This window comes from Lissotriton vulgaris, chromosome 4_1 (genome assembly GCF_964263255.1).
Source record: "Lissotriton vulgaris chromosome 4_1, aLisVul1.2, whole genome shotgun sequence".
Lineage (NCBI taxonomy): Eukaryota > Metazoa > Chordata > Amphibia > Caudata > Salamandridae > Lissotriton > Lissotriton vulgaris.
The window spans coordinates 101,500,348-101,788,705 of record NC_141691.1 but is presented as its reverse complement, the minus strand read 5'-3'; positions in this window follow the sequence as shown (position 1 = coordinate 101,788,705).

Here is a 288,358-nt window from a genome sequence, read left to right as displayed (position 1 = left end):
CTCGAGCCCAAAACTAAGAGAACATTTAAAGTGCCATCATCCCTCCTTCTGTTCCGAGTATAATTTCAGCTGTATAAGTACGCATGAGTATTTATAGGAATGACAAAATAAATAGCAATTCCTAACTTTTTTAATGTAATACTTTCATAGCACTACTTATCCCACTGTAAGGTGCCAGAGCGCTTTACATCTCACACACATTATACACTGACTATTAATCATACAAGTGTGTAGTGTCATAAACAGTCTTTACTGGTAGGGATTATATGCCAGGATTGTTTGGCTGGTAGAAATTGAAAGTTGGAGTTTAAAATATGACACTGCCTGGATGGTCTATTAATAATGCTCCCAAAAACTTTTTAGCAGCCTTATAATAACAGATTGAGAACAAACAAGGTTCTAAACCATGGCTTGCAGTTTACATGCAGGTGATTGATGCCAGTTTATATCTCACTGAATATTGCCTGTTGATTTCTTCAATAATTCACAGCTTGGATGTTTGTTCTCTCCACCTCAATCAAGCCTGGTCCCCTTGAGGTCTACCTCCGTGCCATCTGTGAGTCTCATAAGACCACAAGAAAAGTACCAACCACAATTTTTTTAAATCCTTCTAATGAAGGAAGAAAAAATAAAAATGCGACATCAATTCAATTTATAGACCAAGGAATTGAGATATGGTTTATATATATATTTTTTTTAATAAATTGTGATTGTCTGCACTAATATGCTTTGAAGTAAGACCGATATTGAGCGTCACTTTGTCAAATTTAGACAAGGATCTGTGTACATTAATCAGAATAAGAAAATATTGTACAGTGTGTATATATATGTGAATAATGTTTTGTATTTATGTATTAATGTCGTAAATGTTTTGTGTTCCTTTTTACACATAAAATTTCTTCTTGAAAATTTAAAAAATAAATTCAAAAGGGTAAGAAATACCCAACAAACCTATGAGCAATACTGGTTTGTTTTTTCTTCCTTCATTAGAAGGATTTAAAAAAATTGTGGTTGGTACTTTTCTTGTGGTCTTCTGATATATATGGTCCAACCAATCACATGTCCCAGGGCCTAACTCCATTTTTTCATAAATCTGTGAGTCTCATAACATTCCCTTCATTGATTCGGGTATGATGCTATTGAAATAACCACTCTCAGAGCTGTATTGTGCAAGCTTCTCAATTTTGACTCTTTCTCTGTTTCTGTGGAGGCAGTTGGCAGGGCTGATGGAAGGCAGGAAGCAAAGTGAGCTGGTTAAGGTAAAAGGGTTTCTCAGAGCGCTTAGATGAGATTGCAGAGGGGGTAAAGAAGGCAGAGCAGCCTGTGATAAGTGGAGGCAAGGTAGCAACAGTAGACAAGAGAGGGTTTTGGAAGGGATGAAGCCTATGGTAAAACTGGAGATGGAATAAAACCTCTTATGAGAGGGGAGGAGAACTTGTAGTGAAATATGCAAGGAGTACAGAGCCTGTGATGAGGGAGTGAGAGGGACATCCATTCCAATATATATAGTGTGAAGGTATATTTGTAGTAAGGGAGTGGTGTAATTTAACAGTAAGTGTGTGAAACCCTTGTTGTGAGAAAAGAGAACAGGCGGGTTATGAACCCTATGATGAAGATGTGGAGTTGGTATGGGCCGTATGGCAAGTTAGTGGAAGGACAAATGATTACTGCTCATAGCAAGAAAACAGTGTGGAAGGTAATACTTTAAGCAGAGATGGTCATGTATACTTTGGGTTTTATAGTTGACTAGTAATAAGTCCTTGCTTGTCTGTATAGCTTTTGGTTTTATAGAGTGCGTGGGACTAGTGGATTTCTTTACAGGGCTAGAAGATTATTGTATCCCTTTGTCCCTTGGACAAGTACAGTTTTAAAAAAATTCCACACCCTTGTATTAAGTTGTTGCCAAACTTTAGACCAAAAAACATGAACCAGTGGGCATAAAAAGAGCATTTGTTTCAGATCTGCCCGTAGTTCCGAGCAGGACCAACATTTGGGGGAAAGAGAAGAATTTATTGTGCTCAATCTGGCAGGAGTGAGCATAAGGCGATTATAAATAAAAAATAACGTTTGGATAGTATTAGCTGCTCTAGAAGACTTCCGTATCTTATTCCATTTATCTTGCCACAAAGAGACAGGGAAAACTTCTCCCAAATGCAATTCCCACGCCAATTCCACTGCCAACTTATCTCTGTCATCAGAAGATTCATGCAATTTTTTATATATAGTAGGTGTTTAGAGGAGTCTGGACAACTTTTGGGCTTGGTGCTACTGAGGTGACAGTGTATTTAGCAATAATCTGGGTTTAGTGGGATCCTTTGAGATTTTGACCATGGCTCCACTGCACCTGCTACACTATTCAAATCATCCCCCTTTCAAATGCAAGGTAACTGCAATTGTGTCTGCCTGTTTAGTAGTAAAATATACCAATATTAGGAGTTTAGATGAGTTTGGACAACGTTTGGGCTTGGTGCCACTGCACACGCTGCACCATTAAAATCATGGCCCTAATGTCTGTGTTTGAGACTGCCTATTTAGCGGTGAAATATAGAAATCTGTGGTATTTAGATGAGTAATAAAAACATTTGGCCCTTGTGGCACTGCACCTGCTTCACCATTTCAATCATGATCCTATTGCCTACAAGGTAACTGCACTTGTGACTGCTTTTTTCGTAGCAAAGTATGTCAATACTAGTTGTTTAGTGGTGGGACTAGAGCTTTTGGTCTTGGTGTCACTGCACCTGCTGCACCATTGAAATCATGATCCTGGTGCCTGCTAGATAAAAGCACTTGTGACTGTCTATTCAGTAGTATCCTTTTTACAATACTCTGTGTTAAGTGGGGTACCTAGATCTTTTAGCCCAGGTGCCACGGCACCTGCTGCTTCATTTAAATCAGGTTACTGCAATAGTGACTGCTTGTTTAGTAGTAAAATATGTTTTACTACTAAACAAGCAGTCACAATTCAATTCAATTCAAAAGATTTATATAGCGCGCTACATACCCAGAGGGTCTCAAGGCGCTTGGAGAAGGGTGGGGAATTACTTGTCGAATATCCAGGTTTTAAGTTGCTTTCTGAATGCTAGGTGGTTCTGAGTGAGGCGAAGGTGAGTGGGAAGTGAGTTCCAGGTTTTGGCTGCCAGGTCGGAGAAGGATCTTCCTCCCATGGTGGTTTTGTTGATGCGAGGTACAGCTGCAAGGACTTAGTGGGAGGAGCGCAGTTGGCGGGAGGGGGTGTAGAAGGAAAGTTGTGTGTTGAGGCATTCGGGTACAAGTTCGTAAAGTGCTTTGTGTGCGTGGGTTAGGAGGCGGAATGTTATCCTCTTATTGACGGGGAGCCAGTGGAGGTTTTTCAGGTGACCAGAAATGTGATCTTTACGCGGAATGTCTAGTATGAGTCTGGCTGATGCGTTCTGGATGCGTTGGAGTTTTTTCTGAAGTTTTGCGGTGGTACCGGCGTATAGGGTGTTTCCGTAGTCCAAGCGGCTTGTAACCAGTGCGTGGGTGACCGTTTTTCTAGTTTCGGTGGGGATCCAGCGAAATGTTTTTTTGAGCATGCGAAGGATGTTGAAGCAAGATGAAGATACGGCGTTGACCTGTCTGGTCATCGAGAGTGAGGAGTCCAGAATGACGCCCAGGTTCCGTGCATGGTCTGTCGGGATGGGTGCTTTTCCAAGGGACTCTGGCCACCACGAGTCGTCCTAGGCGGAGGGGGAGGTACCTAGGATAAGGACTTCTGTTTTGTCGGAATTCAGTTTCAGACGGCTGAACTTCATCCACTCGGCTACTTCTCTCATTCCTTTATGTAAGTTTGTTTTGGCGGTGTTAGGGTCTTTGGTGAGTGAGAGGATCAGTTGAGTGTCATCAGCGTAGGAGATGATGTTGAGGTTGTGTTGGCGTGTGATGGCCGCGAGGGGGCTCATGTATACGTTGAAGAGGGTGGGGCTGAGTGAAGATCCTTGTGGCACGCCGCAGATGACTTCAGTGGCCTCTGACTTGAATGGTGGGAGGCGGACTCTCTGGGTTCTTCAGGCAAGGAACGAGGTGATCCATTCCAGTGCTTTTCCTTGGATTCCTATGTTTCTGAGGCGTTGTAGCAGGGTGCTATGACAGACTGTGTCGAAGGCTGCGGAGAGGTCGAGGAGGATGAGGGCGACTGTGTCTCCATTGTCTAGTAGAGTTCGAATGTCGTCTGTTGCTGCGATGAGTGCGGTCTCAGTGCTGTGTTTGGCTCGGAAGCCAGACTGTGAGGAGTCTAGGGATTTGTTGGTTTCGAGGAAGGCGGCGAGCTGGTTGTTGACAGCTTTCTCGATGACTTTGGCCGGGAATGGAAGGAGCGAGATGGGGAGGTAGTTTTTGAGTTTGGTGGGGTCAGCTGTGGGTTTTTTCAGGAGGGCGCTGAGTTCGGCGTGTTTCCAGTTATCCGGGAAGGTGGCGGAGTTAAGGGAGCAGTTGATGACATCTCGGAGGTGGGGTGCGATGACGGAGTCAGCTTTGTTGAAGATGTGGTGAGGGCATGGGTCTGTGGGGGATCCTGAGTGGATGGAGTTCATCAGGCGGATGGTGTCCTCAGTGGAGATTGGGTTCCAGTCATTAAGGATGTTCAAGGGGTGTGGGGGTACGGCAGAAGGTAGGGTGGGTTGGTCTCCAGGATGGTTGTCAAAGTTGTTGTGGATGTCTGCTATGTTGTCGTGGAAGAACGAAGCTAGGGAGTCGCAAAGGGCTTGAGAGGGAGTGATGTTGTTGGAGTTGGCAGTGGGGTTGGTAAACTCTTTGACGATGTTGAATAATTCCTTGTTGTTGTGGGCGTTGTTATCAAGTCGGTCTTTGAAAGCGGCTTTCTTGGCGGTTCGGATCAGTTGGTGGTGTATGCGGATGGCGTTTTTGAACGCGTCCCTGGTGCTGGTGTTTGGGTCTTTTTTCCATGTCTTCTCAAGGGAGCGACAGAGTTTCTTGGATTTCTTAAGATCATCGTTGAACCAGGGGGCGTTTTGCTGCCTAGTTTGATTTGACGTTTTTTCAGGGGTGCTAGGCTGTCGGCGCTGTTGGTTAGCCATTGAGTGAAGTTAATGGCTGCTTGGTTGGGGTTCGAAGAGTGGGCAGGGGGGTTTTGAAGAAGCGATGAGGAGATCTGGTCGATGGTGATTTTGTTCCAGTTTCTTCGCAGTGTAGGTTGAGGATGGTTGTGGGTTGTGGTCTTTTTGTATATAAAGTGAACGCAGCTGTGGTCCGTCCAATGGAGAGCTGTGGTGTGACTGAAGGAGATATGTTTGCTGGAGGTGAAGATAGGGTCGAGAGTGTGACCTGCGTGGTGAGTGGGGGTATTAACAAGTTGTTTGAGTCCGAGGTTGGCGAGATTGTCCAGCAGGGTAGTGGTGTTGCTGTCGTTGCTTTTTTCCAGGTGAAAATTGAGGTCTCCCAATAGAATGTAATCCTCGGAGGGGAGGGCATGTGGGGTGATAAAGTCAGTGATGTCTTCACTGAATTGTGCACGGGGTCCTGGTGGCCTGTAGAGGAGGGTGCCTCTGAGTGTGGTCTTGGGGTCGGTGTGGATCTGGAAGTGAAGGTGCTCGGCGCTAGCGAGGTTGACGTCTGAGATGGTTGAGATGCGGATGGAGTTCTTATGGACGATAGCGATGCCTCCTCCTGTTTGCTTGGTGCGGTCTTTTCGGATGATCTTGTAACCTTCCGGGATGGCAATGGTGATGTCTGGAGCTGAGGAGGCGTTCATCCATGTTTCTGTTAGGAAGGCGACGTCCGGAGAGATGGTGTCTAGTAGATTCCAGAGGTCGATGGCGTGTCTGTGGACCGAGCGGGTGTTGCGCAGGATGCATTTAAGGTGGTTGGTGTCAGGTCTCTGTTTGGTGTTAGTGGATGAGGAGTTGGTCTTGGTGCCGTCAAACTTGCAGGAGTTGCATGAGAAGGGTCCATGGGTGTGTCCGGGGGCGGCTTGGGCGCAGTTGGGGAGTCGGCCGGGGTTTAGGGCTAAGAGGGTGGAGGCAGTAGGTGTTTAGAGGGAACGATATAATGTAAGCAGTAAAATGTGTGCAGCATTAGCCAAAAGAAAAAAGTTCAAACCTCCAGTGTGGATGGGAATGAGTATTTAAGTCACAAGGAAACTGATAAGAGAGACACAGAAGGGAAACACGCTACGACCAATAGAAAAGGAGGAAAGTAAACTGACAAGCATACGGACTCATAAAAAGTGAAGGCTGGATGTAAGCCTCTTTTAAGATATGTAAAAGCAATAGATTTCACAAGCACAGCGAAGTCGCTTTGCAGGCCAAACCTAAAGACGCACCCCTTCAGTAGTTAGTAACATACAGCTATAATTGGGATGCAGTGGGCTCTTAAAAAAATAGGCGTCAGTGCCACTGCACCTGCTGCACCATGATAGCCATGTCCCTGGTTGTAAAAGCTGTTTGATATGTCAGAGCAATCAGTGTATAAAACTTTGTGGCGGATTTTATTTTTAAACACTGTGCTCGCAACTTTTGTGTGAGATGAGCTATGTTGGCACCCTGCGAACAACACGTTAAAGTCAGCCCCCCTGTGAGTTAGGGTACATCAGAGCAGTCATACAAAAGTCGAGAGAAGAAACAAACTCCATTCACTCAGAACAATAGCGTAAGAGGATGGCACCCAGGAGACGGAATGCAAGCTTGCTGTCGTCTGCACAGCAATTGACACAGCAGGGATCAGCAGAGGAACGCAACCATCTCTGCTGCTGATTTGAGACCGTCCTCGCGCGCCTCCATCACTGGGCGGCTCAAATGATGGCGCACAGCAGGGATAGCATTGAGACTACGCTCAGCAGAAGAAAAACACATAAACAGTTTCTCTGTTGACAAAGAAAGAACAGACGCATCACGGGGATAGAGTGTTTGTGTTTTTTCGCAGCTGGTTAAGTGGAAATTGTGGGCATCACAGGACTCCTGTTGTTCACACCTTGATATCAATTGGGAAGACCTATCAAGCTGGAGAGTCTGATTGCATCGACACACAGAGGAGTTTTCTCTTCATCATGATGCTGGAGCAGCATTGGCTCCTAGGTAGATCAGTGTGACTAGAACAGGGGTCTCGAGCCTTTTCTATAACAAGAGCTACTTCAAGTCAATAAAGATAGTCCCAAGATGCTAAAGCTCTGACCACTATTGCAGTAGTAACCACATCAAATGCAATCTACAATCACAATAGTGACCATCCAACTGCATTTCACAATATCAAGAGACAAAATATTGGCATGCAAAAATATATCCAAAATATTGACTAATACAATATCATGAAAAAATGTCTATGTAGAAGCTGCTGTTCGGGTTTGCGTGTGCTGTGAGGAGGTCGCTGTCAGAGTGTGAAGCAAGTTGGGTGTCGAAGGCAGTTGCTGTTTCAGGGCTTGCAGCTGGTCATTGCTGGAGCTTCACATTGGCGGTCAAGTAAGGCTGTCACTGTTGGCATAAAGTGCAGGTCTTCCTGAAGACTAGCGCCCATCGTGGATGGAGGCTGTTGACACCAAGAGCAGGTCCTGCTGGAATTTCACATTGGCGGTCATCATGGGTGGTCTATTGTTGATTCAAAGAGGTTACTTCACGATCACGAGGAGTCTAAAACATCTATGCCCCTTTTCTTCAGGAGGAATACACATTGATGCCACCCCAGGGACAAGGATGTTGTGGCACCTCTTGGGGATGAGGGCTCACTCCAGCAGAGATGGCAGCAGGGCTCCGACAAGGTATAAGCAGGTCCAGTAGGCACTGGTTAGATAGGCTGTTGCAGGCGAGGCCTCTGGAAGCTTGTTGTGCCCCTGTAGCTCAAACAGGTCAGACAACTGACCTTTAGAATCACTTCTGGGGAGCCTGGGTTCAAGGCAAGCTTGTCAATCTTCCTTCTTCATACAGCAGGGCAACCCTCCTTCTCAATCTTCCACAGGTCCAGGAGTGTTATGATGAGAGGTTCAGAATTTGCCACTTTCATGTTTGGTGCCAGCCTTTGCATGAGGAAACTTCCTGACCAACACCCAAAACTAGTTCTGGTCAGTTTTTCTTCTTCCTCTGGCCCTGTTTCTGAACTGTCTAGGGTGACAAAGGCATGGGGTGGCCTGGAATCAGGTTCCTTTGTGTGTGCTGCAGACAGGCCACTTTGAAGTGCAATCAGGGCAGGGTGCAGGCATTCTCTCAGGGTGACACATTCCCCTCACATGAAGTTATCATTTAATATTTGTAATAAGGTAACCGAGAGTTAGTCCAAAGGAGAGAGAACTTTAGAACAGTGAAAAACGACTTTAGGAGTTTTGTCACTGCCAGAACATGTATATATGTCCAGCTTTTTGAAATGCCATGCATCCTGCCTTAAGAACCTGTAGAGCTTACCTTAGAGTTGACTTATAAGTATTTAAAAAAAGTTTTTGGCCTGACAAAGGGTAATCTTGCAAAGTTGACATGGCAGTTTAAAACTGTACTACAAGCGGCAGTGGCAGGCCTGAGACATGTTTTACAATGCGACGTTAGTGGGTGGAACAAAGGATGCTTCTGCCCACTAATAGCATTTAGATACAGGCCCTTTTAGGTATAAGCCAATTTTACTATGTTTAAAAGAGAGACCACAAGCACTTAGCTACTGGTTAGCAGGAGGAAGTCCCAATGCCAACAAAAATGAGTTCAGCAAAAAATCGGGAAGTGAAGGCAAAACGGCTTGGGGTGTAACACACCAAGGATGTCAGGTGTAGCACATAAAAACTAGCACACCGCACTCCCATGGTCTGTGACAAACATGCACATCACCTATCTACTCTCTTGATCGATCCTCTGCTCTCCTTGGCTACAGTTTGCAGATTACTTTGCTGAATCAAGAATATAGGCAGATGTTCATGTTGCAGATACCACAAGCTATCAGAGGAAGTGTATGTGTGTAAGCCTGTGGCCATGCAATTGGATTAACTGTATTCCTCCTTTAGTTTGCTAGGATATGTGAAGCCATTTTTATAATATGAAAATTAGAGGCAGACTTACGTTGGTACCAGCCGCCTCCAGGAGCGGCTTTAACCCCTAGTGCGCTCCTGTGCCTCATGACGAGCTGAGCCCATCATACCCGCCGTGGAACGCCCACACGGGAATAATTCCCCTGCTGTGCTGGGCGTTCCATTAAACGGGCGTGGTCATGATGAGCTCAGCTCGTCATGAGCACAGCGCCACCGTGCTGCGTGACGAGCCGAGCTCGTCACGAGCACCGAGGCGCCGCGCGCGCCCCCTCCCCCCGCTCTGCGGGGGAATTAGCCCCGCGGGGAAGGGGTTAAGACAGTTAATCAGGCCACTCGCCAGTTGCAGATTAGAGTTCTGGGAATAACTAACAATCCCAAAATCCAGCTTTATGCTGGCTGCTTGCCAGGAGACCGCAACAGGTTCTGTCTACTCCAGAGTAATCCTGTGATGCAACAGGTTGGGATGCTGGCAAAACACCCCCTGACACTTTTGGGCCTTGCCTGCGAGCTGGAATTACAGGCATCTATTTTTTACTAGAGCCTGTTGATGGTGAAGGGTGCTTTTCTTGTTGCTAGACATGTAAGAGGATTCAGCCCCTGGGGTAAAGCAAACAAAGCTGAGATTAGAGGTGGGTGAGCTAACAAATTAACATGGGGATCTGATCCAGGGATCTAGCCTGGCTCTATAAGCCAGGGCATGAGCAGATAGGCAGCATGCATTTCACGTGGAGAAGTGTGGCTCAATGATTAGAGCTGCAGACTCTGATGCAGAGGTCTAGCCCGGGACCAGGGTTCAATTCCCTGCCTCGGAGGGTCTTGGGCTCAAAAAAATTCCATGGACCTGATAATTCTCGCCTTAGTGCCTATTCCAATCATGGAGTCCCACTCTGCAACTATGGGCAATAGCTTGCTTAATCTCCACAACAGCCCCCACAATGCTAAGGATGCCTGGCCTCCACCTTGGGGGTGCCCAGGAGTGGACGACTAACAGGGAAAGCCAGGATGGGTTCCACAGTGGTATTCGTACAAGTGCCTTGAGACCCTTGCGGGTGAGTAGTGCGCTATACAAGTATCAATTTACATTTTATGTAACAAACATTTTGAGATACAATAAAGACTTTAAAATTCAAAACATGTAAGGATATACGTCTGCCCCAGGTAGAAGCACTTCACCTTTGAAGATAAGATTATATCAGTGCATTAGGCGGTGGTTCTTAGACATGCATCCAAAAGGTAGAGTCTTGGTATATCCTCAGATAGAAAGCGCAATGGTTTTATCCGATGCCTTTACCCCTGTGGCAAAGCCTTATGGTCTCATGGTTTCGGCGAGGCCTTGCTTTGCATCCTAGTTGGTGAGTAGTGCAGTTCATCTCCAGTTCTGATCAAACCAGTGCAAATCCTTGTAATATTATTTGTCAATAAAGGGTGGAAGTTAGCCACAGGCTTCATTGTGAGTTGTGTCCAGAAGCGGCCTTTGCAGGTAAGGGCGATGCAACGGGCTGTGGGCAGGAGGGACTCAACAAACAACGATGAGAAAAAATTAAATACAATATTTGTCTGTCGAGTCCCCCGACCCTGGCCCACCACTCTTACCTGCACGGGTCGCTCCTGGTTGTGTCTGTGACACATATACGAAAGCCATCACCAAGGTGAGATTAGTGGTCTCCAAAAACAGTTCCTCCCCCTCCCTCCAAAGGGAACCAGTAGAGGACAGTAAGCTGAAGTGGTGCAGAGGAACAAACATAACTCAGGGCAATGAAAGTTGACCAACATAAGTAAGTGCACCCAGGAACTTGTACTTTGAGGAGAAAGAAAAAAGAAGAGTGGGATGGAGGTAGGAATAATAACCAAAACTAGAAAGTACTCTCAGCATCATGCCACCTGTGCTGCATGTATGCAAATGGCAAGGTATAGGTTAGAACTTTTCCCCCAGTCTCTAATTTGCATAATGTTGCTTGAAAAGTGTTGTGGTATAAATACATTCCTATGGGTAAAAGCCAACTCCAACCAGTGTGTCACCTTTGAATCCTGTGCCCTTGCGCCCCTAGGCCAAGCCCCCTGCCGACTCCAACCAGGGTGTTACTTTTCAATTCTGAACTTGGGCTCTGCTGGGCCAAGCACCTCCCCTCCTAAAATATAGTGGTGGGTAGACGAGGGGCGATGGACGACGGATGACTACCATGCATTGGAGTCCTCTTTATCTCATGGAAACCTGCCTATACCCTGATTTATAGATAGATGATTCATTGTCGCTAAAGCTCTCTGACGCCCTACAGGGGAGAATTAGTGCTATAACACAGATGGAATACATGGAGAGAGGTGCATGGAGAGATGAGGGCAGCGTTGGATGGTGGTAGTGGGGGAACCGGTGAAGGAGCAGGTCTTTGCGGGTGGGAGGCACCAGGCTGGAGACTACGGCTAGCATCCAAAATCCAATGGAAGGCGAAATCCCTAATTCGGCATTGAAGTCCTTTACGAGGTACAACAGTGCTTGATTTAAGGGACCCCTTTGCGCGATAGCTAACGCTTTATATACAATAGCAAGCAGACTTTTAAAAGAATAAAATTTGGACAAGAGGAGCGGCGTCATAGAATTGAATACGCAGATGTTCAATTGGTGCCTACACTCACATAATAGGCAGGAAGAGACCGGACCCGCGAACGAAAGTAGGAATGTGCTGGAACAAGAAAGTAGGCAGGTAGGGGCGTAGCTCACAGTTGTACATCCGGTGCAAAGGCCATGGGTCCAAGAAACAGAGGAGACCCAGTTGCCAAAAGGCTTCACTTAAGAGACTGTTGACTGTTGAGAACTTTGGGCTGGGGAGGGATGCCCATGGCTTGATTCCCTTCCTGTGTGGGTGGGTGTGAGGACAGAGAGTGACACAGGCCCCTGAAAGGCAGGAGTAGTGGTGAATAGTATCCTGCACAAGTTCTGTATGCAGGCTCGGTTCTTCAGTCATGAGCTGCTGCTGCATGGGAATGATGGAGGTGGAGCTACGACAAGAGCTGCCGAGGTTCAAGTCTCGGCGTCGGGTCAGCAGCCGGTGATTCTGGGCGGAAGACCACCTATCAGTGCCTACAAGACATACGCTTTTGCAATGCAATAGGTCTCGCATTTGCGAGAGTTTAAGCTTTTGGCATTGTAAATGAAAAAGCCTTTTATTTATGTTTTAAAAATCAACACAATGCCAATATCTCAAACTCTTGTAAATGCGAGAACTATTGCATTACAAATGCTTGTTAAACTTGGTAACATTGCATTGATTGCTTTACAAGTCCGGCTTTGTAAAGGTCCTTCCACTGCACAGCAACAAATATCTCTGCCATTCTAGGAACCTTTGAACCGTTTCAGCTAGAAACACATTTTTTGGGTCAAAATCTGCAGATTATGCGACAGATGATGGATTAAGTGGCAAGAAGGCAGATCTTTAATGATGCGAAATTTGCTGCGGTCACTCAATCACTGGGCCCTGGATACGACATAGTGATGTAGTGTGATAAGACGTAGTGAAGGAGTGTGAAAACACACAGTGATCGATTGTGAAAAGAAATAGTGATGTTGTGTGATAGACATGCCCAGAGACATTCTTATTTATCACAGTTACAATATGCACGTTTTAGGGGATGGTGCAGTGAGGGTGCAGTCTCTTTATATTTTAGACATATCTGGATGTGCTCTATTTATATTGCAGTGCTGCAGTGTGATAGACATGCCTGGGGATGCTCTTTATTCCTTGGAGTACTGCAGAGTGAAAATACATATTAAGGGATACTCTATATAATTATTGCAGTGATGCAGTGTGATAGACTTATCTGCAGATGCTGTATTTCGCTTTCAGTGATGCAGTGTGATAGACTTATCTGCAGATGCTGTATGTTCATTGCAATGATGCTGTTATGGGATCACATGCTGCTTTATAACTGGCTAGGTGTGCACTGAGTTCTTGTTAATATGGTACTGTTAATGTAACTGCACTTGTCAACTTTTGTAGCTAGCAATGCTTGTTGTTGTTAGCAATGCTTGTTTCTGACTTTCCAGTTGTGCTTTGCATTGCCCTTATCGCACGTGTTCAAACAGTCTTGTACCGCACGTGAAGAAGGAGCCTATGCCCAGTTCCAAACTATAAAAGCCCCGCTCTCGCTCGCAGTGATGCTTCGCTTCTCGACCCAGCTTCTGCGCAAGCGTTCCTGTTCTTCAGCTCCAGCTACCCGTGCTGCCGCCCAGAAGCCTCTCGCCTCCTTTCTGACTTCAACACCCGTTCCCAGCCTGCCTGTTCGGATTCCTGTATCCCGCGCCTTCTTCAAAGCTTCTTCTTACCTGCATTTCGTCTCCTTGAAGCTCCGACGGCAGCAACTCTGCAAATCCCGATTCCGGTGCAAGTTTCCTTTACGGTCCGGTTTCTTCTTGACGACTTTACGGTTCCTGTACAAAGAAGTATTAGTTACTGAGCAACAACGAGGAAAAGCAATAAACATTGGTCGCAGCAAGAGATATACAAACAAACATTGGTAAAGACAATCGTGACTCTTACCTTGCAAATACAGAGTGAAAAGCGGACTTGGCTTACACAAACTGAGTGATTAGTTTGTTGCGAATATTGCTGATTATGCCTTGTGAATTTGCTGTTCTTATCTTGTAAAGCCATTGATAATACTTAGAGTTTGTTTCGCTTTAGAACCAAGTAGTCTAGCATTCTAAACAAACAAAAACCGTAAAGGATAAAGAAATACATGAGCCTATGTTTAGAATCCAGAAGAAGGCTTGGTTGTTGTTTCTGCTTCTCTCTTTCAGAATCCAATTAAAGAGTATCATACGCAATTGAAAGGTAGGACAAGTTAAGTTATGTCAAGTTTAAACTTACAATTAACCACTAACCAGTTCTTTTGTGTAATCGCTTCTTGGTGAATATACCTTAACTTGCACCTTTTGTCATTTAAGGCAGTAGGTTGAATCAAAGTCGCTTAACAATTGCAGAGGTGTTAGAATGGGCTTACAAGAATGTGGTATGTACTGTTGAAAACTTAAACATACGTATATAAGAAGATCTATTTAGGCTCATGTGATTTATGTAAATGTATTGCTTATTTATACGCAGTGTTTGATATTTCCTGAGTCATCACAAGAAGCCCAGATCACTTCAAACAGAGAAACTGCATCCGATATCTCAGAAAGAAGAGATCCAGTGTGGTTTTTGTTTCTCGCACTCCAATTCCCCTTTCCCTTGTGGATACATCAGTTGTATCAAGTGTTATATCCTTGGTCAACTGGTTGATTCACAAAGGAGTTGGGAGCTTGCATCATCAAGAAGGAAACAACAGGAATCTCGTGAGCCGACGCTTGACAAAAAGCGAAGCCCCACACACACTCTCTTGTTTCCTCTTGATGGTGTTAAGACCATGGATCTTTCTGATATGGATGTTGCTCAGTTGGCACAAAGTGTACACAAATTGAATAATGAAATGCAGGATTTACGTCTCGAAAACCAGTCCCTTAGACAGGAGTTAGATAGAACTAGAACAGGTTAAGATAGGTGTCCAATTTTACAACCTCCAAAATTTGGAGCCTCTGCCTTTCCATCTCAGACCTCCTCAAGACAAATGCCTGACCAACCAGTTCAAGTTACAGTTGTAACACCTAGTCCTGTTCCCTTAGCAAATCCTGAAAGATGCACTGGAGGCAGTAGTCGCTACACCACATTTATGAGTCAATACCAGTTACACTTTATGTGTAAACCACAGATTTTTACCACAGATACGTCAAAAGTGGCTTTTATTATTTCTTACTTAGGAGGGGTGGCAGCAAATTGGGCTATGCCTTTGGTAGATAAAGATGACCCAGTGTTACATAACCTAGATGATTTTAAAGCAACTATGTCTAGTCTTTTTGCCAAACATGTTTTTCTACAGGCATCTGATAATGAGCTTTTGAATCTGCGTCAAGGCTCTAAGGATTTGCTCACATAAGTCACTACCTTCAATAGATTACTCGCTGAAACTTGGTGGCCAGAGGAAAAAAGGGTATCATTGTTTTTTTGAGGCCTCAAAGATGACTTCGCGGGTGCCGCAGCGCTTGAGGTTTCTTGTGAAACAAACTCCTGAGAGGTGTCTGGGAGGCTACAAGGGCAAATCCTTCCTTTCTGACAGCAGCTGGCTGAGCGAGTGAGAGAGGCGAGGCACTTAACTGTTTCCCTGGAACTGGGGGCTTGGTGAGTGACGCCCGAACATCCTTGGCGGACTCCAAGTCCCTGGAATCCTTGCCCAACCACACCTGGACCTGGTTTCAGCAACGCCCATAGCCTCAGGCGCTATTTAAAACCTTGCCGCACCCGCTTCACAGGTGCCGCAGCGCTTGAGGTTTCTTGTGAAACAAACTCCTGAGAGGTGTCTGGGAGGCTACAAGGGCAAATCCTTCCTTTCTGACAGCAGCGGGCTGAGCTAGTGAGAGAGGCGAGGCGCTTAACTGTTTCCTTGGAACTGTGGGCTTGGTGAGTGACGCCCGAACATCCTTGGCGGACTCCAAGTCCCAGGAATCCTTGCCCGACCATACCTGGACCTGGTTTCAGCAACGCCCATAGCCCCAGGCGCTATTTAAAATCTCGCCGCACCCGCTTCACGGGTGCCGCAGCGCTTGAGGTTTCTTGTGAAACAAACTCCTGGGAGGTGTCTGGGAGGCTAAAAGGGCAAATCCTTCCTTTCTGACAGCAGCAGGCTGAGCGAGTGAGAGAGGCAAGGCGCTTAACTGTTTCCCTGGAACTGCGGGCTTGGTGAGTGACTCCCGAACATCCTTGGCGGACTCCAAGTCCCAGGAATCCTTGCCCGACCACACCTGGACCTGGTTTCAGCAACGTCCATAACGGTTGTTACTACTTAAACCAGCCATTATCCCCGCGGCCGCGGGACCAGGACAAGGGCGGGACCGTCTATGACCGTCCGGGGCCGGAGGAGGCCGGGCTGGCCCACCCTACTGTAATCTAGAATATTTTGAATACATAAGACCTTGGTTAGTGACTTTAATTCCTTTTACATTTTGTGTGTGGTTCTCATAGCAACCAAACGGAAAACTGTACAGAGAGTGGGGGGGGGAGTGGTTGGAACTCTGGATGCTTTCCTGAATAGAGCTGAAGTGGTCTTACAGCATGAGATAATTCTGACGGAGAAAAGATTATCGTTAGGCTTATCTGAGGAGTATGAGAGGTCTTCGTTGGGAGCAATTAGCAAAGCCAAATCCCCAGCAGTAAATTTATACCCCCTAGTTTACACTACCACAGAGGGACAGGAACGAGGGGTAGGTAGTGTAGATGAAATAATTAATATTGTGGATGACACAAACTTAGATGCTCGTATTGTCCCAAACCTTAACCTGATAGCACCTCCCTTAGATATGGCCCAAATAGCCCCTCTAAGCCCAATAGCAACCACACCGAATGCCTCACGTTTATCTAAAACTCCAAGTACCCCCCTGGCTTCTACCCTTGAGGAGGATAACTCTAAAACTTGCCCAGCCTTGTCTTCAAGGCTCCGCAACTATAGAACAGCGGCAGGGCCTAAGGCCCAAGGTCATTTCCCTAAGAAAAAAACAGTAAATCACCCAGTGAGAAACAACAACACCAAGAAAACAGGGGGGACACGACAGAAGAATACATCTAATTATGAAACGGGGGTAATATGGTGTTAACTAAAACCATAGGCACTCAAACAGAGAGCGAGAATTTATTTCACACTCCATGGCTCGAGGAAACTATTGGGAAGCTCGAAACAAAACTAAAACACTCTCTAGAAACTAAGTTAAATGAAAAAGTGGACAAATTAGAAAATTGCCTGTCTGTAAGCTTATCCCAGCTTGCTTCAAGGATAGAGCATCTATGCAAAGAGCTGGGAAAAGCTGAAAGGAACAGCACTCTAACCTTAATCCCAGCCACTGTCTCCACGTGCAAGGGTAATGATCCACTACAAATTATGCCAAAAGGACAGAGAGTAGAAAGACCGGTGAAACCTAGGAACCCCGCACAGAAGAATGACAGATCTAGAGAAGGAAATAAACAGGACAAGCACAATATTGAGGGGGATAGTAGTGGGAGCACACCCATACAATCAGTGCAGGGAAGTTCAAACATAAATTCAGACAGGACAACAGTGTGCAGCCCAAAAGGAACTGACCTAACCCCAAACACTGATGTCCTGCAGTTACCTCCTGCATCCTCACCATATGTGATAGTACTAACTGGAGTTCCAGCCCTAAAAAGGGAACAAAAAGAATCCTGGCAAAATCTACGCAATAAAGCAGTGGATTGGCTGGTAAAATTTTAAAGGTTTCATCCAGCAAACACTGGAGACATATTGATGGTTGGAAGAGTTGGGTGGGTGGGTGAATCACCCAAGAACATCAGAGGAGACTGTGCAGTGATTAACTTTAGGCAACCACAACAAGCCAAGAGGATATTGGAACTCAGGATAGAACCCCGCGATCAAAGAACATGCATCCGTGCCCTTCCGCTGGGCTATTTTTACAGGCCAGAGTATGGTGGAAATCCCAGGCAGCAGACCACTCACGCCCCTCTGACAAATAGATTTGAAGGTCTATCGATATTGGACGAGTTAGACTGACTAAATAGTTCAAGTACGTCCATAAATCCCACTGGTAAATATTGTATTGATATCCATCTTAGCGAAATAGCACATATCCTTCCTACTAATCAAGCATTAAAAGAATTCTACAGAGGGGGGAGTAGGGGCTGTAGCGCCAACACAAATATACAGTTGAGATCCGTAAGTGGGACCCAGGGACGTAATTAACAACACAGTGAGCCCACCCCTGCCCATTAATCATCAACCACTTCAAATAAGCGCAACTCTAGAAGTAAAACTCATGTCTTGGAACATAGCAGGGCTTAATAAGAATCTTCAAGATACGATTTGGTGTAATTACATAGACCAATTTGATATTATACTCTTAAAAGAGACTTGGTCACCGGAAATTCCCCATAGACTTGGCTATAAAACATTTTGTAAGAATGCTACTCCCTCTGTAAGAGGGAGACCATCTGGAGGCTTGGTGATGTGGATAAGAATCACCCTGGAAATCGAAACTACTTCTCTCCCTATCCAGTCCCAGAACCTGCTGGGCGTAAAAATAGCCACAAGAGATAAAAAAAACTCTTTACCTAATCAATGTATGTAATAGGCCAAATCCACTTTACAAGGAATCCCAGATTATAGAACAACTCGATTCTTATCTTGACACAATAGGTCCCAGCTCACAAGTAATTGTTGGTGGTAACTTTAATTGTAAGTACGAACCAATATCGGGCTTTGATAACATATTTATGGAGCAAGACATGGCGAATAATATTCTGGCCTTGGACAGCAATGGGGAGGTAAAATGTACGGCTGCATCAGCACAAATTTTACAATTAACTGCAGGACATGATTTAGGGGCATGCAATGGCCGGTTACAGTCAGACCGACCAACTGCACCCACATTCAGCAGAGGGACCTCTAAGAGCCACATAGACTTTATACTAGTTTCAATAAGTTTGTGGCATCTAATTGTAGATTTTAAAATTGACACCAGGACAGAGAGCGACCATTTGCCGCTACACCTAATTTTAGAACCCCAGTCTTTCAGAACTAGTTCATCTGGTGATGAAGGGAATAATCTGAGTACTGGAGAACTCCAAACAAATAACAATAGGCAAGCTTTAAAATGGCCATATATTCTAGCTAAAGATACGACAATGACAAGCATTTATAACACCTTTGCTGACATTGTGGCATCTAAGCATGGGCGAATTTTGCGAATTCGCAATCCGCGAATTTGCTGATTTGCGAATTCGCGATCCGCAAAATTCGCGAATTTGTGCGAATTAGCGGATTTTTTTTTGCGTGTTCACGGGGCACTTTGCTTGTTCGTGGGGCGCTGTGCGTGTTCGCGGGGCGCTGTGCGTGTTCGCGGGTTTTTTTTTTTCGTTTTTACTTTTTGTTCCCTTCTGCCCTCTGCCCTTCTGCCCTCTGCCCCACTCCTGTTTTATTTTAGGATGGAGCCGGCAAGCTGCCAGCGCCATCCTAAAACAGTTACTTATCAGGAAGCCCATACAACAAATGACCCTGGAAGTAACGCTCACGAGATAGGCTTTTCCTGGCATCATGCCACAACAGCTGTGGTCACTTAATATAACGTAGCTACCGCTGGAAAGTTGTCTGAAAAAGGACTCTATCTGTGTAGCAGGGGTGCCGTGCAGATGACATGAAAGGTTCCTGGTCAGAATGTAGCATGCCAATTGCGTATGTATGGACTTAATGTATTAACTGAATGTGCCTTATGTGCAATTTCATAAAGCACCTATGCTCACTTTAGAATTAATAGCTGAATTTCATGTGTGCTGTGGGATGTGTTCTTTCTCACATTTTGTGTTGCAGGTGGAAGAAGTGCCCTTGCTGGCCAGAATAATATCTTTGTTTTACTAAGTCAGGCCAGGAGAGAAGGAGTTACATCCTAAACTTGAGCAGATAAAGGAAAGCTGTTGTGCTTCACACAGGATAAGGCCTGGGAATCAAGGTCAACTACCATTTGAGATCCTACTCAGAGCAGAAGTGGTGACCTGCAAGAACTCTTGGGAAAGATATCTATAATACTGCGATGTTGGGAGTAGGGAAAGTGCCCACTTCTTCTCTGCCTTTGGAGAGAGAGCATCTTAGAGCCAGCTCTTTCTTGGTAGCTTTATGCTACATGACCCATTAACCCCTTCCCTGCGGAGCTAATTCCCCCACTGTGCTGGACAGAGCCCCAGTGCTCGTGACGAGCTCAGCACAGTGGCGATGTGCTCATGACGAGCTGAGCTCGTCACGGCCACACCCATTTCTTTAGAACGCTCAGCACAGCGGGGGAATTAGCCCCACATGTGAGCATTGCGGCCGTTATGACGAGCTCAGCTCGTCATGAGCACACGGCCACCGTGGTTCATGACGAGCTGAGCTCGTCATGAGCATGGGAGGGGTTAATGTGGAGAGACTTCTTAGGGAGACTCCACAGACTGACACCTTTTATTTTCCCTTTCTGTGGATGCTTAAGTAGGAATGTCACAGCGTTAAAGTAGATAAAGAATAATGCTTTTTACTCACCAACCCTCGATGCAGGCAAATTTGGACTCATGTTTTCTGATCCTCTGCATCCTGTTTCTTGAGCTAATTTTCTTGTTCATGTTGCACCGCCTCAACTGGAAACACAGATTTGGCTTCATGCTTATTCTGATGTATTTCTATACGTTCATCTTGAGGTGTCTTTATATTCAGTTGTTTTTGGCATTGTAATAAATAAAGTAACTTGACGAAGTTGCTTGTGGTTATCAGGTGTCCAGAAGATTTCTGGATGATTTACTTAACAATATTAACAAGTTTTATCGCCTCCATACTTTCATGCTGACAAAAAGAACCATCAATTTGTGACTCTAGAATAGTTCTGGAACATTATGGCCAGGCCCTTTCAACGCAGACATGCTCAACTTGCAATTATGTTGCCTGGTCACCACTCCTGTGTGCTGCGCGGCTTTCCAATCTTGTGTCTTGACTGTCCAGTTTCACACCAGAGCTGTGACTGGCCTAACGTCTCTTGCCTGCCGTCACACTGGCAACTCTTCTTTATGTGTGGAGGGCAGCAGCCCGGTGTTTTTCTACCTCAGAGTTTTCATTACCTACTACATGCTAACGTATGCTCACGTTGCCTTCTCTGCGCCTTCCTTTCTACTTCTTTATTACCGCCTGTTCACTCTTTGGCACGTTTGCCCCAATAGCACATCCTCTTCCACTCTCTGCCACCCATTGCGCTTACTGACGCATTGCACATCTCCTGTGTCACACTCTCCTCTAGTTTCTTGTGTGCTCTTGTTTTCCAGGTGTCTTCTTGCTTTGCCTGTGCCATTTCCTGTCTTTTATGTGCCCCATTCTTGTCATGTGTTAACCGTGCCTTCTATTTAAGACTTGTTCCTCCTGAATTTCCTTTGCCCTGATGCCCTACTCTAGAAGGCATCAGGCATCTCACATGGCTCTGAATCAAAAGCCCTTACACTGCCTTCCCACTTCACCCTCTCTCAACACCTCTAGGAGCTTCATTGGAACTAGACCTTAAGATGTCTGCCAGTGAGGCCAATTTTTTGAGGAGGCGGGGTTGGTCAACGAGTGACTCTGAAGCAGCAGGGACACTCAGTGTGTGGAATAAGTTGCCACTGAGTGTTGTCATGTTAGGTGCATGTCAAGTGGGGATACACTTGGATACCATCCCAAGCTGGTGCTAGAGACACTGACATTGTCATTTGTCACTGCAGTGCTCCTTCAGTTCCACTTGTTCATTTAAACTGCAAGCTTTCCTGACTCCTCCTAGTTTTTCACAAATTACCCGAAGTAACTAGTGAAGGGGGCTGTAACTTCATAGTCACCTTCCAATTTATCCCCTATTATTGCCATTGTACAGTGCCTTTGTGAGCAAGCAGGCCCAATGGTGCATGAGACCCAGTTGCACTGCTCCTTGCGCAGGACTTCTTAACCCTGAAGGTTACGACTGAGGAATGACCCCAGACTCGGCTCCCAGAAACCAGCTGGACTGATTGAATGTATGACATTACAACACATACATTTACAATGCATGCCTTTACAACACAGTTATTACATAGCAACATCCTTTACAATGCATTATTTTACATAGCATGCCATTAAATTGCATTTTCAGAAACTACCTTTACATCGCATTCCATTACATCGCATTATACCTTTACAACGCATACCATTACATTGCATTTAAGGTAAGTGTTGGATAGTATAGGTGTAATAATTTCTATTCGAACTCCAGTGAGTGCATAGTAGGGTAAGTGTTGGATAGTGTAGGGGTAAAAATGACTATTCGAACTCCAGTGAGTGCAACAGTAGGATAAGTGTTGGATAGTGTAGGGGTAAAAATTACTATTCTAACTCCAGTGAGTGCAACAGTAGGGTAAGTATTGGATATTGTAAGGGAACTATGCTTTGTAATGGTATGCGTTGTAATGACTTGCGATGTAATGCCTGTGTTGTAGTGACATGCATTGTAATGACATGCGTTGTGGTGACACGCATTGTAATGGCTGTTTTGTAATGACATGCGATGTAAAGGATGATGCGATGTAATGACTGAGTTGTAAAGATTGTTTCCCAGACTGACTAGCTACAGCAGCCACGGCTAGCCCCAGGAGTTGGTTTACCCATCATTATGCCCTCTTGTTTGCACCTGCTTGCCAGACTTACATGCAAGAGAGGGACATCAGTGCGAGGTCAGATCACACCACACTTCATGTACAAGCGGGCCCGGCCCAGTCTTGGCAGACAATGACTGTGTCATTGCTCATTAGCACTAAATTCATCATTCATTTAGGTATGGACTGTTTGGAGAGGGGAGGGTTGGTGCTACAATTGTGCAGTACACAGCTTGTCATCAGTATGTGTTTGGCTGCTGAGCACTCTTTTATTCATAACAAAATGTTGTTTTCAAACATTTGAGGTGTCAATAATGTATTCAATTGTGCATAGAGCTAACCCTTTCCCTTGATATAGTGATGCACATCCCTGGTAGAACACTTTTATCCCTATTCTACAATGTGAGCATTTTGGATTGTCGTGTATGTGGTGATCTCATGTTCTGAAATAGTCTAATGTCATTTTTCATTGTCCCTTTTCATGGAATGGTTTCAGGTTCTTTCCATTTTTGTATTTTTTTTGCTACATGAGGCAATGCAGAAATGAGATAGTGATAGCTGCTGTAGGCTCTCTCCGTGAATGATTCTAGGTCCATCAATCAATCAATCAATCAGGTTTCTTGTACAGCGCAACTCCTCACCTGTGAGGGTCTGAAGTCGCTGGAGGGGGAGAGATCTGTGGTTCAGTGGAAGAGCCAGGTCTTGAAGTCCCTTTTGAATTGCGGCAGCAATGGCGATTGCCTGAGGTGCAAAGGAATGGAGTTCTAAGTCTTCACAGCGAGGTAGGAGAAGGATCTTCCTTGTGGGTCCGTGGTATAGTGGCTAGGGCCAGTTAGGCAGAGCAGAGAAGTCTGGTGGGAGTGTAGAAGGAGGGAACAAAAGCATTCCTCTTTCAGGTCAGGCTCCATCTCAGGGCTCGCCGCACATCATACTTGAGTCTATAATTTTCTCTTCCTCACCACTTTTAAAATACACCGGCCACCACTGATGCAAAAAACTAGTGCCCTAAAATAAGTGTTGGTGTCCTAAAATAAGTGTTGGTGTCCTAAAATAAGTGCTGGTGCCCTAAAATAAGTGCTGGTGCCCTAAAATGTGTGTGCGTGCCCTAAAATAATTGCTGGTGCCCTAAAATGCATGCTCGTGCCCTAAAATGAGTGCCTGTGGACCCCTCTTTGTAGATAGTTTGTATTATAATATTGTTTGCTCACGGTCCTGAAGAATCGCCACTGATCATTATATGACAAGTCTAGGGCGAGAAACATGTCGACCATCTGGGGGTATAGTAGGTAATTTGTTAAATAGAAAACAAAATACGTTACCCCTCCCGCATTATTTTATTCAGGTAAGGTACCTAATAGAATAAAGTCTTCAAGAGGATTCCCTGACCTGTTTTAAACCACACAACACACATCTACACCAGACTAGGCCCCTCACATCCACTGCACCCTTACGGCAAGGAACAAAAGATCTCCAGCAAAGAGCCCCTTCAAGGGTGCCCGTTGGGAATTTCAGCGCTGGCCCAACGAGGAGCGGGTTTATATGATGAAGCATGACACCTAGCTTGCTGGGTGTGTGAGAGCCCTAGTTCCGAAAGGAGGGATTCCCCCTCCTTGGCTGACCCCCTGTAACACGTTGCCAGACATCACCAGTCATGGCTTTCTAATGATGACCAATATTTCACCTAGGAACTGCGTACTCTTCTTTGTTTGAATGCCTGTGGACCCCACCGGGGACCAATCATTCAAATTATGCACTGGACCATTTTACAAAAGCGCCCTGGACCGTTTTACAAAAGCGCTCTACAATCACTGCACTTTCCTCCAATACTGAATGGGCTTGCCTGTCCTCTGAGCTCTGAGGGCACCCGGGGTCGATTTGAGTACGTTTACTCTGCTGGACCAAACACAGGAATAACATTTATCACTATAAGCACGGAGAGAACTTGGGGGCATATCATCAAGGCGGCATAAAACACTTATCGTCGCTTTTGCGTCCGTTTTCGGGCGAAAAGTGGTGATAATTATATCGCCTTATCAGCAAGGTCACGCTATTGTGTGAATCCTTGCCTTAGCGCCCTTTCCACCAAACGCCCAGCTTTGCATCTCTGATGAGATGCAAAGTGGGCATACCTTGCCAAACTTCCATGGAGAATGTCGCTAACCGACATTACTCCAATCAACAAGGATATCGATAACCTGCTTAGCGATGTTAAAAGTAGCGCTAACCGCGCTTAATGCAGGTTTCATTACGCCTGCTTCAAAGCTGACTTAGCCATAATATCCAATGAGAGGTGGATATTATGGCTAAGTCCACCCTGCCCTATCAGCAAGGTATCGCCTGTCGCAGTGCGATTATCAATGGATTTCCAGCGATAATCGCACAGTTTTGTAGCTAAAGCTTGGATTTCTACTGCTTTGGAGATAAGCGTTGCTGATAGCACGCTATCTCCATGATAGAATCCAGCGATAACCGGCGATAATTATCCCAGCGCTAAGTGTGCTTAGCGATAATAATCGCCGGTTGTTGCTGATACGCCCCTTGCTTTTGTGACACAGACTCTTAAAGAGTCAACAGTATTGTTTCTAGTGGGTATTTTTTTATTTATTCAACGTGTGTCCTCAGTTTACCTGAATGATGCAAACTATTACACGTGTAAAAACACGAGAAACATGTCAGCGTTCTGCTCCGTGTTCTGGTATCGATTGTTGGCACTCTGTCTCCCCAAGAATGTGAATTTTCCTTGACGTTTTCAAATAAAATCTCTGAATCACCACGGGGCATATAATCAAGGGCTGACGATATAATTATCGACGCTTTAGCGTCCATTTTTGGGTAAAAAGCTGCGATAATTATATTGCATTATTTGCAAGGACACGCTAGCGGGTGTTTCCTTGCTTCAGCTCCTGTTTTGTTCACGCCTTGCTTTGCGTCTCTAATGAGATGCAAAGAAGGCGTGCCTTACAAAACACCATGGGAAAATATCGCTACCCCAGCTTTGTGATATCATCAACGAGGGGTAGTGATACTTTAAATCCCGTTAACTATGCCTTAATGCAGGAATTTAACGCCTGTTAAATTCCTGACTAAGGCAGAGCTAACATGGGAGGTGGATTATGGTGATACGACTACAGGGTCATATCACCAAGGCTATCTCCGTTTTGGGTGTAACATCGCCCATTTCTCTGGAATATTATCTCCCTGAAGTAACGCGTTGTTAATAACGCGTTACCAGGGCTACAAATTCCTGCGATAAATAAACAAGCACTAAGCACGCTTTGCGTTTATTTATCGCCGACCTAGTAAATATGCCCCTAAATTCGTGCATTCATTCCTTCTTTGGCTCCCCACTCTTCGCTTTCACTGCGTAATAAACGTGTAACAGGTGGTATAACTTAGAGGGCTAATGCGCCTGCTACAGAAATCCATTTACACCTTGCAGGCAGCAGGTTTCATTTTCCATAAATTGATGTGCGGGCTTTACCTTTTATCCTTCCGAAACTGATTAAATGACGTGGCAGATAGAAATAACCTGAGAGCGCCTGTCCAGCGCCACTTAAAATCAGGTTTGTATATTTTTTGCAACAAGCACAGACACTGCAGTGTGAGCTGTGCGATGGAGGGACAGCTCTGTTGTCTAGTGCAGTGAATGAAAATTATCCTTGACTTTACTGGTGTTACTCGGGAAGGGATTTGCTGGATCCTTGATCTTTGCTATAGTGATGTGAACTTGTAACATTAACCACTATCAAAGGTGGAGATGGCGGAGAGAAAGACTCCTCTCTCCTGTGGATGTCCTTGGTGTGGCTTAGTGGTTAATATCATTAAACGGTGTGATTCTGGACAACACTGTTATCCCAGTGCCTCCATTACTTTAACCTCTAACATTTGGAATGCTTGGAAGGTATCTGAACAGCCATATAAAGTGCTACATTAAGCAAGCACAAGCAAAGCCAATAGGTCTGGTTATCAAGTGAAAGTGCCTTTTTATAGATTGGTGATTCGTGTGTATGTTATCGTGGATTGATGACTGGTAAATGTGAGAATGAGTCTGTGGGTGGGACAATGGATGCATGAGTGCATGGATGAATGACCAAAAGCGTGGATGAAAAGTGAGTAGATGGATGGGCAGGAGTGGCCCGTTCAGGTGAGAGCGTTGGAGCGAGGAGCGACAGACGACAAGGGAAAATGTAGTTTATTTAATTTTACCTCTGTCGAGTCCCACACCACCCCACCGCCCGACAGCTCTTCCCTGCACGGGCCGCTCCTGTTGATGGGTGAGTCAGTGCATGAATGGAAACATCACTTTATTCACCTTATTTTATGCAGACTAGAGTTGCACCACAAACACCATGTTAATAAAGAATCCTCATTCAAATTCCACAATGTGTCCAGGTCTTCACCTTATTTTCAAGCCTTTAAAAACATCATATGTTTGGAGCAAAGACAGCCGCTGCAGTCCGTCCCAGAAATTGAACTACTTCTGGGCACACATATATACAGGTAACTTTTCAAGGTGTGCAAATAGAAGGGACTAGTCTCTCATGTCCTGGCACTCCAATTGGCGCTGTCGTCCGTGTAGGAATACCCCCACACAACCCATGCAGTATGGACAGGGGGGTGTTGCTATGCGGCTGACGGGACAGGCTCGTCCCTTTTATTTGTGCAACTTGAAAAGTTACTGGTATTATTTACTTGAGGTATAGTTTAAAGGATTGTATCATTGGATGCTACAAGAATATTGGACGTCCCTATTGGTTTGGACAACTGATCGGTTTGAAGTTATGTACCCATGCAATGAAACAGGTGGGTTTAGAAGTGGCAATCTCTCTTTCTTTCTTAAAGTCTTTATTTCGACGTATATATCATAAAAGACAAACATATTAAAAAGGCGTGAACATTTCATAATTTCATATCAGAACAATGTAGACAGTGGAGATTTGATTGCCAAGTCAGTCCATCCATTACAAAATATTTTAGCTTAAAAACATCCATAATAACATTGCTATTAAAAACGTTAAAAGAGAATCCATGATCAAAATACATTTAGCATCACAGAATTGTTTATAACTATAACAAATATTGATGTTTTGTTAAAACTCCAGATATTAATGTAGGCTTAAATTGCGCGCACGAATAACCCACATCCAGTGTAAAAATTTGGCGACAGCAATAGCCACATGTTCAGAACAATCGGTTTTTAGTATCTTAAGGGTCTCGGAACCAGTGGTGATGCCCATCTGCAGACAAATAGGCTTCAACCACATGTGCCTGGGAAACTTATACTCTGGGCAAATAAACAAAATATGTGCTATACTTTCCCGCTGTGTTGGATAAAACGGACAGTTTGGGTTATTATTAGCATGCCATTTAGCGATAAAGGAATTTACAGGAAGCGTTCCCACCCTGAATTGGTGGTACCGTTTCCTGTCTCCCGGAAGCATAATAAAATCCCAGTATCCTCCGTAGGCAGCTTCATGTTTGAGCTCCATAAAGTCTCTTGAAAGTGAAGGGCCTACACAGTTCCTAAACCTTCGCGTAGAGACCATTGTCCAATACAACTCTCTAAAAACCTTTCTAGGCGGGAAAGAATTAGCAGTAGGGTTCTCCCACAGGAAACTGAAGCCCATGGCAGTATAGACTGCCCAGCCTCCCTCATCCAGGGGATTTTGCAGGCACTATCAGCATCTCTAACTTCGAGGAATGCCCGGGCATACTGGGAGAGCTCTGGGGTTACCGGCAGTCTCCTCCGGTATGGAACTGGTATATAGCGAGCTATATCCTCAAGACGTTGGCATCCCAAATCATAAAAGAGGGGCAATAATGGGGTCGAGGATGGAAGACCTGTAATACCCCTCAAGAACTTGTTTTGGACACTCGTTAGTAATGCTAGATTACTAAACCCCCACAACTATGCCCCATAAAGAACTGACGCGCTGATCTTGGTACCATAAATTTTCAGCGCTGGGGCAATAGGTTGAGATGATGAGGAGTGAAGCTCCTTTATTAGGGCTCCTGCGAGTTGTGTATGTTTGGTAACCAGCTGGTTAGTGTGGGGTTTCCAATCCAATTTTGAACCCAGAGTAATACCAAGGTATGAGAAGACTTGAGTCTGTTCTAGCAAAGCACCATTCATTACCACCCTCCCTCCAACAAGCTTGTGCTTAAGAAGCACCATAAACTTAGTCTTACTCACATTAGCGGAAAGACCATAATCCTTGCAGAATACCTCAAAACGCTCTATAGCCGTCTGAAGGCCTTGCTGAGTTTGGGAGATTAACAAGGTATCATCTGCAAACATTAGCAGAGGGATCAGTTTACCATCCAACTTAGGGGCATCAGTGGGATGGTACTCAAAGTACTGGATCACCCGGTTAATGTACAGCGAAAAGAGTGCTGGTGCTAATACACATCCTTTGCGTACGTCCGTAGAGATAGGAAACCTGTCGGTTACATTCCTTTGCTTTCCCCAAGAAACGTGGGCGAAGTTGGCTTCATGGAGTTTGATTAAAAAGGCCAGTGCATCCAATGGCATACCCTGACCTGCAAACACACTCCACATTTTAGCGCGTGGCACTAAATCGAAAGCCGACTTAAGGTCGACAAATGCCGCAAAGAGCGTGCCTCCACTTAATATTAACACCCGCCAATAAATTAAAACAAATCTAAAAATTTGATCTATAGTACTCGTATGAGTGCGGAACCCTGCCTGGAGAGGTGACAAAATACCTTCCTCCTCAATCCATGCTTGGATTCTAATCAAAACGAGTCTAGCTATTACCTTCTGGATGCAATCTATTAAACTTATCGGCCTATAATTTCCTGGATCAGAGCGATCCCCCTTCTTAAATATCGGAATTATCTCCGCGCCCTTCCAGGTATCGGGTACGGGTGAGCCATTGGCAATGGCATTGCCAAGGAACTGTATGTATGGCACTCACACTCCCTTCTCATGTAAAAACAAATCGGCTGGTACCTGGTCCATTCCGGGCGCTCTACCCTTAGAGATGGTGTTCAGTATTCTTTCGACCTCTTCTTTACTGAAGTGTAGCGGTGTAATATCTTTGGGGATGATCAGAGGGTCCTGGTCTGACTCAATATCAGGAACCGGTAGGACAAACTGGGTCTTAAAATGCGCCACCCCGAGATCAGGGGGAACATAATTGATGGGTTGTCCCCTAGGGAGCCCCTTACCCCATTTGACCAGATCCGAAAATGTTCTCATATTCTTTTCTCTACTAGCATAATACAGCTCCCTCCAGGGCTCTTTATCCCAAGACCGTTTAGCATCCTCTTGCGCTTTCTTATACACCGTCCGTGCATTTTTAATACTGTCCCTATTTTTAGATCTTATAGCCTTTGCCAAAGCTTTGTACGCATCCCTGCACGATCTACCATACCAGGTTTCCACCCTAGTTATAGGCCGCTTTTGCCGATTTGATAGCTTTGTAATAGAAAAAGCCCTAAGTTGATTAAAAAGATTTGTATGGATAGGAATAACTTTAGCAACCATATCCTCCTGTGTGATACATTTCTGGAGATCCATTGTCGCCTCTACTGCCAGCTCCCTCATTGCTACTAGGTGATCCTCTTTCAAGAGACATCTTGCCCATTTTACTCTTCTGGTGTCGTTGGAGAGAAGAGTTTAAGTCCAATCTAAACAAACTTCAGGGGGATCACATGCAGTCAGCTGGAAGGATAGTACTAGCAGATCATGGTCGCTTTCCACTCTTTCTACTACGGACATGTCCCTAACAGAAGACCAGTTATCTTTGTTAAGAAGGATATAGTCTATACGGCTCTTTCGCAGTCCAATATTGAAGGTAGGAGCCCCCTGTTTGCGGATTCCATTCGACCATTTGCTGCCCTTAGCCCTTGTTCGAGGCATAAAACTTTAAGCTGAAGTGCAGCCTCTGACCACTTATTAATTGGGGGTAGGGACAATTGTGGAATATTCCAGGAGTGGTCTTCCTCTAGGGATAGAATTATATTATTACCATCTAGAGGTTCAAAACAACAATTAAAATCTCCAGCTACTTGAATGTTCCCCTTCTCATTATAAAAATCGAGATGCGATTCTTACAGAGCAATGGTGTCCGAGGCTTTGCCCCCCCGGCTTACCTCTTGCATAAATGTTAAAATAAAAAGGTCCTTAAACTCTGTGCTCTGGATTCGGATTAATAATGTATCACAGCTCTTAGAATCCAGCTGTTAGACCTTATAGCTATCGTTCTGTCTAATCCAGGTTGTAAGACCCCCCTTTGATCTGCCCCGCAAACTTGGAGTAGCTGGCGTAAAAAAGTTTCAATAGCCTTTTCTAAACTCCATTTCGGTTGACCACATTTCTTGAAACAATACAAAGTTATTACAGTCTATAAAGGTGAACCAATCGTAAGACATTAGTTTGTTTCTTAGCCCTGAAATGTTCCATGAAACGAGGGATGTTACACTACAACCATGGATAGAAGTGGAGCATACTAGATGCCCACTAACCCCTGGAATTGGATTTATGGCAGTTTTCCCTATTTCAAGGGATGCTAATGGAGGACTTGAAACTATATTTACACTATTTACCGCCCCCAGATTGTCTATCGTCTTGTTAATATTAGTGCTGCCTTGTGGGAGATCCTTTATCTTAGTCAGGGTCATCCCTGAACTCATAATGGGTCCTATGGCTATAGTCTCCTGACAGCTTTGGGGTATACTTAGCCCTGGACTTTTCCAGTCTATTCTTGGGTGCAGTCAGTCATTAACATCCAACCCACTCAATGCCTCAAATCTATTGGTCAGCGGGATTGGACTATTAGCTGAGCCTTGCCGGTTGCAATTTTGCCACCCTTCGTTACCTCTTTGGAACATATCAGGTCGATAAAAGTATCCTAGCGGTAAGACATTGATGCCCTCAATACTAGTCCTGAGCGCACCTGCCTGGTCCAAAATACTACCGACCATGTTTGGGGACCTGAAGCTCAGCACAACACAATCTCCATCCCAACCTTTACGAGAGTGGCCGACCCATGCAACCCTTCTCACCATTTTAAAATCCCTAAATAGATGTTCCCCAAGCCCTGTTTTACCATTCAGGAAGTGCAGCGCCTTATTTTTAAGTGAAGACCAATGCTCCTCTTCTTGGCTTGGGAGTTTTGGTACATTTGCTAAAATAATGGTGTAAGGGCTCGCCTCAGGTGGTAGATGAAGGAATACTCCCTTTGACATATGATTTCCCAATCCCTGAATTTTTCCTGTTGGACCCTGGGGTCCTATCCTTCCACTATGGCCAGGATATAGAGGGGGGTTTGAGTATGATGCCAATGATGTTAATGGGGGGCGCAATGTGTCTTTATTGGATATTCTAGGTACAGTATCCTGCTCCCTAGGGACTTGCTGAGCTACAGGTCTATCCCCCATAGGGGTGGATCATTCTTTACATAGGTGCTTTTCTAATTTGCTTAATCTGTGGTTGATTGCTTCTAGTTTCGCCAGGGCAGGATTTTCTTCCAGCTGTCTTAGGAAATCAAATTTATCGCAAGGAAAACTATGGCCAAAGGTGTTTGCAGAGTGATTATCACTACCCTCTGCCCCCTTATTGCTCTCTAGAGTAATTTATGCGTCCACAGTCGCCCCCGACCCATGTGCAGGGTTCTTATTCTTAGCCTGTTTAGAAATTTGGTAACTTGTTTTGGGAGCACTACAAGCTTTCCTTTTGGTGGGTTGATCTCTTGGGGGCTTGGGTGCCCCTTAACTGCCTACTGCGAGTAGTTGGTGGGACAATAGGTGGAGTAGGGCAGGGTATATTAGCCATCTGTGAAGATAGTAAGGGGCTCTGCTGTGGTATAGATGTAGATGAAGTCCTGTGAGAACTTGAGGAGCTTACTGTCACAATTGCGGTAGGCTCCGGCACAAATGCAGGATTTACAAACGGGTTTAGAGGGTCTAGTGAAAGCCTCCCCTTGGTGAGCTCAATTTCGTGTATAAGCACGGATTCAGCCCGAGAGAGGAAGGCATCCAAAGTCCCCACCACCCCAGCCCCGGTTCCCCCTTTGCGTGTAATTTTACTCATAACAGCAAATATGCTTGGAAATGGGATACATTTGCAGTACCACTATGGGGTCCCACAAGCTAAAACCACTAAACTATGGTGCACTTTTTCAGCAGGAGTGATTCGAACAGACAACAAACCCCCCTTGTATTCCTATACGTATAGAAATGATTCCATCTTACTTTGAGTTTGTTTTAGTCCAAAGTTGGAAAAAGTTAGAGGACTGGCCCGTCCCAGCCTCTACCAGCCGCTGACGGGGGCGCCCGTGGGGCTTGTGGATTTTTATGCGCCTCCTGGCGAAGGTCCGTGATTCGTTGTGCCACCGGGGATTCTGGGTAACGTAGTTCCCCGACGCGGCGTTATGGGTACTGGTTAAAGCAATTGAAATCCTCAGCCAACAGGGAAGAGCAGCGGGCCGGGGCGTCACTAGGGGGGTGCGGACCGGGGGTGACACCAATCTACTACATTCACTGACTACGACTACTACCTGCTTTAGTGCAAGAAGAAGCGCACCACCGTCACCACCCCGGCCCGTAGCTGATCGCACGTGCACCAGACATCTGCATTCTGCACGGATGGGTCACAGTCACAGTCACGCACAACAAAGGGTTTGCAATTGTTCTGAGACTGTGAGTGAGTGTGACGAAACCGAAACCGAACCCAGTTATGCATGCATATACCAGGCAATGGCATGACTTAGCTCTGAACTGAATAACTATACTTCGGACACGGAAATATATGCAGCTGTTTGGGCACAGCATGACAGCAACAATTCCCGGAAAGGTTCCCAGTGCACACATACATTCTTTAAAGAGAGACAAGCACACAGCACATACAATTCCTTCTCTCTAGACATCAGGAGCCTGTGGTCTCCAGTATTTGAAGTTTAAGTAGGCTCTGTATCATTGGATGTTATTTTATATAGCTGCAAGGCAAAACTGTGCTTCATTTAGAGATCATGATACCATTCAAAAAGCATAATGACGTTGACGATGAAACTTCTCTTTCACCCATTACTCAACACTTGGTTTTTGACCCTCACTTTCTTTTTTTCATTGACGTACTCGGCCTCCGGCCTCCCTTTCGCAGCCACTTTTATTGACCTCCTGATGTACCTCCTCTCTTATTCACTTTTTTTTTCTACTCGGTCCGAAGTTAATTTATGCAAGTTAAGAATCGCTGTCCTAAACACAATCCGTCCACACTTCAGAAAACAGTAACAATACATTTCTAATGGTGTCACCAGTGCAGTACTAAAATAGGGCATGTTAAATGTTGATTGCCAGATGTGCTGAAAACCCATTGCTTGCCAAATTAATAAAGTGTAGGCCACAACTCCCTGAAAAGTGAAAATTATTTAAATGTCAAAAACTATTTATGTATGAAGAATTAGAACTCGAGGCACTGTCCTTATATTATACACACACACAAACACACACAATTACTTCACTACTGCTACATACTCCCGGAAATCCATTTTGTATGCAAATTCTCGCTGTAAACAGTAGCTGAACACCTTACAAGATACCAGGGGACAGCCTGCCACATCATTCGAAAGACCAGCAGGGAAAGTTGTAACAATCACGTGCAAATCTTATGAAAAAAAGAACACAGCCAAATCGAAACTTGATAAGCGCCAGAGTCAGAACTTTAGTACGACAGTGTTAACTTGAAGGCTCTGCTTCAGTTTTATTTGTAATTTATCTTTTCCTCTGCATTTGGTGTGGATACATTCTCGCTGTGCACAACAAGGTCCGAATAGACAAGATTCAGAAACAGACCAGCACCAGACAGGAACATCATGCTCTATGATGGATGTACTACTTATGGAATGTGTTTAGTGACTGGGGGGGTCTAAGTCTTGCATCGCCTTTCTTGCACTGTTCTTTCAAATGGCAACAGGTGGAGGTGTTGCAAAAGAGGTGCCGGGTGCTTTAAGGCACTAGTTCTTGGGAACAGGATCACCTTAAAAGAGCTTTTGTTCGTGGAATAATGTGTGCTTGTGCAGTGTTGGACGGTGCAATGAGCAATTCACCTGTCCTGGCCATGTCCATCAGGATGTTCTACATCTTCAACTGGGACCCTGACTGCCTGGCACTCTCAAGGAACTTAGGCGAGATGTGCTGTAGCATGAGGTGGCACTTTAACGGGCCCTGTCTTCGGTGATCCTATGTCCCCTGTCGTGATAATTTTAAATAGTGTCAGGCCAGTCATAGGCTTAGATGATGTCGTCCTTATGGGTGTTGAGCCTACTGTGGTGAAGGCTGCTATATGTATGTTTGTGGGAGATGGATTGGTGGAGTGAGCATGAGATTTTACTGAATTCTTACCCGGGCGTGTGTGCCACTCAGTTTTAGATAGGAAAAAACTGTTCAGGTTTTTGTCTCGCGGCCTCCTCTGTGCCTGTAATGGTCGCTGTGACTGAAAGGACAACAATGCTGCGATAGGAAATTAATGTACCGTGGCAGCGAATAGGGCCAGCTGCGTTATTGTTCAGAGTTCAGACTTTCAGTTTCACAGTCACTCTTGCCCAGCAGTTTGGGTCCCAGGGCCGTCAATCTTAGCCCTACTACCAATCACGTGACGGCCCTGGGACAGCCCCTGCGCGCTGTGCGCAGTGCGCAACTGCACCTGCTGTTCTTAGCCTCTGATGCGTCACGGCGGTCACGCGCCCGCCAGGGAGAGTGCATGCGCAGTGTGGTGGTGCGACTGTGCGTCGTGAGAATAAAGAACAATTAATACCGACGCCACGAGTCACGACGACGACATCAGAGACCACTGGTCTGACTCCAGACTAGCACTATTGCTGTGCTTGTGTCTCTCCCCTTCAAATTTGGAACGGTGAGAGACTGCTGTCACTAGTAGAGAGAGAATAGTATAATTATTTTTAATGTATAATATACTGTATATATCATATGCATGTCCATGAAGTAAGTAGTAGTAAGTTAAAAATGTGGCAGTGCAGTGGCACACAAATGAAAACACGGCCCTGAGGGCAGGGCCCTCTTCGGGCGGGTGCACCTGCCACTAGCCAGGCTCAAGCTGGCTTTCTTCCTATGCTGCCCCACACATGCCCTTTTCGAGTCAGCCCAGCCCATCCCCGCCGCCAAAACTACAAACTTGCATATTTTTATTGCCCAGGCAGGCTTGATAATATGCCCCTAATTCTCTGCAGACACCTGCATATATATATTCCTTAATTATTTTGAGTCTAGGACTGTCCCTGAACCTGTTGAGTATTTTTATGTCCGGCCAGAGGATATTCTGCTTCTCCACACATTGGGTGTGGTATGTATGCAGATAACACACAGAGAGCCTCCCTCATATCTGATTGTACCTAACACACCACGGGCTTCGTTTCACTAATGAGTTCTGTAGTTCTGTGAGTTCTCCGACCTTGTTGAATTAAATGTTTCTTCTATGGCCTTTGTAAATATAGGAACTAAATATACAAACGTTACTAAGGATTCTGTATGGTCCCGTTATTTGCCATCTGTGTCCGCTGGCAGACTCGGAACAGAGGAGGTCCATGCGGTAAGTCGTGAGGGGGTGACACCATGAGTTACCTGCACCGGGTGACACCAACCCTAGTGACGCCAGAGGCACAAGGCAGGTCCACCACCAACAAAAACAGTGCAGGCAGCAGCAAGGAGCTTACTAGTAGCGCGTCCCGCGCTGTGTGGGGTCTTGTGTTTCCTACATTGTCTTTAATATTAAAACAATATGTGCGCTGAAGAAGCCAATTTTACGGGACGAAACGAGTTGGCTGTCTTCGCTGCAAAAGTATGGTGTTCTTAAAGGCGGAAAATAAGAAAATAAAGTGAAGAACTGGACACGTTGTGGAATTTGAATGAGGACTCTTCATTTACACAATGTTATTGGATGGTAATGCACCTCTAGTCAGTATAAATGGATTGTCCTTGTTCCAGGTTGTATATACAGAGCACACACAGATAGAGATAGATTCTCCCTAGTGCCAATTTTTTAGGAACACGGAAGAAGTGGGTTGAACTTTGGTCCGCTGCCTGTTTCTTTTGTACATTCACAATTCATAAACCAATTGATTCATTCTTGCATTCAGTCACCCACCCATTCACAATCACAGGCACACAAACTCACCAATCGATGAAGAGGCATTTTCAGTGAGCCAGCTCTATTGACCTCCCCAGTGCTAGGTCTAGAAGAAGACAATCGTGTCTGCAGGTTGTTTCGAAACATATGATATGTTTTTATTACTTGAGTGTTGATGTTTTCTCTTCTGCGTACCACGTGACAATATGTTTGCCTTGCATTCAAGTGAGAACAAGGACCGTGAGGCTGAAAGGAATTGGACGGGCGATGCCAGAAAGTGGGGTTAGCAATTTCAGCACTGTAACTACTGCTCTGACACTCGTCAAAGGCCGCCTGGCAAGGGAGGCTTCTGCATTTCTCCAGCAGTTCTTCTTCATTGCTATAATAAGCTCTCCTGAAAGATGAGATTTGATTCACCAAGACAGTGCTGCTAGTGTTTCTGTTAATCATATTTTTGTTGGGGGTTGGCGTGGGTGGATGGGGGTGTCACATAAAATCAGAAGCATGCGGGCAGGCAGCGAATGGACAGTTACTGCAGTGGAATAAGATGTGTGATCTTGGTATTGCCAGAATAGATAGCAGTGGTGTCCAGTGTAGTTCCCCGATGGTCTTTCCAGGGATGCTAGAGCACTGTAGGCGAATAGGACACATTTACATCCAATTAATTTAAGTAGAGACCATGTAAATAGCCAGTGGTTATACAGAACATCCATATTGAAGAACATCCTCCTATATCTTTGTTGAGCACCCGGGACTAGTTCACTAAACCTTGTGTTCAATGTTATAACATGTCCTTGGTGGTAAATACAAGAGTGCTTTTACCACTTTACTGTGTGAGGACATGTATGACAGTAGTCATATGCGACAATGCTTGCACACACTTGAGCAGATGGACTGCAGCTGAGGCACAATAATGACACAAAAAATATCGACACCAAAATAACACACCACCAAGTTACAATAAAATAACAGTAAGACAACAGCAACATACCAACAACAACACTATAACGTAGCAGGAAAACCACAACAGAAAAATAAATACACTACACAATAACTTCACAGAGCCAAGGGACCTGGGGCCCGATGTAGGTAAATCCCATTTACCGATTTTGAAATACCGAATTTTACTGATTCGGTATTTCAAAATCGGTAAATGGGATGTAGGTCCCAACATCTGGAATCGTTACCGATTCCTTACAAATTCGGTATTTACCGATTCGGTAAATACCGAATCGGTATTTGCTATTGAATCCTATGGGCCTTTGAAGCCCATAGGATTAAAGTCAAATACCGAATCGGTATTTACCGAATCAGTAAATACCGAATTTGGCAAGGGTGCAGGGGGTGTCACTTTGACACCCTCTAGCACCCCCAAAACGGGCATGTGTGCAATGTGGCACACAGACATGCCCTAAGGGCACGTCTGTCTGTCACATGGCACATGTGTACATGCACAGATGTGCATGTACACAGGAATCGGTATTTTACCATGGATTTGTATTCCATGGTAAAATACCGATTCTGTAAGCCATGTGCCAATGGTAAATTGGCTACCTACATTGAATTTTCGGTAATTTTACCGAATCGGTAAATATTACCGAATCGGTAATTATTTTACCGATTCGGTACATACTACCGAATCGGTAAATTTACCGATTCGGTAAAATTACCGAAAATGTGCCCCTACATCTCGATAGTCACAAGTTCAGGCTGATCACAATGGAGCACGGTTCAGATACAGGGACTCTGTTAGTTTAGTACTGTAAAGATCCTGTTGTCATCGCACATGGGCAGACTGGAGCTTCGAGTTAGCGCTCCCCATGAGCGGGTGGTGTTGTAGCACAAAAAGTTGAGATGTCAGTGTGAGGGACAAGGCTTTGGCAGCAACGAGCCTGTTTGCAGTCACGAAGAGCCTAACAACTTCAATTTACATCCACTGAGGCGACAACAAGGGTCTAGAAATTGAGGGGCACCACTTTGGAATCAGGGACTGGCTCCAGCTAGATCTTGGTGCCAATCCAGGTAGTTGGGAGCCTGTTATACCCCTGTGGTTTTGAAAATGAGGCCTGATGACTAGCCTTTGGAGTCACTCTGAGAGTCTTGGGTTCAAGTGTAGGGTCAATCCCTCTAACTCAGGAAGGAGGGCAGCAATCTAGCAATGCAGTAGTCCAGCAAAGCAGCAGTCCAGAAGGGCAGCAGCCCAGCCGAGTGACTGTCCTTTCACCAGCACAGTAGTCCTTCATCCTAGCAGGGTATCCACAGGCCCAGAAGTATTTAGGTAGGAGAAGCTTCTAGAGGTTTCCCTTTGAATTGCATAGATTTTCTACCTCCCCTGCCCTGGCTCCAGTCTAACTCCAGGGGGTATGCAGCCCTTTGTGTGGAGGCAGGACACAATCTATTCAAGTGTAAGTAGGGCTGTGCCCAACTCTGCCCTCCCATCCAGGACCACCTAAGCCTTCTTGTGTGTGTGGCAGTCTAGGAACAATACACAAAGCCCAACTGCCAACTACACCCAATCATTTGACCCAGTGACAGGCTGCAGGCACTGAGGGGCAGATTCACATGCCCTTTGGGCTGCCAGTACATCACTTTTTGTGAAGCACGGGCAGCGCAATACACTGCCCCATATTTACTTGTAAATATGGCCACTTAACACGCAGGACTTTGCGTGAAAGGGGCGTTCCATGGGTGTTGCTGTGGGTATTCCCACGCAACACCCATGGAATAAAACACAATTCCAGATTTACGAGGAATCATAAATCTGGAAATCAGGGGAGGTGTAGGAAGGGGCAAAGAGGAGAAATGTGTATATTTCTCCTCGTTTTTGTCTACTGTTGCTATGCGTGCTGTATTCTGCAGCACAAATTGAAAGAGGAAATCACCTCTAATGATTGTTTTTGTTTGGGAAGGGTTCCCTTCCTGCACATAAACAAACACTGAAAGAATGCTGTTTTTCAACTTCTATGTGTGCTAATGCAGCACACATATAGGTTGAAAAACGGCATTTCAGGTTGTTTTTGTGCAGGAAGGGAACCCTACCTGAAAAAAAACAATCTTCCCATGACGTAGGCATCCTTGCACCATGGTGCAAGGGTGCCTGCATCAGCACATGGCAGCAGTTTGTGCGCCAGCGCAGGGGGAAGCACAGAGATGTGACATATTGTTGTGAATATGTTGCATCGCGGTGCTTTCCAAACGAATGCAGCACGTCGCAGCAAAATGACTTGCTGCAGCTGTGATAATGTCGTTCCTTCTCCTTTAAGATCATAGAACTTATGATCTGCATTCTTTCTTGGAACATAATGATTTCATCTGTCAGTTGATGTATATCAGTTTGTGGATGAGGTTAATAAACCCACTTACCTGCTTCACGATGTCCTGTTCTCTTTTTTAATGTGGAAAACACCACATTTATTTGGCGGCGATTGGTGAAACAACCTCAACACGACAACAAAGGACCGAACTTCATCTCTCCTCCAGGGGCTGCATGTATAAGAAGGGAAGCGTTCACTTCACGGCAGCTGTGAATGACAGGAGATCTGTTTTCTCCTACTTAAAGTTACGGTGAGGAGAGCGGAGGGAGGATAGAATTGTTTATTCAAGAAATTGCGGCTGCAGTTTTAAATTAGAAATTTATAGGGACTTTGCGCGTAAGCTGTGCGCATGAAAGGTGCTGACGTAAGGGCTGACTCTGCATTTTAGTTACACGTGTCTTACGTTGCGCTTCAGCTTGACGTATGAGACGCTGCGTTCCAGCCTGAAGATTGCGTTTCAGCCGAAGGACGTACGTCTCTCACCATTGTTAACTCAAACGTTCAGAGTAAAAAAGAAAAGAGAAGATGTGCGTTCTAAACCATCTGTGTTACATATTAAATAAATAAAAGACTGCCTCTCAGCCTTCGACAACTTTATGGAACAAAGGCTTTCTTCCTTTTTGTGACAAATTTACTTGCTAAGTTATAAAAAAAACACTCTTTATGACATATGAACATTATATAAGGGGCAAGCATTTTGTTTACTGAAAATTTACATTCTTGCTCACCACGTTTATTCTAGAAAGTACAGTTAATATTAACAGTATATTTAATCTTTGAGATATAAGAAGTTAAATCAGTTAAATATATATATATGTATTTATTTTAAAAAAATAACAAATCTTAATAAGTGATAAAATAAAATAAGATTTATAAAAAAAATGCAGAATGTTACATAACCTGCTTTTTTCCTAACGAGCCCTGGTGAACCAAACGTAAAATGGAAAAAAATCTTTGCAAATTATGCAAAAGTTTGTGGGACAAATTTAAGTGCGGAAAGGAAACATTCACTACTTCTACATTGTCTTGGCGGAGAGGGACAGGATGTTTTGGAGCTTTTGCCTGATTTAACTGCGGCTGAACAAAGAAACTTAAATGAGTATGAGATTGCTATTCTTCAACTAGATCGACATTATTTGCCATGACTCAGCACTATAATGGAGAGGTATCACTTTGGATTAAGGGAACAAAAAAAAGATGAAACGGTAGAAGAATATGTATCTTCTCTAAGGAAGTTGGCATCTTCATGCAATTTTGGTCAAACTTTGGATGAAAGAATTTGTGATCAGTTTGTTTTGAGATGTGCGCATGATGACATTAGGAAGGAACTCTGGCTGAAAGATGAACCTCCTCTCGAAGAAGTGTTGGTTATTGCAAAACAAGTTGAACACATGACTAAATGTGTTGGTGAATTAAAGAAAGAGAAAGAGAAACCATCTTGTTCTGATTCAAAAGAAGAAACAAAAGTAGAGGAGACTGTATGTCAAATTAAGAAACAAGAGGGTACAGGATTACAGGAGAAGCAAAATAGTTTTCCTAACACCTAGTCTAATGTCAGTTTGAGTAACAAGTTTTCATGATTTAGGTGTGGACAAGTTAGTCATTTAGCTAATTCACCTATATGTCCTGCCCTAAAAGTTTTATGTAACTTGTGTGGTAAAAGAGGGCATTATGCCAAATTTTGTAGAACAAAAATGTATAAAGGTGATAGTTCTAAAAAGAAATGGTCATAACCTCAAGTAAGATCTGTGTGTTTTGAGGTGAGTTGTGAAAAGACAGATCATCCCTCTCATTTAGTTAGTGTTGAAAATTTGATGATAAATTTTAAATTTGATTCTTGTTCTAAAAAAACGATAATTGATGAGAAGTTATTTAATGAAATGTTTTCTAAAAACGTGAAATTGATGAAATGTGATATCTCCCCTTTGGGTTATGGTGAGAAACCAATTAGAATGTTAGGCTATTTTATGGCCGAAATAGAATTGGGAAGTCACGTCACATCATTGTTGGAAAAGTTTATGTTGCAAAAAAAGGTGATGCATTGTTAGGGTGGCTACATCAATGTCAACTTGGGGTAAAACTTGATCCTAATGCTTCACCACAGGTACAAATTCAGGAAGTCTGTGATTCTGTGCAAGTCAAGAGTAATGATAATTTGTCAAATGTCTTAGCAGAACAGTTTCCTAATGTGTTTAAAGAAAGTTTGGGGTGTTTGCGAGGCTACAAACATCACATTAGGTTAAAAAATAATGCTGTTCCTGTAGTAGCAAAGGTAAGGAGGATTCCGCTAATGGAGCAAGTAAAAGTTCAAGAGGAAATTGAGAAACTTGTAAAGAATGATATTATTGAGCCCGTTGAGGCCACAGAGTGGCTCGCTCCTGTCGTGATCGCTAAGAAACCGACAGGAGAAATTAGTCTATGTATAGATTTGAGGACTTTAAATAGAGAGGTTGTGGTGGATAGATTTCCCCTTCCTAACATTGATGAGATGGTTGGTACTTTGGAAGGTGCGAAATATTTCACTACTCTTGATCTAGCTTCCGCTTACCACCAGGTGGAGCTAGATGAGTCCTCTCAGGATCTAACTGCCTTGAATACACCCATGGGCACTTTTAAGTTTAAGAGAATGCCCTTTGGTCTTGTATCAGCGGCCTCAGTTTTTAAATGAATTATGTCTAGAATTTTGAAGGGGTTGATAGGAGTTAAATGTTATCAAGACGATCTTTTGATTTATGGTAATGATATTCAAGAACATGATAGACGTGTGTGTGCTGTGTTGAAAAGCTTAGATGAGGCGGGCATGTCTCTTAAAAAGAGTAAGTGCAAGTTTAGAGTAGAAGAGGTTAATTATTTTGGACATCGTATTACTGGTAAAGGTGTTTTTCCGAAGAAAGATTTGGTTGAATCTATTGACAAGGTAAAAGAACCACTTAATAAGGAGGAGTTACTCTCTTTTCCTGGGATGGTTGAGTTTTATGGGAAATTTATTACCAATTTTGCAGACAAAACTCATAATTTAAGAAGATTGACGGCCAAAAAGTTTGTTTTTGAATGGTCCCCTGAGTGTAAGAGAACATTTGTGAGTATCAAGAAAGAGTTAAACAAGGCTCCCTCTCTTCATGCGTTTGTTCCTGGTCTTCCTACTGTTTTATTTACAGATGCAAGTGACAAAGGTCTTGGTGCAGTTCTTGTACAGAAGAAGGATGGTAAAGATTCTCTTATTTGTTGTTCGTCAAGATGTCTTAAAGGATCAGAGCTTAATTACTCTGTGATAGAGAAAGAATCTCTTGTAATTTTTTGGGCGTTGAGAACATTTAGAAACTTGATTTGGGGTTCTAAAGTGTGCATTCTATCTGATCACAAGCCTTTAAGAGAAGTTTTCTTGAAGAAAGGTTTGGATGCTATATCTTCGAGGATCAGAGGATGGGTTGTTTCTCTACAGGAATTTGATTTTAAAGTTCAGTATATTCCAGGTGTGGCAAATAAGTCAGCTGATTGTTTACCTAGATTGGTTGATACAGAAAACTTTCATGAGGATGACACGAACGAGTTGGATGAATACAGCAATGTGTGTGAAGTCACTGATGGAGCAATAGAAGAGTCTGAGTGGATGAAAGAGTTGGAGAAGAATGAAGAGATCTGTAAAGTTATTTCTTCTTTGAAGAGCAATTCTCGCTTGGAGAAGCCGTGGTTGTTGGTCTCTGGTGAACTTTCTGTTACTGAAGGTTTATTAACTCGTGGAACAAAACTTGTTCCTCCTCTTGGAATAAGGAAAAAATTGTTGTCTCATGCCCATTGTGGTCATTTAGGAATTGTGAAAACGAAGGAGATTCTTCGTATGCAATTCTGGTGGCCTGGCATGGATTTAGAAATAGAGAGTTTAGTCAGGGATTGCGTAGAATGCTGTGCAAGTGACAAAATCTTAAAGACAAAACAAATGCCTATGGTTAAAAGAGTTTTGCCAAGTCACCCTTGGGATGAGGTTGTGATTGATATTTTGGGTCCTTTATCTGGAGTTTCGGATACTCCGTTTTTAATTGTCCTCATTGACCTTTATTCCAGATGGCTAGAAGTATGTGCTGTTAGAGAGATTACCTCTGAATCAGTCATTACGTTTTTGGAGGGTGTGTTCAACAAAGAAAGTTTTCCTAATAGCTTGTTGTCTGATAATGGACCTCAATTCTGTTCAAGTCTGTTTGCTGAATTCTTAAAAAAATGTGGTATTGTACATAAGAGGTGTTCTTTATATCACCCTGAAACAAATGGTGCAGTTGAAAGAGTCAACAAGACTCTTAAGGAGTCAATACAGTTAGCTCAGTCTTCTGGTTTGAACTGGAGGACAACTCTACAGGACAGGATCAATGTTTATCGAGTTGCTCCTCATTCATCTACTGGGAGGTCTCCGTTTGAATGATTCAAGGGGAGGGTTCCTAATACTTTGTGGTGTCCAGGGTGGATGAAAAACAATAAAGGTCTGGTGGATAATGATATTGGTGAATGGAGAAGCAAAGAGTTAGATAAACAAATTGCTCGTAAAGAATATTTTGATAACAGAAAGTGTGTAACATATCAAGAGGTCAAAGTGGGTGATTTTGTAAAAATTAAGACACCTGTAGGACGCAAGCCGTGGTCTAAATACACCGATGTTAGAGCTGTTATTAAGGTTTTTAAGAATGCCATTAAGACGGAAGATGGGAGGATATGGAATAAGAGTTGTGTTGTAGTTGTCGATCCTAAGTTATCTGTTTCTGATGCATCTGTGCACAACAATGGTTTATGTAGCAAATTTCATCATGTTAACAACAGTTCTGGTAATGGGTCCAACATATTGTTATCGTACAAGAGGAGTCAAAGAGCACGTAGGGCTCCTGTCTACTTGAAAGATTATGTTTAATTGCTATTGTGTAGTTTCATCACATGAAAATTGTTCTTACTTTTGTTTCTTTCTTTCTTTTGTATTCTTTATCTTATTTCTGTTTTGTTAGGAAGGAAGATGTGTGATAATGTCGTTCCTTCTCCTTTAAGGAAAATACCAACTTTTTAAAAGTACCAAACACACAAATATTCTAGCTGGCTGTTTAGTAGGTTGCCACTAGTTTAAGCAGGCTAAAACCAAACTACCTAATAAGATGGTGAACATCATTTATTAATTCATATTTGTTCATTATTCTTATTTTTTTTATATATATATTCAGAAAAGACAGAAAATAATGAACTTCACAAATTACATGACATCAAAGCAAATTTGAAACAACAAATAATTAGCAACCAGTTATGATGATGTTACAGTCAGTAACAAACAAAAAACAGTGTAGAAAGTGACCCACGCCAACAGTGTTAACCCCTTCCGTGCTCCCGTCGGCCATTGGCCGTCGCGAGCACTACCTCGCTGGTGTTGCGAACAGCCATCGGCCGACGCAGCCCGCCCACTCCGTGGAACGCCCGCACTGTGGCAAAATAATCCCCGCGGTAAACGGGTTAAAGGAGCAACTACGCTTTACAAACCAAAGGGGAATAAACATTTCAAGCAACAGAGGATATACATTTTTGGTACATTAATTTCCCTGTTGCTGTAGATTTTTATAATAAACTTTGTCCCCGTATGGTAATTTATGCCAACACGTTTTGAATCCCACTTTATTACATGGGATTCTCTTCAGGACTGGGACTGGATTCTGCAAATCAATAAACAGAAAAGAAAAATGCATCTTTGCATTAAAAGCATTTCACCCTCCCTTTCATACCTCTATAACCACCACTAAAGACAATCAGTGTAGAAGGTACCTGATTACTAGGTTTTGAAATCTGTGCACCAAGTTGTGAGCGTGTTTCCCTGAAAGCGTCAAACAAACACTCAGTTACGATCCTCATATCTTACATAGTGTACTCGTTTAGTGATTGTTACGATTCGAGTCAATTCCACTTACTTCAGGAAGAGCTCTTTTAGTTCATTCAATTGCCTTTAAGCACATAAGGGGCCTGCTTGGTGCAGGTATTCAGCCCTCTGTCTCTTTGAATGTGCAGGGACCACCCCCTGGTCAGAAGTGGCCTCACCAGAGTCAGTATTGGGGTGCTCCATTCTCAAAACTGGCAACCACTGATCCACTGGTCCTCCTATTGTGGAGTCTTTCTACCACCTGCCCTTCTGTCTGTGCCTCTGTACTATCCCTTTGGGAGAGGTACTTCCCGAAGCCAGAACTTTCAGGGTGCTCTGGAAGACTCATTCCCCAGAAGGCAGTCTATGGGCATCTGGCGACTAACAATGACCTTTCTGTGGGTCACCTCCCCTCCCCATTCCAGGGAATATAGGGCCATGGGCAGACAAGGGCCTGAGTTATTCTGCACACCGGGCTGGTGTACTACTGTAGAGAAACCAGCCTTTCCACTACCATGGTCTGGATGCCTCAGAGTAGCAACAGGAAAACTATTCACCATGACCTGGTGAACGTGCTGGCTCCCACCCTCAGGAATCACCTGTCTAATGTCCCTGAGTTCATCTGCCTACTAATGGAGATTGGGCATTATCTTCCTCTTGCCCCTGAAGACTATCTAAGCCTATGGCCATATTGCCCACCCCGGTAGAGGTCCCACTACTTGGTGGTTTCTTAGGACAGAGTACTCCTGCTTGTGTCCTAGCAGAAAACAATCAAAGCAGCGGGTTTGAAATGGGGAGCCTGGGCCACTGCCCTCCAGAATGGTCTACCTGATCTCAGAAGGGGCACGTGAATCCTTCCCTCCCCATCACTCTGGGACTTGTCAGGGATACTTTTAACCTCCCCCTCACTCTGCTGAGGGAAACCTGAAACACCCTTCTTGGGGTCACTCACACGTACCTTCTTATGGACCCTGATGCTGAGCCAATGGTCCACCTCCTCACTACCTCCCTGGGACCAGTAAGCCTACTATTACTCAGGCGTTGACAAAGATCTTTAAAACAAAGACTGAGCATGTGCTCACTTGTAATCACATTATACAGTCCTTGGTAAACTTCACACCACTGCCTTTCACCCAGCCATCCAGTGCCTTGTAAAAAAGGAATCCACACAACCCACCCAGGACCTATGGTCCAGTTATTGGTTGTTCCTAAACATCTGCCTGTACTTCTGAGATGTGAGGTCAGATTTCGTTACAATGGTTTCCCTTTTGAGGGATACCTCATCCTATCCCCTTTGCTAGGTTTAGTAGGGTGTCACCCCCTCACTATGGATATGCTTCCAGAGGCTAGCACCACAATCCTCTCAGGGATCCTATGCATATGTAAAGTTACCTCAAAACCTTCAAACCATTTGTCACTGCCATCCCTCACAACAAAGTCAGGCACCAGACCTTTAGGAATGTTGACCTTCTTGTTATGCTGCTGCCCTTGTTGCTGAATTTCATCTGCTTAGCTCTGATTTCCAGCTCTCTGTGACTTAGCTAATGGGCCATTTTCCTCTCCTACATGGCTAGTCGGTTCGCCTCCAAGGCTCCCTCATCCTCAGCATTCTCCTTTGTCGAGGTCCTTTCATCCTCAGCCTTCTTTGCTTCCATGGCAAGTCTATTTTTCTTCATTCTTAACTGGGCCATCTGCAACCTAAACTTCCTTTCATCCTTACTGTCCACAAAGCCCCTTTGGGGACAGGCCTTGGAAAGATACACTGCTCTTCGCTCTGGCAGGGAGCTCCAACTCAGGAGGTGGGTCACCCCCTCACTTGACTGCTGCATGTCATGACTAGGCCTGTGTGAAAAATTTCTTTCCCCTTTCGGAATTGGTTGAATTTCATTACTCCGCCTTACTCTTGTAATACAGAGATCTGGCCAAATTCTGCCAATCGCCACTTGGTGGAATTTTGCTCCCATACGAGGAATACAATGACAACGGAAACAACACAAGACTCAATCTAGGAAGTGAGATTTATTGGCCCCTGGCTTGATTACTGATCTCTAGAAGCCTTCCAGCACCATTGTCTAGTGCAGGAGGTCACTTGTGCTTGTGTTCTGAGGGTTGTTTCTCAAGTAGATTCTCTACTGGAGAATCAGAAAAATCAACTCAAAATTGGGGTTTTGAGTAACTCTTCTACCTGAACAGATAAATCACATAATTTGTTTAGCGCAAAACAAATTTTGTTCATTTTCCTTTTTTTTCAACTGGAAGGAAGTGCCACAGAGACTCCAACTTCATCTTCCTCTCCGCTCACTTTTCATTTGGATTTTGAGAGGAAAGGATCATTCCTTATTAATTAATACCATAAATGAATCACACACTTGATGGGACGAATGTGGTGAAAGTGATGCAAACTCACTGTTACAGGATCTTTTCAACTAAACAATTTCCCATGCCAGCCCTGATACCCACCCAGGCGTGAAAGGGACATCATCATCATCGTCATCATAGTGCAGAGTCTTAGTTAGAATAATACCTGCCCCAGGATAGGTAGTACTAGTGTGCATTATGGCCTTATTCGTCACAAAGGTAAAGTTGCACTTTTGGTGTAAGTTTACTCTTGCATTGTAAATGTACCACCAGTAACTTTACGAGTAGTAACTTTACATGTAGTAGCTAAATAGTAGTAATAGTAACTCCTTTTAAAGTGAAAAGAGCTACTTACTACTCATAAAGTTATTACCCAGAAAGTATAGTTACTTATGGAAAAGTTAATAGTTGTAAATTACGTTGCAAGAACAAAGCAACACCAAAAGTGTAACATACTTTACCTTTGTGAATTAGGCCTTGTGGTACTTCAAATATTTATGTAACATGGACTAACCTTCTCCTGAGCTCTGACTTGACGATACTGCAAGTCTTGTTTTAATTTGTTTAATAAGTTTGTAGTTCCCCAGAAGGTGTCCCTTCCTGCACAAAAACTACTAGGGACACCTTCCTGCACATGAACAATTATTCATGGCGATTTGCTATTTCTATGTGTGCTGCACAATGCAGCACACATAGAAACAGCAAACATGAAAGATTTCTCCTCTTTTCACCATGTTAATACCAGTTTTTCCTGGCCTAAATTTTGGTGCTGCCTCCTATTTATGACACCCTTGTAAATAGTGGGTAGAATTAAAGTCAATGGGTGTGTGGCGGAAGCCCTCTGCAACAGCCATTGCATGCCCCTTTCATGCTAATAGAAGCGTGAAAGGGGACCTTATTTACAAGGCGCCGTTAAGCCATGTTAAGTGGCTTACTGCCGCCTTGTAAAGAAGGTGAAGTATTTATCACTACAGGAAGGTCATAAAAAGTTATGTTCCAGTGGCAATAGTGGCTTGTAAATATGCCCCTTAGTACTAAAGTTGTTCTTGGAAAGGAGCGATAGATAAGATTGAGATTTCTGTGTATGGTGTTGGCAGTGAAATTAGTGGTAAAAAGCTACAGAGGGTAGGACAAGGGCAGTAACTAACTAGTACACAGAATGATTGAAAGGTGGCAGGGAGTGCTGTAAACCCTCTTCAAGCAATAATGTCAAATAAAATTAGTCCGTTTTCTATTCCCACTCTGGTAGTAGGGTATCCAGGACTGCAGGAAGAGATAAGTGAGCATCAGGGGGTTGGAAAACCTAGCATTTTTTGGGGGGTCGGGCATGCCCAATCTAGGCAGCTCCCCACCCCATCATATGTAAAAAAAATCCCTGGTGCCTAGTGGGCTTTCTGTCTCCCTGGGGGGGCAGATCAGGGGCTATTTCCCACATCTGCCTCCTGAGTGGGACAGAAAGTATTTTGCCTTCTTTGGAGGGATAGGGTGGGGACATTGGCATGCCCATTCTGGACAGCCCCCACCCCAAAAGAATCCTTGGCATCTAGGGTGCTTTCTGCCCCCGGGGACGTATTGGGGGCTGCTGCCCCATCTGCCTACCCAGAGGGGGCAGAAAGACAGTGTCAAAATGTAATGGGGGAGAATATGCCCTTGCCCAAAGGGCGCTCATCCCTCCCTGGAGACTAGCAAGTGAATCTATGCTTGGGGATCGCCCTCCTGTGTTTAAATATTCAGGCAAGAGGTTTTTATATGTTTGTGCATGCCACTCACATAAATAAATGAATGTTCTTCATCAGAATGCCTGCAGTTGCGTCCACTGTCTTTGTTCCAAAATGAGTGGGCATGTGGTGTAATACACCAGCATTTATCTATACACTTTGCTGCATGCTTCGGAGCTAGAGATATCAACATTTCACGCTGCGCATTGCTGCAAGACAACTTGCTGCGCTGCGCTATGTTAAAGGGAGGAGTCAGGAAGGCAACATATTTATCAAGATATGATAGTTTTTGCACCGAGTACTGCCTGGCACCAGTGCAGGCACACTTGCATCATGGTGCAAGAGTGCCACGTTACACAGCACCCTGGATTGTTTTTGTGCAGAAGGGGGTACTTTTTGTTTCAACTCCCTTAGCTCATGTTTATCGCTGAATTTCCCTGGGTTTTCTGTGGATCCTGTTTCCCCAGCTGATTTTCTCCTGTCTGTATCTTTCTTCTGCTCCCTGTTTTAGTAAGCTTTACTTCACCCTTCTTTTGAATGATTTGTGTTTTACTCTTTTGACAGAACAGATGTTTGGTAAAAAAAGAGGATTATAGGCCCAAGTATTCACAAAACATGTTGGTTGTGGAGACCTTTTTGATCAAACTGTCACAAAGTACAGGGACAGCGTGAGATAGTGTGGTCATGGTGCCCGTCCCCCAATGTTGTCTTGTACTAGCAGCTTCCATGACAGTACAGCATGGGATAAATGAGATACCATTACCAACCAAAGCCATATGTCTGTCATTCCCTTTATTGCATTTTACTCTTATTCTTTCATAACCTCATTGCCTTATCACTGAATTAGGAGAAAAATATTTTGATAGACTTGACTGCCTGATTTTTAAAATGTTGTCAACCAGCAACCTTAGGGGAGGCATCAGGGTGTAAGGGTGTCTGCGTTAGTGCATGGCAGCCAAATGTAGGCCAGCGCTGAGGAAGAGGACAGGAATACGCTGTATCTCAGATACGACAAAGCTCCTGCCCTTTTATTTTGACATAGGGTAGCACTGCAAGAAGGTTTGAGGTGCTGTCCTACGCCAAAAGCTTGTAAATGAGGCCCTTAATGCCTAATTTAGAGTCTGGGAGATGGGATACTACGTGATAAACATGACAAGTAAAATGTATACTGTTCACTGTACTACAGTGCTTCGTTAATATTCTATGCACTGTCTACTGCAATACAGTTGATGGGATATCCGCTATCCACCACATATGTGACAGAGTATCCCATCTGCCCGACTCTAACACACCTAAGTTTGGGCTCAATGTAAAATTGAAGAAGGAGTCGGAGAAGAGCAGGGCTATTGGAATAATTCATAAATTAGTAACATAACATGCCATAGAGCTCCCCCAAAAAACATGCTGCAGAGTAGCAGACCCCCAACATGGCTCCATTAATGTTGCACACATAGTTAAGTATTAATTGTGCAGCAGATATACACACCTCAATTATTACCGGCAGCTAATTGATTTATGAACACACATCAGGTGGTCGATTCCGATTCGGGAAAAACGGCTCCGAATAGCAGTTCGGAGCGTTTTTCCCATACAAATCGTACCCTGCAACGTCCCCCGTACGTACGATGAAGTAAGATTCGTACCAGGAGCTGGACTCCATATGAATCGTCAGAGACCGTACGAATCAAATCCCCATACGAATCTCCCTCGGACGCAACATCTGTACGGTTCACGGCTGCTTTTTCCGACATGGCAAGTACGATTTGTGTCCGGTATGCACCGTACGACCCTTTTTCAACAGGAGCTGAAAACAGCCGTAAAAGCAGAGTACGCCCCGAAACAGGTACGGAACGGCCCCCCCCGGGTACGGTGCGTACACCCCATGATCGCAGGGGTACGGTGCGTACCCCTGTGATCACGGGGTGTACAAACCGTACCCCGCGATCTTGGGGTGTATGCCCCATACCCCATGTTCGCTGGGTATGCGTTGCGTACACCCTGCGATCGCGAGGTACGGTGCGTACACCCCAAGATCGCAGGGGTACGCACCGTACCCCTGCTATCATGGGGTGCACGCACCAGATGGTGTGTAAGTGATTGTGTGCTTTACCGTACAAATCGCCCTTACCTGATGTGGACCGTACGAATCGCGTCCTCATACTTCGGTCCGGATCGTACTCGTCGGGTCGTACGGCATATGTACTAGTCGTACGGTTCACTGTTTCAACCGTGCAATACGTATGGATCACAACGATTCGGACGGATTGACAGAATACGGATTGTACTACGCGACTCGGACGGACGGGTACAAATCGTACGGCGATGGCTCCAAATGAAAATCGTACAGACATTTTTTTTCCTGAATCGGAATCGACCCCAAAGTGTCAGTTCAGTTTCACTATGTTATCTTTTAAACTAACATCACTTTTTGATTATTTCATGAAAGCTGAATACAAATATGGGCTTTAAACAAGGATGTGTGCTGGCGCCACAATTTTTCAACCGATTCATGTCTGACCTAACACCACGGCTTAATCAGATAAACTCAAACCCACCACTTCTGAGAAAGCTATCCTTATCTTACCTCTCATATGCAGATGATGTGGTACTTATGAGTTTATCATTATCACTATACCTTTAAAAATATCATAAAAGAATAAGACCCATATACAAATACATCTCTTCCATATATACAGTTAAAATGCAATAAAATATTATTATACAATGCAATTTGAGCGATTGATCCAAAGAGCTAACAGACATTTTTCTAAACCAAAAATTATTACTCTGCGGGTGTCTGTAAAAAGAATTCTGAGCACGTCAAGATAGTGGCCAGGACCGATAAGCACAAAGGAGTTCTCCACTTGACCCTCAGGTTCTTATAATGTGGGCAGAAAAATAACAGATGCCCCCAACACGGGTACAGTGTAATCAAAAAAGTGCAGCTCCCCTCTCCAGCCCCTATACTGCCATACTGCCACTCCCTTGCCAATATGGACCGTGATACGAACCGAAGCAGAGGCTCGTGCTGCCGGAACTAAAGAGAGGCTGAGCGCGTCTCCCTTCGAGTCCGCACCCCGCTCCAGCAGTCGACATACATTACCTGGGGGGTGCAAACTCACTCTCCTCTCCTCATCCAGCGGCTGGGCCTCCAATGCAATCTTTGCGAATTGGCAACAGTGGGCTTGGGCCAGTGGCTCAGCTCCTCCGGGGCTGCCGGTCCAGGATGCTACAGTTACCAAGATTCCAGGTTGCCAATGGGGAACACACACACAGCGTCACTGACACTTCCTTGAGCTTCGGCTGCATGATCACTGAGCACTCCACACGAAGGTCTTAGGCAGCACGAGGATCACACACACAGCATCGCTAAGACTCACTTTAACTCTGGTGCACACAATAACAAGACAAATCCTCATGAAGGTCTCACGGTGCACAGCGTACACGCACAGAGAGTCAATGAGACTCACTTTGATTCCGGTGCACACGATAACAAGGCAAATCCTCACGAAGGTCAGGGTATACAACGCAAACACACACAGCATTGATGAGACTCACTTGGATTGCGGGGCACACGAAACTGGACAATCCTCACAAAGGGGTCTAGGTTGCAAAAAGCACACGCGCACTGCGTCGCTGATCCTTGCTTGGACTTCAGGTGCCCACGATCACAGGGCACAACTTACAAGGGTCTCAGGCTGCAACAAGCACACACACACAGCGTTGCTGAGACTCTCATGGAAGCTTTTGTGTTCCTGTGTTTCCACAACAGGGAGCCAGCTCACCTCGGGCCCTTGGGGATAAGTTACTTCAGGACACAGCATACAGCAAAGTCCTTTCAAGCAAGGGGATACAGCACACAGCAAAGTTCCTTTAGCCTTTCCTTGGTTAAAACAGTAAACTGCAGGCCAGAGCACACAGCAAGGGTCAGTCCTATACTTAGTCTCTTCAGTTGTTTCTTTCTTGGCAAAGGTCCTCTTGACCACAAAGTAGCTCCAGTATTGTTCACATTTGATCAAGCCATTCTTCAAAGTTCAGGGGTTTCAGCTCTCATAGGTATACCCCTCAATGGCTTTGAAGTCTTTGTGTTCAGGGGGCACTGACCTCTTTTCAAACCAGCTCTGGGTGTCCCCTTTCAGTGACAACTTCGTCCTGTGAATAGTGGGGGTCTAATTGTTTTATAGCAGCAACCCAGGCCTCTTTACCTCTAGGGGCTACTCCTCCCCCTACACTCCAGATACAGGTCTGCCTGTTGCTGTCTCACCTCCTCCCCTGGGTCAAGACATTCCCCAGATCCTATGGCTTTCAAATCCAGACAGTCAATCCATAGCCAGGCAGAGACACACAGAAATGTTAAAGCACAAAAACTCCCTTGGTATACTGTGCGTACACCCTGCGATCGCGGGGTACGGTGCGTACACCCCAAGATCGCAGGGGTACGCACCGTACCCCTGCTATCATGGGGTGTACGCACCAGACGGTGTGTAAGTGATTTTGTGCTTTTCCGTACAAATCGCCCTTACCTGATGTGGACCGTACGAATCGCTTCCTCATACCCCGGTCCGGATCTTACTCGTCGGGCCGTATGGCATATGTACGAGTCGTACGGTTCACTGTTTCAGCCGTGCAATACGTATGGATCACGACTATTCGGACAGATTGACGGAATACGGATCGTACTACGTAACTCGGACGGACGGGTACGAATCGTACGGCGATGGCTGCGAATAAGAATCGTACAGATGTTTTTTTTTCCGAATCGGAATGGACCCCAAAGTGTCAGTTCAGTTTCACTATGTTATCTTTTAAACTAAAATCACTTTTTGATTATTTCATGAAAGCTGAATACAAATATGGTCTTTAAACAAGGATGTGAGCTGGCGCCACACTTTTTCAACCGATTCATGTCTGACCTAACACCACGGCTTAATCAGATAAACTCAAACCCACCACTTCTGAGAAAGCTATCCTTATCTTACCTCTCATACGCAGATGATGTGATACTTATGAGTTTATCATTATCACCATACCTTTAAAAATATCATAAAAGAATAAGACCCATATACAAATACATCTCTTCCATATATACAGTTAAAATGCAAAAAAATATTTTTATACAATGCAATTTGAGCGTTTCATCCAAAGAGCTAACAGACATTTTTCTAAACCGAAAATTATTACTCTGCGGGTGTCTGTAAAAATAATTCTGAGCACGTTAAGATAGTGGTCAGGACCGATAAGCACAAAGGAGTTCTCCACTTGACCCTCAGGTTCTTATAATGAGGGCAGAAAAATAACAGATGCCCCCAACACGGGTACGGTGTAATCACAAAAGTGAAGCTCCCCTCTCCGGCCCCTGTACTGCCATACTGCCACTCCCTTGCCAATATGGACCGTGATACGAACCGAAGCAGAGGCCCGTGCTGCCAGAATGAAAGAGAGGCTGAGCGCGTCTCCCTTCGAGTCCGCACCCCGCCACAGCAGTCGACACACATTACCTGGAGGGCGCAAACTCACTCTCCTCTCGTCATCCAGCAGCTGGACCTCCAATGCAATCTTTGTGAATTGGCAACGGTGGGCTCGGGCCGGCGGCTCAGCTCCTCCGGGGCTGCCGGTCCAGGATGCTACAGTTACCAAGATTCCAGGTCGCCAATGGGAAACACACACACAGCGTCACTGACACTTCCTTGAGCTTTGGCTGCATGATCACTGAGCACTGCACACGAAGGTCTTAGGCAGCACGAGGATCACACACACAGCATCGCTGAGACTCACTTTAACTCCGGTGCACACGATAACAAGACAAATCCTCATGAAGGTCTCACGGTGCACAGAGTACACGCACAGAGAGTCGATTAGACTCACTTTGATTCCGATGCACACGATAACAAGGCAAATCCTCACGAAGGTCAGGGTGTACAATGCACACACACACAGCGTTGATGAGACTCACTTGGATTGCGGGGCACACGAAAACTGGACAATCCTCACAAAGGGATCTAGGTTGCAAAAAGCACACGCACACTGCGTCGCTGATCCTTGCTTGGACTTCAGGTGCCCACGATCACAGGGCACAACTTACAAGGGTCTCAGGCTGCAACAAGCACACACACACAGCGTCGCTGAGACTCTCATGGAAGCTTTTGTGTTCCTGGTTTCCGCAACAGGGAGCCAGCTCACCTCTGGCCCTTAGGGATAAGTTACTTCAGGACACCGCACACAGCAAAGTCCTTTCAAGCAGGGGGATACAGCACACAGCAAAGTTCCTTTAGCCTTTCCTTGGTTAAAACAGTAAACTGCAGGCCAGCCCAAGAGCACACAGCAAGGGTCAGTCCTATACTTAGTCTCTTCAGTTGTTTCTTCCTTGGCCAAGGTCCTCTTGACCACGAAGTAGCTCCATTCTTGTTCACACTTGATCAAGCCATTCTTCAAAGTTCAGGGGCTTCATCTCTCATAGGTATACCCCTCAATGGCTTTGAAGTCTTTGTGTTCAGGGGGCACTGACCCCTTTTCAAACCAGCTCTGGGTGCCTCTCTGTCAGTGACAACTTCGTCCTGTGATTAGTGGGGGTCGAATTGTTTTATAGCAGCAACCCAGGCCTCTTTACCTCTAGGGGCTACTCCTCCCCCTACACTCCAGATGCAGGACTGCCTGTTGCTGTCTCACCTCCTCCCCTGGGTCAAGACATTACCCAGATCCTATGGCTTTCAAATCCAGACAGTCAATCCATAGCCAGGCAGAGACACACATAAATGTTAAAGCACAAAAACTCAGCCACTTCTAAAAGAGTAGCTTCTAAACCTACAATGCAAAAACCACCTACATAAAAAGATGTGTTATTACATTGTGAGTTCAGGCATGCTAAACTTCACCTTTCTATCTTAAGCCTTTGGGAAGGTAGGCTGGAAAACATTTTACACAGCCTCCCCATTCTGTCCTATGGGCAAGATGGCCTTTCAACAGTGAAAACAAAATGGAGATTATTTCAATGTCAGGACATGGCACACACCATAGTACATGTCCTTCCTTTCACATGCACTGCACCCTGCCCAGTGTGTACCCTAGACCTACCATAGGGGTGTCTGATGTGCATAGAAAGGGAAGAATAAGGTCTGGCAAGTGAGTGTACTTGTCAGAACATCATGACAGTTTGACAAAATGCGCGCAGGCACTGCAATGGCAGCCCTGAGTTCCCTTTAAGGCTACTTGTGTGGGTGGCAAAAAGAGTGCTTCATGTCCACTAGTAGCATTTGCATTACCAGCCCTGGCACACATAGTGCACTTGACTAGGGACTTTACTAGTAAGGCAAACATACCAATCATGAACAACCAATTACCATTATACTTTATACAGGGAGCACTTGCACTTTGACACTGATCAGCAGTGGCAAAGTGTCCAAAGCATCTAATTTGGCAACACCATGTCAGAATAAGATCTAGGGGAAAGCAAAAAGTTTAGGGACTTTAGCTAAAAAGGGCCAAGTCCTACACCATGCATCTATTCTGTACATGATGTTTAGACATTTAAAAAATTCTTGGGGGCATATTATCAAGACAGGCGATACAATTATCGCAGTTTTAGCGGCAGAAAACTGCTGCTAAAAAGGCGATAATGGGCTTGATAATATGCTCTATGGAATTCCTATTGAAGCCCATGTTAGATGTCCTTCACATCTAACATGGGCTTCAATTGGAGTTCCATAGAGCATATTATCAAGCCCACTATCGACGTTTTGGCGGCAGTTTTCTGCCACTAAAACAGCGATAATTTTATCGCCTGTCTTGATAATATGCCTCTTAGTTCCTTATTGCAACTTTCCACAGTACTGTTCTATTATTTTTCAATGAAGTACACAATGTAATAAAGAGGCTCAAATTCATTATTCTCTCTCTTCCCAAAACATTCACCACTAACCTCTTAAACTCCTACCCTCTAATAGATACAATTCACCTGATACATTTTGTAATATCAATGTGATACTCTTTTTTTTTATTAAACTCCAATATACATCTTCATTTCTAATGAAATTATTATAAAGGACTCAAAGTTGTGTCCATACTAGTGATTTTAGTTTGTAGATTATATTGGTATTTTATCTCTTTGTGGATAGTTTTGACACTGATAGGATTCCTAAAAAGTAAGCACAAGAATGTTACACCACTCCCATACAATGAAACCATAAAATGGCAACCTCTTCAACTTGGCATTCAGTGATCAAGATAAAGGCAGCAAATTAAATAATGACTTTGATTTTAGACTACACTATCCCCATTTATGAATGGTTAATATATTTTTTCTTTACTTTTTGACAATTTTCATGCCGATGTCACGATCCCCATGGATACGTTGCAAAAACGGAAAACAAAAGCAGGCATTCAATGACCAGCAACACATCCAAAATAATATGCAAAACAATCCATTCTGAACATTGCCCTACACACATTAGTATATACATATGTCTTTCAAAGAACGTTTAAACTCAAGTCTTTTTAAAAACCATCTGTCAGAACTAATTTCTGTTTTGTGGCTATTCGGGACGTCACGAAGAAGTCATTAACCGTGAATATCGCGCCTTTTCCATAAAGACAAAAACACATATATTTACACATATTACAGTATTTTTACACACTAGGTGTTTCTAACAGCATCCTATGAAGTCATGCTTTACCAGAGAGTTTCTATAAAAACCATCTCTAAAACCTATTTTCTGTTTCTATTTTCTTTCCCCTTGATTGGTCAATTTAAGGATGCTCTGAACAGTCACCATCTTGAAGGGTTTTCGAGGAATGTATTTTTTTTTACACTCTTGAGGTCCAGGACAGGGGAGAATCCCCAGACACTTTTCTCACTGGGAAGAGAATAGAATACAATCCCTGACCCTGTTCCTTGATTGGACCTGAAACAATTGCAGATTTTCCCAGTAGTAGCTGAATTCTAGAAAGAAAAGCGTGCCATCACACTGGAACCCTCTGTACTGGGGTTTGACAAAAATTTACATTAGGTCAGCTGGAATTTTTGATATCGTAGGCCCCGGTCACAGTCCGAAGTGCCCATGCATATGTCTCTGTAAGGCGCCACTCCTGATGAAAATAAAGAAGATGACCGCTCCAGGAAGATTGGCATTGTTATACCTTTGGAGTAGTTAGGCTTGAGGAGGATCAGGTCTGTCATGAGAAAATTGTACCAAATGCTCTATGGTATCCAAACCCCCTCCAGTTCAGAGCCAACAAGTTGGGGGTTCATCAATTTGAATTTTCGAAGACCCTCTTTACTATCTCTTCAAGTTGAGAGCTGAAAATGTTATACCTCTCAAAACTCAATTCTCAAAGATTGTCTTTTGGGCCGGATCAGCTTCCCAAACCTGCATACAAACATGATGTGTTCAGCTTCAGCTTCTCCGGAAGCTGCTGCAGAGGAACATAAATTGTTGAAAGATATATCTGATTAATATGGGACTTGAGATTCCATCATTGCTAAGAGAGCATCTATACCCAGCCCCTCCTGCATCTGCTCTGCTAACTCCTTGAAATCCTTCAACAGGGACTGAACTGTGTGTGTTAAATAGGCGTCTGGTCATACAGCAAAATCTGACTCTGAATAGGCTCTTTGGATTGCACTTACTAGCTTCATGTCCACGCATCTGGATCACTGACATAATATCGATTACACTAATATAGAATTACACACATATCGAAGATAAAGTATCGAATACAAAAATATTGAATTCCTATCTACAAACAGGTAAGTACAAAAATATCGAATCAAAAATATAGTTTAAAAAAATATAGTTAGTAAAAATATTGATTTTTTTTAAATGTCTCAAAAATAATTTAAAATTAATGAAATATTAAAAATAATTAACTAAAATATACTTACAAATACTTAAATAACCTTAAAAGTATTAAATATTTAATTTAAGTTATAAAAAAAATACAATTTTATTTTTCAAAACATATATATATATATATATATATATATATATTAACATAATATTATTTAAAAAATATATACAATATTTTTACCGTAGGATAGCGGGAGAGTAAAATGTACTATTACCACTCCAGTGAGTGCAACAGTAGGGAAAACTTTGGATAGGGTAGGGTTAAAAATTACTATTCCCACTCCATTGAGTGCACCAATAGGGAAAGCGTTGGATAGCGTAGGGGTAAAAATTACTATTCCCACTCCAGTGAGTGCAACAGCAGGGAAAGCATTGGATAGCGTAGGGGTAAAAATTACTATTACCACTCCAGAGAGTGCAACAGTAGGGAAAGTGTTGGATAGGGTAGGGGTAAAAATTACTATTCCCACTCCAGAGAGTCCAACAGTAGGGAAAACGTTGGATAGCGGAGGGGTAAAAATTACTATTCCGACTCCAGTGAGTGCAACAGTGGGGAAAACGTTGGATAACATAGGGATAAAAATTACTATTCCCACTCCAGAGAGTGCACCAGTAGGGAAAGCATTGGATAGCGTAGGGGTAAAATTTACTATTCCCACTCCAGTGAATGCAACAGTAGGGAAAGCGTTGGTTAGCTTAGGGGTAAAAATTACTATTCCCACTACAGAGAGTGCAACAGTAGGGAAAGCGTTGGATAGCGTAGGGGTAAAAAATACTATTCCCACTCCAGTGAGTGCAACATTAGGGAAAGTTAATACTTCATATATTATTAAAAAAAATATATATATTGATGCCAATAAAAAATTATTTAAAAGTAATTACCTATTTAATATAATATAATAATCAATAAAAATACAAATAAAAATTAATTATTAAAAGGTAGGCCCGCACTGCTCGCTTTCTCAGGCCTACACTGCGGTCGAGCAGGGCTCACACTAATCCTACCAATCCAGACCGCTAGGAGGGTGCTTTATCACAGGCTGCACACCACTCAGCACTTTAGGTGCACAGAACGACACGGTCCCGTGGTGGTGTGCCTGTGCCTGCAGCAGTGTAACTGCTGCCACCAAATCTGTGCACGACCCTTTATGAATGAGTCTCATGGTGCAGATGCCATCATGTCACCCTCGGCACTGGGCAATGTGAGGTGGCAGTACCCTAGGCCCTCATGCGTAAATGATAACCACAAGGATACACCCATGTATATAGTGGAAATAGCATCCAGCACGTGCACCAGGCCCATTTTATTGGAAGGGTCACATGTCCTGTGATGGCTGTGCCGTATGGGTGTGGTGTGGGTGCAAACCAGCCGTCAGGGAGTGGCTGTGGCATGCTGACAACCAGACCTGTGAACAGCAGATCCCTACAGGGAAGACCTCGGACATGTAGCATTGTCATCGTCCCCTGTGAGTGTAAGAAGAGTGGGCTGGCCTGGTGTATGCCAGTCCAGTGTAAGGGTGTGAACAATGAACCCGGGGGTCTAGGCGTGGTTCCATCCTGGGCTGGACAAGGAAGTAACTATTGCGTGTGTCTCCGTTGTAGTGTCGGCGCCACCCGGACCGCAATCTGCAATTTGTCACCCTGTGACCCAAGTCCCACAACATGAGGAACAAGGACGTAAGAGGAATCACTGACCCTACATTCATCCATACTTCAACACTTGAAAGATCATAGAGGACCAGCCAGAGTCCTTCAGGGAATGACAAATGCATTGGAAGAGGAGGAGTTCTGTCTGCAGTCTGATAGCTGTGTCATTGGTGGCCAAACAGAATATGGCAGTCCATGTCAAGGTCCAAGGTGAGAGTGCATCGGGGGAAGGTGATGATGCAGAGGGCAGAACAAAGCAGAAACAGGCCATATGGTGGAGCTGAATGCTACTGCGTCCTTCTGATCATGGAGGCAGATTCATCTGCATCTTCATCCTCTGATGTTGCATGTGCCTCACCCATGGGTGGTGGTGTTCTGTCTCCAGCACTGTGTGGCAGTGACACCTCAGAGGCCGGAGGTGGAATGTCTGCAGCACTGTGTAGCATTAACACATCAGGGGCCAGAGATGTGGATGGAGTAGTATCAGCAGCATGAATCAGCGCCAGGCCTTGTGGCAGCAATGGCATGAGGCACTGAGGGACCCAGATACCTCTCGCTGGTGTGTAGCTGTGGCAGCCGCTCTTGCGCCTGCATCCGTTCCATGTTCTCCATGATCCTACGCATGTGTCCCAACTCCCAGGCTAGCTCGCTGGAGCCACTCTGACTAGACAGTCATTCTTGTTTGTTGGAGAGCATGGAGTGGACTGTGGGTGTCCATTAGGTACTGTGAGTTGTCCCTGATGGGACTTAGACACCCACACATAGAGTCTGCACCTGTTCAGCCAGCTTCTCCTTGCACCCCAACACACAGCATTGGAAGGCCATATGTTTGTCGTGGGGGTCCTGGGAGGCAACCATGGTGGTGGGTGCTTTCTGCTGTGTGTTCTGTGCCGGGGTGGGTTCTCTTCGTAGCAGCTGGGCTGCCCTGCTCTTGGAAGTGGGCTACAGAGGCTCTCCACGAGATGTTGGATGGCCTCAGAGTCATAGGTGTGGTGGTCCTCTTCATCATCAGAGAAGAGTTTTTCGGCCTCCTCTGCAGGAGGTGTTGGATTTCCCCCTGCAATGTGAAGGGGAGATGCAGTTTAACATTGTGTTCCCATGTATGTTGACGCATTGTACATGTTTACATTCAGACTGCATGACAGTGTATGTTATGACTGTTTGGGAGGAGCTGCTGATTTGATGTGGGACAGTGTACATTCTGAAAACATCATGGGTGTGTGTTTGTACTTGTACTCACATTTCCCTGCGATGCCAAATGTGATTGGCCAGTTTCTACACACAAGCGGCAACAGTTGTGTCCTCTGTTCTGTTGTGGACGTGTAGTGGTTTGTACCACATCATTGACAATGTTGTTGTGCTGTGCATGTAATGTAAGTGTGCCACATTTTGGGGGAGTCGCCCCTGCAGCTCTGATTTAGCTGCCCCTTATCCCTTACATGCGGTGTGCCTCTGACTTCTGTGCTTATACAGTGCTGAGATGTTGCATACTTGGGTGCATTGGTCTCTTGGTGGGAGTTGGGGGTTTGGGGAATGGTTGGTCCACAGCTGTGCTATGCCTAATTGTGCATGTGTGACATTGTGCCCATCTTCCCCCATCCACCAGTCACTAGTTGTTACTCACCCTGTTGCTGTTGTGTCCGGTCATGTTGAGCAGTGTCCAGGCCCCCAACTCCTGCAACGGTCTCCCCACTGGTGACTGTGGACACCATTTCCTCCACCTCGTCCAGCTCCTCCTGTGGCGATGGACTCCCACCTCCAGTCTACATTGCTGCCTTCCAGTTGTTTGCAAGTTTCAGCTTAGTTTTGCGCTTCACATCATTCCAGCGCTTCAGGACCTCTTCCATTGTCCTCTTCAGCACTCCAACTGCATTCACCTTGTCCCCGATGCTCTGCCATATTCCATTTTTAGTTGCCAGTGACCCAGTGGAGGTAACGAACAGTAGTTGATGTTGTTCTATTGCCTCCTTTACAGGATCCTGTTTTCCTGTGGACTGAACTGCGTCTTCCTCTTCTTCTTGTCCTTGCCCCTCCCGGACCCCGAGGTCCCAGGCTGGTCCTCTGGGGCGCTTGTAGGGTTCTGGTTGTCCTCTGCACTTGCTCCGCTACCTCCATTGTGCTTCGCTGTTGTTTGGCTTTTATTTGTATGTTTTCCTTCTACTTTTATAGTGCATTTTCCCTCTTGATGCAAGGGAATTGCAAGCCTGTGGCTGGTTTTCACTGATTTTTTTTTATCGCGATTGGCGTCATTGCTACTATTTTTGGATTTATGTTTCACGTTTTTGCGGCGCCGCATTGATTTTAATGTGTTATCGTGAGGCTAGCGCATGGTACTGCCATGTTAGGAATACCACTTAACACAGCGTTATTTTCCCACTATAGACTGCAATGTGAAGAGTAGCGTTAAGCTAATTTTGCGGTAATTATCACACGTTCTTGAGAATATCCCCCATATACTGTTATTTTTAAAGGCTTTATTTTAAGGCAGTTTTAGTGCCAAATTATTTGTAAAACTAGTAACATAGTAACAACAGCATACACACTAATTGTAAATACTGTGAAAAGTTGGGACATATTATATATGGTGCATTTTACAAACCCTACATACCTGATCTTAAAGCATCAAAATATTACAATAATGAGGATCAGTGTGTGGTAATCTACTTATGCATGTTATTCTACTTATGCCTGTACAAATGCTATGTGGAATTGTAGATATGTCATTTTGGAATTGTTAGTGTCATAGTGTGAAGTCATAAGTTCTGATAACTTCAGAAGTAAACCTGGTCAGTTGTTCCAGTTGTACTGCTGGTGCTTGGATTAGATTCTTACTACAATAAAACTAAGAAACATACTACTCCTGCCTTTATCCTTATTGGACCTGCTTCACAGTATTAGACCTGAATGACATTTACATTAAATGGGCATAATTCACTTAAACACGGGAATTCCACATTGTGTTTGTTATATAAAACTTCCAAAATTAAGCACCAAATTTAATGCAACTGGGCAGTTTGTGATAAAGATAGCTACAACAGAAAGTGGGCAGCTGTTGTCCTCTCGCCAAAGATTGATGCAGTGACACATTTCACATTAAAATCTAGCTTACAATTGCAGATTTGCGTTTCCTGTAATTATGCTTAATTTTGTGTCATTTTGTTGTAATTTCACATAATTACGCCAAAGCAAATGACTTGAATTTCGCGCACCTCTAGATAGTATGTCAATAGATTTAACACACATTCGGACAAGTACTTCATTAATGTTTGTTCAGTTTTCAAGCCTGTCAGCAAAACAAGGCTGTTATGTCTGTGCCAGGAAATAGGGTCATGAAACAAATAGCCTCAGATGGAATTGGATGGCTCCCCTCGGATCTGCCTTGGAGCTGCTGCTCTACTGGCTTCAATGCCAAGGTTCCAATCTCTCACTCCAAATGGCTTTGAACATCTATTATATATCATTCTGAACGTTCAGTTTGAGGAAACACAACTACCATTTCCTTGCACTCTCATGCATGTGAAAATGTAAACCTATTTTGCTTTCTACTACTCAAATGAATACATGAATAAATATAATAGAGGCACAGTATCAAAACACATAATAAATGTACCGCATATAGTCCACATCATTGTACACTAATGACATAATTCCAATAAGTGTGTCAGCTATTGCAAATGAGTAACAATGTACACGGCCTAGGAAAATGTATAAAGAAATGCATGATCCACTATTCTTCTCAATCCAATCAAATTACTTTCATATTTCACTATACTAATTCATCACTAATACTTTGTGGGTTCCGGAGTAGCGTGCAACTTGCTGAAACAGCGCTTCAACGCCTCGTCAGGGGTAGTAAGTGCTATATAAATGCAATTACAATACAACACAATATAGGGGGGCTAAAATACATATAAGGCTAAATATATGGCAGCACTGCCACTGCAATGCACTCTGCAAAAGGCCACCCCAGAGGACTCTCAGCGTGACTGGCTATCCCTTCCAACCTAAGAGAATGCTCTGCCTCTGGTAGTGGGTCATTATCCAAGAGCCTGAATTTAGGGAGCTAATTTTCGGCTTCGTTTCAGCTTGATGAATACCACCTCGTCACCAGTCGGCTTGACTTCAGCAACACAATCTATGCCGGCACCACCAACAAACTCACCAAAGACTCAAGACTCTCCAGAATGAAGCAGCCAGACTGATCCTGAACCTGCCCAAGTGAACACACATCACTCAGAACCTGAAAGACCTCTGCTGGCTCCCCGTACAGCAAAGATACCAGATCAATCTCCACACCCACGCCTACAAAGCCCCCCACAACCAAGGACCTGACTACTTGAACCACAGCCTGGTCTTCTACCAGCCGACCAGAATCCTTCGCTTTGCACACCTTGCCCTCGCCCAGACATCACGCAGCCACTGCAGCTTCTCCAGAGGACTTTCCTTCTCCCATCTCGCCACCAATGCCTGGAACACCCTCCCCCTCCAGCTTCATACCTCACCCTCGCTGAGCCCCTTTAGGAAGGGACTCAAGACCTGGCTTTTCATTGATACCTGCAGCAAAGTGCCTGGATACCCCCCGGGATGACGCTATACAAATACTGCTTGATTGATGTCAGCTTGACAAATACTATTTCAGCTTGATTAATACCTGTTAGACCTGAGCCTGTGAGGACAGTGCAGCTATTGACTGTTTCAGAGCATAGAGCTGTGTGTGGACTGTTTCCTTGCTGGAGCATTGCTGGCCATTTTTTTCTGCTGACGTGATCTAGGGAAGAGGTGCGGCGCAACAGCCAAGGCGACTGACACTGGACGCTGGGGCTCACGGTCGATCCCTGGCTACGGCGTCAGGGGTCTGTCCAGCACCATGTGACTCTGGGCAATAGTTTGCTTAATCTTCCCAACGGCCCCCAGCGCCGGGATGCCTCTGGGTAGCTGCGCGCTTTACAAGTACTGGGTATACATTTTATATAGATACCTCTTACCACAGATCAGAGGTCTGCCCAACAAAATTACTGCTACAATTGCTGTTGAGCAGAGTGATGACTTTTCCTTTCTTTTTTGAGCCTGTTGTACTTGCTTGGGGCATACTTGGTTGAATCAAAGAGACCTTTGTGCCCTCAGGCAGACATATTGTTGTGCCTGTGGGCTTGCACCAATCTGTGAGGGTCAGCCCACATTCTATCCCAAATAACTATGGAGTTTAGTTGCCCCTGAGAAGCTGCTGCCCGGGGACTGTATTACACTAAATTCCCCAGGGGTGCAAGAGAGGTGTATGCCCACTTTCTGTGCCCGTGGGGCACTTTGGTATTACAGAAGGGGGCTCGGGTGCTTGTGCATGCCCTTCTATAGTACAGATTGCACTGGCACACATTTGCCCCAGCACAATCAAAAGAGATTTTCCTCATTTTCACGGGGGCATAGCCTCACGCAGGTGGTCAAACTTCACTTCTGTGACCTCTTTGTACTATAGACCAGAACAGCACGGGCATATTATCAATGGGGTTTATCTCCGCTTTTTTGGTTTTAAAAGCCAAGAAAGCGGAGATAAAATTATCTCCCTATTACCTAGCTGTCGCTAACACCAGTTAGCGACAGCTAGTAGGAGATAGCGACCATCTTGGGCCCCACTTTGCATGCCAGTGATATTTATCACTAATGACATGCAAAGTGGCCGTGCCAAGATGTTAGCGACTGGAAACAGTGGCTAACATCGCTATCTCCTAGAATCCAACTTTTGGAGATATTCGCGCTAAGCGCGAATATCTCCAAAAGCTAACACCTGCCCTGAGCAGTTATTAGCCATGTTATCCAATGGGAGGTGGATAACATGGCTAAGAGCATTAGCTCGGTAATGCATGAATATCGCGGACTTTTCAGCGATATTCATGCTTTGCGGCGATTTTTATCGCATTTGCGATAAACCTTGGTAATACCAAGGTTTTTTTGCTTTAAAAATCGCCGCAGATCAGCGGTAAATTTTTGTCTCTAACCAAGTAATAGCGATAATTATCGCTATTGTTTGGTAATATGCCCCCACATTTCTTTTAGTAGTGCAGTGGGAATGAGACACTGACCCAGTCTGCGCTAATCATGCACCGTGACACAGAGTGGGGCAGTGAGCCCTATATATATACGGGTACTATAGCCTCAAGCCCTCTGAGGTATTGAGACAGCACTCTTTATATACAATACATTACAATACATTACATATTATTTATTTCATCTCTAACGGAAGAAAGACAGATTTAAAGAAATAATACATGATACAGAATTCAGCACATAGCAAACACGTGCATGCCTGCTTTGAAAGCTTCGAAACATCATATATCAATTCAAATATCTTAACCCAACTTATGCATACTTACCTGCGGAACAATATACATCAAATTGTTCATCATGGACTCAAGGTATCAAATATTAAGTCAGTGTGAATACATTAGTGCATTTGAGCACCTCGGGGACATCTCTCTGTTGGATTCATTGAATGGACAGCCTTGAGAAAGCAACCAGGCGACGCCTGGAATTCCTTCTGCAAGTCATCGCCTAAATAAATAAGAGAGAAACATCAAGAGAGGTGATTCTTGTATTATTATACTGTGATTACCCTTTGAGAGCCATGCGTAAATCTGGAACATTTGAAAAATTCTCAAACGACCCTCACACAGTGCTCTGCAGACACTAATTTGTGATGGTTTGGTGTCATTGGAATGCAGAGCAGTAGAGTGGATTGGAGCAGGGGTATTAGTTGGTGTTCCCATGATGCATTATCAGTGCAGGGTGATGGGTTCGGGTCAATAGGAGTGTATGAAATGTGCTACTTTAGCATCATATTAAGATGCATGCAGTCTGATAGGTTGGGGTCCATGTGATATAATACAATGTATTTAGGAGCATTGGGAAAACATACTGTAAAGGTCCTTGCGGACAAAGCTAAGCATATAATATTTAAATGAGGGGTTCACAAAGTTCCTGTGTCCTTTGTAGGTGCCTCATTGAATCCCTTGCTATTGTCCCGACCTGCCATTGGAGACCCTCACTGCCTGCTCGCCACAGGCCACACGCCGAGATACCGCCGCCGCCGCACCTGGAGTCATCAGCGGCAGCAGAGCGGACTCGGTGCCCCAGGGGGCCCTGTTTCCGCGCACGCACTGCGCGTCATCACCTTGCGCCAGGAGGCGTTTGAAAAGCCCGGGTTCTCCCGACCAGACTGTTACTGCTATTGTCCCGGCCTGCCATTGGAGACCCTCACTGCCTGCTCGCCACACGCCACGCGCCGAGATACCGCCGCCGCCGCACCTGGAGTCATCAGCGGCAGCAGAGCGGACTTGGTGCCCCAGGGGGCCCTGCTTCCGCACACGCACTGCGCGTCATCACCTTGCACCAGGAGGCGTTTGAAAAGCCCGGGTTCTCCCGACCAGACTGTGTTGCTGCTATTGTCCCGACCTGCCATTGGAGACCCTCACTGCCTGCTCGCCACACGCCACACGCCGAGATACCGCCGCGGCCGCACCTGAAGTCATCAGCGGCAGCAGAGCGGACTCGGTGCCCCAGGGGGCCCTGCTTCCGCGCACGCACTGCGTGTCATCACCTTGCGCCAGGAGGCGTTTGAAAAGCCCGGCTTCTCCCGACCAGACTGTGTTGCTGCTATTGTCTCGACCTGCCATTGGAGACCCTCACTGCCTGCTCGCCACACGCCACACGCCGAGATACCGCCGCCGCCGCACCTGGAGTCATCAGCAGCAGCAGAGCGGACTCGGTGCCCCAGGGGGCCCTGCTTCCGCGCACGCACTGCACGTCATCACCTTGCGCCAGGAGGCGTTTGAAAAGCCCGGGTTCTCCCGCAACGCGGGACGCCCGGACGAAGCCGGGACAAAGGGCGGACAGTCTAAGACAGTCCAAGACTGGCCACGACTGAACTGGACCAGGACCCTTGTTAATTTTCCTCTGTGAGGTATTTATTCATTGCTTAAACCTCTTAGGCTTTGTTACTGCCTGCTCATTGCGATAAGTGATATAGTACTGCTATTGGAAGTGGGGTAGTAGCACTATATATATTCGCTTATTGCTTTTAGCTTCTGGTCATGTCTAAGCAAAAATCACTTATCGCTCCCTCCAACACCATGGACAATTATTTAGTCCAGGTGGTGGCTAAAATAAATAATGAGCGAAGGTCCTCCCTGGGACTTAGTCCCTCACCAATAGTCACTCAAATGGAGACCTCGACTGTGAACTTATTGGATCTGGATGCAACAAACGAAGCTGCAGCATCTTCCCAACCCAGCACTGATAGGCCTCTGCTAAATGCTTCAACGAACTCAAACTTAGATATAATAGTGGAGGATGACCCAGATGACCTACACCAAGATCTAGAACTAGGAGAGGAAGATCTCCCCCCACCAGCGCCTGTCCCAGCGCCAAGAGTAGCCAAAGGGGCCACCAATATCCAATCCAAACGAGGTGGGCTGCGTTCAAGCAGGAAAAGGCCAGCATCTCCCCCGAGTAAAAGCATCACAGAAGAAATAGGGAGAGAAGACAATGGTAGTATGGTGTGGGATGATGCCAATATTAAAAAACTCATGGGTATGTTGGACTCAAAATTAATTCGGATTATTAAGCCTTTGCTATCTAAGATTGACCACCTCACTGACAAAGTTAATAAACTTGAGAGCCTCCTGAAAAGCACCAATGATAAAGTGGGGGATATACCCAATCTGGTTGTAAGTAAGATTGAGCAAAAACAAATTACGGAAAAACCACCAGGGGAGTCAACAGCTCTAATTCATCCCCTCCCACAACAATCAGAACTATGTATAAATATCCCTCTAGTCGATGGTCCCACAACAAGACCAGTGACGATCGATGAATCTGGTATAGGATTAGAAGTAAGTCCGGTGGAGCTAATTGTAGAAGCCTCCCTTCTGATCCTGGTTCTTGCCAATGTTCCACCTCTGAAAACAGGCCAGATTGAATCTCCCCAATCTTTATTAAACAAAGCACTGCTCTGGTTGAGTAACAACATGCACATTTCTCCTTGGGGCAAACAAAAGTTGTCAGAGGATCTGTTAACAGCAAGAAGAGTGAAGTGGATAGGGAGTAGCCCTAAGAAATTTGTGGGCGACTGTGTGGTACTGAATCTCAAAGGACCTGAAGTTCTGCCCGAAATCCTACCTAACCTATTCCCCCCCCCCCAACGTAGAACAGCAGAAATAATTCCACTCACGCTGGACTTCTTCTACAGTAGAAGAGGTCTGGTAGCAAACCCAAGTGTACTAAGGACCAAGTGGTCAGTTGTGGGTAGCAGAAAGGCGAGGGGTGGCCCAACTTGTGACTGGGGGTTAAGCATGGACAATAGATTTTTTGCCCTGTCTAATTTAAATGAGTGCAATTGACTCAAAGGGTCAACAAACGTGCCAGGAAATATACAGGGGACGTCAACATACTCAACTACTGTCAATATGGTGCACGCACAAACCAACACACAGGTAGTAAGACGCACGGAATCCCTAGATTTTAATGCAAGGGGGGTAGATAATGTTTCACACGATAGATATAGAAATCCTGAACATGTAAGGATCGATGGGCGGTTGATTGAGCAGGATCTATCTGACCCAATAGTTACTTCCGTAGTAAATCTGGAGGCTAGGATAACCCCAATACCCGAGCCTGAAGATAATGATGCAGGGCCGGGCCAAGTAGGGCCAAATCTGGGTAAATCTATCCTGACTTTTATGTCATGGAATATTGCGGGTATAGCAAACAAAATGGTAACCCCAGAATGGTGTGACTTTATCGCTCTCTATGATATCATTCTGTTACAAGAAACGTGGTCACTAAGCCCAGTTTTTCGGCAGGGATATATAAACTTTTATATTCCTGCAACAAAAAAGCGAACTGGCCGCCCTTCAGGAGGCCTGCTGATATGGATACGCCAGTCGCTGAACTGCACAATACGACAAAGATCCCTACCAACTAATGATATCTTAGGACTTGATATTAGATGGGACAATGGACAGGAGTTTGCCCTTTTTAACATATATGCCGGGGGTTGGGGGTGGGAAATCCTCAGATGTAGATTCTGCCCTAGAACAGGAGTTAGAGCTGCTACCCCTGGAATCACATATCATAGTGGGGGGGGGGGGGGATATCAACTCTACCTTTGAACCCTTGGGTGAGGAGGATAGGGTATTGTCTGAGGAGGAAGACAGTAAGTGGGGAATACCCCAGCTTGAGGTACCTGTCATTAAAAGATGGAGTGCTGTGGCCATTCAAGTGAAGAGTCTCTGCCTGGCAAGAGGTTTAAGAGCGGCAAATTGGCCTACGCCCTCTGACCGCAATGGGAACAGCACATTTGATAACGGCCGGGCATCCAGCAGAATAGACTACTTCTTAGTAGATGTGAGGGATTGGAGTAAATTGATAGATATGGTTGTGGAAATAAGAACGGAAAGTGATCACAACCCTTTGTGTATGGCTTTTCATCCATATCAGGGGACTGAGGGGCATAACACCAAGGTTGAGCTGGTGACCCAGGACTTAGTGTGCTCAAATAACCAGCGCCACCTGAAATGGGGAAGGCTGGTAGAAGATTTAGGGAAGTTATATGACCTCAAGAGAACAGTGGTTCGGCCCCCTGCTTGGGAGCTCCGGCAATTATAGCCAGTCGACCTCAGCAGGGTAGCCTTCTTCTTCTTCCTGTGGAGCCAGCTCTCAGTTTGGGAGCTCCGGCGAGTGAGGCCAGTCGACCCCAGCTGAGTGGCCCCTCCGTCCCCACCTTGGATCAGGCTCTCTGCTTGGGAGCTCCGGAGACCGTAGCCAGTCGACCCCAGCAGAGGAGTCCCTTCTCTCCTTCCCTGGAGCCGGCTCTCAGTTTGGGAGCTCCGGCGAGCGAGGCCAGTCGACCCCAGCTGAGTAGTTTCCCCCTTCCATCCCTGAAGGAGTTCGGCGACTTAGCCCTGACGATTTCTTCTGGTTCGCCTTTGGATCCTCTCCCTCCAAGACTATGGAAGGTGTTTCAAGAGGACCTCTTCCAGCCCCTGCACGCCATCTGCTGTCAGTCATTTGAGACAGCTACTGTTCCAAGCTGCTGGAAGAAGGCAGTGGTATCCCCGCTTTTAAAAAAACCTACGCTCGACCCTGCTTGCCTCTCTAACTACCGGCCAATTTCCCTGCTTCCTTTTCCGGTTAAAATTATGGAAAAGCTGGTCACCCGCGCTCTGTCCAGTTTTCTAGAAGGGAACAGCTGGTTGGATGAGACGCAATTCGGCTTTCGCCCAGCGCATGGGACGGAATGCGCGTTGGTGACCGTGCTAGACAATCTGCGGGCGCGAGTCGACAGTGGTCGGGCAGCATTCTTGGTGCTGCTCGACATGTCGGCCGCGTTCGACACGGTCAGCCATCCCACCCTGATTTCTAGGCTGGAGGAATGCGGGGTCAGTGACAAGGCCAGGGATTGGTTAATCTCCTATTTGGACTGCCGTCAGCAACGGGTTTCGTTACCCCCCTTCAGTTCAGAGGAGCGGAGAGTGGGACAAGGAGTACCTCAGGGCTCGGCCATCAGCCCCATACTCTTTAATGTCTACCTCCGCTCCCTAGTCCAGCTCATTAAAACCTTCGGTATCTCCGCATTTAATTATGCGGATGATACCCAGCTGGTCTTTTCTCTGGAGGGACAGGATGCAGTCACACTGGAGACCTTTCACCGGTGCATGCAGGCGACAGCGGAATGGCTCCGGTTGAACTCGCTACAGTTCAACGGAACAAAGACGGAGGTCTTACACTGTTCCACTGATCGAGTTCCTCGCGATCTCCCAGTAGACTTCTGGCCTCCGTCCTTCTCAGAGACGGTGTCTGCGGCACAATCAGCGCGCAATTTAGGCGTCACTTTTGGGCCTAACTTGCAGCTGGATCTACATGTGAATAAGATCTCTTCAACATGTATGATGCTGATTCGCATGCTGCGCAAGGTCCTTCCTCTCCTCCCGGCGCAAGCCAGACCAGAAGTAGTGCGTTGTACCATCCTAAGTCGACTTGACTATTGTAACGCACTACTTCTGGAGGCCCCGGTAACACTCTTGGGCAAGCTGCAAAGGGTGCAAAATATTGCTGCTAAACTCGCCCTTTCTCGCCCCTACCACAGTTCTTCTACGGCAGCACTGCGAGAACTTCACTGGCTGCCAGTTCATCTATGGGTGCGCTACAAAGCAGCGTGTATTGTGTTCAGGGCTATCCATGACCTGGGCCCCATTCCTTTGCGGCAAATGTTTGCCTGGTATTGTCCATCTAGAGCTTTACGCTCCTCGTCATCCAGGCTACTGGTAGTTCCACGATTCCAGAGAGTGAGGATGGGGGGCCGCTCTTTCAGAGTAGCGGCAGCCAAACTCTGGAACTCTCTGCCTATATCCTTGAGAAGCCTTGGTGATCTCTTATCTTTCAGAAAGGCTCTAAAAACTCATCTTTTCCCAGGATAGGCTGAGCTACTGTTTTCACTGAGTTCGGGTCAAAGCGCCAGGATGCCCTTGGTGGTGACAGGTTGCGCTATACAAGTATGCCACAATACAATACAACATCAAACCCCATATTGGGAAGCCAAATTTCCAAGACCATATGATAGAGGCCCACATAAAATTCTTCTGCAGATTGCAAGGCTTCTTCCTAAAAACGGTAGACCAAAGCAAGGGCAAAAAACATCTACCAAAACAGGGATGGTATGACGAAAGCTGCAGAATGGCACAACAAAATTTGAGTGGTGAACTAAGAAGGGGTACTATTGATGCAGTTAGAAAGGCGAGGGATATATACAGACTAACCCAAAAACAAGCCAAAAGACGGTGGGATGAAGAATGCTGGTGCGAGCTGAAACATGCTTGCGCAGCTAAAGATTCCAAACTATTTTGGTCCATGGTAAAATGGGATAGGGGAGGGATAGCTGCCCAACCACAAAACCATGTTGCCAAAAATAAATGGATCGAGTTCTTCGAGCCACAATATGCCCGTAGCCTAACGCAAGTCACTGATACTCCCCCTCCAACTGTTCATTTTACACACAAAATATTTAACGAAAACGATGTTAGCATCGCTTTGGATTGTGTAACGGGGGGAAGAGCTCTGGGTATGGACGGCATTCCGGCAGATGTGTTCTTAAGCCACCGGAATTCATGGTGCATGTATTTTGCCTGGCTGGCGAATGCAGTGGCAATGGGAGGGGAAGTGCCTCCCTCCTGGAAGGGAGCTGAAAGTATCCCCGTATTTAAAAAAGGCGACAAATCCCTTCCCAAAAATTATAGACCCATCAGTCTCATAGATACAGCACAGAAACTGATGGGCCGACTAGTGCAGAATAAGCTGCAAACATGGATAGAGGAAAACAACATCTTGTCGCCATACCAAGCGGGGTTCCGCCCCTTGACTAGTTCCATAGACCAGGTTTTCTACTTCATTGCTATTTACTGGAGAAATGTAACATTAAAAAATGGCACTCTCTCTTCGCCGTCTTTGTGGATTTAAAAGCAGCCTTCGACCTAGTGCCAAGAGAGAAGCTGTGGAGGACTCTGGCTGAAGCAGGTATAAGACCAGAACTTCTTACTCTTCTTGTGCGCCTGCATGAAAATAATTACGCCAAAATTAGGTGGGGGGCGCAGGGAGAAGTGACTGAGCCCTTTCCTGTGGAGCGGGGGGTGCGGCAAGGGTGTGTCCTGGCCCCAACACTATTTTCCATCTATATTAATGGCATTGTGGACTATTTGAAAAAATCTCCAAGGGATGCCCCAATTATAGCAGGCTCACATGTCCCTGTCCTCATGTTTGCGGACGACACGCTTATACTTTCAGGCACACCGAGCGGTCTCCAAAAGGCTGTCAATGCATTTGGCGAATTCTGTGATAGCCGGGCCTTGAGCTGAACACTACTAAGACAAAATGTATGTGTCTGAACCGACAGTCTACATTTAAAGGTGTAATTACGTATAAGGGTACTCCCCTTGAGGAAGTAGAGGCTTTTTCCTATTTAGGAATAATCTTACAGGGCAATATGAAATGGAAATCACACATCAACACAGCAGTATTAAAGTTTAGTCAGCTTGCAGGCGCAGTTGCACTCAAACATAGAGCCTCGCTGACAAAACCCATAAACTGCGCCCTTGAAATTTACAATATGAAAGTCTTGAGTGCCTGCTTGTATGGTTCTGAACTTTGGGGCTTTTCAAATTTAGCAGATTTGGGTTTAGCGGAAAACAGATTTTTGCGAGGGTTGGTAATGGCCCCGCAAAGCACACCTATAATCCCATTGAAGCTGGATCTTGGTAGGAAAAGCATCGAGGATATAGCTCGACTGCGGCCATTGTTGTATTGGAGGCGCCTGATGGTGACCCCTGAGTTGGCCCACTACGCTGCAGCATTGTCAGATGTCGTTAAGTTTGACCGCTTCCACTGCATTGTATGGCTGAAAGATCTGCGGGGTCTACTGGTAAAGTTAAAACTGGATCATCTTTGGGGTAACAGGGATGTGGCTTGTTTTCCGACAAAAGCAAAACTGAAAGAAATATACTGGGAGATGGTGTATTCCACAATCTATTGTACTGGGCAAATAGCCAAATTGTCAGCCCGCTTTCTGGTCATTAAAATGGTCCCATCCTGTGAAGCTTATTGGGACATAATTGAAAGCCCGCATGACAGGAAGCTATATTTTCAATTCCGAGTTGGAACACTCCCAGTAAATGCTTTTAAGAAACATTGGCTCCCACCGCGGGATGAGCACTGTTATCATTGTAAAGAACAAACAGAGCACATTTCCCATTTCTTGTTTTATTGCCCCTTATATGCTAATCCACGGCGCAAATGGCTACGTCCAGTTTGTCTAAACATTGGCACTCACAGCCAATCGACTGCACTTAGAATATTAGAATCAGATTGTTCTCCACTCTTTGCGATTGCTGTAGCAAAATTTCTTGGCTGGGCATGGGTGATTCGCACTCGCACTTTATTGGCTAATGTAACATAAGGAAATATGGCTATCATGTCAATATTGTTTTAACAAATTTTATGAATTAAGCAAGTATTTTTATCTGTGTAGTATTTTCGACTGTCAATTGTTTAATAAGTATTTTAATGTGATCATTTTAGATGTAGTATTTATTTGTATAGTGATTAGGGTGGAAATGCTTTTATGACAAATGTCGAATAAAGCTTTGAAATTGAATTGAATTGAATCCCTTCATCCACCAGGATCTGCTTTATATCTTTCCCTGTAAATATCTTGTTGCATAAATCCCTGAGATAATACATGTCTTATGTGTTTTTAATGAAAACCCCTGAATAGTGGGCAACAAGAAAGCTGTTCATGTTGGTTCTTTTTCCTCTCATCTTTTTCTAAAAAAAACACTTGCACTTATGCTTTACAGTAGGTGTTAGAAATGGGGGTCTCTAGTTGGCAATGGTTTGCAGCTTTATCCAAGTGGGGACACTTCTTCCTAGTCAGGCTAAGGGAGTTACAGTCCTAAAATAACCCCTGCTCACCCACTTGTTAGCTTGGCACGAGCAGTCAGGCTTATCTCAGAGGCAGTGTGTAAAGCATTTGAACATAACCAACAGTAATACAGCGAAAACACTGCAAAAGGACACCACACCGGTTTGAAAAAATATGCAATTTTTTTATATATTCGAAACAAGATTGAAATGACAAAAATCCAACATAGAGTACTTAAAAATATGCACTTTCCAAGAGTCATTTGAAAAACGCAGTTCTTTGAAGCCGGTAGCTCTGTCCAGTGCTACAGAGATACTAAAAACTGAGAATCCAACAGTTCCTGCTGACCTCATCACAGCCGGTCAGCAGTAGGGTCGACAGACTTGTTAACAGTACACTTTTCATTGTGGCCAATGCGGCCGGATGTGGCAACCATCACTGTTACGATGCGAAGCGTAGCGGTGCACCATGCCGTGTCCTCAGATCGCGGTGCAGGCAGGAGTCCAGTGACGGTCATCCAGTGGTGTTGGTGAGACCAGGGCTTCAGTGTGAAGCGGGCGGTGCTCAATGCAGAGCTAACAGATCGCGTTGAAGGTGGCAGAGTCAGTTGAAGAGCAGCGATGGCGTCGGTGAGACCAGGTCGGCGAGGTTACGTGAGGAAGTGCGGAATGCGGTGCCCATGGGTCACGGTGCTAGCAGTGGCTCAGTGGCGATGTCGTCGGTTGTCAATGACACCAGGGTTGCGGTGCGAGATGGGGTGATGCCCCCAGTGGTGCCTTCAGGACATGGAGCCAGCGACGGAGCCGGGGACAGACTTGGCTGCTGTTCCTCCTCTGCAGCAACTGAAACCTACGGTTCCAGAGGCAGTGCCCAAATGTGAGTGAAGTCTTTGCTGTCCCTGAGACTTTGTGAACAGGAGGCAAGATCGGTTACAAGCCTTTGGAGATACTCAGCTACAAGTTAAGAAAGTTCAGTCCAGTCCTTTTACTGCTACAGCAACTGCAGGCCAAACCAACAAAGCGACAATACAGCTTCTATAATTCTGGGGTCTGGACCCCATTAGTTATACTGAAAATGCACTTGTTCTCTTGAGTGTCTGTGCTCACCAAAAAATAGTTCTGTCCTCTCTGGCCCAGCTTCCCGGCAGGAGCTGGAGACAGCATTTTCCAAGGCGGACCAGGCCCTCTCAGGTGCAAGGAAAAAATCTCCTTCCACTACTCTAAATGCAGCCCATGTCTATTCAGCCCAGCCCTGACTCATCTAGGAAAGGCAGGACACACCTCAACCCCCCGTGGCTGTCTGAAGAGAAAGCACATCATCAGCCCTGTCACTCCAGAGCTAGACAGTCAATCCAAAAACCCAGGAGAGGCACACGGGATGGCTCAGAAATCCCGACTTACTTTCTAAAAGTGTTTTTTTCAAACAAAGAACATAAAAATCATCTTTACTAAGAGGTGCATTTTCCATTCTGAGCCAGGCACACTAATCTCCATTTTCATATCTTCTCCCAATTGGCAGTTATGCTTATAAGATGTTATAAGTAAACTCCCATTCTATCCTATGGGACAGATAGCCCTTCCATAGTGAAAAATGAAATACACTGTAAATCACTACCAGGACATGTCACACACACCAGCACATGTCCTACCTTTAACTTACACAGCTCCCTGCCCACAAGGGTACATTGGGCCTACCATAGGGTTGACATATGTAAGAAAAGGGAATATTAGGGCCTAGCAAGTGGGTGCACTTGCCAGGTCAACATGGCAGTTACAAACTGCGCGCAGACTCTTCAGTGGCAAGTCTGAGTTACCTTTACAGGGCTACTTCTGTTGGTGGCACAATCAGTCCTGGAGGCCCACTCGTAGCATTTGATTTACAGGCCCTGGCACTCTCAGTGCGCTGTACTAGGGACATGTAATTCAAATATGCTAATCATGGAAACACCAATCCATAATAATAGTTCACAACAGGAGCACTTGCACTTTAACACTGAACAGCAGTGAGAAAGTGCACAGATACACTGAACCAGCAAAAACAGTCAAAACCGGGAGGTCAGAAAGCAAAAAGACAGGGGAAACATGGCAAAAGATGTCAGGGCTAACAGTAGGCCACCGCAGACCAAGCATATTCATAGTAAATGTCTTGTGCCCTTAATTGAAACATGGTTCCGAGTGGTCTTCTTTAATTTGTTCCAGCAGCTCTTCCACCATTAAATCATTTGCCCTTTTCTTGGGAAAAATCTCTTTTCTTGAATAGTGTAGCTAGCTTGGTTACATTTGTGCTGGCCCACTCTGAAGATTTAACACCATGATATCATGATGATCTGACATCATGTTTGTGTTTTCTTCTGATTCGTTATCTTTTGATTGAGCTTCACATCGTATTCTTAGGCCATCTTCTATCGTGGGGGCATATTTTCAAGTCCCTATAACCACCCCAACATCACTTTTCTCAACGTGGTGGCAATAGGGGCTTTGCCTTATTCACAAGGAGGTGTTAAGCAACTTGACATGGCTTAACACTACCTTGTGAATAAGGCGTCCTTTCATGCTATATTTAGCGTGAAAGAAGTGGGCAATGGGTGTTGCTGTGGGCGTTCCATAAATACGGGGCCGTGCCAAAGTTAAGACCAGGGAAAACCTGGTCTTACCCTGGTTCAATGAAGAGAAATGTTCAATTCGCCTCGTTTTTGCTGTTTCCATGTATGCTGTGAGTGCAGCACACATAGAAACAGTAAAACACCATTGATTGCTTATGTGCAGTAAGGTGTCCCTTCCTGCACATAAAAAATCATTTAAAAAATGACATTTTGCAACTTCTATGTGTGCTGCATTAAGAAAGCACACAAAGAAGTTTTAAAACGCCATTTCAGATTGTTTATGTTCAGTAAGGGACACCTTCCTGCATACAAACAATCATTCCCCTCAATGCAGGTACCCTTGAAATATGAGGGAAGGTAGCCTGCGTTGGTGCTAGGCAGCTAAATCAGCACCAGTTTAGAGGCAAATGCTAGGCTGTACCGTATTCTGATAAATACACTGCAGCCCTGCATTTCAGAAGTGGCGGAGCTAACACGGGGCTCCGCCACTTCCTTGTAAATATGCCCCTTTGTGTCTAAGCCTAGTACTACATTCAACGGCAATAGTTTATAATAGACAAAGCTGGTATCTTATTATAGCCTATTCCTTCCTTGTGGTATCCATAAATTAGTTGAGATTTTATGTTGTTGTTCTAAACGCATAGGTACTTTTTATGCAGTCAGATGTGAGCTGTCACCCGTCGTTGCATTCCAAACCTGTCCTTTGGGGTGGAGCATCTTTTGCTTTCTATAATGTAAACATATGCTATCATCTACTTTTTTGGGGGTTTATGCAATTCATCTTAAGATCACTGTGATTGCAGACATTTTCTGCTGTTGTCTCTAGTTGGGCGTCAGGAGTGCTTCACATACCAAGGAAGCATTGGCACACGGTAGAGCTGGTGTTTCAAAATCATCCACCTGAGGGTACATTTAGAATGTCTGGAGTGCATGTTATTCTGATATTTTGAGAGTATCAATCATATCAAAAGGCCCCAATTATTTATGCTCCCACTGGCACCACCTTGTTCTGCTGAATACAGGGTGCACTTAGACTTCAGCGTGAGAGAACAACCCCATTCCAACAGACGGCGACATCTCATAAATGCTCACCTTCTTAATTTTCTGCAAGGTTTGTCCTATAGAAGGTCAAACACAGATAAAAATCACGCATGTGAAAATTTAAAGTCTCATTTTATTTTCGTCATAGTGTGTTCTGTATGGAAACTTTTGAGGAACCTTAGGGATAAAGACTAGACCCCTCCAAAGAGGAAAAGAGTTGCCCTTTGCATTTTGGCTTTATAAATTAACAATTCTGAAGTGGTGAAGTTAGATTTAACTAACTGTAGCACATTCATTCACAAATCAAGTTAGAAGGTTCACACTCTGCGACTCTGGGCAATAGCTTGCTTAATCTCCACAACGGCCCCTCGCGGCGGGATGCCTGGCTTTCACCTTGTGGATATCCTGCCGGGGTTATCTCACAGGGGAATACCAGGACGGGTTCCCTAAGCAAGCGCCGGGAAACCCTTTGTGGGTAGCTGTGCGCTATATAAGCTCAAATACATTTACATTTACATTTACAGGTGTGTTAATGTCATTGTTTACCCTACCACAGAGCTCCAAAATTCTCAACCACTATTTTATCCAGAACGATAATGTTTCAAATAATCTAGATGTATTTGTTTGCTGAAATTGATCAAATTAAAGCAAAAGGTGCAGATGCATTTGCATCTAAGGAGGCAGCCCACATACTATTGTTATCGGATTTAAAGTAGAAAAAATCCTACTAAAGCAATGATATACCATTAAAATGTAGAATTAATCTAAATAATAAAATTATTAATTCCTATAAGAGTGGTAGTTTAAATCCCCGCCTAGATGATTTTCTGTGGGAGTGTATTTCAATACTAGTGGTTTAGTCTGCCATGTGTGGTGCTTGACTAACTCCAAAACCGGGCTGGATTACAATAAACCTGCTTTGACACAATTAGCAGTGTATTTTGTGAAGTGCAGTGGTCTAACTCTTTAGCGGGTGTGCGTGTAGTATTAGTGTGACCCTTCCAAACCCCTACTTAAATTTCCCCAAACCCCAACCATGTTATACTAATTAGTCCCCACATTCCCTCCACTTCCCCTGGTCCCTCTCACATTTACTACAAAACATACACCTACCTGTGTGGAGATCTTCGCCAACTTGGCAGAGATTTCTACACAGATAAGGGAGGCAGAGATGGATATCTCCAGGTCTGTGATTTGCATTACCTTTAAATAAATAATACTAGTGGAATACCACTTCACATATTCCAAAAAGCAGTTTGTAAATAGGGCCCCACATTTTTTTAGAGTGAAAGGGTACACAGACAACCCTTCATGCATTCTAACTTTTGAGTTCTGCCATACCACCTAGTATATGGAATGACACATACCTTAAGAACTCTATATTTGAATCTTACTCACACCCCCATAGGATCAAGCGACCTACTGGCTTGGTTTCTATATTGAATATCTGCTGGCACTGAGGCCTAAGGTTCTTTTTCTACTGAGAGTAAAGCGTGTGACACCAACTCGAATATCACTGGTGTCATAGCATGGAGAGATTCATCACTGGCTAAGAAAGGCCGGCCCCTTCATCAAATGCAAGGGAGGGTCTTGGCCATAATTCTGGCATGTCAGTTGAGCTGTGTAGGCCCCTGGATTATCAAATCAACTAGACACCCTCTTTATATGTTCTAATTCATGGTTCTTTGATGAACATGTTAATGTGTTGTCTCATAATATTGACAATTGAGGAGTTCTGGAGTTTGTCAGTAAATGTAAATGTATTTGAGCTTATATAGCGCACAGCTACCCGCAGTGGGTTTCCCGGCGCTTGCTTAGTATGTGCCTTTGCAGTAATGGCTGTATGGGGATGTCTGTTTTTTCTAATTGCACTACATATCCGCTAATGGTTATTCTTTGAAGTGATGGACCAGGGACAAATTCATGTGAAGCAGATACAGTAACTTCCTGAACCAATTAGGTATTTGAATAGATTTATGATACGTATAGCATCTCAACTTGTATTTGGAGTTTTCTGTGTATGCTGCCTCACTGCCTGCCAAATCTGGGTCCTCTGAAGGTCTCAGGTTCAGAATGCACACACTGGCTTGAATCAACTATCCATGCTGTCAACTTCATACTAATGACACAAAGGTCTATCAATAAGGCACCAAAATGAAGAGATGTGTTTTATTCGGAAGCAGCTGATGGAGCGAGCTTCAGAAATAATTTTATTCTAGCTCGTGATGTCATACTCTCATAACTTGAAATAATATATTAATGAGTGTTTGCATGATTTGTTATAATTAAACCAATTTAGAGTAAAATTCCTCATCATTACATGGGACTAATGTGCTTTATGTTGCATTTGCAAGTTTGTTTAATAATTCATAACTAATGTTGTTTTGTCTGTCCTTTTGTCTTTGTCAACACTAATGCTGCTGATTCAAAAATGGCATGTGCTTATTTTGTGCATTATGTGTGTGTCTATGTCTTTGTCTATATAGGTTTATTTTGGCACAAGGCTGAAGAAATTTTGTTAGGTGACACAAGGTCGAAGAAATTGTTTTAGCTGGAAACACTTTTATGTAAGACGCAAGGTCGAAGAAAACATGTTTTAGAATTTGAAAAAAGAAAAAAAAAAAGAGGGGGTATATACTATATACTAATTTTTCAAAAATTTCCAAAAATTTACTTTTTGTTTTTTTTGTTTTGTTTTATAATACTCAGATTGATATTTGTTTTGTTGGTGCAATTCAAAATGTAGTAATGCAATTTAAAACTTAGTTACCTATAAATTCATTGGGGGGTTGGGGATTCAAAGGTGGAAAGGATCCAACTTAGCTGAATAAAGAAAGGGTAAAGGATATAGAATTAGTAGGATGTAAGACTCAATACTAATTATGAGAATTGCAGAAATATAGATGAAATTAGAGTTTAAGTACAAATCCTGAGTAAGCCTGAAACATGTTCAATAGATAAAAATTTTAAGTAAAATTTTGGGATTTTGTTTGGTGATTTTGAAATCACCAGATGAGGGAGTTGATGGAGCGAGCTTCAGAAATAATTTTATTCTAGCTCGTGATGTCATACTCTCATAACTTGAAATAATATATTAATGAGTGTTTGCATGATTTGTTATAATTAAACCAATTTAGAGTAAAATTCCTCATCATTACATGGGACTAATGTGCTTTATGTTGCATTTGCAAGTTTGTTTAATAATTCATAACTAATGTTGTTTTGTCTGTCCTTTTGTCTTTGTCAACACTAATGCTGCTGATTCAAAAATGGCATATGCTTATTTTGTGCATTATGTGTGTGTCTATGTCTTTGTCTATATATGTTTGTTTGTTTTTCTTTTGTCTTTTTCAGATTTATGAAGATTCCTGCTGGACATTATGAAGAATGGTAGATTTTAAATGTGCTGCTTTTCTGTGTGCTTCTGCTAGGTGACTTATACTAATGGGTTAACATTAGCTATGTAGGTTGGAAACAGAATGACTTTCATTACCTGAATTAATTATTGTTTTGTGTTTGTTTAAATAATAGTTTTCTGAAAAAGTGACGCGAGCTTAAAGTGGCGCAGTGACGCAAGCAAAAGTGGCGCAGAAAATTGATGCTTTCTGAAAAGAGGCCTACTGATGAAAAGACACACGAGAAAAACTTATTTTGAAAAGGATGAGAAGCCTATAAACTTTTATTGTGAAAAGGTTTGAAAAGAACTGCAAAAGGCACTCTGTGGAGAGGTTTGCTAATGTGCCAGAGAAGCTTAGAACGGACAGGCTCAAGGCCAGGATGTGTGTCGCGGCATTTTTGTGCACTTCATGAACAATCTTTGCTACAAAATGTAGCAGCCTAAGGAAGTGCTGCCAGGACTCTGTGCATGAACAATGACTTTGTGTAAAAGCCTGGACTTGAGGTGGAAGATGTCACAGTTTACTGTGGCGTGAGGTGGTTCAGCCAATGGGGAGCCAGAATTCAGCTGATGGTATGTGAAATTAGTTAGTTTAGCCATAGTTTTAAGGTATAAGAATAGGCTCTAGGAGCAGATTTTTGGCTTACGCTTCTTGATTCCAGAGGGACGTGTTCTGCTGTCCGATGATTACACGTAAGGAAAGATGACTTTAAAAGACTTTGTTTTCAGGTGATGAGGGTAGAGACAGAGAGTTAGTTAGGGTTTGGAAATGCTCTTTTTTTTCTGCTAATGAATAATATTTTCTTGAATTAAGCTCTCTTTATAAATGCTGAATAAAACTTTCTTATGAGTTTTTCTAATGCTTGCTTAATAAAGTTTCCAAAACCTAAGTTTTCTTGAATATGTTTGAATAAACTTTTAAAATGACAAGCTGGTCTTGTTTATTGTAGATAGTTTAAACAACATATCAGATCCATTCGCCTCATGATTCAGCTGCTCTGTTATTTCTATGGGCCTGGTATTGATTGGTAAGTATGGTGGTAGATGGTGACATCATTTATGCAGAATTTTAGTAGGAGCGCTGGATCACAGCCAACAGTGCTAATGCAGGTAACCAAGAAGGCCTGTGGCCGAGACTGAGCAATATTACTTAACCCCTTCCCTGCGGGAGTTTTTCACCTCCTGTGCGGGGGGAGGGGGCCGCGCGTGCTGGTGACTAGCTCAGCTTGTCATGAGGCACAGCGGAGCTGCACTCGTGACGCCTCACTACCACACCCGTTTTTCGAACGTTCAGCACAGCGGGGAAATTATCCCCACGTGTGAACGTTCCAACTGCCGTGACGAGCTCAGCTCTTCATGAGTGCAGCTCAACCGTGCCTCATGATGAGCTGTGCTCGTCATTAGCACACAACGGGGTAAACAATATCTATAATACGCATTTGTCAATGGCTGGATTCTTCGATCTGTTGAGTCCCTTTCTTGATTGATCAACACAATGGCTTCTCCTCCCAATAGCCACAGCATCCCAATGCACAAAATAGTAAACATGAATGGTGCCAAGTATCTCTTGGGGATGAAAAATGTGTACAGTTAAAAAACCTCATTTGCAATCCTTTGGCTCCTAACTAAAGGTGAAGATGAATCTGGGGTGGTTTCTCCATAGAAGCGTGGGGGGCGTTGACAGCCTACTGCGAGCCCCCTCACCTGCAACTGACTCATAACGGACACTTCTTTCCCCCTAAAAACGTCCGCCGTACTGCCATTTATTCTTTCCCATTAGAGGTGGGGCTACAGTGTTCTCTCTCTCTGGATCGATTGCTGAGGCACTGCTAACTGAATTACTCATGTCAGATTGACCCAGGGTTGGATTGGGATTCAAAATCGGCCCAGGCACGCTAAACAAAAGTGGCCCACATTTGCATATTGCTTCTCCTCAAAACACTGCTTCGGCGAAATTTTATTTAACAAAAGTGGGGGGAGAATAAAAAAAATGCATGGGGTTCGTTTACATTGGTGACTGAAAACAAGTGAGCCCACTTCTGCTCAGGCCCCCTGCCCCGCTGGGTATGCGCAAATTAATGTTCTCGCCCTGCGAGAGAAAGAAAGTGACACCTCTGCCTGTTGCTAAACGTGAGGTAATGAGCACCCATATGCCTCCAGAAAGGCCACTCATACACCCACTGGGCCGTTGGCTGTATCTGAACAACAGCGACACCGCCCAAATCTTCCCCCTCACCACACTGCTCCAAAAAGCAGCCCCCAGTTGGAACTCAGCACCGGCCCTTCAGGCATTGCCCGAGTGCCCACATTACCAATCCGACGCTGGATTGACCAGAGTTTTTGCTGTGGCCAGCCTGACATGTTCAGTTCAGACTTGTAGAAATAATATTAAACATGGGAGTTTAAACAGCAGAAATACAGCCCCATCGGTTTCCAACAGAGCGTTGTGTTTTGCTGAGCCAATCCGGGCACTGCTTTCATGCTGTTTACTATAATGAACAGCATGAGAGCAGTGCTTGGATTGGCTGGGTGGCTTTGGGCTTATTTTCTGTGAAACCAGCAGGCATATGTTTACAAAGAGGCAGCGCGACGCAGGAGGATTGAACCTCGGGGGATTGCAGTTGCAAACTAATGGTGTGGTGAATCCAGATGCACAAGGTACAGAAGGTTATGTTTATTTTTTTACAGTGTAACGGGTGGTAAATGTTTTGTAAGTAGAGTGTGCCCTGATCACCTCTGCATTGCAGAATGGAATTCATAATGCAGAGGTGATTATGGCACATTCAATGTATACAACATTTACAGTCTGTTATAAGTATTTTTAACTTTTACCCGTCTCACCCCTTTCAAAACTCACCAGTTGCCACTGAGATTAATAATGATTATCAAGGCACCACACCAACCTGAAGAACACACCAAAAAGTGAAGGAACAAATGTGGTGTGATGCATCCTCCACTTGGAAATGCTTTATTAAATGTGATTGAAACAGGAACTGACATCACAGAAACACTTTTGAGCTTTTGGATTGGAAGCCTCTGATAACATCCTAAAGATAGGCCACCATTTTGTCCATCACCACCCCTTGTTGTTAAATATTTTGTCCACCCTAAGCGTGGAAGGGTATACTCAGATGTGAGTCCCTTGCTCATTGCACCATCAGGATTCAAGCAAGCCGGGCCGACGACGGCTGAAATGCCAGAAACCGGTCCCCGGAAGCTTGTTTCCTTCCCAGTGTAAGAATTGGCTTGGTAGTTTGGTTTGCCCTGTTCCCATCATGCACTGGGACAGGAACAGACTAATTTGCATGTAGCCAGGTTCTGAGCTGGGATGGTGCAGTGAGCTAAAAAACGGTGTTGGATCTAGCCCTGATCTCTTGACTGGGTGAGAGTATTCTGCTTAATTCAGAGACTCTGTCCATCACCACCCCTTGTTGTTAAATATTTTGTCCACCCTAAGCGTGGAAGGGTATACTCAGATGTGAGTCCCTTGCTCATTGCACCATCAGGATTCAAGCAAGCCGGGCCGACGACGGCTGAAATGCCAGAAACCGGTCCCCGGAAGCTTGTTTCCTTCCCAGTGTAAGAATTGGCTTGGTAGTTTGGTTTGCCCTGTTCCCATCATGCACTGGGACAGGAACAGACTAATTTGCATGTAGCCAGGTTCTGAGCTGGGATGGTGCAGTGAGCTAAAAAACGGTGTTGGATCTAGCCCTGATCTCTTGACTGGGTGAGAGTATTCTGCTTAATTCAGAGACTCTGTCCATCACCACCCCTTGTTGTTAAATATTTTGTCCACCCTAAGCGTGGAAGGGTATACTCAGATGTGAGTCCCTTGCTCATTGCACCATCAGGATTCAAGCAAGCCGGGCCGACGACGGCTGAAATGCCAGAAACCGGTCCTCGGAAGCTTGTTTCCTTCCCAGTGTAAGAATTGGCTTGGTAGTTTGGTTTGCCCTGTTCCCATCATGCACTGGGACAGGAACAGACTAATTTGCATGTAGCCAGGTTCTGAGCTGGGATGGTGCAGTGAGCTAAAAAACGGTGTTGGATCTAGCCCTGATCTCTTGACTGGGTGAGAGTATTCTGCTTAATTCAGAGACTCTGTCCATCACCACCCCTTGTTGTTAAACACCATTTTGGAAGGGCAGTTATAAGGCTTGTCCACAGCCACTTCCTGAAAATCATTGTGTTTCTTTGATACACAAAAAAGAAGTGCAAGGTTTACATCCTTCGGACAGTGTTGAATTCTACAACTGTGCCCTTTATGACTGTCAATGTTGGCTGCTTGTGGAATGCCCCTCCAAAAGTGATTCATTTGAGTTGGGGTTTGAGAGTGGGGCCCACAGGCACTCATTTGTGGCGACTGGCACTTATTTTTCATCAACAGGCTTTTACCAAGAGATGGTAGAGAAAAACATAAGTGATATGGGGGAGAGAGGAAAAGAAAGAAAGAGAAGCTGGTGGCAAAAGGGAGAAAGCAGTGATGAATAAGAACCTGCAAGATTAGGGTGTAGAGGCACAGTGGGTTTGGTGAGCAATTAAAGAAGCATGAGGTGGGATCGAGTATGTGCACTCCTGCTGTTTGCCACTCCAACCTTTGCAGCACCAGCTGCAGGCTTCTGGGCAAAGCTTTGAGCTCCAACACTTATTCTTTTACAAATTGGGCAACACCACATATTGAACTTGAGTGCAGAGACAGCAGAACATTCCAGGAGGTTCAGTTGTTCAGACTTGCACTTCCAAGTGGCATCCACCTAGATGCTGCCTGGCAGGGCATGGAGTCCTCCACAATCTCCAGAAAATGTGCAGCCTCTGCTAGGTTCTTGGCAGAGATGGAGCAGTTCAAAGATGAAGCGAGATACTCCCGATACTTTAGCTGCAACTCGAGAAAAGAGAATTAAGCAGGTGTAATACCAAACGGGAGATCAGAGCAATTACATAAATACCCAATGAGAAGAGCGAGGGAAATTTCATCATGTGTCTATAGGATCACATGGATGTTCCTACCACAGTTGTGAGAAACCACAGGAAGTCAGGGTCTTCTTGGGTGTCTTTGAGGCTGTGGTAGACTATTAATAATACAAACTCCAGTAGTGTCCAAACAAAGCTATCTTGGACAATTGATTTACCCTTCAACATTATCACCTAGCAAAACCAGCACCATTTTGTAGAGTGTGCAGCACTGCAGAGCCGAGAGGCTCTTAGGGACAAGAGAAGAGTGGCCCCTGTGTGTGTCTGTGTCCTGACCCTGCTGCTAGCCCCTGCACGTCCTGTCTCAATCCTCAATCATAGACAGACATCCCTGACACCATAACAGAAGCCCAACAAAGCAGCCGGTGTTATAGTATGCGCACATCGGGACATTCCCTCCTCCCCAAATTCCTGCACCTTACCACCCGCTACGCCCAAGAACTCTCGGAATCCGGATATGTTGTCCACGACGTAGCTTTTTATTCACATCAATCCAAGTGAATCATCATAAACCATTACCAACGAAAAGTAACCTTCTTGGATATATACGAACTATTCCCAGCATCAAACTTTATCTGCATCAACATGTCAACAGCAGTGAGGGAATTAGGTACGACATTGCACTTTACACTTTAACATTTAACTCGGCTGTTACGTACACTAGAACAACTTGGCCGTACATTTCAAACCTACACCATAACAGAAGCCCAACAAAGCAGCCAGTGTTATTCTACTCATTACTGCAATTTCGACACTTCAAACAGACGTGTCTAATGCTCTGTAATTTGTTTTTTTCCTGTGAACCATGTTTCATATGTAACACAACGTTTGGCCCCGACAGCCTCAGTTTTGCAATTACACCGAATGCGGCTTTGGCTGTTGCACGGCGTGTAATGAAATCAGTAAAAACGAATGGCCTCTGTAGTGTTGCGACGTGGCCTATAAATAACGCACACACCACACGTTAGCTTCACCGGTGGCCAGCTACTATCCTGGTCACGTCCAGTCCTCCGGGCTATTTATTACTTAACTTGCGTGCCCTCGGTGTGGACGCTGGGTCAGCCCACCACTGGCACGCACAAGGGGGTGGGCTCATAGAACATCACCTTGGGACCCCACAACTTGGTATGGCCCTAATGGGCAACATTACATTCCTCCTTTACCCAGAAAAGTGAAATGCTATATGGTCAAAACATAACAGCAAATAGCTGTACAACCAGAACACAGTCTTTGTGAGTCTCAAAACAAATCGGAACAGTCTTACTTGGTCACTGCGGAGGTGCAGACCCTTCTCACTTCGGCAGTCAACAGCGGGCCACAAAGTCTCGGTACCTCTGTGATGGTCTCGGGCAAGGGCGCAGATGGTATCTGTTTTGGCTGCTCCTGCCCGGAGGGGTCTGGAACATGACCTCAGTGCAGTCTTTCTCTGCTGCCCTTTGGCGACTCTGTGTTCCTGGCGACAGTGTCCCTTGAGACGAGAGACCTTCTTGGGTTTGTGTGGCCGCGTTGTCTCTTGGACTTGCTGTTCCGAGCGTGGTGCTTTCTTCCTCAGCTGCTCGTGGACCTGGTGGTGTCACTGGGCGGTATCCTCCTAGTTCTGGGAGTTCTTCCTCGACTTCATTTGGGACTCTCTTGAAAAACGATACATTCCTGGTGACTTCTTCTCCGCCTTGGGGCGCCATGATTAGTGTGCCTTTGACGTTGGTAACAGTCCAAGGGTCTAACTCAAAAGGCAGGCGGAACTTTCCTCCTGGATGGCGGTCTTTCACCAGCACTTGGTCACCAATTTGGATGGGGCTGTCGGCGGCTCTCCTCCTCCGGGATGCTTCGCTATTGACCTTTGTTCTTTGCTCCATGGAATGGTTGGGCGGGGTTGATGACGAGGCCCACATTGGGTGGTGGGGGATGGTGTCGGTAACTGCCCTGTCGAAACAAAGGCGACTTGGAGGAACTCCTGTGGTGCAGTGGGGTGTCAGCCTGTACTCGCGTAGGAATTGGTAGAGGGCTAGCTCCAGACTCTGGCCGTCCGCTAGTGCAATCCGAATAGTCTTGTTCAGAGTCCTCATTAGTCTCTTGACTTCCCCGTTAGCTTGAGGCCATCTCGGGGTTATGCGTCAGTGTTTGACACGGTGGGACAGCAGGTACTCAGCCAGCTCGGCGCCATTGAAGGGTGGACCATTGTCTGTGCGCAGCTCCCCAATGAGACCATGGGTGGCGATTATCTTTTCCAGCTTGGGAATGACTTCGGAGGCAGCAGTCGAGGACAGGATTTCCACTTCGGGGTATCGTGAGAAGTCATCCACTACCACGAACATGTATTTCCCCCAGGGGAGGGTGCCGAAATCCGCACTGGCTCACGCCCAAGGAGACATCGGTCCTTCCTCTGTGATCACTGGCGCCGGAGGGTTGGGCAGGCTGGTCGCCAAACACATGGGACATCGCTGGCCGATTTCTTCAACAACTTTGTCCAGGCCTGGGAACCAGAGTTTGCTCCGAAGGCGTTTTTTAGACTTTACGATGCCTTGGTGCGCACTGTGCGCCATGAGGGCTGCCTGTTGGGTGAGACAGTCAGGTAGCACCAGACACCAGTCAGGAGACATCCCTCCGGAGACACAGGAAGTCGCATTTTTTTGCTATTGAGGGTTAGACCTCGCTCTTGAAGCCAGGAAAATACTGCCTGGAGACGTCGGATGTGTTCGTCCAACGTTGGTGTGTGGACCAAGATGTCGTCACTGACATTCAAGACGACGTCTAGCCCTTGCAGGACGTTCTGGATGATGTTCTGAAACACCTCCGCCGCACTCGGTATCCCAAAGTTGAGCCGGGTGTATCGCCAGAGGCCACTGTGAGTGGAGAAGGTGGTAATCGGGAGAGAATCTGGGTGATGGATCTCAGGTCCATCTTCGAGAACCATTTCGAGCCAGACAATTCCCCAATGATGTCATCTATGGTTGGCGTCAGGTGGCGCTCACGCTTGATAGCGAGGTCCGGGATGCGCATGTCTACGCACTTCCGCACCGCGTCTGTCTGCTTCGGTTTCTTGGCTACCACGATGGGCGACACCCATGGAGTGGGGCCGCTTACCCTTTCGATGATTCCAGCCCGGTCTAGTACACGCAGTTCCGCTTCTACCTTGGGTCGTAGGTGGAACGCGATGCGTCGGTGCCGGAGGGCCCCTGGGGCGATTGATTTATCTATGTGGAGATGAATGGCGGGTCCCTTCAAGCAGCCGATCCCTTCAAATAGCGATGTGTGTTCCAGAACCAGGTGGTCAAGGCTGTGGGCTTGGACTGTGAGTGCAAAGTGGATCAGCCCCAGGTCTTGGGCCGTTCTGCAACCAAGCAGGAACCCCGATCCTTCCTGCGACTCATAGATTTTGGTGTGCAGGCGAGTAGAGTCGTGGGACAGGTTCGTCCAAGATATCCCACACAGGCGTAGTGGGTGACTGGTGCCATAGGCGTACACTTGCACTCTCGTGGGATGGAGTGCCGGGGCGTTCTCCAATGTCCGGTATACGCTGGCTGCCATCAGGTTGATTGTCGCACCTGTGTCAATCAAAGCCGCTACTGCTTGGTCCTGCATGTTGACAGTGCACATTGGCTCCGCGGACGGTGTAGCTGCCAGGGTATTAAGCATCCGCAGGACATGGACGGAGGCCGCGTCTGCTTCTTCGTTGTCCATGTCGCTGCTGGTAGGGGTGTTGGGCAGTGGCTCCAGCTGTCTTTCCCTTCTGGGTGGGCCACCTTGCTTCTTCTTCGGTGCCGACAGACACACGCTTGCGAAGTGGTTGGCTTTTCCGCATGCGCTGCAGATCTTGCCTTGTGCCGGGCATGCTCCGTTGTGGGGCGTCGCACCTCCGCACCACATGCAGGCGCGGCCGTGGGAGGACTGAGCCGGTCTTGGCTTTCCTCGCCGGGGTTGTTTTGTGCGGTTTTCGGAAGCATCGGTTTTGAGGGCGCACACCGGCTCCGTCTTGACTGCGACCGCCGGCTTTGGCTCCATATGTGCGGCTCTGGCCTTGGATAGCTCCTTGGATCACCCTAGTGCGAGGATGTCGCGCATGGGCATATTGTCCGCTTCCAATATTATCTCGCGCAGCTTCGAAGACGCGCAGCCCTGGATGACTTGGGCGCGGATCTCGTCGTCAACATCGGGGAGAGTGCACGTGCTGGCTAGCTTCTTCAATCTTGCGCAAAAGACGTCTACAGACTCTTCTGGGAGCTGGTGGGCCTGGCGAAGCAAGAACCTCTCATAGTCTCAGCATCCCCCCTCACTTCCCATAGCGTTGCAGATCCCTGAAGTTATACAGAGTGGGGGCTTGTCTTTGTCAAACCGTTTCTCACCCCTGCTTCAGTTAGAAAATTCTGATTGACTACAAATTCCATGTGGCACTACAAACTTGATTGTTTCTAATTTACGCAACAGGAATATTTGTAGAATCCTTAGTTGGAATATCGCAGGTAGCAGATTGAAAAGCCAGGATGAGAACTGGGTGGGTTTTGATACACATTACGATATAATAGCGCTCCAAGAAACCTGGGACTCAGCAAATAGCCTCTCCTTGGACGGGTACGTCCACTTTAGCATTCCCGCCGAACCTAGTTTAGCGGGGAGGGCAAAGGGAGGAATTGCCCTACTAATTTCATTGAATATGAAAGGTACAGCAAAACAGCTAGAGTCAGGTTCTCAACACTGCTTAGCAGTAGAACTGTTGGTTGCGAACTCCCCCACTGTTTTATTTATTAACTTTTATAATTCACCAAATACTGTCAGTCTAAATCAACACTTAGAATCCCTTGGGGAATTATTAGATATGTATAAAGCCTCACACAATAGCTTTGAGGTAATCCTTATGGGTGACTTCAATGCACATCCATGCAGATTGGAGTGCACTATGGAAGATAACGGGGGGCCTCCTCACTCGCTGCCCACGCACTTTGAGCATACGAAACAAGGGGAGGCTCTGGAGAGCCTCCTGGCCTCCTGGCCTCCTTCAATCTCTATGAATCAGGCTGCTGTGTAGATGGGCCTAGACCCTTCACGTTTAAAGGAAAAGACACAGGATCAGTTATAGATTATATTTTCCTATCTTCTCTTGTTTTGCCTATGGTATTAATCTGTAGGGTAGAAGACGCTACATTTAGTGACCATAACCCGGTAACATTAGAGGTTGCCCCAGGGGTGTTATTGGATTTTAAAGACATTCAGGCTTCTTGTGCGACGGACCTGATACCAAGAGATCAGGGTAGGAGGTTGAAATGGTCCAAAGTGACCCCGGTCACCTTTCTACAAGATGTTTTGGCCAAGGTTGAAGTGGAGGTTGGTATTTGTCTAGATCATGCTGGCTCCAATATCAGGATAAATAACGCTTTTAACACAATATGCCAACAAGTGAATGCAGACTTAACGGTTAAATCTAAACCAGGTGGGCTAAGTGAAAAGAGATGGTTTGACTCAAACTGTACTAAGGCACACTCCGCTCTTTTAAAAGCACTTAAGGAAACACCTAGAAACAGAGCACACATAGCATTCTTTAGGAAGCAATATAAACAGGCCATTCAGGATCGTAAAACCCAGATTAAGAAACAGGCCTGGAGTGACCTGCAATCAGAAGAAGTTCTGCGGGACAGTTCTAAATTTTGGGTGGTTGTCAATCAGCCCTATTTCTCGGGGGTGGAAAATCAGGGTGTGGAATGTATCATTCCAGATGAGCAGTGACTCGCCCACTTTGGAAGCATCTATAGCCAGCCAAACCCTGGACTCACACAGGAGTCTTTATCTTTCGACCGTGTAGGGCCAATTCTGGCCTTTGGGGAGGAAGATGTGGAAAAAGCTATAAATGAGACACTTACAAATAAGGCCCCGGGCCCGGGGGGGGTCCGTGCGGACTGATATAAGTGTGCACCAAAATTTTGGGCCAAGATATTGACCAACGTTTTTAACGCCTCAAGAGAAAAGTCCTGGGCAAGGTCTACTATTATCCCAATCTTCAAAAAAGGCCAAAGGGGTGATCCTGCCTGTTATAGGCCTATTTCCCTAATAGACTCTGCCGTTAAAATCTTGGGCAGAATCATTATAGGTAGATTGACATCTTGGCTAGAAGGCAGAGGAACCCTGTCTAATGCCCAGTATGGCTTAAGGGCTAAAAGAAGTACATTGGATCAATGCCTAAACCTACAAATGCTCATCAGCAAATACACAATAGTGAAGGAGGGGTCCTTGTACATGGCCTTTATGGACCTCTCCTCAGCATTCGATCTGGTCGACAGGTCGAGGCTGTGGAGGGTCCTTTTGGACATGGGCATCGACCCACCATTAGTTGTTTTTTTAGCTGACCTTCACTGCGGATTACAGGCTTCTGTCAGAGTCACTCGTGAGGGGAGGTGCACCAGCTACTTTAATTCGGAGAGGGGGGTGCGGCAAGGGTGCATCCTTGCCCCCCTCCTCTTTACATTATATATAAATGCCCTCGAGCCAGTCCTGGCCGTCTCAACGGTGGACGTTCCGCGTGCAGGGGAGACCAATATCCCGGTCCTCTTGTACGCGGACGACGCCGCTCTCTTGGCACGCACTGGTGTGGCTCTTAATAGACTATTTGCTTCCTTCGGAGACTTCATGACTTCATTAGACCTGAAAATCAATACTCAAAAATCTCAGGTCATGATTGTTGGACCGACCAGCAGAAAAAGGAAATTAATAACTTTTTCTTGCACAGGCAAAGAAGTAAAGAGGGTTCCAATGTTCATCTATCTGGGGGTCATCTTTGATGATAGAGGAACCTGGGGTCCCCAATACAAGTCAAAAAGTAACGAAGTAGCACGATCGGCTGCAGCCCTGTTAAGCTTTGCTAAAAGGATGGGGGCCCGACCAATGGAGGCTATCCTTAAAGTATATAAAGCCAAATGTTTAGCTATAGCCACCTATGGCTCTGCTATCTGGGGTTACAATAAACCTGATAATATCCAGAAGGTAGAGAACACATTTTTTAGATCTTTGCTCTCTGTTCCCCAGTCCACCCCCACTTTCACAATACATTCAGAGCTGGGCATGGGGTTTGTAACAGACTCAATAAAATCTGCACCTGTAATTTGCTAGTTAAAAACATGGCTTAATCAGGAAATCTCCTTAAATCACCTGATTCTTAAAGACTGCCTTGCTCTGGACAGAGCTCACAGAGTCCCATGGTTGGTTTATGTTAAAGCAATGCTTATGAATGTGGGGCGCATTGAGCTGTTTTATTTTCCAGAACGTTTAAAAAAAGAGGATGTCTTGGAGATAAAATCCGCACTGGTAAACCTTTTTATGGCAGAGCGGGAGGAGATAGAGATGAGAAAACCACTTGTTAGAAGGAACTATGCACTCATAATTGTTCCAGGTCCTGAACCTTATCTTGTTTTTGTAACTAGACCATTTCAATGCTTTCTCCTAACTAGATTCCGTTTCAATTTGATACATTTTATGTTGGGATCTTATCCTATTTGGGATACTCCATCAAATGCTAATCCATGCGATTGCGATCACTTTTCCACACAGGACACACTTCATTTTATTATGTTTTGTGAACACTATGCACAGATCAGGAAAAAATATTTGTTACCTATTTTGCGGGAGGCGGGCTTTCTACAGGTTAGCGCTACTGTTTTTACAACTTTTATCTAGTGCACGTGTAACATTTCATGTAGCAAGCTTCTTAGTGGCAGGTGTTCGAATTAATAAGAAGCGTTCTAACTTACGACTCAGACCTATTGCAATCAATTCATTTTAGTAGCCTTGGTGCCTTTTTAACACTCTGAAGCTGACTCTCAAATGGAAATATATATATTTTTTAAATGTTTTATTGAACACATGAGATGTGTTCATTTTAAATTTGATATGTCTTTACTTTTTATCTTTGTAATTGATTGTAATCATATGTATTGTTGTATTGTATTAATTGTGACTATTTGTATCTTTTGTCTTTTTCCGATTTTTATTAATCGAATAAAATTGATTGACTGACTGACTCTCATAGTCAGCGCTGGCGAAGGGTTCAAAATACGCTGTGAATGCGTCGCGCATCGTGGCGTATGTTGTGGGCGGGCCACCCACCCTCCACCACGTATTTTGATATGTTGTGGATCGCCTCTTATCAGAGGTGCAACAGCATGGCATGCTGCCACTCATCTGTGACTTCGGCCGCCACAAAATAGTATTCCAGGCGTTCTACCCATTTCTTCCACCGTGCGGCCTGCGACGGCGGTGTGCCGGTGACTGCAAATGGCTCCAGGGGGGCACTGTGGTCATGGCTACAGAGGGCGGGCATGGACGGCAGGAGTCTCACTGCAAATCTCAGGGAGAGAGAGGACTCAGCTTTCCAGGTGCTGTTAACGGGCCAGCCGGGCTGCACAGAAGACCAGGAACCCTTGGGCGAGCATGAGGAGCGATTCAAGGCCTTAAAACGGACAAAACAGCATCTCACGTGAGATGCGTGAAAAATAGCAGGTCAGCCGCGATGCACGTGAGATGCGTGAGGGATGGAGTGCCCAACGCCAACAGCGTTGCCGGTTGCGTCGCACCGCAAGTGCTGCTCCCACAGAGGCAGGGGGCCTGCTGGGCCGGTTGTGAGGCAGTCACTGGGCCTGGAGGGGCTGCTGGGATCACGGCCAGACAGGGAAGCCAGCGGGAGCGCCAGGACAGGCGCGTGCTCACCTCAGAGCCACGAGGCACCACCGCCGACAGGAGGGGCGAGGCAGCGGCAGGGAGAGCGCTCCAGCGCATCCGGGACACCACAAAAAGCAGGCGTTGAGTCCTGGCAGAGCGCGCTCGGCACAGGGGGGCTGGGGGCCACACAGGGGCAGCTGGGGGCCACACTCGGCGGTGCGGCTCGTTGGACGCGGGAACTGGGCGCCAGTGGGGAGGGAGCCTGCAGGGGCTACGGCTGTCCGCTCCTTGGGCAAGGACGGGGCTTCGCACACGATGGGGTGGCGAGACCACCTCGTCGTCAATGTAGTGTTGCGACGTGGCCTATAAATAACGCACACACCACATGTTAGCTTCACTGGTGGCTAGCTACTATCCTGGTCATGCCCAGTCCTCCGGTCTATTTATTACTTAACTTGCGTGCGGACGCTGGATCAGCCCACCGCCGGCAGGCACAAGGGGGTGGGGTCATAGAACGTCCCCTTGGGACCCCACAACTTTGTATGGCCCTAATGGGCAACATTACAGCCTCCTTGTTGAATAACATTTTCAGACAGAGGGAGCTTAAAACCACGGGTTTCCGGCAGGTGACTGGAAGAGAGCAAAACATCTTTTGAAAAAAGACGAATAAGCTACGTTTTGTCGCTGGCAATACGAGTAGAGATACCGACCTTGCCCACTCAGCGTTCCATCCTCCCAAGGTCAGCAAAGCGAGCACCATTAAGTGCAGATGTTTCTAGGGAAATGGAGGGAAGTCCTAGGCCCAATCACTTATGATTCACCCTCCTGCTTTTTAATTACAGCAGTGTCAATAAAGAACAAGAACAATAGGACAAGCCCGATGATAAAAAGAAATAGAACTGCACGATTCAATATATTACATGGTTCTTGTAATCTTTCTTGTACAGGAACCTTAAGGAAGGTCTATGTAGAAATGGAAACAATAAAAACAAGCACTGGCAAAGCCAATAGTCCTGGCCCTAATGAAAGTGTTTATGTATATTGTGTGAATGTATGAGTGTGTGACTGTGAGAATAAGTGAAACGTTCCATGGATGTGGGTGAGTAACAGAGTGCATCGATTAGAGCTGCAGTAGAATAAGAATTCTTCGGAGAGTGGAAAGAGATGCAGCTGCAGTTAAAAAGAGCAGCAGAAGGAGTTGCTGCAGAATGAGAAGCATGTGCAGCAGAGTAAGAGGTGCAGTAATTTAAGAGTTGTATGAAAGTAACAAACGTTGCAGCAGAGAAAGTACTCCAGGTGGAGTGGAAAAGAGATGGCGGTGCAGCAGAAGGGTTAAAGGTGCCGAAGAATGAGATGAAGATGCAACATAAAAAGTGGCTCAGAAGAAAAGGAGGCGTAGGAGAATGCTGTACCAAAATAATGACAACTTGACAAAAATAAGAGTTACAATTGCAGGAAAAGAGGTGCAAGTGCAGCAAATTTTATTTCAAACAACACCTCACGGTTAGTTTAATACATCCACTGTTTTTTGCTTTTCAGAACATTATCCAGGGCCTCTCCTGTGCATTTGTCACTGTCTAAATGGATAACAAATGAGTTCTTATAATGTTCTCCCCGTCATACTATAAGTGGTCATGGGTATGCCCGGGTGCAGGTCACTTGCCCACTGTGACATAGGATTCAAGGTATACCTCACTGATGAGGCCTAACAAGGTTGAAATTAATCTGGGTTTATGCGTGTTGATTCGGGGTGGGGGGTTGCCTCGCCTGGAGATTTGGGATGGACTGTTACCATGAAGAGCAGGCTTAGTACTGATTTGCATAAGGTGTGTGCATAAGATGTGTTAATGGGTGAAAATCGATGGGTTGAAATGCTAACCTTTGCATGATTGATGCAACACCATTGACACTCAGCAGTCCATCTCCGCCTCCAAATCCTGGCCCTGAAGGCACCAGCAGAGCCGGGATCATGCAATCATTCTGGTGCTGGATTTCTGCTTGACTTTACCATTTCTAAATGCCTGCCACTTCTGGCTAAATGATTCAGCAATAGATGTTGGATATGTCTCTTGTTTAGGACCAATATCAGAGGTGAGGGCAGGATTTTGGTTTTGCAGGATGAGCACTGGTCCAGGGGCAGAGGGCAGAGTCAGCACAAGTGGCAGGGTCAGCACAAGTGGCAGGATCCTTGCACATGCGGCTCTGAGGCTACAAGGTAGCTCGAATACCCTGACGTGGCCCGTAATGAACAGCTTTTAGGTTAAAAGAGCATAAATGGCCAGTGAACACCTAATAAGTAAGCTATCTTAATATACTACACAAGTTGTGTAAGTAAAAGATACGATTTAAATGTTTGTCTGTCTGTTAGTCCTGACGAAAGCCCCATACACTCCTTTGAGCCAAAGGGGGCTGAAACATGTCGACACAACTTCTAATGATATACTTATAGATCTAGTAACACGATCTATTATAAGTACCGCTTATGTTTTATTGATAATAGACTCACACCATTCATTAAATACCTATGGTGTTGATCTATTTTTTTAACTCACTTTCATTCACTTACCCTTACTCTGTGGGGGCATCTTACAAATCTCTGGACACTGCAAATCTAGACTAGAGGAGCCTCTGGATGAGGCGGGCACCAAGCACGATCTATAGTACCCAATGATAACTGCCACAACTACAATGTGGGGCGGATGAAAGACATATACCGCAAGACCGAGATACATTGAGTTTTTGAGGGTACTATAGTTTTTCTATCCAAAGGTTTAGAATTGTAACTAGTGTCCATTTTCTGCACCTGATTACTTTCATACTTACCCTGGGGAAATAAGTGGACATTCATTCCTCCTCCCTACCCTTTGATTACTAAGTGACCTTGAGTACCTACACTGCTCTGGTCCCCCGAAAATACTTTAATTTAGGATACACAAAAAGTGTCAAAATTCAATTCTTGAAATATCATCTGCCGCTACTACCCTGCACACGCTATCTCCTGCATTGGCTCAGGGATCACTGAGGCTCCCTTTGTTGCCTATGCGGCACAGCACCAGAGGACATGCTACACCTCCTATGCACCTGCAAAGATGTTTTGAAGGAACGGAACTAGCTATTGATGATGATGATGATGATGATGATATGGAGCTTATTAAGCGCTCGAATGCCGAGGCGTCTTGGCACTGGTGTGTGTGAGCGAAGAGCTGGGACTAAGCTAAGTCTACTCTGGTGTAAACAGTCAAGTTTTCAGAGCTTTCCTGAAAAGTAATAGATTGGATTGTAGCCTCAAAGCCACTGGCAGTTTGTTCCATAGGGATTCCTCTCTATCTTGGACGTTGCTGCCACATTCTCCAGAGCGTTTCCTTTTATTTCAACTCAACCCACATCTTGCGGTACCCGCTCCGCGGGTCCCGCTGCGAGGAAGGCGGACTGAAAGCTCTAACGAGGGAAAGTGAGAGAAGCAGGGCTGCGAGGTGTTGCTGGCGCAGGACTACCTGTCCCAGGAGCGCCAGCAACCTCCCCAAATTGCAATCAGCTTGGGCGCTCTCCCTGCCGGCTCCTCCCTCGCTCCAGCAGTGCAGATAAGCCTCTTTCCTTCTGCTCACCAGTGGATTCCTCTCTATCTTGGACGTTGCTGCCACATTCTCCAGAGCGTTTCCTTTTATTTCAACTCAACCCACATCTTGCGGTACCCGCTCCGCGGGTCCCGCTGCGAGGAAGGCGGACTGAAAGCTCTAACGAGGGAAAGTGAGAGAAGCAGGGCTGCGAGGTGTTGCTGGCGCAGGACTACCTGTCCCAGGAGCGCCAGCAACCTCCCCAAATTGCAATCAGCTGGGGCGCTCTCCCTGCCGGCTCCTCCCTCGCTCCAGCAGTGCAGATAAGCCTCTTTCCTTCTGCTCACCAGTGGATTCCTCTCTATCTTGGACGTTGCTGCCACATTCTCCAGAGCGTTTCCTTTTATTTCAACTCAACCCACATCTTGCGGTACCCGCTCCGCGGGTCCCGCTGCGAGGAAGGCGGACTGAAAGCTCTAACGAGGGAAAGTGAGAGAAGCAGGGCTGCGAGGTGTTGCTGGCGCAGGACTACCTGTCCCAGGAGCGCCAGCAACCTCCCCAAATTGCAATCAGCTGGGGCGCTCTCCCTGCCGGCTCCTCCCTCGCTCCAGCAGTGCAGATAAGCCTCTTTCCTTCTGCTCACCAGTGGATTCCTCTCTATCTTGGACGTTGCTGCCACATTCTCCAGAGCGTTTCCTTTTATTTCAACTCAACCCACATCTTGCGGTACCCGCTCCGCGGGTCCCGCTGCGAGGAAGGCGGACTGAAAGCTCTAACGAGGGAAAGTGAGAGAAGCAGGGCTGCGAGGTGTTGCTGGCGCAGGACTACCTGTCCCAGGAGCGCCAGCAACCTCCCCAAATTGCAATCAGCTGGGGCGCTCTCCCTGCCGGCTCCTCCCTCGCTCCAGCAGTGCAGATAAGCCTCTTTCCTTCTGCTCACCAGTGGATTCCTCTCTATCTTGGACGTTGCTGCCACATTCTCCAGAGCGTTTCCTTTTATTTCAACTCAACCCACATCTTGCGGTACCCGCTCCGCGGGTCCCGCTGCGAGGAAGGCGGACTGAAAGCTCTAACGAGGGAAAGTGAGAGAAGCAGGGCTGCGAGGTGTTGCTGGCGCAGGACTACCTGTCCCAGGAGCGCCAGCAACCTCCCCAAATTGCAATCAGCTGGGGCGCTCTCCCTGCCGGCTCCTCCCTCGCTCCAGCAGTGCAGATAAGCCTCTTTCCTTCTGCTCACCAGTGGATTCCTCTCTATCTTGGACGTTGCTGCCACATTCTCCAGAGCGTTTCCTTTTATTTCAACTCAACCCACATCTTGCGGTACCCGCTCCGCGGGTCCCGCTGCGAGGAAGGCGGACTGAAAGCTCTAACGAGGGAAAGTGAGAGAAGCAGGGCTGCGAGCTGTTGCTGGCGCAGGACTACCTGTCCCAGGAGCGCCAGCAACCTCCCCAAATTGCAATCAGCTGGGGCGCTCTCCCTGCCGGCTCCTCCCTCGCTCCAGCAGTGCAGATAAGCCTCTTTCCTTCTGCTCACCAGTGGATTCCTCTCTATCTTGGACGTTGCTGCCACATTCTCCAGAGCGTTTCCTTTTATTTCAACTCAACCCACATCTTGCGGTACCCGCTCCGCGGGTCCCGCTGCGAGGAAGGCGGACTGAAAGCTTTAACGAGGGAAAGTGAGAGAAGCAGGGCTGCGAGCTGTTGCTGGCGCAGGACTACCTGTCCCAGGAGCGCCAGCAACCTCCCCAAATTGCAATCAGCTGGGGCGCTCTCCCTGCCGGCTCCTCCCCCCATAGCTCTAATAGTTCATTAGCAGTCGAAGAGACCCGCTGCGCGGGAGCGCGCGGGAGGCCGCCGGGAGAAGCCCGGGACAAGGGCGGGACCGACTGTGACCGACAGAGACTGATAGAGGCTGGGCTGGGACACATCCCTTTTATCCTTCATTTAGGTTAATACTGGTAACATTTTCAACCATTTTTTTCCATCTTCACTGTTCAATTTTATATTATTGATATTTATAGGATTGTATTGTGTCCCACATTCGCCCTCGTCTTTTATATACAAGATGACTACCAAGAAACTAAGATCCGGGCGAGTGCTAGTTGGTAGAGCTTGTTCTAAAACCAAATCTAATCCTTTGCGAAATAGAAACGGGCCAGCGGTACAAGTAAAAAGCACATGCCAGTTATATTCATTATGGGATAAGGGTAAAGACAAAGCGGATCGAGAAGAAGTCAACTCTGATAATACTATCATTAGTGCTAAAGATCAGGTACAAGACTTCTGCATGAATAAGATAGTTAGTAATTCGCCAGATATTACAGCCCCATCCCACACTGAAGTATTAACCTATAAGAATCAAGAACAAGATATAGTTCCCCCTCCAGAAACCCAAAACTTGGTAACTAAAGAGGTAAATCAAGGTTCCCCATTATTAATTATAGCTCATAATCCTTCTCCCTTTTTAAATAATGATCAAAATATATGCCCTGGTTCATCATCCCCGCTGCATATTCCTCCAGAGGACTACACCCTTCCTGATATTAATCTTGAGTCCCAGAAAGTTCTAATTCAGAATCTTACCCCAAGACAGGATATTATGGCTACTCCTATGTTGCATCTATACAGCAGCACACCCTCTCATAAATCAGATTTTTCTACCCCAGAAATGAATCTATTTGTTAGTCCCTCTCACGACCAAAATCAAGATAATGATCGGCATAATTCATATGTACGAGAAAATAATGTAATCTCCGATTCCTTATCTACTCTAGAGCGACTAATTTCTTCTATCTTAATACTCTTGGAAAAATTAGTAAATGGATCAGATAATGTCTTTGACACAGTAACTCTGATCCTAAAGGCACTATTGAGTAATCATACAGGACTGGAAGATATCATCTACCCAAAAATATCAAATTCCCCTCAAAATTTAGGTGAGGAACAACAATATGAAACAAAGGATAAAATAATAACTGACCTGCCTACTGCGTCTGATTTTCCGGGTAAGACTAATACAGATCTTATAGTTCCGATCCACTCTCCCATCCAAAGGAATGGGAATTTAATTAAAAATAATTGTGCCGCTCTTATTGGACAAGAGATTAAGACATCTCCGCTTTTGGAGAATAAAGAGAGTAATACCTTACCTCCTATCTTTCCTATTTTTGTCCCCCAAACAAATAAAGAAACCCTAAATTCATTGGCCATAGTGGATAAAGTGCCTCCCTCAGATGAGAATAAATTCGAAATAAAGGTATCTAAAAAACAAAAAGGGAAAAAAAGAAAACTAAATCGTAGATTCTATAAAAAGAGACAACGGAAAATTATTTTCGAAAATGTTAAAGATTCTCTAATAAACAACTCCAATCTGGTCGATTCGGATCCTAATTCATCAAATGAACTAGTGTCAAGTCCAAAGGTAACTCTTTCAGTAGTACAACAAGAACCAATAAGCCACACAAATCAGCAATACGCTGATGTTCAACGTACTATTGTAAATGATTTAAATCTAACTCCTGCTTCTGATTCAGTTTCAAGAGCAATTCTAAATCCTTTGGCTATTCCTTTCTCACAAGTTGTTGTACCTGAAATTACATGTAAGACAGCCCCTAAGACTAGAGAATACGTAGATACTCTCTTTCTTGATTTTATTCCCATCTTTGATCCAGACCTGATTTTAAATAGATCTGTATTAGTTAATTGTTTTCAGGAAATAGAGAGCCTAAAATTAATCCACTCGGCAGATATAGATGTTGTAAATCTAATAACTTCGAATAATGGAAAGATAGCTCGTGTGAAATTTTACTCCAAACTGGTATTAAACCACATTCTCCAGTGGGCAGAAGAATTTCAAATAAGAGGAATTGATGTTGATACTCACATACCGGCCAAATTAGTCGGCCAAAACTGTAAAGGATTGTTAACCTATCAGGGGTTGAAAGCCTGTTCTTCGGATAATCTTCCTGTAAAGAATGAAGAGTTGAAAATACGGATACAAAAAAATAAGCGACAAGTGATAGTTAATAATCCACTCTCGTTAAAACAGACTAGGGTAAAAGATGCTGATTTTGAGTGGAGTTGGTTACCCTCTATCCTGTCGAATAAATCGGGTCCTTCATTCGGAGTCAATCCTAACCTTTAGCGATAACTCAAAAATAATTTCATGGAACGTTGCTGGTTTAACCCAGAGTTCCGATAAATTGTTATTTTTAAACTCTTTAGATGCAGATATAATCTGCTTGCAGGAAACCTGGCTAATAGGGCACTTTCCAGTCATGAAAGATTATTATGTGCTAGAGAGCAGCGCCACTCCCTCTATCAGAGGCCGAGCCAAAGGTGGGCTAGCTTGTTTGCTATCTAACAAAATAACATGGAATTATACCCACTTTGTAGATTCGAATAAATTATTCCAGGCGATCACATTAATAAATTTCCTGAATGATGGCTCGAACAAATCGGTCATAATAATAAATGCTTACTTACCTCCTGATTTAAAATATAACTGTGGTATTAAGACGATTTCCTCCTTCATCCTTAACCTACAGGAATCCTGTCCCCCTCCACACATTATACTGGTGGGTGATTTAAATGCAAAAATATCAAATGGAGCTTTAGGGTTATTTAGAAACAAAACAAAGGAGGAAATGTTCCAGATACCAAAAGCCATATTCCCAAAGAATATTAAAACAAATAAAAGAGGGAAATTAATCTTAGAGAGCTTAACCGAAGCAGACTGTATTATAGCCAATGGGAGGTTTCCCTCTGACAGTCCTGCTCATTTAACACATAAATCAGGAAATGGTGGTTCAATTTTGGATTATGTGATTGTCGATAGCACATTTTTTAATTTTTTGAAGGACCTGGTAGTGTTAGCCACCGATCTTAGTGATCATAATGTCTTGATGCTGAAGTTGAATGTATCATCTCCCAAAAATCACTGGAAAATCGGGGATGATTTATTGAACTTTAATACTAAAAGCAGGAAGTGCTATTGGAACCCCGGGACTATTAAAAATCTGTCCAACTTACTGGAATATACAGTAGATAATTTAGCTTTATGGGAAGGCAGAGAATTAGACTGCTTTACGTCATTTTTACAAATTTTAAAATTAAAAGCTCAAAAGCAACTAACAGCTAAGGTAATGCATAAAATTCCCTCTGATCTCCTTAATTTAAATAAGGAAATAAATAAGCTGGTAAGGGCCCAATACCTTTCTCCCTCTCCAGACCGTAGACAAAGAATTTCACTCTTGAAGAGGAGAAGAAACAGACTGAAGGTCAGATTAAAACGTCAGAAGGAAGACGCTCTTTGGTGTAAATTACGGGAAGCAGCCAAGAATGGTCGGACTAAGACCTTTTGGTCACTAATTGGGGAGGGTTGTGGGGTGAGAGCCAGACCCTCTCCGATATCAATAAATGAGCAGACTTGGGTAAATTTTGTTCAGGGTCTATATAGTAGTAATGGCGAGGAGTTTGATCGCAATAAATTACAGGAAGATTTATGTCCTTATGATCCTCCTTCCGAATTAGAAATTGAAACTGCAATTAAAGCTCTCCGCTCGTCCGGTGCCCTCGGCCCAGATGAAATTCCAATTTCTGTATTGAAAACTCATAGTGCCTTATGGGGAAAAATTCTATACCCCGTCTTTAAAGCCTGTTATAATAATGGCATTGTTCCACATTCTTGGAAAGGGAGCTTGCTAATTCCTATCTACAAAAAGGGCGCCAGGGATTCTCCTGAAAATTATAGACAAATAGCTCTCCTAGACGCTATAGGCAAGGTTTTTACCAAGTGTCTATTGAATTCTATAAATGACTGGGTGACCATGTCTGCAATTCTTCCACTAGAGCAGACCGGATTTAGAAAACACCATGGTACCTTAGATAACTCTACTGCTCTTCAAATTTTAATTGAAAAATATGTCACAGTCCGTAGAGGAGGTCTTTATGGAGCATTTATTGACTTCTCTACGGCCTTTGACAAGGTGGAAAGAGCTCTGCTTTGGAGTAAGCTAATAAAATTAGGAATGCCCCCGAGCCTATTGAAACTAGTTATTGAACTCCATACAGACACCTGGTGCAGAGTTTTAATGGGTGGTGATAGAGGACTCTCCAGAATAATATCTACCAATAATGGGCTTAAACAGGGCTGCCTCCTGGCCCCACTGTTATTTTCCTTATACATTGCGGATTTACCTAAAGCCATGTTAGCCACGAGTAATGGTATTGCCCCTGTATTAGGGGGATTATCCATCGCATGCTTAATGTATGCTGACGATATTATAATTCTAGACCTCACCCCAAAGGGTCTGAATAATCGTTTAAAAAGTTTGTACTCCTACTCCGTGGCCCACTTTTTAAAAATTAACACCTCAAAAAGTAAAATAATGTGCTTCTGTGGAAGGAGAAAACCTAAATACAGCGATTATTTCTGGTCTGTCGGGGGGGAAAGATTAGAAGTAGTTAAATCCTACCCCTTCCTTGGGAAGATCGTCACGAGTAATCTCTCAGAAAAAACCCATACAGAGAAGAATGGTAGGAAAGCTCTCGCTCAAGGGAGGAGTCTTATCTCCTTATACAAAGCGACAGGTCGGAGGCATTTTTCTATATTGCTCGAAGTCTATCGGGCAAAAATCCCCGCATCTCTAATCTTCGGACTAGAAATAGTGGACATGGCATGCTGGAAATTCCTGGATTCTATTGAGGGAAGAATTCTTCGTAATCTAGCCTCTGTAAATACTGCAAGCTCTACGTCATCGTTGCGACAAGAGTTTGGTCTACGTAGTGCACGGTCCCAGGCAGTGGCGAGTGTTGTGAGATGGGTTTTTTATATTGCTGAAGGAAAACCTGGCACCCTGAGGTTTCAAATAAAAAAAGAACTGCTGGGTTCCTATAATGTTTACTCCTCTATAGTAAAAAACTTCAGACAGGCAATTTCTCTATTACAGATTGATGAACAAAGTCTTTTTACACTATCAACTCCCCAATTAAAATTATCTTTAAAAACCTCATCTTGGGAGTTGAGTTTTAGAGCTGATAGTACGATCCGAAAGTCTAAGAGAGGAATGTTCACCCTCGGTAACTCTTGTGAAATTAAAAAATTTCAACCATATTTAGGTTGGAATCTTCCTCATGCAGTTAGGCGATTTATCTTACTGTTAAGATATGATTTACTCCCATTGAATTGTTTATTGTCTAAATGGCATGGTGGTACAGATATCTGTGACCTCTGTAAACTCTATCCCCAGGATTTATACCATGTAGTTTTTGTTTGCCCAGCCCTTATGGTACACAGACGAAAATGGGTAAAACCTCTGTGTTTTCAGCTGGGTATTTTTACTGCTTATGATTTCATTGTAGCTATGTTTAATCCTCCTAACGAAATGTTTTGCTTTAAATTGTTTTCCTTCTTTAAATGTTTTTTAACACTGTATTGACATTTCTATTTAAATATGTATTGAAAATTGTTTCTTTTCTTTTTTTACTTTATTGCTAAACTGTTATGTGGATCTCGACAGAGTTCCGTTATCATAAAAATAAAAACTTGAACTTGTTCCATAGCTTTGCTGCACAATTGGACAAGGACCTCCCCCCATCTTGCTCTTCGAAACTTGGGGGTGCAAATCAGGCCAAGGCTGGCTGATCGGAGGGTTCGAGAGTGGGTGTAAAGCCTGAACATTTCCTGGCTATCATCCGAGCCCGCTCCATAGCGAGCCTTGAGCACCAGGCAGATCGCCTTAAACGGTAAGCTTTTGAAACCTCACTTCAATCAAAGAGGGATCTGGACACGGAGGCAAGCCGTGTTGGCCTGCTTTGCACCACAGGACCCACAGCTGAACTGCTGACTGGTAAAAGTTTTGACACTAGTGGCCAAAAGATGCCACCTCACTGAGAGGCCAAAATAACCTACAGCAAGCCCAAAGCACTCTTGAGAAAATGATTGAACCCATGCCACACTTTTCGCCCCACCAAGTGCCCTACAAGAACATTAAATAAACCCTTGTGGGAAAAGGGCTCCCCACTGATGGTCATTCCACTTAAGATGAACAACTGGAACTCAATACTTACATTTGCACTCACGACAGTCTACAACTTATTTAAACAATAGATTTCCTTAGAAAATGTTAATACTGTACATGTTATGCAACTCTTTTAAGCAACCATGCTGATAAAATAAAATTAACTAATTTCGTGTTACAGGGGACACTTGCAAATGGAAAGAAGACTGTATTGCCAATACATGTAAAACAAACATGCATTGACAAAGCCAATTGATTTTGCCAGTAAAACCTATTTTCTTTTCAAATGGTTCCCACCCTACTCCACACCCCCGATGGAAATCATATCCTCCTGTCACCATTTAGAGCCTGGAAATTAATCACAGACCTAAGGCCCTGAGAGACACTGGAAAAAAAGAGGGAAAGCAGATTTGGCTTGTATGGCACTACTTCAGATACCACAGGTACTCCTCACACATCCCCAGCTGGTTCTTTGAGACCCTCAGTAGGCTCATACACAGGTCAGGCAGGTCTCATATTTATTCATGCATACTCTGCAATATGCAATACTCCAGACATGGTAGAACACATCACCTATAACAAACCTAACACAGACTTAATCATAGAAACATTGCTCACATACACATTTTCAGATCTTCTGACTACATCATTAATCCGATACTACCCTCCTCAGTGACTGCAACCTCACAGAGGGAACAGTCCAGTCCAAACTGCCAAGCCAGATCCTCCCCAAACTGGAACACAAACAACTCAGGACTCGTTTAACCCTAGTTATGGATCATCAGCCAGGTATAGCTTAGTTCCAGTGGCACAGTGTGCATGGGACACACGTCTGGGCATCCCTATTCCCCTTAGGAACACTAAAGGAAAAAAAAAATGATGGGTGGAATGCCTGAATAAATCTCAGCCAATAACAACTACTCTATACCACATCCTAGGCCCATCTTTATTTTGCAAACCATGCCACCTCAGCTTGCACCCAGCCATATGCAAATCAGTCTTGACCCTGCTCCAATTGAAACAGTCCAGCCCCATGTGTCAAACCAAGTTTTCCTCAAACTGGAACCCAAGCAACAAAGGACCGCTATCGCCCTAGTTAGGGCGTATCAGCCAGGTATAGCTTGTTTCCAGTGACCTGTGTGCACAGGACCCACATTTGGGCATACCCATCTCACATAGGGAGGCACACTAATGTATAAAGAAAGTGATGGATGTAATGCTTAAATTAATCTCAGACACTAGTAATTACTCAGGGCTGCATCCCAGCTTGTCATTATTTTGCACACCAAACCATTCTTAATGCCCTGACCGTCCTACCCCACACTCCACATACAAATGCAATGATGTCGACGTCTTTGTGAGTGCATACATATAGAAGATCCAACATCACATCAACAACAATCTTCATTCTCCTCCGACACCCACCAGTCAAGAGTTTGTCCCACATGGTCATTCTTCAAATCCCTGTGTCTCTCATACATCTAGTTGATTTTTTCAACTTATCACAATCCATATCAAGTGAAGATAATGCCTTACCCTTAGCTGTCATCTCCTTCATTAAAACCCTTGTGAAGGAGCTCTCTCACCCCTATTTACCATTCTCATCTCCTTGGAGCATACTTCATGCTACAGCATGCCTCGTCAAAGGCCTGCAGAATATTTCCAACCCCCCAAACCCATTGCAGAACCCAGCTGGCTTCCCTTGGTAGTCCTCACCCTTTTTAAAGCCAGCTGTATCATCTAGAAAGCCATCATGATTAACCCTGGGCGAAGAACTACGCTCCGTTCGCGGAGTTTGCGGAGTTTCGGCAACTCCGCGTTCAGCGGAGAACGCGTAGCTGTCGATTACTCCGCGATCCGGTGCGTAGCGTAGTTCTCGCGCGCTGAATAACATTATCGCGTGCGCGGCAATGGCTTACCTTGGTTCTGCGTTCGCTTTTTCCTGGTCGCGTGTGCCACCATGTTTGTAAACCCTCCCGCACAATTCCGTGCGACTGTGCGAACGCGATAACGTCATTTGGATGCGCGATAGCGTCATAAGGACGCGCGAGGATGCTTGTTGGTAAGATCGAGTTGCCGAACACACAGAAACTGCAATCTTGCACAGAATAACTCGCGAGCATGTTAAAAGTAAAACCATAATAATAAATTACCATTTTGGTTAGCAAAAAAGTGAGAAACCCCTTAAAGTTGTACCTTTGGCTGTATTTTTTGGGGGGAAGGAGTCCTCTTTTTGTTTCTTCTCTTTTTTTGAAGAGTAAGGAGGAAGGGCCCTTGAGTTTACAACTTCCTGTTCCTGTCCACCAGGCTCCTCCCAGTGCTTTGTCCATGAGGGGCTCACTTTCATTTGGATTTTGAGCTGGAAGGATCACTTTCTGTGTGTGTTGGCTGCATTACTGCTTTTTCTTGGATTTTATTGAGGACTTTTGGATTTGGAATTCTCTTTTTCAAGTAAGTTTGAGTAATGTATGAGTGAGTATGATGTTGTAGACTTGTGTTTGTTTGATTTGAGATTTTTTTTAACTACAGTATTCAATCCTGGATTTAAATTATTGATGGGGGCCTGTACTTTTATGAGGTCCCAACTTGTATTTCTTTTTAAATTTCATCCAGGCTACATAGAGAGGTACCCATGGGTCCAATCATGTTTCTGTGGTCTGTGTTTAAATTTTTATTCAAGTTTGTAAACAAACATCATGGATGGCATTGGATTATGGTCATTATGCAATAGCAATGTCTGTTGTGGAATTTCTGTTTGTGTAATTTAAATGTTTTTATTTTTTTTAAGCCAATAGCTGACCCTAGTACTCCATGTAGTTAGTGTGTAGGCATGCTTGAGTTCATTGTATTAACTTTCTGTGGTTGGCCTGGCCATGTGTTGGCGGCCATTTTATGTTTCCAGCCACTTTGCTCTTGCCATAGGCCTCCAACCTTGTGGCCTACTCTGCCAGTAGGCCAGAGGTACTACTCATAGGGTCATGAAAGTTAATCAACTGTTTTTGTGGTGAACCCTTAATTAGAAAATCATGGATGGCTTGGATTGATTTAGAAAATCTTATTTTTATGTGTGGGGTATTTCAGGTTTTGGGTGTGTTTAACTAATCTGTCAATTTCTGCCATTAGGTAACCCTAGGAATACAGCTTGGGTAGTTTTGGTAACTTCGCACAGTGTGAGAACGTGACCTTACATTTTTTGTCTTGTTCGCGCGCTCAATGTTCGTGCTCGGGAACTCGATAATGACATTTGTACGAATTCGCGCTGCCGAACACGCCGATTTTGCAATCTCGCGAACAATATGTCCCGAGTTGCATAAAAGTTTCTCAAAAATGTTTAATGTGATTCTTGTGCTACAAAAAGTCCTCATTTATGTGTCATTTGGTTGTAGTTTTCTCTTATTGGAGCATGGACCACTTCCAGTTTCTGTCCTCTATGTAATGATTTCTTGTTTATGGGTGGGGTGACCAATTTGGGCGGTGGTGTGTCCATTTTGTGAAGCTAAGCATTGTCCCTTTGCCATAGGCATTTATTGTCTGTCTTCTCTTTCTTTTCATGTTGTTGTTGGTGGCCAGGCCATGTGGTGGCGGCCATTTTGTGTATGCTTCCTTTGTGACTGATTTTGCCATGTTGTTGTTGGTGGCCAGGCCATGTGGTGGAGGCCATTTTGTGTATACATCCTTTGTGATTTTTCCATGTTGTTGTTGGTGGCCAGGCCCTATGGTGGCGGCCATTTTGTGTGTCCTTCCTTTGTGCTTTTGCCATAGGCATCCAAGGTTTTTGACTATTCTGGCAGTAGGACAGAGGTACTACTACTCATAGCCATAGGTGCATTAAAGTTAATCAACTCTTTTTGTGGTGTATCTTTAATTACTTCGTGTATGGCTTTGGATTGCTTCACATTTTTTTTATGTTGGTACTTTCAGCTTTTGGGTGTGTGTAACTAATATGGCACTCCCTGTCAGTAGGTAACCTTAGGAATACAGCTCGCGTACTTTTGGTAATGTCGCACAGTGTGGACACGCGACATTAAATTTTTTGTCTTGTTCGCGCGCTCAATGTACTTGCTCGGGAACGCGATAACGACGTTTCATTCAATTCGCGCTGCCGAACACGCCGATTTTGCAATCTCGCGAACAATATGTCCCGAGTTGCATAAAAGTTTCTCGAAAATGTTGAATGTGTTTCTTGTGCACCCAAAAAAACTGGAGTTGTCATTTGGTTGTAGTTTTTGGAGCATGGAACAATTCCTGTGTCTGTCTTCTTGTTTCTGGGTGGGCTGACCACGTGGGCAGTGGTGCAGCTACTTTGTGAAGCAAAGCAAAGCATTGTCCCTTTCCCATAGGCATTTATTGTCTGTCTTCTCTTTTCTCTTTCTTTTCATGTTGCTGTGGGTGGCCAGGCCATGTGGTGGCGACCATTTTGTAGGTACTTCCTTTGTGCATTTATCATTGGCCTCCCTGCTTTTGGTCTGATCTGACAGTAGGCCAGAGTCCCAGAGGTAGTAGTTAGCGGGGGTGCTTTATGTAGCTGTTTCTATTCGGTCTATTCAATTAACATCATTAGGGCATGTGTGTATGGCATTGCATTCCCAAATGTGTTGTCTGGGCAGGGGTGTAGGTAACTTTTTTGTGTGTGTAATAATTTTATGCCTTGTATGTGTTTTTGCGGTGTAGGTTTCCAACCTCTTAGCCATGGGGTATTTTATTCCTTGCATTAACCTGTCATGTTTAGCAGGCATCCTCCTTTTTCTGTCCATATTGGTATATATAGGCCTGCTTGACTTTATTGGTTCTTTCTGGACTTCATGTGGCTGGGAGCTGTGGTGCTGGTAGTATTAGTCTTCTGTTTTGTGTTTTATACATTGGCCTGTGTGTCTTTCAATTGTTCATGTTGGCTTACTGCTTGTTTGACTGATGTTGTTCTGCCTTCTTTGCTTGTAGGTGCACAAAAAAAGACTGAGGAGGTGCTGGTTGTTTTCATCCAGCGCCCGTTCTACAGCCAGACGGACGTCCTTCAGTTGTACGCCACGTGTGGTGTGTGACTCATCTGACCAGACATCTCTGCAATTTGTGCTACTGAGTGCTGCTGTGTGCTGACATCAGAAGAAGATGGGCCCTAAGAAAGCAGGTACCAGGTCCTCCACCACCAAGAAAGTTGCTGAGAAGAAGGTACAGAAGAAGGAAGTGTCACTTAAGTCTGGTATGGACCCCAAAACCTTTTTTGGGCCCCCAAAAGGTACGCTTGCAGCAGCGGTGTCCGGGGTGCAAGCTGGGGCCAGCACATCCGTGGGGGCAAGCCACCAACCCAGGGCCAAGCACATGAGGGTCGAAGAGGTAGCCAGCCTAGTGTTACAAAGCAGTGATACTGAGCCTGAACTAAACTTATCGCTGTCTCAAAGTAGTACACAATCCACGCAAGATGAAAGTGCTCAACAACCACCGCCAGCAGTAGATGTTCAACAACCACAACCAATTCCCGCAATAGTTGTTGAACAACCACAACCACCGCCCGCAATTGTTGTTCAACAACAACAACAACCAAATCCCACAATAGTAGTTGTTGAAGAACCACAGCCCGCAATAGTACTTCCTCAAGAACAACAACCACCATCTCCGCACGCAATAGTAGTAGTTGTTCCTCCCGAAGTCGGGGCAGTTCAGGAAGTAGAGCCTCATTCCGAGCAAGAAGAAGAGGAAGCCACTTCTGGAGGTGATCTATTGTCTTTGAATTCACCAAGGGAAAGGAGGGTTAGTGGCAGTGCATCGAGTTCTTCGCCAAGCATCCCTTCAGATGACCTTGATAAGGATTGGCATCCAAAACTATCTGAGCATTCAAAGGAGAGACATCCCAAGACCAGGCTAGGAAAAAGGAAGGATCCACCAAGGCTTGAACTTATGGAGGTCGATGTAGGTGAGCAGGATACTGCTGGTGATAAAGACGGGTCTGACACTGTCATCATCACAAGCGTTATTCCTGGTGCAGAGGATGTAGAGACCAACATTTTCACCCTATCCAGAAGGGCTGCGATTAGTGATGAGCAGGTAGCACATATAACTCCTACACACTCAGCACCCAAAGTAACACCAGCTCCCATTTTTTCATCAGCGAAGGCCCGGCAGCGTCCGACATCCAGCACAAGCGCCACCTCAACAGAAGGAGGTAGTGGCAGTACTAGTACTGAGCTGTCACATAGGGAAATTCAACAAAAATCCTCCAGTTCATCCGGCATTGGAAGTGGGTCCTCTTCCTATGGCAGGAGACAAAAGTTTACTTCCCCAGTGTGGGACTTCTTTACGGTTCACCCACATCAGGAGAACATTGCTATATGCACCATTTGTCATGTCAATGTTAGTCGTGGTAAGATTGGTACAAACTATGGTACTGGAGGCCAAACGACCCATTTGAAAAAAACACACTTAATCACGTGGGAGAACCACCTTGCAAGCTTAAAAAATGTAAGCACTGGTGTTGGTGGGGATACAGTACTACAAGGTCCACTCATGGTTGACCAGGAGGTAGAAGAAGAGGGAGACGATGACCTTCTATCTGGGAGTGGTACACAAATGAACCATGTCGCTGGCACTGGAGTGGTACAGTCCACATCCTCCGCATCAGCAACTTCTCAGTGGCACCAGAGTCAGCCGGAGACACCAAGGAGTGCAAAGTCTGCGATGCAAGGTGGTCCGTCTAGCATAACTGAAAGAAATACCAAGCAGCGTACCATTCCTAGCATGTTTAGGCAGGAGGGAAAGTACGAGCGGAACCACCCAATAGCACGTTTGTACAATGCGAAACTTGCAAAAATGTTGGCACTCGACCTTCTCCCATTTTCATTTGTTGAGGCAGTGGGATTTCGGGAATTAGTGGCAACACTCTGCCCAAAATGGAACGTTCCCAGTCGCTACTATTTTGCAAGAGTTGCTATTCCAGCACTACACCACGACGTGCTAGAATTGATTGGGAAAGCCTTACAACAGAGTGTTGTCCATTGTATCCACCTGACAACAGACATGTGGAGCAGTTGCGAAGCCACAGATTACATGTGCATCACCGCACACTGGATCTCTTTTGCAGGTGTTAAAGACAAGTTAACTTCAGGCCTTGACGTTGCTGGGATTTTTAATGATACTCGCAGACATGCAACTGTAGCCATGTTTGGTATGGAGAAAACTCATACTGCTGAAAACATTTTGTCTGAGTTTAACAGCAAGGTCTTTGAATGGCTGCAACCAAGAGGCCTTAAGATTGGTTTTGTTGCCACCGACAATGGCAGTAATGTAGTGAAGGCAATGAGAGAAGGACATTATTTCAGGGTACCCTGTTTGGCACACTGCATTAACTTAGTCGTGCAAGACTTTCTGAAAACTGAAGCCAAAGTCAGCAACATACTGACCATCTGCAGAAGAATATGCTCGCATTTTAACCATTCTTTTAAAGCACGGAAGCTGCTACGGGTCATTCAGCGTGAGCATAAATTGCCAGTCAAAGCACTGATCTAGGAGGTCCCAACACGTTGGAACTCTACTTATTTCATGCTTGAGCGTCTCTTTGAGCAGTACATACCACTGAATGCTTATGTCATGTCAAGAAGATTAGGGGATCCTACTGTTAATCTTAAAACCCTGACCGTTGAGATGTGGCATTGGGACATCATTAAATGCTTGACAGAGATGCTACTACCTTTTGAGGTCTTCACACGTGCAGTTAGCAGGGAGGACTGTACTATGGGCCAAGCCATCCCATTGTTGTACATGCTTGAGCAACAGCTGAAGGAGGTTTGTGAAACATACGAAGGTGATGAAGAAAAAGTTGATGCATATACCTTGGCCAAGGCCTTAGCCAACCGCTTATCTCAAAATGCAAGGCTTCAAATGATTGTGTCAGATCAACATTACATAACTGCAACAATGTTGGATCCACGGTACAAATTATTTGTCAGCAGTAGCGCAGTAATTCCTTTTTCAGATGGGGATGTTGCCAATTACAAAATTTCCATAGCTGTGGAAGCTAATGATTTAGAAACTGAACGGCTGTTACTTAAAGGCCTGCCAGTGCCAGCCCAGGACAGTCAAAGTACTCCAGGCCATCCTCCTGAGGCAAGTTCTTCAGAGCATGAGAGCAGTGCATCTGCTTCCCAGCAGGCACCAACAGTACCAAAAGCAGCACCTACACGATCTCATTCAGCAGACACACCAAAAGCATAACTGTTTTTTTTCTACAGAAAGGGATGGGTAAGTCTGTTGCTGTTGCAAAGGGGAAAGAGGACCAGCAAAGCTGAGCACCAATGAACACTGAGCGGATGGTTCAGGCCTATCTGGATGACACAACAGAGGTGTTCATGGAGCAAAGCCCATTGGTCTATTGGTATGAAAGAAGGAGACAGTGGCCAGTGCTGAGCAGGCTGGCGATAAAGTATCTGGCTTGTCCTGTAGCCAGTGTCCCTTCCGAGCGGGTTTTCAGTGCTGCTGGTGCCATTGTGACATCGAAAAGGACCAGTCTCTCCCCCAAAAGCGTGGAGAGGCTGACAATGATAAAAATGAATCAACACTTCATACCACCAGACTATAAAGTACGTGAATCAGAGCAGGATGAAGAAAGCGAGTCCAAAGACATCATCACTACTGTGTTACATGACCTACTTCTGTCCGAACCCCCAGAGTTTGAGGACGAGCTCCTCTTCCCTGACAACTAGGCTTTTAAATTGTTACTTTCTCCCTTCCTTTATTTGTGTTATTTATTTTCTTATTAACAATGGCTTTCTGGTGCAAAACTGCTAATAAAAACCACAACCAAATCCATCCCCACCAATGATTCTTTTTATGTACCTACTGAAGTTGCACGCCTGTGCATTTATTTTCACTGTATCTTTTTATTTACCTCCTGGAGTTGCACGCCTGTGCATTTATGTTCCATGTTGACTGCACTCCTCAGAGTCTTGCTCCATCTTCTTGACTCCCACTCAAGTCAATACAATTCCATCTTGCCAGCCATACATTGGATGTTGTAGATGGAGTATAGTACAATAATGTAGCCTCTAACAGTCCCTCCATAACAAGTGAACCGTACATGACTACAGCCATCCTCTATTTCATTTGAAATCTGCAACTCATCACTGTCTTACTCTTAAGGCTACCACCTCTGTCTGCAGGCATTCATAGACGACTCTTCAGTGTCAAAATTTGAGCAGGCATCCACAACTGAAGTCAACTTGTTGTGACTCGTCATTACTTTTAAAAGGCTCGGCAGCATCTGTGATCAATCATCTGACAGTGAAAGAGAAGAGCAAGACAGGTATATTAAATGAATGATGCCATGCATTGCATTGGATGTTTTGCTGACTCTGAGCAAATGTGCATGGAGTTGAAGTATACTAGTAACTTCAGACTCACGTGATAGACAATTTTTCCATGTTATTTAATAATATAAATTATTTACGCACTTGTGTTCCTACTACTACAGGTGCAGTCAGGACTTAATTTATCGTAGTCACTCACTACAGACTGAGTTGCTGTTGCTGTTGGACTAGACGTGCCACACCTGATAATGATGGTGACCACCATATCTTTGCTGTCAGGCAGTTGGATCTGAGCTGATTGTGGAACGATGTTTCTTGGAGTGGAATACAAGGTAATAAATACAAATAAGAGGCACAGCACAGTAGACCCAGGCTACTACATGTGTGTGCACTGTGCAGTGGTAGAGTACAATAGTGGTATGATTGATGACTGAGAATGACGCATTGATTTTTTTGATTAATTTTGTAAATGCTAGGTTGCTTTTTATGCCCCTTTCTGTGGCTCAGTGAAATTTTTAGGGAAATGCAGTTTGTGTTACGGGCGACCCTGTGTCGTGGGCCTGTTCTGTGCTGGCTCCTGTCTTTTCTTGTACTTCTAGATTAATAATGATGTGCAACTAGTAGACTTATACATATTGTATCGAAGCCGCCTCAGTCTGAAAGTCCTCTCTTACGACTACTCCTCTTGTATTATTTTTTTGATCTTCACTGTATTACAATTTGTTTAGGTCATTCACATTCTTTTGTATTTGCCTTTTCATCATAAATCATCGTCTTCATTGTTTTGCTTTTGTTGTCTCCATGCGTACTGTTTTTCTTTCTCAAACCTTTCCCAAAACCCCCGTACCCATCCATTCAACAAACCCTAACCCTCTTCCCCCGGGCTGCGTGGTTTTATTGAGGTGTGATGTTTGTTACATTAAATATACACCAACAATTTGATCACGCGCTTGCTGGGGCAGATGTGGTGAAAGCAACAATAGTGAAATTTCAACAAGGCATGGCCAGGATCTTCTTCGGCTTCCCAACTCAAGCTCTGTGTATAATGCCAAATAAATTACCATTACCATCAAACAACGAATACATCTAATGAATTTGGGTTTAAGTTTACAGCATTATGATTTAGAAAAGTTTGACGTTGCCGTGAGTACTACAACTACAGTTGAACTTCTTATCTTCTCTTGCACTTAGTTTCCAGTCCCCAAAACCATTGTTTTGTTTCAGTTTAGCAGTTGCAATATTGTTTTTGGGTCAGTCGTGTAATGTACTGTACTTAATACTTATACTACCCCCACTTTGTCTGTCACGCAAATGACTGCCTCTTTCTTTTTGTCTCAAAAAGCTACTGGCAGGGTCTGTCTACTACTAGTACTATCACAGAAGTTCAGAACCACAGATTCTTCTCCATTGTCTTGGGAAACAAATGCAGCCCTTGCAGTGCCACACTTCATCATCAATCATCATCAGCAATCACAGGAAAGATAAGTTTGCTGTAAGGTATAACGCAAGACAGACGGGTAGTTCTTCTAATACTACAAATATAACTCGGTGAGGGTTTACCGCATCTATCTGTCTGCATGTTAAAGATGTGGCCAATATATTTTTTTATTCGAAAGCACTGTCCGCTGACCTGCATGGCCAATTAAACCTTGCGATGTTGCACAAAGTACATTATTTGGTGAAACAGTCCCCCCTCCACCCCCCCAACAAACACACATGAACTTCAAATGTTTTCTTTTGAACATAACTTTGTGTCTCATTTATTTTAACATAATATATATAAAGATGATACAAAAATAAAATATATATTCAATCTTACCCCACAGCTGTCCCTACCCTCCCCTAACCCCAACCAAATTTCCACGTTCAATGTAATGTAAACCCCAACACCCAATTCCCACCCACCAACAAAAGGATTGAAAAAGGGGCAAACAAACAGGGTCCATCTCAAAGCCGGCGGGCTTTCAAGTGTTTGTCCACAATGAGCTTCACCCGCTCCTCTATTTCATCCTCAAGCCTCGCTACCCGGAGGAGAATCTTTGTTTGGAATTGACGGCACCTACATTGGCATGCATGTTGTGGGGGGGTGGCCGATGCTGAAAAAATCTGGCGGCGGGCGGCTGCCTGACCACGGCGACGTACTCCTGCAGGCTTGGGGGCCGGGGCATTGGAAGAGGCAGCAGCTGCTACCGCCGCCTCCTCCTCCTCCTCGGCCTGAGCCACCAGCCGGCGGTAGGCCTCAACGATGGCCTGCAGTTTCCGCTGCCGGGCCCGGACTGCCAACTTCTTCTTGTTGGTTTTGAAGGAGTAACTATAAAGAAAGAGACAGAATTGTTGTAATCCAAAATCCCAGCAAATCAAGAACACAAAATGTATTCAACACATAGTGGCACAGTACAGTAGCACTAGCAAGCAAGCTGAGTTCAAAAAATTGTGTTGTATCTATCTTGAACATTCTACGGCCTATATAATTAATTTGTTGGACTTTTTGGCACGGCATTATGCCTGCCCTAGTAGCATGGGTGTACTTCAACGGTCACACACATACGAACACCTGTCTTTTTCATATCTCGTTTTATATCATATACTCTGTGCTTCCGGGAACAGTGACAGTCTCAAACTAACATTAATTAACAGGGGCCAGCTAGTACTAGTAAATGTCTAGTAGAGACTATCATTCTTTATATCGCGCAACAAACCTTAGGTGGTTTGTGTTTCGCCAGCAACGACCCGGAATGCATCCAGTCGTCCCCTCCTTCCCTTGCCTTTGGGTTTGACCAAAACACCGCTGCTGAGACTATCCACTACCCACCGATATTGGGTGTGTCTCCCACCCACGCAGGCAGCTGTGTTTTCCCCTTTCCATGCTTCCACAACAACCCATGCATCCGACTGCTATCAGCCACCTGCATTGCTGATTCCAAAGTATCCTTCTATATTAGATGATTGGTGCTTTTTCCTTGCTCCTTTCATCATACTTAAAATCGATCTCCTTAGTGTTAATCCATCGCGGTCATGTAATGTTGTGGATAAGACTTTTAGTCTGCCACCAACCTTTCACAGCTGAGTTGTAGTCAGATAGAAGAGGCCTGTTATTTTATCAATTCTCGCCGGTGGTAATGCTAAGCTTGGTAATGACAAATAAAGGTGGCGTCATATATTGTTCAGTAGAACTTCAAGTTCATTATAAATGCCAGAGTACAGTGAGGAAGTTTTCCCCACCCACCAAGTAATACGGATCACTATTGAATGTAACTTACCATCGCCCACCGTTGTTGGCTCCTCCCCCACTGCTGCTGGTGCTGGTGTAGGTGCCTCTGGTCCTGTACCCTCCGGGATCGCCTCTGCTGACGCTGCGCCGCTGTCCCCGTCGGCACTGGTGGATGGTACCGGTTCTGCACCTATAAAAATAAGTACACCTTTTTAGATGGATGCACAGCCCCCATTGTACTTGTTCACCAAGAATGGAGTTCTGCAAAACAGTTAAGTACAACGTAATCAGTAGTAGTCCACATTGCCTAGTACAGCAGAGTCACTACACATATTAGCATTCATTTGTTATGGTATGGTACTCAAGCTCATCTCATCTCTACTGCTACTCTAGTCCTTGGAAATTTAGACTGAACCATGTAACCAGTTTGTACATCAATGTCTACAGTTTTGCGCGTGCTACCTCGCAGCTTGTTGCGCAGTACGAGAAGACGCCTTTGAGGCCACATGATTGTTCAAAGCATACACCTGAAGAGTTTGGAAAATAAAAAGGCCCGTATTTACTTTTTGAATGTGGATTGTGGAATCGAGTTTGCTTACAGCCTCAGGTTACACCTTTTTTTTAGCATGACTGCTAAAAACTTGCATAAATGTATTTATTTTCATACTGTCTAACGTGTACCACTTTTGTCATTATTTTTCAGCAGATGAGAAGATTTCCTTCTACGAAGCAGAGATTTCCAGAGCTTACCAAAAAGAGGCATATGTAACCAGTATACGTTCAATGGTGAGGGGTCTCCGACATTTCCCACATTTCCCTATCGTGCACTGGTAGCTGTACAAATGTAGATTACTTTATTCAGCCAACATTGATGTTACTTACTTAGTTACTTCTAACAAAATAAAGCTTTTGAAGTACCACATTGACTCGGAAGTATATTTTCAGTGTCTGTTGTCTTGTAGACTTACACGAGTGAGTGAGCAAAAGGGGGTTACTTAGGTTATGGATTGTGTAATAAAAGCATTGGGCATCTTGGTATTGGGGTTCAGGAGTGGGATAATTGAATAATTGACCAATGACTGAGCCCATATAGGTTGTCTTTCAGTGAATTGTGGGTTCCTCAGAGTTCTGTGACTGAGGTGTAATTAAGTAAGGTCCAACCTGCCTATCACCAACATCCAATTTTCTGGTGCATACATAGTTATGTATGTGACTGCATAGAAGAATACCCGCAAGAGTAGTAGTGGTATACTAACGTTTACAAAATACTAGACCAACATCTGGATGCATACTTGGTTGGTGTCAATTGGCAAAGAAGAGACATTACAGAGGAACAAGCATAAGACAGGAGTGGACCCTGTGCCTACAGCTATTCTATCACAGATTTTTTGAAAAGATTAATACCTTAACTAAAGAGTGGGCAACAGGGCAAGCTTACCTACAGACAGTCTAGTAGTAGCACAGAGAGTCATAGCAGAGGCTCTTTGAAGGAACAGAAAGGCAGGGACAGATACCCCAAATTTTTAAAACATAATCAAAATCAAAAAAGCATTTGTCAAAATTTATTTAGGAATGAAATGTCATTAATCGGTTGGAAAAAAAAGCTCTGTTAGAAAGTTAGTGAAATATCATTGTTCCAAAAGAAAGCACTGTTGGACTTACTGGGGACAGCAGCAGGATCCTCAGTAGAGGAGCTCTGTGCCTGTGGTTCACCCGCCGACTCGGTCCCAGCCTTCTGCTTGCCCCTGGGTTCTGTGGTTCATGTAAGAAATAATAAAGAAAAGAAAAACATTGAGTGCTGTGAAACATAGACATCCTTTCAAAACCCACTGCTAGAACATTAAAAGAAACAAACATTGATCTACCAAATGACTACTGCCTTGCATGATTCACTGACTGTATATACTTGGAGAAAACAAATCAAATGTTCCATAAACATTCTGATTGCAGATTACTAAGTAACACAGAGGCAGTAACACCTGAACAACACCACAGATTCAAGAATGGGGTAATCAATTATCTGTAAGTAGGCATTTCTTTTTTATTTTTGCCAGCAAAATGCATAGATCACAAGGAGGAGACATGCTTAACTTTGTGCATACTAACACGAAATTGTACGTTCGTTGCATCATATTTTGTTCTGCTACTGACTGAATGCTACTGCTGCTAGGCCTACCCACTAACTAAACAAACTACATCAGTTCTATGGAGGGCTGAGGCAGGGGCGGCTCTAGGCTCATGGTGGTCCTGGGCAGGGAGCGTAGGTAGGGGGGCCCGGAAGAGGAGGTCGGGGCAGAGCACGGAGGCCAGTGAAGAGGGGGGAGTCAGGGTGTTTGGAAGTGGAACAGAGCCGGAGGCACCAAATCCCTGCCAGGGGCCGCCACGCAAATATGTATCCATCCTCAGAGGATTATTAAATTAAGGATATATATTGGTGTGGTGGCCCCTGGCGTTTGGTGGCCCTGTGCAGTTGCACAGCTTGCACATGCCTAAAGCCGGCCCTGGCTGAGGTAAGAAGAACAAAGTAACTTTAGCATTCATTGCCAGAGGAGGATTCATGCAGAAGAGAAGGCCGTGAAAAAAAAATGATACAATATGCAAACTACGTACAATTATCCATCAACCGCTATTTCACTGACGGACAAAGGAAGGACAAGACTCTATTAATAGCATTAACTAACTTCAGTTCTCTACAATAAAGAAAATCTCACATCAATAAACAGCAAAAGCTAGCGCCAAATTGAACACGCAAGAGTCAGTGAAGAAGCGCAGCACAGACCAGTGTCATACAATTACAGTAGATATAACGGAATACATCGGAAATGTAACTAGGAGCACCAGTCATCGCGTTACTTATTCAGCCAAGATTTAGAAAGATACAATAACAATACTTATACTACTATAGATATATATACACACACTTTTTTTTTTTGGGTAGCCACTCACCAAGACCCATGACCTCGACAACAAGCAGGTTCAACAGGTCCTGCTCCCGGTCCAAAATGGCTGCCCAGCGGTGGGACAGCTGATGGTGGGTACGCCGGATACCGGAGCAGCGGAAGACTGCCTGGCGCATCTTCGCCCACCGCCGGAGACGCTCTTCAATCTGGTGGTAGCCGGAGCCGGGCCTGCCGCCTGCTGCCAAGATCAAGGGGAGGTGGCGCTGGATAAAAAAGACCAGGGCAGCCACCTCCTCCTCCCCAAAAAGTTGGCGGGCCCTCACCCCTAGGGGGCGCATTCTGCCGCAAGGCAGCCGGGTTTTTTGGGGCACAGGCGCCTTGCCCTTTGAGCCGCCGCTGCTGCTGGCGCCCTTGACCATGGTTCTGGGTGGAGGGGAGAAGAAAAGTTCAAGACAAAAAGGTAGGGGAAAGAAGAAGCAAGGTAAAAGAAGGAAGTAAAATAAAACAATAGAAAAGTTGTAAAAGTAGAAATAAAATGAAAAATATAAACCTATGCACAGAGAGAGATAGGTAATAACTAAAGAAAGTTTGAAAAAGTGGGTAAAAAGACCAGGATTGAAGAGATATGAGCTAGATGCTAAAGTAGGCCCAAAACCATAGCCAGAGTGTGTGATCCAAGATGGCTGCGCCCATCGCGACCGCATGGGTAGGTTCGCGCGATATTTAGCGCGATCACGCACTTTTGTAGTGCGAACGAGAAGATGAGTTCCCGAACATGTCTTGCACAAACCGAACACGTTACTTGTGACCCGGAACAGGAAATAAGGGAATGCAAGCGGGCAGGACAAACCTCTTGGGAAACTTAGCGCGCTAGCCATCCCGAGCATGCAGGCAACGCCCCGAACACGCGCACCGCGCTCCCGAAGACGAAAAACGGCACGCGAACGGGTCTAGCAAGCAACTACGCATGGCTGCGGAGCTACGCGTAGGTCGCGGAGTGCAAGTGCGTCTTCGCGTAGCTCCGCGGAGTGCGACTCCGCGAACTACGCCCAGGGTTAATCATGATCAGCACCCCTGCCTTTCTTACTGACAAGGTAGCCATCTTGAATGTCTCATGAAACAACCACAGCAAGGACTCCATCAAGGCCTCCAAAACATTCGATAAATTGCAGTGGGAGTGTTTTTAGGGCTTCCTGGCACTTGTTTCAATGGAATTTCAATGGACTCCAGTAAATATTCGCTCTAAGTTCAGGGCTCAGTGCATTATGCATGGAGGGATCTACAGAAAAGTCTAGTGGTACTGCATTTGAAAATCAATTGGCAGCGTTCTCATTGAGTGTTGCAGTCCAGGGATTATGTTTTGCTAGACATCCCTCAATTTCATCCATGGCATTTGGCGGTGCAGTACCCCAAAGCTGTGAAACTCTCTACAGGACTCTCTTCGATCAGAAGCTGACCATGGAAAATTCCAAAAGTGCCTCGAAACTTGTTTCTGTCAGTATGGATTACATACCTAATGTAGTCATAGAAGGGTTGTGAGCATGTATTCCTCCTTTACCAATATTTCAAATCACTCCCATCAATTGGTGAGTCACGCTTGATTATGAAAGATACAGCAAAACAGGTTAGCTTGAGTGAACGAGATTCCTTTTATTGGTAGTTTTCCACTGAGGTTCATCCATTTTCACTCATTTATCAGATATTTATTATACAGGTTTTTAGAGGCAAAAAACAGAACAGTCGACACGTGTTTCGCCCGGTGTGGCGAGCAGAACTAGGGTTTTCTCAAGGCTATTTTCGTTGTTTCAGTCAGCAAGAGTATCACAATTAATTATTTCATTATCACATATTGTGGCAGACATCATCAGCAGTTGAGAAAATTTGAGAGGCAGTCACCATCATCCTGCATGTCCCGGGTAAATCCGCAGCCTATCAGGACAACTACAGTCCTGCTACGGGGTAGGAAAGAGCTGAAGGCACACCAGATCAAAGACCACTACATCAATATGGAGAAATAATCTGTTTTCACTTTCATTACCACTCTCAAAACCCGGCAACATCTGCTACCACTCGTTGACTGTATTTTACCCTGTACAGCGTTCCATTGCCTTTTGAACAGTTTGCACAAATTCAACATACACACATACTATTCAAAAGGTCCTCAATAAGCCTCAGAGTTTCAGCCTCAATTGACCAGAATAGCCTGGTCTTCAATGACTAGGAAGGTAGGCTCACCCCCGTTGCTCTATCTAGCTATTCGCTGGCAGTACCACAGGCCGTGTACAAAATGTGATTATCATAATTGAAAGTTCTTTTTCCTGGGAACCACTTAGTGTCAATCTGATCATCCCTTGGCTCTCTGGATTAGATGGACTGGGGTTTATAAAGTCCAGGATTTATTATGCCAATGGTGCCCACATGCAATGCATTGGATCCATTTGCTGCAGCACCTTTTGAATTAAGCCATTAGGGCCCAGATGTACGACCCTCTTTTGAGGCCACAAATGGGAGAACCTCTCGATTGCGGCAGCAAAAAAGGGTAATAGCATGTACAAATGCTATTTTGCGAGTCACTGACTAGCAAAATAGCATTTATGACTCACACCATCAGGAAGGGGCATCCCTTCCTAATAGCCAGTCAACATGCTATGTATTTGTGTTTTGCGACCGCATTTGCGGCTACAAAACATTGGCAGTTTACCTATTTCAAGTAGGTGGTAAATCACTCGCAAAGGGGAAGGGACCCCCAGAGGACCCCTTCCCCTTTGTGAGTATGTTGGCAAATATTTTTTAAAGAGCAGGCAGTGGTCTCATAAAAACAGCCAGGTTAGGGGACTCAATTCCCAGTTGTAAGTAGTCAGTTTGCACAATATCATATCGTGCAAAATTGAACGCCCGGGCAGGAAGCGAAGACGCAGACGAATATACAGAGGACAACAAGTGTACATCATTAGCACTGTCCAACTGACTACTTACAACTCGGAATTGTGTCCCCTAACCTGGCTGTTTTTATAAGATACCTATATACAAACGACCAGAGAAGCCATTTTAAGATTTTAACACGTCTCCTGAGGTAACCCCTATGTTTACCATCGATAGGAATCCTCCAAAACATAGAATCTAATTTTGAATTGAGACCACACTATTCCTCTAATATTGGACTATCGTATATCAGAAAATCAGTCACTCCTAAAAAAGAAAAGTGAAACCATCAAGTTATCGTGTGGCCTTCCTGACGACGACACAGTTTGCGTCGAAAAGCGCGTCGAAGATTTTTACTCTCCTTGCCACAAGGAATACTGCTATTAATTAGAATTGTCTTTTAAAAATTGAAAATTGTTATTTTTCCTGTCACAAGGAAATTTTTTATGATTTAGAATTGTTTTTTAGAACTTTAATAGGAAATATGTAAGTTTATACAAATATGTACATGAGATAAAAAGATTGATATTTGCTAGGAATTTTTAATCTTGTCTGTATTCTAATAAAACATCTTTTTAAATTCATGCAACTAATTTAGTTTTGACTGTTACACTTCAGTTGTTTTTTAGTGCACTGCATTTTGAAAAGCACTTTTTAGATAAAGATCTATGATTTGTTTGAATCTGGAAATTTCCTAGGGATATACATTTTACTAGATTAGTTCCATGCCCTAGGAATTGCTATATCAATTTGACAGGGGGGCCTTGTTATTTTTCAATGGATTTAGATTTAGAGCCCCAGCCAAAATAAATAAGTTGTCAAATTTCCCCTTAAAAAGCAACTATCATTTATAATGCTGTTTCTTTAAAAGAAATATGAAATGTGACCTATGTGAATGGAACAAGCATTAGGAATGCATTAGGGCTCGGGTTTGTTTGAGTTAGAGATAATGGCATTGTAAATGGCAATGTGTTTTAGGCATGTGTTTTGGAGTGGAAACATGTGGTTTGTGTTGGAGATATGTGTGTTGGATTGGAATGTTATCAATGGTGGCATGCTGCACTTTAACGCAATATCTTTAAAAGGTAAAGTGCAGCATAGGGCGATAGGTACAATATTATTTGGTGGATGCGTTATCAATTGGTGTGTGCATTGATGTGTGGTGGATGTGTGTGCCTGTAGGAGTTGTGCAGTGATGGATGTTGGTGTGTGAGTTTGGTGGAAGCGTGTAGTGGTGGCTTGAGGTGTGTATGACTGGTGGTAGTGTGCAGTAAGAGCTGTTAGTGAGTGTGGCTGTCAAGCGTACAGAGCTGGATGGTAATGCATGTGGTTGGTGAAAGGGTGCACTGACAGCTGTTGATGATTGTGCCAATTGAAATAGGGGCTGGTGCACTGTCAGCTGTTGGTGTGTGTGTGTGTGTTTAGTGAAAGTTACACTGACATTGTTTGTTGTGTGCGTGAGTGTTTAGCGGCACTGATGCATGGTCGTGTTTGTTTTTGGTGAAAGCGTACATTGATGGTTGTTGGTGTTTGTGCCTGGTGAAAGCATTCATTGATGACTGGGGGTGTGTTGTTGTGTGTGTTGTTTTCTGTGTAGTGGTGAGTGTGTGGTGGTGAGTCTGTGGGGGTGAGCCTGGGGGGGTGAGTGTGTGGTGGTGAGTGTGTTGTGGTGAGTGGTGACGAGTGTGTGGTGTTGAGAGAGTGAGGTGTGTGGTTTGTGTGTGTGTTATGTGTGTGTGGTGTATGTGTGTGTGGTGTGTGTATGGTGTGTGTGTGTGTGTGTGGTATGTGTGTGTAGTGTATGTGGTGTTTTCTGCACACTCACACACTGCCCCTACACATTCACACACTGCTCACCCGCACACTCCCAATGTCACCCTGCATAGTCACACACTGTTTATCCTGCACACTCATTCTGCACACTAACACAATGTGCACCCTGCACCCTTACACACTGTCTCTGCAGTCACTCTGCACTCACTGTCACTTTACACTCACTCTGCACTCAGTCACTCTGAATCTGCACTCTGAATCTGCACCCTGCACTCTGAACTCTGCACTCACAATCTGCACTCTGAATCTGCACTCTGCACTCACAAATGCACTCTTCACTCACACTCTGCACTCTGAATCTGCACTCTGCACTCACAAATGCACTCTTCACTCACACTCTGCACTCTGAATCTGCACTCTGCACTCACACTCTGCACTCTGAATCTGCACTCTGCACTCACACTCTGCACTCTGAATCTGCACTGCACTCTGCACTCTCAATCTGCACTCACAATCTGCACACTGCACTCTGAATCTGCACTTTGAATCTGCACTCTGAAACTGCACTCTGAAACTGCACTCTGAAACTGCACTCTCAATCTGCACTCTCAATCTGCACTCTGCACTCTCAATCTGCACTCTGCACTCTCAATCTGCACTCTGCACTCACAATCTGCACTCTGCAATACCAATCTGCACTCACAATCTGCACTCTGCACTACAAATCTGCACTCACAATCTGCACTCTGAATCTGCACTGTGAATCTGCACTCTGAATCTGCACTCTTAATCTGCACTCTGAAACTGCACTCTGAATCTGCACTCTGAATCTGCACTCTGCACTCTCAATCTGCACTCTGCACTCTCAATCTGCCCTCTGCACTCACAATCTGCACTCTGCACTCACAATCTGCACTCTGCACTCACAATCTGCACTCTGCACTCTGAATCTGCACTCTGAATCTGCACTCTGAATCTGCACTCTGAAACTGCACTCTGAATCTGCAATCTGAATCTGCACTCTGAATCTGCACTCTGCACTCTCAATCTGCACTCGGCACTCTCAAACTGCATTCTGCACTCACAATCTGCACTCTGCACTAACAATCTGCACTCTGCACTCACAATCTGCACTCTGCACTCACAATCTGCACTCACAATCTGCACTCTGCACTACCAATCTGCACTCACAATCTGCACTCTGCACTCTGAATCTGCACTCTAAATCTGCACTCTGAAACTGCACTCTAAAACTGCACTCTGAAACTGCACTCTGAATCTGCACTCTGAATCTGCACTCTCAATCTGCACTCTCAATCTGCACTCTCAATCTGCACTCTGCACTCACAATCTGCACTCTGCACTCACAATCTGAACTCACAATCTGCACTCACAATCTGCACTCTGCACTACCAATCTGCACTCACAATCTGCACTCTGCACTCTGAATCTGCACTCTGAATCTGCACTCTGAAACTTAACTCTGAATCTGCACTCTAAATCTGCACTCTGCATTCTCAATCTGCACTCTGCACTCTCAATCTGCACTCTGCACTCTCAATCTGCACTCTGCACTCTCAAACTGCACTCACAATCTGCACTCTGCACTCACAATCTGCACTCACAATCTGCACTCTGCACTACCAATCTGCACTCACAATCTGCACTCTGCACTCTGAATCTGCACTCTGAATCTGTACTCTGAAACTGCACTCTGAATCTGCACTCTGAATTCTCAATCTGCACTCTGAATTCTCAATCTGCACTCTGCACTCTCAATCTGCACTCTGCACTCTCAATCTGCACTCTGCACTCTCAATCTGCACTCTCAATCTGCACTCTGCACTCTCAATCTGCACTCTGCACTCTCAATCTGCACTCTGCACTCACAATCTGCACTCTGCACTCACAATCTGCACTCTGCACTCTGAATCTGCACTCTGCATTCTCAATCTGCACTCTGCACTCTGAATCTGCACTCTGAATCTGCACTCTGCACTCTGAATCTGCACTCTGAATCTGTCTGTACTCTGCACTCTGAATCAGCACAGACCTGTGTTTCCACAGTTCCCAGTAAGCTGACTCGGTTGGTTAATGCAACTACGGCAGAGGGGGCTGATTGGGTAACACGCTTGCGCAATAGCGTATTTTGTTGGTTCACTATTGTCACTTTTGTAATGCACCGTTTGCTAGCTACCTCTTGTATTTTGTTGGCTCACGATTGTCATTTTTGCTTCGTTTAATGTAATGTTTGCTTTTGTATTCTGTGCACTTGTAATGTTCTCATGTATTAGTTCTGTTCCTATTGTGAAGCGCTCTGACACCTTCGGGTAAAGTCCGCGCTATATAAAAACGCATAAATAAATAAATAAGTCCTCGGTAAGTAACCTAGCTGGGTCGGTTCGTGCTCCTCCTGCAGAGGGCTCCAAGCACAGGCTCCAGTCCTAGATATAGTTCGTGGTGTTAACGCGCCTGCTGCTCTGATGGCGCTCTCTGTCTGCGTCTGGTTGAAGTCTGCAGTTGCCTTGAGTGCGAGTGAGCGAGATAGCTCAGCGGTTGATGCCCCTGCTGCTGAGATCTCTCTGTACCCTGCAGAGCACTGTGTGCACGTCCTCGAAGGCCAGCGACAAGTTAACATTTATGTATGATGAAAGCAAACTCATCATGTTTGGTAAAGTATATTGTAAGGGCTTTTACATGCTGAACAAAATAGGTCTTTCTCCAACAAACTATTATCACTACTTTGGACTATTGTTCAACAACAAGCTGTCATGGAATCCAGAAAAGTTAACAGCTTCTCGTTGCACAACATGTGGAATGCTTAATTGAGATTCCCTAATCATTACAACCATTACTGCTGATTCCGGGAACAAATGTGTACATGGCTGAAGTATTTCCAGTTGCATCTTCTGTCCTGAGGCCTAATTTGAACCCGCTTTCTGGAATGAAGGCAATTTATTCTTCTGTAGTGATTAGGCTAGTGTTGAAATAACATTGAGCTGGGATCCATCTTTACAGGCAGGTTTACTCAAAATTTCACTACAGACACTTTTTAACATTGGCTCCAAACAGATGGCAATGAACCTGGGAATTCTATTTATTCAGCTTCATGCCCTTCTGCACAACATCAAAACATTAGAAATGGAACAAACTGTTGAAATACCTTCAATCTGAACTACGTTGTTTAAGCAATGACTAAGATATTCAATCAAGGGGCAATCTATTAGGCCGACTTACCGTGCCTTAAAACAAAATTCTCATGAGTGACCTATTGTGCATATTCTGACAGCAAATTATTTTTGACTGTCTCTTCATTTAAGGAGCACCTACAACCTAGTCTTCACGCAGCAAAGAAAAACAAAATCGCGATAAGCCTGGCATCTGCCTTCAATTACCAGCACCTCTGACAGCAGCTAATTGAAAATGTATGGCATTCTCCTGGACGGGGAGACAGCATGCGCGCACTTACAGCTCAAGAAAACTACAGAGTCGTGAATGCGCGAACGAACCCTGACATCTGGTAATTGGGAATTTATGGCATTCTCAGGTGCATTCTGGCACGGAATATGCAGGAAGTCCATAGAGAAAAATTCCTAGGGCCTATTGCATGAACACTTACAAAAACACAGCCGTGAAAGGACCAATGCCCATGCAGATGGCACACAACACCACGAACAATCTCGCACACTGAGGAATTCTTACTGCACGATTCAGAGCCCCTTAACAATACGGCTCGGAGCTCCGCCCCACTGCTGACGCAGTGGTGACGTAGGCCGAGCCCTAAAAATGCACAGTCAGAAAGATATTTCTATACTGCTGTGCAAACCTAGCTGGGGAGCAATGATGCACCGCACATGGTAAAAGGGCTGGCACAAGAAAAGAGACCAAAATATATGGTGTGAAACTGGTGGATTCAAGACTATACAGCCATGGTATTCTGCTTGCTAGCAGAGCTTTGGACACTGCCACTCATTCTTGTACAAATTAAGCATAGTCTGGTTAATATTGGAAAATAAGATGTCGATTTACACCATGACATATGTACGCATATTACCATACTCGCATCACTTCTGATGAATTCACCTGACATGACCTCTCCCTCAACCCAGAGTCAGAAGTACATGGCCAATCAGGCCCTACGACCTAGACCATCGGCAATCACAGGTAGGGGGACAGGTAACCCTTAGACAAATGAGGAAACGTGAAAACCCAGATCAATACACCAATAAGCAAGGACACCACTAAGGTCTCAGGAGATTGTCCCTAATAAAACAGGTATGGCCAGAGAGGCACGCATTCCCAAAAACACCATAAAGTTAGATGCCACACCTAGGGGCATATTATCAAGCCTGGGCGATAAAATTATCGCCGCTTTATCGGCAGGAAACTGCCGATAAAGTGGCGATAATTTGGCTTGATAATATGCTTTATGGAATTCCAATCGAAGCTCATGTTAAATGTGAAGGACATCTAACATGAGCTTCGATTGGAATTCCATAGAGCATATTATCAAGCCCATTATCGCCACTTTATCGGTAGTTTCCTGCCGATAAAGCGGCGATAATTTTATTGCCCAGGCTTGATAATATGCCCCCTAGTTAGAAACACTAGGCCAATCAGAACACAACATGCACTCTATACACAACGATCAAATGCTCCCCATGCCGGACATCTGGACATCTACGCACTGGTACCGTATTGTGTCCATGCAATGGCGAGACCCACCTGCGCTGCTTATCAAACAACTTGATTTATTGCTCCATGACTAGGCCCAGATTTCCGTCTCCAAAGGGATGCACAAATGAATGTATAATGCTTCTTGTAATGTATAAAATGACTGCGGTACCCTATGTGCTTCAAGACAGCCTTCAGACCCCAACTCTGTTCTCCGTGCTCCCAGTCTCTGTATTTAATTAAACCAACTGTCCCCCCGTTTGGCAAACATTTCTTGTCTTTCATTTTTACGGTGGATCCACATTCAAGCACCATTCTTTCCATGAGTATGCAAGGCTCGCAGTTTGCTGGTCACTGTAGTGCAAAAGTTCACAAGTGACAGGAGCAGCGAACTCAGTTGTGATGTTGTGTTCCTCTTATATCTGATCTGGTATTTTGCAAGATTAAATAAGCAGAAGGATTTCAAGTGCCGGGAGATGGACGGGTAAGTCCTGTTCAACATGTGGACTGAGAAAGGTTTCCACCAGTTTGGAAGAAAACAGGGATTTAATCCAATTTGGATATGAATAAAAGAGATGTTGATGACAGTTCATGCAAAGTAACACAAACTAGCTCAAAGTGATGATGAAGTATTCACTTTAAAGCACAATAAAAAGTTTGCACTGAAAAGTAGCTCTAAAATAACTCAAATAGCGTTTTGTACTCAACATCAGAGGGGTGTTCCATGTGTGGCTCATGCGCGTTCCAATGTTACCATCCATTTTTTTTTTAAACCATTTTTATTGTTTTGGGCTGTACAGCCAGGAAAAACATATAACAAGCATGTCAGTATCAAGCAATACCCATACACCCCACCCTTTCCACCTCCCTCGTAGTTCAGGATCCACACATCATCATCCAAGTGTTCAGCTATTACAGTCCTCTGAGTCCATTTCGGTAACATTTCCTGATTACCATCCATGGTTTTTGACGCAAATCTATTACCACTAGAGGACTGGAGTTTGCACCAAAAAATACCGCCTCCTCGAAGCCAGCTCTAACAAGGAAAAATGTTTATACTTTGCCTAATTATTTTTCATTGTGAAGGTGTGCTGCGCTGTAAAGTACATATGCAATATGGGAACAATTCTGAAGTATGAATAAGTATGGTGTCCAGTACAAATCATACGCATGTTTGCACACACATTTGCACTATAGTGCCAAGTTTTGCACACTGCATTAGGCAGTCTGAAAGAGCACCAGCGCTGGACAAGAGAGAAGCAGTGTCACAGCTTAGTAGAGAGGGGCTGACCTGCTATTTACTCCTTGCTCAACGCTGAGCAGAGCTTTGATTGCTGAACTGCATTGTGCTAAAAATTAATTTAGGAAGATGGGCAACAAGGAGTGAAATAGTGAACTCTAAGGGGCAATGAGTGCGGGTAGGGACTTATACCCACCTGCAACCCTCACCATACCTTAGTCCTTTACCGACCCTCTATAGAGCTGTAACCGACTGCTTCTACCCCTTCCTATAGCTAGTTCCTCTATGCCACCAATAGTCTTGTACTTCCACCCCTACGTATACCTAGATGCTACATATTCCTACATTTACCTGTTCCCATATCCTTCTCATTCTATCCCTAACAATACCCCATGGGCTCCAGCCTCACTATGCCCCAGTAACTGTACCCCTAACTCTACACTAATACTTCTACCTAATATTGAACTATATTCAATGAAATGGCATAAATGTTACAGGTAAAATATACGATGAAACATTCAAGAGCATTGTGCAGTCAAGATAATATGCATGCATGTATGCTTATGAGTGCAGAAGAGTTGATTCTCATCCAAAAAAAAGATCTCCAAACTATGCAAATGTCACAAATCACATATACAGTTTTCGGCTAAGTAGATCGTCATTAAAATCCATTAAAACAAGGGTAAACTACATTGATAAGTTGTGGTCATGGTATAAATTCATATTCATTCCGGGCTGCGAAGCAGCACCTGAGAAGTTGGTTCCTGTAGAGTTCAATACTAAAGATAAACACCAATGAGCAGCCATGTTGTCCATATACAAGATATAAAGTGCAAGGTGACATGCCGTGTGGAGGGGGCAAAGTAGATTGTGAAAATACATTCCAGCCATTGGCATCAGCCTAGCAATGAATGAGTTTTGAGCTAGCCCTGTGCTCCATGACTAAAACCTCACAATCATGTTATCCTGGTTGCCAGGCATTTCTACTGGAATAGCATAATTTTGGTTCCATACTTTTGTGTTTGGCTACACCATTTATATATGTGTGTGTGTGGCAGGGTATGCCCAGACCTGAGTCCCTTGCTCACTTTGCCACTGGATTCAAGCTAGCCTGGCTGATGAAGGGTGTTACCCAGAAACCGGTCCCAGGATGCTTGTTTCTGGTTCAGGGAAGACCTGGCTTGGCAGTTCAGGCTGGAATGTTCCCATGAGGCACAGGGGCAAGACTGAGTTGCACATAGCTGGGTCTGAACTGAGGTGGCAAAATAAGCGAAAGAATGATGGCGGATTCAACCCAGATCTGTGACTGGGGTGAGTGTCTGAAAAGTTTTAGAGCTCCGTCCATCATCTCCTTATGTTTGCTTTGTTCTCCCTAAGTTGGCAGGGTATGCCCAGACGTGGGTCCCTTGCTCACTTTTCCACTGGATTCAAGCTAGCCTGGCTAATAAAGGGTGTTACCCAGAAACCGGTCCCTGGATGTTTGTTTCCCGTTCAGGGAAGACCTTGCTTGGCAGTTCGGGCTGGACTGTTCCCATGAGGCACAGGGTCAAGACTGATTTACTTATAGCTGGGTTTGAACTGAGGTGGCAAAGAGAGCTACAGAAAGATGATGGATTCAACCCATATCTGTGACTGGGGGTGAGTGTCTGCAAAGTTTCAGCGCTTTGTCCATCATCTCCTTGTGTTTGCTTTGTTCGCCCTAAGTTGGTAGGGTATGTCCAGACGTGGGACCCTTGCTCACTTTGCCACTGGATTCAAGCTGGTCTGGCTGATGAAGGGTGTTATGTAGAAACCGGTCTCAGGATGCTTGTATCCGGTTCAGGGAAGACCTGCCTTGGCAGTTCGGGCTGGACTGTTATTATGAGGTGAATGGTCAAGATTCATTTGCATATAGCTGGGTCTGAACTGAGGTGGCAAAGTGAGCTAAAGAATGATGTTGAATTCAACCCAGATTTGTAACTGGGGTGAGTCTCTGAAAAGTTTAAGCGCTCTGTCCATCATCTCCTTGTGTTTACTTTGTTCACCTTAAGTTGGCAGGGTATGCCCAGGCTTGAGTCCCTAGCTCATTTTGCCACTGGATTCAAGCTAGCCTGGCTGATGAAGGGCGTTACCCAGAAACAGGTCCCAGGATGCTTGTTTCCGGTCAGTGAAGTCCTGGCTTGGCAGTTCAGGCTGGAATGTTCCCATGAGGCACAGGGGCAAGACTGATTTGAATATAGCTGGGTCTGACCTGAGGAGGCAAAGTAAGCTAAAGAATGATGAATGATTCAAATCAGATCCGTGACTGGGATGAGTGTCTGAAAAGTTTCAGCGCTCCGTCCATCATCTCCTTGTGTTCGCTTTTTTCACCCTAAGTTGGCAGGGTTTCCCCAGACGTGGGTCCCTTGCTCACTTTGCCACTGGATTGAAGCTAGCCTGGCTGATAAAGGGCGTTACCAAGAAACCGGTCCCAGGAATCTTGTGTCCGGTTCAGGGAAGACATGGTTTGGCAGTTCGGCTGGACTGTTCCCATGAGGCACAGGGTCAAGACTGATTTGCATATAGCTGGGTCTGAAATGAGGTGGCAAAGTGAGCTAAATAATGATGATGGATTCAACCCAGATCTGTGACGGGAGGTGAGTGTCTGAAAATTTTCAGAGCACCGTCCATCATCTCCTTGTGTTTGCTTTTTTCGCCCTAAGTTGTCAGGGTATACCCAGACATGGGTCCCTTACTCACTTTGCCTTTGTATTGAAGCTAGCCTGGCTGATAAAGGGCGATACCCAGAAACCGGTTCCAGGATGCTTGTTTTCGGTTCAGGGAAGACCTGGCTTGGAAGGTCGAGCTGGAATGTTCCCATGAGGAACAGGGTCAAGACTGATTTGCATGTAGCTGGGTCTGACCTGAGGTGGCAAAGTAAGCTAAAGAATGATGAATGATTCAACTCAGATCTGTGACTGGGGGTGAGTGTCTGAAAAGTTTCAGCGCTCCGTCCATCATCTCCTTGTGTTTGCTTTTTTCGCCCTAAGTTGGCAGGGTATGCCCAAACGTGGGTCCCTTGCTCACTATGCCACTGGATTGAAGCTAGCCCGGCTGATAAAGGGCGTTACCCAGAAACCGGTCCCACAATGCTCTTTTCTGGTTCAGGGAAGACCTGGCTTGGCAGTTCAGGCTGGACTGTTCCCATGAGGCACAGGGTCAAGACTGATTTTAATATAGCTGGATCTGAACTGAGGTGGCAAAGTGAGCTAAAGAATGATGATGGATTCAACCCAGACCTGTGACGGAGGAGAGTGTCTGAAAAGTTTCAGCGTTCCATCCATCATCTTCTTGTGTTTGCTTTGTTAGCCCCAGGTTGGCAGGGTATGCCCAGACGTGGGTCCCTTGCTCAATTTGCCCCTGGATTCAATCTAGCCTGGCTGATGCAGGGTGTTACATAGAAACCGGTCCCAGGAAGCTTGTATCCGATTCAGGGAAGACCTGCCTTGACAGTTTGGGCTGGACTGTTCTTATGAATCACAGGGTCAAGACTGATTTGCATATAGCTGGATCTGTACTGAGGTGGCAAAGTGAGCTAAAGAATGATGATGGATTCTACCCAGATCTGTGACTGAAGGAGAGTGTCTGAAAAGTTTCAGCGCTCCATCCATCATCTCCTTGTGTTTGCTTTGTTCGCCCTAAGTTGGCAGGGTATGCCCAGACGTGGGTCCCTTGCTCACTTTGCCACTGGATTCAAGCTAGCCTGGCTGATGAAGGGTGTTAAGCAGAAACCGGTCCCAGGATGCTGGTTTCCATTTCAGGGAAGACCTGGCTTGGCAGTTTGTGCTGGACTGTTCCCATAAGGCACATGGTCAAGACTGATTTACATATAGCTGGATATGAACTGAGGTGGCAAAGTGAGCTAAAGAATGATGATGGATTCAACCCAGATCTGTGACTCGGGTGAGTCTCTGAAAAGTTTAAGTGCTCGTCCATCATCTCCTTGTGTTTAGTTTGTTCACCTTAAGTTGGCAGGGTATGCCCAGACGTGAGTCCCTTGCTCACTTTGCCACTAGATTCAAACTAGCCTGGCTGATGAAGGGTGTTACCCAGAAACCTGTCCCAGGATGCTTGTTTCTGGTTCAGGGAAAACCTGGCATGGGAGTGGGAAAACCTGGCTTGGGAGTTCGGGCTGGACTGTTCCTATGAGGCACAGGTTCAAGACTGATTTGTATATATGAACGAGGAAGATGGCCGCCGGGTAGGAGCTCCTGCTGAGAGCTCCAAGTGCTGGGGATCCCAATTTTGGTTTTTATCCCCGTCAGCACCCAGTTGCCGCCCCTCCGTTTTGTGCTAAGCAACGCAAGAGTAACGGGAACAAGTAATTGGATTTGAAGTAACAGTAACTTCCTTACATGCCTGGTGGTGGACGAAAGCTGCTGAGGAGCCTGGCGGCGGACGAAAGCTGCTGAGGATCCCCGACCTGCCTGGAAGCTGAGCCTCGCAGGAGAAGACGAGCCACTCACACCTTCCTCTGCGGTCACTGGGCTCCCCCTGGCCAGTTTTGCAGAGCACGACACGGATGCCTAGTGCCGGAGCCCGCCGCGCTCGACTGATGCACGTTGTGGCTGCTTGTGAACCAGTGGTTGCCTGCGTGAGGAACTGTGGCTGTGCAACAGAGGTATCCGACCCGACGGCAATCACCACAGCTAGCGCCGGTCAACGAGGAAGTGGTGCCGGACCCGCCTGCAATCATTACCGCTGGCGTCGGTCATCGGGGAATTAGAGCCTGACCGGGATCAATGCTGACGCCGGACGGATGACGGGAACCCCGCTGCGGAGTGTTCCTGCTTGCCTGCAATCACCATCAAGACCCCCGGTGCCCAGCTGGGAGCTGTGCTGTCCTGCTCGCTGAGCTCCTGCCTGACTGCTGCTCCGGGGCCCCAGGGCTCCGGCTCGGATGCTACACAACGCGGCGACACCAGGGGAAGCAAGCACCCTCCTGCCAAGGTGAGCTGCAATCACCGCCGAGACCCCCGGTGCCCCATAGGCTGTCCTGCTCGCTGAGCTCCTGCCTGACTGCTGCACCGGTGCTCCAGGGCTCCGGGACGGAATCTACACAACTCTGGACACCAGTGAAAACAAGCGCACTGTTTGCCAAGGTGAGCTCTGTGTCCCCCCCACTCTACAAGCTGAGCTCTGCGTCCCCCCCACTCCACTCTCTGAGCCGCGATCGGGGATGTTACTTTGCAGATGGGGGGGGGGGAGCAGTCTGAACGAGTGCAGGTGAGCGAGGGCAACCCTACCCCTGTGAGACTCTCTGTGAGATTATGGATCATTGCTCACACCGTGTCTCTCAGTCGGATGCCCTTCTGCCACCCCCCCCTCCCCCAATATTTAAGTGAGTCTGCTCCCAAATGCCGCGTCTGCACAGGCGAGTTGGTGAATCACCTATCCTGATAAACACTGTTGCAGCATGGTGAACACGATGTTCATGAGGCTCCTGAAGTTTTATGCACGCAAATAACTACTGTGAATGCTCTGAATGTACTATCACAGTGGTACTGGCATGCAGAATTAATTCTGTGGACAAAGCCGTCCCTGCACTCTCCACTAACTAAAATGGCGGGGGCCATAAAGAAGAGCCATAAATCGCCTCCACTGCCCACCAGACGACCATGAGGCTACATACCAATGAGCTCAGGGGTCACCAATATAGAGATAAGACGCGCTCCTCTCCTCCTTGCAACACTGGAGCTGGACCTTCTCCTCCCCAACAACTAACACAGATGATGGACTAACCCGACCTGCCCTAGAGTAGAAAGGGAAACCTAACTCTCTAAAAACTTCAACAACAGACAAAGGACTACTACAAAGGACGCCTGTTTCTGCATGTGCTACTCGGGCGGCCATCTAAACATAACCTAAGTACTGGCCTTTTTAATACCAATCCCTCCCACCACAGACTTAACATAGCATTGTATCTAAATCTTCGTGTGATTAAGTGTCTGCCTTTTACTGCATTATTATACTCCTCATGGTATTTTATACGTTTTGTGTAACCTGCACCCATTTTCACTTTTCCCCACCGGTAGTGCACAGATTCGCGACGTCATATTTTACCGGTTGCTCACTAGAGTCATATGTGTCTATTGTAGCCTTATGTTTGCACCTATATTGGTTCCAGTATATCTTTTGTATTTTATTCCAGTAGATCTATAGTAGTACATTCTTATTTGCATATTGTATAATTTGTAAGTTGCACCCATCTCACTTTTATCCCTACTGATTGCTTTGCATCTGTATTCTGCTCTTATATTTTATCAGAATTATACCTCCAATTGTCTTCTGCTCTACTCTGCAACCTGCACTCATTTCTCGCTCTCCTCTCCTATAATTTACCGACTGCTACCTCAAGTATTCTGGTCGCTCACTAGTGTCACGTAGACGCACTAGTGTCACGTTGGCGCCCTAGGCGCACTAGTGTCACATTAGCGCCCTAGGGGACCTACCTGTCCCATGTAACTGATTGCTTTGCATCTGTATTCTGCCCTTATTTTATCAGAATTATTCCTCCAATTGTATTCTGCACTACTCTGCAAAACTCTGCAACCTGCACCCATTTCTCGCTTTCCTCTCCTGTAATTTACCAACTGCTACCTCAAGTATTTTGGTCGCTCACTAGAGTCACGTAGGCGCACTAGTGTCACGTTGGCGCCCTAGGGGCACTCCAGAGCCTTGTAAACTGTGTTGGCATTTGTAGCGTGCATTCAGCACATTTATTTATTAACCTGCAACATGGATCTCATCGGCAAGCACACATATAAAATCAACTACCCACCCGTGCTCACCAAAAAAGCCGCCAAACGCTTCAAACACGGCTTCCTTAAGTCCCACCCAGAAACCCCCTTTGCCGACACTTACTTCTCGTCGGTCAATGGACCCTTGAACACCGATATCATCTTCCACACTACACGCAGAGCTCAGTGGAAAAAAGCGTTCCTCACCCTACTCAACGTCTCCACCACCAGGAAATCTACCCATGGCCTAACACTCTCCATCACACCATCCCAACTCTTCCCAGGCAGAACCACCATCACTATTTACAATAACGGGATTGTCCTAATTCAAGCGACAGACAGGAACCTGGAACTATTGACAACCTGTTTCCCACTTTCAAAGAGCACCTATCCAATCCTCGGACTTTCACTTATATCACCTCCTGTCCTACCACCCCTGACGACACAGCACCCACCCTTAACACCCCCAACCAAGTTCAGCACCAGAACGACACTCACCTCACCCTCACACCAAGCACCATAGTCACTTACCCACCTGCTGCAGCTACCCCTCACCACCCCTCAATCTCAGACAGAGACCCCACCCCCCCTTACACCACCCGCTCCACCATCCCCCCTACCTACCCTCAACCCTCCGCTCATCTTCCCATATCCCCCTACACCTTGCATGCCTGTCCCGTCCTCCACACCAATCTTCTCAGAACACCCCTCCTCCCCCAACTGCTCCCCACATAACTTGGCTCTCTCTCCGCCTATCTCGCCCCACATTCTTAGCACTCTCGTCCCGACTGGCCTTCACCCCTCCTTCAACCTTTCTCCCCCCACTCTCACTCCCCACTATCCCACCTCCTCCCCCACTACCACCAGCCTCCACACCGCCCTCATTCACCCTTCCCCCCCTAGCACTGATGCCCTACCTGATAACGCCAACACCATCCCTAACATCTATCCTCTCTCTAACACTTCCAACCCCCTCACCAGCTCCACCTCCCCACCCCGATCCTCACCCGTCTCCAACAACCTATTCGCCGGTTCATCGCCTGTACCCCTCCCCAACTCCGCGCCGAACACCACGCTCGACATGATCATGTCCTCCCTCCTCCAACTGAAAGAAGAACTACACTCCATCAAAGAGTTGCTTTTCACACACCCCAGACACCCCTCTACCACCACCACCTCTACACCTAATAACACTCTCCCCGCGCCTCCTACTCGCCTTACCACACAACACGCCCCACACCGGACCTCTATCCCCTCTCGCAATTCCAACAATCACAATACCAATCACAATCGCATTACCACCAATTGCAATACTCCCTCTACACCTAACAACGCTTCCTCCTCACCGCCTACTCGCCTTATCACACAACACCCCCCACACTGGACCTCTATCCCCTCTCGCAATACCACCAACCACCCCAGACGCACTGCCAATACGATCACAGACCATGAGACACACGCCCTTCTCCAATCTTACGCCCCGGCTCCCCAAAATCGCCTAGCCACCAACCACCTGCCCATCCCAACGATTATCTCTAACCCCCTCAGGCACCAAAAGGATAACAGAGGCGCCGTCCCTAACAACCTCACTAATGTGCCCATCACTATAGAACCTTCCTCCACCCTCTGCGCCCCTAGCCTCAAATGCTTACTTCTCAACTGCAGATCGGCCCAAAAACATTCCGCGGGGGTCGCCGAGCTCATCATGTCTCAGGAACCGGATCTGGCCATTCTGACTGAAACATGGTTGTCAGATTCTTCTACACCTATCTTGGATATACTAGTCCCCCCCAACTACTGTATAATTAGACTTGACAGGCCCATAAAGACAGGCGGTGGAATTGCCTGTATCTACAGAAGCAATCTCTCAGTTACTAAAGCGTCCGCCCCTTCTCTTACTTCCTGTGAATACCTCTGCCTTGATGTCATCAGCGAAAGCAAACCGGTCTGCTCACTTCACATCATATACCACCCACCTGGAGACAAGCTCTCCTTCTGCCAACAACTCATGGACACAATAACAACCAAGTTTTCCTTGGCGACTACAATCTCCATTGGAACGACAGCAGTGACACAGTGGTAAATAGCCTCAAAAGATTCCTCAATGCCCTTGATCTCACCCAAATATGCAATAGCCCGACTCATGAGAAAGGTTCTATCCTCGACCTTATCATCGCCAAAGAGGACGCTGTTCAACTGGAGTCAATTCAACCTTGTGACTGGTCAGATCATCATATTGTCTCCTTCCTTATCAATGAAAAAATTAAACTTAACCCATTGCAACCCTCTAAGCCCAAAGTCTGGAAAAGGAACATGAAGAAACTCAACCCAAACTCCTTACCGCCTAACAGCTGCAATCTACTACTTCCCCCGTCAGGCGCTACGGACGTTCAAGTCTTGACTGACCACTATCTAAATGCTATGTCCACAATAATCAATGAGGCTGCACCCATGCAACTTAAAAGAGTCTCGTCCAAGATCTCCAACCCATGGTATGACGGGAGCCTCAATGAGGATAGACGGGCCATGCGTATGGCAGAGCGCACTTGGAGGTCAGACCCCTCTGCACTGCACCTAAAAAGCCTGAAGAAGCAGAGAAACGCCTACTTCAGGAAAATAAAACGCTCAAAAAGAGATTTCTTAAGCCTCCAGCTCGCCCAAGCAAAAAACCGCCCAAGGAAATTGTTTGAGTTAATCAGAACACAATCCAAAGAACAACCCCAGACAATCAGCACCATGGGCATTACACCTTCCTGTGAAGAATTCTCTGCTTTCTTTAACCAAAAAAGCGACAACATAAGAAGCGATCTCCTCAATGACGCAATCCTTTACTCCAACCCCCAACACACAGCAGCGCCTGAACCAAAGAACAACGCTACATGGTCATCCTTTGGCACCTACTCCGAAGAAGAAATTGGCAGATTGCTCAGCACCCTGAAACCATCCAATCACCTAACTGACCCCCTTCCTGCAAACGCTGTAAAAGACTTTACCCCTTTGCTCCTCCCACTCTGGACTAAAATCATCAATAGCTCTCTTCAACAAGGATCCATCCCTGATGCCCTCAAAGTCGGACAGGTCACACCTCTACTAAAAAAACCAACAGAAGACCCCACTGATCTAAACAACTACCGCCCTATTACAAATATTCCCACCCTCGCCAAACTGTTGGAAAAATGCGTACAGCTACAACTGACTAAACACATAGACAAGTTTGATCTCCTCAACGCTCATCAATCAGGCTTCCGTGCAGGGCACAGTACCGAAACAGCCATGACGCACATAGTGGACGACGCCCTCCAAATCCTAGACCAAAACGAAACCTGCCTCCTCATCCTTCTGGATCTCTCCTCAGCATTCGACACAGTTAAACATGAGAACTTACTCGAACTGTTAAACACAAGAATGGGCATATCAGGGACTGTTCTCAAGTGGTTCACCTCCTTTCTACACAACCGCTCACAAAGATTCAAAAGCAACAATCTGATGTCCTCTCCGGTACCTGTATCACTAGGCGTCCCACAAGGATCCTCCCTCTCCCCTACACTGTTCAACCTAGTTATGGAACCTCTCACTACTTTGCTACAGACATCCAATGTTCACTTTCACATGTATGCCGACGACACCCAACTCTATCTCAAAATACAATCCCCCAAGGACATCATGCTTCTGAACACCACGATCAGAAACACCCAATCCTGGCTTGCAGAGAATCACCTCAAACTCAATGCCCTGAAGACTGAGTTCCTCCTGATCTCACCTCCCGCAAAAATCTCCACGGCTCAAACATGGCTTAAGCAGTTAACAGCTTTAAATGTACAACCTATCGTCGTAGACTCAGCAAAATCCTTAGGCATAACACTTGACGCCAATCTCAACATGCAGCAGCACATCAGCAAGGCAACCAAAGGAGCGAACTTCCAAATCAATACCTTGAGGAAACTTAAAGCCTTCCTTCCAGCCAAAGACTTCCAAACTGCAGTACAATCTATAGTCATCCCACACATAGAATACGGAAGCACCGCCCTCTGCGGGCTCCCCCTAACAACAACGGCACCCCTTAGAGCGTCCCTTAACGCTGCAGCGAGACTCATCACTGGCTCAAAAAAACACTCGCATATTTCCCCTGACTTTAAATCCCTGAACTGGCTGCCTTTTGAAGCCAGAATACATCTGAAAATCGCCTGCATGACTCACAAGGCTGTACACCACAACTCGCCCAGCTACCTCACTCAAAAGCTGACAATCTCGGGTGGCTCTAGAACTACTAGAAGTACAAACAATCTTCTGCTGAAACCTCGAAGATTCAGGAAGGAAAAAACCTATAAACACTCCTTTTCAGGAATGGCACCCAGGATCTGGAACTCACTCCCTCCTGAAACCAGGCTCATCTCCTCCAACAAACTGTTTAAGAAAGAAGTAAAAGTGATCCTCATGGCTAAATACACATGATCTATTATCCTGTAGCTCTCATGAATCCGCTCCGTAATACCTGCCTGACCCCTTGGTCTACTTGTACTACTTGTATTATGACTTATTTGATTGTATATGTTCCCTTTTTGTACTACTTGTACTACTGGTATTATGACTTATTTTGATTGTATATGTTCCCTTTTTGTACTACTTGTACTACTGGTATTATGACTTATTTGATTGTATATGTTCCCTTTTTGTACTACTTGTACTACTGGTATTATGACTTATTTTGATTGTATATGTTCCCTCTTTGTATTTTGATGTATTACTGACGCACCTGTCTGACCTGCACACTGTACCTACACCACCTCAACCATCCCTACTTTTGTACTACTGATGCACCTGTGTGACTATACATCCTGCACGCATCTACCTCAACTATGCCCACCTTTATGTTATCTCCAAAAACACGTGCAGCACGCTTAAATAAGTATATGCTTACTTTTGTACTTTTATATTATTGGCGCAACGGTTTGACTATGCACCTTGTACTGACACTACCTCACCTATGATCTACCTCCTGTTTTTTTGACCTACCTATGTAACTATGCACCTTGTACCTAACTACCTCAACTATTTACATTCTATTACTTCATCTCCTCCTTGTAAAGCGCTCTGATATCTGCAAAGATCTTGTTCGCGCTATATAAAACTATCAAAATAAATAAATAAAATAAATAAAATAAAAATATAGCTGGGTCTGAACTGAGGTGGCAATGTGAGCTAAAGAATTATGAAAACCCTGAATATTCTATCTCATATTAACACAATGGCAAAGAATGCCCTGTTCCACTTAAGCTACCTTAGAAAACTGAAACCCTTCTTAAATAAGTCAGACCTTAAAACAGCAGTTCAGGCACTGGTAATATCAAGGATTGAGTACAGTTGCACAACCCTAGCTGGTTTCCCAAAGATTTCAATAGCCCCGCTGAAAGCCTGTCTCAATGTAGCTACAAGACTTATTACCAGCTAAAGGAAATTCGATCACATCACCCCTCATCTGAAAGCTCTTAACTGGTTGCCTTACAAAGAGAGAATACAACTAAAAATGGAATGCATTACCCACAAAGCGATACACTACAAAACACTAGTGTACCTAGCCCAGAAAGTCGCACTATAAGGAAGATGCCATGTCTCCCGGAGCCATGGAGAGTTATTACTAAAACCGTCCAGATTCCGCAAGAAAAGAACTTATAACGTTCTCCCCCCAACAATAGAAGAATTTCATCAATCTCTGTTTTCAAAAATGAAGCCAAGTCTTTTTAAATATCTCCCACAATCGCAGCAGACTCGCCACTATCATTGTTCCACCACGATTATACACGTTAGCTCTAATTGAACATTAACTTTTGGGGTATTGTATATATGTTTATGAAGCGTTAATGTTTCTCTCAAAATCATTGTACAACTTCTAATGACTGTTTATGCAAATGTGTAGTGCTCTGATACCTCACTCAGGGTCATGTTCGCGCTATAGAAAACACCAAATAAATAAATAAATAAATAAAATGATGGATTCAACCCAGATCTGTGACTGGGGGTGCGTGTCTGAAAAGTTTCAGCGCTCCGTCCATCATCTCCTTGTGTTTGCTTTGTTCGCCCTAAGTTGGCAGGGTATGCCCAGACGTGGGTCTCTTGCTCACTTTGCCACTGGATTCAAGCTAGACTGGCTAATGAAGGGTGTCACCCAGAAACCGGTCCCAGGAGTCTTGTTTCTGGTTCATCGAAGACCTGGCTTGGCAGTTTAGGCTGGACTGTTCCCATGAGGCACAGGGTCAAGACTGATTTGCATACAGCTGGGTCTGAACTGAGAGGGCAAAGTGAGCTAAAGAATGATGATGGATTCAACCCAGATCTGTGACTGGGGTGAATGTCTGAAAAGTTTCAGCGCTCCCTCCATCATCTCCTTGTGTTTGCTCTACTTGTATCCAAGTACATCTAGCACTCTCTAGTTCACAGTACAGCTCCAGTACCTCTAACACTACCCTTATCCACCTACAATCTTACCTATAACATAATTACTCTGCCTCACATATAGGGTAGAACCTCTATCTGTTCCTAGTGCCCCTACCTATACAATAGTACCTATCTATGTATCTGGTGATACACTAGTATCCCTACATATACACTAGTGCCCATACAATGACACCTCTACTCCTACCTACACCCAAGCACCTCTGCCTATCTAGCTCTACACCCACCTTTAAGCCCCTTCCTCTACCCCGGCCTATACTGCCCTGTACCCCAACTCATTCCCTAATCTGCCCTACCGAACATGTCCCATTATAAGTTTAACTCTACCCATCCATATATCTTAGGATCTACATTGCATGTCTACCACAACCCATCCCAGGAACCTCTATGTCTGCTTATACTCTTACATCACTGGAGTTTCCTGTACCTAAGCATCTGTACCCCACCATTACCCTAGTTCATCCACCCACTCACTGCTTCTTTTTCTCCTGCCTTGTTTTTCTGTCCTGGTTTCCAATGTTTTTAGTTGTTGCATTTCCTTAAATTGTTTAAGAAAAGGGGTGTTGCTCATTTTGGACATTCATTAAAATTGTATTTCTCTATACTGGATTTGTTACGTGAGTGTTCTCCACTGTGAAATGAGGAAGAACTGTTGAACACATGTCAGACGTTATCAATGAGAGGGACCTAGCAGTGTGTGAGGATGTGAATGTGATTAAGTATTAAAAAATGCATAGTAGAGCAAGATGATGAGAAAGAGTACTAGGTGGAGAGAACATGTGGTCCCCCACCATCAGGGTGACCACCACCCTCCAGGTCATTCGGAAATCTGTTTACAGTCCGGGACTTTTGTGTGATAGCCTAATGCATTATGGGTGCTGTAGTCTTGTTTTACATTTACGAATGAATATGACTAACACACCTGAAATCAGTGATTTGTAGGTGTACAGTTCAGGAATGGTGACAGTGCCTGAAATGTCCTGGAGTTAGGTGGTCCCCCTAACCACAAGCTACTGGAGAAGTGAACTACACTGAAAAGAATGAGTGAAAGAGTGAAGTAAAGAGAAGAGCGGGAGTTTCAGGTGCAAGGGTGTCAAGCCTTTGGATTGAACCATGCCGCTTGGTACCAGGCTGGAGTCATGTCAGGAAGGAAGAAGTGAGGACATGTTTACTTGAGTGTCTAGGGAGCTTCAACGGTTCAAGTGAACCTGAGCAAAGAGAGGTTTTTATTGGTCACTAATGAAACTCGAGAGGGCGTCAGTGCTGCAGCATGGCATAGTCTGATGCTGAACTATTAAGGATGCGTCTTAAACAATTATAATATGTAGTCTCAGAGAGGATCGTTGTTGCCTTTATCAGGGCACTGGAATTATGCAGCAGGGTCAAGTTCTGTGGCAGGTTCCAGTAAATTATGTGACAAGAAAAGGCAAATGATGCGGCATAATGCAGCACATTTTGTGCACCAGGGCGAAGACGTGCGAGAGGCCCTGTGCACTAGGATTATGCTTGTCTTTCACTACCAAATCAGGGCCGAAGTGGCTGTTTTCCTCGATGGAATTATGGCCCGTGGCACCCTCGTAGCACCACCAGTCTCAGTCGTCATATCCTCCTTCCTAGTATAGTGGCCTTCTTTACTTTTCTCGAACAAAGGGTTCTGCTGCGTGCGTACCCTTTCAGGTGATATTCTAAAACTCAAACACAGCTGCCTACACGTGCTACTGTCCTAAACGGCTGAAGAAAATGGCGTCCCTCTGTCAGGGCTTCCGCCTCGCTCCACGTCATCCACGCATCTTGTTATCAGTACTGCACATTCCCTTTTCTAAGCATTGCCTTCAGTTGAATTAGTACCATTTGTTCCATTAAAAAAAACAATGTACACTACAACTACCATAATGCATTAGAGTGTAAAACAAAAGCCCATGACCCGCAAATCCCGGCACTGATCACATGGCCTGAGATCTTAACTGTATCCACTATGACCAAACTTAACACACTAAAGGGCAGATTTACAAGCCCCTTGCGCCACTTTTGCGTCAAAGACAAAACACCAAACTGAAATCAGGCAACAATTATTAGAAGCCAGTAAATCTAACAACAACAGGAAATTTTGGGCAGAAATCAACAAAGTAGCCAATGGAGCAGCCCACGCTTTTAATGGAAGCATACTTCAAGAAGACTGGATTCTCACCTAGAGCAAACTCAAATGTCCAACCCGCAAGTAAATAATCAACATCTCCTCATTCACCTGCTGAATGAAAAGCATGAAGAAGACCAAACCTTTGGGGCAAACTGGATTACGCAATGCCAAGTCCAAATGGTCTTGAAAAAATTGAGGTCAAAAGGCGCACCAGGCCCGAATGGCTTGCCCAATGGGCTTTTCAAACATGATCAATTATTTTGGGCAGAATACCTTACCCCATTGTATAATCACGCCTTTCAATCAGGAAGTATTCCCCCCTCATGGAGAGGGAGCATTCTGCACCCAATCTTCAAAGCAGGCGCGCGCACAGATCCAGCGAATTACAGACTGATTGCGCTTATTGACGTAGAGGCTAAGGCATATGCATCAAATCTCCTGAAAGCACTGGAAGATTGGGTCAGTCATAACAACATCCTCCCAATCACCCAGACAGGGTTCAGGCCTGGAACCAAATCGTCATGTAACCTGACCGCGCTGAACCTTCTCGTCGATAGAGCAAAGGACAAATCAACAAAACTGTACATCTGTTTTGTTGATTTAAAAGCGGGTTCGACACAGTACCAAGGGAGATCCTATGGGAAAAGATGGTCAATTGGGGCACACCACCGAAGTTGTTACAGGCCATTATCAATCTATGCACACCAACCTGGGTCAAGATAAAACTAGGCAATGTGGACAGAACAACATCAAATATCCCCACTTACATCGGACTCAAGCAGGGATGTGTATTGGCCCCCACCCTCTTCAATATCTCCACAGCGGACCTCGACAAGAGCATCTCAGAGATTCATAGTGACCCACCAAAACTAGCCCAACACAAAATAAGGAGTATGCAGTATGCTGACGATATAGCCCTTTGCAGCCAGACCCCCCTGGGTCTTCAACGCGCCATAACAAGGTTGCACAAATACATCTGTATGCACGGGCGGCAATTCAATTACAAAAAAACGAAAGTGGTATACTTTGCGTCTCAGACAGGGCAGCAAACATTCCGATGGTCCATTGCGGGAAACAGCATAGAGCAAAGTTCCACATATAAGTATCTGGGAGTACTGGTTGATTCAAGATGGTCATTAAGAGAACACACCCGGTACAGAAAAGCCCAGGCAAATAAAGTGGGGTTCGCCCTAAGCATACTAAAAACAAAATTAAAATGTCCATCCAATGTATACCTGCTGAAAGTGATTGCTGCCAAATTTTTACCCACACTCACGTACGGCTCCGACCTATATAGAGGCAAAGACGCAAATTTCTTGAACCTCCAACAGTCTGCGCTGTTCAAATACCTTTACCAAATTCCGACGTTTGCATCACAGGCGCAGGTGCGCCTTGAATTCGGGTTACTAAATCAGCACCAAGCCAGACAAGCCGCCATAATAAAAACGTGCTGGAAACTAAGAGCAGCCCAAGAGGACACGCTGATGGGACACTGTTGGTCCGAAATTAATAATCAAACAAAAGGAAAAAAGGCATGGAAAATAACACTGGAAGAAGCATTGAAAAACCTCGATATGCAAGAGACGTGGAACACCAAATATACCTCTGCGGCCTTCAAAAAAGCAGCCAACAGTGCGGCACAACATAAATCTTGGATTGCAGACAAAGCAACATTGGTTAAGAAAAAACACTGCTGGATGGTATTGGCCACGTACGAGAGATGCGTCCCGCAACCGTATTGAGTCAACTATATAACACCATCCACGCAACAAATGCTATTACGTTTACGGCTGGGTACCTATACCTCAAAAGACCAGATCCCAGCATGGCTGCAAACATGGCCAACATTATTGCGCAGACTTTGTAGTCTTTCTGAAGAAACCTTGATTCACGTCTTGTGTATCTGTCCATCTCTGAGCAACTTGAGACGGTATAATCTCCTTCAAATATTTTGCCGTTTCCAAATTAGAACATGCCGGCCGGCAGTAATGTTAGCACTGAACAGCCAGCAGCTGCAGATAGCCTGCAGGGCCACCAGATTTTTCCAGAAAGCGAGCCTCCTACTGTTGAAAAACGAAAAAGAGGTGATCAATGGGACAAAACTAAAAGCATTAGTGTAACAAAAGACTCTGAAGTTAGACAATGAAAGATAGACTTTTTTACTTTGAAATGGACAGCAGTCTGCAGATGCATTTTATTCATTTTATAAGCTCTTTTGAAATTTTCTTTTTTTGTAAAGGTTTTAATTAACCATACACAATAAAATTTTACTTACTTACTTACTTTTGCGTCACTTTTCGCGTGTTAAAAATGACGCAAAATTGGCACAAGGGACTTGTAAATCTGCCCCTACAAGCCTCTACACCAGGATAGCAGTTCCCCCCTAGGCAAATTATTGAAACTGCACGATGCACTAATAGGTGGGATCAATATGGTGGTTTTTGAGCGGGTGCTTTTTGAGTTTCTTACCACATGAGGGGTTCGTGCAATTGCTGCTTATGCATTTGTAGTCCGTTGTTACTGTGAGTGGGCACAACCTCGTTATCCATCATTCTGCCAGGAGGACTGACTCTATGCCCTGGTTAATTTTAGTTGACGTTTTCCGGTGCTTGGCAGTAGCATCTAATAGTCAACACCAGCACTTATGACAGTCTGCCACATGGTGGCGGGGTTTGCTTCATTTACAGACGAGCACAACAAAAGTTGTTTAGTGATTTAATATCCGTGCTTTAAAAGCTCTGGGGCCTCATTCATGAAAAGTGACGCATTGCTGCGTGAAAACAGCGATGCGTCACTTTTCTCTGCGCACTCCTTGCGACATCAATGATGCGGCATATTTAATGTATGACGCATCATGTCGCAAGGACTTACAGATACATCAGTATTTCTGACGCATCTGTAAGCGCAAAAGTGACGCATTGCTGGAGTGTGTCACAAAAATGACGCAACTCCAGCAATGCGTCCTTTCACATGGGGAAAGCCCCATGTGAAAGGGCTTGCGTCAGTCTTACGCCTGCTGTGAGGCAGGCGCAAGATTTTGACGCAACCGCATCCTAAAAGTGACGCAGTGAAATCTCATAGATTTCACTGCGTCACTATTACGAGGCTTTTTGCAGGGGAACGCCCCCTTTGCATACATTATACCTGACGCAGGCATAATGTGGCGCAGGGGTTTAAAAAGTGACGCATCTACCTAGATGCGTCACTTTTTAAATATGGCGCAACAAGGCGCATGTTTTACGCTGCCGATGCGTCACAAAAAGTGACGCATCCGCAGCGCAAAACTGACGCAAGGCCTCATAAATGAGGCCCCTGGTGCGGAGTATCAGCACTTTTTTTTATTTTGAGAGGGAGAGTACCTGCACTTCTCAAGAGTGACATAATACTTTTAATAGGAGAGTACCTGCACTTCTCAGAAGCAAGAAGGTACTCTGGTATTTTTCCATTTCAAGCACTGTTCAATATGTATTAAAAATTACTTAAAACATAATCCATTCCTATCGGTTTGGGGGCCTAGCATAGTCTGAATGTAGGCGTGTGTTGGTTAATTCAATTGTTGTGCTGACTTTGTAAACCCCTGCGCCACATTATACCTGCGCCAGGTATAATGCGCCTCATTTATGAGGCTGTGCGTCACTTTTACGCTGCCGGTGTGTCACTTTTTGTGACGCACCAGTGGCGTAAAAAATGCACCTCGTTGCGCCATATTTACATAGTGACGCATCTAGGTAGATGCGTCACTTTGTAAACCCCTGCGCCACATTATACCTGCGCCAGGTATAATGTATGCAAGGGGGCCGTATTGACGCAAGGAAGGGTTGTAGAAGTGACGCAGTTAAATCTATGAGATTTCACTGCGTCACTTTTAGGACGACGTTGCGTCAAAATCTTGCGCCTGCCTCACAGCAGGCGTAAAGCTGACGCACGTCCTTTCACATGGGGCTTGCCTCATGTGAAAGGACGCATTGCTGGGGTTGCGTCACTTTTGTGACACACTCCAGCAATGCGTCACTTTTGCGCTTACAGATACGTCAGAAATACTGACGTATCTGTAACTCCTTGCAACTTGATGCGTCATACATTAAATATGACGCATCAGGAATGACGCAAGGAGTGCGCACTTCTCGTTAATGAGGCCCCATGATTGTTTACAGAGCCGCTACATGATTGGGAAGATTTATGCTAACATTGAAACCGGCAAACAAAAATGAATCCATTTCATCTTCCCTAATGAGAAACTTTATAGTAAATGGGTTGTTCCGTTGCTATGGAGAGCTGGGATTGCTCTCTTCGAAAATATATGGCTTTTGCTTTCATGTCAGAGGCTTAGTTTGTCAATGGTTGCTAGAGAGCTTTGGGATTGCTTTTTGGTCCAAGAACATTTCGGCCTCTGCTAGTATTGCCTGATTATGCTTCTTACCCTGGCTGCCTGACAGAAGTCAACTTTTATCTTGCAACGGTCCCCGCAATATATCTCTTTTATGACGCGCTGGTGACAACTACATTTTTTCCAAATGCTTAGTATTATTGTGCAGGCGTATCAGAGGCGTTTCACTTACTGGTAAATTGTGAGGTAAAATTGGAATGCAAGATGCAAACGACCCCTCCGGGGAACAGCCTCCATCTACGTAATGCCAGAGTTTGCAGGCACTGAAGACCCTCGAGAAATTTTATCCGACCCTGTCTTTTTCCGGGGGGCACAGATGGTGGAGGGAGAGGGGGGAGGGGGCTCAGCAGAGGACCATAAACAGGTAGGAAAAGAACCCGAGGCTCATATAAAGAGGTCTCATGCACGCTGAAAGAGAATTAAGATGGTTTATGGGAGAGACATACCGAAGGGAGAGGAAGAGAACATAAAAGGGAGGGAGAAATGAAAACAAAAACAGTTGTGCCAGGCCCTTTATGGTTTAGCTGTTTATGGATGATGAAGTGATCATTTATTTAGGTGCATTCTTGATGGCAGCAGTACTAGCTTGTGGAACTATGAACTCTGTGTAGGCTTACGTTGATGCTTACGATGATGCTTGATACACTTTCTGTGTGTTCCGCCTACAACCCGATGGGCTTGCCGTGTAAAAGTTAGCAGTAGAAATGATACAGGTAGCAATGTGGATATGAAATACTAAAGGGGGAATACACAGCAAGCCGCCTACAACCCATTCAGGGCCGGCGGCGTCATAAGGGGAATCAGGGCAGATAAGCCATAATTTAGATGCATCAGAAACTGGCCAATCCAAGAGAACATATCACACCTCCGAAACTCACAGGACAAGATGAATATAAAGGGGGCCCAAATCTTAGAGTGCCCTGACTTATCTCCCAATGTTGCCATCGATAATCTTTCCATGCCCAATAAAGCCTGCAGCTGGTGGATTCTGTCTGAATTCCAGCATGACAGGAGAACTCGGTGAGCAACATTAAGAGCTTGAGCCGAGTAATGTATATGCAGGGAACCTAGGAATGGTGTTGTCAAAGGCCCTATCACCCTCATCTAGAATCCGCTCCCAGTACAGCGTGAGCTTCGGGCAATGCCATAGCAGATGGATTAAAGTGGCAGGATTGCCACAGCCGCGCCAACACATGGGGTTCCATTTATGCCTGCAGGCTGGCGTGTAATACCAGTAGGAAGTTATTTCGAATAACGTCTCAGTGTGTCCCGTGAAATGTGCTGTGTGGTGGGTTCTATAAACTATATCTCTCCATTCTGTGTCTGACAGTGTTCGACCCAATCCTCCTCCCATCTCCTCTGGCCAATGGACCTGCCAATGGGTGGGGTCATAGATAAATAGGAGTACATTTCGGAGAAAAGTTTCCTATCATCTTTTTTGAGGAACAGCCATTTTTCAAACAGGGACATAGGTCTGCCAACATGAGGACGGATGGACGTACCAGACAGCCAGTGCGACATTTGCGAATGGAGGAAGCGGTATGCTTCAAGCAACCCATAATCTACCATAAGTTGATTGAACTGAATCAGACCTTTGTGATTGAAAAGGCATCCCACCCTTTTACAGCCCCCCAGCCCATCGTTTATCTGCCCCTTTAGTCATGCCAGGGGGAAATGCCAGATTCGAGATCAAGGGGGTCATGGGCGAGGTAGGCAGCCACTTTATCCCAAACCTGAAAGGTTGATCGTGTCACAGGGGAAGAGTAAAGCCCCCAAGCCCTAAGGGCTCACAATTCCCTCTAGATGTGTCGACCCGCAATTGTCTGTTCCATGAATACCCACTGTTTCTCCATAAGCTGGTGATTCGCAAAGGCGACCCTTGACCCTGCTTGAAGGTCAGGCCGCTCCCCACGCCGCACAGCACCTCAGCTGTGTCAGTGCCTCCCCCCGCTGCTGCCGTAAGTTCGCCACTCCTCCATTGGAATTGGAATTGTGCCGGATTGTCCTATATTTTGTGTGCCTGTTGTCCACCTTTGTCTTCTGTGCCCCTTCTCAATTGTGTCCATCACTTGCCCTGTGTTGCCGCTGACCCCTTTTTCTCGCTGACTCCCTCCCACCTCCCCATATACGCAGCGGACGCCACCAGCTGGCGCGCTGAAGGCAAGCCCGTATGCGCCCGTCCGCACCTGCACCACGGCCAGCACCAGAACCCCTGGCCCCCGCAAACACCACAACGCCCGACAGCATTACGATGCCAGCACCCTCCACGCACTCAACCTCAGAAGAGAACACACCTGCTATCAGGCCATCCCGAAGCACGCCCAAGGACCCTTCTCCTGCCGGAACTGCAGCTTCACCAGCAATCTGCCCGCAAAACCACCAACCGAAGGACCCAATGACCTCAGATGCACACTCCTCCTCAACACCCGCTCCGCCCGCAAACACGCCGTCGAACTATGGGACCTTTTCGACTACACCTCCCCAGACGTCGCCTTCCAGACGGAGACCTGGCTTAACCCACCTCAGCTCCCGACATCACCATAGCCATCCCGGAAGGCATCAAGATCACCCGCAGGGACTGCACCAACGGCGTGGGAGGAGGAATCGCCATCGTCCACAGGAACACCACCAGAGTCTTAACCGACACAGACGACAACCTCAGCAACGCCGAACACATACACTTCCAGATTCACACCGACCCCAACACCACCTTCAGAGGAACCCTCATCTACAGACCCCCCTGACCCGAACCACAGTTCAGCGACTCCATCGCCGACTTCATCAGCACACACGCCCTCGCCTCCACGGACTACATCCTCCTCAGGGACCTAAACTTCCACCTCGAGAACAACAAAGACACCAACTCCACCACCCTGATCGACAACCTCACCAACCTCGGGCTCAGACAACTTGTGACAACATCAACACACACCGCCGGCCACAAGCTGGGCCCCATCTTCACCGCAAGCCCCCATGTCTTCTTCAACCACACCACCGAACCCCACTGGACCGACTACCACTGCATCCACTCCACCTTCAGGAAGCCCACCACGCACCAACGCACCGAACAGATGCCTCGACGCTGCTGGAGCAAGGTCACAGAAGACGAGCTAACCACCACCCTTGCCCAGAGCCCACCCACCGACCCCATCGATCCCGACACCACTGCCCGCAACCTTGGAGAATGAATCAACGAGTGCGCCAACACACTCGCCCTGCTCAAGACACCCCCCAACAGCAACACCAACAAGAAAGCCGCCTGGTTCACCGTAGACCTCAAGGCCTCCAAACGAACATGCCAAAAACTGGAGAAGAAATGGCTCCGCAAACAAACACCAGACAGCTACGCAGCCCACAAGAACGCCACCCGCAGACACCATCAACTCATCAGAGACGCCAAGAGGGCCTCATTCAAAGACCACCTGGATAACAAGCACACAACAGCAAGGAGATCTTCAGCACCGTGAAGGAACGCTCCAACCCCAGCACCAAAACCAACGACATTCCACTTTCGCAAGACCTGTGCAACGCGCTAGCCACCTTCTTCCATCAAAAGTTTGCCAACATCCACAACACCTTCAACGCCACGACCACCCCAACTACCATCACCCCCACAACCACCACCTGCACCAACCGCCTGCTCTCATGGACCAGCAACAATGACAAGGACACCAGCGAGATCATGAACACCATCCACTCTTGATCACCGCTAGACCCATGCCCCCACCACATCTTCAACAAAGCCAGCACATCCATTGCACCTCATCTCCGGAAAGCAATCAACATCTCCTTCAAGACAGCAACCTTCCCGGAAAGCTGGAAGCATGCCAAGATCAACATCTTACTCAAGAAACCCAAGGCGGACCCCAAGGACCTCAAGAACTTCGGACCCATCTCCCTGCTCCCGTTCCCAGCGAAGGTCACCAAGAAAATCATCAACAAACAGCTGACCCACTTCCTCGAGGAGAACAGCATCTTGGACCCGTCCAAATCCGGGTTCCGCAGCAACCACAGCACCAAAACCGCCCTCCTCGCCGCCACTGATGACATCAGGACCCTGCTTGACAACGTAGAAACAGCAGCTCTCATCCTCCTGGCCTTGTCAGCCGCCTTGGACACGGTCTGCCACCGCACACTACGAACATGCCTACACGACGACAGGATCCAAGAGAAGGCCCTGGACTGGACCATATCCTTCCTCTCCGGCAGAACACAGAGCACCCGCCTCCCCCCTTCCGCTCCATTGCCACCGTAATCATCTGCGGCATACACCAGGGATCCTCCCTCAGCCCTACGCTGTTCAACATATACATGGCACCCCTCACCCACGTGGCCCGACAGCACGACCTCAACATCATCTCCTACATGGACGACACCCAGCTGATCATCTCCCTCACCAAAGACCCTCACACTGCCAAAACCAACCTCCACGAAGGAATGAAGGCCATCGCCGAATGGATGAGGAGCAGCCGGCTGAAGCTGAACTCGACAAGACGGAGATCCTCATCCTTGGCTCCACCCCTTCAGCCTGGGATGACTCCTGGTGGCCGACAACCCTAGGAACAGCCTGACACCCACCTACCACGCATGCAACCGGGGGGTCATCCTTGACTTCACCCTCTCCATGACTAAACAGGTCAATGCCATCTCCTCATCCTGCTTCACCACCCTCTGAATGCTCCACAGGATCTACAAGTGAATCCCCACCGATACGAGAAGAGCAGTCATCCAGACCCTCGTCACCAGCAGGCTGGACTACGGAAACGCCCTCTATGCAGGAACGTCGGCCAAGCTCCTGAGACGACTGCAACGCATCCAGAACGCCTTGGCACAGCTGATCCTCGACATCCCCCACCGCAGCCACATCTCACCCCACCTGAGAGACCTAATCTGGCTCCCCATCAACAAGAGGATAACCTTCAAGCTCCTCAATCACGCACACAAAGCTCTCCACAAGATCGGCCCGGCATACTTCAACAGTCGACTCAACTTCTACTCCCCCACTCGCCAGCTCCGCTCCGCAGCCTCGCCCCCGCCACTGTCCCCCGCATCCGAAGAACGACCGCCGGTGGCAGATCCTTCTCCCACCTCGCCGCCAAGACCTGGAACACCCTCCCCCCACCTATGGCAGACCCAAGACCTACCGGCCTTCAGAAGACTCCTCAAGACCTGGCTCTTCGATCACTAGCAGCACCCCCCAGCGCCTTGAGACCCTCACGGGTATGTAGTGCGCTTCCTACATGTCATGATTGATTGATTGATTGATTCCATTCCACCGAGTAACGAATCGACGCCTGATAGTAATGCATCATCTTGGGTATTGCGAGGCCACCCTCCCGTTTCAGAAGTAGGAAGAATTGCTTTTGCAACCTGGGTTTCACAGACCTCCATATAAAGCGATCGACCTCACGCTGCAGCCTAAACAGTAGACCTTGAGGTGGCCATATCGGGAGAGCCTGAAAAACATAAGACTCCGGGAAGGATATTCCTCTTTACCGCCAAACCATGACAATGGGAGCCGCTGCCAATGTGTCAGGTCTTTGTGTATAAGTGCTAGAAGCCTGGAATAATAGACTGCCTTAGTCTTCTCCAAACTCTTGTTGATCACTAAACCAAGATAAGAAAGTTTGTCCGAGACCCAATCAAAGTGATACAAAGGGCGCAAGAAACATTTAGTCCATGTGGAGAAGGTCAAATTCAATATCTGTGATTTTTGCATATTTACCTAGAATACAGAGTTCTGCCTAAAGGTAGAGAGATCAGCCAAAATAGCCGGAAGAGAAGTCATAGGGTGAGTAATGGAGAAGATAACATAATCAGAATAGAGACTGATCAGTAGCTTCTTTGCCCCAAAATGAATGCCCCTGGCGTTGGTATTTTCACTGAGCCTTTGAGCAAAGGGCTCCATATAGAGGGCAAAGAGAAGTGGTGAGAGAGGGCAGCCCTTCGTGTACCCCGCCCAATAGGAAAACCACTAGAGGTAACCCCGTTCACCCTCACCGATGCATGAGGAGAGCTGTAAATAGTCACAACCCAGTTGCGATAGCGGAAGCTTACTCCAAACCGTTCAAGAGTGGTAAACAGGTAAGGACAGTGCAACATGTTGAAGGCCTTCTTTGTATCCACCTGCAAAAGCAAGGCCTCTTCACGGGAACCCTGCACTATAACGATCAAATGGCAAAGGCATTAAGTATTGTCTCCACATTGTTGGCCAGGTATAAACCCAGCCTGATCCCGGTCTACAAGACCGGGTATCAGTGGGTTAAGGCGTTGAGCTGGTATGCTGGCAAACAATGTTGCATCAAGATTCAGCAATGAAATTGGTGGGTATGAGCTGCAAAGCTTGAGGTCTTTGCCAGGTTTCGGAATCACTGTGATAGAAGCTTAGAGCATTGTGCCAGACAGAGTGCCTGATTTAGCAAAGGAATTAAATAATCGTGTGAGTATAGGAGCTAGTTCCAGGCAAAAGGTCTTGTAGAAAGCAGCGCTGATTCCATCTGGGTGGGGTGCCTTCAAAGGCTTCAGGCGAGCAATTGCTGAAATCACATCCTCGGTGGGTATAGGTTCGTCAAGGTCAGCAGCTTTGGCTTCCGGAATAGAAGTGATCGTGGCTGTACTCAGATAGGCGGTTGGATCCGACAAGATCGAGGAGTCGGCAGTATAGAGCTCCGAATAAAAATCCCGGAAAGCGTCCACAATGCTGAGGTCCCCCGAGACTTCCACCACATGGGCATCTCGGACTACCTTCACTGCCTGTGCATGTTGTTTACTACACAGGCAGTGTGCTATCATATGTCCCCCTTTATTCGTGTCTACAAAATAATTGTGTTTTAGACAGACAACGGCATGTTCTGCCCTATTGAGGAGTTTAAGGTGGGTTTGTTCCCGTTAGAGTTGTCTCCATATCTAAGGGGCACCAGTTTGCTTATGAATAGCCTCCAGTTCTTTCACCCACAGCTCAATTTCCCCCACTCTTCTCCTCTCTTGCTTTACTCTCATGGGCAGCCTTAACGATAATGGCTCCCTGGACCACTAATTTGAGAGCCTCCCAGACTGAGGAGAGGGCAGTGGAACCATCGTCATTAAGTGCCAAATAGTCCTGTATCGACTTCCGAAGAGCAGTCACTGTTGTTGGGGACAACAGCATAGATTCATGGAGATACCAGGGAGAAGCCATAGTGCGAGCTGGAAAAGTATGTAAAATCAGAGTAATACGTGCATGATCCAACAGCGAACGGGCCTCGATAGTGGATGCTTGGACATGACCCCAGGTGGCGGTAGAGACTAGGAAGTGGTCCAGTCGGGCATAGGTCTTATGGGCTGCAGAATAGAAGGTAAAGTCCAGTTCCCCTGGATGAAAAGCACGGCATGCATCTCTTATCCCATATTCCTCCAAACATTCCCAGCCTGGGGCTAACAATGTTCCCGCACCACCCACTCACTGGCCACGTGCCTCACCACATTTAAATCCCCACCCACAACCACTGCTGCATCTGGGGAGTAGAGTACTTTGGCTAAGACTTTCAGCATGAAAGCCTTCTGCTGTTCATTGGGGTAGTAAATGGAGGCCAGCGTGAAATAGAAAGAGCCGTTCCGCAATCAAAGGGCCAAGAAACTGCCCTTGATTTCAGCCACCAGTCAAAGGACTGTACCGGTGAAATGCTTGGAGAATAGGATTGCAACTCCTCCTCTCTTGCCCTTCCCTGCTGACCATTATTGTTGTGCGAATCTCCCAGTGTGCATTCTGTGTGTGTCTTTGGAGAGTAAGTGTGTCTCCTGCAGCAGACAAATGTCACCCGTAGATTGTTCTAACAGGGATAATACAGCTCTCCTCTTAGTGGGGTTATTAAGGCCCAGAATGTTGAGGCTAACTATCTCAGTCTCTCTGGGCATAGTGACTCAGGGAAAGCAAGGGAGGTGAAGTGTGTGCACAGCAAACCCTCAAAGCACTAAGGAAGGGGTGTGAAATATATGCAGGGCTACTACAGGTAAGCAAAAATGAAAGATGTTTCCATATTGCCTCGTCGGATGGGGACCCAAATGAACCCCAACATTACAATAAAACAAATAACATTAGTGAAAAACAGGAAATAATCGGAGTCCATATATATGTTTGTATCATTACTGTCCTTGCTTATTTGTTTATTTGTTTTGTCAAAGTTGTGTTGTTTTTTATTATGTTTCTTCTTGATGTGTATATTATGTTCACTGTTCCTCATCATGTTAACAGGGCTCCATAACAATTGATGTGTGATGTTAATGTTTAAAAAAAGAAAATTGATGTATACATGTAATATCAAAAATTAATTTATAAAAATGATTCATATATTTTTTAATAATAAATCTTGAAAATCACTGGTCCATGGGACAATTGTATTTTTGGATATATTACCCTAGTTTAAAGTATCCATTTGGGAGAAGTTCCAGTTGTTATTTACAGGATAGCCTCTTTCACCTTGAAGTCCTGCACTCAAATCAGGATATCCGCGGGTGGGAAATTAGCCTGTAGAGGGGGGCTTACACCATGGCGCGGTCTATTTTGATTATGTTCTCCGCTGGGGTACCCAAAACTGAGTTAAACAGGACCTGGACATATTCCTCTAAGTCCACACCTACAGCGTCAACAGGCACAGCCCAGATACGGATGTTGTTCCACCTCGATCTGTTCTCTAGGTCCTCTGTATGAGACTGGAGGTCAAGATTTTGGTCCTGCAAGCGGATAACCTCTGCTGAAGTGAGGCTACCTCCTCGTCCCTGGTCACCGTACCTTCCTCAAGAGCTGCGACCCTCTCACCAACAGCCTCAACATCCTGTCGTACTTCTCTTAGATCATACTCTAAGTTGTTCTTTACAGCCAGTATGTCTTCTCGGAGTGAGGCGAATAGAGACTCCAGAAAGTCGCGGGTCAAAGCCCCCTCAGCACATTCTCTGGTACCGGCTTGCCCCGAGCTGAGCGAGTCTCCCGCATTTTTAAGAAGCATATTGTGTCTGGAGTGGTCCTTCTTGGTCTTAGCAGTCGTCATGGTTCAAATTGAGAGGCTGCTGCTATGTCTGCCATGTTCATAACCAAGAGAGCAGATACAGCAGTGTCTGCAGGCCAGTGTGAACAAAGTGCTAGCAAGGCCAAGGAGAAAGCGCTGGGGGCCCTCGTGGGAGGAGGTAAGTATCAATCATCTGGGTCGTTGGTTGGACCTGCTACCACCTGGCTGCATAGCCCCCGATATCCCAGAGGGCAGTCCTGAGAGACACAGGCCTCGGCCCTGTCCTGACGAGGCACTGGAATGATGGGTACTCCCAGGCAGGGATCCGCGGTGAGATCTGTGGGACTACAGACTCTGAAGGCCTCCAGCAGTGCCCCAGGGCGGTTTAGGCCTTAGCAGGAGAGCGCAGGCAGCAGCAGGATGGTGGGCCCATGGAGTTGCACAGCAGATCCAAGGGCCTCACAGGGTGCTCCAGACGGTATCACCAAATTTGGAGCAGGACAAACTCCACTGCCTGTTTCCACTAAGCTTAACCCAGGAGGATGAGGGCCATCCCCCAGAGGGTTGCAACCTGAGCAGCACTGACGCGGCGTGGCCCCCAGGGACCCATCAGAGCTTGTGACTCCACGGCACAGTCCGCAGGCCGCCCGTGATAGATTTGAGCCAGATCTTCTGCAATCCAGGGGGAAGGAGAGACCGCCAACATTCTTATCTGCAGTGAGTGTGCAAGCGGCAACCTCCTGTGTCAGCTAGAGAGGGATGCGGGGGCTGTGAGCGAGCTTAAGGCCTGGTGGGGACATGGCTCGGGCAAGATGCGTCCGTTCACTCAGCCATCTTGGCCACGCCCCCGAATAAAGTTTTAAATAATAATAATAATCCACACTACATTACTCCAGTATATGCCAGTCAAGCATACTCCACTCTACAACACTTCACACCCCCCCTCCACCACTCTATCAAACTCTACTCCAACAACCTTGTCGTGAACAAACTGCTCAATGATTCTTTAGCTATGGCAGTTTTCTTTTCTGCCTGGAAACAAGCTAAAATACTTCCATTATTGACGAAATTGCCTGCAGATCCCAAAGCACCAGGCAACTACAGGACGATCTCTTTGCTCCCAGCATTATCCAAGCTCCTAGAGAAATGTGTGACTCAACAGCTATCTGTTACCATTTGGGCCACTGTTCCATGATGCTCAGCAAAGTGTGCCCCTGCTGGCTTCCAGGAAAACGGCACCTGTGATATGTAAATTACCAAACATAAAGACAAGAAATACTTGGGCAGGTTAATATTTATTTAAATATGCAACTTCATACTATCAGTGTGTCTTGGTCACAGCTAGGAGTCTCCTTTTTTAAGTCTGGCTTGTCAGCACATCTCTCACTATACCTTATGTCACAACAAAGATTCAGAACACGTACAGAGAGAGGGGCTTATGGTCTGCCAACATGATGTTTCAAGTTAGGTCATCATTTGATTTTACTGTAAAAGAGGGCGGAGATTCGGCGTTTTGCCTTTTGGGAAAACGTACGCTCAGTACACCAGAACTGTGTTGCTTAAGGTGGTAAGCCTGATCTGTTAATTATGAAAAGTTACAATAAGGAAAGGAGGCATGAGGCATTTGTTGTGAACAGCATATATTGAAGTCAACAGGCATTTAAGGGTGGCTAGTTACTGCTCTTGATAAAGACTGCAGACAATGTAGAACTTTGCACTGTGATAACCCTTGTTAGGCCCTCTTAGATGTGATGCTATTTTGCTTTGTCAAATATAATTGTATACACTTTTCTAATTCTATGACTTTTTGCTTCTGGGAAAGGTGATGCTTAATAAGGCAACCCTGAGTTGGTTAAGAGTGTAAGCTAGTGATAAAGGCTATATGCCTTATTGATTCACTGGGAAAGGTTATGTCCAATGCCGTAGGTCTGATCTGATTAAAAGGCAGTAGGCCAGGTTCATTTATTGAGATAAGCATTGACTGTGGCTTGATATCTCATTGTTTTACAGGCTGAAGAATGACAGTTTGTTGGCATGAGATCTTGCAGATTACCAAGTAGACCATGGGGTTTGCATTTGGTATCCCCCTAACAAATATTAGGCGTAGATGATTTTCATTGTAGTTATCCTTCTTCAACCCTTCGAGAAGGGTTGTATACAGTTTTGACAACTGTATCTTGGCACATATTTATGATTTATTGATTGTGTGCATGTTGGTTGCCATCTTATGCAGTTCAGTAGGCCTCTGTGGGTTATGATGTTAAGGCAACGGTAAAGACTTTAGACTTTATTGGTTCATTGGGAAAAGTTATGGCTGAGTCCTTATGGTTGATCTGTTTAGTATGAAAAGTTATAGTAATGCCAGCAAATTTGATCTTCTTATTATGAAACGTTAAGAGCAAAAGGCAATAGGCTTTGAAGGATGCATTATCATTACACGGTGCTAAAGCTGGAAGGCTGGTATTTAATCCTATGGAATTTCACAGATTACCGTAGTAGGCAAAGGTTTTGGTTCTTATGACCCACAGAAACAAATTGTGGGGACAGAGGATTTTTAATATGGTTATCCTTATGAGGCACTCTTAGGATGGATTTAATATTATTTTGACAACTGTAATTTTGTACATATTTGTAATTTTATTACTGCAAACCTGATGTATGCCGTTTGAGGAAGCTTATGCTCAATACTATTGACCTGAGGTGGTTATAGTGCCAAGACAATTATAAATGCCATAGGCATGATTGTTTCATTTGCAGAAGTTCTTTCAGATGTAATAGGTCTGATCTGCTTATTATGAAAAGTTATTAAAAAAGGCAGGAGGCATAATTTTTTTATTGTGATGGGCAAGTAGAAACTTTGAAATACTGATACACTAAGTACAATAACATTAAAAGACAGTCACCCACTGCTATACTTAATTGTATTTGATATTCACCTATTGCATTGAGGCAGCAGCATGTTTTTTTCCCTTAATTTTATCTTGCATTTGTTGTTGAACTTGTGTGCGAATGTTGCTCTGGTTGTGGAAGCGGGTGATTGCAAGAATGGATAGTTGAGTAAAAAATGCATGTGCGATGACTTACTGGGTACCTAAACATGTAAATGATTGAGGGGCTCTTTTCATTTATAATATAGGCCTGTGTATATTGCAAATTGTGCTTCTCAATTTAAATGTACATGTAGCTCCTCATTCTGATTGTGACCCATCTTGAAATCACTCAACGGATAAGCACCAGAATATCTGGCCAGACGGTTTCAGTTTTGAAACTCATGCTAGAAACCTGCATTCTGTGATGGTCCCTCAATTGGTCATTTCAAGGTGGTGGCAGATACATTTCAAAAAAAGGGCACCAGAATATCTGACCAAGCAGTTTCAGTTGTAGACACAAAACAGAAATCTACTTTGTGTAAGCTCGTCATTCCAAGTGGTAGCACACCATTTTAGGGAAAAACCATCTGGGTCTTGCTGAAGGCATAGTGTGGAAACACTTAATAACCAGAGCCATCAGAATATTCTTATTAGTTTTAAATACAGAATAAAATTGCATGCTGCTCTCATCTGTTTGACCATCTGTAGTAGTTAGATACTGATGCCTGGTTAATTTCTCTTGTTTAGTTTTATTTTAATCTATATTTTATAGTTTTTTCATTATTCTTTTCCTGGGAAATTGACGCTAGATCTGCTTATATATTATTTGTGATTTGAAAATGAAAGAAATGTAAAAATATGAACATTTTATGTTAAGGGGATTTGCATGGTGCAGCTTATCACCCATGAGGGTATGGCGAGCCAGAACAGAAAGGTAGGTCTGGAGGTGCTCCTAGTTGAACATTCAGGGCTTCGGCCACTTGCGGAAGTTGAGGAGTGGAGTGGTGGTCCTGATATGAAGAGGGAGTTCATTCTAGTTTTTGGCTACAATGAAGAAGAAAGTGCAACCTCCAGTCTTGCTTCTACGGATGCAGGGGTTTCGTCTAAGGGAGAGAAAAGCGGAGTGGAGCTGCCTGAAGGGTTGTAGAGTTAGAATAGGTCATTGATGTAGGCTGGTCCTGCATTGTGGAGGGCTTTGTAGGTGTGGATGACAAGCTTGACTTTTCAGTGTTTCTGGAAAAGAGCCAGAACAGTTCCACAAGTTAGGGCATGATATGTATACTTCTGCGGATACCTAGGATGAGTTTGGCAGGGGTGTTAAGGATGGTTTGGAGCAAACACAAGGAGATGATGGACGGAGCGCTAAAACTTTTCAGACACTCACCCCCAGTCACAGATCTCGGTTGAATCCATCATCATTCTTTAGCTCACTTCGCCACCTCAGTTCAGACCCAGCTATATGCAAATCAGTCTTTTCCCTGTGCCTCATGTAAACAGTCCAGCCCGAACTGCCAGGCCAGGTCTTCCCTGAACCGGAAAAAAGCATCCTGGGACCGGTTTCTGGGTAACACCCTTCATCAGCCAGGCTAGCTTGAATCCAGTGGCAAAGTGTGCAAGGGTACCACATCTGGGCATACCCTGCCAACTTAGGGCGAACAAAAAAAACACAAGGAAATGATGGATGGAGCACTGAAACTTTTCAGACACTCACCCCCAGTCACAGATCTGGGTTGACTCCTTCATCTTTCTTTAGCTCACTTTGCCACCTCAGTTCATACCCAGCTATATGCAAATCAGTCTTGACCCTGTGCCTTATGGGAACAGTCCAGCCAAACACCCAAGCCTTTGAGTGAGAAGGCTGAAGATGCTGACATAAAGTGCATTGCCATTGTCGAGTCTGCTGGTGATGAGAGCCTGGGTATGTCTAGTGTGCATGGGGAGCCGTTTTAAGATTTTGTGAAGCATTCTGAGGCTGTGGTAGCAGGATGAGATCACAGCATTCATTTACTTGTTTGTTCATTGAGAGCTTACTTCAAGAATCATGCTGAGGTTTCTGGCATGGTCAGTGGTGGTGGGCATAAGACCCAGATTGGGTGGCCACCAGGAGGAATCCCAGGGAGACTTCTACTTTTCAAAGATCAGGACCTCTGTTTTATCTGTGTTGAGATTAAGGATGCTCTCTCACATCCAGTTTGCTACATCAGACCAGGGGCGTAACACAGGCCCCCGCATCCCCCGCAGTGCGGGGGGCCCACAAGCTCCAGGAGGCCCCCTCAGCACTGCACTTCGGCGGGGGAGATCCTGATAGAGTCCTGAGGGGGCCCCTCTCTGTACCTTGCAGGGGGGGCCCCCTCAATTATCGTTACGCCACTGCGTCAGACATGCAGGTGGTGAAATTGTTCCTGGTTGTGTTGTTCGTGTAAGTGAGCCAGAGTGCCACAGGTGTAGGAGACAATGTTGATGTTGTGGGTTCTTATAATGGGGCTAGAAGTTCATGTAAACGTTGAACAGGGTCGGGCTGAGGGAGGATCCCTGGGGGACTCCGTAGATGAGCTTATTGGGTTCGGAGGTGAAAGTGGATAGTCTGTCCTGTTGTGTCCTCTTGGGGAGGAAGGAGGAGATCCATCTTATGCCGAGTCCTTGGACTCCTGATTTCTAAAGTCTGGCGATGAGGGTGTCGTGAGAGACAGCAGGTTGAATGCAGCGGTTTCTCCTATGTAGGTATGGGCGGAAAATCCGTTCCGCTCGCGGATTTTGCGGATTTTCGGGAAATCCGCAATCCGCGAGATTCGCGAATCTCCCGCAAAATCCGCAAATCCGCGAGCAGCGGATTTTGCTCGCACTGCTCGCACTGTTCGCGTGAGTTCGCGGCTTCCCAGTACAACTTCGCGCCCCGCGAATAAGTGCTAAATTGCAGAAATACGATCTTAGCAAAACTGAAACTACTTGCCAGGTTCAAAAGTTCAGGCTCATCATTAGTAGCCATTTTCAACTATTATGTGACCCTGCTCTGAACCTCAGAATAGTTACACATATGCCACAAAGGTCCTGAATTACAGCTAAGGGAGACAAGCAGGAGCCAGGCTGGAAGTTAAAATCCATTAATCAGCCCCTAATTCATTATTGTCAGTTGGGGCAGGGCAGGTGTTGTAACTAATTTTGCAACAATGAAAGCACTTAGCAAGTGCAAAAGATCACTAATCAGGGCGCACTAAGGAAGCAGGTGCCAGCTAAAAAAATATTCTGTGACACATTAATCAGCCCCAAATTAATTCAGGTCACTTGAGGCAGGGAAGGTGTGCTTTGCTTTGCCGAAAATAATGTACACTGGACAACCAGAGGGTGTGGTGATGAAACAGAGGGTGGCATGGGTGGGCCAGAGGGTGGCATGAGTAGTCAGAGAGTGGCAGTGGTGACAGAGAGTGGCAGTGATGAAGAAGAGTGTCCCAAACAGGCTGGACACGTAGAAACAACAAGTTCGCAAAACTTGCGACCCGACAGGTAAGTTCGCAAATTGCGAAATTGTAATAACCCTCGCGAACTGGCAGAAACACGGGCGAACACAAAAAAAAAAAAATCCGCAAATTCGCGGGAATTCGCGGATTTTGCGGATTGCGAGTTCGCAAATCCGCAAAATTCGCGAACGCGAGATCCGCAAAATTCGCCCATGCTTACTCCTATGTCCATGATTCAACAAATGACATCAGTTGATCCTATAAGGGCGGTATCCATAATGTGGTTGCTGCGGAATCCTGATTGGGTGAAGTCCAGGTGGTGGTGATCATGCAGTGGGGCGGAGAGCTGCTTTATGATCTCTTTCTCCAGAACTTTGGCGGGGAAGGAGAAAGTTCAGTGTAACGGCCTGAGCTGCCGATTTTGGAGCTGGAAGGAACCAGGTTTGAGTCACAACATACTGTGATTCTGGAAAAACCACTTAATCTCTCAGTGCCTACAATTGGATGCTTGATACCCTCATGGGTGATTTGCAGTGCTTTACAAATCCTGGATTTATAAGGATAGAGCGAGTTGTGGAGGTCCTTAGGATTAGCCAAGGGTTTCTTCAGCAAAGTGATGACCTCCGTTTGTTTCTATCAGTCCAAAAAGGATCCTCTGATGAAGGAGGAGTTGATGATGGTGGTGAGTTTCGTGCTGATCAGTGTGCTTCCCTGGTTGTATATGCGAGACGTTGAGGAAGCCAGACGACTGAAGATTCTCTATCCTTATAAAAATCATCCTAATATTTCCATAAGAAAATCGATCTGGTCCTCCTTCTAGATGCTCACATCCTAAGAGCCAATATCTACAGCGCCGAGATATTTGAAGTGATTCATGAATATCATCATATGCATACTCATTTCTAGAATTAATGAAATCCTTTACGTCGCGATCAAAATACAGTCAAGGAGATCATACATTCACATATCAATCCTGTATCTGCACTTCCCCTACAATCACGTTAGGTCTACAAGATTGAACGAACAATTAGCTAGGATTTCTGACTAGCTTTTCCCCTCATCTTAAGCTGTTTTTAGTCAAAGACGGGTCACCTGATGAAGGCTAACGAGTCGAAACGCGCGTAGTGTGTATCTACCGCTTTGCCTACATCATGTTTATTCATCTTCTTTTTGTCTGATTTTATGTCTTGTCATATGTGTGTTTTTGCACCTTTAATGATGAACCAGTATTGATTTAGAAATGTATAAAAGGCTTCTTTAAAATTATTTATCAGCTATTTTCTAAAAAAATTCAATTAAAAAAAAAAGTATATACTCTTTATAAAATCAACAAAAATAATAAATTTTGAATAAAAGTACAACTAAGTGGTCCATGATCATTTATATATAGTGGGTTCTTATATCACTATTCATTTATGTGTTATGTGTACTAGTTATAGACCTTTTTCAAACTGTACATGTGGCGAGAACAGGGGACTAGGGGGACCCTGAGTGGATGAACTGCGTGATTCTGATGGGGTCCTCTGTGGTAAGTGGGTTCCAGTTGATTAGGAGGTGGGTGTTGCAAGTGGCGGAGGTGATGTTTTCAATAGTGGGTTGGAGTGCGAAGTTGGAATAGATCTTGAGGATGTTGCTGACAAAGGAGTCCTAAAGGTTGTTGTAGAGGATCTGCAAGGGGGTGATGTTGTTGGTGGCGGCTGTTAAGTTGGTGAATTCCTTGATGAGTTTTTTGTCTTTTTTGCAGCAAGATTTGAGTCAAGGCTTCTTTAACCTGCGTGCGGTACCTTCTGAGAGCAGATTCGTAGATCAGAAGGTGATGTCTCAGCTGGTCCTCCATCTTCTTTCCAGCTTCTTCCAGTAGCGCTTGGAGACTCTGAGGTCCTCTGTATGAGTACTTGTGTGTCTGATCTTATTCATGGGAGCAAGATTGTTGGTGCAGTGTGAATTCCAGTTGTTGAAGCTGGGTAGGTCTTTCTAAAGGTTGCTTGTGAGAGTTAGCTGGTTTGATCTGAGGGCATGGGTCCAGTATTATTATGTTATGTTGTTCCAGTTGCGGCTGGGTTTTATGGTTGGTTTGGGCATGTTTAGGTTGGGGGTGCTGATGTAGAAGTAGAAGTGTACAATGAAGTGGTCCGTCAATGTGAGTGGGGAGATGTGTCCGAACATGATCTTGTTGCTGGATGTGAAGACTGGGTCAAGTGTATGTCTAGCACTGTGAGTCGGCCTTTTACGACCTGCATGAGGCTGATGTTGTTGACGATTTCTAGGAGGTCAGCAGCGTTTACGGACCGTGGGGTCCTTGAGATGAATTTTGAGGTCGTGGAGCAGGAGAAAGCCATTGGATCTGATGGCAAGTGGGGTGATAAAGTCAGTGAGGAGGTTGTTGAAGGAGCTGTGGGGGTATTGGCGCTCGGTAGACAAGGGTGTCTGTGATGGTTGTGGAGTGGCTGATCTGCAGTTGGAAGTGCTGGTGTTCCATGAGGACGGTTGGTTCATTAGAAGGGATGATGGGATTGTGTCCATGTGGATGATTGCAAGGCCTCCTCCTGGCTTGTGGGTGATGAAAAAACATTTAGCAAAAATAGTGAAGTTGAACAATGGTGCACATAATGAGTGATGAAAAGAAAGTGATTGGTACCAGTTTTCACAGTCAATAACCCTGGTAGCACTCAGTCCATCAAGTAATGGGTTCCACTTAGTCTCAGCACACCAGTATTGCTTGTAGTGAAGGGTTTGCAGCATGTTTGTACTTGCCGGCATTTGTCATTTCTCAGATTGCCTTTCTTATTGCTATCTTCGTGGAAGACCTGTACATGGAACAGGACCTGCAGAAGGAACGACAAAGATTAGTGTGACACAGAGGCAGATGATGACCAGGCAACACATACATTAAAAATAGCAACACCAAGTAACCGTAAGAGCAAGACAAGCCAGCACAAAGCCCATTCTTCTAAACCTCTAGCCCAAGGAAACTTTGGGAAGGGAGCACGGCCCTGCAGCAAGAAGCACTAGGGTAACAAGACAGCACAGAGAGGACACTGAGCAATACCAGGCACAGTCTGACCAGAGAAACGTCGGTAACATGGGACCTGAACCAAGAACGAATAGCAATTACAAGTGAGCTTAAGATATTTGTGATCTTTATCTACCCATCCTCTTACCTTTGTGGAGCAACAGAGCTTTGTTATATGACACCTGTTATAGCCACAACTTACCCACACCTTGCCTGGGAGTCTAATAGACTATGGTAATAGGTAGGAATCACAAAGTGGATGACACAGGTTTTGGAGAATTTGCTGAAGTGAGCTGTTTTTATGCCACATGTTTACTCTTGGACTTTTAGGACCTAGGTCCTTAATGGGTGTAGGCAGTCATGTTCATATTACCTTTCAGCCAACATCCTTTGCAAGACATCTGGCTCAGATTTGCTAACAAGTCACACAAACACAATGCAGTCAGACAACCTTGGTTTCTGGTTAGATGCGAAGCTCATGATGAAGCCCCAGGTAGGCAAGGTAGCTTCCACCTGCTTTGCAGTTTTGAGGTGGGTTGAAAAGATCATTGGCATTCTACCTCTCTCTGCTCAGAAAAAAAGTAATCCAAGCCCTGATGCTGTCTGGAGTTGACTATGGGAACATCCAATACTTGGGGGCCAAGAAGGTTATTATCCGATGCTTGCAAATAGTAAAAGATGCGGTGGCCAGGTTACCTTTACACCTACTGAAATATGAATAGGTTTATCATTTTCTCCGCTAAATTCACTGGTTATCCATAGACAAGCGCATTCAGTTTAAAGCCCGGTGCTACATGCACAGAGCTAGACCGGGCTCTGCCTCATGGTTCAATCAGGATCCGATGGTACTCTATCAGCTCACAAACATGCTTCGGGCTCCTTCCCAGTTCATTTGCAAAGTGCCAAAAATTCATCAAGTATGCATAGGGGTTGCTCATGCTGGTATCTGGATCCAAAGCTTTGGTATGATCTTTCAGAAGTCTTGCAAAATTGCCTGTCTCTTATTGGCGTTTTCCAAGGGTCTGATGACCTGGCTGTTTTAGATTATGGACAGCACACTCTCTACTTGGGTCTAGCACTGGAAAACCTTTTGTGGTTGGTGTGTACTTTACAAAACGCAATAATAATGATAATAATATGACTCCTTCCTGCCCTTTCCCTGTGCGAGCACACTGAGTGCAGCCTAACACCAACACAGGCACCTTTGCGCTATATTGCAAGTGTGCTTGCGTTACAGCCAGGATTGTTTTAGTGCAAAAAGGATACATTCCTGCACAAAAACTAGCCTGTGAGGTTTTTTCCTCTTTTTACATTTGCTGCAAAATGCAGCACATGGAGCAATAGGAAACAACAAGAAGAAATAAACATATTTATCCTCGTGATGCCTCACCTAGTCAAGTGTAGCATTTTGACGCATTCCCAGGTTTACTAATCTTGGAAAACACCAAAATCCATGGCTGGATGCATGAGACAGACCTTCACATTATTAACAATGCGGCCCCAGCAATGTAAAAAACCCTGCTAACCGCGGTTATCGCATGAATTTTATGTCTGCTTTTACTTTGACTTAGCTATGCTGATAATGGGAGGTGGATCGCCATGTTATGACCGCACGCTCCACCCATGGAATGCTTTCCCAGGGCAGAGTAATGCAGGCAGAAATTGCGTTGCCTTGCGCTACTCCAGATTCACTAAGCCTCACAAAGCCATGCAAAGTAGCTTTGCATAGCTTAGTAAATCTCACTGAAGCCCTTGTGTTGCCTTGCGCCAAGTTGTGTGACACCATGGTATCAGAAGGCCTTCATAAATATGCACCTTGGCTCCCAAAAAGTGGGTTGGAAGAATGCATTGTGGAATGTGAAAATATTATTTGGAAATGCGTATTCTCAATGCGCATCGGATGGGACCATAACACTCATTTGAGTACCCTAGACACGCATACAAACAGTACGCATAACTTCATAGGCCTCATTTATGAAAGCCTTGCCCCACCGTTGTGTCACTTTTTCCCATGTTAAAAGTGACGAACCGGCGGCGCAAGGCCTTCATAAATAAGGCCCCATGAGTTCAGGCTTGTCCTCAGTGACTCTAGACCATTCCAGTCGACCAGAAGCAGATTCTGTCAAATAATTTCACAACATGTATGCATGTATGTATTGGCATACTTATTAAGCGCGGCTGTCACCCAAAGGGTATCCTGGCGCTGTGACCCAAAACAACACTACCAGTATGTATCCACCCTACGCCCCCTTGGGAAAAGATGACTTTTAAGGTCCTTTTCAAAGGATAACAAATCTTGCCTACTCCTTAACGGTAGCGGTAAGGAGTTCCAAAGTTTGGCAGCCGCAAAGCTGAACAAGCGGCCACCCATCCTCACCCTTTTAAACCTTGGAACAGTTGCCAGGAAGGCCGGCGAAGACCTAAGAGCTCTGGCAGTGGTGTACCAAGAAAAAAGATCCTGCAACATCACTGGCCCTTGACCGTGCAGAGCTCTAAAAACAAGGCAGGACGCTTCAAAACAGATCCGTTGCTGCACCGGCAACCAATGAAGATCAGAAAGTGCAAGAGATGAAGAGGCAGAGCGTGGGCGGGAGAGGGCCAGCTTAGCCGCCATGTTCTGAACCCGCTGCAGCTTCAGGATCAAGATGTTAGGAGATCCTAGAAGCAGTGCGTTACAGTAGTCTAAACTACTGAGGATGATACTACGCACTGCTTCAATCCTAGCTGCCGGGGGGAGAAACGGAAGACTTTTTCGTAGAGTCCGGAGCAGTAGCATGCATGTCGCAGTGGTTTTATTGACAAAAGCATCTAACTGAAGACTGGGGCCAAACAGGACCCCAAGATTGCGTGCAGAGTCTGCGGCCGCCACAGTACCAGGAATAGAAGTGGGCCAGAACTCTTCTGGTAGAGGATGAGGCAGCCGATCCAAAGAACAGTGAAGAACCTCAGTTTTTGCACCATTGAACTGGAGCGAGTTCTGTCGGAACCAGTCCGCAGTAGAGGTCATACACCGGTGGAAAGTATCCTTAGAAACCGCATCCTCGCCTTCGAAAGAAAAAATAAGTTGTGTGTCATCGGCATAATTGATGACTGATATGCCAAATGACTTAATTAAACAAATCAAAGGACGAAGATATAGGTTGAATAGGATTGGACTTATTGCCGAGCCCTGGGGCACGCCCTGGTTCACCTTTCTGACAGCTGACCGAAAGGGTGGTAAAGCCACGGCTTGTTGTCTGTTATCAAGAAAGGAAATGAACCAGTCCAAGGCTTGGCCAGACACCCCCGCTTCCCGCAGCCTATGTATCAGTACCGCATGGTCAACCGTGTCGAACGCGGCCGACATGTCGAGCAGCACCAGAAATGCTGCTCTACCCATGTCGACACGCAAACGAAGGGTGTCCAAAACGGCGACCAATGCGGACTCATTGCCATGGGCCGGCCAAAACGCAAATTGGGCCACGTCCAGACAGGCGTTGGTTTCAAGGAAGCTATACAGGACTCTTGTGACCAATTTCTCTAGGATTTTTACAGAGAACAGTAGAAGCGAAATGGGCCGGTAGTTCGCCGGGCACAAGGGGTCCAAGGTAGCTTTTTTTAGCAGAGGTGAAACCACTGCAAGCTTCCAACTGTCGGGAACCGTGGCTGTGGCAAGATACTGGCAGCAGATGGAATGAAGCGGGGGGAACAGCTCCGCCTGGAGCACCTTCCAGAACTTGTGTGGTAAAGGGTCAAGAGGTGAACCGGAAGAAACACTATTGGCTAGCAGGCAAAAATCCTCCAAGGAAGGTGGAGGAAACAAGTCAGCTGAGGCTGCATTGCCTTCTCCCTGACAGCATCAGGGGTCAGAACCTGAACCAGGTCCGATGAAGAATGAAGTGAGGAAGAAATCGAACTGGGGGTCGAAAGTCCCATCAGAATATTCCTGATTTTTTCCTCGAAAGCAGAAGCCAAGGAATTACATAGCTCCTGAGACGCCGGGATAGTATTCGAGGCGCAGGTAGGGTTGGACAGGCTGTTGACTATTCTAAACAGGGCTTGGGACTTATTCGCTGCCTTAGCCAGAGTGTCCTCCAGATACTTTGCCTTGGCATTCCTGATCTGCCTTTTATATTCCTGCAGAGACTGCTGGTAAAGCAGTTTATCAGGTTCCAAGTAGTGCCTTCTCCAGGCTCTCTCTGCCTGTTTACAGCAAAGCCTTTGCTGTAAGAGATCACTGGAGAACCAAGGTGTAGCCCGCGATGGTTTAGCTTTAACCTTGCTTAAAGGGTCAACCTTGTCTAAAGACTCCAGAAACTGCAGAAAAAGAGTGGAATAACTATCCTCCGCACTTTCCCCCAAGATAAAGGCCCCAGGAAGAAGCATAGGCAAACTAGAACACTTCAGGATCCGTGACCATTGCCGACTGAACTTAGGTTTGCCAGTGCCGCTATTATTCAGTGAGCCCACTGCCAAAGAAGGAAAAAGTAAATCAGCGCATGGTCCATCCAGCATTGGCCCGCTATCTCCTCAATCGAGACCAGCGAGTCATCAGCAAAGACAAGATCCAGGGTATGACCTTTTTCATGGGTAGGAGAGAGCACCAGTTGCGAAAGATGTACATTACTGCACGCCTGGCAGAGTTCACGATAAGCTAGGTCATGTGGACCATTTGGCCAGAGATTAACATCACCCAACACGAAGAACCTAGCATGTGAATTAGACAAATCATATATAAGGTCTATCAGTTCCTGAGGGGGGGACATGGCACTACTGGGCGGTCTATAACAAAGTAGCCCAGCAGCCAACACACCACTCTGGCCTTTTAAGGAAAACCCTAGGAGTTCAAAACCACTAATCCCTTTGACTTTCAACTGCGAAAATGCGAGGGTTTCCCTAAAAATAAGTCCAACTCCGCCACCTCTCCCAGTAGCACGCGGATTATGTTTAATCAAATAGCCCGGGGGACATGCCCAACCAAGCTCTACCCCACTGTCCGCTCTAGTCCAGGTTTCAGTCAAAAAGAGTACATTCAACTTTGATGTCTCTATGAGAAGGGCGATCTCAGCATGATGTTTGCAGAGAGAGCGAACATTCAATAATCCACAAGAAAGGGCCCTCGCAGGAGCTAAGGTTGTATTCGAATGCTTGGCCGAGTTAGAAGTGCCGCTCAACGAGCAAAGCTCATCTCTGGAATACACAAGGCAAGCAGCCTGGCTAGCGCTAGACGCGGCCGGGACGCGAACAGGCGCAAACGGGCTTACCTCAGGCGCACCTCCGGCGCACCACCGCCACGCCCGCTGCGCGCCCACGCTGCGCGCTTGCACACCCATACTCTAATATACTGCTGTATTAGGCCGCGCGGGAGTCCTGTGAGGATAATCCTCTAGACCCACGAAAAGATGGCACCTGAAAACGGGCCGATCCAAGTAACCCCCACCCAAGATGGCGGCCGGGACGCCGCGGTCAGTTTCCAATTGCCCCCGAAGTCTGGCTAAATCCCGCAAAATGCAGGTGCTTTTACAATGATTATTGTGCAAGTAAGTTCCTGTCTAATGCCCCCAAATAACAAGCTGCAATAGCGCCTGTGCCCAGAGTGGCAGCGCGACTAGAAAATGAAGTTTTAAAATATTAAAAATAGCAGATAACAGCAACAAAGGTTCGCGTAAGCGCTGTAGTGCGATGGTCTGCCTTAGGGCAGGAGATGGTGCCTTAAATACACAATCCTGTGCGCGGGAGTCCTGTGAGGATAATCCTCTAGACCCGCGAAAAGATGGCGCCTGAAAACGGGCCGATCCAAGTAACCCCCACTAAAGATGGCAGCCGGGACACCGCGGTCAGTTTCCAATTACCCCCGAAGTCTGGCTAAATCCCGCAAAATGCGATTCTTTTACAACGATTATTGTGCAAGTAAGTTCCTGTCTAATGCCCCCAAATAACAAGCTGCAATAGCGCCTGTGGCCAAAGTGGCAGCGCGACTAGAAAATGAAGTATTAAAATATTAAAAATAGCAGATAACGGCAACCAAGGTTCGCATAAGCGCTGTAGTGCGATGGTCTACCTTAGGGCAGGAGATGGTGCCTTAAATACACAATCCTGTGCGCGGGAGTCCTGTTAGGATAATCCTCTAGACCCGCGAAAAGATGGCGCCTGAAAATGGGCCGATCCAAGTAACCCCCACCCAAGATGGCGGCCGGGACGCCACGGTCAGTTTCCAATTGCCCCCGAAGTCTGGCTAAATCCCGCAAAATGCGGGTGCTTTTACAATGATTATTGAGCAAGTAAGTTCCTGTCTAATGCCCCCAAATAACATGGCAGAAGCACCCAAACAGTTTATTCCACTTGTAGGGTCTTTGGGGATTTCACAATGCCTCTGGTATCCCTTCCCACCACCAGCTCTCATACTACTCAAATTTTCCCTGGAGATATCTGGGTAGCACCTACAACCCTGCCTTGCACAATTCTCTCCTGTCACTGTTACCACAAATGTGATAGTTGAGGAGCAACTGATGTCAGAGTAGCTGTGCGTAGCAGTTCGGAAATAGCCGTGAACAGCTGTCCTAGCTCCTGCTATAGAAAGCACCAAAGAGGAAATGCAAGGCTGCATTAGTGAATGCAAAGGCACTGTTGCATTTACTATGGGTACTCCACCCAGGTTTTCCCAAATCTCCTTAATCAGATACTGCATCACCATGACATCCGGTATCAGCTTCACCGCATCCTTCAGGTCTGGGCTGTAATATCATATCACTAGAGCATGTTTTAAGAAACAAAAAATGTCCAACAAATATGCGGCATTGCCAGTAAAAGGGCCATCAATTGACAGTTGTGATTATTGTTTTTTTGGTGAGGTTATCAGCCTCCTCTGTGCTTTGCTTTATTGCAGTCTTTGCTAAATCCTGAGGTTGAGCCGAATACCCACTGGTCTAGTTCTTTGGATCCTCTGTTCTCTTCAAGCACCGCCCATTTCCTGTCCTGGGGTGATAGTTGCAGAGAGTCAGACACTTCTGTAAAGTTGTCTTCTGTTGTACATTCTTACATTGCTTCTTAGCTTCCTTAGTCCTTTCTCTGTGTTTCTGTCTTCTTACATAGCTGTATTCTATCTGTAGTGTGGGGGATTCTACCACTGGAGGTCTTTGACCTCCTTAGTGTTATACGTTTTCTTTTCTGTTTTCCATGCTTTATCTTCTGACGTGTTTGAGGTTTTCATATTTGTTGTTTGTAGGGGGAAGATATGTTGTACATTCTTACATTGCTTCTTAGCTTCCTTAGTCCTTTCTCTGTGTTTCTGTCTTCTTACATAGCTGTATTCTATCTGTAGTGTGGGGGATTCTACCACTGGCAGTTGGTCTGGTCAGCTGTGGGGAACTACTGCTCTGTGTCTTAACTTATTCTTAGTAACTTAATAAATACAACCTAACTACAAGAAGACGTGTCCTGCTATCTACTTAATTCTATTTACAACATCTTCCCACAACAGGCTGACTTCAGCTACACCAATAGGGCAATCACCCTTGCTCACAAGCAAGTTAGCAACCAGGCCAAACCTGAAAAGACTGTCTAACCACACACTTATTGCCAAGCACTGTCTGTCGATTACCCACCCTGAATGGCTGTAATAGACTGCTTACGCTACCACTGGTTGCTTCTCTCTCTCACAGAGTGCATAAGAGTGCTATGAGAACATGGACTTGGAGAAGTTCCACTTTAATACTCATATACTCTGAGCTACTCGCCCCAAACAGCCAATTGATCTTCTTCTCATAAATATGGAATTTAGTACAGATTTATATCTCTTGAAAAAGCCCTTGGTTCAATAGTCGTTATGGGTGAAACACATGCTGGCTGAGTTACCCTTCACAAAGCTGAACAACCAGCATTAACAAAAATATGCCCAAAGAATTCACGGCCAAAATACATATGATATCTTTCAATAATGATAAACATGATAGCAATAAATGCATCTCTAAATCAGAACCTTTACAAGGAATGTCTGTAAACTTTATTACACCATTCAACTCTTGTTCTGCAAAGTACATTTACAGTTTTTTGTGCATTTGATACTATATAAACTCGTCTGTTTCTTCAAAACAAGTACTTTATCCTTCTAGGATAGAGGGCCTAACCTAACCTGTGTATCATGAGTGCGTTTATTACCACACTCACATAAATAGCCTTTTACGTTTGGCAGGTCTAACTAGCCTTTGGTGCCATATCCCTTCCCTCTAAGACACCTCCCTCCACTAGGCTGCTTTCAGCATGTGAACTGAGTGGGAGACAGGAAAATGCACCCCTTCAACTGCACCAGAATGACATACACAACCCAGTGAACTAGCCGCTGGATCATCAGCCAGTCTCTGCCTTGCATTCCCTGTTACTGTATTTGCAGCTGCACTCTGGGACTGCCACTGCTTTCCTTATAACACATGACGTTTCTTTTTCACCAAGCAATGCTCAGAACTCTAGAAAGAAGCACTATTTTTTCTGATACTAACTGACCCTGGAGTGCTCGAATTTAGGGCTCGATAAGGATTACGGTGAATCCGCATCCTCCGGGCCGGTGGAAGCAACCACCTGCCCGGAGGATGCGGATTCACCGCTGCGGTGAATGAAAAGACCCCCCGCCACATTAGGATGGCTGGGGGTCATCGGCCGACGGGAAGACCGTCTGCCGCTTTTCCACCGCAGTCGGCTTCCGACCGTGGTGGAAAAGCTCTAATATGGTGGCGGTGTCTATTAGGATGTGCTTCAGTACATGCCTTTCCGTGGCGGCATGGGGGCCCGTTGCGGACCCCCAGGGTGAAGTGGGGCTGGGGGGTGCACATGGGGGGTACCTATGGTACCCCCCTGCATTTGCATGCACAATGCGGCAGGCACTGCGCGGTGCCTGCCGCTTTGTGCATGCAAATGCACAGCATGCATGTTTAACTTTGCGGCGGGTGCTGCTTAAAGCAGCACCCGCCGCAATGTTAAATACACGGGATGTGACCGCCAGGGTGTCGGTCACATCCTAAACCAAACCATTTGCAATTTGGACCTATAATGTAAGGTTTAGAAATAAGTGAAAATTACTAGACAGTGTTTAAGATTACTTTACACCAGCTTTGCAACTTAAGAGAGAAGAGCTATTTTTAAAAGAGCGGTAACAAAATGCAAAGGCTTTGAGAAGACACTCAGGGGCATATGTATAAGAAACTGGCAGAGCGTGGTGTTATGCCAAAATTGGTAACGCCTCGCTCTGTGAGTTTCAAAATGCAGGGATTCACCATATTTACAAAATACGGTGCACGTCTGCATTGTCCTTGGCGCTGGTGCTAAAGAAGCCGCCTACTGCAAACTCAGTACCATAGCGACATTTTGCTATGGTGTCTCTGCTGCAGGGTCAATCGTTTATGTGCACAAAGGGACAACTGCCTGCACATAAACAATCTTAACAGGCGATTTGCTCTATCCATGTGTGCTGCATAATGCAACAAACATGTAAAGAGCAATATATGAGGAGAAATTAAACAGTTCTCCTTATATTGCCTGTTTAAGACCAGGGATATCCTGGTCTTATTTTGGGCGCTGCCCAATACCTTGTAAATATGGGAGAGAGTTAAAAAGCAATGGGTGTTGCTGCAGAATGCCCACTGCAACACCCAGTGCCCGCCCCTTTCATACTAAGAGCTGCATGAATAGGGAGGTTATTTACAATGCGGCATTAATCCACGTTAAGTGGCTTAACATCACCTTGCACATAAGGGGAAAGAGTTAATGCCACCAGAGCATCACTAAAAGTGACATTCTGGTGGCGTTAAGTCCTTGTAAATATGCTGCTCACAGTGAAGTGAGCTGGTGGATAAGTGGGCTGATCTATTGTTGCATTCTGGTTTAAATGCCAGACCTAATTTGAGCCATCTGGGAAAGAACGTCCATGACACAAAGGATTGAAGCATTGTGAAAGTTTACAGAGAGGGCACTTCCATAAATCCACTAGAAAAAAATCCTTTTATGACTCAAGGGGGCATATTATCGAGGACCGGTGTTAAAATTATCGCCGTTTTATCGGCAGGAAACGGCGATAATTTTAACTCCGATCCTTGATAACATGGCCCAAAGTTCGGTATAACACCATTTGCTAACAAAACTGACAGATCCCTCTTCAAAAACTGGGCAACAAAGCAAATTCAACTTCGCACCGGTGCATCAACATATGGCTGACTATGGAGCACGGCGTGTTCCACAATCAGGGAGAAGCGACAGATTGCACTTGTCTGCACAACCCTGATGTGTGTTTGCAGCAGCAGTAGAAGGGTGTGTCCAGGGAGTTGAGAGGAGAGAACAGAGTGTACGTCTGCCTAATGCTTCATAATCAGTGTGCGCAAGGGACACTAGAAGAGGCACAAAGCTGTTCTGTTCAGCACACAATATTCTTTTGCTCATTCACTCCCAATGAAGGAAAAGAATAATAGCTCCGAACTTGTGCAGCGCTAACTTTACTCATTATAGGCTAGCACTGCTACATTTCCAGCAGCTGGAGGATCCTTTGGTGTGCTAGGTACTTGCTGCTTTTCTTTGGTGAGCCGTAAAACGCAGGAAACGACTTTAGGACTATGTAATGGGCAATGTGTGTCCTAAGATTACACCTTTTAATGGTCTCTTGGGAATCCGAAATTAACTGTTTTCGATTAACTATAACTCCCTCTCTTGTATTATGGTTAGACATAAACAAGATGTACAAAGTGGCCCGAATAATTGGCTATAAATTGCTGAGCCAAAATGTTTAATGTAATTTATAGAGCTATTGACTATTAGCCCCTGAACACTAAATCAAGGTTTTAGGAGGATTACATAATTACACCTGTTGTGTGAAAGTTGTTAGGCATATAGGAACTATGTTTTATTTGTTTTATGATGTTTTATGACCTACTTTGCATTTAAAGTTATATGGATGTTGCAATATGTTTGAATGAATTGCGATGTATGCACTTTTGTATGCACCTGAAACTATGCGAAATAAAGTTCATAAAGTAGGTGAAAGCATTGTTGCATGCAGTTTTAAAGGCCAGACATAATTTGAGCCATCTGGGAAAGAACTTCCTTAACACAAAGGATTGATGGATTGTACTTTATGGAAGTTTACAGAAGATTGTACTTCTATACCTAAACCAACAAAAACCTCTTATGACTCAAAATTCAGTTATTTACTCACAAAACTGACAGATCCCACTTCGAAAAACTGGGCAACAAACCAAATTCAACTTAGCACCTGTCCATCAACATAGGGCTGACAATGGAGCACGGCGTGTTCCACAACCACGGAGACCCCGCACATTGTACTGGGCTGCACAACCCTGATGTGTGTTATCAGCACCAGTAGCAGTGTGTGTCTGGGGAGCTGAGAGGAAAGAACACAGAGTATGTCTGCACAATGCTTCATAATCAGTAGGCACAAGGGTCCCTAGAGCAGGCACCAAGGTGTTCCCTTTCAAATATCGCTGCTTTGTGCTGCTCAAAAATAACACAAACTTGCTGCACTTCAGATATTCTAGGATAAAGCACCATTCACTATAGTGATAGGCCCTGGCATTAAGCGGCAGGAGATGGCCAAATTATGCAGCAAAAAAGGCAAATAATGCAGCGTAATGTGGCTCAATTTCGGATACTTTTACTCTTTTCTTTTGTCCTTTTTAGATCGAGCAACAGCTTGCATGCGCTGTCTGCAGGACCTGCTGTAATCAATAATCTGACTGTTTTCCCGTCTCCTACTTAACTTTGGTTCACTCCACTGTCCTTCTTCTTTGCTGCCTCCTAATTCGTTAGCTTTGCCTATATGCCACTACCCTTTAAGTAGTATTAATTAGTAAGCAGTAATCATTTTATTGCCACTTCCCTTCAGGCTGAGGCCACTAGTAAAGTACAGTTTCCTTACCCTTTGGTTCTTCATCTTTTGTGTGCGAGAACTATTTTTCTTTATTTGGACTTTCCGCTGTTGCTTGTCAGTGCTTGTTATTTTCAGTGTTGTGAGCACTTTCAGTTTTGTTTTTAAGTGTTCACAATGGCCGCGGCTGCCGCCGCACTCATGGGACGCTGCCCTTTAGCAATGGTGGCCACGTGCCATTTTCATTTTCTGTGCCCATGTGCACGGTATGAGGCTGATTTTCCCAACCCATCATGCTCTCTGCACCTCTAATTGGTGGGAATATATCAGCCTGTGCAGTGCAATCAGTGGTTGCCACAATATGTCACGTTCGAGGCTCTGGTCCAAGCACGCCCATTCTTCGATCTCATTAGCCCACTGTGTGCCATGTCCTTCATATCCTAAAGCCAATAAGCAGCAGCACAGCCTCTCCCAAGGGAATGGGGGATATTGCGCCCGTCACCATGAAATAAAGGAGATGGTGAGGGCGGCCCTTCTCCTTGTCTTGTTAACACCTGGAGTCAAACAGCTGTGGGGATTTATTTTTGCAGAGGGGAAGAGCTCTAACCACCCCAGAGGCCAGACAAGTATGGTATGTATCTGTGCGCCTATAACTACTATTCATAGAAGTACTCAATCCATACTAATATTATAAAGAGAGAGCCCAAACCTTTGAGGCGGGTAATCTCAGGAACCACAGCACCAATCACAACACCCAATACAGCGTTGGAAAGGGCAGTTGCAGCAGAAGGACATAGGCTATGCAGACGCCCACCATATACATTTAAAAGGTAAAACAACCGTGCCAGCAAAGTAGTCCCTTGTGGGCGTGTCTGCGTTGTGGTGTGGGCGTGACAAACGCTGGGGGGCATGTGGTACGTTCCGCCCTTCATGCCATGTCTCATATCGTGCGCTAATCCCACCCTGCTCCCTTTAAATACCCCTGCACCCCATAATCATAACCCACCCTTACTCCTTAAAATACCCCAACACCCTTAAACACTAACCCATCTTAATCCTATAAATATACCCTGTACCCCAAAACCCAAACCTATCCCTAAACCCTAAAAATACCCCTGTACCCCAAAACCCAAACCTAGCCCTGAACCCTATAAATACCCCTGTACCTCAAAACCCAAACCTACCCCTGAACCCTAAAAATACCCCTGTACCCCAAAACCCAAACCTAGCCCTGAACCCTAAAAATACCACTGTACCCCAAAACCCAAACCTACCCCTGAACCCTAAAATACCCCTGTACCCCAAAGCCCAAACCTAGCCCTGAACTCTTAAAATACCCCTGTACCCCAAAACCCAAACCTACCCCTGAACCCTAAAAATACCCCTGTACCCCAAAACCCAAACCTAGCCCTGAACCCTAAAAATAACATTGTAGCCCAAAACCCAAACCTACCCCTGAACCCTAAAATACCCCTGTACCCCAAAACCCAAACCTAGCCCTGAACCCTAAACATTACCCCTGTACCCCAAAACCCAAACCTAGCCTTGAACCCTTAAAATACCCCTGTACCCTAAAACCCAAACCTACCCCTGAACCCTAAAAATACCCCTATACCCCAAAACCCAAACCTAGTCCTGAACCCTAAAAATACCCCTGTACCACAAAGCCCATACCTATCCCTAAACCCTAAAACTACCCCTGTACCCCATAACCCAAAACTATATCTGAACCCTTAAAATACCTAAACACCCCAAAACATATACCTCAGTACCCCAACACATGTACCCCTATACCCATACTTACCTTATCCAAACATTTAAAAAAACATGCTTTTACCATTCATGCATTTACAACGAATTTCGTTGTAAATGTATGGGTGGTAAAAGCATATAAAATGTAATGCCATGCGTTACAATGGCATTGCGGAGTCATGGTACTTTTGTAATGAAAGTATGCGGAGTGATGGTATGCGGAAAGAAAGTTGCGGAATAAGGGGTGTTTACCCTCCCCTGGTAAGTACATTGGTGGCACGGCAGCCCACATCTCCAGCAACATACTCAGATTTTTGCACCACCCATTTGAAAAATGCACAGGTCTCTCTCATTGATGGCCAGCACCGACATACACTTTTAGACACACCTCCCACCACAAGTTCTAAAATTGCGAACTTTAGAGCTGGGGAGCTAGGTTCGAATCTCGGCATCAGCACAACATACTGTGATTCCAGGCAAATCGCTTTGTCTCCCCGTGCCTACCACAAATGAATGTGTTCTTCTGTAATGTAAATTGTGCTCATGCCATGTTGTCGAGTTCACTATATATAAGATTGCAAGGAAAAATAAAGTAGGGAAACTCGAGTTCACACACTACTGAACGCGGACTCTTAAGTGCATCAGGAGTGCACTTTGAATCGGAGCGTTTCACAGGCCTGTCACAGATAAGAAATGCTATCAAAACGAAATCCTACAAAACAATATACTACTTGCCGGCAGCAATTCATACCCGGACAACGTCGGTACGGGCTGCTAGTTAAATATAACGTTGTGAGTAATATGTTCTAGCCATTTTGTCTGTTTGTATTCATAGGTGAGCTACCAGTGTCATTCACATTTTGCAGAGTTGCAATTGCAGTGCTGTATGCCAGCACACTTCCACAGCTGCGCCTTCGGTGCACAGTTTGTGTGCATGCGCATACGCGCTGTACTCGTTTGTCGGATGAGGGGCTATGCCCTTTTGTTATCATAAGTGTGTATGTTCTGTTTATGTGAGGGATGGTTGTTCGGCGTGCCTAAGGGACGCTTACCTGCCTTATTTGATTGTAAGCGTGTGGTGCTGCTCAGCCGCCGTACCTAGTCAATGCTCAAGGAGCTGTTGCACTACTTGCTGCCTGTGACCTTTCTCTGGGAGATAACACTTCTGCTTGCCTCCTCTGCTGTGTTTTTGAGAGTGCGAGGGGAGCTTGCAGGGATGTTCTACTTTCCTCTCAACCTACTTTGAGAGCATGATGTAGTGCCTTCTGGCTGTATGAGCGCGTTATAATGTCTCCAGCCTGTTTAATATCTCCAGGAGAACGAGTGTCCGCAAGCAGCTCAACAACCTGCACTGGCTTCCAGTGGCCCAGCGAGTGCGCTTTAAAACTCTGACCCTGACTCATAAGGCTCTCCATGGTCCATGCCCATCCTATATGAGCTCTAGGTTTGCATTTTACTTTCCCAGTCGCTCTCTCCGCTCTGCCTCCCAAAGACGGCTGGTAATTCCCAGGTTTCGCCGCTCCCGACTTGGGGGACAATCTTTTGTGGTCAAGGCAACCACCATGTGGAATGCCCTGCCTGATCTTCTCCGACACACTAAAGAACTAGCCACCTTCAAAAAACTTCTCAAAACACATCTGTTTAAGCAATCTGTCTAAATTTCTATCCTTTCTGTCACTGACCTCACTCCGCGCCAGAATACTCCTGAGTAGCAGTGCGCGCTACAAATCTCTCTCTCTATATATATATATATATATATATATATATATATATATATATATATAACATAACATAACATAAAAACATTTTTAAAAAAATGCTAATTCTGTAATCGTATTTCGCCTCGTTTTAGGGAGGGAAACCTGCACTGCTGCTGCATGCATGCCTCTATTTGTTCTAGATGCTCACAGTAAAAAAAATTAGTTAAAAAACCCTTCGATTTTGACCATCACATCCCACGCCACTCAACAAGTCTCCCATTGGGTTTCCATAACCTGTACTATTGGATTTTAGGGACATTCTTCCTGGTAGTTCAGTTTTCGAAAGCAGCTCTGCACGGATTTATAAAGTTTTTTACCCCGGTGGTATCATTTGAGAACCTGGTGCATTATGGGAGTTGAAACATAAATTTAACAAAAAGAGAGAGAGAAAATGGTAAAGGGAAATGAGAAATGTGGAAGAAGATTCTGCAGTCCAAATAATGAAGATGAAGAAAACCGGGTGGACTGCGACTTTATGGTGATCTCCGGAAGCCTTCATCTGCTGCTTACTTGTTGAGGACTGTCCATGCTCAAGAATGGATGCATTTCGAGAGCCATTGCTCAGATCTCTGATCTGCTTTCAAGAACTGAGCACCCACTCCTCTCTTTGAAGCGCTGTCCCCTGCTCAGCTATACGAGATTTCCCAATATGTAGGTGTCGCATTTGCGAGAGCTTAAACTATTGACATTCTAAATGACAATGCCTTTTATTTATGTGTTGGTTTTGAAAATAGATAAATAAAAGGCATTGTAATTTACAATGCCAATATCTCAAACTCTTGCAAAGGCGAGACCTATTGCATTGAAAATGTTTGTTACACTTATTAACACTGTCTAGGCATACGTTACACCATATTAGTATCAGTTTAACACAAAAACATAGCAATAGGCAACAGAAATGTGGCCATTTAATTTTTGCAAATGGCCTTCCACTGTGCTGGAACATGTGTTGCTGCAGTTTTAGTAACTCTTGAACCGTTTGAGCTACAAACAAACTTTGTTGTTAAAATGTGCAGAATGTGCATCAGATGATGGATTATGTGGCAAATGTGGCAGATCTATCACAACACAAAAAATTGTTGCGGCCGCTCACTCGCATAAATCCAGTGGCCCTGGCTATAAAACCTCAAATACAGCTTCTGCGTGAAATCACATAACCTTGCATGTTGGCTAGTATTTATAACATATTAATTTCTCCAATAAGTGAACTCTCCGATTTCACACATTTATGGGTCCTGTTATATAAAGCTATGCAAAAAGCAGCGGTGCAAGTCCCTTCTGTACCATTTTGTTGCTTGTGTACCTGAGAAGTAGTATCCTGGATCATCTTCACTTGCAAAGTGCAAGATGATGATGAATTTAGATGACGTGAGGAGCGCTAATATGAAAAAGCTATAAAGGCCAGAATAACTACCCTGATGAACAAGGCCTGGGAGGCTTTGCACAAGGCCTCAATAACGAACGACAGTCCAGCTTTTAGGAAGGTAGTTAAAGCTCCTTTTTTGTCAAGCGAGGCTGGTCCTTCCATTGAAATTGCAATCGCTGAGGAAGAATGGATCAAACATTTCTCTAGAGTATATAGTGGCGAGGGAAACCCTGATGTGACGTGTATTCTTGCTCAGGAGGACTGAAACTTGAAGTCCCCTCCGCCCTATTCTGACTTGTCATTTACCCTGGACGAGGTAGAGTGGGCCTTATTCTTAAGCAAGGGTGGTAAGGCTCCTGGACCGATGGGGTTCCCATAGATCTATTCAAATCAAACATTCCTTTGTGGGGGCCCATTCTGGTTCAGGTAATTACCGCAAGCTGCAGCACCCCTTTCCCATCGACTTCGGTGGAACCTACTATTGTCCCTATCTTTAAAAAGGGGGACAGACATGACACTCATTGTTACTGGCCAATCTCTTGGCTGGACGCAGTAACTGAAGTTATAGGCAGGATTCTCTTAGAACGCCTCCAGGACTGGGCAGAGGAGAACTATGTCCTATCCGACCTGCAATATGGATTCCGAGCAGGATTATGGACGGTGGAACAGAGTTTAAATCTATCTATCCTAGTGGGGAAGTACACAAGGGCAAAAAAGGGGAACCTATTTTTAGCGTTTGTGGATATCCCAGCCGCTTTTGATTGTGTCGCCCACAGCAAACTCTGGTCTATTTTAAAAGTCATGGGAGTTGACGTTCAGATTATCGATTTTCTTAAGCGTTTGTATTGTGACGCAAGGCGCATGTCCGCTATGGACTGAGGGACGAGCGTTCCGCTGCATTCTCGATTAGGAGCAGAGTCAGGCAAGGTTGTGTCCTGGCTCCGTTCCTTTTAAATCTCTATACCAATGGGCCTCCTGAAGGATAATAATGATTTTCCCCAGGTGGCAGGATGTCAAATTCCAGCCCTTCTTTACGCAGATGATGCGATGCTGGTGTCCCGCACGCAAGTAGGTCTACAGAGGGTGCTGGACAGTTTCTCCCATTTTAAAAGATCTTGGATTAAGAGTAAACTCCTCTAAGACCATTATTATGCGATGTGGCTCTGGTGTTAAGAAATTTAAAGATTTGTTTGTGGCAGGACAGAATATTGGGGTAACCAAGAGGTTCTCATATTTGGGAATCCTTTTTGCTCACAATGATACATGGGCACATACTGTAGCAGGGAAACAATTGGTACTCCTTAAAACAACTTCTACCCTTACTAACTTTGCCAGGACACTGGGAAAAAGGACACCTGAGGAGCTTATTAAAATCTATAAGGCAAAGTGTGTCTCCTCAGTAGTGTATGGCACAGGGGTCTGGGGGTTTACTGACATGCTGCCTATTCAACGTATTGAAAATCATTTTCTAAGGTACATTTTATCTGTTCCAAACAGTACATCATCATGGTTATGTCACACGGAGCTGGGACTACCCTTTATCTCTGATTTAATAAAGCTTGAGCCTGAGCTTTTATGGCACATGCTTTGGACTAAAGATGAGGAAAAATGAAACAGAAATATTTTACCAGCTATTTTGAAGCTATAAGGGGTCTTAAAGATCCCATGGCTAATGTATGTCCACAACTTCTTACAAGATCTTGGCCGTATAGACTGTTTTAATAACCCTAGAACTATTGGGACAATAACAAGAAAAGAATTACGAAAGGAGGGCCTCTTGTTGTTGGACTCTATTAGAATGTCCTCCGAGATACTGAAACCAACAGTCTTGCATCACCAGTTGATATTATCCACTTTTAGCCTTCAACCCTATTGGACTTTTGTACCTGGAGTATACAATAGGTTTTTATTAACTAGATTTAGGTTGGGGTTATTTCATAGACTAGTCACTTTACTCACAATGAATGACTGGACCTTCGACCCTGCCCTGTGACAATAACTCCAGCCAATCCACGATACATGTGGTTCTCTTTTGCACATTTTATTTACATGTAAGGAAAATGTACTTAGTACCAGTTTTAAAATTGTTTGGGCTCCGCCAATGTCGACCTGCTATTTTTGCACTGCAACACCTAGAAAATGAGCATAGTGTTTTTAGAATTGTAATCTTTCTGAAGGAAGTTTTGAGTCAAAGGAAAACTATGCTTATTTAATCGATTCTAATCAGATGAAGTTATCAATTTATTACTGTTTCTTAAACTTTGTAACATACTATAGATTATGGGTACATTTGTAGGATATTTTTTAAATCATGTACTGCCTGATATGTTTTTTATTGTTTACTAATCTAATACTGCTTTTTTAACCTTGTTACTGATGCAGCGCTACTCCGGAAATAATTTCTAAAACCATGTCACCTTTCCCTGAAGTACAAAATCATATATCTACTCATTAGTGGGGCCCATAACACTGCGAGTTACTCACAAAACAGCTTCCATCCTACTTCATGGATCGGTGAAATTTAAAGGAGAGCTGCTGTATCATAGCGGAGTGTCTAAACTAAAACTGAATATTTATACTATTTACACCTGCAGTTTAAATGAGTTTACCATGGTTTTTATTAACAAAACATTTCTTTAGACACACCACCATTATGGTCGACGAATCTGCTAGTAAAAAATTAGGTGTAGGAAAATACAAGACCAGCTTAATTTTATTAAAAGCAAAGTTTAGCATGTCTAACAGTTTATTCGCTTTATTTATTTCTTTATTCAAAGTAACTTTTAAAATATTTTTTTTATATTTCAAATAGTCATTTTCATTTATTTTAAAGATTCAGAAATAGACATTATTATTTAGATTTCAGAACACAAATATTAGGAAAAGACAGATAGTTCCCAAAATTCATTTTCTCCTAATTACCCTAACTAATAACCTCATCTAAAGCTCAATTCACATTCAAAGAAATAGAAACATTTATTCAAGGAAATCTTACATCTCAGGAAAATCAGCATTCCGACAGCATCTCAGGAGGAAAGCAAAGAGGAGTTTTTTCTTAAAGAAAATCAGCACTTTGTATATCTTTTTTCCCTAACTTTATCTATCTACAAAAGTAACTATAAGCATAAACTCGAATTCTGATTGGACAAATTTGGGGTGGATGAGCACCACCTCATCATTCTATTATTCAATTTCCGTTGTGTTAGCTGAATTTTAAAGAGTCCTTTCTATAAGAAAGTCTTTGGCCTAGTCACATCCTCAACTAGCAACTCCATGAACTTTTCCCACGTTCAGTAACTCAAACGTCCATTCTTTTTGGCAGTCACCATGACTTCCACGGCATGGTGTCCTTGAACTGGTTTCGTTCATACACAAGCAGCTCACATTCAAACTCGGACTTGGGCTTTGCATGCTCAGTTCGTCTTCTATTCACAGTTAATAGAGCAGCCATATTTTCACTAGGCCTCACAAGCCAGAATGGGAACTATCATAGAAACAAACACAAATAAATGGTAATTATTTAAATATAGCCCTTCTGTTTACCTCACCCCCCATACTAAGGTTAGTTATTACCTAGCAAACAAGCAACATATAAGCAATTTATACTCACTTATCCTTCGGTTTCTGCCACAAATATATACACAAAAAGCACATTTATGCCGCTATTGTTTATTTCGAAGCTTTTGCATTATTTCACATCAGGACAACAACATCAATTAGTTAGTTATATTTTTGCCATAAAAGCAGATTAGTATTCCCATGTATATTTATGTGTCATTCTATACTATGTTGATTAATGGTTCCCACACCATGCAATTAATAAAAGTTACAGTTATGAGGAAATTACTTCACAAGGGGTATACAAAATGTTTCTCAGTTCTCATTCAAAGAAATAGAAACATTTATTCAAGGAAATCCTACGTCTCAGGAAAATCAGCATTCCGACAGCATCTCAGGAGGAAATCGAAGAGGAGTTTTTTCTTAAAGAAAATCAGCACTTTTCATACCTTTTTCATTAACTTTATCTATCAACAAAAGTAACTATCAGCATAAACTCGAATTCTGTTTGGGCAGATTTGGGGTGGATGAGCATCACCTCATCATTCTAATATTCAATTTCCGTTGTGTCAGCTGAATTTTAAAGAGTCCTTTGTTTAAGAAAGTCTTTGGCCTAGTCACATCCTCAACTAGCAACTCCATGAACTTTTCCCACATTCAGTAACTCAAACGTCCATTCTTTTTGGCAGTCATTAGGACTTCCAGGGCATGTTGTCCTTGAACTGGTTTTGTTCATGCACAAGCAGCTCACATTCAAACTCGGACTTGGGCTGCACATGCTCAGTTCGTCTTCTATTCACAGTTAATAGAGAAGCCATATTTTCACTAGGCCTCACAGGCCAGAATGGGAACTATCATAGCAACAAACACAAATAAATGTTAATTATTGAAATATAGCCCTTCTGTTTACCTCCCATCCTTACTAAGGTTTCCCTGTTAGTTATTACCTAGCAAACAAGCAACATATATGCAATTTATACTCACTTATCCCTCGGTTTCTGCCACAAATACATGCACAAAAAGCACATTTATGCCACTTTTGTTTATTTCGAAGCTTTTGCATTATTTCACATCACGACAGCAACATTAATTAGTTAGTTATATTTTCGCCATACAAGCAGATTAGTATTCCCACGTATATTTAAGTGTGCATTGTATACTATGTTGAATAATGTTTTCCACATCATGCATTTAATAAAAGTTACAGTTATGAGGAAATTACTTCACGAGGGGTATACAACATTTTGTTTCTCCACCTCGCTCCATCAACTCCCACCATTGGTGATTTTATCACCAAATATCCCCCAAATGTTACCAAATTTGTATCAAAACATGTTTTGAGTTCTTCAGATTAGTATGGTTTATACTTTAGTATCCTTTCTCTGGTTTCTTTAAAGACCTTTTCTCGAAATTCCTCCATCTCTATATCACAGTTTTCTCTTTCTCTTTGAGTTTTTCTTCAATTGCTTTCTTTATTAACTTTCTAACATTCCTTCTTTTTCTATATATGCAACATAATCTTATCATCAAAAACACTAATACTATTATTGTTACTGGAATTAGTATCTTACCTACAATTGAACTACCTATTTCTTGAAACCAATGTTTAACTGCTGAAAGACTTTTACTAAGTCGTTCAAGAACACCCTCAACCTCCAGTGGTTCAATTTCCTTATGCAACTCTGTAATGTTTGTAATGCGCTTTTCAATGTTTTGACTTTTATCTGGAATGTAGGTACAACAGTTGCCAATATTATATCAAGAGCAAGACGATTTTGCATTACCATAGCTCTGATGGCAACCATTATGGTGTTTACCATTAAAAATCCACCGGCTGTGTCTGTTGACAAGCGATCTACTACCGTTGACAATCTTCGAATTCGATTTGCATTAAAAGATGTTCCCACTGCTGGTATCAGTGCTCCAAAAATATCACCTATTATTTCTATTACACTTCCTCATTTTCTAAGACTTAAAGGTTTACCTATCTCATGTATTCCATTTGTACCCCTATCTACATGAAAGATTTTTGGCAAGACCAGACCCACGTAGCATGTCTCATACCAATGGTCCAGTAATCTACAGTAAGCTTTGTTCCCACAGATAAAATATATACCCGGAAAACTGGATCTTTTCCCCCTTTAAATCCCCAATCCCCTATAATTCTATAGGTGTCTTTACATTGACTCGCTCCCACAAAATGGTAAGTAGACATAATATCGAGTTTTTAATTTCAACTGGACATAATATTGACTAGACCTAATATAGACTACAAAAATATTGACTAGAAAAATGTAATATCAACTAGAATAGCAATAATATTGAATCAAAAATATAGAATGGACATAATATCGACTAGACATAATATAGACAACAAAAATATCGAATTTAAGGTAAGTTAATATTAATGTTTAATTTTTGTGTGATATAAATCTGTAGCGGGTTGTGGGTTTATAGGGGAATAGGGTGGGAAGTAATTTAATTATAATTAATTAAATATTTTAATTATTTAATTTTTATTTATTTAAAATTAACTGTTAATTAATTATTCATTGGTAATTAATTTAAATATGATTGGTAATTAATTTTAATTGATTAATTGATAAATATACACTTTTTGTAATTTATTATCTGTAGCGGGTTGTGGGTTTATAGGGTAATAGGGTGCGAAGTAATTTAATTATAATTAATTAAATATGTAAATCCATTCATTGGTAATTATTTCAAATTATTTGTTAATTAATCATTAATTGGTAATTAATTAAAATATAATCGGTAATAAATATAATTGATTGTTAATTTTTTTTTGGTAATTTATTTTCTGTAGCGGGTTGTGGGTTTATAGGGGAACAGGGTGGGAAGTAATTTCATTATAATTAATTAAAAATGTTATTTAATTAATTGGTATTTAATTAAAATTATTTGTTAATAATTTATTAATTGGTATATAATTAAAATATAATTGATAATTAAATATAATTGATTAATTGATTAATTATTTATTTTTAGTAATTTATTTTCTGTAGCGGGATGTGGGTTTATAGGGGATTAGGGTGGGAAGTAATTTAATAATCATAAATTTAATATGTAATTTAATTTATTGGTATTTATTTCGAATTAATTGTTAATTAATTATTAACTGGGAATTAATTACAATATAATTGGTAAATACATGTAAATGATTAATTAATAAATATGTTAATTTAATTAATTTAATTTCTGTAGTGGGTTGTGTGTTTATAGAGGAATAGATTTTGAAGTCATTAAATTGTAGGTAATTAAATTGTTTAAATAAATATATTGAGTTTATTTTGTAAAATATTTAAAGTTTTTAAATTAATTGATTGTTAATAGGTAAATAATTAGTATTAGTAGGTAATTTATATTATTAAATTATTATTTATCATTTTATTAGAATATGCAATACAATGTACTCAATTCTTAAATATTTAAATTAATTTGCAATAGATTTTACTATTTATGATATTTATATTTATATAAGAAGTATTTACTTTCCTTACTGTTGCAATCACTGGAGTTGGAATAGTAATTTTAACCCCAACACTATCCTACGCTTTCCCTACTGTTGCACTCTCTGGAGTTGGAATAGTAATTTTTACCCCTACGCTATTCAACGCTTTTTCTACTGTTGCACTCACTGGAGTTGGAATAGTAATTTTAACCCCTACGCTATCCAACGTTTTCCCTACTGTTACATTCTCTGGAGTTGGAATAGTAAATTTTACCCTTACACTATCCAACGCTTACCCTACTGTTACACTCTTTGGAGTTGGAAAAGTAAATTGTACCCCTATGCTATCCAACGCTTACCCTACTGTTACACTCACTGGAGTTGGAATAGTAATTTAAACCCCTAGGCTATCCAACGCTTTCCCTACTGTTACACTCTCTGGAGTTGGAATAGTAAATTATACCCCTACGCTATCCAACGCTTACCTTACTGTTACACTCTTTGGAGTTGGAATAGTAAATTTTACCCCTACGCTATCCAATGCTTACCCTACTGTTACACTTACTGGAGTTGTAATAGTAATTTTTACTCCTATGCTATCCAACGCTTTCCTTACTGTTACACTCACTGGAGTTGGAATAGTAATTTAAACCCTTACGCTATCCAACGCTTTCCCCACTGTTGCACTCACTGGAGTGGGAATAGTAATTTTTACCCTTACGCTATCCAACCCTTTCCCTACTGTTGCACTCTCTGGAGTTGGAATAGTAATTTTTACCCCTATGCTATCCAACGCATTCTCTACTGTTGCACTCACAAGAGTTGGAATAGTAATTTAAACCCCTACGCTATCCAACTCTTTCTCTACTGTTGCACTCACTGGAGTTGGAATAGTAATTTTAACCCCTACGCTATCCAACGCTTTCCCTACTGTTACACTCTGGAGTTAGAATAGAAATTTTTACCCCTACGCTATCCAAAGCTTTCCCTATTGTTACACTCTCTGGAGTTGGAATAGTAATTTTTACCCCTACGCTATTCAACGCTTTCCCTACTGTTGCACTCACTGCAGTGGGAATAGTAATTTTTACCCCTACGCTATCCAACGCCTTCCCTACTGTTGCACTCTCTGGAGTTGGAATAGTAATTTTTACCCCTATGTTATCCAACGTTTTCCCTACTGTTGCACTCACTGGAGTCGTTACAGTACCTTTAACCCTCTCGCTATCCTCTGGTAAAAGTATTTTATATGTTTAGTTAATAATATGTATATATATATATGTATTAAATATATTTTTTTTTAAGATACATTAATTATTTCCTAATTTTACGTTTATTTAAGTATTTTGAATATGTTTATATTAATTGAATTTATTGTTATATTACTTTTAAGTTACTTTTAACATATTTTTAAAAAAAACGATATTTCGACATTCTATATTTTTTACACTTGATATTTTGGAGTCAATATTTTTGCACTTACCTGTTTGAAGATAGGAAGTCGATATTCTGTCAGTCGATATTTTAACCTCGATATTTTGTCCTCTCTATATTTTGTCTGTCGAGGTTCTGTCAGTGATCCCACAAAATAATTATCATACACAGTGTTGTCTCTTCTTATACAGACTTTCCCTAACAATGGAGTATATATATTTATAGCCACATTCAGATTTCTATCATCAATCTTTTCATCTTCAAATGTCCAATATTTGGTTTTCTCATGCTTTACTTTTTTACTACGTTTATAAGCAATTCTTCTCTCTTCAACCACATCTAGATATGCTTTCTCCTCAGCTCTCATTTTACATGTCAAATTGTTTTTGAAGGCGTACTCATGGCTCAAAAAAGAATTCTTTGGCTGGCTTCATTCTATTCAGGGCATTAACAATTTTTAACTCAGTGAAAACATCATCTGAATTCGAATAATGATATTCTAACTTTCCTGTTTGATAAAGCAGGCTTGCTATCACACTACACGTGACACCATATGTAAGTGTAAGATGGTGATACGTCACACCTTCTGAAACAGATGCAGGTAATTTCACACAAACGTAACATTCACTGGCATTACATAGTCTAAACATATTCAAATAACAATCTTGAAAATGTATTCTTAGTATAATCACTAATGGACCTATCCTGATGCATTTCTGGTCTATATACATGCTGTTTGTTAGACTTTGATTCCACATTTTGTCCACTTGAACTCACATTATGTTTCAACTTCACTAAGTTATCCTGAAAAGGAATGACAATAGCTAAGATTATCCATATCAATATTAGTGATCCTGTACATATCAAACATTATCTATACCATTTTCTAAAAATAGAACATTTCGTTTTGTGATCACCGCTAGACTTTTTTTCACACTCTTGCTTTTACAACTCTCTTAGACCCTTTATCATCTATAGGTCTTTCACCTTTAACTTACAATGTCCTTCTTATCAGGATTTCAGGTTTTGTCATTCACCGTATCCCTTTGAGCAATTGTCACTTTTCACTGTGATCCAGTCCATTACTCACTTTTCTTATTTGACTTTTGGCAGCCTAAGTTCTCTTGGCTACTGTTTACTTCTTCAATAGGTGGTAGAACAATATAGGACCACTCAGGTGATTTGTATTTTTGATTTGGTCTTCTCACTCTTTTTGGCCTTTGAACAACTTCTATTCTTTTTCCCAACAACTCCTTTTGACTGGTTATTTAATTTACTTGATCTTCTAGTTTCCTCGCTTTGTTAACCAGTTTAAATCTTAGTCCATCAGTCTCTTTTGGCCAATTATCTCCTTTACAAATTCTTTTTGTCTTAGGCTCCGTGGTGTTATGCTCCACTCTCCAAGCCCCTTTCCTTGAACTCTTTCTTAATGGAGTTTCATCTGCACTGTCGTCAGTTTCACTTTCAGTCTCTTCAACAGTTTTATTTATGACAAACTTTATAATGTCTTTCTCTTTTTCAAGATCATTTTTCTCTCTTGACAGTTCTTTCACTCTGTTAGGAACATCTCCATAGCTGGTACTTGGAATCTCATCCTTATCGTGAGTTATTTCCTCTTTTCCAGTGTCAGGATTTTCGTTCCTGCTTCCAGAGCTTTCAGACTGTATTTTCTTGATCACCAGTTTTATCTCCACATTGCTCAGTGTCGTTACTGGTGTCAGTCTCTACTAATTCTCGATCTTCAGATTGTTCTTCAGAATTAGGTATTTCAACAGTTTCTCCTTCTCCTTCAGACGCAGAGCTAGCATCTGATATTTTCAGATGTCGACGTTCTTGTCGAGCTTCCGTATCAGGACTTCTCTCTGGTTCACCTTCAGAGTCAGAATCAGTTGTGCTATCACCTTCCTCGTTTGGATTCCCAGTTTCAGGCACACAGCTTGTGTGGCTTGCATGCACCCATCTCTTCACTCCGACACATTTAACTGCAAGGTGCTGACCAATATGACTTGTCTTGGTCTCTGCCAACGAGGCACCAAACAGTTTCTTCTCCGATGTACCTTTATCCGAACCCAATCTCCAGGAACAAGATCATGAGCTGGATTTTTCTCTTTCGTGTGTGATTCAGTTCCCACCTGATGGAACACAGAAGTCACCACGTCAGACAGGTTTTTGCAGTAATCCAGTATGATGTCATCATTAATAGTTTATCAACTGGTATAAATGCCCGTCTCACCACCCTGCCCATTAAAATCTCATGTGGACTTAATCCAGTCTTTCTGTCAGGTATGCTCCTCAAGGTCATCAAAACAAGTGGTAAGGCATCTGGCCACTTTAGTCCTGTTGCCAAACACATGTTTGCAAATCTGTTTTTTATTGTTCCATTCACTTTTGAACCACTCCTGAAGCCTCAGGTCTGTAAGCACAATGCAGTTTCTGACGAATCTCCAGTGCTTCACAGATCATTTCCATAAGTTCATTCTGAAAGTGGGTTCCACGATCAGCTTCGATCGTCACTGGAAATCCAAAACTTGGGATTATCTCACGTAAAAGCGATTTTGCAACAGTTAGTCCATCATTTCTCCTCGTTGGGAAGGCCTCTACCTATCGAGAGAACAAACAATGATCACAAAAACATATCTGAGTCGGTTACAAGGTGGAAGTTCAATAAAATCCAACTGCATTCATGTGAATGGACCTCCCTCCCGTCCTATGGTTCCCAAACGCACAATTGTTTCTCTGTTTGGATTAAATTGCTGACATACCAAGCATCTCTGGCACAGACTTTGAGCAATCATCCTGAACTTTGGATTGTACCACGTCTGTCTAAATAGACGAAGCATGGCATCTCTTCCAACATGAGCTTGACCATGATACATTCGGGCCATATTTGAAATCATGCTATCGGGCATTAATGGTCTTTCATCTTTGTAAACCTAAATTTCATCTTCCTCTCTTTGTCTGCATCCTGCTTTTAACCAGACATTTTTCTCTTCCTCATCAGCTTCTTCCTGCATTTGCCTCACTTCCTGCCAAGTTTCAACTATTGTGGTTAGCATTAAAGAACTTGAAACATGCTCCTTTTCCCTGTCCCGATTCGTGGATGCAAGATTTTTAGCACAGTATTTTGCAATTGAGTCTACATACCTGTTACCTCGGGTGATATAATCACCCCCCTCTTGTGAGCTGCACACTTCACCACAGCAATCTTGTCAGGCAATTGAATTGCATCTATCAACATTCTCACAAACTCTGCATTATGTATTGGCGATCCTGCAGAAGTCAAATAACCTCTTTGGGACCATAGCTGTCCGTAATCATGGACAACTCCGAATCCATACTGACTGTCAGTCACTATGGTAACCTTAATTTCCTTTCCCAGTTCACATGCTCGAATCAAAGCAATAAATTCTGCTATCTGAGCAGAATGAATTCCTTTCAGACAAGAGGCTTCCAATACATCTGCCACCGTGCAAACTGCATATGCTGCATTCAGAACACCTTCATTTGTTCTCAGACACGAACCATCAACATATATCACGTAATCTGATTCAGGTAATGGCTCATCTCTGATGTCTGGTCTTGGTTTGGTACAGTATTCAAGAATTTGTGATCAACCTCATTTCTTACTTCAGTTTCCAGGGTATCAGGCAATAGCGTAGAAGGATTGACATTTACACATCTGGAGAGTGTCACATTTTCTGCTCCCAAAGTTACCTTTTCATACTTTGTCATCCTATTGTTGGTCAGATACTGTGTTTTTGTCCTAGTGAGGAGAATCCACAGACTGAGGTTCATACACTCTCACAGGAAATCCCATCACTATTCCTTCACTTTGTTCTAGACTTACACTTGTAGCTGCTACTGCTTTTAGACAAACTGGCAATGCCTTTGCAACTGGGTTCAAAACAGCTGAGAAATATGCAATCAGCTTTCTAAATTTTCCATGTCTTTGAATTAGCACTGACAATGCACATCCTTCTCGTTCACTGCAGTACAGTTCAAACTCTTTTTCATAGTCAGGCATCCCTAAAGCTGGTGCTTCACACAAGCTTGTTTTTAGCTGGTCAAATGCTTCCATCTCATTTTTGTTCAGAACTATATGGTCACTGATATCTGCTCTGGTTAGTCTCTGTAATGGTTTTGCTATCAGTGAAAATCCGCTAATCCACTGTCTACAGTAACCTACCAATCCCAGGAACATTCTTACTTGTCTTTGGGTTTTTGGTGGCTGCATTCCTTGTATCATTTTAATTCTTTCTGCAGTGACTTCTTGTCTGATTCCTTTGGCAATCTTATGACCTAAGTATTGCACTTCTTTCAGACAAAATTGTAATATAGATGGAGACACTTTATGTCCCTCTTCTGCCAAATGATTCAGCAATGCAATAGTATCTGTTACACATGCATCTTTTGTTTTCGATGCCACTAGGAGATCATCAATGTACTGAACCAATACAGACTCTCCAGGCAAGCTCAAACTTTCTAGTAATTTCTTTAGCAACTGATTAAAGATAAATGGACTTTCAGTGTACCCTTGTGGAATTCGGCACCATGCCAGAATACGATCTCCGAACCGGAACGCAAAAATTGGCTGGCTTTCTGGGTGCAATGGAACTGTAAAGAACGTATTACACAGATTGATCACAGTGTACCATTCTGCATCATGGAGAATTTGATATAAAATCACTGCTGGATTTGGTACAATTGGACAACATTGAACACCTATTGTATTAACCTTTCTAAGGTACTGTGCAATCCTAATGTTCCGTTTGGCTTTTTCAATCCCATTGTCAGTGAATTACAAGGACTACTTTCTATCTCTCTCAGTATGCCTTGCTCAATCATTTTGTTTATCACTGGAGTTATTCCTTCAAATATTTCTGCTGTCATTTTGTATTGGGGAATGTTCGGGTAACTCACACCTTCCTTTATAGAGACTCTTACAGGATCTACGTCTTTCATTAATCCAATATCTTCTCCTGTGAAATCCAACACCTTTTCTTTCACTACCTTTTTCAATTCATCAGGTATCTTTTCTCGATTAATCACAGGAAACAATTTATTTCGTTCTGCCTCAATCATAAGCATGGTCATTTTATACAGGCTATCTTCATCTGGAGTTTGCAGTTCTATGCCATCTGGTGAACAGTATATGGCACAGTTCATTTTACACACGATGTCTCGTCCTAACAGATTTACGGGACTACTATCACACACCACAAATCGATGCATGTCTTTGAAATTTCCAATTTCTACTTCACTGGTTGTGTTAAGGAGGTTTTAATCTGTCTATTAGCAACACCTACAACTTGGATGTGCTCTCCCGAGAAAGAAAGATTTTGGACTCCCACTGATCTAACAGTAGAACGGGTAGCACCAGTGTCCACTAGGAAAGTTATTTCTGCATAATTCACTTTTCCGTTCACAAATGGACCAGTCTGATCTACTCAAGAGTGGCTCCAAGCACACACTCTTCTCCCTCTCTCAGGCACCGCCAGGAACGTTCATCTGACTCACTCCCACCTTCCTCTTGTAACCAATACTGGGGACTCACATTCACTCTAGGCGATGTGTTTACCTGCTCTCCTCCGCTGAATTCTGTCTCTGCACTGAATCTCTGTTGATTTACACTGTGTGGAAGTGGCAGTTGTGGCACCTGACTTTGCTGAGTAACTATCTGCTGCTGTTGCGGTTGCTGTTGAGTTACCTCATGCTGCACCTGTGGATTCAATTAGGTATTTTCGGGATTTACTCTTGCTGGATATTTACACTCTTTCTTCCAGTGCCCTATCCTGCCACAATTATGACAAGGAAACTTTTTATTAAGGTCTTCTATATTCCCTACTGATTTTGTTTTGTTGAAATTTCCATTAAATTTCCCTTGACCTGCATCAGTATTTTTATTTTCTAACTATGCCACTTGGTTTTCTGCTACCTTCACTTGTGCCCGCATAGCTTTTTCTTTTAGCTTCTTTTGTTTGGCATCAGTTTCTTCAGTACAATATTTGGCTTTTCTTTAAACATCATCTACAGTGCTCGACTGCCACCCTATCATACTATGCCTAAACATGTCTCCAATTTCTGTCCTTAATCCATACACAAATCGATATATATAAAGGGACTCATGTCCTTTTTGCTCAATTCTTCATATCCACTGTATTGTTTAAACACCAACAACAATCCTTCATAGAATGCATGTACAGATTCTTTCGGCTCCTGTGTAGTTCTGTATATTTTGACCCAATCTGTCTCTCTTGGTGGAATTTTATTCTTCAAAAATACTATCCCTTGTTCGGATATGTGCATTTCTTCAGGTGACGGAGCACCTGTTACTTTATCACGAGGATATTCTTCTCTCGGCCAATTTACATATATTTCACACTCAGTCCAAAAATTTGCTGGCACAATTATATTAAATAATCCATCCAGATCAACCCATAGTACTTTTGAAACTTTCACAAATCTATCTACCTGTCGATACCATTCTACTGGTTTCTCTCTCAATCTGGGGGAATCATTCGTAAATGATAGTATATCCTGTCTACTCCAAGGAACATGCACATATTCTCCTCCCGGTATTTCTCTCATAGGAAATTCATTTACTTCTGTTTCTTTTTCTCTGACTGGGAACGCTAATGTAGATTTATCACTAGCCTCCTCTTTCTGCTTTGCCCATTTCACTCTCCAATTACTCACATCCCCCCATTTCCGTAACAGCCCAATCAATTCCTTTATTTGGGTTAACCTTCCGGCAGTATTCATATTTTCAAGTCCTTTTCTGAAAAGTCTACTCTGTAGGATTTCTGCAATGTTTTATTCTTTGCGAATTCTACTTCAAATTCATTTGCTAATCCTTCTAATTGATCATGTACAAACTTCCCCTTCCATGTTATACTTTTGCACATGAACATGAGTTTATCATCTTGGTATGTTTTTAATCTGTCTGTTCCAATTGTTCCAATAATTAATTCTTCCATATCGACTTTTAATCTTGCCACTTCCAATACTTTTGGTTCATTCTCTTTTCATTTCAAAGTTTAAAGCCAATCACTTAATTCTTGTTCTGACGGTCCTATAGGAGTTTGTGGTAAATCTATTTTTTCAATACTCTTTTCAGGTGTAGCAGAATCAGATTCTGCACGGTTGCATATTTATAGGGTAAAATCTGATTAAAAGTTAAGTCAGGCGGATTTACATTACTTGCTCGTCTGATTTCTGACAAATCTGGATAAATATTTTCTTTTACCTTTTGCAAACTTTGCTGTAAAGGGATTGTTAAACTTGGCTCTTTTATTCTTTTGTTTTCAAACACTAGGATTACAGGTCCTATCGTTACTGGGACTGTTACTGCTTCTATATTTTTCGTAAGCTCTTGTATCTTTTCTGTCAATTCATTTGTAGATCGTATATATTCAGCAGTACTAGTTTGTTTCTCAACTCGTTTTTCTGCTCTATTCACACTTTCTCTTTCGTTATTCTGTTTGGGAGTATCAGCAAGTCTCCTTTCTGTCATTGAGGCGTTTGGATTATATCTCACTTCTACTCTTTCTGGTATATCTCTAAAATTTGAAAATTGCCTTGGGGTTTCATTAATTCTGTCCTCTACTGGTGGAGCATTAGGTGTAGTCCATAAAGAACCTGGTTGATATGGTGGCGGTCTCCTATTTAATATTTCTTCCAGTACAGCATCCTCTGATTCACTATCACCATAATCTTCTTTTCCTGTTTCCACATTTTTCTTCTTTTCTTTACATTTCCGCCCTTAATATTCATCCAATAATGTAACTGGATACATGCCATCACACATGTCAGTATTTCTCCATCTGCGCATTTTGCTCTCATGTGTCTCTCTCCATAATCCGCGCAATCTACCTCTTGGTCTGATATGTTTTTCCAATCTTTCTTGTTCCATTTCGTGGATCTCATCTTCCCATTCGACTAAATCTTCAAATTGAGTTGGTCTAGGTCTCGGCTCAAGCTTCATCATCCTTTCTCTCAAATTTCGTAAAACTGCCAGATTAAAAGATCCGACCTCTGGAAAGGCTAACGCACCATCATTTCTGGTGTACCATGCCCAATTCTCTAACCAAACACATGTATGGTAACCATATTTTGAAAACATATAGGAAGCAGGTGTTTTCGGTGGAGGAAGTAATTTTCCCTCTCTTGTTATTATCGCCTTAGCCTTCACAAACACATTTTTCAATTTCCTAAACCATGAAGGTTTCTTCTTTTCCTCTTCGTAATAGTAATCCATTTTTCGCTAAATTTCCTGTCTTTCAAAAGATCGCATACTTTTCTGTTGCTGTTCCATCACACCAACCTATCACAGCGCGGTCTACACTAGCGTACCAATTAGAACAAGATACATCTCCTTAGTGCTTAACCAATAGTTTTGTTGCTTTTCCTTGATGCACCAATCAGCCCTTACTCTGTTTCGGTCACAAGGACCCATCCCTGCGCTACACTTTTGACGTCACCAGCGCTCCGGCTTCTGCAGCGCCGCCTGACCCCTCCTTTACAGGATTTATCGAGAAGCCTTATTTACAAGATATACAACCGAATCGGTTAGTAACTTACACAAAACAACTCCATTTGTCTGTTTCGCTAAACAAAGTAATAGAAATTTCAATCGTATAAGTATTCTGTATTTCCAGTAGACAGCGCTTACCTCTTCTCTACTACAGATAAAGTAGCACTTACCTCTACCTTTACCCTTCTCACAAGCTCGGGTTAAGCTCTATTACTCTCCCAGCAGTAAGTTTTAAATCAGGATACGCAATGATCCCTGTACTTGAAGGCTAAGATTTTATAGACTGTCTTCGCTATACATTTATCCTTTCACACGTAGGTTCCCTATACTTGTGATGTACGACGACACCACTTGTGGTATACGATGATACCACTACTTTGAAACAAACTATGCGATGTGCGACTTCACTTGCCACACATCCTCTGCCTGCAGACAGAGGAACCAGCTTCATGCAGTCCTCGGAAGCCTTTTCAGGACTGCATATAACATAATACGAACTCAACAGGTGTTAGTCATAATTCTGTACATCAAAACCCTATTATAACACTTTATACATAATCCTAGCTAATTCTATAGCAACCAATGCTGTGCTATCAAGCTAATTACTGATGCAGCGCTACTCTGGAAATAATTTCTAAAACCATGTCACTTCCCTGAAGTACAAAATCATATATCTACTTATCAGTGGGACCCATAGCACTGCGAGTTACTCACAAAACAGCTTCCATCCTACTTCATGGATCAGTGAAATTCAAAGGAGAGCTGCTGTATCATAGCGGAGTGTCTAAACTAAAACTGAATATTTATACTATTTACACCTGCAGTTTAAATAAGTTTACCGTGGTTTTTATTAACAAAACATTTATTTAGGCACAACACCATTATGGTCGACGAATCTGCTAGTAAAAATTAGGCGTAGAAAAATACAACACCAGCTTAATTCTCCATTTATCTAATTTTTATTAAAAGCAAAGTTTAGCATGTCTAATAGTTTATTCACTTTATTTATTTATTTATTCAAAGTAACTTTTAAAAGAAATTTTTATTTCAAATAGTCATTTTCGATTATTTTAAAGATTCTGAAATAGAGATTAATATTTAGATTTCAGAACACAAATATTAGGAAAAGACAGATAGTTCCCAAACTTCATTTTCTCCTAATTACCCTAACTAATAACCTCATCTAAAGCTCAATTCACATTCAAAGAAATAGAAACATTTATTCAAGGAAATCTTACATCTCAGGAAAATCAGCATTCCGACAGCATCTCAGGAGGAAAGCAAAGAGGAGTTTTTTCTTAAAGAAAATCAGCACTTTGTATATCTTTTTTCCCTAACTTTATCTATCTACAAAAGTAACTATAAGCATAAACTCGAATTCTGATTGGACAAATTTGGGGTGGATGAGCACCACCTCATCATTCTATTATTCAATTTCCGTTGTGTTAGCTGAATTTTAAAGAGTCCTTTCTATAAGAAAGTCTTTGGCCTAGTCACATCCTCAACTAGCAACTCCATGAACTTTTCCCACGTTCAGTAACTCAAACGTCCATTCTTTTTGGCAGTCACCATGACTTCCACGGCATGGTGTCCTTGAACTGGTTTCGTTCATACACAAGCAGCTCACATTCAAACTCGGACTTGGGCGGCGCATGCTCAGTTCGTCTTCTATTCACAGTTAATAGAGCAGCCATATTTTCACTAGGCCTCACAAGCCAGAATGGGAACTATCATAGAAACAAACACAAATAAATGGTAATTATTTAAATATAGCCCTTCTGTTTACCTCACCCCCCATACTAAGGTTAGTTATTACCTAGCAAACAAGCAACATATAAGCAATTTATACTCACTTATCCTTCGGTTTCTGCCACAAATATATACACAAAAAGCACATTTATGCCGCTATTGTTTATTTCAAAGCTTTTGCATTATTTCACATCAGGACAACAACATCAATTAGTTAGTTATATTTTTGCCATAAAAGCAGATTAGTATTCCCATGTATATTTATGTGTCATTCTATACTATGTTGATTAATGGTTCCCACACCATGCAATTAATAAAAGTTACAGTTATGAGGAAATTACTTCACAAGGGGTATACAAAATGTTGTTTCTCCACCTCGCTCCATCATAACATACCAGAGATTATGTGTACATTTGCAGGATATTATCTAATTTATGTACTCGTTGATATTTTCCTTAATGCTCTTTTTTATGTGCTTTTATGATTGTCTGATATAGCAATCGAATACAATTTCTTTAAAAAAAAAAAGAATGAATGAATAACCAATTTATGAAGCACTCAGCTGCCCAAGTACTAATCTCCTAACTTCCTGTTCTCCCCAGAGCTGTTTTAAAACATGGACAAAGTGGGTGCTGGCCCAGGGCCCGAGGTTTTCTGGAAGCCCCTGATAAAAACAGCTCTGTCCTGCAAAGAGTCTTGCCAGGATGATCTTGAATAGTTCTTTAACAAATTGTTTTAAATACCGTTTTCTTTAATTTATTTTCAATGTGGGTTGTCTGTGGGAGTCAATCACAGAACTTTTGCAGAGAAATGCTGGTTTGATTTCTTCTTTAGCATCCATAGAAAAGTTTCTTTTAGAGCAAAACAGAACCTCACATAGGAAGAATAATTTTAGTGAGCTGGTTCTGTGTTACAATATTGAACATAAAAGAAGAGCTACCACATACAAGATCTTTCAACATGTCGCTGAATGTGTTTGTTGCTTTGTCCCTTGCCATTGGACAACAAGATATGAGGAGGAGGAGGGGATTTTCAGACAAAGGATACACCTATTTGGGATGTCCAGGCAAGATGTTAGGACCAGTTACCAGTTCCCCCAGATGTCATATTGGAGATGGTTTATGAGTGGGTGCAGGAACTTGACTGTGTGATCTGTTGCTCTCATGCCATCCCAGCCTATGCTAAGATCCTTGCTGCTCTCCATTTTGTTTTGCTACAGGGCATTCTGAAGGGTCTCTAGTAACCTAGTGGGTATCTCACATGCAAGCCAAACCAGATGCTTGGATCAGGTACTGAGCTGCATCAATAGGTGAGCCCATATTCAAATAAGAATGCCCCAACACTGGCCAGGAGGCAAAAGGTAGCTAGGGATTTCTACCTCATTTCCCGCTTCCCACGAGTGCTGGGTACAAATTATTGTACCCATGTGGCTTTTTAGCCACCTCACCGCATTGCACTTATTTTCAGCAAGAGACGAATGGTATTCCATCAATGTACAGGGTGTCTGTGATGCCAGTGGTAGATTATTTAATGTGCATTCAGAGTTTCTATGTCGTACCCATGACCTATGTTTCTGAAGAACCAGTTAAACCCACTTACTGGGTCTCAGCGGCGGGGGAACCGCCCTAGTCTTCCATACCTTCCATACTTAGTAAAAGGAGACACAGGAGCCTTCGTCTGCAGGAGGAACCCAGATTTATTTCAATAGCCCGGGCTATGGAACAGAGTCCCAAGCTAGTCAGAGACGAGACAGAGGAGGCTGCTACTTCACTCTGTAGCTTACAAGCCTTTTATACATTTTTCATCCCAGTCTTTTGGCTGTCAGACCACTGTTTAATCAGGGCAGTGTTTACAGTTGATAACCAGATCCAGACGATGTTTGTAGTTAGTGACCTGGTCAAGGCTTGGTACACAGATCATTGTTCACTTGGCTTTGATCAAGGCTCAGTCTTTCAGGTCATTGCTCAATTGCCTTGTTCAAAGCCTGGTCTTTCAAGTCATTGTTTATTCACCCTGATTAGAGTTCAATAGTCAGACCATTGTCTAGATAACCTGATCACGGTGTCAAGGATGTTTACCAGGCTGGGAGCAGGAGATGGAAAACAAGCTTGTTTACACAGGGCGTGGGTGAATCATGGCTTTCTGTTGAACTGCAGAGAACAGGGGGGGTTGGGCATGTGACTGTTCATGGGCAGAAATGCAGGTTGCAAGATGGTTTTTGTTGTGTCAGTTAGAATTTTCCTCAGGCATCAGCAAAAACGACTAGGTGGGTCGTGTGGAAGTGTTTGACACGAGATGGCAATGAAAAAGAAATGGAGTCCCGGTACAAATGATGCCGATCAGAAGAACACTTTTCCTCAGACCCTCCTTTTGCCATTGAGTGGCAAATACTTTAAAGTCAATGTTCATAAGGCCATCAGTTTCCTGTTTGAGCATCATCATCATATTGGTGTTGTGAATGTTAGAGGGTGGAGGCTTGATGGTCTGGACACACATTGTACTGGCAGACACTGGTTTGGGGATGCCACCAGCTCCGGAGGAGATGTAGAGTTTAAAGTTTTTGCATCACACCTACTGGTACCAACTTTCTTAGTCCTTAGGCCATGAATGCAGAGACGGCCTTGCACATTTATGACATTCACAGTGTCTTGTTCATCAGGCAGTATCCTTTCTTGTGCGGAATCTGGAAAATGTTTGTCGATTAGCTGAGTTTGAATACTACCATCTCACCGAGTTCATCTGGTGGTAGTAGCATTGTGGATGAGCTGGTCGGGCAAAAAGGAGCATTGGCATGGCCGGATCTGTTCTGCCAGAAGTCATCCTGAAATGTTCCCAGGGCAGACTTGGCAGTACCCCTGACAGTGTAGACCTCCTGCATCAACATCCACCATGCAAGACAAGACCCAGAAATGGAAAAGGGGTAGGGAAAGAATGGGACAGGGTGTATCATGGAATACGGCATCAGTCCACACACCCAGCAGTTGGAAGTGTTCATGATCAGCTGGTGATGATTGCAACATTTGGATGAAGGTGTTATTGAAGAATTCTGCACAGCGGGGTAATTTGTGGGCTGGTAACGTGTAATACTGGTGTTCTGCAGGAGTCGGGGTAGGAGTTGGTGAGGTAACAGGATGGTCGATTATTAACAGCCAACCAAGGATAGACAAGGTGAGGGAGACAAACAGCGTCACCACGGTGACCATGAAGCATTTACTATGTTGAAGGCTGACATCTTGTTTATGGATTCGGGTGTCTTGGACGGTGGCCATTGTGCTAAGCCAGGGACCTCTAGTGGCTGTCTGTGATTGGTGGTTGCTTCACTGGGCGCAGGTGCCAAGAGCCCTTATGGCTTACCTGTCTGACACACCAGCACTACTCTCAGCCGGGGAGGATCACAGCATTACAACCTGTAGGTGCTTTGCGAAGTCAAGGGCAAGCCTTCCCTCGGTGGCGCAAAACAATTGTTCTTGGTGTTGAGCAGAGTTAAGGGAGGGTTCCACCCATCCTTTCAGTATGCTGTCACTCTCTGCTTCCGTAGATGTAGAATGCAGTCTGGCATCGCTGAATGGGACATACGTCGGGACTGCTTCTGTAAAGAGTACGAAAGGTATTAGTTAGACTGTACAGACAGTCAGTTTTTATACCCAATGCTGTACAGACATATTAGTAGTGTGGGACTGAATATCAATCACACTCTGTACTGTGTTTTCAACCATGACCTCGTCTGCCACCCACCTAGCGGGATCTCCTACATACATTCCTTCCCTTTTTCTAAGAGCTGTTTGTCTGGCCGTCTGGTCAGCCAGGGCATTGCCTTTCCCAACATCATCTGTCACTTTCTTATGGGCCTTACATTTTATGATGGCCACCTTTCTGGGGAGTGCCAGGGAGTCTAACAGTCAGTGAATTAGGGGGCCATGTTGAATTTTGGTCCCATGGGAAGTAAGGAAATTCCTTTCTTTCCACAACCTCCAGAAGTTGTGGCCCACCTCAAAGGAATATTTGCTGTCAGTATAAATATTTACCGTCATCCCTTTGCTTATCTCAAAAGCCCTAGTGAGGGCCACTAATTCTGCTGCTTGAGCAGAGCACCGCGGAATCTGAGCTGTTTCTATTACTCGCCCTAATGTCGTGAGAGCGTAGGCAGCTGAAGTGTTACCATCTGGCCCTCTGAGACACGATCCGTCTACATACAGTGTACCTTCTGGTTCTGCTATCGGGGTGTCCTGTAAGTCAACCCATCCCTTTGTCTCCTCCTCTGTCCTTAATATGCAGTCATGTGGGTCTAAGCGGGCATCCTGAGTATCCAGTGGGAGCAATGTGGCGGGGTTTAGTACAGTGCAAGTGCATCTTTTGATGGTAATGTGGCTGGCAAAGAGTGTCAGTTCATATCCTGTGAGTCGTGCGCTAGTGAGGTACTGTGTCTTGGTGTTATTAAGTAGGGTATCTACTGCATGTGGGACCATTAAGGTCAAGGGTGAAGACATAACAATACCTGCGCTCTGGCGGACCATAAGTGTAGCAGCAGCAGTTGCGCGTAAACATCCAGGGAGGGCTCGGGCTACTAAGTCAAGGGTAGGCGAGAAATAAGCACAAGGGCGATGTTTGTCTCCAAAAATCTAAGTTAAGACCGCGCAAGCGCAGCTATGTGTCTTATGGATGAAAAAGGAAAAAAAATAGTTTGCCATAGTCTGGGGTGCCTAACACTGAAGCTGTACATAAGGCATCTTCGAGTGTCTGAAAGGCAGCCACATGCTCAGTTGTCCATGGGAAACCTTTCTCTGGCATATAGAGCTAAAAGAGGTTTGACAATGGCCGAGAAGTTAGGGATCCATTGTCTGCAATAGGAAGTGAGGCCTATAAAGGCACATACTTGTTTCTGTGTCAAAGGGGGAGGCATGGAGGTAATAAGGAACACTCGGTCAGCGGTAAATTGTCTTCCCTCCTTCAAGGGGAGGTGGCCGATGTAGGTCACTTTCTCTCGACAAAATTGCAATTTGTTCAAGGAAACCTTATGATTGTGGGAGGCAAGGTGGTGAAGCAGACGAACTGTTGCTTGTTCACAAAGTGGAGCAGAAGTGGCTGCAATTAAGAGGTCATAATTCCAAGCAGCTACAACGTTATACTGTCACTTGAGCACTTCTTAAAAAGGAACTTTACAAATTTGGGAAATGAAGCATCTAATTGGGCACGGAAGTGCAGGCAAAATAAATATCAGCCATTTAAAATAGATATTTTAAACCCCATCCATTTGAACTAGCTCTGCCACTAAAGTATGTGAACTATGATGTTAGGAGGATGTGACCAGTGCACACAGACATTCTGCAGTCACGCAAAAAAAAAAGGTGCAGCCAAGGTGTGCAGTGGGATATCCACCCCTCTCCCTCCCCAGGCTGTATTCTGTGGTGTAAATAAGAAAAATGTGAATTACATTTTAACAGACCAATGAATGAAGCCCACTGACCAAACACTCCGCCTTGCATGTGTGTCTAGTCTGACAAAACACTACAGCAGTCTCAAATGTCAGACCGGAAAGGTGTTGCTCAACTAATCTTACCTCATCAGAAATAACAGACATGTGGGAAATATTACAATTTTCATATTTATATTGTCTGAGCAGTCCAAATTCAATATTTGAAAAATGCTCGCAGGCCCAGCCATTACTTTATAGCTTGTCCATGAATTTCCTGCATCCCCACCAGGTCTCAATCCATCACATGTACTTACCATCACATCTCAAGAGCTTAAATAAGAAAAGATGAATATGAACAATATTTTGAATTTGTCAAAGGCTGTTCAATAATTGTAAAGTAAAACTAGTTATTGTTATTGCTGTACCAGAGGCAATCTTAACTAATACCTTAGTGTTCTTGTTTGCTTAATTGGGCCAAACATCATAATATCACTGTTTTTGCAGTGCCTACGTGTTGACAAAGGGTTGTTTTTCTCCCTCAATCTAATGAAACTCACTTAACTCAGCTGGGAAAGATAGAAATCTGAGTTGTCCTCCCCAGATTTCGAGCATGAGGCCCACAGATCACAGCACGTACCATGTTGGGAAACAACTCCTGACCCTCTTGCAGACAACAGCCAGGCCACATTTCCTTACGATGAGTTTAACAAATATATCCAAATGGACTGCTAGTGGTGTACAGCGCTGTGAAGCATGCTTCTTTTACGAGTATTACTCCGAATTGATATCTTTCTATAGTTGGTGATATCCGCTACAAATAAGCTACAACCACAAGATAAATAAACACTGCTTCAAATATACTGCAGTTTTGGGACAAACTTCCATTGAATGCATTCTCTCCTTTTCCTGTACAAATGAAACATTGGGCTAATGTCCCTCTCCTCAAGGGCATGTGGAAAAGGCCTGCCTTAACCCAGGCTCTCAAAGGCTGCTTTACTTTACTGGCATGTAGTTATCAAATGGTACATTTTTTTTTGTAGTCACTACAAGCTTCTTCAAAGCGCCCTGGAGCGAGAGTGCCAATGTTGTAGTCATTTGTGAAACACATGTCCTGAATGCAGCAGTCGGTAATCAAGGAAAGCTATGTAGCCTGGCAGTGCCCAAGCCTCTCCTCTGCCACTCTCAGCGAGTCTCTACACTCCTCTAATGCTGGGAATTGCAATTTGAAAGAGGAACTTATAAATTGACAAGTGGCATACATACATTGGAGAATAGATCTAACTTGCAAATAACCCCGCCTCTTTTAAAAGGGACATAGTAAATACATCCTCCCATTCTTCCAAGGTCGGTACACTGAGTAAGGTTAAAATACCGTGATTAGAAACACATGTGTGGTGTGAAGTGCTATTTAAAAGCTTACAAGCAAATAACGAGGAGTGCTAGACCCGAGACAGGGAAAACGGCGGTCACAAAAGGGAGGCACCATTAAAATGCGAGCTCACCTAGGAAGGAACTACCCTTACAATTCTCCTACAATTAATTGTCTAGTGACTAATTAAACATTTCAAATCTCTCGGCAAGTATAGAGTAGTGTTTTTAAATGAGTTATCGTACAATGGTTAGGTGACTGACTACCTTTAAAAGTCGAATTTCATACTTTTGGTTTTTCTACATTGTTTTAAAGTGCATTTGACGTAGCTTACGTTTGGCTGGGTTCGTGCTACAGAATCATACCAAACTGACGAGCGTCAAGCTGTAGACAAAGAAGCCACGTTTGATGCCACAGACGGGTGTATTTTCAAATTAAGAAGGAAGTAGCAACCAACGTGTGTGCCCGGTAATCCACCCCTGCTCCGAGGTCTTTGTCAGCTGCGCAACTCGAAAGCCCCTCTCCTCCTCATTCATGGTATGTGCATATTTACAGGGGGCGTTGCTGCAGGGCAGTGCGTAAAATGACGACACTGAAGCACTTCACGCACCTTTATCACCAGCCAATGCAATATGCATCTATTTACCACCCCTGCCTCGCTGCCACAGACATGCACAGAGCACACCCTGCCGCAGGCTAGGCCACGTGCATCAATGATAGGTGCACGAGAACCGCATCAGTCCTCAGATGCCAGGACCTTAGGTTATGAACAGGCCCAGTTCTTCTCAGGAAACCCTGGCCCACCCAAATCCAAATCAAAACTGAAAAACAACAGTTTTTCACCTTAATGTTTCCGTGTGCTCTTCCTTATTGTTTATTTTAATGATTTAACACCTTTGGAATAGGATACTTTCAGGACTGGGGAGAATAATTAAGTCAGCAGAGACAGTTTGCAGAGCACCTGCTTCTCCAGGCTCGGAAGGGCCTGAAGATCAGAAGAGCCAAACTGTGGCCACTTTAATTCCATGTTACTTTGCTGGGTATATTTTAACCAGAATGAGGAAAACATTATGGCAGAAGGGCCGTGTTTAACATACATCGTATGGCCAGGGGTCCCTTCTGGAGGAAGCGGACAAGCCGCCTCCAGCTGGGAGTCCTGCATGCACATACAACAACATAATTTCTTGAACTTACTACTGACGGCATGCTTGTAAACAGATAATAGAAACCAGCGGGTTTTAAAAACTCACCTCACTTTCTTGGCTTTTGCAAAAGTCAAACCCAGCAGAATCATACAGAACAGACACCAGCGGGTTTTTAACCCCTTGCATGCTGATGACGGCCGGGAGCCGTCATGGCACACAGTGCTCGTGTGCTGATGACGGCTCCCGGCCGTCATGACCGCACCCGCGATCGGAATGTGCCGCACAGGCGCAGAATCGCGGCAGCATGCAAGGGGGTAAAAATTCACCTCGCTTGCTGGGCTTTGGCAAAAGTCAATAACAGCTTGGCTTTTGCGAAAGTCAATAACAGAATCATACAGACTTGGTGGGTGATCAGTCCACCCTTACCTTACAGGGGTAGTTCTCTTCTGCAGACCTAGGGCTGTGTCCAGCTCCAGAAATGATTTGCTAGGGGACTCCAGCGAGAACGCGGTCAAGTGGCCCAGACCGGGTGGGGAGGGACAGCGGGCGAGTCGTTCGACTTACCGGATTGCAAGAATCCCTCGGGTAGGGTACCTCCGTCGGAGTCTCTCTGTGCACCCCCTCACATCCACCGGGCCTGACCTTCATGCTAATGGAGTCCCTATTCGGGCGCCATTTGAAGAACTGGATAAACCCACTTACTGGGTCTCGGCGGCGGGGGAACCGCCCTAGTCTTCCATACCTTCCATACTTAGTAAAAGGAGACACAGGAGCCTTCGTCTGCAGGAGGAACCCAGATTTATTTCAATAGCCCGGGCTATGGAACAGAGTCCCAAGCTAGTCAGAGACAAGACAAAGGAGGCTGCGACTTCACTCTGTAGCTTACAAGCCTTTTATACATTTTTCATCCCAGTTTTTTGGCTGTCAGACCATTGTTTAATCAGGGCAGTGTTTACAGTTGATAACCAGATCCAGACGATGTTTCTAGTTAGTGACCTAGTCAAGGCTTGGTACACAGATCATTGTTCACTCTGCTTTGATCAAGGCTCAGTCTTTCAGGTCATTGTTCAATTGCCTTGATCAAAGCCTGGTCTTTCAAGTCATTGTTTATTCACCCTGATTAGAGTCCAACAGTCAGACCATTGTCTAGATAACCTGATCACGGTGTCAAGGATGTTTACCAGGCTGGGAGCAGGAGATGGAAAACAAGCTTGTTTACACAGGGCGTGGGTGTCTCATGGCTTTCTGTTGAACTGCAAAGAGGGTTGGGCGTGTGACTGTTCCTGGGCAGAAATGCAGGCTGCAAAATGGTTTTTGTTGTGTCAGTTAGAATTTTCCTCAGGCATCAGAAAAAACGACCAGGTGGGTCGTGTGGAAGTGTTTGACAAGAGATGGTAATGAAAAAGCAATGGAGTCCCGGTACAAATGATGCCGATCAGAAGAACACTTTTCCTCATTTCCATTAAGCTGCACGCATGGGCGCATGCTCAGCATAATTTTTCCAGCACGCAGTGTCTCTCCTGAAGTGCACACGTCCCCAGATCTAAAACGAGGACGAAGTAGATGTTTTGAAATGTGCCTCATGAAAGGCAAAGGTCACACTGTAGAAAGTCTACAAAAATGAAAAAGCCTTTTCCTGAAATGCATATGTGTAAGAAAATGCAGAAATCAAAATGCCTTCTCTTGAAATATGCATGTATTTAAATCATGGACAAGATTTGAACACACACATTTCAGGAGAAGACATTTTTATTTCTCCAGACTTCCTACTGATAGCCATGATCTTTGCCTTCTATGAGGCACATTTCAAAACATCCACTTGAACCTCCCTTTCTGATAAGGAACAGGGTCTCTAATCATCATGTGCTGAACATTCCCCTAGGGGCAGCAGTAAAAATGCCAGGATTGCAACTGAAGAAACTTCATGGAGGAGTGTTCTGTTTTCAAAAATCTCTAAGTAATTAGAACTGTTGGAATGGATGAAGCAATGTTCTGCTTACCTTCACTTTCCTTGATGCACACAATAACCACTAACAATGAAAACATTTAAAAAGGAACTTTAAGCAGTCAACAGCCCCTGACGTCCAATAGGGTGCTACCTTTGGTTGCAAGGAAGGCTTGTAAAACATAGTTATGTACATCAAAAGAATGCCTTAAAGTGCTGCATGAGAACAGATATTTCAAGGAGTGTACAGGAAAGATGAGTGGAGGAATAAGCAAGCTGTGCAAAATATGCTACCTTAAGGCTTCTTTAAAGTGCTGAAAGGGAACAGAATCAGAGGTAGAGGAAAAAGGGGAACATTCTGGCTGATTGGGTACTGGAACTACTCTTATGCCACCCTAAGGCTGCTTCAAAAAGCTACATAGGTAACTGATAAGAGAGAGTGGAAGGTGAAGTGTAATCCTTTATATGAAACAATACATGTGCATGTTTCCTCACCTACCTGTCGCTCATGATCTCCTATTACCCTATGCTTTTCCCCATTTTGCACTTTGAAGTAGTCTTGGGGCAGCATAACAATTAAACAAGCACACAACATACTGTATTGTTCTCCTCCTCCACATGCCCCAACTACCCTCCCTCTTCATTTCCCTTGTTCGCTTGGGAGCAGCCTGAGGATGGCGTATGGACTGCACAAACTTCCAGAATGGCAGAACATTTCCCCGTTCTCTCTCCTCATATATGCTGTCTCAAGTTACTTCTTTCCTATTTCTATTCTCATACAGCACTTAGACTGCATAAAGGCAATGCAAAAATCTAAAATGCTATGATGTTCCTCTTTTCTCTTTCTCTCATTTAGAGACAAATATGTAATTATCAACTATTCATATAAGACTGACATTTAACCTCTTGGCAAGTGCTTACAATTCAGGCAGTTGGGCAATGGAGACACAAACATTAAATAGTCAAGCCTATATATATTGTGCATTGAGTATTGTTTTGCGCTCTTGCAATGGCAAAAGCAATTTTACTTTGAGGTACAAAAGCGCTATGTTTCACCTTCATCGGTAATGGCATGTCTGCTGGAAAACATGCTTTCCAAAACCTAAACAATATATATATAAGCACATCTGATACAATGGGTAAATTACAATATCTAGTGGTTTGGTTGGAGCCTTTGAAGAAAAGGGGATGTGCTGACTTTGCTTTGATTCCAATAAATGTTTTAAATGCATATAGGCCAAAGTCCCTGGTAGGACAGACAATTATTGGCGGGATAGAAAAACGACTATAATAGTTAATTGACATGTTTACAGCTAATGTTGAATTGATGTGACATGCGAGTTTGTTGTCCACAACCCACCAGAAGTTGAATAGCTTCTTGCTCTGAGAATTGTACTCTTTGCAATACAATGAATGCATGGAACCTAAAGACAGAAGTGAATGAGGCGATATCTTAGATCATATGTCAAAATACTCGGGTATTTTGTGTGAACTTACATTTTGCCATAACAGAGAGATTGTAAAGTGATCCATTGCTGAAGTATCTTTAGCATCATGTTGGCTGGGAAATTATTTATGTCTCACATGTGACTACTACATACAACTTATCTGAACCAAAATGCACCATTGTACTTTGATTTTTAAATAAATCTTTGGAGGGAGAAACACCATTGATTTTAGTACCTCATGTGCTGTACTCACTTGCATTGTAATATTTCACATCTTTGGTGCACAAAGTCTTACCTGTACTGCACAAAGAACATTCGTTGCAGCACACAAAGGAAAATAATTAGAGGGAACATTGCCCATGACAGCGAAGTATTACACAGGTCAACTATTGGCCAGAGAATTTGGCAGCATGTGGCTACTGGGTAGGTACCAAGCACAAAACATGTGTGAAATGTTTAAATGTAATGTATAAATGCTATCTCACATAAACTACCATTTTACAACAATATTTTTTTTAAGTTTGAAAACAGATTTTATTAAACTAATTTCAAATAAAATAAGCACAGTCAATTAATAGAGATGTTACATAAGATCAAGCACTGATATAATAAAAAGAAAGAAATAAGAAAGAAAATAAAATAAAAAATAATAATGTCAATAAAAGCAAGCACCAAAAAATTGAGTAGAATTTGCAAAGAAAAGGGGAGATGAGGAGAGAACAACAACTTAAGTTAGGGAATAAACTGTATACATGACTGAAGAGTATTAAATTGTATAGCAATAAACCACTGAGGGTATTGAACATAGTAACATAGAATATACCGTTTGAAAATAGAAAAGTAAAATATTAAACAGACAGCATATGGAGCGATATGGAACAATGAAGATGCATTCATGGAGGTTTGGGTACTTCTTGCTGCAAGGGAGATAGTGACAAAGAGCGTCTAGCACTGTCGTTAAACAGGGATGTAACTGGATCCCACAATTCCTTTCTTTTTGTGGCTAAATTAAGTGGGTAAACAAAAGTCGTGTCTAATCTGTGATTGTAGCAGACCATTTACAACAATGTTCATCATGCCACATACACAGCCTCAACAGGCACTTCATGTACCAAAGAATAAATTCTGTACTGTACAGATGCAAGAGGGCCATGTGATCAAGTTACCTAATTTCCATCCTCCGGTGATCCTGGGTATGCACTCTCCCCTCAACTCTTCACACCATACAAACGTGCAGCCACTGTACCTCAGCGTAGGTACAACAGGGCCCACATACGTACTCGAGCCATCATAGAACATAATTTTGGTCTTCGGAACATGTGATTCAGATGTCTTGACCGTACAGGGGTGTTGCTGTACTCCCCTGACATTGTGTGCAAGATCATAGAAGAATGTTGTGTCTTGCACAACATAATTTTAAGTCATTGCTTTCACATACCTCTGGAGCCTCAACAAGGTTTGAATCCAGGCAACCAGGCAATTGCACAGAACAGAGGGCAGGGTATGCGAGTCCATGATCAGCTGGTTACCACTTTTTCACTTGAGCAACCTGATGTGTTCCGGACAACAGGTGGTTTGCAGTCTTTTGTCAATGATGATAGTTGGATATTTAACACTACGTCCAAAAATTCCATCCTGAGACTACTTTTCAAGTCACACTCTATGTATGCAAACAACAGCTGTTAACAGGAGTCAAAAGAATGGGCAGGTAATATGTCCTATGCAGATGTCAGTAAATAGTATGGGAAAGTTGTCTCTACCGAATCCATTACCTCAGAGGATTACATGTCTGTGCATGTATGAGACCTCCCAGGACATTCTGACAATGGGGGACTGATTCACAAAGGGACTTCACTCTTGCATTGTGGAGGATGTGCCTCCAACTTCAACGACATCCCCACACGTGAGGGGCCTCCACCATGAGTGATGAGGCATTTGAGAATCAGGCCCTATGTGTCTAGGGATACACAGCACTGCTTCCTCCGACTTTGGTGTCCCCCAGTTAGCAATGAGGGGAGTGCAAACTGTTGAATGCAAGTACCATGAAGCAAAGGAGCAAACTTTCCTGGCATGTTATGTTGTGTCTGGCCACACCCTTTTCCCTGTCCAAACGTATTTACAATGCCTGCTCTACCCTTTGTCTCACAATCGTAAGATTTCTTTTTGTAAAAATGCATTCCAGCACATTTTTAGAATCTCCACTCTGTGTGTGGAGTCTCAGCTCCAAATGTGGATAGTATGCACTCGGGTCGGAGATTCCGAAAATGGGCCGGAACCCACGACTTTTAAACGGGAAATGACATACAGGAAATATAACGCAGGAAATACATCATTCTGAGGCAGACTGTACACTTGATTAGCTCCTCTGCCATCTTGCTGCTCTGTAAACCCAAACTGCACCAAATATAGCTGTGGAACTTGAGGAGAAAGCACCCTCTTTCGCAGAGGGGTTGCTACAAAAGTGCTCTCAGTTGTATGGGGGCCCAAGGACCAGCTGAGTAATGCAGCATGCAGCAGAATCAGGACCACCATTGGGCAGCGCTGCAGTGAATATGTATTGGACCGGCAGGGCAGGGCATGCCTTAAGCGCTGGGAGGACCTAAAACATTGGTCCAGGTTGAAGACCAAGGAAATATTGGGCCAATCCTCCTAGCGCCATCTTTACCGGCCCTGTTTCTCACCACTGTAAAGGAGGGTCCTGAGGGCAGCCTGGCAAACCCTCCATGATCAGCTGAAGGTGCATGAGCAGCTCTGAGAGCTGGTAAGTGCATTCACTGCAGTATGTGTTTGAAGGTATGATGTGAGGTATTACAGAGCTGTACCATCAGGTCTCCCATGTCTTCATTTACCCAATCTGTGCAAATGCAGCAGTTATTATAAGGCCAAATGCTCACTGTAGCACAGAGAATGCACTGAGCTTTTGGAAGCCAACAGGGACAAGAGCCTCACACTGTTGTGTGCATTGGTTGAGGAATGGTACAGACACTATCCAGTGTGTGGGTGAGAGGCCTTTGGGTGCCTGATGCTGTAACTTGCATGTCTTTTGTGAGTGTGGGTTCAGGGTAGCTCTAACAACTAGCCACAACTGTTCACCAGTGTACAGCACCAACAAATCAGTTTTTGAAGGCAAAACGAGACACTAGACTATTTGCTGTTGCTAGGGAATTTCAAATTATCAGACTCGCATCTTAACAAAGCTAAAATCCAAGTCCTTATTTGGGTATGTACACCCAAATCTTCATTTGTGGTGTGTCAAACAATGCTACACAGATGACATTTGTTAGTAAGTGTAAGAATGCTGAGACTGCATATCACAGAATCAACCCAAAACCATCCGGACTGTATCCTGAAAGGAAACACAGATTACAGGAATTTCGATGGTGAAGGTTGGTCAGTACAGAAATGTATGCCATCTAAATTCAAGTAAGATTTCGATGTGTGAGTCAAATAAGGACATCCCAGTGAACTCATACATACTTTAGGCCCCAAGTAACTCCTATTTAGTGTGATCATAGGAGAACAAAGTGTGCAGTGTGCACTTCATGTAGTCATGTATGTTGTTCTGACATGTGCAACCACTACATAAAGGAAGTCAGGGCACATGTGCATGTCAAAGGGAAGCCTCTCGATGCTTCTCCCAATTTCAAGGTACAACTGGGAATAAATATTGGACCTCAAACACCATCTCTTACATACATTTCTGGACCTGTGGATACTCTCCCAGGAAGGAGGGCTGCTGAAAGGATTGCCACTCTTCTGGACTGCTGCTCTGAAGTAGTGCTTCCCCGCTGTGCTGACCTGAAGCCCCCTTGCTGGGGTGAGAAGGACTAAACCTCCATCTGCTGAGCCCAGTACCCAAGAGTGACTCCTAGATGACTGGTTTCTTGACTTCAGCCTTAGGTACAGAAGGCTCCAACAACCACGACCCCAGCACTACGACTCTGCCATCTGTGAGTTTAACCCTGCCAAGTGGTGCCACCCCAGTGTTGGACCCTTGGAAGGGGGCCTAAGGTGTTCTTCTAGACTCTGAGAGTCTATCTCTGCTGCGCGGCACAACCCTGAGCACAACCAATGCATTGTCACTGCCGTGTGTGTCTTTCCTGTTGCCAAGAATAACATAGCATCGCAGCTTCAATGGAACGGCTGCTGTGTGATGCATCCTCAGTGCAGGCCCTCACATTCCGCATTGATGGCAGCCTTGATGCCAAATTCTGCATTACCGTCTTGCACCTCCTCAGAACCGGAGCATAGCCCTGACTGTGCGACACCAGACTTCACATTGCGAGCCCTCATTGATGGGATCTACAATAACAAGACAGGACCTTGCATCGCAGCCTCGCTTCATCTTCGAGCTGATGCATCGCTTCGGCTACATGCTAAATCTTCTACGCAGCCCCCTACAATGCTGCTTAAACTAGGAGTTACTGTACTTTGCTCAGAGGGCCTAACCGGGCTTATTCACCCTTCACCGGGTCAGCCTGAGCTTGAAACTTTGTCCCGGTCCAGCACAACTAGATACTTACATTTGTGCATTGTGCTTTTTGGCCAAATTTCACTGAAATCTTTGAACTTGCATATCTCCAATTCTACTAATTAGATTTTTGTCATATTGGTCTTGTTTAATGTATTTAAAATTACTCTTCGTTTCTAACCTGGTGTGGGATTCTTTTTTGTGGTGTTTCGAAGTGGTGCATAAATACTTTACACATTGCCTTTAAGTTAAGCCTGGCTGCTCTGTGCCAAGATACCAGAGGGTTGAGTACTGGTTAATTTAGAGTTGGCTTGTGTCTCACCCTGACAAGAATTGTGGTTGCTGCTTCATCAGGGCTAACACCTCAGTAAACCAACATCCCAGTTTCTTACACCTATTATTGAATGTTACCATTCCTTCCCCTTTTCTGCATTTGGAGTGGGAAAGGGAAGACTTTTTTCCCTTCAATCTCTAGCATTTCAATCAGCTGCTTTCGATACAGTCAACCACCCCACCTTCATACACATCCTTGCATTTGAATGGGATTCACCAGCAATGTCCTTTACTGGTTGTGTGTTTTGTCTTATTCTCTACCCTCATCCCTCCTATTCTCTCCAGGACTGCACCGGTCATTACTTGCCAGGGTTGCATGCATAAGGCCAACTTAAAGGGTCAATGATCCTCACCATTAGGTATTAAAAACAATATCTTGTGATGCAGTGACTTCCCAAAAACAGCTACCGCTCCTATCACATGTTAACTGTGTCTTTGCCTTTGACCCATTCAGTACTTTGCTGCTTTTCAGCTAGGTTTGTGCTACCGAAATACCACATAGATACATTCACCATGGGAGAAGTGTGGCTCACTGATTAGAGGAGGCAGACCCGGACGCTGAGATCAAGCCTGGGACCAGGGTTCAATTCCCGACGCGGCAGAGTCTTGAGCCCAAAATGTCCACGGACTCGGTAATTCTCGCTTCGGTGCCTACTCGAATCACAGGTTCACACTCTGCAACTCTGGGCAATAGCTTGCTTAATCTCCACAACGGCCCCCGCGGCGGGATGCCTGGCTTTCACCTTGGGGATACCAAGTAGGGGCTATATCACAGGGAAAAACCAGGACGGGTTCCCAATGCAAAGCTCTTTGAGACCTGGCGGTGATATTGCGCTATATAAAAACCCATCCATCCATCCACCCATCCATCCATGTGAGCTGATGATAAAAAAGATACACTGCGCTGGTGTTTCTGTTTTTCTTCTGTCTAGTGCAATCCACATGGACGGGGTTGTGGGAAGAGCAAGAGTTGTGCGAAGACACACAGTAGCCATCAGATGAAATCTGGGAAGATTTAATTTCCATGATTCCTATCCCACTAGAGCCTAGTGCCAAAAAAAGACTCCTTGATTGTAGTGTTGTGCCACTCTATCCAAGAAAAACAAGGACGCTTAGCCAGCAAAGAACATAGGCTGGCAGCTACAACACTCTTCAGCAATCCCAGATTTCCCGGCAATTACCACAACCTCAAATGGTGTAATGAGTGGAGGGAAGAAAAATGCCTTAGTCAATGGATGTTGGAAAGTAGGCTGACCAACTTTCCATTACCACTTCACAGGGCAATTTGCTTGCACAGAGACACTTTGCGTGAGCAGAAACATCAAAAGATGGTGGGGTGCAAGGGTAACTGTGAATCACAGGGCGTATTTTTGGGCTTCGTTCAAACACCACTGGCTCTAAATCAGGCCCATTTAAAAGACATATCCTACCCAGATATTGAACTTGTCAAGTGTGGTTACTGTGTCATACTGCAGTTGAATTCCAGTCCTTTTACCACTTTGTGGATTAAGGATTAACTGGTCACATTTTCCTCTTCTGCTGAGACAAGCTTACACATGAATACTCGGTTACGCTAATGCAAGTAAATAGTCTTCAATGAAATACCAATGGCAAACAACAGTAGCCCCACAGATACCATCCAGTAACCCCTTAATACCCCAGGACCCAAGAAAATGTCTCACAATCTATTTCTGCATTTCCTAATAGATGAATGTCGTTGGGGTATATTATAAATATACCTAATACAGGTAACAAGTACTATAAAACGCACATTCACAGAACTGTTCGCAAGACTGTGCAATTCACAGGGAGGGAGAAAACACCACCACTGCATGTGGTCCAGAGTGTGAGCCCAATTCACAAAGGTATTCTGAGACAAAAGTCCAACTTTACGACTTTTGGTATTCATAGAGGTCGTTAACAAGTTGTCAGGCAGGAATCTTCTCAGTTAAGGCAGAATCTCAGCACCCGGGGTGGGATCTCAGCAGTCGGGGTGGAATCGGTGGCTTGGGCTGGCTGGACATTGCCTACAATCCTAAACACCTGTGTAAGTGCTTACCATTCCCCCATGCTCCAGCTAAAACATTGCAGCCCAACAGCTAATCCCAGATCTGCAGCAAACATAAAAGAAGAGCTACCACATACAAGATCTTTCAACATGTCGCTGAATGTGTTTGTTGCTTTGTCCCTTGCCATTGGACAACAAGATATGAGGAGGAGGAGAGGATTTTCAGACAAAGGATACACCTATTTGGGATGTCCAGGCAAGATGTTAGGACCAGTTACCAGTTCCCCCAGATGTCATATTGGAGATGGTTTGTGAGTGGGTGCAGGAACTTGACTGTGTGATCTGTTGCTCTCACGCCATCCCAGCCTATGCTAAGATCCTTGCTGCTCTCCATTTTGTTTTGCTACGGGGCATTCTGAAGGGTCTCTAGTAACCTAGTGGGTATCTCACATGCAAGCCAAACCTGATGCTTGGATCAGGTACTGAGCTGTATCAATAGGTGAGCCCATATTCAAATAAGAATGCCCCAAACACTGGCCAATAGGCAAAAGGTAGCTAGGGATTTCTACCTCATTTCCCGCTTCCTACTTGTGCTGGGTACAAATTATTGTACCCATGTGGCTTTTCAGCCACCTCACCGCATTGCACTTATTTTCAGCAACAGACAAATGGTATTCCATCAATGTACAGGGTGTCTGTGATGCCAGTGGTAGATTATTTAATGTGCATCCAGAGTTTCTATGTTGTACCCATGACCTATGTTTCTGAAGAACTGGGTAAACCCACTTACTGGGTCTCGGCGGCGGGGGAACCGCCCTAGTCTTCCATACCTTCCATACTTAGTAAAAGGAGACACAGGAGCCTTCATCTGCAGGAGGAACCCAGATTTATTTCAATAGCCCGGGCTATGGAACAGAGTCCCAAGCTAGTCAGAGACAAGACAGAGGAGGCTGCTACTTCACTCTGTAGCTTACAAGCCTTTTATACATTTTTCATCCCAGTCTTTTGGCTGTCAGACCATTGTTTAATCAGGGCAGTGTTTACAGTTGATAACCAGATCCAGACGATGTTTGTAGTTAGTGACCTGGTCAAGGCTTGGTACACAGATCATTGTTCACTCTGCTTTGATCAAGGCTCAGTCTTTCAGGTCATTGTTCAATTGCCTTGTTCAAAGCCTGGTCTTTCAAGTCATTGTTTATTCACCCTGATTAGAGTCCAACAGTCAGACCATTGTCTTGATAACCTGATCACGGTGTCAAGGATGTTTACCAGGCTGGGAGCAGGAGATGGAAAACAAGCTTGTTTACACAGGGCGTGGGTGTATCATGACTTTCTGTTGAACTGCAGAGAACAGGGGGGGTTGGGCGTGTGACTGTTCCTGGGCAGAAATGCAGGTTGCAAGATGGTTTTTGTCGTGTCAGTTAGAATTTTCCTCAGACATCAGCAAAAACGACCAGGTGGGTCGTTTGGAAGTGCTTGACACGAGATGGCAATGAAAAAGCAATGGAGTCCCGGTACAAATGATGCAGATCAGAAGAACACTTTTCCTCAGACCCTCCTTTTGCCATTGAGTGGCAAATACTTTAAAGTCAATGTTCATAAGGCCATCAGTTTCATGTTGGAGCATCATCATCATATTGGTGTTGTGAATGTTAGAGGGTGGAGGCTTGATGGTCTGGACACACATTGTACTGGCCGACACTGGTTTGGGGATGCCACCAGCTCCGGAGGAGATGTAGAGTTTAAAGTTTTTGCATCACACCTACTGGTACCAACTTTCTTAGTCCTTAGGCCATGAATTCAGAGACGGCCTTGCACATTTATGACATTCACAGTGTCTTGTTCATCAGGCAGTATCCTTTCTCGTGTGGAATCTGGAAAATGTTTGTCGATTAGTTGAGTTTGAATACTACCATCTCACGTGTTAATCTGGTGGTAGTAGCGTTGTGGATGAGCTAGTCGGGCAAAAAGGAGCATTGGCATGGCCGGATCTGTTCTGCCAGAAGTCATCCTGAAATGTTCCCAGGGCAGACTTGGCAGTACCATTGACAGTGTAAACCTCCTGCATCAACATCCACCATGCAAGACAAGACCCAGAAATGGAAAAGGGGTAGGGAAAGAATGGGACAGGGTGTATCATGGAATGCGGCATCAGTCCACACACCCAGCAGTTGGAAGTGTTCAGGATCAGCTGGTGATGATTGCAACATTTGGATGAAGGTGTTATTGAAGAATTCTGCACAGCGGGGTAATTTGTGGGCTGGTAACGTGTAATACTGGTGTTCTGCAGGAGTCTGGTAGGAGTTGGTGAGGTAACAGGATGGTAGATTAGTAACAGCCAACCAAGGATAGACAGGGTGAGGGAGACAAACAGCGTCACCACGGTGACCATGAAGCATTTACTATGTTGAAGGCTGACATCTTGTTTCTGGATTCAGGTGTCTTGGACGGTGGCCATTGTGCTAAGCCAGGGACCTCTAGTGGCTGTCTGTGATTGGTGGTTGCTTCACTGGGTGCAGGTGCCAAGGGCCCTTATGGCTTACCTCAGTCTGACACACCAGCACTACTCTCAGTCGGGGAAGATCACAGCATTACAACCTGTAGGTACTTGGCGAAGTCAAGGGCAAGCCTTCCCCCGGTGGCGCAAAACAATTGTTCTTGGTGTTGAGCAGAGTTAAGGGAGGGTTCCACCCATCCTTTCAGTATGCTGTCACTCTCTGCTTCCGTAGATGTAGAATGCAGTCTGGCATCGCTGAATGGGACATACGTCGGGACTGTTTCTGTAAAGAGTACGAAAGGTATTAGTTAAACTGTACAGACAGTCAGTTTTTATAAATAAAATTAAACAAACAGTGGAGGAGTACCCCCTAAAGGCAAAAAGAAGAGATTCCTTCTATATCAAGAGCATAAGGCTCTGATTTTAGCAAAAGATTGCCCCAACCTATTTATATTGGACAGTCATAGTCCTTATAGAAGACCCCTCACTCACCAACCTAGTTGGTGACATGCTTCATCATCGGGGTCCCACCCCATAGGCCGAGTGCCTATAGGGTGTGCTGCGACACCTGATTACAGTGGAGCGGGTTTCTTTGATTTTATATGTGCAAATGATAATTATGAAAAGTGTGTTAAAAAGGGATCAAGTATACTCACACCAAGAATTTATTCTGGAGTGCTTAAACCCTGTTAAAATATATGTTGCACCAGTGCCTATTTAGGAAGGATTAGGTGCTACGAGACGTGTGAAAAAGAATAAAAATAGCGTAGTGTGCTATGTGAATTATTTACAAGTTAAAATAGGTCTACATGTTTCAACCAATGGTAGTATTATGTGGTTTTCGTCAGGACCGTGTTTGAACGGGGTGGTACACACACGCTAAGGCGTGTCCAGTCCTCGTCCAAAAGCAGACCATAAATAGTGGTCTGGTGTTAAAAAGTGCTTTTTCCTGAGTTCAGGAGAAAAACCTGTGGAAATAGAAAACATATAAAAGGTTGGGTAAACGTACTGGGGATAACAATACAAGGGTACAAATTAATATAGTTATTGTGCTAGGTGAGTACTCATGTGATAGTAAAACACCTCGCATTTCAGGTCGTACCCGTGGTCTGTCTGTGGTAGTTGACAGAAGTGCTCAGGCGAAGTTTACCGGAGCATAAAGGTGTTGAGAGTTATTCCAACAACTAGTTAATGCACTAGTTATAGGTACACGTGACAAGGGGAAGGGGGGGTGTGGGAGAGCAATCGCTATCTCTAGTGCGGCGTCACAACACGCCCAGGCATTTCTGAAAGTGACCGGTATCTAAGTTTTAGTACCAATTCACAACATCACACACTTAGGGGTTGTATAGCTTACACTTGAAGCTGCAATTTGCGCTTCATGGGCATCGAGATGGCCAAGACTGCAGGTATCCGTTACCTAAAGAATTGCGGCAAATCAAAAGGTTTGTATCCCATGAAACTGTTGCAGCAAATGGGCGCGTCCTGGTTGGAGACGCACTATTTACGTCTCAATTCTAAGATTCAGGGCACTTACTTGCGGCTTCTGCTCGTCAGGCCTTTCAACCTACTTGTTTCTGTTCTCGGAAGTGCCCCGTGGAGTCACCCGTAGCGGTAATGGCGTCTAGAAGTAGATTGTCCGTTACTTCCTGGGTAGGCGTGGCTCCATTCAGGAAAAAGCACTTTTTAACACCAGACCACTATTTATGGTCTGCTTTTGGACGAGGACTGGACACGCCTTAGCGTGTGTGTACCACCCCGTTCAAACACGGTCCTGACGAAAACCACATAATACTACCATGGGTTGAAACATGTAGACCTATTTTAACTTGTAAATAATTCACATAGCACACTACGCTATTTTTATTCTTTTTCACACGTCTCGTAGCACCTAATCCTTCCTAAATAGGCACTGGTGCAACATATATTTTAACAGGGTTCAAGCACTCCAGAATAAATTCTTGGTGTGAGTAGACTTGATCCCTTTTTAACACACTTTTCATAATTATCATTTGCACATATAAAATCAAAGAAACCCGCTCCACTGTAATCAGGTGTCGCAGCACACCCTATAGGCACTCGGCCTATGGGGTGGGACCCTGATGATTAAGCATGTCACCAACTAGGTTGGTGAGTGAGGGGTCTTCTATAAGGACTATGACTGTCCAATATAATATGCTCTTGATATAGAAGGAATCTCTTCTTTGTATAAATACCTTTTTGCCTTTAGGGGGTACTCCTCCACTGTTTGTTTAATTCTAGCTTAGGGGACCAGGAGTTCCCACCACACATAAGACTGTGCAAACCTTCCCTTACTCTCCTTTTTGTTATACACAGTCAGTTTTTATACCCAATGCTGTACAGACATATTAGTAGTGTGGGACAGAATATCAATCACACTCTGTACTGTGTTTTAAACCATGACCTCGTCTGCCACCCACCTAGCGGGATCTCCTACATACATTCCTTCGCTTTTCTAAGAGTTGTTTGTCTGGCCGTCTGGTCAGCCAGGGCATTGCCTTTCCCAACATCATCTGTCACTTTCTTATGGGCCTTACATTTTATGATGGCCACCTTTCTGGGGAGTGTCAGGGAGTCTAACAGTCAGTGAATTAGGGGGCCATGTTGAATTTTGGTCCCATGGGAAGTAAGGAAATTCCTTTCTTTCCACAACCTCCCGAAGTTGTGGGCCACCTCAAAGGAATATTTGCTGTCAGTATAAATATTTACCGTCATCCCTTTGCTTAACTCACAAGCCCTAGTGAGGGCCACTAATTCTGCTGCTTGAGCAGAGCACCGCGGAATCTGAGCTGTTTCTGCTACTCGCCCTAATGTCGTGAGAGCGTAGGCAGCTGAGGTGTTACCATCTGGCCCTCTGAGACACGATCCGTCTACATACAGTGTACCTTCTGGTTCTGCTATAGGGGTGTCCTGTAAGTCAACCCGTCCCTTCGTCTCCTCCTCTGTCCTTAATATGCAGTCATGTGGGTCTAAGCGGGCATCCTGAGAATCCAGTGGGAGTAATGTGGCGGGGTTTAGTACAGTGCATCTTTTGATGGTAATGTGGCTGGCAAAGAGTGTCAGTTCATATCCTGTGAGTCGTGCGCTAGTGAGGTACTGTGTCTTGGTGTTATTAAGTAGGGTATCTACTGCATGTGAGGCCATTAAGGTCAAGGGTGAAGACATAACAATACCTGCGCTCTGGCGGACCATGAGTGTAGCAGCAGCAGTTGCGCGTAAACATCCAGGGAGGGCTCGGGCTACTGAGTCAAGGGTAGCCGAGAAATAAGCACAAGGGCGATGTTTGTCTCCAAAAATCTTAGTTAAGACCGCGCAAGCGCAGCCATGTGTCTTATGGATGAAAAAGGAAAAAAAAATTGTTTGCCATAGTCTGGGGTGCCTAACACTGAAGCTGTACATAAGGCATCTTCGAGTGTCTGAAAGGCAGCCACATGCTCAGTTGTCCATAGGAAACCTCTCTCTGGCATATAGAGCTAAAAGAGGTTTGACAATGGCCGAGAAGTTAGGGATCCATTGTCTGCAATAGGAAGTGAGGCCTATAAAGGCACATACTTGTTTCTGTGTCAAAGGGGGAGGCATGGAGGTAATAAGGGACACTCGGTCAGCGGTAAGTTGTCTTCTCTCCTTCGAGGGGAGGTGGCCGATGTAGGTCACTTTCTCTCGACAAAATTGCAATTTGTTCAAGGAAACCTTATGATTGTGGGAGGCAAGGTGGTGAAGCAGACGTACTGTTGCTTGTTCACAAAGTGGAGCAGAAGTGGCTGCAATTAAGAGGTCATAATTCCAAGCAGCTACAACGTTATACTGTCACTTGAGCACTTCTTAAAAAGGAACTTTAAAAATTTGGGAAATTAAGCATCTAATTGGGCATGGAAGTGCAGGCAAAATAAATATCTGGCATTTAAAATAGATATTTTAAACCCCATCCATTTGAACTAGTTCTGCCACTAAAGTATGTGAACAATGATGTTAGGAGGATGTGACCAGTGCACACAGACATTCTGCAGTCACGCAAAAAAAAAGGCAGCCAAGGTGTGCAGTGGGCTAGCCCCCCCCTCTCCCTCCCCAGGCTGTATGCTGTGGTGGAAATAAGCAAAATATGAATTACATTTTAACAGACCAATGAATGAAGCCCACTGACCAAACACTCCGCCTTGCATGTGTGTCTAGTCTGACAAAACACTACAGCAGTCTCAAAGGTCAGACCGGAAAGGTGTTGCTCAACTAATCTTACCTCATCAGAAGTAACAGACATGTGGGAAATATTACAATTTCCATATTTATATTGTCTGAGCAGTCCAAATTCAATATTTGAAAAATGCTCACAGGCCCAGCCATTACTTTAAAGCTTGTCCATGAATTTCCTGCATCCCCACCAGGTCTCAATCCATCACATGTACTTACCATCACATCTCAAGAGCTTAAATAAGAAAAGATGAATATGAACAATATTTTGAATTTGTCAAAGGCTGTTCAATAATTGTAAAGTAAAACTAGTTATTGTGATCCTCATTCATGGTATGTGCATATTTACAGGGGGCGTTGCTGCAGGGCAGTGCGTAAAATGACGACACTGAAGCACTTCACGCACCTTTATCACCAGCCAATGCAATATGCATCTATTTACCACCCCTGCCTCGCTGCCACAGACATGCACAGAGCACACCCTGCCGCAGGCTAGGCCACGTGCATCAATGATAGGTGCACGAGAACCGCATCAGTCCTCAGATGCCAGGACCTTAGGTTATGAACAGGCCCAGTTCTTCTCAGGAAACCCTGGCCCACCCAAATCCAAATCAAAACTGAAAAACAACAGTTTTTCACCTTAATGTTTCCGTGTGCTCTTCCTTATTGTTTATTTTAATGATTTAACACCTTTGGAATAGGATACTTTCAGGACTGGGGAGAATAATTAAGTCAGCAGAGACAGTTTGCAGAGCACCTGCTTCTCCAGGCTCGGAAGGGCCTGAAGATCAGAAGAGCCAAACTGTGGCCACTTTAATTCCATGTTACTTTGCTGGGTATATTTTAACCAGAATGAGGAAAACATTATGGCAGAAGGGCCGTGTTTAACATACATCGTATGGCCAGGGGTCCCTTCTGGAGGAAGCGGACAAGCCGCCTCCAGCTGGGAGTCCTGCATGCACATACAACAACATAATTTCTTGAACTTACTACTGACGGCATGCTTGTAAACAGATAATAGACACCAGCGGGTTTTAAAAACTCACCTCACTTTCTTGGCTTTTGCAAAAGTCAAACCCAGCAGAATCATACAGAACAGACACCAGCGGGTTTTTAACCCCTTGCATGCTGATGACGGCCGGGAGCCGTCATGGCACACAGTGCTCGTGTGCTGATGACGGCTCCCGGCCATCATGACCGCACCCGCGATCGGAATGTGCCCCACAGGCGCAGAATCGCGGCAGCATGCAAGGGGGTAAAAATTCACCTCGCTTGCTGGGCTTTGGCAAAAGTCAATAACAGCTTGGCTTTTGCGAAAGTCAATAACAGAATCATACAGACTTGGTGGGTGATCAGTCCACCCTTACCTTACAGGGGTAGTTCTCTTCTGCAGACCTAGGGCTGTGTCCAGCTCCAGAAATGATTTGCTAGGGGACTCCAGCGAGAACGCGGTCAAGTGGCCCAGACCGGGTGGGGAGGGACAGCGGGCGAGTCGTTCGACTTACCGGATTGCAAGAATCCCTCGGGTAGGGTACCTCCGTGGGAGTCTCTCTGTGCACCCCCTCACATCCACCGGGCCTGACCTTCATGCTAATGGAGTCCCTATTCGGGCGCCATTTGAAGAACTGGATAAACCCACTTACTGGGTCTCGGCGGCGGGGGAACCGCCCTAGTCTTCCATACCTTCCATACTTAGTAAAAGGAGACACAGGAGCCTTCGTCTGCAGGAGGAACCCAGATTTATTTCAATAGCCCCGGCTATGGAACAGAGTCCCAAGCTAGTCAGAGACAAGACAAAGGAGGCTGCGACTTCACTCTGTAGATTACAAGCCTTTTATACATTTTTCATCCCAGTTTTTTGGCTGTCAGACCATTGTTTAATCAGGGCAGTGTTTACAGTTGATAACCAGATCCAGACGATGTTTCTAGTTAGTGACCTAGTCAAGGCTTGGTACACAGATCATTGTTCACTCTGCTTTGATCAAGGCTCAGTCTTTCAGGTCATTGTTCAATTTCCTTGATCAAAGCCTGGTCTTTCAAGTCATTGTTTATTCACCCTGATTAGAGTCCAACAGTCAGACCATTGTCTAGATAACCTGATCACGGTGTCAAGGATGTTTACCAGGCTGGGAGCAGGAGATGGAAAACAAGCTTGTTTACACAGGGCATGGGTGTCTCATGGCTTTCTGTTGAACTGCAAAGAGGGTTGGGCGTGTGACTGTTCCTGGGCAGAAATGCAGGCTGCAAAATGGTTTTTGTTGTGTCAGTTAGAATTTTCCTCAGGCATCAGAAAAAACGACCAGGTGGGTCGTGTGGAAGTGTTTGACACGAGATGATGATGAAAAAGCAATGGAGTCCCGGTACAAATGATGCCGATCAGAAGAACACTTTTCCTCATTTCCATTAAGCTGCACGCATGGGCGCATGCTCAGCATAATTTTTCCAGCACACAGTGTCTCTCCTGAAGTGCACACGTCCCCAGATCTAAAACGAGGACGAAGTAGATGTTTTGAAATGTGCCTCATGAAAGGCAAAGGTCACACTGTAGAAAGTCTACAAAAATGAAAAAGCCTTTTCCTGAAATGCATATGTGTAAGAAAATGCAGAAATCAAAATGCCTTCTCTTGAAATATGCATGTATTTAAATCATGGACAAGATTTGAACACACGCATTTCAGGAGAAGACATTTTTATTTCTCCAGACTTCCTACTGATAGCCATGATCTTTGCCTTCCATGAGGCACATTTCAAAACATCCACTTGAACCTCCCTTTCTGATAAGGAACAGGGTCTCTAATCATCATGTGCTGAACATTCCCCAGGGGCAGCAGTAAAAATGCTAGGATTGCAACTGAAGAAACTTCATGGAGGAGTGTTCTGTTTTCAAAAATCTCAAAGTAATTAGAACTGTTGGAATGGATGAAGCAATGTTCTGCTTACCTTCACTTTCCTTGATGCACACAATAACCACTAACAATGAAAACATTTAAAAAGGAACTTTAAGCAGTCAACAGCCCCTGACGTCCAATAGGGTGCTACCTTTGGTTGCAAGGAAGGCTTGTAAAACATAGTTATGTACATCAAAAGAATGCCTTAAAGTGCTGCATGAGAACAGATATTTCAAGGAGTGTACAGGAAAGATGAGTGGAGGAATAAGCAAGCTGTGCAAAATATGCTACCTTAAGGCTTCTTTAAAGTGCTGAAAGGGAACAGAATCAGAGGTAGAGGAAAAAGGGGAACATTCTGGCTGATTGGGTACTGGAACTACTCTTATGCCACCCTAACGCTGCTTCAAAAAGCTACATAGGTAACTGATAAGAGAGAGTGGAAGGTGAAGTGTAATCTTCTGCTTGGGAGCAGCCTTAGGATGGCGTATGTCCTGCACAAACTTCCAGAATGGCAGAACATTTCCCTGTTCTCTCTCCTCATATATGCTGTCTCAAGTTACTTCTTTCCTATTTCTATTCTCATACAGCACTTGGAAGCAGCTTAAAGACTCCATAAAGGCAATGCAAAAATCTAAAATGCTATGATGTTCCTCTTTTCTCTTTCTCTCGTTTAGAGACAAATATGTAATTATCAACTATTCATATAAGACTGACATTTAACCTCTTGGCAAGTGCTTACAATTTAGGCAGTTGGGCAATGGATACACAAACATTAAATAGTCAAGCCTATATGTATTGTGCATTGAGTATTGTTTTGCGCTCTTGCAATGGCAAAAGCAATTTTACTTTGAGGTACAAAAGCGCTATGTTTCACCTTCATCGGTAATGGCATGTCTGCTGGAAAACATGCTTTCCAAAACCTAAACAATATATATATAAGCACATCTGATACAATGGGTAAATTACAATATCTAGTGGTTTGGTTGGAGCCTTTGAAGAAAAGGGGATGTGCTGACTTTGCTTTGATTCCAATAAATGTTTTAAATGCATATAGGCCAAAGTCCCTGGTAGGACAGACAATTATTGGCGGGATAGAAAAACGACTATAATAGTTAATTGACATGTTTACAGCTAATGTTGAATTGATGTGACATGCGAGTTTGTTGTCCACAACCCACCAGAAGTTGAGTAGCTTCTTGCTCTGAGAATTGTACTCTTTGCAATACAATGAATGCATGGAACCTAAAGACAGAAGTGAATGAGGCGATATCTTAGATCATATGTCAAAATACTCGGGTATTTTGTGTGAACTTACATTTTGCCATAACAGAGAGATTGTAAAGTGATCCATTGCTGAAGTATCTTTAGCATCATGTTGGCTGGGAAATTATTTATGTCTCACATGTGACTACTACATACAACTTATCTGAACCAAAATGCACCATTGTACTTTGATTTTTAAATAAATCTTTGGATGGAGAAACACCATTGATTTTAGTACCTCATGTGCTGTACTCACTTGCATTGTAAAACATTCGTTGCAGCACACAAAGGAAAATAATTAGAGGGAACATTGCCCATGACAGCGAAGTATTACACAGGTCAACTATTGGCCAGAGAATTTGGCAGCATGTGGCTACTGGGTAGGTACCAAGCACAAAACATGTGTGAAATGTTTAAATGTAATGTATAAATGCTATCTCACATAAACTACCATTTTACAACAATGTTTTTTTTAAGTTTGAAAACAGATTTTATTAAAGTAATTTCAAATAAAATAAGCACAGTCAATTAATAGAGATGTTACATAAGATCAAGCACTGATATAATAAAAAGAAAGAAATAAGAAAGAAAATAAAATAAAAAATAATAATGTCAATAATAGCAAGCACCATAAAATTGAGTAGAATTTGCAAAGAAAAGGGGAGATGAGGAGAGAACAACAACTTAAGTTAGGGAATAAACTGTATACATGACTGAAGAGTATTAAATTGTATAGCAATAAACCACTGAGGGTATTGAACATAGTAACATAGAATATACAGTTTGAAAATAGAAAAGTAAAATATTAAACAGACAGCATATGGAGCGATATGGAACAATGAAGAGGCATTCATGGAGGTTTGGGTACTTCTTGCTGCAAGGGAGATAGTGACAAAGAGCGTCTAGCACTGTCGTTAAACAGGGATGTAACTGGATCCCACAATTCCTTTCTTTTTGTGGCTAGAGTAAGTGGGTAAACAAAAGTCGTGTCTAATCTGTGATTGTAGCAGACCATTTACAACAATGTTCATCATGCCACATACACAGCCTCAACAGGCACTTCATGTACCAAAGTATAAATTCTGTACTGTACAGATGCAAGAGGGCCATGTGATCAAGTTACCTAATTTCCATCCTCCGGTGATCCTGGGTATGCACTCTCCCCTCAACTCTTCACACCATACAAACATGCAGCCACTGTACCTCAGCGTAGGTACAACAGGGCCCACATAGGTACTCGAGCCATCATAGAACATAATTTTGGTCTTCGGAACATGTGATTCAGATATCTTGACCGTACAGGGGTGTTGCTGTACTCCCCTGACATTGTGTGCAAGATCATAGAAGAATGTTGTGTCTTGCACAACATAATTTTAAGTCATTGCTTTCACATACCTCTGGAGCCTCAACAAGGTTTGAATCCAGGCAACCAGGCAATTGCACAGAACAGAGGGCAGGGTATGCGAGTCCATGATCAGCTGGTTACCACTTTTTCACTTGAGCAACCTGATGTGTTCCGGACAACAGGTGGTTTGCAGTCTTTTGTCAATGATGATAGTTGGATATTTAACACTACGTCAAAAAATTCCATCCTGAGACTACTTTTCAAGTCACACTCTATGTATGCAAACAACAGCTGTTAACAGGAGTCAAAAGAATGGGCAGGTAATATGTCCTATGCAGATGTCAGTAAATAGTATGGGAAAGTTGTCTCTACCGAATCCATTACCTCAGAGGATTACATGTCTGTGCATGTATGAGACCTCCCAGGACATTCTGACAATGGGGGCCTGATTCACAAAGGGACTTCACTCTTGCATTGTGGAGGATGTGCCTCCAACTTCAACGACATCCCCACACGTGAGGGGCCTCCACCATGAGTGATGAGGCATTTGAGAATCAGGCCCTATGTGTCTAGGGATACACAGCACTGCTTCCTCCGACTTTGGTGTCCCCCAGTTAGCAATGAGGGGAGTGCAAACTGTTGAATGCAAGTACCATGAAGCAAAGGAGCAAACTTTCCTGGCATGTTATGTTGTGTCTGGCCACACCCTTTTCCCTGTCCAAACTTATTTACAATGCCTGCTCTACCCTTTGTCTCACATTCGTAAGGTTCCTTTTTGTAAAAATGCATTCCAGCACATTTTTAGAATCTCCACTCTGTGTGTGGAGTCTCAGCTCCAAATGTGGATAGTATGCACTCGGGTCGGAGATTCCGAAAATGGGCCGGAACCCACGACTTTTAAACGGGAAATGACATACAGGAAATATAACGCAGGAAATACATCATTCTGAGGCAGACTGTACACTTGATTAGCTCCTCTGCCATCTTGCTGCTCTGTAAACCCAAACTGCACCAAATATAGCTGAGGAACTTGAGGAGAAAGCACCCTCTTTCGCAGAGGGGTTGCTAGAAAAGTGCTCTCAGTTGTATGGGGGCCCAAGGACCAGCTGAGTAATGCAGCATGCAGCAGAATCAGGACCACCATTGGGCAGCGCTGCAGTGAATATGTATGGGACCGGCAGGGCAGGGCATGCCTTAAGCGCTGGGAGGACCTAAAACATTGGTCCAAATTGAAGACCAAGGAAATATTGAGCCAATCCTCCCAGCGCCATCTTTTCCGGCCCTGTTTCTCACCACTGTAAAGGAGGGTCCTGAGGGCAGCCTGGCAAACCCTCCATGATCAGCTGAAGGTGCATGAGCAGCTCTGAGAGCTGGTAAGTGCATTCACTGCAGTATGTGTTTGAAGGTATGATGTGAGGTATTACAGAGCTGTACCATCAGGTCTCCCAAGTTTTCATTTACCCAATCTGTGCAAATGCAGCAGTTATTATAAGGCCAAAGGCTCACTGTAGCACAGAGAATGCACTGAGCTTTTGGAAGCCAACAGGGACAAGACCCTCACACTGTTGTGTGCATTGGTTGAGGAGTGGTACAGACACTATCCAGTGTGTGGGTGAGAGGCCTTTGGGTGCTGGATGCTGTAACTTGCATGTCTTTTGTGAGTGTGGGTTCAGGGTAGCTCTAACAACTAGCCACAACTGTTCACCAGTGTACAGCACCAACAAATCAGTTTTTGAAGGCAAAATGAGACACTAGACTATTTGCTGTTGCTAGGGAATTTCAAATTATCAGACTCACATCTTAACAAAGCTAAAATCCAAGTCCTTATTTGGGTATGTACACCCAAATCTTTATTTGTGGTGTGTCAAACAATGCTACACAGATGACATTTGTTAGTAAGTGTAAGAATGCTGAGACTGCATATCACAGAATCAACCCAAAACCACCCGGACTGTATCCTGAAAGGAAACACAGATTACAGGAATTTCGAAGGTGAAGGTTGGTCAGTACAGAAATGTATGCCATCTAAATTCAAGTAAGATTTCGATGTGTGAGTCAAATAAGGACATCACAGTGAACTCATACATACTTTATTTATTTATTTATTTATTTATTTAAAACATTTATAGAGCGCAACTGTCGTCTGGCAGGCATCCTGGCGCTAAAGTAGCTTACTCCTAAGATAGAAAAACAGTGGGAGAAAGATAACTGGTGAGGGGGGAAACTAGGGAAAAAGCCAAGTTTTTATTAGTTTTCGAAACGGAAGGAGCTGTGAAGTGTGGCGAATGTCAGCAGGCAGACTGTTCCAGAGCTTTGCAGCCGCCACTCGGAATGATCTTCCTCCAATCCTGGCTCTCTTGAATCTGGGCACTATTACAAGTCGAGCGGTAGCAGATCGAAGGGCTCTGGTAGGGGTGTACCAGCTGAACAACCGTTGTAAGGGGATAGGTCCTAGCCCGTGTAGTGCCTTAAAGACCAGACACAGAGACTTGAAGGCAATTCGTTGCTTCAGGGGAAGCCAGTGCAGCTCGGCTAGGGCAGCAGTGGTTGAAGCTCTCCTGGACCATCCAAGTGCCAGTTTCGCTGCTGCTGATTGGACCCGTTGGAGACGGTCCAGCAGTACCAAGGGGGAGTCCAGCAAGAGAGCATTGCAATAGTCGATACGACTCAGGATGGTGCACCTGACTATCTGTGCTCTGGCAGAAAGTGGAAGTAGTGGCAGAATTTTACGCAATGATCTCAAAAGAGCAGAGCAGGTGGCAACTGTTCTCGAGACCTGTGTTTCCATGCTCAGCTTATTATTCAGCATGACGCCCAAATTCCGCACACTGGCCACAGGTGACGGGTTGTCCGAATTTTCCGGAAGCCAGAAGTCCGCAGGCAGGGGGCGAGGTATGCGGCTGGCTGGGCAGAACAGAACCTCGGTCTTAGAGGAGTTAAATTGGAGGGAGTTTAGGCCCCAAGTAACTCCTATTTAGTGTGATCATAGGAGAACAAAGTGTGCACTTCATGTAGTCATGTATGTTGTTCTGAAGTGTGCAACCACTACATAATGCTAAGTCTACCATTTCAGTCGGTCTAGCTGGCCAAGAACAACAGAACCAGGGGCAGAGCAAGACATCCTTGGGGAACCGGTGGCCATGACCTCTCTCCTCAACGGAAGAGGAGGAGGAGGAGGAGGGACCTTCAACATCTGAAGGCAGGGGAAATAAAATGCGCCCACCCAGACAGAGCCAGAATACACCTAAAGCTCTACAGACCGGAAGGAGGCTTTGGTAGGTGAGCTGAGGAACTGAACATCTCTGGCAGGGGGCATTGACTCTTCCACTGACAATCAACACCTTACGTTTGCCAAGGTGTCCCTGGGGCAGGTCACACTAGAACCTGGGCCTGCCACCAGCCCCTCCCTGACTCCAGAGCCCCCCATTCCATAGGAGTATTCAGCTGCATACGTTACCACTAGTCCCATTCATGTGGCTGTCAGGAAGACCCAAGTGAAGGCTCTGAACCAGACACACCACACTTCTCATGTCAAACTCAAAACCTGCCTTGCATTGTGATTCCTGTGGCTGCACCCAGGACGTGATGGGAGCACGTAAGGGACAACCAGACATGTCCTCTCAGATCATACTGCAGCTCTGTGATGAGCTGTGTTTGTTCTGAGAGGAACATGCAAGATCATTGGCCAACCACACTGCCTCTGTCACTTCAATGGTTGCAGCCATGCTGCCTTCCCTTGCACAACCTCCCTCCCAAGCTACCAGAAATGTGTCACCCTGTAACCCTCATGTGTCCCAACCCCATGTGGTACCTGGTCCTGCAGGAGCATGCATCTGATTCAGGGGATCTGAATATTATGCAAATAGAAGAAGTCCAGGAGGACAGTCGACGTGCTTGACTGGGACTTGCTGTTGGACATTTACTTTGCCCCTTGTTTATAGACTGGTTCCCTTGTCGCTTCTTGATATGTTTTATTTATATTGCCCAACCCTCTCCAAGTCTCTTTGTCTTTTCTGTGCAAAGAACATTATTTTCTTTCCTTTCTCCCTGCCAAACAAACAGTTTTTTGCTTATTTATTTTTCATCCATTCCAGTATACATAAAGTTATATTTTGATTTAAATCAAACTATTTCTATCTTGTTTACTCAATTGTAAATGTTGTGTTCAAAGTATGGACATATACCTTGGGAGTAGTTAATTGCTCTTCACATGATATATCGTTACACTGATGGTGATGGTGTTACACTTTTACATGTGTTGTTTACACATATTCATCGTCACATCTCTAGGCCACCACTTTGGTAAACAATTAACCATCAATACATAATACGTAACTTAGTCTTGAAAAAATTCTTATGATCATGAGAGATCGTGCTTGAGACTTTGCAAATTTGGTGGTGATGATTGCTGCAAGTAAGTTTGTTTGCTGTGTTCTTCTTGCCTGTACAGGTAGGGCAACTTCCTGGACAGTGCCTGAATGTGGCTGTACAGATGAGGGGAGTGCCTAGACAGGGGATGATGGTGTCTGTACATGCGAGGGAAGCGCCTGGGCAGGGGCTGATGGTGGATGTGCAATGTGTGGGGAGGGTGCAAGGGTGGTTGTGGCTGTGAGCGTATGACGCTCACGGGCAGCCATGCGCTCTATAAATAAATAAATACATAAATAAATATGCAGGGAGCCTGTGAAACTTGTGGGTGTGTTGGTGTGATGCGCTGCAGATTGACGTGATGTCTCCTCTCCCTGCATTGACCATGCAGGGCAGCTTTGAATAAGTTTCAGCTTGCCATCCATCATCTTCATGGCCAAGGCATGGTGTCTTGCACTCTCTTTCCTATCGATGGATATGATGTCCTTTATCTTCTTGGACATGTCTTGACAAGATTTTTTCATTCTGTCCAGAACCTGGGTCAATCTGTCCACCACCTGAGAAATTTGGCGCACGTCATGCAGTACATTTGACATGTCTGACAGAGTAAACCCTATGGCCCTGGGATGCACTGTATTGGGAGGAGTGTGTAGGGGAACCACCACGATTGTCCTGAATGTGAGGGCTGTGAGAGACTGATGGCTACATTGGGGTATGTAAGAACTATGGTTGGATTAGTGGTATGCTGAGCACAGGTAATGCTGAGCTTTAGAGTGGGTAGAGTGGAGCAAGTATGCTATGTACCTGGGACTTTCAACCCCTACTCTGTGTGATGGCAGGGACCAGGAACATCTGGATGGCCCAGGCCTAGTTCTGGCTGTGGGCAGCTAAGGAATTCCCTTGGGTTAGCTTAGTTGGTCCTGAAAGCATAGACAGGGAGATCCGCATAGGTTCAGTCAGGAATGTGTCCCTGCAGTTGCGGGCCAGGGTCCAAGCAGGCAAGCCCATCAAGGTATTTAGGCTGGGAAAGGGTTGTGTTCGAATTGAACATTTTTGCAGGGTTCTCCCCAAACCTTTTGCCTTCATCCTGTACTTATTCTGACCTGTTTGAGTTGGTTTTATGACTCTGAGCACTTTACCACTGCTGATCAGTGCTAACATGAATGTGCTCTCTCTTGTAATTTGATGAGATTGGTCTACACCTGTTTGTCATATTTAATTTACCTGTAAGTCCCTTGTTCAGTGGTATCTTATATACCAAGGGCCTGTAAATTAAATGTTACTAGTGGGCCTGCAGCACTTCTTGCGCCACCCACAGAAGTAGCCTTTCAAACCTGTCTCAGGCCTCTGCCACTGCAGAATAAACATATATTATCCCAACTGGTATTATTGACAGACAATTAGAATGGATATGTAATAAACATTATCAGAAAGGAAATAAGGAGACTCATTGAATATTTCAAATGTGCTCATGGCATCTTATTTATCTAGGAAAGGTTGGTCTAAATACAGTTGTAGCAGCACTGTAGGTAAACAAATAACAATACAACCCAAATTGTACTTGGTGCTCAAGGTGTGCATGTGATGAACAAGGTGGCGACGCAAGTGACAATGTGATCAGCATAAACGGCGCATAGTGAGTGGTGCTTGGATATATACAGTGAGTCAATGAAATAATGTGGCTCCAGCTGAATCATGAAGCTTGGGTTCTAAATTAGGTTGAGTGTAGTTAGGATGAACCACATTGTCGGCTGGGCCTCCTATTGCGCTGAGTGGTCGACGGCGTTTTGATCCTCATAATTTGGGATCATCTTCAGGACTGGGTTGAAGTGAAAACGGTGCTATAAATTTCAGCGATAATCCGGGGGAACAAAAACTCGATCTCGTTGATGCGAGATTACCGTGCCTGTACGCTGGGTAGTTCAGGGCTGAATGCTGGGGTTCCGTTGGTCGCGATCAGATGTCCGATCCGATAAGTGATCAGGGGTTTGAGAATCAATCTCACATAGCAGCAAGCCGCGAGTGTGTTTCCGAGCAAATCTGGCATAGTCTGCCACTGCAGGGCGTGCCTGCACAGTACACTGCCACAGTTAGGTGTCATTTAAAGTGTTTGCCATGTCTAAAACTACCTTTTACTACATACAGATCACCCCTAAGGTAGGCCCTAGGTAGCCCAAAGGGCAGAGTGCTGTGTAGGTAAAAGGTAGGATATGTGCCTTAGTTGTGTGGCATGTCCTAGTAGTGACAAACAGCCTATTTGGTTTCTCACTGCTGTGAGGCTACCCTCTCATTGGTTTGCATTGGGAATACCCTGATATGTGTTTCAGTGGTAATTTCCTATATGTCAGGGGTAGCGTGGCCATGTTTGGTATGTTTGGAAAAGAGTAATAAATCCTGCTTATTGGTGAAAGCGAATGTATTACTATTGTAGAAACGGCACTTTTAGAAGTAGGCATTTCTGTGTGCTTATGACTCTTTGTGCCCTGCCTGGTTGTATATTCACTGTCTGGTTTGGGGGTGATAGGGGCTGGGGATGTGCATTCACTGTAGACATTCACAAGGGGCTTTGAGTTGTGATCTGCCTTTCCTGGGTGATTCAGCGATGGGCTGAATAGACCTTGGCTGCATTTGGAGTGGTGGGAGGAGTTTCCATTGCACCTGCATAGGCCTGGTCTGCATTTAGAGTGGTGGGAGGAGTTGCACCTGCACCTGAATAGGGCTGTGCCTGACTTTCACAATGCTGACTCCGCCCCCTGTAGTATGTCTGGGGCCAGGGCTTGGGATTGAATGGGGGTGTTGTGCACTTCTAAAAGCTGTTTGAAGTGACCCCAGAACAGACATAGGAGTATAAGTACAAGGGCTGTGACCCCATATTTTAGACACAGCTTTTGTATTTGTTACCAGATGATACTGGCTCTACATGCTGCACCAGAGGATTGCTGTGCTGCCAGGAAAAATGCCACTTGGACTTTGCTTTGTTGTGCTGACTGGATTGAAGGACTGTCTCTTTGCCTACAAGGACTCTGTGTGCTGACCGCTTGCCTGCCTCCTGCTGATTTTGGCTCAGTGAACTCCCAGGGCGTAGAAGCCTGCCCTGTGTTTTTAAAGCCTTAGCGCCAGGTGAGCTCTTTAATCCTTTGCTTTGGGCTACATGGAGCTAGTGCATGGTAAGCGATGCTTGTGTGACTTTCCCAGAGAATTGTGAGTGTTTTGTCTTGAAACTAGCGCAAGAGCGGGTGGAGCGGTATCCAAAATTCTGCTCAGTAGCACGTGTGGGAGCCCTAACTTTTTATCCCTGAATCAGTGAGTGTTTCTGCACTGCCAGTCCCTGTTGGCATTGAGGGAATTCCCCGAACTAGTGTTGGTAATCACCCGCCATCCCTGTAGGAGAAGGGGAGAAGCTGTTGTGCTATGACCAGGTTGAGCAATAGCACCACCAGCCCAGAACATTGACATGAACGGCAGTCACAAACCTCCCCTCTAGCATGGCCCATGCAGCCGCAGGAGACCTGGAGAGTGGAAAACGCTACCCGAAGGAGCAAGGATTCACCCGAGACCAAGGACTGGTTGAGGGCTCTTACCATGGTGCAGGGGGCCTAAAAAGAGAAGTGAGGCTGTCTCGCCTCTTTGGAAGACTGCAGCACAGAGACGCCTAGCTCCAGTAGGTAACAGCATCTACCGGAAGGTATTTGGGACCTTGCAGCTGCACCACATGAATGCGGTTAGCTGCTCAGTGGACAGCTCCCTTGAGGGGGGACTAAGTGAGGTCTCCCCATAAAATACTGATAGTGTGTGTGTGCCCGCCCTCGCCTGTATCTGGCCCACGAACGCTGGGATTGCGCACCTGCGGGCAGCTGCCCTCGGAAGTCTTGCATGTGGGGAGCAATAGTGTGCATACTCTCACCATGTCTAGGGGCCTTATTATGGGGTGCTACCCTCTGGCGGATTAGTACCCGGTGAATCAGTAGCGGAGGCCCTGCTCACCTCCAGGAGGTGGCCTTGCTGCATATACTGGTCTTAATTGCCGCATTATCTATCATAGGCACTACTTTGCTGCTATGCTCTGTATCCTTGTATTGATTTCCAGATAACCTTTTTAAAAGAGTGCAGGAACGCTGTCATATGTTGTTGCTGAATTTCATGTCCTGATATTGAAGATGCATGTTGTGGTTGTGGTTATGCCTTGCAATGACAGGATAACAAGTATTCTTTCAGGATCAGCATAATATGTACAGTGTTGGTGTAGGGTGTTTTTGTAACATGTGCGCCCTATAAAGTGTTTACTTGATAGCACTACCTATGCGGTGATGACCTTTGCCTTATTACAAAGTGATATATGATCTCAATGATGGCATGACATTCGCCTGGTTGGCAAAGTGATTTATGAGATTATAGTCTAAAGTGTTTTTTATATACAACATAACTCTTATCTTTATATAAACGGGTGAGAAGTCTTTTTTTGTGGTGTTCCTAGTGTGTCAATGGTGTGAATGTGTATTGCGCATTGCCTCTTGTTTAAGCCTGACTGTTGTGCAAAGCCACCAAGGGTGTGATCAGCGGTTATCTTGCAGCCTGTTAACAACTTTGGTGGAAAACTACAGCAACTTTGAAAATAAGTGTACTGCATTAATCAGGATGCAATGTGTTGAACTTTGCTGGGATGAGAAGCAGTGTGCTCTCACCCCCCTTGTGTTTGAAAGGCTCCCTTGAGCCAATGAGCTGACAAACTCTCCTCGGAAGCACCTGTCTTCCTTTGGAGTGGTACTGTGACCTTTGAATATTTGGGCACCATTTCAGCAACCCCTGATGACTGTGCTCTACATTACCTTTGCACACCACTGATGAAGGGCTAAACCCAGAAACATGTCTAAAGATAACAGCACTACCTGTACCAACTTTGGCGAAGAACTACGGCTACTTTGAAAGTAAGCATACTGCATTTACCAGGATGCAATAGGGAGAGTTGTACTGGGATGAGAAGTAGTGTGCTCCCACCCACCTTGTGTTTGAAAGGTTCCCTTGAGCCAGTGACCCGACAAGCTCTACTGGGACTCCTTTGTGTTTTTGGAGTGGTACTGTGACCTGTGAAGACTTGGACACTGTTAGAAACGGGGTCTCTAATTGGCAGGGGTACGTTTCCTTAGTCCAAGTAGTGACCACCGGTTCCGACAAGGTAGGTCCAAAAGCCAGGACCACCCTCTGGTAGCTTAGCGCAGAGCAGGTAGGCTAAACTCAGGAGCAAATGTGTAAAGTATTTGTGTGACACCCACCCAACAAAACACGGTGAGACACCACAAATAGACACTTCAACATTTGTTTATAAAAAATATAGAATCTTTATCAGTGTTTTAGGCCAGGCAACAATAAAAAAAAATCACATATGCCAAGGCCATTCCTTGTGCAGGATAACCATGGAATAGACGTACAGGTTCTGTGAGTCTTTTGGGATAATGTTCATAAAATCACCAGTTTGGTCTTAAGTAGTAAGAAAAGTACGGTGGGAAAACAAATTAAGGGCTTAGGGTAATATTGCCATTCGATGTTGGTACTGTCTCTTGTGCCTCCCAAGCTACTAGTTTGGGTCTAGATTACACAAGTTGGGGCCCCCGGAGGCTCTGTCAGCTCCAGCGCTGCCTCCGTTAACAATGTCTGCTTGGAAAGTGGATTACAACCGCGAGGTGCCCCATATATTCGGTGTCAAGCGCAATATTTGTCCCTGGCTGTTCTTACAGTCACTCGCTACCGGCCAGGAGATGGGTGCGCTCTATGCTATTATGCCCCGATGTGCTATCTCAGGCTTGACAGTCCCTGGGTGCCTGGTATTTGCTGGATGCAGTCCCTGGCAGCCTCACTGAAGGGAGACTTCCCCCAGCCTCCGTCCTACAGCACACCCAGGGCAACACCTAGGCACCACAACCCAGTGCGCAATGCAGAGCAGTTCCTGTGGGGAGAAGGACGAGGCCGATACCAGACCGAGGTTTCTTTCGTCTTCGGGGCTTCCTGCGATGGAGGGTGGGCCAGCCCTCATGGGGCGAGCGCAGCTCCTGCTCCACGTCAGGGATGATGCGTCTCTGCAGAGTCCTGGTCACTAGGCAACGCCTCCCGCTAGCATCAATCCCAGTGCGGCATTCTCCTGATGTCACTGGGGATTCCCCATGGTGCTTCCTGTGGCTACCGGGCCAGAGGCGGTGATTTTTGGGCAAACAGGGCTTTGGTTTGTGATGCTGTTGGGTGCCCGGGCAGGCGGCGGTTATCTTTGGGCAAACATCGCTTTTCTGCCACAGTGCTACTCTGCCGCATCTCTTCAGGTCCCGGGCGGCGGCGGTGACTGCAGGGGTACTTGAAAGAAGTAAAGGCTTCCCTCGCACCCACAGTGGCGCTGGCGATTTGGGGGGCAGTTCAACAGAAAGAAAAATGCTTCACCCACGCCAGTGGCGGTGATGGTGATTCCGGGGCAATCCTGAGGATAAGCGGATACCCATGCACAGTGATATAGAGGCAGTCCTAGGAATTGTATTAGTTCAATAAGCTGGGGCCAGTCACAGGAGAAAAATATTAGTGGAGACACTCTGGAGATGTTATTCTTGGTTACCCTCTGGCAGGGCAAGGTTTGCAGGTAGGCAGGGCAAGTAAGCAAGCTTGGGGCAGCAGTTCCTGTGAGCAATCAGCCTCAGTAGATAGTGGTAATCCTCCAGGAGCAGCAGTCTTCACTCCTGCAGAGTTTCTTCTTGATCCCGTGGTGTAACAAAAATGTGTGGCCATGACCCTCCCTTTTATACTTTGACGCCCAGTCGCTGGAAGGGGGTAGAAGCTTCTGGAAGGGTCTAGGGGTTTCTGGGGTATTCCCTGCCTTCCCTGACCTGGCTCCTGGCTGTCTACAGTTACAAAGGCAGGGTCATTAAGACTATTGTGGGGCAGCCGGGCCCAGCCTATTCATGTGAAAAGGTGTAAATCACCACTCCCTCCTCACAACACAGGAAGCTTTTCAGCATGCAGATTGGAGGGGGGGAGTCTGCAATGCACAAACTATGTGCAGGCAAGAAAATGTCCACTTTCTAAAAGTGGGTTTTCCAAAGTAGTAGTGCCCAAACCCAATATATCTTTAGAAAGGACTCTCTGCTACAATTCTAGCTATACTAAACAGGACATACCTAATAGGTCCCAGTCAACAGTTATCCCATAGGGGGGGTTCCCAATGTTAGTCAATGGAGGGGTAGGCCTCACTGCGGTAGCAGGGGTCTGTGGCAGGTATACCAGTGTCACCATGTTTTTAGGGGAGAGTAACGGTACCTTAGCACTGTTTAGCAGTGGCAAGGTGCCCAGAGTCCTAAGTCCAACATAAATGTGAGGTCAAGTAAGAGGCAAAAAGGGCAAAAATGTAAGGGGGAGACAATCCTAAGGCTGACAGGTCCAACAGGCACCATTTCAGCAACCCCTGATGAATGAATGCTGCAGATTTAATATTGCGATCAGCTACTCAAGCTAGAGTGTCCTCAACAATACTTTTGCTCTCTACTGATGAAGGGCTAAACCCAGAAACATGTGTCTAGAGATGACAGCTCTGCCTGTACCTAATTTGGTGAAGAACTACAGCATCTTTGAAAGTAAGCATACTGCATTTACCAAGATGCATTGGGGAGAACTGTGCTGGGATGAGAAGCTGTGTGTTCCCGCCCCCCTTTGTGTTATCTTGGGTGTTTAACTCCCTTACCCTGACTAGAGTGGTGGGTTCTTCCTGACGTAGGTGCATACCCTAGCCAACCCGAAACCCTATTTGTAACTGGTTGATTCTAACGGACTTTGCAGCAACAAATAATGCACATGTGACCTGGTTTGAGTAAACCCACACTTGATATCTCACATCATAGCACTGAGGTGTTGAATGGAGATGTACAATGCATAAGCAGACTCACCAGCTCCAGCCACATCTCTGTGTTGCTTTGAGATCTCCCTGATATCAACTGCTGACCTGGCTCCTCGTTTGTGTAGCAGAACATGTGGTCCTCAATCCAGCAGCTTGAGAGAGAAGTTACAGCATACTTAACAATCTGCATAACTGATATGCAGACAAGCACACGTGACACACACACATAACTGATTGAGTAGGTATGTAACTTTTTACACACCAACTACAGATGCTTTGCAGAAGGGGATACATCTGCTAAAGCCCTTCCCCAAGTATTTCGATCTTCTGAATGATTTTGGATTCTGTAATTGGGAACACTATATGGCAGGTTTACCTGACAGACAAATGAGGATGGGTTTTCACTGCTGCAGCCAGGATGTCTCCAATTCCCAGGGGTGGTGTTGTCTGCAGCAGTGAGGAAAACCTACCAGCAGCTGTAATGGGACATACATGTCCATATTCAAGTACACAGGATGATAGCAATAAGTTAACATGTACATGTCATTGGTATAGACCAGAGATATGCTATTTCTGGCCAGTTAACCACATGTTTTCCTCCTGACTTTTATATGCGGGTCCCTGATCAACAGCAACATTTGCCAGCTGTTACTTCCAAACAGCACTGACAACAACAAGATATCTGGTTAACAGTCAAACAAGTATTAGAAGATAACTGATATTTGAAGGAAGGGGATAATTAGGGTGACCAACTCTGCCTAACTTTGGATACACCTTCCTGGTTAGGCCCATCATGCATCATGATTATGATGTGTTCTGTTGACAAATATAAAGGAGTGTACCTCATCATGCAGACCAGTTCCCCCTTTGCATATCAGATCATATCACTACCATGCAGTTAATGTGTGAGACGTCTTAGAGTCAGGTACATTTTGGAGAATGCTCGTGCTTTCCTTCACCCGGAGTCACAATGCCCATTTAGGACTGGGAGATCACACATTTGTTTGGAGTAATCTTTGTGTGGCCTGTGTTCCCTTTATACATGTACAACATCATGGTAGATTTGCATTTGTCACTGGATGAGGTCTTGTACAGCACACATCGTGAACTCACTTATTTAACCTGTTGCTCACATATGAGAATATAGTAGAAGAGAAGGCACGCTGACATTCAACATTGGTTAGGATCACACATTGTGGTAAAGTGTAGAAGCTTGCATGGTTGCCGCCTACACTGGATTTACATTGTTCAGTTTTGCCACCATATGCATACATTTCACTTCCTCTACATCCACCTTAGCAGCCCATACACCCCACACCAAAGACAAACAACCTGGAATCAGGGCGAACATCATCCACATCAATTTCCATACATTTGGGCCTTGGGATTTTGCTTGAGAGTTCTCATGTCATTGACTCACAATCCAGTTTTAGCTCCTCCACTTCTTATGACACAATATATCTATAATGTACATACTTCACTCACTTGCCTTACATTTAGGGCCATATTTACAATAAAGTAATGCAGTGCTGTACAACAATATGAAGTATCCCTGAGCTCGCCCTTGTGCTGGCGCACAATTGGATGCCATGCGCCAACACAGGCACCCTTGCCCAATGATTGTTGGGATGATTGTTTTGTGCAGGAATGTGTCCCTTACTGCACAAAAACAATCACAAGAGGTGCTGTCCTTTTCTATGTGCGATGCAGAGAGGAGAAATAAAAGTATTTCTCCTCATTGCGTCTCCTTACACCCCTGAGGAGGCGTAGGATTCAGACGCATTCCCAGGTTTACGGAACATTGTAAATCTGGGAATGCATCAGAATCCAAGGGGGTTCTGAGTGAACACCCAAAGGAATACCGATGGAACGCCCCTTTCACGCAAAGTGCTGGGTGAAAAGGGGCTGTATTTACAAGGACAGGAAAAGCCACACAGGGTGACTTTACGTGTCCTTGTAAATATGGAGCACCACACTGGAAAGCCTTGAAAGAAAATAAGGTTTTGAGGAGAAAACAGAAGAAAAACGAGTTAAGGGGGAAAAGGACCCTGGAAAGAAAACAAGGTTAAGAGGAGAAAACGGAACAAAAACGAGTGAAGGAAGAAAAAGAGCCGGGAACGAAAACAAGGTTAAGGGGAGGAAATTGGAGAAAAACAAGGTAAGGGGGAAAAAGAGTATGGAAAGAAAAGAAGGTTAAGAGGAAAACATGGGAGAAAAATTAATTAGGGTGGAGGAGGAGACCTGAAAGAAAACAGGTCTAAGAAGAACTCTTCGGCATCTATAAGTCTTTGACCACTATAGACTCGTCTGCAGACCCGGAGAGTTGTTCGACGGAAACATGCGATCGCATCGCCGAATACTTCTCCACTAAAGTTGAGAAAATTTACTCGACCTTCCCTAACCCTCCCCCTATAGGGGTTGAGTTTGAGGTAACATCGGAGGGCACGGAGACTGCGTGGTTTCTCACAAACTTCAGTACCCCCCCCCCCCCTGAGGAGCTAGTCAGGGTATGCCTTTCTGTAAAATCGGGCTCCCCTTTGGACCCGGTGTCCCCTAAACGATTGGGGGACAGGCTGGATGTACTGGAGCCCTACATAAGGCATGTCCTGGATACCTCCTTCAAGTCTGGCATGTTGCCTAAGGGGTGGAAACAGGCAGTGGTGCTCCCTCTCTGGAAGAAATCCCACATTGGCTTTGAGGTGTTAGAAAATCTGAGGCCCATCTAACTCCTGCCTTTTCTGTCCAAAGTGGCGGAGAAGGTGGTAAACACCCAAATCATGAAACATGTGGAGGAGGCGGGATTGCTCCACGCTACGCAGTTTGGCTTTAGACCACGCCAATCTACAGAGTCCGCCCTTCTTATGGCAACAGAACATCTGAGACAGGGCGTAGATGAAGGGCAAACCATGGCCCTGATCCTGCTAGACCTCAGCGCGGCGTTCGACACTGTAGCACATACCACCTTGCTACAGTGTCTGAGCAGAGGTGGCATCGCTAACACTGCGCTGAGGTGTATCCAGGCCTTCCTAACGGGAAGAAGCTTTCAAGTGAGGCAAGGCGACTGCTATTCTAAGGGGGTACTTTTGGGCCAGGGCGTACCTCAGGGCTCGTCCCTGAGCCCGACCCTTTTTAATCTGTATGTAGCGCCTGTAGCCTCCATTGTGGAGAGCCATGGCCTCCAATTGGTATCCTATGCCGATGACACACAACTGGTCATCTCCCTGTCGCATGCGCCCTGTCTTGCTGCAGATGGTTTCCGGTCGTGCATGAAAGAGCTTGCCGATTGGATGGCCATCAATTGTTTGAAACTTAATGGCAGCAAGACAGAGGTGTTGGTGGTAGGGAGAGCCCAGTCTGCTTGGTCGTCGGCTTGGTGGCCATCCTGTCTAGGACCGACTCCCACCCCCTGCCAGGAGACAAAAAACCTAGGGGTATGGTTTGATGCGGGTCTTACTTTTGAGCCCCAGGTCAACCGGGTGGTCGGAGTGTGCTTTGGGGTCCTGAAAAGACTGAGGAAAGTCTTGGACCTACTGCCGATGGAAGCCCGTCAAACCCTGGTTCATGCTCTGGTGACCGCAAGGTTGGATTATGCAAACTTGCTGTACCTGGGGGTACCGGAGAAAAGCATGGCCCGCCTTCAAGTGCTGCAAAATGCGGCAGCACGTCTGATCCTTAGGCTGCCCAAAAGGGCGCCTTCAAAGGCGGCCCTGCAGAAGTTACACTGGCTCCCTGTGAGGAGCAGAGTTGAATACAAAGCCCTCTGCACCTGTCACCGGATCCTGAATGGCAGGGCACCTCGGCCACTGAGGAGACTGATTGAAGTCTACGAACCTGCTCGAGCCCTTAGATCCGCGGGTGGGGGTCTGCTGAGGATCCCCAGGGTGAAGAAAGCTCGCATGGGAGGCAGATCCTTTAGATATTTAGCGGCAAACCACTGGAATAAACTCCCAGTGGATTTGCACCTGGAACCTGAAGAAACGAGGTTTCGAGCTAAATTAAAAACCCACCTTTATGTCAGATAACGGCCTGCATGGCAGCTGTTTTCCATGTTTGCCGCTCTTTCCCACTTTTCAGCGCGTGGACACGCCGGTGCGCGTAACTCAGCGCTTTATAAATGTCCCTATTATTATTATTTTATTATTATTATTATTAAGGAAAATGCAGGGATCACAAACTGTGACATCTGGTGGTATGGCATGAGCAAGATGCTTGCGCTGATGGTAGCAGGGGTGAGCTCGTCCGGGGACCTGCTCAATGTGGGTGCGCTGCAGCCTCCATTAAGCAGGTTCCCAGGAGGGGGGAGGACCGCTTGGTGGGGTCCGCGGGAGGGGGGGGTTTCAGGCAGGAAAGAAGCGCGCAGGGGAGCACATGGAAAAAAACTAAAGTTAGGAGGAGAAAGCAGGAAAAACAAAATTAGGGTGAAGGAGCATTGAAGGAAAACAAGGTTAAGAGGAGAAAACGGGGGAAAAATTAGTTAATGGGAAAAAGGAACCTGGAACGAAAACCAGGTTAAGAGGAGAAAACTGGATAAAATGAGTTAAGGGGGAAAAAGAACCTGCAAAGAAAATAAGGTTAAGAGGAGAAAAATGGAGAAAAACAAATTAAGGTGAAGGAGCCTGGAAAGAAAACAGGGTTAAGAGGAAGGAAGCAGGGATCATACAGTCTGACGTGTCATAATTTGGCACAATTAGGATACTTGCGCTGGTGGCAGCAGGGGCCAGCTGGCAAAGGACCTGCTCTCCCCTAGAACTGTCAGCAGTTCAAAATACATTAAGTGGAATACTTGAAGCTATCATTGCTCTAATCTATGTTTTTCATCTACAGTTGTTACAAAACAACTGTATCTGAAGCTGTGTTCCTTTTACACAGGTAATAAATCCATCACTCATTATATAGGGTACTTCCTTATCCTCACTGCAGATGCAATAATATCTTTGAGCTGTGACTTTTACAACTTGTGAACAGTGAAAGGTTTTATGTTAAGCTATTTTAATATTCACCTGGCAGGAATAGAATACATTTTGTCAGTGGATTATTTATTTTTCTGAGAGGTGCTTTTTATGTAGGTAGCTCAAAGTATGCTCACACAACCCTAAATGAATGCATCTACTTTTTATAGGCATGCATATGTGTCTCATATTATTTTTGACCATATGTCTGTATTATGATATGCAGGAGTTGCCTGTCAATAGTTTTTAGAATGTTTATAAAATTGCTTTTTCAGTTAAATATTCAATCTTTGCAGCATATTAAGATTATAGCTATTTGTTTTACCAGTCCACTTACGTTGTCTCCTGTTTCATTTAATGGGAAGAATGTAGAAAATGACAATTAATTGCATGCCTGTGCTCTTGTCCAGAAACCTAACTTTATTAACCTCTCTGTCCACACTCCCTCCAAAGTGAAAATGGTTTGCCGTCAGGCTGAAGGGGATGACTTCATCTATATCAAAACCAGTTTCATCTGCCTCTAACCTGGTTTCAACATAAAAAGAAAGCACCACATCTGTTAATGCACCCATCAAGAGAAAGAAAAACAATGGAAGACCTAATTGGAAGGGATTAGAGCTTTAGGACCATTCATGACTAAAACAAATGAAAAAGCCTGAGAATAGTTCATATGTGGTCTATCATGCGAATAGAATTTTGCAGGTGGAACAACATAGTAATGTAGAGGATGCAGCAGAGATAGTATTTAGGTACATAATTATCAAGATATTACGCAGCGAGTCACCTTGCTGGCTGCGTGATAGTGAAAGGGCACTGTACTTGACAATATACGGCGCATTCCTGTCATTTTCCAGAACTGGCGTACAATGTGCTGCCTAGTGGCAACGCAGGCACCCTTGTACCATGATGCAAGGGTAGCTGCGTTGTAAGCAGGATTGCTGTGTTCAGATAGGAACACTTTCCTGCACAAAAACAGTGCCCTGATGTATTTCCCTCTTTCTGTGTGTGCTGCAGAATACAGCATACATAGAAAGATGTAGTAACAAGGAGAAATACAGGTATTTCTCCTTGTTGCGCCTCACCTGGGAAGGAGTAGCATCCTGATGCATTTCCAGGTCTACAAGTATTGGTATATCCAGAAATGCTTCAGCATCCATGGATGGATGCGTGGTAACACCCAAGCTCCACCCATGGAACACCTTTCAAGGACAGGGTAATGCAACACAGAGATGTGTGCTGCATTGCGTTTATGTGGATTTATCAAGCCACTCTGGACCAAGCAAGGTGGCCTTGTGTGGCTTAATAAATCCTACTAAGGTTTTGCTTAACCCTTGTGCCCCTTTGTGCGGCGCAATGGCGACGCAAAACCTATATAAATGTGCCCCTACCTCTGGATTTTAACATAAAATCCATCAGCCTACAAATAATATGGAAAATAGAAATTGAAGAAATAACATCAGAGTGTATGGTTTGCCTGAGGGGGCAGAAGAGGAGGATGCCTCTTCTTTCTCTTATGTGCAGAGATCTCCTCCCCGATTGTGGATAAATAAGTACATATATTAGGAGTAAATGTGGAAGGGATATAGGGGAGTGGTTGGAAAATGGGTAATAATTACTACTAAAGGGAGGAAGGTGTGGGAAGAGAAAGGAGGGTTTTAGTGAGGGTTAGGGAAGGGTTTTAGGCGGAACATGCATTCACCCACAAAAGAGTGAGGTCGTTGATATTCACAAACTGTGCATCTATATTTATTACAGCCACAAAAGGACCAACACCAGTTCTAAATCAGGTCCAGCTCAGAGCTGAAGTATGCTCAGTATCACACATGGCCAATCACTCTCCCATAGAAAATAATAGAGATAGGGAGTCAAAATAAAACCCAGTAGCAAGTCAATTTATTAAATTATTAAAACTATTTAAAAATATGACTACATTTATTAGAATGTTAAAATAATTGTTTCTAAATAATTTTCCTTTTAAAACTTATAACCTTTTAGGGTAAAAAATAAATACAACACTAATGTATTGTTAAAGAAAATACAGTTCCTTTAATTCTATACATCACTGTTCATAATTTTTAATACATGACAAAATAAATATTTATTTTGATTTAGGTGGGAATTTTATTTCTTAATTTAAACTTCAGAATTCTTTTTTTTATTTAGCATATACAAAATAATTCATTTTTAATTTAAAATATGTAAAATTAAATTACAATAATATTTAAAATATAAATATGCTTCCTGTTTTTTTTTAAAAGGTTAATAACATTTTAAACTTTTTACTATTTTTTACTATATAGATATCTCCTCCCCGATTGCAAAGTCTCCTCCAAGTGTGCGGATGTCAAATTTGGTTAAGTCACTACTCATAGTAACTTACATTTTAGGGGGTTGGGAGATGCAAGTCTGCGCTTTTACATGCCTTTACACTCCAAAATGGTGAATAGGCAAAAGTAGTGAAGTTGCTCAAAACGGCAAGAGTTTAGATCCTCTCCCTCTCTGTCCCTCTCACATTTACTACTAAAATGGAAACTTAAGAGTGCAGCGATAGCTGCAATGAGGGGGAGATCTCTGCATATAAACGATAGGAGTGGTGAAGGTGTAGCTATTCCAAATTAGGTATGTAGATAGCATTTTTCAGTATTATTAAAGTTGTCCTAGTAAATGTACTACAAAATGCAAACTATAAATAGACCCTCATGTTTCTAGATTGCCTCAGGGGCTATTGATAGGTAGGGGAATCTCAACATGCAAACACAACTCACATTATAAGAAGAAAGAGCTGAAAGGTAGGTCCATGGGGCAGGTGAAAAGACAATACTAAAGGGAGGGCAGATAGAGCTAACCTAGGGCCATATGTACAAATATTTTTCGAAGTTACAAGCAATTATTGACATTGTGCTCTGCTAACCCTAGCCTGCCGTCATCCCTGTGAAGGCAATAATTTGTAATGGGTCACAAATTGCGACCTACCACATTATTATTCATGAGGTAAGTCAATTTGCAAACCACAAGAAATCCCTATTTAAAAGTTCAAGGGTTTCTTGCATTAAGAGTTGCGTTTTCCTAATTGCAATTTGGTTAGTATTGCATTATGTAATAGCAGGTTCTCATTTTTGGACATCTGTTCCTAAGTGAATTAATGATTACAACAGTTCACACTTAACTGTTTTTTTAATTTAATTTAAATGCAATATGAGTAGTCAGATATTTTATTTCCCACTAGTCCTATTTTCTGCTACTACGGAATGAAACATAGTGCATGACTCCTTCATAACATTTGTAAACTTGGTCTATGCTCACTTATTATTCCATCCTATGCACTTTCCAGGCACTTTTTACATCGAACAAATTTCTTTGCAATTATATTGCACAACTTCTCTGTGCACCTGAACATTATCATTTAAATAGTGACTGAGAGGACTAGAAATCAGTGGGTTCGTGTTTTGAGCTCTTCCTTTGAGTGAATAATTAATATCCTTTTAGAGATTTCAGAGAGTAGCCCCTCCTAGAACTCTGGGGGTTCCAGTTGGAAACCTGGAACCCCCAGAGCTTAAAGACCAAGGCCCTTGTAGGCAAGGCCGGACTGGCCGTACTGGGCATTGGGCTTTCTCTGGGGGAAGGTTTTGAAGCTGTAAGGGCTGCTATTTCAGCAGTGCTGCAATATCACCCCCCACACCTCTGCAAACCCAGCCCCCAGTAATAAGAGTACTACACACTTGTAATACATCCCCCGCCCTCCACCAGGCTGGTCTGACATAATTGCCAGGGCTGCTTTGGGTTCCCAGTCCGGTCCTGATTGTAGGAGGTGTATCTCCCAGTATAGAGAAAAAACAAAATATTGCAACAACTCAAACCAAAATGAGAACTCAAATCAGTGGTACTGGGGTTGGTCCATTATGAGTTAGCATTATCACTTCATTGTCACCTCACGAATCTGTGAAAAAGATTGGAGACTAGAACTCACTCCAGGAAGATGAGGACTCTGCAGCAAGGAGAATCCAATTATAACTGGAATTATGTACATGGTGGGAGGTGATGCTGAATATTCGACATAAGGCATTGCCTGCATTTGGACACGCTTGTCCTAGATTTCCAGAAGTGCTTAGAAGCCAACCCTCATGCTTTAAAAACAATCTGTGCAGAGACTACTGGTTTGTTGATTTCAAGTTGCAAGCCACTCATCATTCGTTTCACTAAACAGAAGGCATAAAACCATGAACAATTCATGAATTGCCATCTCATACAGCGACAAGAAGGAAAATGCCAACTCCAATCTCTCAATCCCTGCTGACTTCATAATGCGCTTCATTAAATGGATTCATAAAAATACCATGGTTACAGAAATTACACTTATCCTTGTAATCCTCATTATACGGTGTTGCCTTTTGATTTCTGCTTAAAATGCTCTTTTTAATAAATGAATCCGTTTGTACCTTACTGACTATGTCATTAATCAATTTATTTCAGTGGCAAGTGGTGTGGGATGTCTTTTAAGAAGCTGTCACTCGAGTCTTGAGTGAAAAACTGAAGGTGGCGTCGTCACAATGTACGTCAGTGTAACCATGGAAAACGACGCAGTAAACAAGAAGAAAGACTAAAACATACTTATGCTTAAAATGCAAAAAATTATTATAATTAGAAGAGTAAAGAGTACCGTCCCTGCGTTTAGGAATGGAATTCGTTAGAAAAAGACGAAGAACTGCATAAATTAGCATTTAATAAATTGTCTTTTCTAGCATAGACTTTGCAGTTTAATTGCTTTGTGTATAATATGTAGCAGGAAATAGCCAATGACATTTCTGCGCTGATACAAACTTCAAGAAGTGATATCAAAATAACCTGGAAGGAAAATAGAGCTGAAATATTATGTGTTATAGGTGTAAATGTAAACTTTGAAATCCATGTGTGGCTTGGCTATGCTGGAGTGTGGTATCCTGCTGCTCAGCCAGAATGACTGCCTAATGGAATGTTAGTTCATTCTCTTATTTTCTTGCCTCTTTTTGATGCCTTTAAAAACTTCCTTCCTATGTGCTGTAAAGAGGGGAGATATGTGGCATCCTGCTGCTCAGCCAGAATGACTGCCTAATGGAATGTTAGTGTTTGGAATGTGTGCATGCGTGAATCAGTTGGATGAAGGGCTAAGCAGCAGGGAAGCAGCTCCTGGTGGGGCTCCTACTTAGACTCCATAGTTTACCTGTCTGTATCTAATTTACCACCTCAATAAATCTACGTGGTAAACTACCTGGCTTGGAGCGTCCTTTCTTCAATACTACAGGAAGGAGTCAAAAAAGGTTTAGTGGGGATCACTGGCAATTGAGGACCTCCTCTCACTACCCAATGTGTTGTAGGTGCCTCCTGTGTTTTTCAGGTTTTCGACTACAATGGCCATGTTTTACTAATTTGCGGCTGCCGTTAGGTACATTAGGAAATGGAGAAGAAAACAGCATTGTGGGTAGAAGCAAAGCATGATGTGCACCCCCGGCTTTGAGGCCGAAGCTCAAGCCCCTAAAATCACGCAAAACAGCACAGCAAGTAAAGTTGCTGCACTGTTTTGCATGAACCTTTGAGTGTAGAACAGCACCATAGCTACTACGTTGCCAACTCAGACACCTTCGCACCACAGTGGAAGGATGTCTGCATTGTGGTACGCATAGTTGGAGGTCTCCTTTCCTGTACAAAACTTTTCTTTAAGGCATGTCCTCAACTTTTATGTGATTGGGAATTCTAGTAACTAGAGTAATCGCATCATTTGGCAGGATTGGTTCATATCAGTTATACTATTATTTCAAAGAGTATGACTGAAGGAGTCACTGGAATGTGCATAAAAAAGTCCTTGTCATATACTAGCACTGAAATGCCAATTTGTTTACTCAGCCGTTTACACACTTCTGTGTTAATTGAAAACACACATTTACATGTCTCTGCAAAGACAACCCCACCTTCAGGTCAAGTAATAAAAGACAGTGATAACTGATGAGAAGTGAGGCCAACACATGCACATGAAGGAAGGCTACACTGATCATTTGACCTAACTCTACCAGACACAACAGGTGATGGACCGAATGTGGATCAATGTTACACACTCACCCCAGTCCAAAGATCTGGGCCCAAATCCATCGTTTTTTTGCACTCCACACCACCCTGGGTTAGACAATGGCGATATGCAAATCAGCTCTGACCCTGTGCCCCATGGGAACAGTCCAGTCCGAACTACAAAAGCCATGTCCTTCCCAGAACGGAATCAAGCATCCGAGGACCGGACCGGTTTCGAGGTAACACCTCTCATCAGCCCGGCTAGCTTGACTCCAGTGGTGTGGAGTGCCTGGGACCCACGTCTGGGCATCCCCAGCGCACTTAGGGCGGAATATGCAAACACAACAGGTGATGGACCGAATGTGGATCAATGTCACACACTCACCCCAGTCCAAAGATCTGGGCCCAAATCCATCGTTTTTTTGCACTCCACACCACCCTGGGTTAGACAATGGCGATATGCAAATCAGCTCTGACCCTGTGCCCCATGGGAACAGTCCAGTCCGAACTACAAAAGCCATGTCTTTCCCAGAACGGAATCAAGCATCCGAGGACCGGACCGGTTTCGAGGTAACACCTCATCAGCCCGGCTAGCTTGACTCCAGTGGTGTGGAGTGCCTGGGACCCACGTCTGGGCATCCCCAGCGCACTTAGGGCGGAATATGCAAACACAACAGGTGATGGACCCAATGTGGATCAATGTCACACACTCACCCCAGTCCAAAGATCTGGGCCCAAATCCATCATTTTTTTGCACTCCACACCAACCTGGGTTAGACAATGGCGATATGCAAATCAGCTCTGACCCTGTGCCCCATGGGAACAGTCCAGTCCGAACTACAAAAGCCATGTCCTTCCCAGAACGGAATCAAGCATCCGAGGACCGGACCGGTTTCGAGGTAACACCTCTCATCAGCCCGGCTAGCTTGACTCCAGTGGTGTGGAGTGCCTGGGACCCACGTCTGGGCATCCCCAGCGCACTTAGGGCGGAATATGCAAACACAACAGGTGATGGACCGAATGTGGATCAATGTCACACACTCACCCCAGTCCAAAGATCTGGGCCCAAATCCATCGTTTTTTTGCACTCCACACCACCCTGGGTTAGACAATGGCGATATGCAAATCAGTTCTGACCCTGTGCCCCATGGGAACAGTCCAGTCCGAACTACAAAAGCCATGTCCTTCCCAGAACGGAATCAAGCATCCGAGGACCGGACCGGTTTCGAGGTAACACCTCTCATCAGCCCGGCTAGCTTGACTCCAGTGGTGTGGAGTGCCTGGGACCCACGTCTGGGCATCCCCAGCGCACTTAGGGCGGAATATGCAAACACAACAGGTGATGGACCGAATGTGGATCAATGTCACACACTCACCCCAGTCCAAAGATCTGGGCCCAAATCCATCGTTTTTTTGCACTCCACACCACCCTGGGTTAGACAATGGCATTATGCAAATCAGCTCTGACCCTTTGCCCCATGGGAACAGTCCAGTCCGAACTACAAAAGCCATGTCCTTCCCAGAACGGAATCAAGCATCCGAGGACCGGACCGGTTTCGAGGTAACACCTCTCATCAGCCCGGCTAGCTTGACTCCAGTGGTGTGGAGTGCCTGGGACCCACGTCTGGGCATCCCCAGCGCACTTAGGGCGGAATATGCAAACACAACAGGTGATGGACCGAATGTGGATCAATGTCACACACTCACCCCAGTCCAAAGATCTGGGCCCAAATCCATCGTTTTTTTGCACTCCACACCACCCTGGGTTAGACAATGGCGATATGCAAATCAGCTCTGACCCTGTGCCCCATGGGAACAGTCCAGTCCGAACTACAAAAGCCATGTCCTTCCCAGAACGGAATCAAGCATCCGAGGACCGGACCGGTTTCGAGGTAACACCTCTCATCAGCCCGGCTAGCTTGACTCCAGTGGTGTGGAGTGCCTGGGACCCACGTCTGGGCATCCCCAGCGCACTTAGGGCGGAATATGCAAACACAACAGGTGATGGACCGAATGTGGATCAATGTCACACACTCACCCCAGTCCAAAGATCTGGGCCCAAATCCATCGTTTTTTTGCACTCCACACCACCCTGGGTTAGACAATGGCGATATGCAAATCAGCTCTGACCCTGTGCCCCATGGGAACAGTCCAGTCCAAACTACAAAAGCCATGTCCTTCCCAGAACGGAATCAAGCATCCGAGGACCGGACCGGTTTCGAGGTAACACCTCTCATCAGCCCGGCTAGCTTGACTCCAGTGGTGTGGAGTGCCTGGGACCCACGTCTGGGCATCCCCAGCGCACTTAGGGCGGAATATGCAAACACAACAGGTGATGGACCGAATGTGGATCAATGTCACACACTCACCCCAGTCCAAAGATCTGGGCCCAAATCCATCGTTTTTTTGCACTCCACACCACCCTGGGTTAGACAATGGCGATATGCAAATCAGCTCTGACCCTGTGCCCCATGGGAACAGTCCAGTCTGAACTACAAAAGCCATGTCCTTCCCAGAACGGAATCAAGCATCCGAGGACCGGACCGGTTTCGAGGTAACACCTCTCATCAGCCCAGCTGGCTTGACTCCAGTGGTGTGGAGTGCCTGGGACCCACGTCTGGGCATCCCCAGCGCAATTAGGGCGGAATATGCAAACACAACAGGTGATGGACCGAATGTGGATCAATGTCACACACTCACCCCAGTCCAAAGATCTGGGCCCAAATCCATCGTTTTTTTGCACTCCACACCACCCTGGTTTAGACAATGGCGATATGCAAATCAGCTCTGACCCTGTGCCCCATGGGAACAGTCCAGTCCGAACTACAAAAGCCATGTCCTTCCCAGAACGGAATCAAGCATCCTAGGACCGGACCGGTTTCGAGGTAACACCTCTCATCAGCCCGGCTAGCTTGACTCCAGTGGTGTGGAGTGCCTGGGACCCACGTCTGGGCATCCCCAGCGCACTTAGGGCGGAATATGCAAACACAACAGGTGATGGACCGAATGTGGATCAATGTCACACACTCACCCCAGTCCAAAGATCTGGGCCCAAATCCATCGTTTTTTTGCACTCCACACCACCCTGGGTTAGACAATGGCGATATGCAAATCAGCTCTGACCCTGTGCCCCATGGGAACAGTCCAGTCCGAACTACAAAAGCCATGTCCTTCCCAGAACGGAATCAAGCATCCGAGGACCGGACCGGTTTCGAGGTAACACCTCTCATCAGCCCGGCTAGCTTGACTCCAGTGGTGTGGAGTGCCTGGGACCCACGTCTGGGCATCCCCAGCGCACTTAGGGCGGAATATGCAAACACAACAGGTGATGGACCGAATGTGGATCAATGTCACACACTCACCCCAGTCCAAAGATCTGGGCCCAAATCCATCGTTTTTTTGCACTCCACACCACCCTGGGTTAGACAATGGCGATATGCAAATCAGCTCTGACCCTTTGCCCCATGGGAACAGTCCAGTCCGAACTACAAAAGCCATGTCCTTCCCAGAACGGAATCAAGCATCCGAGGACCGGACCGGTTTCGAGGTAACACCTCTCATCAGCCCGGCTAGCTTGACTCCAGTGGTGTGGAGTGCCTGGGACCCACGTCTGGGCATCCCCAGCGCACTTAGGGCGGAATATGCAAACACAACAGGTGATGGACCGAATGTGGATCAATGTCACACACTCACCCCAGTCCAAAGATCTGGGCCCAAATCCATCGTTTTTTTGCACTCCACACCACCCCGGGTTAGACAATGGTGATATGCAAATCAGCTCTGACCCTGTGCCCCATGGGAACAGTCCAGTCCGAACTACAAAAGCCATGTCCTTCCCAGAACGGAATCAAGCATCCGAGGACCGGACCGGTTTCGAGGTAACACCTCTCATCAGCCCGGCTAGCTTGACTCCAGTGGTGTGGAGTGCCTGGGACCCACGTCTGGGCATCCCCAGCGCACTTAGGGCGGAATATGCAAACACAACAGGTGATGGACCGAATGTGGATCAATGTCACACACTCACCCCAGTCCAAAGATCTGGGCCCAAATCCATCGTTTTTTTGCACTCCACACCACCCTGGGTTAGACAATGGCGATATGCAAATCAGCTCTGACCCTGTGCCCCATGGGAACAGTCCAGTCCGAACTACAAAAGCCATGTCCTTCCCAGAACGGAATCAAGCATCCGAGGACCGGACCGGTTTCGAGGTAACACCTCTCATCAGCCCGGCTAGCTTGACTCCAGTGGTGTGGAGTGCCTGGGACCCACGTCTGGGCATCCCCAGCGCACTTAGGGCGGAATATGCAAACACAACAGGTGATGGACCGAATGTGGATCAATGTCACACACTCACCCCAGTCCAAAGATCTGGGCCCAAATCCATCGTTTTTTTGCACTCCACACCACCCTGGGTTAGACAATGGCGATATGCAAATCAGCTCTGACCCTGTGCCCCATGGGAACAGTCCAGTCTGAACTACAAAAGCCATGTCCTTCCCAGAACGGAATCAAGCATCCGAGGACCGGACCGGTTTCGAGGTAACACCTCTCATCAGCCCGGCTGGCTTGACTCCAGTGGTGTGGAGTGCCTTGGACCCACGTCTGGGCATCCCCAGCGCAATTAGGGCGGAATATGCAAACACAACAGGTGATGGACCGAATGTGGATCAATGTCACACACTCACCCCAGTCCAAAGATATGGGCCCAAATCCATCGTTTTTTTGCACTCCACACCACCCTGGATTAGACAATGGCGATATGCAAATCAGCTCTGACCCTGTGCCCCATGGGAACAGTCCAGTCCGAACTACAAAAGCCATGTCCTTCCCAGAACGGAATCAAGCATCCGAGGACCGGACCGGTTTCGAGGTAACACCTCTCATCAGCCCGGCTAGCTTGACTCCAGTGGTGTGGAGTGCCTGGGACCCACGTCTGGGCATCCCCAGCGCACTTAGGGCGGAATATGCAAACACAACAGGTGATGGACCGAATGTGGATCAATGTCACACACTCACCCCAGTCCAAAGATCTGGGCCCAAATCCATCGTTTTTTTGCACTCCACACCACCCTGGGTTAGACAATGGCGATATACAAATCAGCTCTGACCCTTTGCCCCATGGGAACAGTCCAGTCCGAACTACAAAAGCCATGTCCTTCCCAGAACGGAATCAAGCATCCGAGGACCGGACCGGTTTCGAGGTAACACCTCTCATCAGCCCGGCTAGCTTGACTCCAGTGGTGTGGAGTGCCTGGGACCCACGTCTGGGCATCCCCAGCGCACTTAGGGCGGAATATGCAAACACAACAGGTGATGGACCGAATGTGGATCAATGTCACACACTCACCCCAGTCCAAAGATCTGGGCCCAAATCCATCGTTTTTTTGCACTCCACACCACCCTGGGTTAGACAATGGCGATATGCAAATCAGCTCTGACCCTGTGCCCCATGGGAACAGTCCAGTCCGAACTACAAAAGCCATGTCCTTCCCAGAACGGAATCAAGCATCCGAGGACCGGACCGGTTTCGAGGTAACACCTCTCATCAGCCCGGCTAGCTTGACTCCAGTGGTGTGGAGTGCCTGGGACCCACGTCTGGGCATCCCCAGCGCACTTAGGGCGGAATATGCAAACACAACAGGTGATGGATCGAATGTGGATCAATGTCACACACTCACCCCAGTCCAAAGATCTGGGCCCAAATCCATCGTTTTTTTGCACTCCACACCACCCTGGGTTAGACAATGGCGATATGCAAATCAGCTCTGACCCTGTGCCCCATGGGAACAGTCCAGTCCGAACTACAAAAGCCATGTCCTTCCCAGAACGGAATCAAGCATCCGAGGACCGGACCGGTTTCGAGGTAACATCTCTCATTAGCCCGGCTAGCTTGACTCCAGTGGTGTGGAGTGCCTGGGACCCACGTCTGGGCATCCCCAGCGCACTTAGGGCGGAATATGCAAACACAACAGGTGATGGACCGAATGTGGATCAATGTCACACACTCACCCCAGTCCAAAGATCTGGGCCCAAATCCATCGTTTTTTTGCACTCCACACCACCCTGGGTTAGACAATGGCGATATGCAAATCAGCTCTGACCCTGTGCCCCATGGGAACAGTCCAGTCTGAACTACAAAAGCCATGTCCTTCCCAGAACGGAATCAAGCATCCGAGGACCAGACCGGTTTCGAGGTAACACCTCTCATCAGCCCGGCTGGCTTGACTCCAGTGGTGTGGAGTGCCTGGGACCCACGTCTGGGCATCCCCAGCGCAATTAGGGCGGAATATGCAAACACAACAGGTGATGGACCGAATGTGGATCAATGTCACACACTCACCCCAGTCCAAAGATCTGGGCCCAAATCCATCGTTTTTTTGCACTCCACACCACCCTGGATTAGACAATGGCGATATGCAAATCAGCTCTGACCCTGTGCCCCATGGGAACAGTCCAGTCCGAACTACAAAAGCCATGTCCTTCCCAGAACGGAATCAAGCATCCGAGGACCGGACCGGTTTCGAGGTAACACCTCTCATCAGCCCGGCTAGCTTGACTCCAGTGGTGTGGAGTGCCTGGGACCCACGTCTGGGCATCCCCAGCGCACTTAGGGCGGAATATGCAAACACAACAGGTGATGGACCGAATGTGGATCAATGTCACACACTCACCCCAGTCCAAAGATCTGGGCCCAAATCCATCGTTTTTTTGCACTCCACACCACCCTGGGTTAGACAATGGCGATATGCAAATCAGCTCTGACCCTGTGCCCCATGGGAACAGTCCAGTCCGAACTACAAAAGCCATGTCATTCCCAGAACGGAATCAAGCATCCGAGGACCGGACCGGTTTCGAGGTAACACCTCTCATCAGCCCGGCTAGCTTGACTCCAGTGGTGTGGAGTGCCTGGGACCCACGTCTGGGCATCCCCAGCGCACTTAGGGCGGAATATGCAAACACATCAGGTGACCCATTATCTGACCCAGGGTGTTGTGGAGTGCAAAAAACGATGGATTTAGGCCCAGATCCTTGTACTGGGGTGAATGTAAGACATTGATCAACATTCTGTCCATCAAATTGTTTTTTGTAATTTTCTCCCTGAGTGTACTGGGGTAGCTCAGACGTGGGTCCCAGAGCCTCCACACCACTGGAGTCAAGCTAGCCGGGCTGATGAGAGGTGTTACCTCGAAACCGGTCCGGTCCTCGGATGCTTGATTCCGGTCTGGGAAAGATATGGCTGTTGTAGTTCGGACTGGACTGTTCCCATGGGGCACAGGTTCAGAGCTGATTTGCATAAAGCCATTTTCTGACCCAGGGTGGTGTGGAGTGCAAAAAACGATGGATTTAGGCCCAGATCCTTGTACTGGGGTGAATGTAAGACGGCTTTCGGCGATAAATTGAGTGTCCAGCGCATCCGACCCAGTTATGATGCAGGCGTGACACCTCCTGACTTTGTCCTCCACCATTCGATCTAGGCCCGGGAGGCGAGGAGAATGGAGGCTGCAAAGAACCACGCCTCTGCGTAGGCTCCCGTGACCCGGAATCTGGACTCCACCCCTTCAATGGCGATAGCGGGACGCTAGCTGCTCTTGTCCGGAGCTCCCGCTCGAAATCCAGGCAGAGTAATCTTGCTATACAAAGACACAAAGACATTGGAAATGGGCGAAGGATAAGAGCAACGCCGGGAAAACGCCGAGAAAAGCTGCTGCTGATCCAGTTTCTGTCATCACGCGTGTCTGGATCAGAGCTCTCTGTTTAAGGTCAGACAGGGTAATTGATCAGCAAAACGCTTTGGACACTAGGAGGAGGTAAATAATATACAAAGTTGCTGCTGCTGCAGCTTTTTTGTCACCCCGTGTATTGGATGGACTGTGGTTGGTCTATGGAGCAGTGTCTTATGTTTTACAGGAGGTGCCTCGTAATTCTTTTTTTAGCTATCAGCTGGGAAACTCGAGCACATTTTTCTGTCTTCTGTCTTTATGTCTTTGAGATGAGCAGCTGTCTGGGGTGGTAGTTACTTGGACTGTGGATTGTTATGGACACCGGTCACCCCCGAACCAGCTAGACCAATAGATCTCTGGATCAGGACCAGAGTGCACTACCCAGATTCCGTCAAAACCCGGTGCAGATTTTTATTTTTTATTTTTTTTAAATACCCTGATATCAATTAAACCTGAAACAACCTGAAATAATCTTGGAATCCTGCAGTAAAGGAAAGAAGAGGGTGAAAGGAAGGTGTAAAGGCAAAGAAAAGGAGACCCAACAATGGGCAAGCCCATGAAAGAGGGAGAGGATGTGGTAAAATTAAGTAAAGTCTAAATGACCGCCCGTTCAAAGGCAAGGACCCGACTTGCTCACGCCAAAAAAGCTGCACGTAAGGCACGTAAGGCAGCCGAAGCCGAAGAAGAGAAAGATAAATATAAGATTAGAGAGGAGAACTCAGCTGAAGACACTACACCGGAGTCCTCGGAGGATGAACTTTCTCCCTCCTCTACCTCCCTCCCTCCCTCCCTCCCTCCAAGATGAAGGACATATGAGAATAGCCGTAGAGGGGTGTAAAAGTCTGGGTTCTCTGGATCAACCTGAGGCAGGGGTTCAAGTACAGAACCCCACTCCTACCCCTACCCGGGTCTCAGTCTCAGTCTTAACACCATCCCAGACAACGGAGGAAAAAAGGAAGAGTGATAATGGAGCAAAGGAACTGAGACACTTCCCTCTATTTGCCAAAAAAGTTTCCCCGAAATCTCTAGTGCCACCACCTCCTCCACAATCTTCTATTGTCTCTATTGACATTGCTGATCCTAGAGACTCTGTTCTAATGGAGGGGGAGGGTCAAAGCTCTGAGGCTCTATCGATATCTGGACCCCAAACCCCCCACTTGGCAATGAAGGAGTCAGCCATGGAAGGGGAGACTCGACAGAATGAAACATCAGGAGCAGAAGAGGCAGAAGATGCTAGTATACCCACGGAAGTAAGATATCAGTTAGATATCCGTGAGATGTTAAACCTGATCCTAGACGAAATCTGGGAAATAAAGAACAACCAGCAAACCGAGATAGCTGCTCTCCATGCTAGGATGGATAAATTTGAAGAGCTATACGACTCCTTCATCCAGAAATCAGTTCTACCCGATTTTGAAGGGGACCTGACCATAACTAGGGCCCATCGAGTTCCAGCACAGAGGTTCGCAAACTCAACATTCCCAAGAACTATTTTACTGAACTTTGCAGATTACAGGATTAAGGAAAGGATTCTTTCGAAGGCCTATCAGCAACGCCAATTTGCAGTGACTGAAACTACAAAATGTAGGATCTTTTCCGATATGACAGTGGCAGCTGCAAAAAGAAGAAAAGAATTTGTAAAACTTCTGCAGTTATTCAAAGCAAACGGTGCTCAAGCCTCGATTGCTCAGCAATCAAAGCTGAAAGTTTTGGTCAGGGGGAAGTTTTTCTTATTTTCAGATTTATATGAGGCACAGTCTCTTTTGAAAGAGATATCAGGAGGTAGGGAGTGAAACGGAGCGAGAGGAATTCTCTTTTTTTTTTTTTTGTGCGTTCACCTTCTTCTTCCCCTTTCCCCTCTCAGCCCAATGGTTTTTTCTCATCGTCTTTTCCTGGTATCTTGTGGGCACCTTGCGGTGAAGGAAGAGGCATAGGGTGAGCTAGCGTTCTATAAAAGTGGAAAACATTTTTGGGTAAAAAACAGGGTGGGTCCAGTCAGACGGGTCACTAAGGGTGTAGGAAGAAGACACCCAGTTGAGAAGGAAGGGAGGAGGAATGTGGTCAGCGTGGAAGTACAGGGTGTTGCCACATTCCTGGGGTGGGGGGGCGCAGGGGGAGAGAAATGCAGTAAAAAGGTACATAAGCAATGGATGTAATAGTTATTTTCTCAGTATTTGGTACTTAACAAGGACAAGACACTTCATTCAAGATGAATCATGATATATGTAAGATACTGTCAATTGATGCTAATGGTATGTTGAACAAACAAAAGTATGGGGCTCTCTTGAAGTGGGCAATCTCACTAAATCCTCAAGTAGTCTACTTTCAAGAGACACATCTGAAAACGAACAACCCTAATTTATTTATTCCGAGATATTTTAGTCAAGGTGTTTTTTCATCTGCAGGGGTTGCCCAAAGAGGGGTAGCAATTTATTTCTCTAGGAATCTACCCTGGGAGTTTATTCAGACCAAAAGGGACTCCAAAGGAAGGTGGCTTTGGGTTACAGTTAAACTTCATGGGAAGGCTCTAAATTTTGTGAACTATTACGGCCCAATTCTTGATGATGTTTCTGCTTTGAAAGAAATTTATGAGGCGTTAAGAGGTGTCCCAGGACAAATTATTTGTGGAGGGGATTTTAACTTTATCCAAGACCTGAAAAGGGACACTTCAAATAAAAATAAAAAACAGTTGAAGCCCAGAACTAAAGGCTCTCTCGAAGCATTCGTAGTTGAATACCAACTACGGGATCCCTGGCGCTCCAAGAATGTAGAGAGGGAGCTGTTCACATGCTATTCTCATCGTTTCCGGACTGCATCCAGAATAGATTTTTTCTTGATATCAAGATCTTTCCAGATCTCAAATAATCTGATTGGATGCAATGCTTTCTCCAATCATGGCAGAATCGAATTGGATCTTGTTCTGGGAGGGGCCGAAAGGGAGCGCCCAAGATGGCAGTTAGATCGTACTTTGCTTCAGGACCAAACCTGGGTATCTGGATTTAGATCATGGATTGTGGAATATTTTGAAATAAACCAAGATTCAGCTGAACCCTTCTCAGTCTGGGGCGGGTTTAAAGCAGCAGCACGGGGCAAGATAATCGCTTTCACAAGTGCCCAGGCAAAGGAAAGGAAACTAAAAATAGCTAAACTACAATCTACTCTCGAGGAGCAGTATTTATTACAGCTTCAGTCTCAACCAAACCATTTGGAACAAGCTAAAGCATGCTTAAGGGATTATTTTATTCTCGAAGAAATAAATAACTCAAAAACTTTCCAGCAAAAAATCTATGAAGACAGTCAGATGGTTGGGAAATTACTAGCCAATTCTGCAAGAAAAAAACAGGAGTCTTCTCATATACTGAAAATTCAGGACCCTCTGAGTGGGATCGAAGTGGTAGAAAATGAGAAGATCTCTGGGATTTTCCTAGACCACTTTAAGAGAATCTATTCCACAAACTACCAGGTAGAGGAAGAAAAGATTCACGAGTATTTCGCGAATTTAGAGATTCCTAAAATCTCGGAATTTCGGAAGACACAAATAGATAGGGAATTAACTGTTTCAGAAATTCGTACAAGTGTTAAGGCAACCGCTGGGGCAAAGGCCTGTGGCCAGGATGGGTACCCTATAGAATTTTATAAAGTATTTCTTGCGGAATTAGAACAACCTCTATTAAAAATATTTAACCATATTAAATTAGGAGGTACCGTTCCTGGGGTTTTCAAAGAATCGACAATTATATGCTTTATAAAAAAAGATAAAAAAAAGGATGATGTAAATTCATACAGGCCAATCAGCCTTTTGAACTCTGATTATAAAATTTTTATGAAAATACTAGCAGCCCGCCCCGGCGTTGCCCGGGCAGAAGGGGGCTGGCGGCAGCATTTTAAGGCTATGTGTACTCCCGCCCGCACCGGCATTGCCCAGACCACATCCGAGTGTAAATTCAATCCTTTTATTATGTTAGGGATAGTTTATTTTGTGTATCCTTCCGCCACCAGTGAGCCTCGTTGTTGGTTCTGTGCAAGTTAATGGTTGAGCATGAGATGGTTTCTTCCCGCTGTTGGAGGCATGGCCGCCTCACCATCTTCTGAGTCATTAAAGCGGTTCTTTTCAAAGGAAGAGGGCAGCAGCGGTGACTCTGGGGAATATTATAGGGACAGTCTTTGCAGTTCGGAGTGATGTGTGTTTTGTTATTAATATCACATGAATAGTATTGCTTTTTGGCCATTTGTTGGTCTGTTGCTGGTGTTTCCCGAGCTGCGAGGGATGGCTAGAGTACATCAAAATCAATTGCCCAGACCGCATCCCTCCCACCTCCCCGCCGCCCTCCCCGCCATTGCCCAGCCTGCCCCCCGCCCCGACATTGCCCAGCCCGCCCCGACATTGCCCAGCCCGCCTCCAGCCTCCCGTCTCGATCCTCCCGCCTGCCTTTGCCTTACCTGAGCCGCCCGCAACTGACTTCACCGCCACTCCTCGCCGCTCTTTGCCTTACCTGAGCCACCGCCCATTCCGGACTCCACCGCCACTCCTCGCCGCTCCTCCCCGCATATCGTCATTACGTGTAGGTCGCGGTCAGCGCTACGTCGCGGCCGGCGCTTGCTTTAGGGGACTACTTTGTTTACAAATTTTAATTTACGTTTCTTTTTTTTTTATTTAATGTCGCCTATGTCCATCTACACACCCTGAGAATTCCAACAATGTATTGGGTGTGTGGATTGGCGCTGTGGTTCCAGAGTTTACCTTGCCAAAAGGTTTCTGTTCTCTCTTTATAATAGTAGTATAGATAATAGTAGTATAGATATACCTACTGGCTATCGTCAGTAGGTAATATATGTATATGTTTATGTTGTGAGAGGCTGAATAAAAAGCACTGTAATTTTCGAAAACCTGTGTGGTGGTCCATTCCTGGTGGAGGAGTTCGCTTTTTCTGTTCCAGGAGTTGTTTTCCATATATATATATATATATATATATATATATATATATATATATATATATATATATATATATATATATATATATATATATATATATATATATATATATATATATATATATATATATATATATATATACACATATATACAAACATATATTTGATGTTTTAGTATACTTTTACAATGTATATGACTTTACCACACATGCATTTGCGTTATAATGGCATGCGTGATAAAGTCATATGCGTTGTAAAAGTTTTAGAAATTATGTCTTTGCGAAGTAATAGTCCCGCGTGATAAAAATTGCGGAGTGATGGTATGCTGGATGTTGGTTTGCGGAAAATCATCACATGTCACTCACTGTCAGCTGACTCGCAGAGCACTGCCCAGCCCGGCAGCCTTAGCTGTCAGTTTAATCAGTTTGTTACTTTGGTGCAGGAGCTTCTAATGAGAGATCATGTTTTAAACAGATTTGCTTTTGGTGGGCGGGATCTGGCTGTCAGATTCCTCCCCAACCACCACAGCTCCTTTCTCTGATCCTGACGAGGCCTGGTGAAGGGCTGACGATTCCCTTTCTCCCTGGGAGTCTTGGCCTGGACTGTTCTGGTGGGGCATCGTGCACCGAAGCAGGGCCTAGTCAAGTGTATTGTATCGAATCACAGAGAATAGAAAGCCAGGCAGTAAGCACTTACTGGCTTAGCACAGTGAGGACTGACACTTAAAAATGAATATAATAGTATTTAAAATTACCAAGTTGAGACTTGTGAATGTCTGGCTCTGGCAGAGTGGGGGACCGGCGGGGCCAGCGTTATGAGAAGCTGCAGGCACCAAATTCTCTCTGGCAGCCGAGTCCAGTCCGGACTCACACAGCATGATCATTACAGGCTGCAAGCACCAAACTCAGTCTGCCTGGCAGGCTCTGCGATGGTACTCACTCGAGAGGCATCTTGTGAAAGGTGGCAGGCACGCACCAAATATTACCTGCAGTGAGAGTAGGGGCGAGTTGACTCCAGCCAGAAACTGTAGGAAATCGTGATACCTGACGCCCGTGAAGCAGGCGGCCCGCCTTAATTAGGGCGCTTGGCATCTCGACCGGCATTAGGCAAATGAAACATTGTTGCTGTAAGTTTCCCGGACTCCATGTCACATGAATAGTAAATGAAGCCGGCAGCAGGCAGAGTCTGTGACAGCAGCCTGAACCGTGCTCTGCTTCGTTCACTTATAGCACTCTTGGCTTTACAAGTACACGCAGCTGCAGCCATGTGGATAGCGACGGCTCAGGGAGAAATTAGGTGCATGGCATGAAATGATTACAAAAGCCGTACGGACTCTTCCGGGATTCCAGGCTTCAAAGTCTGCCTGCATTTTCATGCTTGAGGAGTGGAAATGGGTAGAGATGGGGGTGGGGGTGAACGCGGCTCAAGCAGCGCTCGTGTCTGGCCTGTCTGCGGCAGTACCTGCGCATTGAGAAGGCACCAACAGCAGGAGTGCTGGGGAGATAGGGGCGAGAGAGCACGGACAGCGGGTGGGGAAAAGCATTACGAGTGGTGCAGAAAGGGCAGTAACGGAAGGCCCGGGGGCTGCGGCTCGGACCTGGTGGGGGCTGTAGATGCTCAGTGTAGATATCACTGCAAAATCAAGTACTGTTAGAATGGGCTTTATTTTTAACCCCTCCCAATCCACCCTTCGGTTGTGTTTGCTTGTATACCCGCTCTATGGCATGCTCTTCACCACGTTCCATCAACTATCCCCCCTCTGCCCCTCACCCTCGATCTCCCCATCGTATTCACTCACACACCACACTCTGCCACGCTCCAGTTGTCTTCATCTTATGCTCTACGGGACAACCAAGTCCATCAGTTTTACCAAACCCAGCTCGGAAATAAGCAAACAACTGCCGCCACCCGTTCGAATGTTTTAGCGTCAGCTTCCAGGATGACTGCAGTCCACTCATTGGTTCGTTAACCATATCCCAACCTTCCTGCTATTGGACAAAGGCACCAAAGGTCTAAAAGTAAATAAAGCGTCTGATTGGTCAGTGCTGGATCAAGGTGTGCTTGGGTGAACTTACAACGTATTAACAAACCAAGGAAGGCACCTTCGGCCTGCCGGCGCTACTTCCAAGGGACTACTTTTTTTTTAATCGTACATTTTTTAAATAAGGTATATATATTTTTTTTATATAGCCTATGTCCTTCTGCTTGTCCTGACGTTTTCAAACATGTATTGGGTGTTTGGATTGGTGGTGTAGTTTTCGAGTTTACCTGGCTCAAAGGTCACAGTTCTCTCTTTATAATAGTAGTAGAGATGGGCAGAAAGATTTGTTCTGGCAGCTCAGGAAGTAATCCATTATGACCAGACCGGGTTAATTGCAGGACGTTATATGGCCACAAATACGGAATATCTAATTCAGGCATTGGATTATCTGAACACCAATTCGGTGCCAGCTTGTATTTTGATGGTCGATGCCGAAAAGGCATTCGACTTGGTGAACTGGGACGCCCTATTTTATTCTCTCGGCCAATTTGGATTCCCGGTTCAAATAATTAAGATGTTACATAATATATATTCTGGAGCCTCTGCTCAGGTAATAATTAATGCACAACAGGCCGGGAGGATCAATGTAACTAGGGGCACTAGTTATCTCCCTTGCTTTTTACCTTTTTTATTGAGCCCTTGGTGGCAACGATCAGGGATAATGCAGCTATCATGCCACCCATCATAGGCATGTCTAAACTAAAACTATTTGCCGACAACATTATTCTTTATCTTGCTCCTGAAAAGGAGGTAGTTGAGAACTTATTGAAAGAGTTTAAAGCCTATGAAAAGATTGGGGGATATGAGATAAATGCTAAAAAAAACTGAAGTCCTTGCTTTAAATACAGATACAGGATTTCTCCCTAATTTCTTGCAAGTTCAAGCTGCGAGAAGAGACCCAATAAGATATCTGGGTATTTTTGTAACTGCAGAGTATGATATGCTTTTAGATCTAAATTACATTAGAATGAAAAATAAAATCAAGCATATGTTAGATAAATGGCTCTTGCTACCTTTGACAGTGATTGGTAGGGTGTCAATGGTTAAAATGTCAGTTTTGCCTTTACTTATATTTTTGTTCACTAATGTACCAATAAAAATTAATCTGTCTTTTTTTAAAGAATTAGAAACAATGTTAAGAGGATTTATCTGGGGTAATAAAACTCCTAGAATTAAGCTCCCGGCGGTGCAACTCTCAATAGATCAAGGAGGGTTAGCGTTACCCCACTTAAAAACATACTACGAAGCTGCTTTTTTTGATATAGTGGCAGGTCTTTTGAGGGTGTATCAGACAAGAGACAATTTTTTTTTGGAGAAGATGGTTCAAGAAGCAGGTTCTCAAATCCCAATTTTTTTAAAGACCGCAAAACTTCCCAAAAAATCGAGGTATAAGACGTTGAAAGAATATACAACGCGCTTATTGCTGCTTTTTAAAAAACATGGTTCAGATGGTTCCCAATATCTAAGTTTGTCCGAATGTAGTAAAATAGGCCTTCCGTTAAGTTTGTCGAAGATTAAAAAATGGGATTTGTGTGGGTTTCGGGAATTGAGAGACTTGTTAGTCCAAAATAGGGTTATTAGTTGGCAAGAGGTGACAACTAGAACCAACATTTTAAGGCGACCGTCCTTTTTTGAATATCTTCAGGTTATTCATTTTATTAAAAAGGAAGTAAGTGGTTTGTTGAATACCCCTAATAACTTACTAAATAACCTTTATGGTAGGAAGAGCAGCGGGATAGGGCAGTGGTATAAATTGCTCCATTGCTCTAGTCAATCCCTACTCATTGTTAAACATCTGAATAAAGTAAGTCTCTCGACCCAGTGCTTTTGTTCCTTGAAAGATTGGGAGGCTCTCTGTTTACTGGGAAACAAATCCTTGCGCGCTGCCAACTATAAGAGGATGGCCTTCCTGTCTCGTTGGCTAGCCTATTATACGCCTGAGGCTATAGAAAGAATGTTTCCTGGAACAGAAAACAAGTGTTTTAGATGCTTAGCACACGGCCAGGGAGGATGGTATCATATCTTTTTTGCCTGCCTGATATTGGAGGCTTTCTGGAAAGAGATATTGGCGGAAATTGAATTGGCCATTGGAAAATCATTTCCGCCTACGGTAGAAGTAGCCTTGTTTGGCATAAGCAAGGATAGAAGCAATATCAATAAATCGGAGGAGGCATTTATATTTATATCATGTGCGGTCGCTCGCTCTTTAATACTACAAAACTGGAAATCAAGGGAAATTCCATCACTTATAAAATGGTTTAATAAGATGAGGAGAACCTGTCTCTTTGAAAAAGCATATGCGGGCAGAGTAGGTTCTATTAGGAGATTTGAAAGGAATTGGAAATATTTTGGGGATTTGGAACAATTGAAGGAGGGATGAGCAGCAAAAGAAGGATAAAGATAAAGATAAAGAAAGGGTCAATACATTTGACTGCACTAGCACTTTTTTAGATATCACTTTATCATAGTTTTTTGCATATGCTGTAGCACTTTATTGCAGGTTTTTGCACTTTTTTGCAGTGCCACTTTATAAATTGCGGATTTTGCACAGACCCTTCTTGATAAAATTGTTGTTTGTATTCCTTTTTTTGTGCTTGATGAATCTCTTCCACTTTTTCCTAATTCTCATGTCTGATATATATATGTATATAGATTTCTTTCTTTTTTATTTTTATTTGTAATGTTTTTTTTAAGTCTGTTTAACCATTGAAATGATTATTGAAAAAGAAAATTGTAAAGATGCGTTGTACCATTGATCATCCATTGCTATGTTCAATAAAAAATAAAAAAAAAAAAAAAAATCTAGGCCCGGGAACCACACCTTGGTTCGCAGCTTTGCCTTAGTTTTCTTGATGCCCTGGTGCCCTTGGTTTGCCAGCTCAATCATGCGTTCCCAGAGGGCCGCAGGCACATTGATCCGGGTGCCTCTCAGGATTACCCTATTTCCTGCCGCACTTCCCCGACATCTCTACATACTCTCCCAGTTCTCCGCTCATTCCCGCTCAGGAACCACTTTCATTGGTTGTCTTGCAGGGTACAACTTACCTCCTGTAGACACTCATCCTCCACAGACGCTTTCCTGAAGTCTTCCAGCAGTAGTGCTTGGGGGGAGCATCGTACAGTAGTTGCTTCACGAAAATCTCAGCCCCTTCATCCACCTCGGGCCCTTGTGTCTAGGGGTGGGCGAAAGTCGCCTAAGGGACTTTCGCGGAGAGTCACAGAGATTGAACGATATTTCCGTTACGCGACACCCGCCGGCCCGCCGTACCCAGGAAGCTTCTTAATTCGGATGGCATCTGGGGGATGGCTGCCATTCTGATGGCTTCCAACTTGGCAGGGTCCACTTGTAGCCCTTTTGCCGAGAATCAGTATCCAAAAAACTCCATTTCAGTGGCATAAGATTCACACTTCGTTTGATGCAGTGTTAGGCCATGTTTCATCAACCTCCTCAGGGTGTCTCTCAACCTCACATGGTGTTTTTCGAGGGACTTCAAAAAAATGAGGATGTTGTCACTCACATTGATGACTCAAACGAGGCCAGATAGTGTGTCTCTCACGGCCTCCTGGAATACCTCTGCTGATGAGGACAATCCGAAACTCAGCCTCTTGAATCGGCACAGCTCTAAATGGGTGGAAAATGTTGTGATGTACTGGCTCTCCTCCGCCAACATCAGCTGATGGTATCCCGAGTTTAAGTTTACTTTCGAGAACCATTGCGGCCCATTCAGGTAAGTCACAATTTTGTCAATTGCTGGCGTGATGTGTCTCTCACGGCGAATGGCCTTATTTGACAGCCGCATGTAGAGGCAATTTTAACTTTGACAACCTTACAGACATTCCACCAATGGTTGTTGTTAACTTGCACAGCATTGCCACAAACCTTGTTGACAACAAACGGTTCAGAGAATTTACTCCTGCCTTTGGTGACATGAGCAGGATTCTTAATGCGAACAACATCACCAACACAAATACCATGAGACACCACTTTTTTCCTCTCATCAAAATGGCTCTTCTGCCTAGCCTGTGCTTTGTTAACATTTTCTCTCACAAGACCATCAATGCCATCTATGACATTCATCTTGACCCACTTGGACATCCAACCAGGACAAATCTTAGTCGACGGTTTCCTCCCCCTTAGAAGTTCAAAAGGGGAGAATCCAGTGGAAGAATGTGCGGTCGAACGGTAAAACCATAGCATGGAGCGAACAGCGTTTTCCAACACACACTTACTGGCAATGGCCCATTGCACACAGTTATTCAACACACGGTTCATTCTCTCGACAAGGCCATTGGACTGGGGATGGTATAAAGAACTCTTCTTGTGAGAGACACCACTCTGGGTAAGAAAAGACTCGAAATCAGAACTGACGAACTGTACCCCATTGTCGGTCATGATACACGAAGGAAATCCCTCTCTAAGAAAGATATCCTTCAGGAACAAAATAACATTAGCGGAGGAGGGCTCATTGATGAACCGAACCTCAGGCCACTTGGAATAATAATCAATGGCCACAATAGCATATCTTGAGGTGGGTGGTAAGAGGTTAAAGGGTCCAACCAGGTCAACTCCAATCTTTTCCCAAGCTCTTTCTGGAAGTTGAACCGGCACCAGGGGGGGCGTCCTCACTTTTAGACATTTGTCTGAATTGTTGCATATAACACAACCATCAATCATAGAATCAACACACACATCCATTTGTGGCCACCAAAAAACATCTCGCAACCTGCGTTTGGTGAAAGTTTTCCCTAAGTGACCTTCATGTGCACCATCCATAAGACGTTCCCTCAAACTCTCCGGAGGGACCAGTCTACCACATCGCAAAAGAATACCATCCTCTACGGTGAGTTCATCAGCAACCTTAACATACGTCTGAAAAGGTCCAGAGACATACTTCTCCCTCGGCCAACCAGACTTCAAAAATTCAATGACACGAGCAAGAATGACATCCTTTGCCAATTCTCCCCTCCACTCAGTTTCATTCACAGCACACATGCCTTCTAAGTCCAATGCCGCAACAAAACAATCCTCCTGATCATCTTCCCTCTCAACCTCGGAGTCATTACCAGAGATAGGAAAACGTGAGAAATAGTCCGCCCTGACATTTTTGGCTCCAGGCAAATAGGTTATGTCAAAATCATACTGTAGAAGCTTGGTCGACAACCTTGCAATTCTAGGGGTGTGCTCTTTAATTTTTTCACCAGACAAGATTGAGACCAAGGGACTGTGATCTGTGCGTATAGTGAAATGACTGCCCCAGAGAAAGGAATTGAATTTTCTGACTGCCCACCAGCAGGCCAATAACTCTTTCTCGATGACTGAGAAATTCATCTCTGCACCACGCAAAACTCTTGACGCATAAGCTATGGTGTTATCAACCTGACCATTCTTCTGGGTGAGCACAGCCCCTAGACCAAACCCGCTAGCATCAACAGTCACCACACATTCCTTATTTGGGTCAAAAGCTCTGAGAACACTGTCACTCACAAGCTGAGACTTGATCCAACGAAAAATTTCATCACAATTCTCATTCCACACAAAAGGTACATTTTTCTTGAGCATGTTGGTTAAGGGTTGAATTTTTGACGCGTAACCCTTAATGAATCTAGAGTAGAATTCACTCAACCCTATAAAGGATTTCAAACCAGGTTTATCCAGGGGAGGAGAGGCATCGACAATGGCTTTTACTAACCCTGGTCGTGGTTCAACACCCTTGTGAGAGACTACATGCCCAAGGAATTCCATTTTCTCTTTGAGGAAAACACATTTCTCCCTTTTTAGAACAACGCCTTTACTTTGCATGATGCCTAACACCTGACTCAAAGAAACATCATGTTCCGCTTTGCTCTGCCCAAAAATTAAGACATCGTCTTGAAAAACGATCACTCCGGGAGTGTCCTTGAACATCTGGCTCATTAACCTCTGGAAAACTGCTGCCGCAGAGGCAAGACCAAAGGGCATTCTACAGTATTGGAAGCTGCCAAAAGGCGAAACGAAAGCAGTTAAGTGCCTAGAAGACTCACTCAACACCACCTGGTGGTAAGCTGATGCTAGATCCAACTTTGTGAACCACCTAGCGCCCCTGGTTAGAGACAGTAAATCGGTGATCTTAGGCAAAGGGTGCGAGTCGACCCAGATGTTTCTGTTAAGGCTGCGTAAGTCAACACAGACGCGTAAATCTCCATTCCTTTTCCTTGCGACAACAAGGGGAGACAACCACAACGATGACTCGATGGGTTCGATAATGCCCTTTTTGCACAAATCCATGAGCTCCTTTTCAAGACTATCCCTGACGCTAAAAGGGACACCCCTTACCTTATGCTTGACTGGAATGGCCCCATCCTTAACTCTGATTTCGTGTTTGAAACCTTTAATCGTTCCTAGACCTTTGCTGAAAACAGAAGGAAACTTAACGGCCAAACCCACCACATAGTCATCAGTTTCTACAACTGCCAAACTCTCTGAAATTAAAACATCTTCTTCCATCCCAACCTGTTCTCTTGTTCCAGGCCTTAATATTAACCGAAACAAACCACCATGGAACCAACCCAAAATGTTAAGACCCTTGCAAGCCACGTATACTTTCCCAAAAATTTTCCTCCCCCTGAACTGAATGATATCCTCAAAATAACCATCCAAAGCTATTCTGCGCCCCTCAAAGGACACAGGAGCCCTGTCGGGAGGTTCAAGTTTTCTTCCTGGCCAAGTCTCATTAAACAGTTCTTGGGTGATCATGGTAACCTTAGCTCCTGAGTCTACTAATAAAGAAATGATTTTATTACCCACACCAAAATTTTCATATGGGTCAACACAATCCGCAGGGTCACCAACAATGACCCCATCATCACGCACAGCTATGACCATGTCTTTGTCGACTTTGGTAGACACATCAACCAAATTCTCCCCCTCACGAACCACAACAACCATATCTCTAAGATCATCCTGAATGGTACTAATGTGATCTTCCCCCCTGCTGGTGTTATCATTGCATTCTGCAACACATCCTACCCCAGTAGTGTTAACCTGACTCTGAGACTTAATGCCCAAACTCATATTTCCCTGCTTAGGATTTTGGCAAATTTTGGCAAAATGTCCAAATTTCCCACTAGTGCGGCAAGTAGCACTCCTAGCCGGACAGAACTTATTATCCTTGTTGTGAGAGGGATTCCCACATCTATAACAAATGTCGAGTCTAGAGAACAGATTCCTATCGTTGCGTTGTGGATAAGAAGAAAAGTTCCTCTTAAAAGGTTGTTGACTTGGACCAGTTCTGGTTTCTCTGTTCTCCTTGGACCTCACAATGGAGACTGTCTCTTCGTTCTTTTTTTCAAGCTCTTTAACCTCTTTCTTAGATAGTTCAATACTCTTGGCTGTGCGGATTATTTTTTCCAGAGTAGGATTCCCTAACGTGAGCAACTTCTGTTGAATCGACTTGTCAGTGCACTTGCAGATGTACTGATCCCTTATCAATTGTTCTCTGAATCCTTCAAACTCGCACTCTGCACTCAACTGTCTCAAAATGGAAACATAGGTTTCCACATCTTGGCTGCTTCAGCTTGGGGGCTATCACCAGTAGAGACACCCACGGGGTAGGCCCTGATACCTTCTCAATGACTCCCTCCTGTTCTAATCGGTCCAACTCGGCTTCCACCAGAGGTCTGAGGTGGAACGGTACCCTCCTATGACAAATTTTAACAGGCTGGATGGACTCGTTGATGTGTAGTTGGACCTCCACTCCTTTCAGGCACCCTAGTCCTTTGAACAGCTTAGGGAATTCTTCCAATATTTGATCCGCCTGAGACTGATGGATGTGCTTGGCAAAATGTCACTAACCCTAGGTTTTCAGCTGTATGACAGCTTATCAGTCACCCTGCTTGGTCACAGGTGAAGTAGAACCGGGTGGCCGTGATTCTATCCTTGTACCTCACCTCTGTGTTGACTACTCCTTGCAGTGGAATCAGAGTATCCCCTCCATAGGTTAATATTCAGACTGCCATCAGCATAAGTCGTGGTCTTGGCTTGAGCTTCTTGAACTGCTCCGCATCCAGTATGTTGACAGAGGCTCCAGTGTCTATTAGTGCCCATACATATGTGTCTCCGGTCCACACTTGGCACGTGGGAGGTGGTCTCTTGGTGACGTTTACCCCTCACACATGGGATATCACGAATACGTTCTTGTCTTCGTCTTCCGTCGTTGACGACTGCAGCCCCCTGCTGTCCACCTCTTCTAGCACTTTCTTGGCGGACTTCGTGAACCCGGCTTCTGGAGGCCTGCTGCTGCTCTGTGTTTTACCACTTTGACTGCGTAAAACAAGGAGAGGAGTACCACCAAAGGTAAAACTGAAGGTTTCCTAAAGGGTTTTTTTAAATGAAAAAACAAAAGGATTCATCCTTTTGTAAGAAACCCCTCTCTCACCAACCTAGTGGTGACATGCTTCATCATCGGGGTCCACCCTGGTGGCCTAGCGTCACCAGGGTGTGCTTCAACACCTGTAGTACAGTGGAGCAGGTTGTGAATGTAGGTGCAGAAAAAGAAATGTTAAAAATTGTCGTGGTTTAACTTATAAAAATGTGAATTTTATTTTAAAGCAACTGGACAATGTTAAAAAGGGTGGCGAGATACTGGGAGGGAAGTTACGACCAAGGTATCTGTATATGTGTATTGGTGGGTTGGTCAACATGTTTCTACCATAAGGGTGAGCACCCGGTATTCATCAGGACCATAAACAAGGAGATGGACGGTGTGGGCCCCCTAAAAGGCACACCCTATCCTAAATCCTCGTTTACCTATTGGCAAAGTCGCCAATGGTAAAATGCTCGATCAAAAATGGATGAGCATGAGTATTCAAAAGCAAAAGACCTGTGGAGAAGAGAGAAAGTAAACAGTTGTCAGGCGTGATCATTCTTACTAGCCTGTTACGATGTGCTGTGTCTCTGTGCTTTCATACTTCATGCCACTGTGATTAGGAAAGCTTCTTGTGATCAAAAACGTGGTAATCAGGTGTCCGTGCAGGGCTTATTGTAGTGCCAGGACAAGTACGCTTATCAATAGGTGCGTGCTCTATCGCATACATTTTATTTTTATCACAATCCCACACTGTCTTGTTAATACAAATAGTGGCGCGATATCTCATTCTGTGTACCCAACTATGGTGGTCAGGAAAATCGGAGTGCAAAGTTTGCCCGTATATATAAATAAATAACACACAAGGACTAACACACATGTAACATAGAGAGGCACACAGGTACTGCATGACTGGGTAAAGGATTACTTCTTATGATGCTGTCAAATGCTTCGGCGGGCAGGGGGTAGGCTCATCACGCAGTGGAACATATTCTGTAATAATATGGAATATGTACTGGTAGTGAGAGACGGGTCCGCTAACCGCCGAGGGGCGAGGCGAGTGCCAGCCTCGGTATAGTAAAGGTTTGCGGTAAAATGCCAGACTAGATGTGAGGGATTCTGTAGGGAGAAAGGGTACAGTCTACTTACAGTTTACTGGTGAAGAGTACGGCCAATAACCTACTTCTACCATCCGCTGCTCGGCTAGTAATGCCGTTCGGATCGGGATCGGTAAAGAAGAATATGCCGCTTCCGGGTTGGGCGCGGTCACGTGGTGACGTCGTCATGGTAGTGGGAGGGGCTACGGAAGCCGAAAAATGGCAGACTACGTTGGTAGCATTGAGGGTAACCATGGTGATTAGAGAATGCCGAGTGCTGCGAGTGTGCATGCAAGGATCGGCTGAATGGCCTTATAAATGGCCTCCTGCAAAGTAATGAAAACAAAAACTATGCCCTAGGAAAGTATTGCAAGTGAAGCAAAGAAGCATAGATCACTCTAAAATTTGGGGTGATCGCGTAGGGGTCAAGGATCAGAGCCATCCATTTATGGGACCGATATTATGTGGAAGATTTTAAGGGGAGGTACTAGGTCGTTCAAAATTCAGGAATGGAATGTAGATGGAGTGTATACCATCAGTAGGGAATGTCACTGGCACATGGTTCAAAGGGTTCAAGGGAGAAGTATATTACTTGGTCGACTGGAAATTTAGGAATAGAATGTGGATGGAGTGTCAACCATCAGTTTGGAATGTCACTGGCACATGGTTCAAGGAGTAAAAATAATATTTTAAGACTGACGCCCACGGAATATTGTCATTCAGGCCTATTTTGTGGGTCGAAAGTCTATAAATCCATCGTTGTTCCTTTTAAAAGAGACGAGTTTGTGCACTGGGACCTGGTTGGATTTGTTCGATCACAGTCCATTTCATGTCGTTAGGAGTATGGTGTACCGTCAAGAAGTGGTCTGTGAATCTGGTTGTATTTTTCTTACATCTGATCGTACTTTGATGTTCACATATGCGCTGCTTTACCTTGCGTGTGGTAATTCCTATGTAGGGTTTTCCACATGTGCATTGGATCAGGTATATGACGTTGCTGCTGTTGCAGTTAGTGTGTGATCTCTGTTCCCAGACTTTGCCTTCCTCTAGATTGAGGGTCTTTGTATTATCAGTGAGATGGCATACACTGCAGTCTCCACATCTTGAGTGTCCTGTGACGGGTGGGAGCCCCCAAATCTGTGTGATGCTAGGATTGGTGATGGTCATTGTAGTCTTGGGTCTGGTATTTACCAAGCTGTCTTTGAGACTCTGTGCTTTTTTGTATGAAAAAAGTGGTTTGTCCCATTTGAAGTTGCCTGAATTGAGTATGGACCAATGCTTATTTATGCTTTTGTTACTTGGTTTGATATAGCATTGTAGGTGGTGACACAAGTGAGAGGTATTGTTTTGCTATTTTTAATTTTCTCCTCAAGCAGGGCTTGCCTGGGTTGGTTTCTTGCTCTTTTCTGGCATTTGTTGATGATTTTTGATGGGTATCCTCCGTTTCTAAGTTTCTTAGTGAGGTCTTCCGCCTGGTTTTTGTAGTCAGCCAGCTTGCTACAGTTCCTTCGTAGTCGCAGATATTGGCCATAGGGCAGGTTTTCCCTAAGAGGGCGAGGGTGAAAGCTCTCATACCTCAAAAAGTTGTTTTTGGCTGTGGGCTTGAAATGTGTTTTCGTTGTAAGGCTGTCATTTTTTCTTTGAATTTCAATGTCCAGAAAGACCATTTTGTCCTTGTCTGTGCAGTGTGTGAATCGCAGATGTGGGTCGCAATTATTGAGCCAGGTTATGAATGACATTAATGTCTCTGTGGGCCTTGCCAGATTGTTAGAACATCGTCTATATATCTTCGCCAAAATTTGATGTGGTCAATGTAGGGATTTTCAGATGACAGAATGAATTTTTGCTCAAAATCAAACACGTAGAGCCCTGCTACACTGGGTGTAAAAACACTGCCCATCGAAGTGCCTCCTATCTGGAGGTACAGAGAACCTTCATATTCAAAAAAGTTTCTCTTGAGGGCAAGGGTTGCACACTCTATGATGAATTGTTTCGGCATGCGGTGATTCCAGGTGGCACTTTCCAAGGTTTTTTTGAGAACATTTATGGTTGCATCCTGTGGTGTGTTGGTATAGAGGCTTTCGATATCAAAGCTCACAAGGATGGTGTCTTCCTCCATTTTTATGTTTTCTAAGAGTACCAGTAGGCTCTTGGTGTCCTTCAGGTATGTAGATGTTCCTTGTACTATGGTTTTGAGAAAGAAATCGCAGAATCTCTCGGGCAGCAGATGTACACTGGGCTCTCGGTGATCGCAATGTGCAGGTACTGCAGCGGGCAGGCCAGACATGAGGGCTGCGGGCAGGGCAGTAATGAAGTGCCCGTGGACTGCGGTTCAAGGCACAAAGGACATTGAGCAGGCAAGCATGTGCTGCTTATGCGAGACTTAAAAAACAAAAAAGTAGTCCCTACAT